Source organism: Strix aluco, chromosome 1, assembly GCF_031877795.1.
Source record: "Strix aluco isolate bStrAlu1 chromosome 1, bStrAlu1.hap1, whole genome shotgun sequence".
Taxonomy (NCBI): Eukaryota; Metazoa; Chordata; class Aves; order Strigiformes; family Strigidae; genus Strix; species Strix aluco.
Window position 1 is genome coordinate 66090222 of NC_133931.1, and position 286548 is coordinate 66376769.

General features: G+C 41.7%; 2 protein-coding genes across 7 annotated transcripts; both read left to right on the top strand.

Annotated features, from left to right (window-relative positions):
- Positions 1-2779: 2779 nt before the first annotated feature.
- CARMIL1 (capping protein regulator and myosin 1 linker 1) lies at positions 2780-199226 on the top strand. 6 transcript variants are annotated; one of them, XM_074823466.1, is made up of 39 exons: positions 2782-3215; positions 7099-7196; positions 82427-82477; positions 86944-87003; positions 89194-89315; positions 91293-91390; positions 91748-91818; positions 91952-92025; positions 97182-97257; positions 99834-99922; positions 104623-104717; positions 108945-109031; positions 112732-112835; positions 114779-114856; positions 114972-115048; positions 115964-116068; positions 120796-120865; positions 125222-125303; positions 126614-126713; positions 126801-126855; positions 132412-132584; positions 134888-134956; positions 139361-139454; positions 141720-141818; positions 144762-144890; positions 145155-145286; positions 150589-150764; positions 152792-152879; positions 155850-155999; positions 169468-169485; positions 173665-173731; positions 174052-174248; positions 178285-178391; positions 180678-181110; positions 186260-186338; positions 189146-189379; positions 192108-192242; positions 194852-194998; positions 198172-199226. In XM_074823466.1, the coding sequence occupies exons 1-39, from the start codon at positions 3176-3178 to the stop codon at positions 198306-198308; spliced, it is 4296 nt and encodes a 1431-aa protein (XP_074679567.1). In that variant the 5' UTR covers positions 2782-3175; the 3' UTR covers positions 198309-199226. The 6 variants fall into 6 exon arrangements, with proteins under 6 accessions (XP_074679611.1, XP_074679621.1, XP_074679567.1 ...); XM_074823510.1 differs by lacking the exon at positions 189146-189379 and having other exon boundaries at positions 2780-3215; XM_074823488.1 differs by lacking the exon at positions 194852-194998.
- A 10851-nt stretch (positions 199227-210077) lies between these two features.
- SCGN (secretagogin, EF-hand calcium binding protein) lies at positions 210078-238659 on the top strand. Its single transcript, XM_074847873.1, has 11 exons — positions 210078-210150; positions 210841-210911; positions 223072-223164; positions 223714-223803; positions 224696-224752; positions 225662-225739; positions 234474-234529; positions 236001-236046; positions 236164-236223; positions 237105-237173; positions 238531-238659. Exons 1-11 carry the CDS (start codon positions 210078-210080, stop codon positions 238657-238659), a joined length of 822 nt encoding a protein of 273 aa, XP_074703974.1.
- The last annotated feature ends 47889 nt before the right edge of the window (positions 238660-286548 follow it).

The window sequence follows — 286548 nt, forward strand, 5'->3', positions numbered from 1 at the left end:
GGGATTGGAAACACCTTTCTTTTCACAGGCCAGACTGATGTGATAGCACCAATATCTAGGCATTACTGTAGCTGGAGGAGCAGGAAGCAGCAGCCTGCCTGGGCAATCATGTTCTGCCTCTTGTCCAGGGAATAAGGAATGGGAAACGATGCATTTTGATGATTGAACCTGGCCTTGGGAGCACTAATCCACCTGAGCTTAGCCTGTACCTTCCCTACCTTGAACCAGATCCAGTCTCCCTGGTGCAAAAGCAGGAATTATGCAGTAGCCTTGGCAGTGCTACTTCATTAGCCTGTAGCGCTGGTAATTAAAAAAACAAAACAAACCAAAAAAGCCCTGCCTGCTACTATCATTCATTCTTTTTTTTTTTCCTTTACACATCCTGGGCTCTCCGTGTCGGCCAGCTCATGTGGTAGGAAGCCAGGAGGGAGGAGGTGGTAGCATATTCCAGCAGAGCACTGCAGGCAGGTAGGCAGGCCTTGAAGGAACACATCATTTTTGCAGCTGATGCATGCTGAGAGGCCTGCGGTTGTCTGGCAGCAGCCTAGGAAGCAAGGGCCATGCTTTAAACACTGTTTCAGACAGAAACAAGGCAGTGGTTTAGTGCAGCTTGAGAAACTGTTACGCATCATGTATCTGCGGTCATAGATCCAAAAATGTGCATTTTTTGCAGAGCAGGTGAATAGCAATGGAAGAGAAGATACCTTTCTGGAAGTTTTAGCTGAACACAGGGCATTATACTCAATGCAGAAGTAACTGCATATGAAATTACATGGTCTTTCTTATGCAGACTTAATGATCTGATTTTTCCCTCCTGGGTGTTAGAAAAAATGTAACTTCTCAATTCTTTTTTCGTTTCCTGTCAAAAGATACCCGTGTTCCTCGGTGGAAGTAAGCTTGTGTGTTATAGAGCAAGCAAGAAATGCAGTTTTCTGCTGAGCTGTGAGGAAAGATTGGCAGGAAGGAAAGGAAGAGGTCAGCAGGTATTTTGCATATATCAGAAAAGGATGCAGATACAGTGAGGAAAAGGGAGAAGACAACTGTAAATGGAAAATGAGTACAGTGCATTCTACATATATATACACACATAGATATCCAGATAAGATTTGATTGACATTGATATATATTAAAAGCACACAGGTTCTTTACTATATTCTTTTACTAATACATTCATTTTGTGTTTATTTTTTTAAAGAATGTCCGTATTCATTACATGTAAACATCAAACTGGAAGGAGAGCAAATTGTAGCCATTTCTGTAGTAATCCTGTCTATATTGGTAAAATGATCTCTGACATTATTTAGAGAGCTGCTTGGTGCCATGGGGAATCATAATAAAATTGTTTGACAAGTCCAACCAATTTCAGTCATGTTTCTTCTGAAGACCGGGGTGTGCAGGAGTCCCTGAGACACAGAGTGCAGCAGTATGGTATTGTACCAGCAAAATAACTCTTCTTGGATTCACGCTGTTGCTCTCACTGAATGCATTTCAGGTTTCTTAATTGTACATAAACGACTTTGATCTCCCAGATCCGCCACTCACTTGTAGAGTGCTTGAAATAAGAGGCTTATGCAGTAATCCACCCCTTTAGGATGGAGGGTGACCAATCACAGTCCTGCTGCAGTGAAAATGACCCTTTCGCTGAAACTCGGCATCGCTACCAGAAGCAAGATTTCCAGAGCTGCTGAGCCTCTTCCTTCGCTCTCATCCAATAAGCATCTTTCCATCCTTGTTTTTATAGGCACAACTAGGCAGCTCGTGTGCCGCGTTTCTATAATGTGGCTGTACGCACGACAAAAAATTTCTCGGCGCTTAAAGCGCAACAAGCAAAACGCCGCAATTTGTGGGTTCTTCTTCGGTCCTGGGAAAGGCGGCACGTTCGGTTCCCTTCCACCTGGCCCAAGCTCCGAGACGGGCCTTTCGCTGTGCCCCGGGTTTGCTGAGCAGTCCCTAGCGTGGGCCTCACCTCCCAACAGGTGCCCAGGCGGCTGCGTCCCTATGGAGATCAGGTGGGGGAGCGAGGGAGAGGCAGATGAGTTCTGGATCAAAGGTGATCCCCTGCCAGGGCTCGAAAGCGATCCAGCCTGGGCGATCCCTTTCCAGCGCGGCGAGGACTGACCTTTGTTGAGGACAACGACCCCCTTCAGACCATACACGGTTTTTAATGACACGCACCCCGAGGAGACTTCCCGCGGCGCAAAGCCTGAAGGTGCGGCTGCGAAAGGCAGAGTGTCTGTTGAGGAGGGCCGGTGCTGCTACCGGCGACCTCGGCGGCGGCGGCGGGGATCGGGTCAGGCCGGGCCGGTTGGGCCGCGCCACTCGCGGCCGCCGGCAGATGGCCCCCGCCGCCACCCTCCCGGGCCCGCCGCAGCGCCGGGGGCTGATCGGCCGAAGGAGGGGCCGGCCCCACCGCGCTGAATTTCCCAGCCCGCTGCCCCCCTCCTCTCCCTCTCCCTCTTCCTCTCCGCGGCGGGGCGGGCGCAATGGCTTCCTGAGGGCGATGCTCCCGGCCGCCGCCGCCGCCACCCCCTCCTCCTCCTCCTCCTCCTCCTCCCCCTCCTCCTCCTCCTCCTCCTCCTCCCCCTCAGCCGCCGGGTGCTCGGTGGGCGCGGGCGAGCGGCTCCCGGCGGCTCTCGCGAGGTGAGGAGGCCGGGCCGGGGTGAGGGCGCCAGCCCTCCCGGGGCGGGGGCAGCCGCCGCCGCCTCCGCCTCCTCCTCCTCCTCCTCCTCCCGCCCGCGCCTGAGCCGCCGGTGCCGGGCGGGGGGAGCCGGGCGGCGCGGAGCGGAGCGGAGGGGCCGGCCGTGTGAGGGGCGGCGCGGGGTGGGGGGGGAAGGAGGGAGCCGGCGCGGGGGCCGCCGCGCCTGACGGCTGCCTGCGGGCCGTTCCTCCTCTGGAAATGCCCCTCCTGGCCGCGCCGGCAGCCGGGGGCGTCATGTAGCGCGGAGGGAGCGGGCTCCGCGGGGCGGGAGAAGCCCCTTCCCTCCCTCCTCCCTCCCTCCCTCCTTCCTTCCCTCCGTCCGCGCTCGCCGCACTCCCGCACCGCAGCGAGGCGCCTGCACGGCCGGCCCCCTCCCCCGCCCCGCCGGCTGCATGCCCGCCGCGCCTGGCGGAGGGACGGCGCGCCGCTGAAGCAGCCCCGCCACCGGGCACCCCCCGGGCGCCGGGCAGCGCCGCCATGGCCGAGGAGAGCTCCGACGTCCCCAAAGAGTTGATCGGTAAGGGACGGGGTATGGCGGCGGGGGGGTCCTGGGGGAAGGTGTTGCGGGGGCTGGCAAGTTTGGAGGCCGCCGTGTGCGACCCCGGGCTGCGGCGTTGCCGGTGGGGGGGATGTGGAGGGACCGGGGGTGGGGAGGGTCTGCGCGTGTCGGTGGAGCCGGGGGCAGCTCCGCGGGGACTGGCTGGGGAAGCCGAGGGGGCGCCGCGGAGGGTTTGGGGGGACTCTGAGGAGGCGCTTGGCCCCGCTGCTGCGTGCGGGGAATGGTCGGGCGGGGGCTGCGGCGGGGAGCGGGGAGGCGGCGGCGGGCAGGGGCTGTGCCCGTGTGGCCCTCCCCGGGCAGCGAGGGGCTCTCCCCGGCCCCCCCTGCGCCCGCCCTCCGGAGGGGTCTGCCGGGGGTCACCGGGGCCCTGCGGGGGCTGGCAGAGCGCGGTGGAGCTGCCCCGGGCCGCCCGCGCCGGGACCCCCGCCCGGCCGCCGCGGCAGGTCCTCCCCGCGCCTTAGCCTGGCGGCGCCGGCACAGGCTCCGAGCTGTGGCTCCGGTCGTTGTTTCTTTCGTTTTCCCCCCGGATTTGCGTAGTTTAAGACTCATTTTCCCATGTTGGTGACGAGGGAGCGAGGGTATTTGTAATTAAAGTTTTATGGCCACAAACCCCCATGTTGCATGGTGCACGCTTAGGAAATCATAGGTGATGATGGTAAGGACCCTGAAAATGCTGTCATCGCTGTTGGGGAGCTTTCGATAAATGGATCGTTAACGTGCTGCGTTGGTAACCAGCGTCATTTGGGGGTAACAGGTCTGATGCTCTAGGCCTGGTCCTCAGCCACCTTGCTCAGGCCAAACTTCCTTTGCTTTTAGTTGCAGTTTTGCCTGTTGAAGAGAGATCTAAGGATCTCACCAACATCAGAATAATTTAAAGTGGTGCCTTAATGACAGATGGAAATAGAAATCTGTCAGGCAACAAGGTACATGTTATGTCCAATAGTCTATAAAACCTTACCTAGTTCGTTTACGCTGTTGCATTTCCTTTGATTTTGTCAGTCAGCACTATCGGTGGCAACTGGTTTTAGCATTTGTAAAATATTGGTAAAAATCTGGATGGATGGCTGCAGCTGTCACAGAATTTTTTTTCTGTATAGACAAAATAGCTCTATTTTGCAGTTCTTTTAGTGTGCAAACCATGTGGTTTGCTTTAGTCTATAGCTTAGTACTAAGAAGTGATGAGCTGGGAAGTGTGCTAGGAGTAGCTAGGGTCAAAACCGTGAACTGCTAACGCATGGTACTTTTTACTCACTGTGGATCTGCGCTGTACTCTAGTGTCGTAGGTGAGGTGTGGTGCATGTTACTGGGAAGAGCAAAGGGAGCATCTTCACACATTCCCTCCTCCCGTGGCCTTGGACAATTTCAAGAATTGCCCCTCAGTCCTGGTGTCCGGCACCCACCCAACTTGCCTTGTCAATGACTCTTCTGGGGCATGTGGATCTGTTCATGTAAATTGGTTTGATTACTAGCTGTATTTTGGTGTCTGTATGTTAAAATTTAACCTTTTAAATGGGCTTCTTGTAGTAACCCTATGTTTTGAGAACAGGATGAAACGATGTGCCTTAGCACTGAGTGATTGGAGTGTGGAGAGTAAACTGGGGGTAGGAGTGTTTGAGCTGCAGTTTTTGCTCTGTTACTCACTTCCCGTGTGACCTTTGTCGTGTCTCATAGGTCACAGTCTTCAAAAAACCCTCTCTTACTGTTGATTTACCTGGATCTGCTCCTCTGAGGTGTGGTGTCTGAAGTCTCCAGCACTAGATATGGATGAGCACTTTAAAATATGAGCCTTAAAGTTATGTTTCCATCTCTGAGTCTGAAAAACTACTTTGCAAGTCCACTTGCCACCCAGTGTGTAAGGAAGTGTCCCCAGCCCCATGGGGAATATCAATGAAATCTATATCTTAACTCTTTGAAGAAGTGTTTCTAGCCCTTTCTGGCAGATAGGGCCTTGGAGGGAGCTGACCTGCCGACGACGCTTTGTGGAGTCTTGGGTCACAGGTCCTTTCTCTCCCTACAGCTTGTTGAAGTAAGAGTGCTGGAGCTGAGGGCTTGCAGTCTCACTCCCACTACTGCTGCGTGAGAACTGTAGGACAGTGAAGGGAAGTGGGTCTCCCGATGCGGGCGTCTCAGGAGGAAGTCCCTTGCTAGATGCAGGCACTTGGAGCTGTTTGTGGGAGAGGAGAAATTAAAAGGCAGAGGCTGGGGGTGGAGGGAAAGGAACGGAGATGGCAGCAATATCTTTCCTTCTGTAAAGATAGGGCTTTATGAAAAAGCCTGTGTGGTCAGCTTGCTTCTGGGTTCCCAGGCAGGGACAGAAAGACCAGAATTAGGCATTACCCATGGGAGAGGAAGCCTGGGGAAAAGAGTTCACATGGAGCTGGACTTTCCCCCAGGCTTTGCTTACCTGGCTACTCGGGGAGCTCGCAGCCTGGATCGTGACCAAGTGGTTGCCCAGGGAGCCGGCTGCGCTGGCCGTCTGCCATGGAGCTGCCGCGGCTTGGGGTAGGCTTCTCGCCGGGCAAGCCACTAGTACCGAGAAGCTTTTGTTTCCTGATAGGAAAATTAAAATTCCTGGGGAAAACATGCCGATTCTGCAGAAAGAGCTCTTTCTGGTGGAGAGTGTCTCGGACCAGGCGCGTTTCTGACTTGCACACCCTCCTGCCCCGCAGGCAGAATGCTGTGGCCTGGGCTAAACGTCCAGGCTTAATAAATGGCGTGTTGTTTGTGCTAGTACATTCTGACTGCCGGATGAAAATTGTGCAGAAAAGTGCTATACAGAGCACTATAATTAAAAGCCTTGGGAAGAGCCCATTATCTTCAATTTTAGCCTTTAAACTTCAGTGTGCAGGAGGGCAAAGTGTGTGTGTCTGGGGAGGGTGGAGACTTGCCTTTTACAGATGCCAGTTGTAGTGCTGGAAATAGGTTAATGTGTTTAAAAGATTTCTTTCTCATTCCTTTTCTGTGGGGGCTGGGGACTGAAACTTACAGAAGGTGCCAAATTGGCTCTTCTAGGTGAACTCTTCTGTTTATCTCCCAATTGCATCAGTGTCAGTAGTTGTATAAGCTTTCTGATAGGGTTCCCTGTGGACACGTTCCCTTCGGGCTGGGGTACAAACGTTTAGGGGAAAGGCTGGTTCATCTGGTACTTGGCAGAGGTGGTGTATACATGTGTATGCATATACATATTAAAACATTACGGAAATTAATGTAACTTTGGTGTTGGCACGTTGTCGTTGGGACTTGGACTGAGACCAGTGTGTTGCCTTCCACAGCCTCTGCTGCATAGCTGTCAGGCGTTAGTATCTGGAAGTCTGCTTGGTTTGCTTTGCAGCTTAAACGTGCAGAGTGCAAAATGTGCGAACGCTTGTTTTTCCGTTATCTGACCCATTTAGCCTCCCCGATATTAGCAACAGTGGGCTAAAATTTTTGCAATGCAAGAAGCTAATTTGCTTTAGCAAGCTTTTCAGGTAGAAATGATAGCAAGTGAGGAGTTTGTTGTATTTTCCCAGAGTAGAGCTAAGCATTGCTGGGGCTTGCCTTGGGAATGCTTTTGATGTGTAAGTAGTGCTGGAAAGAAATACCAAATTATGTTTAGAATCCTGGCATATGAAATCGATAATCCTATCATAGTAGATATAAATTATTGTGTAGATGACATGCTTAGAAAAGTTGTACTTGTGTTAGGTTATGTTTAGTACTGGTGCATGTGCATGAGATTTCCATGAGTGCAAGCGATTGAACAACATAGTTCTGGGTCTCCCTGAAAACTTGACAGTGGTGTCTGTTTCCTTCTCATGTTTACATTGAAGGTGTTTAATTAAGGTCTTTTCTTTTATTTCAGAAAGTGTCAGGGATGTTATTGGGAGGAAAATCAAAATTTCAGTCAAGAAGAAAGTAAAGCTGGAAACCAAGGGAGATAAAGTGGATAACAAAATATTGGTAAGTATGATGGAATGACTTTGATTACATATATGAAGGAAAGCCAGTATCTCTTCAGAAGACATTAATTTTGCTCTGGAAGGGTTCTCTGAACTTTGTGTGTGCCATAAGACACACATATCACTTATTTTTCTAGTTTCTTGATAGCCTGCACAGGAAGTTGATATGCAGGCATGCACGTGTACACACATGTTATCACTGAGTTATTCTTCAGGGTTTAGAGTATTGTGTTATGGACTGATGCTAAAGCAAGCTATTATTAGAACCTGTTATAAAATAATTTGCTGCCTTTGCTGCTTAGGTTTCCCATTTACATCTGTAGGAATTTTGAGTGGACAAGAAATACAAAATGAAGCATGTAGAATTACTTACCTTTTGGGAATCTTCTGAAGCCGTTAGGTAGCGAAGAGTAACAGTAAAACTGTTGTGCTTTTTGAACTCCGATGACTATTTGTACTTTTTAGTACTCTCTGTTAAGTCATACCTCTGCATTTTAAAACAAATGCTTACTGTGTGGGATCCTCCATTGCCATTCCTAAAACTGTAGTAGAGGAGAGCTCAAATTAATCTCACTTTAAGTATGCTTTCCTGTTTTCTCAAGAATAGTTTTGCTGGCCTCTCTTGATAAGAAGAAAGCTGTGGTAATGAGCTGGTATGCTTACTGTCTTTAATACGTGGATATGCAAAAAGAGATGGAACTTTATTTCTTCATTTTTTTGGATACCTCTCTATCAGAACTAGAGTAACAAATACAAATAACGACAGTGCTGCTATACTATTTTGCAAGATGTTTGAAATTTGAATGCATAATGTCCATATAATGCTATTATATATTTGAAAGTTTCATTGCCAAGACCATTGTTACAGATTTAAGATAAGTTCCCTGTGCAGATATTCTATTTTGTCTCTAAACCCAGCAACTTATTAATCAGTTCTGAATTCTATTCATAAAGTACATGTTGATTATCCCAGGGCAAAAAGACTGTTGATAATGGTCTGTTTTTCAGTGAGAGCAGCTACTTAAGGAATTTGAAATATTTTCTGCGTAATATCTACCCATGTTATACGTAGCTCCTAGGTTTACAGTTCCTGTTTCCATACTGGAAAAAGGTTGAGTATGTCAATGTTGATTGATTGTCTCTATTTATTTGAAAGCCGTGTTTATAGGGAAGGCTGACAGTTTCACTGAAGCAGTAACACTCAATTGACTTTTTGACTTATACAGAATCATTACTGTTATCGATAGTGGAATATACCATGGAAATACTCAAATACTGTTGTGATCTGATGGGACCAGAAGTATGTCAAGCTTTGAATTGTCAGTGAGGTTTCTGAGGGATGTACTGCTCGGTGGTAGAATACCTAAATGTGATGACTCATGTTTTTTCTCTCCTAAGCTCTCGGGTGGGGGACTTTAACCTTTTATGACTGAAGAGGTACTGAAAGGGAGGGAACCTGCTTAAGGGGTTCACAAGTTAGGGAGCAGTTTTTGTGTGCATGCATGTTGTCTTCAGTGCACTGGATAAGTTTTACGGGGATGAATTGCTGAAGGGGGTATTGTCTGGTAGAACCATTTGTTCTTTGATGCAAAAATGCAGAGGATTTATATTAAAGAAAAAAAAAAGAATGCTTTCATGGTTAGAGAAATTGACTGTTGACTATCAGGGTTAGATTTTGTTTTCTCTTCCACAGAGGAAAACTGCCCTATGTGAAGCTGGACAAATCACTAATGGCATTTTTTTAACAATGTTTCTCTAATTATATGTGTGTATCTTTATTTTATGTGGGTTTTTTTGCAGAAGTGCTCAGTGTTGTCTGCTGTGTCAGAGGCCAGTGGAGACTGTGGTTCCTTTTGAGGATGCAGAGCTCTCTGAAATGCAGAGTGCTCTGAAAAACAGGATACCAGCCACAGCTTAAGTTGGATACCTCAAATTAGAGGGGAGACTTTTTGGCCTCACTGTCTCTACATGCTCTCATTTCTTACCTGTAAAGTAGAGGAGATATACCCTCCTCTCTTCAAAAGAATGATGCTGAAGATAAATAATTTTGTTTTAGAAATATGTAGGTGCTTAATGCACCACAGGAAAGCTGCCAGCAAAATTAGGAATTTTTGTACTCCAAGCTGGGACTTAACAGTATTCAGTAAATAATGCATATGGCTGCATTCTGACCAGGGCACGTAAAACTGAATGCTGAATCGCTATAAGTGAGTGTGTCAAACTGAATGCTGAATGAAATGTTGGCGGCAAAAGCAATGTAGTATTTAAAGACTGTATCCTTAAGTGCGTGCACCAGAGGATTCAAATGTGATTGCATGGACAATCTTCATGCCAGTGCTCCTCCACTACTGAGAGCTTAGTTTTGAAATGTTAATGTTCTTCTGAGCAGTCTCTTGAGTGCACGTGTAGCAGTGAATTGTTTTGAGATTTCATTTTAAATTTTATTAGTAGTTGGGTGTTTATAAGCAAAATAAGCATGCATTGGGTCCAGCACTTAATAAAGAGAAAATACCAGTTGTTCTCAGTCAAGCTAACCTCCAGAGCTGTGGTGGAATGCTCTCAAGGTTTTAGAGGAGGTTGATCACAGAGGTTGGCACTGAGCCCTGGCACCCAAATCTGTGCTTTAATTAAATGATCTCTCATCCTTCCTTCCTAGGAAAATCAGGCAAAATCAGTACCACTTTGAGAAAGGGAGATTATTTAAAAATGACTGCACTTGGCAGGTAACTATAAAAACACTTGACCTCTGGCCCTGTTGTTCACAGTGTATTCAGGGTGCAGAGTACTAGAATATGGATATTACCATCTATTTAAGTCACTCTAGGAAATTCCTCTCATAATTAAGATGGAGATTGGAAGCTGAGACTAAAGAAAAAACAGTGCAAAAACCCTGGTGTTGCTTGAACTAAGGTCCCAATGTTAAACTGATGAAATCGATGGATAAAGACCATGCTTGCCTTAAGGTGCTTTAGGATCTCAGCTTTGGGTGCCAGAGATTGGAAATTATGACTAGGAGTTTTGTTGTAAATCAGATTTTTTTGCAGTCTGCACAATGAGTTTGCTGCCTCCAGTAATCTCAATCTGTAGTTGCTTAGTTTTTCAATTAGTCATAATGATGCAAGCCAGTTAACATGGCGAGCTGCTCAACTGCCTCTGGTCTGCTGGTACCAGGTCTCAGGTGTGCAGGCAGCAAACTGATAGCCAATCCTGAAAAGGCAATAACCAGCTTGAATGGACAGAAGATCAGTCCTCCACCAATAAGAGCCAAACCTCAGCCTTGTCCAAGTCACCTTGGCAGCTTTGCTCTGCTAAAGTATCATTAGGGAGAGCGAGGAAACACCCAGGCGTAGAGGAATCCTTGAAAGGCTGCAGAGGAGGAACTGCCCCACGGGGTGAGGGGGAAAGGCATCACGGGGCTCCCTGGCAGGCCACCATCCCACCATGATGCACCCAGTGGGACTGGGGGTGGTAGCTGGGGACAGCTGTGCTTGGTGGTTGCTGGCAGCACTGTAGTGCTGAGACAGACCCAAGGTCAAGCTGGACAGTAGGGTTGGTGGGGGAGGCTCAGCTGGGAAAATGGCCAAGTGCAGATGTAGCTGCAGCATTGCTCAGGCTGGTGCTGGAGCTCTGGAGAAATATGGGGAGCTCCAGTCAAGGCTTCTCCCAGGTCTTTGGGTCACATACCTGTGCCATGTTGGGTACAGGCAGCCAGACTCTGACAGGGCACTTGGGCAGGCTGGCCCAGCGAGCTTCATGTGGCCTTCAGCCAGAGGCAGAGTGCTACTGCAGGAGCGGACCCCACTGTGTTTAACTTCAATATGGTTCTCGTAGCCATAATCTTACTGGGTTAAAATAGATAAAGGCATCACTCTTTTGTAATCAGTGGAGGATTGCTTTGGTTTTGTGGGATTGTTTTGTTTAAACCTGGATTCTTATGAGGATGAGATTTAAGGCATCACGCGCTGAGTGGCTGCCGTGTTCCTCCTCACACTGGCAACTTCTGACCTTCTCTCTAGTTTCAATTTAAGCTGATGTGTATGCAGAGGTCTTGGTTGTAATGATAATAGAACCAGTTTGAGGGGGCCGGGAAAGGCAGTCAGGAAAAGAAGAGAAACTTTTTTACCTACTCCCTCCCCTGAAGGCCCCTCCTTTTGGTAGCATAAGGGATGAGGCAGAATGCCCTGTCCATGAGAGAGATTTATATTGTTTGTTGTTGTGTGTGTGTGTGTTTTTTTTTTTTTTTTTTTAACCCAGAGGCCTCAGTGATTATTAGATTATCACCTGTAGACAAACCCCTGTAGGAAACCTGGCTTCTTAATTTTTGGTGTTTGTGGTGCTGCTTTTTTCCCCTCAAAATAGCCTAGGTATCTGTAAAGCATTTTGCTGAATATTTCCCATTGCAGTTTCTTCCTATCAGCTTGATTGTAATTAGTAGCAACCATTGAGAAGTTGAAATTGTAAGATCAAGGCAATACGTTAAATACATCTGACCAAGTCATTATGAAATACTGATGTTTTCAGGAATGGTTCATGACAGGCCAGAATTCAGGATTCCTCTTACTTTTTGTTTCTTTACTATTAATAAAAGAGAATACTCCTAGACTAGTTGCTTTTGAGATTAGATGAAGCTGACCTGGGTTTTTTTGCTTTGTTGTTGTTGGTTTTTTTTTTTTAATGTTTTCCTAACCTTAAGGCCACAGAATAGTGTGATGTGATGTAGTGACCAACAGCACTTTATTAGGAAGTCCCGTTGGGGAATCTCTGTTCCACTGCTGCCCCAGATCATTTACGTTCTCTTTGTTAAAATATCACAGTGCTACTTCTGGAACCAGGACAGTTACTTTGACAGGTGGCTCTCCTTAAAATGTACTGTATGCCCAACATGGATTCACTGGAATTAATTTGTATGTCCTTTTCACTTTCTTTGGGATATATGTTTCCATGGGCTTTTAAAACAAAATTTTTAGTTGACTCCTGTCAAATAGGTTTGTATTTGTTCTGTGCACATGGTCTGAGATTTCATGTTCTGCTTCTAAAGACTCACGAAGACTGAAATTCTATTTGAAAAAAAAAAAAATCTATCCGTATTTACTTTTAAAGAGCAATTATGGCCATCTTGCGCACTGTCCATGTGGCTTTTGAATTCTGCTTGAACAACCTGGCTGACTGTACTGAAGCAGCTGAGAAAAGCTTGCATGAGCTGCTGTATCTGTTCAGCTGTAAGGGTGGCAGTCTCTGAGTGGAGGCAGTAATATTTTGCACTGCCAAAACTATTTTGGGATTAAAGGCTCTGGCACTTGTTTTTCATTGCTCATCTTTTGTCTCGATCCATCCATAATATTCTGTTCAAATAGAGATGAATTTCTCTATCTAGGTGCAAATGTCTTGCCTTAAAAAATATGCACTAGTATTAAATCATGAAGAGCATGAAACTCACAGGGTTGTCCAAGGTTAGTTTTACATAAAATGTGTGCAATCTTGCACATTATATCATGACAGCTGGTGTGTGATAATGTTAAATATGGACATTCTTTTAAAATAATGGTGTTTCCTCTTCCGTGCCCAGAACATTGACTGTTATGACATATATCTTAAGTGTGTGTTTATGAAGATGAAAGGAAGTAGGTGTTGGTACATCCGTCGTGTCAGGAAATCTAAATGAAGTGAGGTAGAGTAATCAAAAAATACTTATATGTGAAAATGTGTTTTAATACATTTACAAGGCGCCTCTTAGAAAACAATTGAACTGTGGCCAATAAGATTGCTCCAGAAAACTGGAAAATAATAAGAGTACTGCTGGAAAGAGAATTTATTAATCCAGTTATGCAGTTGTATATAGTCCCAAAATAGGAACTGTTTAAAAGAAAATACTTGTTTATGTGCAAATTTTACTGAAATCTATGCTTATGTTATACGCTGATCTATAAGGTTACTTTTAACTGGTGGGAAGATCTATGAATTTAGCATTCTGATGCTGTGATAGTGCATGCAAATGTTGAAATACCCTTTGAGATGTTTCCACTTCCAGGAGGGGAAACTGGCCATCAATGGAATTAACCAGTCTGACAGGAATACTTCTCTCTTCTTTGGGTTGCTGGGGTTGGGAATTACTTTTCTTTCCTCAATTTCCACTTCCAGTTCCTACTTGCAGTTGTTCTTTTCCCCTTCCCCTTCCTTATTTCCCACACCCAAAGCATCAATTGCAGACAGAACCTTGTCTTCTGTTTAAATCGGTGTTGACACACTTTTTACAAATAAACTCTGAGGCGCCTTTCCCTCAGGTCTGTCTGCATTGAGGGTAAGCTCTAATCTACTCACTTAATTAAATTTGCCGTTGACCGAACAGAAACAATCCTCTTTCTCTGGCTACCCAGGCAAAATGTAGATTTTCTACAGTCCTGGCACTTTTGTGTCCTTTTGAGTGTAGCTCTGCCCAAGAGTTGTATGTTTTGTTTGACACTTGGTTGAAGCGCAGAAGATTTCTTGCATGTTGATATTCTTTTTATGCTTTGGGAGGATAATATAACCATTACATTGGAAGAGCAGCTTGCTTGCTCTCCCCTTCTTTAGTTTTGGGCAACTGGTACACGTAGGGAAAGGTAAGAAAAGGTAACTTGTCTTTCGGTGTCCTGAAAGTACATGCCTTTGTTCTGCCTGGTACTTTGCAAGTGCACACCGACCTGCGGGCATATATATCTTTATCTGGGCTCTGGAAGGAGGAAATGTAAAGATTATCTCACTCTTAGCGGCTTCAGGTTTTCTGTTCCCAGCTCTAACAGCTATCAGGAAAAAAGGAGTGGTGGGAGGCAGGAATCCACTATGGTTCTGAATTGTTCATGGGGTCTTTCCTTCTGTCAAGTTTTCATAACGCAATTAGAAACTTTTTTTTTTTAAAACTGTCACACTCTTTCTACTTCTTTTGCTGAATATGTAAAATGTACCAATGTGGTTTGCTAATGTACTTTTGTTTCTAGAGGGCCTGACTCCCTGCCACCACTATTTGTGAATGGAGCCTCCCTAAGCAAGGATTTTTCTATTTTTTTTTTTTCTTTCGTGGCTTGTTTTGTCTGCCTGAAGATACTTTTTCTAAGAAAAGACTTCTCACACAGGGAATGTGGTTCACTTCATTGTAAGTGGTGAGGAGGAGGACGCAATAAGCTTGAGAAAGGCACAAGGGCTGCTAATTGAAAAGTTAGTGCAGCGTACTGTGAAAAATGCTTCTTGTTGCTCAGAGCCCTTCAACCATTGTTGTGGTGGAAAAATTGGTGAATGCCATTGATTAGTCTGATTATTAAAATTCTTACTTTGGATCACCTACAATTCTGCTTCATTTTTTTCTCATGGTGGTGGTAATTTAGTTCTGTGTAAAGTAATTACAGGCCCAGGATGTAAAATGATTCTTTAAATGTAACTGCTGCTAACTGTGCTTTGTACTGCTACCGGAGTCCCCAAGCTGATTTCTGCCCTTGTTCCTGTCTAATCTCTCCTTGTTTCTGGAACACCCGCTCTGTCAACTCACGAGTGATATCTTTTTGTTAATGATAACTTCCCTAATTTGATCATTTAAGATGACAAACTATTATGATGAAAATTTAATTATAAGAGCCAGAGTCAACACTCCTGAAACAGACCTAACCAAATTAATTGGCCTGGTGGGTGAGGGAAGAGCTACCCTGGCTTGGAAAGTTGGGATAGCAGAATAAGGTCCAAATAGCTGCAGGATGCGATTTTAACGTTAGCAAACCAAAACAAGTTTCTGCTGGTTGGTGCAAAGTTTGGAGAAGTTGCATCACTGGCGGTGAGTGTGGGAGAGGTGGTTGCCTGGCCCCGTGGGTGCCAGGGCAGCGGCTTCTGGGAGAGCGATGGATAGGTGGGGTTTTAGCAAAGGGGAAGGCTTCCCCCCTCAGCCAAACAGTGTTTTCTCATTGTTATAGTACTGTTACTCCTCAGGGGGCTTTGCAAATGAATCCTGACAGCACTCTCCCCTCTGAACAAATACAAATTAAAAGGGTCCATGTGTCCGTGTGAGGCTAATGCAAAGGTGCGTGCAGGATAGAAACTGTGAGCAAGTGAGGAGCAGTTCTTACTTGGACAGGTTATGTTTCTGGTTCTTCTTTGCAAAGTGACCGTTATTGGAGAAAAAAACAAAACCAACAACTTGTGGGTTGGGCTTGTGGGTGCTGGACATTGTGCAGCTTATTTCCTTGTCTGACAAGTGGTGTTTGTATCCCTACGTACAGTAGAAGGCCTGTGTGACAGCAGGATGGCCTTCAGAAAGTGTGAATGCGAGGATGGGAAACAGAAGGGGAGAGGCTGGGTCTATTTTCCCCTTAGGATTTCTGTCCTGCATTGCTTTCTCAAGCGGTGCTTGTTTCTGTGCTTTTTAGATAGATTGACAACTAGATTTAATTTTTTTCCCCTGTTCGCCTGTGAGGTTGTCAGCAGTGTGGTTGGGATGTCTGGGAGCACTCTAATAGCCAGGGCTTAGGAGGCTGAGGTCACTCAGAGCAAGCCATTTCCATTTTGTGCTCCTGAGTGCTTGCAAGATGCTTGCCAGAGGCATGTCTTTATGGAATAAGCACTTCAGGTACATGTCTCTTTTTCTGAACACATCCTCTGATTGAACAGCAATCCTCCCCTTGTACCTAAAACTTTGACAGATCACTGCTTTTGTAGAGCTTCGTGAAATTTTGAGGATTTGAGCTAAGTTATAGATACCTCCTTGTGCTTGGGGCCGGGGAGGAAAGCAAGAAGGTGATAGAGCTCCTGCAGAGCAGTTTCTACTCGAATCTGATTAGGGGAAGTGAATGGCTGTTGACCCTGATATGAATTGGGAGATGGGGCACTGCTGTGTTTGTTCAGGGTCGACCTTTGAATGAAAGGGCTTCTCCCTCTCTGCCTTCAAGGCCATTAGCAAGACCGAAACTATTCATTGATAAAAGAGAAGCCTTTCAGAGGCTCATGTCTTAACAAACACTTGAGCCTGGTGCTTAAGAATGATACCCATCTTATAGCCGTGCATGTGAGCTTCTACTCCAATGCAGAGCTCAAGGAGCCTTAGGTAAGAAGCAGTGAAGGTAGGTGGATACAGATGTTTGGGTTTTCAGTGCAGCCGGCTTTAGCTGAAGATCTTCTCTTCTGGTGTTTACAATGTTGCCGGTAAATATTTGAAGAAATACTAGCTTTGTTAGGTACTGATGCATTGATGAGTAATAATTTCTGCTGTCTTGCTAAGTTTATTCATATCCCAAATCTAAAATATGTATTTTATATTATTATTATTTTAAAAAACATAACATGGAAAGTGTATTTTAAATATAACAAGCAGTTTTCTTGAGAGTATCACTGTTCACGTCTGCACCTTGCAAGTGTCAGAAAAGCGCTGTGTTTGGGCTTTGGGCTTTGTGTGCTTTCATCTCAAGAAGGTGCTGAAATGCCTGCATTTTTTGTAAGCATATTGAGGTATGCTGTGTACAGTTGTTGCACACACTATGGGTACCTTTATGCTCCCTTTCCTACCTTTTCATCTCCCTCTTTGCTGTCCTTCCATCTTCTCTGCTTCAGCAAGTCCCTGAAAACTTTCCTGTGTATAGATTACTGTCAGGACTTGGGTTTGCTTTTTAGTCTGCTCCTTCTCACACTATTGTCCCTGTTTTCCCAACAGCATATTCCCCCACTTATGTTTCCTTTCCTTACAGAGATAATACAAACCTCTCCAAAGACCTGCAAATATGGGGATGATAGAAAATAATGCTGCTATGCTAAAAAGTGTTGATGGCTGCCATAAACTTACTCTGTATACAATTTTACCTGATCCTGCTAGCTAGGTTCTCTGCTTCCTTGTTCTCTGATTTCATCAAAGTCTATGCTACATCTATGTTATTTGTGTCATGGAAGCAGTTTGGTTCATGCTGGGCATTACGGAGCTGTAAGTATAATCTGGCTTTAGGTTCCTTCCACCTTTCCCAAAGCAGCTTGCTTTGGTTAAAAACCAACAAAACCCAAAACCAACAACAAAACCCAAAACAATTGCTAGCATTTGAACAGAATGCTGTGCAAATTATGCTTGTCCTGAGGGGAAGCAAGGTAGTACAATGGATTCACTTCCATTGCTCTCTCCATCTCTCTAAGTAGATGAACTGTTGGGCTGAAAAAAGGGAAAATGTAAAAACAAAACAAGAACTGTAGTGTAACGTGTCAATTTAAATGCAATTAGCTGATGTGGATAGTGCCAGAGCAGTCTAAAAGATTGTAAAATAGCTTTAAAAGGGTTTTGTCTGTGAATACAATGGTGTGTTACCCAATTTTTATGGTTTTCTTTCTGCTTTGGGAAGACATCTAAGAGATTTGACTCTGCCCATGAATTTAACTGTATTTTAGGTAATCTGTATTATTTCCCTCACAAACTATTTCAAAGCCACTTTTCTACCATTTACTTGCTTAGCTATACCATGTTGGCAAACTGCAGGAGAAACTGAATGCTGACTCTCTTAGGCTTCTATGTAGGTATGTCAACTAAAGTTTGGAAAAGTTGGTTATCTGGGGAAGAGTGTGTGTTTAATCTTTAGCCAAATGCCAAGGAAAGTCTTCAGGAGTGGCCTAATACAGCAGGGACGTATGTTTTGTTTCAGTTGTAAATGGTTGCTGGTTTTTTGTCTGCACTGAATACTACTTAACATGGTAAGATGTGCAGGTCTCAACTCTTAAAAGTTGCATTTCAAATTAGAAAGATTTTAGGTTATTGCAGGATTAATGCTAACACTGAAAACACACTGCCTTTTTACCCTCTCGTTGTTAAACTATGATCTTTGTCAGCTGGCAAAGATTTCTTAAACTTAGTAAACACTTATTGTAAGCCTTGGAAATATTTTTTTCCCAGTTAAATATTTTGAAAACGTTTAGCGAAAAATACAAAACCTAAAGATGAGTTAGTTTCGTCTGATATTTCCAGTGTAATGCTATCCTTTTAAAGTATTTCCAGTAACACTATTAGATGGATCTGCTGGTTTTGTATGTGCGTGAAATTGTGTGAAATTAAAATCCTGCAGGTTTTTGTATGGTATTAATTTATCACAATGTAGCCTTAATGCAATTTTAGTAGGTCGTTGTTCAGTCTAGGTGGTTAAGTCCGCCCAAAATACATTATTCTTCTCTCTTATTTTTTCCATTTTTTTTCTGTTTTCTTTTTCTATTTTTATCTTCCATTGTTTATTTTATAATATTCTTTATGTTGTTTTTCCTTTTTGGAGCATCTGTTTACACTCACCATAAAGAAAATATTGCAGACAACTGTTTGAAATCAAGGCTGGCCTTAAGGATATATGCATAATTGAAGGAAACATTCTCAAGTCACCTTCTCAGCCTCGCCTTTCACCTCTGTAACTGCTCCAGTCTTCCACTGCTCTCTGGGACAGGATTCATATGGTGCTGTTGGTCCCTTCAGCCAGGATCAGCATTAAGCTTGGTGGAAGGGGTTAGTGAATTGTTTGACACGCAGAGCATTAGGGTCCTCCTTTCCTCTGCCTTCCCAGGTGCTGCCTGCTTGGGAACCAGAGCTGCCTGGTGCTAATGCTCTCTGCCTCTGAGTAAATGCAGTGGAGTGTCAGGGTAGCTTAGATCCTAATGAGAGGAGGAATACTATCGTGCTTTTACCTTGAGGTGTGTTGCAGAGAAAGCTTTGCTGTGGAGTAGCCCGTGTATTGCAAGGTCACAGCATGGCTGTTCCTTGTGTAACCTTGTTTGTGTGCCAGAGCCCTGGGGAGCTGGAAGAGACTGGGCCGCGCTGGAGGAGGAGGTGTCTCTGCTTGCATAATTCCTTCTGTAATGCTAGACCTCTCTTTTGCTGGATGCACGAATCTGCTTGGTGCACTGCTCGACCTCAGAATGGTGGGAGGAAGGGATTCACTAGCTGTACGTGCTTTCAGTGCACGGAAGAATGAGAGTAAGGGAGGTGTATCAGAGGGACTGCTTGCCCTCGCCAGCCATTTCACCGTACATGTTCTGTGAGGGGGCAGCCTCAGAAATGTTTTTCCAAGTCATCTTCACCTGCTAATTTTTAAGTTTGATTGATAATATGTCTAAAAAGCCTCAGCTTGTGCAAAAGGGGATATACAGCCTGACAGCAATGGCAAAAAGGAGTAACTTTCTCCACCTCCCTGTGTCACTGTTTCTGAAGTGGTAATAGCAGCTTTTCCTGGAACATAAAGAGGAAGAGCTGGCAGAGACATGAGACTCTCAGTCAGAAGCCTGGCAGGAATTAAGCAAGCTGCTTTAGTTGTTCTTGTGTTTTTGTGTTCTCTTGAAGTGTATTTTTTCCATGGAGCAGGCAAAGGGAATGGTTATAAATACTCTACCAAATTCACTGGGCTTTGGTAAAGTTCTTGGTAAAGTAATTTGAGATCCTGTTCATACATTTATTTATTTATGCCATTGCAGTTATCTTTAAAAGAAAAGTTGTTGTAATATCACAAATTGCATAGGTTTTGTTTCTGTAGTTTCTGTGTGTGTGTAGCAAATTGAGAGAGGATTGCAGAAGTGTTTTAAAATACATGAGAGACTTGCTATAGTGCATGGATGTTGCTTACCTCTCCCTCAAAACTGTTTCAAGCTGTGCATTAACCTTGAGGTCCAGTTCTCTGAATTAAGATTTAATATAATAAAATATGCTGAGAAAATCCTTAAAACAGGTAGGGTCCAGATGCGTCTTTGGGAAGCTGTCTGAGTTGTTTGGTACAGTGTGGTTCTTACCACCTAGTATCTTGAAGGACACTGAGTAAATTGGGTAATTGACTTTACGTTCATGGATATTGGATGACCTTTCCTCAGGGAGCAGAGTGGTTTTCATAATTGACCTTTGGATAATCTGATGGCATTGTCTAAGAGAACAAACAAAAAAAATGTGGTCAGGTGGAATTTGTCTTGTCACGTCATTTAAACTTGGGTGGTAGAAATCCATTAAACACCAATCTGTTACATTTTTTAGGCTTTCTGAATAACCCATCTGTACTGTTATGTTGAACTGTATCTACTTCTACTAACATGTACTGAGATGTCACCAAAACCTGATTTTGGTTTCCTAGCTGTAATCTCTCTCATGGTATATGTAGAGCGCATGCCCAGGTGGGTGCCTTTTTGACCCCACACTTGCAGGGTGAAGAGTGGATTGGATTGTCCTGTTCAGAGCTTCTTGCACAGCCTGAGGATTAGTGGATCTGTTGGTGCATGGTGGAGCCAGGGCAGTTGGACTAGGCATTAGGTTAACGCTTAGGGCATTGTGGATGCATTGACATGAGGAAATTGAGTATCTGGGTTACAGTAGCCTCCGGCAGTAGTGTTAAGCTGCTACTGTAAGAAAAATACTTTTTTTTTTTTTTTTTAAATTCCCCTGTAATGAAAAATATGTCCTGAGCTGATTTTAGCATTACACAGAGGTAAAAATTCATAGTGGTTTGCAGTTATCACTATACCAGTGTGTGGTAAGGTTGCTTTCAAGCATCTGTAATGGGGGTATTGATGTTTTTCCATTCCTGTAGGCTGAGTTCATGTGTAAAATGAATGTTAAGCTTTTAAGTGTGTTTAATAATCAACCCTTCCATGAACATATACCAATGCATATAATGTTGCACAAAATGATGCTTTAGATAGGTCTGCGACTTAAAGACCCAGTTTGTTATATATTGGCTAATATATTGCACACAGATTATATAAATTTCAAAGATGTTATACTCTTATTTTAAGGTCAGTAGAGTAACTGAAACAAGAGGCAATAAAATCAAATTGGAGCCCAGCATGCTGCTTCTTGCATCAAGATGATATTCAAGTTGCTAAATGTGTTTTTCCCCAGACAGAGAGTGCATCTGTGGATTCCGCAATGCCCATTTGTTTCAGCCTGAGCACACTCCTCTGTCGACACTTGCTGTGAAATACCATAGCCTGGTTCACCTTCTGTGCTGCTGAGTTCTTGTAGCTTTATCTGCTTCGTTTATTCATTATTAAACGCATGCTTTCTGCTTGACAAGTGCTATAAAATCCCTTTCACTGTGGCTGAACCCAAGAATCTCCACTGAGAGTCTAGAAGGGTTATTAATTTTTTTTTAATGCAAATACTATGCATTTCTACTTGCCACTGAAGTACTCTTCAGACCAGACTACTTAACAGGCTGGTAGATTCTCTCCATCCTGTTCTTTAAGCCAGGTAGTCATGTAAAAAGGAAGTGCTAGATTATTCCAGATTTCTACTGAAAACTGGAACAAGAATATCTCATGCGTTTGAAAATGTTTCTAGAGGTCTGATAATATATTAGGTCTACATAAAAATGAATGCTCATACTATGTAGTCTATGTGTTGTTTTAATTTTAAAGTAACTCAGTTTAGACATCCAGTGTTAAAGTTTTTTGACTTAAGTTTTATGATCATTTGAGAACAACAAACAAATCAAGGCTTTGGGTTTCCTTCCTAAGCTCTATCTTGTGTAAGCACTGGCTTGTCTTTCAGTTCTTCTTAAGCATGTTCTGACTCATTTTTATTACATTATATTTTATTTATCCTTTCTTAGATGGGCATTCCAGTATTTGGGAACTATAAATATACCTGATGCTAATCTAGGACATCAGCTTTTCCTCTAAAAGGAGAAGAACAGAGTTAAGCACTAGATCTTGGTTTGATAAGAAGGTATCTTTCCAAATACAGGGTTTTTGGTTCTGATTCTTCTTAGAAAATATAGCCATGGTAGATTTTAGCTCCATCTTCACCTGTGTGTATTTATTTGTTTGCTTTGAGAATAACCAATCTGGGACTGTAAGGTTCTTTTTCTTTAAGATTCACCTCCTGGGTCAAGAGAGATAGCCTCCGGACTTCTCAGCGGTGACCTGGGACAGCAGTTTTGCTGGCAAGATAGCTAACAGTGGAAGAGCTGACTCTTCCCTTAGAAAAGAACGAAGAAGCATGTGTGAGACTGTCTGAAGAATATTTCAAAGAAAGGCCAGGGAGAGTGAGATCAAGGCCAGAGGAATTACTCAAACTGAGTGAGCCTTCCTCTTGCTTTCTGTACTTGACAGGCTGCAACTGTGAACCTTGTCCTCCACACAGCAGAAGGCCTGGAAGGAAAGGCATAATTTTTTCTCAGATTAGGGATCAACTAGTGTTTCTCTAATTAAGCGAACAGAAGCTGAAGAGAAAGTGATGGAGCTCACGTGGCTGTGTGGAACTTGATCAGTCTACATGTTAAATGTTTTAATGGCCATTATTAGTAAAGAATTCCAAGGAATTGAGCCTTCCCATGCCTCAAACTCGTGGGTTTTATCTGGTCTCAACTGTGATCATCTTAGCTGTCCTGTAGGTTTACTCTTATATCTGTCCAAAGTAGCTGGTGATATTTCATAGGGTAGGCCATGACCATGGCAGGTAGTGTGCAGGTCTCCTCAAAATACTCTAAACTAAGCTGGGTACCAGAAGCCAGTTTCTTCTGAGTAGTAGGCTCTTGGTCACCCATCCAGTGTTGAAATGGTGGGATAATTCTATCTGGGTCATAGTATCTCCTCAGAGGAGAGATGCTGGATTCCAGGATAAGTGTGCAGCTGAGGACCCGGATCCCTGCTAAATGTATAGTCAGTACTGGTTTAGCACCACATGTACCACTCCCTCTTTCTACTAAAGAATGCTGTTTCAGTGCTATAGGTGCGGTTATCAGGTGCAAGCTCTTTCTTTTCAGTAACACTGGATCTGCTTAAATGCTTCGTTTCCAAGGCATGGGATCAAATTTTCCTTTTAGTGTTAGTGCTGCAAAGTGCATGGAAGTGGTGGGAGTGCTAATTGGAAACAAGTGTGTCATCTGCAATGAATAAATAATTGGATAAATTTGTATCCTTACCTCCTCCGTCTAGTTATGTTTACAAAAATGCCGTGGTGTTTGTTTTCTAGGTGGGTTTAACACCATTACTTGGAAATCTCAGACAGATGTGCAGAGCTCACTGTTCAGAGTCTTGAGTCTGGTTTATTGTGTATTTATTTTAATGTTTTTTCCACACCCAAACTTGCAGATACTGGAAGCATTTCTGGTCTGAATATTAATGTTTGTCTCCTATGAAGACTCATGGGGGTGAAGCCCCACTATCATTTCTGTGGGTGCTTTTTCAGTAAAGCTTTGTTTCTTGAACATTTGTGGAAGAAGTGAATGCTTGTGTGAGAATGTTAGCCTATGGCTGTTGGTGCTTGCTGAGAATGGTGTGTGGTTGTTGGCTTAGCCTTGCTCTCTAAAAACTGCTTTACTAAGGTTTCTACTGCTTTTCTTCTGTTCTTTCTGCCTTTTGTGGTTTTTGGGAATGATTGTGAACAAAGCTAGACTTGAAAATAACCCCCCTTTTTGGTTTTGATGTTTGTTTGTTTGTTTTGTTGTTGGTTTTGGTGCTTCTGATGTCTGACCACATAATGTATCAGAGTACATGAGGACAGCATTAATGCTGAATTACAGTGCATTTTAGCTGTTGTGTTTATGGGTGAAGAGATAGAAAGTTGAGACCTGTCATGCAAACATTTATAACAGCGGTTTCTAGTGACGGAAAGCCAGAAGGAAAATTTGTTCCCTCAGGTCATATTGACAGGGGTGTCTGCTGTCCCACTCATTTCTTTGGATTTAATGGTAATGAAAATGCCTGAGCAGTATATTGATAACTGAGTGAATGATAAGTATGATTAATTAATAGCATTAAATACTTAGGTGCAGATCTATAAAAACCTCTAGCCAGCAGCATCCAATAATCAAGTGGGGTTGTCAGTTTACCGTAGCCATCACATAAATCATTTGTATGCCCATTCATGCTGAGCATGTACCATGGGTCTTCTCCCACATCCCCAAACCAAGACAAATCAAATCAATGGGGTTTTTTGTCCCACCAGATTGAAAAGGTGGTTATCTGTGTGGACTGAGGGGGATGATTTAATGACAGGGGATAAGATCTTGAATCCTGGAGTCATAAATGATGCTGGGAGCTTTCAGCAGCTGTCTGTTTTCATAAGAAGGCAGACTCTTTTGGAAAGGCTCCACTTTGCAGCTGGGAAAACATATCAAGCAAAAATGCAGTTTGAGTTGGGCTTGACAAACTGACTCTTTTCTTAAAAATTATTTTCCTTTCAACATCATCTCTGTGCTCAGATCGTGTAAGTGACTGCAGTGTAGTTCTGGTGCTTCCCAGTTTGTGCTTCCTCAGTGAATTCCATGCGATAAGCTCCTGGACAAGTGTCTTTGCAGTGCAACTTGGTGTCCTTGAACTGTATGATGAGCTGTGATATCCTGGGAAGTTTGAGGCAGACGTAGCCACTGACTTGGAGAAATAAATAACAACCTATAGTTAAAAAAATTTCTCTCCCACACTAATATAGGCTTCTTCTGTGTTTTCAAAATGCTAATATTTTTTGAGATCTATATAATTTGCTTCCACATTATACAAACTAAGTATATTACAATATATTTGTTATTAAAGGGAAAAACAACCAGAAGGGAATTGTCTCAGAGTCTCTGACTCTAGGGAATATCACCTGTAACTGAGATGTGAAGCTCTTCCCTGAAGTGAAACTCCATGCAGGCAGATTTATTGTTATTAAGTAGAGGAAAAAACATATTGTGAGGCAACACAAGCATTGAACAGATTTTAATAAATACACAGTATGCAAGGACAAGAAAAAATATTTATAGTATTACAGGTCTGCTAATTTTTCAAATGACCTTGAAAATATGCAAGTGCAGCTGTTCTTGTTAAATTAATGTGGAAGGATGCTTCTTAGGAAAAATGTAAATCTGGTGGGGGCTGAGTCAGATCCTTGCAAGTAAAAATCTTGAAGATAGTGACTGGTGACGTTAGCATCTGGTTGGGAAGAGCTACGGATTTGAGGCACACTTTAGGAAGGTGTGTTAGGATTTGGGAACCATCCCTGAGTATTTATCTAGTTTTGACTGGTCAGGCTGGGAAAGGGATATCTTTGCCAAGAAACTAGCTTAAAAGCAATGCTGCAGCTTTTTAAGAAGAGCTATTGCTCTTTTGTAGTTAAGCAGTGGATATGAGCTACTTAAATTGCTGGAGAAACTGGAGACTTTCTAATTTCTTAAACCCAGTTTGGCTTTGTGATTGATTCATGAAATGCAAGAGGTCTAGGCTAGAAACTACCAACTTGATTTGTGCAATTCAGTAGAGAGAAAAGACAATATTTACATGGCCAGGATGGCCTTTGTCATGGGGTGAGAGTGGAGAAGGGCCATGTTGAATGGTCTTCTGGTGCTTAATTTCTTTGTGGTTCTCAGCTGTCTGTGTGTGCACTGAATAAACTGGCTGACCTTGAATCTTCATGATCTTGTATGAAAAGATTGTTTAGTTAGGACTTGTCAAATGCTGGACAGGATTAAAGTTTGACTCAGTCTGGAAACTCTTATACAGAGGAATATGTAGTATAATCTTTTCTCTAGCAGCTAACTAGCTTCCATTTAAAAGGCCATTAGTGTTTAAAAATATATTTGGAAAGTTGTTTGCTACTACCTTTGAGAAGTCATATGCTGTCAGAATTTTTCTGCTGAGCTATGTGATTAAACCGAATTCCCTGGGCTTTGTGACAGTTTTATCTTTTTGGTGAAGAAGCCAGTTCTTTTGGTTTGTTTTCCTCTATAGGGAAGTCCATTGATCCCTTGAAAACTTGATACAGCAGTTGTGTTTGTTTCTGTGAAGAACTGTTCCCTTTCTGCTTTTCATTTTCTGAATGCTCCATTCCTTCCGGCAAGGTATTGCACTCAGGTTTGTAATTCACAGGATGCTTTATTAAGGGAAGGATGCTTATGGAATTGGTGGTCATGTGGATAGTTGTATGACTGTGAAGGACCTATAATGTCAAAGCCACACTTGGCTTTTGTGGCTTTTCTCTTATCCGTGTTTTGTTTTTTTCTTTTTCTTTTTTTTTTTTTTTAAAAGTGCCAATTTCTTTGTAATGAGCGAGAGTGAGCAGCAGCAAGCTACTGGTGTTTTGAAAGGATAAACCCATAGCAATAACTTTGAACCCTCTCTCTACCCTGGAATTTCTTTTGTTATTTGTTATGCCAGCCACAGGTGAGACCCCAAGCTCTTTGTGGTGGGTTTTCATGTTTCATCGGAGGCTGGAGAAGAGAGGGGAAAAGGCTTTCCAGCTAGAGCGCAACTGCCCATTACTGTGGTCTGCTGTATTTTCCTGAGTGAGCTGCTGTGATGAGCAGTGTGACAGACAGGGAGTAAACTGAGCAGACTCAAGCTGCTGCAGGGCAGTTCTACCTGTTAGTGTAGACAGAAGGCAGATACCAAATCAAAGCGCAGTGGAATAGCACTTGCGAGCTGTAGCTAGCGGGCTTCCCGGTGCCGAGAAGGAAAAAGCAGATGGAAACGTTCAAATGCATTTCCTCCCTCCCCTTCCCTGTCTCTTGGATCTTTTATTTCAGTCAGTAATGGAAATCTGTGCTCCGAGTTTTGAATGAAGGGCTTACACTGCGCTAGTGTTAAGTACTTAATGAGCCTCATTTCTCAAAGATCTTGCAGTCTGCCTCAGTTAACCCAGCTGCTTTTTTTAGGAGTACTTGTTTTGGCAGAGGCTTTTCTATGTGTATGAAGGATGCACAAACAAACCGTTGTGCAATTTGCAATTAAAAATGAGGGTGTAGGGAATGGGAGGTTTTTCAACTAGGAGATCAGTGGCTGCAGAGCCAAGTAAAACAATTGCTCAGTGTCACTTCGTAGACCCCTGTATCTGCAAGCCCTGTGTGTCTGCATTGCCTGCTGAAGAGAATGGAAAGGTGAGTCCACGGTGGGGGAGGTCTGCAGTGCTTGTCAGGATCAGGTCCTGGCAAAGGGATGCGGAAGTAACCTAGGAGGGCCAGGAATGGAATTGTTGGGGGTTTTTTTGTTTGTGTTTGGGGTTTTTTTTTAATTCTTTTCCCCCCTCCAAGGGTAATTGCAGTACGGCAAAATTCTGCAGAGCATGCGCAATTATAGTGGTCAGGATTATCCTGGTTAAAATGAGTGAAACTGTTGAAGGTTATAGCAATACTATGCTTAGGTCAAGAAGGATGTTCTTTGTACGTGTTAAAGCCAAAGGCATCCCTAATCAGAAGAACAAGTAGATAGTCACCTTTGAGCAAGGAGGTCCTGGAGCAATTAGACCTTGAAGGGGGTACATTGCCAACTTGGCAAGCAAACTCAAGGTCCATGTATCCTTATCTGAACTACCCTCATTATAATACTAAAAAATCGTGCCTGCAGGTCAAGATGACCCTTGCCCATGTGAAGACCCTTCCCCTGAGCATGCATAGTAGTAGCAGTACTGTGTCAGCAGCATTATAATTGTATGTAAGTTACTAACCAATCATCATAGAGAGGATGGAAAATTACTAACTCTGCAAGTTTTGTGTATAAATGTAGTACTGAAAGTCCCATTGGTGTGCATGTTAGGAGGAGAAATCCCCCATGCACCCAGCGCTGCAACAAACCAAAGTTGGCTTTCTAAACTATCATTTGGTTTGGAGAGTTTTCTTGGTTGTGATTTTCAGTAACAAAACTAGCAACTCTGAAAGTGTGTACTTTCAAGGAGTGTTTGAAAAGATACAAATACATAAACCTAGAGCTCATCCACAGCTGTGGAGTTGTTTCAATTAATGGACATCAGTGGTTAGCCATAAGAGTAGCTGTGCTAAGGTTTATCCTTATGCTAGACTGATTTCTGCACTGATTAGGTTAGCTTTAAGCAGGAGTAGTTTGGTCTGATATAAATTTTATTTGGGATGGAAAGGGAGGAGGGCTTTTGCTTTGGTAATGGCATCACATCAGCCGTTCCAGTGGTGGCTTGGTGTTGGCTAAAATTCCAATTATCAAGGAGGTTTTAAAGATGGACCTGTGTTTTTCTTCTTCCTTTTGTATAGGGGTCTTGAACAGCTGTCTCCTGGGTTGCTGCTTTAAAGATCTTCTACATTTTAGATGTACCCAGACTATCAAAGGAGGTGTAACTACACAGGTTAAAAATGTCAGCTGTGGGTTACACAATCAATTACCTGAATTAATGGAGTTTAGATGTCTGGCATATTTGCTACAGTTGGTGTTTGCCTGTGTGCCTGCTCTTCCTCTGTGAGAAGTCCTGGGTAACCTACCTGCTCTTGTGCAGCAGTCAGCTTGCCATGTGTACTGTCATGCCGCTGAGACGCGCTGCTGAATAAGGAACGTGCTCTGCATCCAGGTTCTTGGGATGGTGTTTTAACCTTATGTGTCTGTCTTACTTAAGAGACCACAGCTCAGTTCTTGATAGTCTTCTGGGCAAGTTAGAACCTGCTGCACATTTAGCTGGCTAAAAGCAAAGGGTTTGTTATTTGAGCTAGTTAAGTCATTGGAGAAAAACTCTGAAACAGGTGGGGTGAATCATCCTCTGAGTAGAGAGGGACCAAAGGGGGCACCTAGACTTCAGCTTAGGCTAAATGCCTGTCTTTTAGATGGCTCAAGTTAAACAAAATGATTTTTCGCCTTGCTTCTTTGCGCTTTGCTTTCATGTTCGTGGAACGGAAGAGTGGCTTGGCGCTGCCTCACAGAATAACCATCCTTTTGCCTGAATGGTGTATCCTGCTGGCATGCAGTGTGTTTTTGCTGTGATGGGTTTCCACGAATGCACAGTACTTGGCCGTGCTGTTGATCTCTCCATTGGTCTTGCTGTGGCATGCCATAATTGTGGCTTCTGGTCTTCTGCTGAAGCCTGTAATGGTGTATGGGGATGTCTGCTGTGGGCTGTGGCGATGCATTTAGCAGATGTTTTGTGGAGTCTGCTAGACACCCTTTCTACCTCCTTGTGATCTTTAAAGTGTGTCCAGCACTGCTTTCCTCTCTCCATTACTTAGAAGCAAACAGGACTAGAACATGTTGGTCGCACAGAAGTTAAACATGTTCAGGAGTGTGATATAGTACTAGAGTACTATTATACAAGCAATGTCCCAGATAAAACTAATGATATGTCACATACTGGTTGTGAGGAACAGAAGCTGTTGGTAGTGTGTTCAGAGATGTTGTAGAGCAACCCTGAACAACTGTGGATTTGATCAAGAACAGCTTGGGTTGCAGCTGAGGAGGCTCTCCCACTGTCTCAATGGAGACTATCCTGCCCTGGTATATGTGGGAGATGCAGCGAGTGCTTTGGCAAGTCTCCTTCCTGTGGCCAGGGTGGGTGCCTCTTCTTTGGTCCAGGCATGGCTGGTGTCCCACCAGGTGCAGGAGGAGGGAGGTGTGCCTTTCCTTTTGAGACAAGCGCCTCTCATCAGGTGTCTCCTAATGGCTTTGCTTGAACCATGATACCAGTAGCTTTCCCTTTGTTTCTGAGAACACATTTTTCCCAAAGAGCCAAAGATCAGAATTACTTTAAATAAAACAAAATCATTTAGAAGAGCTGAAGCGAATGCTCTTAAATCAAAGATGAATAAAGTGTTGTCTAATCCATCACCAAAACCCAGTTGAACTAGATAGAAACAGTCTTGGGGCAGTCTCACAGGAGCAGTGAAGTCAGTTCAGGGAATAACATAAGCTTGTCTTCCTCTCCTCACGCAGTTTCTTGTTACAGTGCTGGTAACAGGCCTGTCAAAATTCAGCCTCTGAACTGGTGACTTGCATCACTCTGATTTAATATTGTCTTGGCAGCTTTTGAAAGTCCAGCTGTGAGTCTACCTTATTATATTAACCATGGGATCCTATTTTGTATTCACAGAATGTTTGCTTAAGCACAATATCCTGGGAAGGGTAATAATCCATTGTAAATATGATATAGCCACTGAATGCCTTATTTCATGGAGCTCTGACTCTTTCTCCCTTCCCCCAAGAACTCTTAATTATTTTTCTAGGCTCTTCATGCAGTTACTCTCTGTAAACATGTGGATTTATTTGTCTTCCTTCCCTCCTTTCCTCCTGCTGCTTGTTGCACTGTAATGTCCGGTCTTAAATGTTGAAAGCTTTTGGGGAGCAATGTCTGTATTCAGGCAGGACAGTGGACTCTCAGTTCTAAAAGGGTTTGTAAGTGCTGCTTGAGTGAAGATAATAATGAAATGTGAAGTGTTTGTGGTGATATGTTTAGCTTGGGATATAAAAAAGTTGTTTAATGACTAGCTATTAAAAAGTCCCAACCTACTCTTGCAGAAACTCAATGTCTGGAATCCAGAGCATTTTCTCTTGTATGCCACATTTCTGGCTTATGTTTAATCAACACCAAAAAATGGGCCTTGAGCTTTGCTGTTGTCCGAGGTGGCTGGTAGATGTGAATGTAACAACCAGAGTGTTGCAGTCCTCGCAGTCCTCTGGTGAACAGGACAATTGTTGTGGTTCGTTGGATGATCAGCAAGTCTGGGTGACCTGGGTGCCTCTGCTAAGCGAAGTGAGTCAGGCTGTTAGGAATACACACAGTGCCAGGATGCTTAGGGTGATAGGGAAGAAATGGAGAGAACATGGTGTCTAGGGTTCTGCATACAGTGTGTGAGAGGCATCTGAACAAAGATGCTTCTTTCTGTGGATGAATGTCTGCAAGGGTACCACAGACATAGGCCATTTATGTGGCTACTGATCATCTCTTCCGAGTGCTTTAAATAGGTGTCTGTTCCTATGGAAGTACTAATAATCAGCTTGCAGAAGTTTTCCTGTATATATGCCCTGGTCACAGAAAAAAATACCACTGTATTAATAGGTTGCTCAGACTCTTTTTTTGTTTGCTTTTTCTTTACACCCAAGTGGCAGACATCTTTCTTTCTCAGCAATTTTATTTATGTCTCAAATATGACATCTCAGCAAATGAGGTTCCAATACTTCATCTAACTTTCCAGAGTATTTGGGTTAAAATCAGCAGGTGTCAAAAACCCCCAAGTTCTACAAAACCCCCTGAAGCCCTCTAACCCGTGCAGAAAAAAAAAGCACACAGCAGTTTGCGTGAAGGATTCTTGGCTGCTTCTGCCTGGCCTCTGCCCTAACAGGACTGCAGTCCAATGGAGAGGCTGTTGCTTGTTTGCCTTCCTTTCTTTTGGAGAATGACTTCCCAAGGGTAGGTTTGTAATGGTCTGTATACTCCTTCTCTTGAAGCTGCTTGATTTGATCTTTAGGTGCCACTCTTACTGTGAGGAAAAAAAGCATTTTTCTTCTTTTTCAGTATTTCTTGTCTGTCTTGCATTGTTTTTAACAGATACAAGCTGAAAGTGGCGCTTGATGCAGCTTAGTAGAAATTGTAGCCAGTCCCAAACTGAAATAGTGACAGAATCTTTTCATTCTCCAAGTATGAAGTGTAAACACACCTGAGATAACTGCATAGGAGTGAGGTATGTCCTTTCAGTGTGACTGCCTTTGTGCGTATGTCAGGTGTGATGATTTTTAATCCAGTGTTTGAGCTCCTGTTACATGTTAACGTAGTCCTAAGAGAACAGGTGTCACATAAATGTTTGGGCATGGCGGGGTGAGAGACAGTGGCTTTTATTTTAACCTCTTTGATTCCATGAATGACAAGAAAGGTAAAAATGAAATCAGGAAACTTGCTTCTTCTGTCCCTGTCCTCCTGCGTGGCTCCTGTGTTGTGGCCCTGCTCTGCAGTGATGCTCTCTGAAGGGGCACGCTGGAGCTGCAGGGGAGTATGCTGCAGCCCAGGGCAGGGGCCCCCCGGTGGAAGAGCTACCAGGTGAGTCATGACACAGAAGCAGAACTGCAGTGAGCTTAACTAAGCCTGCCTTGTGTTGTCACATACCAGGACTGCAATTAATATGGGGGCAAGAGGCCAACCTGGCAGACATGTGGGAAACAGAAGTGTTGCTCGCTGCCAGCAAACTGGGATGACAATGGGGGGGTTACTAAAAATTTCGCCAGAAACATTGGATGTCCAGTGGCTCTGTTACAGCTAGGCCTAACATGACCTAAGCAAACTGGGATTTATTGACACAGGAGTGGAATTGAGAACAAGGATTGAGGCTGTTACACAATGTTAAGTTTTTTTAAAAAAAAAAAAAAAAAAAAAAAGCATGTAGCAGTCTTAGTAGGCCTCATGTCTGTTCTAGTGCGTGGCATTATACAGTCCCACTAAAATTAGTGGCCACCTCCTGTTGGTTTCTGTGATGGAAAATTTAATCCTTCAAAGTTGTATACAAAGGTGCTGGTTTTACACCTGAGTTAGAAACATAGTATGCATCTCCTATTTTGTTTTAAATCTGGAATATCTCAGAGGAAGAAAACTGTCAGTAAGAGAATGCCTCTGTCTCTTCAAAAATACATAGTTAGGAATGAATAACAGACAAATCATTTAATGCCCCATATTCCATTAATTTGTCAATATTCATCCCATGGGAAGACTTGAAAGTGTTTTCTTGTTTGTCACCTTACCTCTCTGAGTGCTGGTTAAATCCTACTTTTCTAATTTATTGACATGCTATTTTAAAGAGATAGATGTATTAGATTTACTGTATACTCTAGTGGAGCAAACAAAGAGGATCACTTTATTTTCTGTAGAAGTGTTTCCTGTAGAAAACAAAGGGCTCCTAACTAAGCAGTGATATTAACTAGGTGTGGCAACATGTGTAGATAGGATTTTGATAGCAATTCCACATTCTTCTTGCTGATTTAATTATTTTTGAATATAAGGGTAGAATTTTCAGACTTCTAAAGTAAAATCCAGCTTCTTTCATGAATGCATTTATAAGCCTCTGAATACCTTTGAAAGCCTGCTTGATAGCTGTTGACTACTGGAAAATTAGAGAAGAAATTCCATTAATTTATATTCTTTGTGAGGGTCAACAAAGTGAGACATTTTTTTGGGAAGCAGCATTTCCCGAATTATTTTTACTATGCAGTATTGTAGGGAAGTATCATGAAAGGATGTTTGTAGTGATGGTTTTGTAGCCAATACAGTGGAATCAAATTTTGCAAACCAACACTTTTTATTACCACTTAATTGTTTATTGTTTCTCTGACTTCTGAGATATTTTAGAAATCTTATACATATTTCTGAAAATATTCACATGATTGTGATGATCAAAAACCAGGAAAGAAAATGAATGTATTTGTGATAGAAGGCTAGAACAGGAGGGGTAAATGAAGCCACTCAACTTTGGTCTGGTGAGGCTCCCTCTGTTATCAGTGTATAGATGTAGGGGCTTCTCCAGACAGTGATTGTAGAATCCAGATTAAGCTCTTCTTCTGAACCTCTTTGTGGAGACTGCTTTATCTTTCTGTTGATTACGATTTAGCTCCAAATTCAGATATTTAGTTACCAGACTGCACCTAAGCAATATGAATATTCTCTGCTGCCATGAACCTGAAAAATGTGATTTGGAAGGGGTGAAGTTGTTTGGGAGGGAATATAAAAGGGAGCACTACTACTATATAAGTTCAGGATTTCAGTATACAGTAAGTGTGAGGAATAGGTGTAAAAAAATTTTCTTACGGTGTCAAGTGCAGGGGCTTTAAACTTTCCTTGGAATATTTTGCCTTGACAGTTCATTAGTTTTATTGCTGCCGTTTTGGCAGAAACCCAGACACAGCAGTATTATGTCTGCATGGATAATGAAGACTCCATTTATAACTCTTAGAATAAAAAGCTATTGGTGTAATTTAAATGGGCCGTATTGGTAAGTGGGGTTCACCATCTCTGAAACTGCTCGGTGGATCTATGTTAACCTGCCCATCAAGTCTTTCTAGAAGTGTGTCTTTTGCGTATCACTTCATGTTGTTTCCAGAAGGTTCTATTCTTCTACTGGTGCTATAGTATAGGTCCTCTATAGAAAATGTTGTGAGGAGCCATACGTGTTTGGTTTTGGCACTCATTCCACTCACAGTTGATGAAACGGTCACTCTTATTGCTGGATGACCACATCGGAGAGGAATGCCACCGCAGGGGTGGGGGAAGGATGTTCACTGACCAAGAGAGGCAGAAGTGTGGGAATTCCAGAATGAAAGAGAAATAGACTAGGCCAATGTCCCCTTTTCATGTTTATCATATTAAGAACTGAAATACTAGTCCCCAAACAGTGTAGAGTATATGAAATATCTTCCCAGCATATTAAATATTGTTTATTCCACCTACTTTCTTCTTCTTTCTCTTCCTTTTTAACAATTAAAAAAAAAAGTAAATTGCGATGACTGGCTCAGTGGATTTATAATGAAAAAAATTAATAGCTAGATAGGCCCTTGTTTAGTATTCATAGTATGGTGTTTTCTAGGAAATGAGATTAAGCTGTTAAAGCATCCAAAGAGGCACTATCTTTTTTTTCCCTGGGATTTGCACATACATTTAATTATGTATTTTTATCCTCACCGCTAAGTATGTCATGCATCTCTGGCCTCAAACTGTATCACATGAAAGATTAGTTATTATTTCATGGCTGATGAAATCAGCAGAGGCAGATTGTCTCTGACTGTAGAAAACTGGTGATGCTCCCTGCCCTGTGTAAGCCAAGGAGGCTGACCTAATGATGACCCATCAAGCAGTGTAATGATAAGGTGTTGGGTATCCCAAAATCTGAAGTCTGCAGCAACTGGGTGACTCATGAAAGGTACTGCGGGGTTCCTGTCCTTTCCCAGCCTTTGCCCAGGAAAGTGTCATGCCGAGTTGCTACAGTGGACAGGCGGATGAAATTTATCTTGTTTTGCAGCTGAGATGCTTGTTTTTCTTCAGGTGTGGTAGCTGTCATTTACATCTGATAAAGGCTGTCTGGAATTAAAGGGTTTGCAGTTTGTTGTGTGTGGTGCTTCTGGTTACTGTTTCTTTCCACATTTCATTAGTTATAGGTAGGTCTTGCAACAGTGCATGTTTCTGTAGTATAGAAAAAATAATGAAGATGAGGAAAAAACATAATAAAAGGGAACAACAACAAAATTGCTTCTAGAAGGTGGAGCAGGTTCTCTGTGATGGCTGGAAGACAGCAGTGAGTTACTGCTTTGTAGGCATGCTTGAAAATGGGGAGGATGATTGCAGGTATCCAGAAGGATGGGGTGTTTGCAGATGCTCAGTAATCCTCTCATTATGTCCCAGGAGGGCAGCAGTATGCTAGAAAGGGGACTGGGTGTGCCATGTATAGGAATAGGCAAAAAACTTTTGTAGGAGAGCACCTTATGCGGTCTATGCCCACAGCTGTTTTGTCTGCAAAGGGAGAAGAAACAGAGTACTTGTTTAATATATATATATATTTTTTATCATTGAGATGTATATTTATCTGGCTGGAGAAAGGTTGGATGATGCTCTCTGAAAGGAATATGATGCAGTTGCCACTGGTTCCTAAGGCTTTGTCTTTTCTGTTTCACAGGAATATCTGTTTAACCAGTCAGCTTCCTGGCAGACCTTCAGTTCTGTATTTCTTGCTTTTAATAGCATATTCCCTGGTTTACTGCAGTGAAATAATAAAGATTTTAAGCTTTGTTTATGACAGGTTTGCAAAAAAACGTGTCATGCTACAAGGGCAATTTCTTATCCTAATGATTATTTATAAGGCTAAGCTCTACTATCCAGGAATTGTGTGGGTTTTCACTTGATTTCAAGGCCAACACTGATGCTGAATACTGGAGGCTTGCACATGACTGCCATCCCACGAAATGGGAGTGTTTCATGTGACTTTTCTCTTAGAAGATCGTGCCTTGCATTTTGCAGGGTTACTGCCTTATATTTGCTGTATGTGTGTGGGGGGGTGTTTTTGCACTATATCAGTGCTATAAAACTTCTGGATAAAGATATTTGTTCAAAAGTTTGCATGGGCTGTGTTAATACCTGTAAGTTTGGGTCCCTGAGACCAGCTGGCATCAGGTACCTTATGGTTACATAAATGCAACATGTAAAAGTAAGAGGAAAAAAGATCCCCCGAATCATATCTACTCTCGTTTTGTTTCACCTCTCCCGCCAGCTGGGTGCAGAAACGCTGCCCAGGCCGAGGCAGTGGGTGAACGCCCAGGAAGTGACGTGTCCCGGTGATTAACACCGGGTGGCCAGAACAGGACGTTCAGATCACGAAGGAACATGAACTTTCGTACTTTTTTTTGTGTTTGTTTTTTCATCTGCTATTGTTTAAAACTGACCTGTTGCTTTCTTAGCTGGTGTCGTTTTTCTAGAGGAATGTGAATTCTGTGATTGTACCTTCTCGGCAAAGAAACGAATAATTACAACAATTTCATAATGATGAGGAATCAAAACATGTTTGTTAAGATGAGGAATTTTTCCCCAACGAGGGGGCCAAATGTGTCAGTAAGGTGGACTAATAATGTATTCACTGTCAGGTAACTCAGCTGAAAACAGGGAGAGGGGTAGAGATGAACACAGCAAACATGATTCATTTGAACAAAATGAGTGTGGGTACTTGCTCCTCATACACACAGAGTTTCTGCTGTCACACCCTGACTGTTCATGGCCATCCCAACTTCTCAGGTTGGTTGGTAGTTTTTGCTGGAGCAGCAGTGCTCACTTCCCATCCTTAACTCTGGGCTGCTGTGAAAAGTGCTGTGTTTTCAGAGGAGACTGCATGTCCATGAAAAAGCATAATTTTACATATTTGGGTCCCAAATGGGTGCACACATGACTGCCTGGAAGTAATAATACATTTTCATCAGTGGAACTATGTGTGCATGTGGTGTTTATGTGTATGTGCTATATGTAAAATAAAGCCTGTGCTTCAATATCTTCAAGGAGTTGGTCCATATGTAGTTAATCAGTCTGTAAAGCACTCGGTAAATGTACAAGGCATTGTGGTTTTGCAGAACGTCAATGTGACTAAAAGATGAGATGGAGTAATGAGGAGATCGTTCTTTGAAAATCAAGGTGCTTAGCGTCCTGTCAGAGTGCTTTGTAACTGATTGGGATGGAGAGCTTAGAAAACTGTTCGTAGGTCTGTGAGACTGTTTGAGAAGCTACAGTATTGGAGAGTTTTAAATCTGTACAGAAGATAAATTGCTTTTATGAACATGCTTCAAATGGTTGTGAGGTATTTGGGGAAAATAAACTGGTTTTTATTCCCCTGCCACCCTCCCCCCCCCCTCAAGTTATAGCTATATAACAGTGGTGTACACAGATGTTTTCACGTTGTTTTTTAGGTGCTGGTACACTGTACATTAGTGTCTGGAAAACATAACTAGGCAGTTACATCGTATTTTCTGACATGACTAGTACTGTACTGGTGACTGCAACATCCTATTAAAAGTTTAGCTAACCTAGGGTATTTCCTAGAGAGGAAAGGATTACACACATAAATATTTTCCTTAACAGTGCAAAACACAGAGGAATCTATAAAGAAAACAAATGCCATGAACACATAGCTAAAAATTGAAAGTGCATGCAAGTTCCTCTGAGGTTAAGGCAGCCAAGTGCTGTCCAGGTGTTACCGAAAATCGTAAGTTGGCAATGTACCCTCTTCAAGGTCTAATTGCTCTGGGATGTCCTTGCTTAAAGAAGGCTGTCTTCTTGTTCTTCTGATTAGGGATGCCTTTGGCTTCAACATAGACAAAGAACATCTTTCTTGACCTAAGCATACATTGCTACATTACCCTGAAAGTTTAGCCTTCAACACAGAGATAGGGCTCCCATGAGAACTTTACAAAGCAACTCCTGCTTGAAGCGCTTCAGCCTTCATAGGATGCTGCTGTGTCTCTCTGGAGGGTCTGGAAATCTGTCACCTTTCCTCTCCTTTTTGAGAACATAACCTCTTCTGGATTAAACAATGAGACACGCTCTTTGGAGGCCCATTTAGGAAAGGGTTTGAAGATTTGGTCCAGAAAACAGAAGGCTGTATACTATAGGAGCAGGGGCAGCATCAAGGGATCCAGGGCTTTGGTGGGTTACGTGACTGGTAGTATCGCTCACTGCAACTTTAATCTCCTGTTTTGATGCTGGACTAAAGCAATGGAACAAAAAGCTTACACTAATGACTTATTTTCAAGTCTCTTTTTTTTGGCATTGAGAGGGTGCTGTGCAAAATTAATGCAGCACTACAGTTTGGATGTTTTCGAGCAGGAGCATACATACACCAAAGTTAAATAAAGCTTGCTATTGAAACAAGACAGTTCTAATATTACAGCTTTGGGGAAGAATTTGTCCTGTGATGAGCTACGACAGAAATGGGTTTTGTTCCTTACATTAATCTTTGATTTGTGTAACAAAACAGAACATACTTCTTAAAATAATAAAGTTGCTTTTGCAGCAGTTATGCCTCAGACAAGACGAAAGGAGGTGAAGTGTTGCTACAGAAGGCAAGGATGTGAGAGGGAGCATCCCAAAAGTCAGGAAGAGTGGTTGTAGGGCGTAATAGCTGCACATGCTTAATTCAAGCTAAAACATCTGATAAAGGTTAAATTGTCCTCCCAGTTCTATTCTTACACTAACGAGCCTGGTGCCTTCCATTGCTTCCTCTTTATCCACTGAGTCTAAAGATTGGCTGGAAGAAACGAGCACAGCCTAGGAGACTAGCTTCAGGAGACTGGGCTAAGAAGGACGAAAGAGAAGAATTGAGACTCTGTGCTCCAGCTGACATGAAATTGGCTCTGGAGTTTCTACCGAGGTTATTGTGTGAGCTCATGTCTTGTATGCGTGGCGGTACCAATTCAGCAAACTCTGGTGGCTGCCTGTGAAAGTCCACTCAGCTGCAGAAGTGCATTGAGACTGATGGTAAGGAGCAGGGCACAGGCACTGGCTTTTGCTGTCGCTCAGACAGGATCAGAGGCGACTGGGCAGCAAGGACTGTGCCTCACAGGAAGCGTGTGCAGGCCTGCTGGACTTGCTGCTGCTTTATTCCTTCCCTGGGAGCTGGAGATTTCCTTTAATCCGGTTTAAATGCGTTCCCCTTTCTGTTCAGCTGAGCTCTTGTGCACGATCCGAACAAACACCCTCGTGCAGCTCAGTGGGGAAAGTCTGGCCTCTGGAGTGGCAATTAGATGTTTTACCGGCTTCAGCAAAGTCTTTGAATACCTCTCTGAACAAACCCAAGATAAGCATTCCTGTAATAAAGTGAGCTGAAATTCACTTAGGTACTTCCTCCGCTCACGTTTTCTGAAAGTGTAAAATAAACCTTGTAAAGATGTGCAGTGTAATAAACCCCAAACCCTTATCGCCCATTATCTATCTCTCCAGCAAATTCTCTGGTGTCTGTAATATTCAATGGTAGGTGCTGAAGGCTGGGAATAGCAGAGAAAGGAGCTTTTGGTGGTTTGCTGTGTGTCTTCCTCCTCATGAGGTTTACTAGTCACAGTTACTGCCATTCATCATCTACTTTTTCTTTGCTTTAAGTGTTCATTTACAAATCTGACATCCAGTTGGTAGTTTTGAGAACCACCCTCTTCTAGTTTGTACATAACAACACAGTGTCACTTAGCATTGCTTAAAAAGCCAAACTTAAATATTTAAGTGAAGTATTTCTAAGCTATATGGGAAAGACAGCTATGTAACTCATCATTAAAAAATTACTTTAAGTAATCTTGTGCTTGGAATTATGTGCTCTACTGACCATTTCATAGTTATTGCTACATTATTAGCCATTACTAGAAAGTATTTTAAATATCACATTAATTTTTTTTCATGATAGAAAGCTTTTCTCAAAGAGTTTCGATAAATTTATGCCTTACAGAGGACACTGAATGAGATTAGCAAACTTTGTAGAGCATTAGTGTAGCAAAAAAGATGTAAAGTTTTAATTGCAGTAAAGAATTAGTTTATATAAATCACAATTAAAGAATTTCTTAGAATTCAAATTAAGATCCACATTAATTTGATAAAATTCAAATAAAAGACATGTCAACAATAAAAAGAGAAGGCTATGATCAAATGATTTGTCAGATACAAAAGAAGACGTTATTCCAAGTTCTTCAACTACTCAGTGACTTTGAAAATTGTTCTATAAAATGTTGATTGATATATTGGGGGGCCAACAAGTAATGCTGCATTAAATACTGGGAGTTTTTTTGGTTTGTTTTGGGTTTGGGGTTTTGGGTTGTGGGTTTTTTTTCTGAAGTGAACTGAATATGTGCCATTTGCTGAGAAAATAAAGTGATTTTGTTGCTCAAGCTTTCTGACTCTATCCAAGGCATTTCTTGACAGGGAAGTTTTCTAGGAAGTGCCAGGCTTGTGCAGTGGTTGAGGCCCATCTGTGTTAGATAATTTCTATACCTTGTCTGCAAAACAGCATTCATTCCTGCTCTGTGACTGCCATGGAGTCCTTTCTTCCTTTTGTAGATGACTATACTGGTATTTTTTTCTCCTGCCCTTTAGTATTAAGGCATAAACCTTTCTATTAATTTCCATTGTATGGGAAGTTCCTCATAAACATTATGTGATCCTTTTGACTTCACTGGAAAGAGACTATTTTGCAAATGGGCAAGACACTTTTTTATTCTACAGCAAAGGAAGAGGCTCCTCTTAAACCCAGTGAGCTGGTCATAGTACCATCCATCCTTGGCAAAGTCTCCCGCATGATCAGCAGGGATAGGGAAGTGATCTTACTCCTGTACTCGGCACTGATGAGGCCGCACCTCAAATACTGTGTTCAGTTTTGGGCCTCTCTCTACAAAAAAGACATTGAGGTGCTGGAGTGAGTCCAGAGAAGGGCAATGAAGCTGGTGAAGGGTCTAGAGTACAAGTCCTATGAGGAGCAGCTGAGGGAACTGGAGTTGCTTAGTCTGGAGAAAAGGAGGCTGAGGGGAGACCTTATTGCTCTTTACAACTGCCTGAAAGGAGGGTGTTGGTCTCTTCTCCCAAGTATCAAGCAATAAACAAGAGGAAATGGCCTCAGTTTGTGCCAGAGGAGGTTTAGCTTGGATATTAGGAGAAATTTCTTCACTGAAAGGATTGTGAATCATTGGAACAGCCTGTCCAGGGAAGTGGTTGAGTCGCCATCCCTGGGGGTATTTAAAAGACGTGTAGGTGTGGCACTTATGGACATGGTTTAGTGGTGGACTTGGCAGTGTTAGCTTCATGGTTGGACTCGATCTTAAAGGTCTTTTCCAACCTAAATGATTCTATGATTATAATGCTTAGTAATTAAATTAATTACCATCAGTAATTAAAAAAAGAGCAAAGAATCAACTATGATTCTGGATGTTCTCCCTTCTTCGCTCTTCTTTTTAAATATAGCCTTTATGACATAGCTATGCTGAACATATTTAATCTGCAGTAGAGGTTTCTATGCCAAGTTGTCCGAGCCACACAGCTTTATAGATGTCAATCTGCAGCAGATCCCAGACTTGTGCTGCCCTCCAGCAGTCTCGCCTTCCTTCTAAAGCTGATGTGTCAGCAGTGGTATACTTGATTTTTTGAATTAATTAGGTGTTCTGCTACTGGTCTTGTGGGCTTAGCTGAATTCATGAATTAATAATTTTGTGATTTCTGTGGAGGAAGGAAAGTGATATGTTGGCCATCCAGCAGGTTTTTTAAATTTTTATTTCTTGCAAGTTTAAGTTACTGAATGGATGGTGATGAAAGCGCTGTTGTTAGGTAAGTATTGTACAATTATGATTATTTTCTGAATTAAATTGTTCTTTCCAGCTCTCTTCCGTTTCTATAGCAGTATTTATTTTAGAGAGAGGTTTTTAGTGGCTGTTTTAGTGGAGATTTGATTTACATGTTTTAATTCAGTTGGAAAAACTTCAATACCAAGACAAAGCCTTTGTGGGGTTTTTTTTTTTCTGTCCCTCTTCCTGTTACTGTTTGTTTAATACTCTTCACAGTAGCACCCAGTGTCTGCTTTTTGAAAGCTGCAAGAACAGGGTGAAACAAGTAGGGCTTAGGGCATTTTCATCCTGGCAGGCTTCTGGGTGGCAGGGAAGAGATGGAGGGGTGGCAGGGAAGGACTGGCTGTTGGGACAGCAAGTTTTTCCTTGTTGCAGCTTGTGGGTGTTGCACGGGGGAGGCTGGACATGGGCATGGGCCTTCTACTCTGGGACCCCGTTTTCATGTTTTCAGAAGGGAAAAACAGGTGCAGACATAGGATAACAAAGACTAAATCCTACTGCACACCTGAAGACCTATTTGGTATATGTATCTGTCTATACAGAGTGCAAAGCTAAGGAACATAGGGAGCAGCTGTGAAGTGCTATGATGTACAATTGTACCAATTTATTTTGGATAGTGTACATCTTTTGCATCTTCCTGTACATCCATCCCAGACTCTTAAAGTAAGTTTTTCTTGCCGCATTTTTTAGATCTTTCATGTTGACAACTGAGTGGCAAGAGTGCTGCAAGACACATACCAAATAGGCTTTCAGTTAAGTTCATCTCACTGTAAATTTCTTCCAGATTGCCCACTGTAATAATAAGAGCAAATACCTTGCATATGAATCCCTCAGAGTAAAATCAGCCCTCTTAAGTGTATCTAAATGGTAGCTGCATTTGCTGGGGGTGACTGTACCTCCAGTAAGGCTGAATGTCAGTTCCAGAAGAGTAAGTGATGAATGATCTTTATTTATTCAAGTTTGGATGGTGTATCTTTCTCCTGCCACTCAGCTGACCTGGGGTGAACTGCCTGACTTTGTACAGATGCATTTTGTGGAGAGACTGTAGTCTTCTAGATTGGACCTTTATTATAGAGGTGTTACAGGTGGCAGTAAAACCAGCCGGAAACCCTTGGGGATGCAGTGAAAAAGAGAATGATCAAGAAGGGGGTGAGTAGCAACAAGTGCATAATCTCCCTGGCTGAACAGGACTTGGATGGAAATCACTTTGCTTGTCTTTCCATTTTATGTATTTGTACACTTGAGTGGCAACCTGTTAGATCTTATGAAGTAACCACCCTGGCAGGTTAAAAATAATCAGGAAATATGTTACTAAATACATCAGAAGTTTATTGAAATGGTAGTTTATTTAAGTAGAAAGCATTCATGAAATCAGCAGTTCTTAAACTTGTTTTGCTGCTCTTCAAGTGCATTTTGAGGCAGGAGTCCTGGTTTTTCAGGCTCAGCATTCATAACATAAGTGTAAAACATTGCATTTCTGCCAAGGGTTGTGGCCTTTTCTTGGGAATGGTGGCACTGGATCAAAGTGTTTTTCCACTGTCTGACGGTACTTTTCCCATATGGCCTAGATTACCTTTTCCTTTCTGGTTTTTAAGCAAGCAGTAGCGTTGACAAATGGTTTAGGGAAGCTTGGAAACCAGGTGACCTGGATGAATAGAAGATTGGACTGGACCTTTAAAGTGCTTCTTTAAGGTGCCTGTTACTGCCAGTTAAATGACCTTTAGCTGACCTCCTCCATTTCTTTGAAGGTTGTTTTTGACTGTTTTCTGTACTGATATAAGAGGAAGTTCCCGAACAAGTTTACATGATTTACATTGTGCTACACAGCCCTCCTTGTTTCTTTTCCTTAAACCTCTGACTAAAAGTATGTGGCCTCATGGGGTGCAAATAACTTACTGACCTTGTAAATCAGTGGCAAGTTAAATATATGCTAATGTTTCTTAGATAGATACAGGTCTATACATAGGAAGCCTGGGTGTCTAATGAAGTACGTGACTTTTATGCCAGACAGTTGTTTATATAATACAGTATAAAAAATTTTTGTAAGTTATCTGGGCACTATTTCAGCAAAGTAGGTTAGCACATACTGAATTCCAGCTCTTCAGGTAGTACCTATACTTCAGCATAAGGGTATGTGTTCAAGGGACTTCTTGGTCAAGAGCTAAAGAATTTTGAGTTTTTGTTTGTTTTTTTTTTTTTAAATTGAAAAGAATCCGATTAGAGACTTAGTTGTGCTGTATGAATTGTTTTGTAAGTAATGTTTGTTTGGGGTCATTTCTTTTCCCTGTGCAGTTATTATCTGAACATTACCAGTCTTAAGTCTTAGTTAATAATTGATATTTTGTCATTGAGCAAACTTTTTCATGGGCAAGAAAGAAGGTTGGAAAGAAACCACTTGTTCTCTGAAGTAATAGAAGGTGTTTGGACTTGTCTGTTTAATTACTTCTGCATGGACAGGAAAGGTGTGTTGGGTGATCCTGCAGTGGGGCTCCTCCATGGATTGCATTGCTTGACACTAGGAAATATCACATACTGCCCAAAGTCTGCTGAAGCATGTTTCCCTCGACTCTGGGCTTTTGACAGTGATGAAAAACAGTATATAACCAGAGGTTTTCTTTCTGGCCCAGTATCAGAGGGTATTGGTGGTTTTCAGAGCTGTAAATTTGCACAAAGCTGCTTTATTTCAGCAAAACTGTTCCTGAGGCACAATGTAAACCCAGAGAAGAGTGGGCATCCTGGGGTTTCCCCACATAACTTCTAAAGAGATGAACTCCAGAGGACTTTGCCTGTTAGTGTTACAGTCTGGCAGGGGTCAGACAGCTCTGGATGACTTTTGGCAAGCCTGGAAAAGAAACTCTCAGGGAGGGAAAAACTGTCCCAGCCTGAGGTATACTGATGGATATTTTGCAGTCAAATGGTTTCTTTTGAACATTTATGTCTGGCCTAATTTCACAGGGGCGCTGAAGCTATTCACAAATTTATAGCATCTGGCTATAAATGGTGTTTGTCCTTATCTCATTTGCTGGATGTCTGCAACATTAGGCCTGATAAAGCTATGTTGAACCCTAAATGCCTGTGTGTCACGTAGGTGCTCCAATAACATGAAGTTTTCCTTGTTTGTTGAATGTAGCCATTGCCTTTGTGCTGTTTTTTTTCTTGATGTGTTAATATGTAATAGTGTAAACAAGCTGTATGAAGAAGGAAAGTTGTGCTCTGCTGTCAGATACCCTGATGGGAGCTACTGTATTATGGAGATGCGCAACAGGAATGACAGCTTGCAGGAGAAGTGCTGCAGGGCAGGAAAGGTAGCTCCTAAGGGTTTTAACCTGGCCACATGTGCTGTGCAGCACTGGATCTTGCATCCCTCTATAGAGCAACCATTCATGAGGTACTTGGCCGTGTTCACTTAAATCTTAGTGGGCCAAGGATGAAGGCTGTTAACAGCTGTTTTATTAACCTCTTCACATTCAAAACCAGTTGCCTTTAACTCTTAGTGAATTGGCTAAGATCTCTTGCACAGATGTCTCCTGAGTGTCTTTTCTGCCTTTTGAAGTGTTATGTGAATTCTGACAAGAAAAGTAGTAGGCCTTTCTGTTTGCAAATATGTAAAGTACCAGGTATGATTTCAGTATTGTCCTGATTCTGAACTGGGGAATTCTTTTCTGTACTGCTAGTTTTTCAGCAAACAGAAGACCTGCAGATTTATTAAATAATCCTTAACAAAGATTAATGTCTGCAATTGTATTTTGAGTATTTCAGATTGGATTCTCACCTCTGTACATGAAAGTACTCTTTCTACACAATAGGAGGGAATCTTGTCATATAACCTACTTGTTTGAAATTTCTCATTGAAACAATTAGTTTGATAAAATATGAAGTAAATGACTGTTACAAGAAGAATGCAAAACTGTATCTAAATGAGATCTGTATCAAAAACTTCCCAAGATAAAATTTTGCATGTTAACTTTGTCGTTGGGAAAAGTTTCTCTTAAAGACCTTAAGAAAAACCTCTTTTTTTTTAAAAAAAAAAAGAAATTTAAATGGTAAACGCTTGCAGGAAGCCACACTGTCACACCCAAAACATATTGCAAAGGGATCTAATAACAGGTGAGGAGCTTTTAAGTTCTGTCTTAGCAATGCTGAAGTTTATAGAGTATGGAGAAAAGCTGTAAGAGGATAAAATGAATAATATCTGCCCTCAGTAATAATTTTCATTTTGCTTCATCAAACAAGGCACTAATTAGGTATGTTCTAAAAAAGTCATGATTCTCTCATTCTCATGGTAGCTCTTAATTTCTTGTAACACCAACTAGGTACTTGAGTTGATTACAGCGAGAACAACTGTGGTAATGCTAATCGTATCTTACTACTTTTAAACCCAGTGGTACTCATGTGACAGAAATCCTGCAGTCTGCTTCCTGAAGATTTAAGTCATATAACAATTTGTAATATGTTTACCCAGTGAAGGATGACAACTTGAAATATAAAGTTCCAAAATAAATTTATCCCCCTCCAAGTCCCTTTCTGGTTAATCTGTACCTGTTTACCAATTCACTATTACAGAATTCAATAGGAAATTCTTTCAAACAGCTGTCTTGCAAAGTCTCAGTGAATGGAGAAGTGGGCTCGCTATAGGTTGTGTAAAATTACACGTCTGTAGTTTGTGGATTTAGAAGATTGTAGGTTCAAAACATTCTGGTAAGTGAGATGGAAAACAAATGCACAAAACAAGTGAAAAAGCAATTATTTTGTATTAAACAGGAGTAGAGAATACTCTTAACTTTATTCCTAGTTCTTATTGCAGAAAAATTTGGCTAATGTGTCCGGATGAAATTAGTGATGCATTGTCCTAAATAGAAGAAATTTTTCTCTACTCTCTTGTCTTCCCAGAAAGTAAGCAATGGTCTTGAAGTTGTAAAGTCATTGCTTTAGTGGGGAAAAGGGAAGATTCAGAGAGACATACAGTTTTAAAATACAATAAAAGATGGAGATTTTGAAAAGGGGAGAGAAGGGTGAGTTGGCAGTTTTGAACTTTATTGACTCCTTTGATTGGGGGTTACTTTGAAGTTAGCAATAATGTCTCCAGAATGAGCAGGCTGGTTTTAAAGGGATTAACCTACGTGACAAGTGCTAATATTAAAGATTGATTCTGTGCTGGATTTATGCATTTGTTGATGTATTAATTCTGACAACTCTTAAACAAAACCACTAACCAACTAAAAGGCTTTTCATCCTTGTTTAAACTCACAAAGACTTTGTGAAGTGGCTTTCTCATTGAGTGGCTACACGACATGGAAAGGGAGAAACAGTGTGCTAAGAAAGGAGGTATTTTCAATGTCAACAGAAGAGCCAAATTAAAAAAAAAACCCAATCCAAACTACACAGCATTATTAAAGTGTCCAAATATAGGCCTGGCTGCCCACAGCCAAGTTTAAAATTACTTAAGTTAAAAAATGTTTATGATGAGAGTGCTGATGTACAACAAACTCAGCAGCCCTCCTCTAGTGAGTGATAGATGGTAAAGCCAATGCTATAGGACTTTCTTTGAGATAGAGCTGAATTAGCCAAAAAATATTCCCTCCCTCTTCTGCAGGATAGGACTGCACAGATCCTGCCCTCTTACGTTTTTCAAACTGTGCTATTTTAATTTCAGCACGCATGCTGATATTCAGCTGGTTACAAGTGTCTAATTATTGTGATTATATGCATGCAGACTTCATCACTTTTTTTTCAAATGGAGCTGGCAGTACAAGAGAAGCTTGGCATTTTATCTACTGTATAATTTGCTTGTTTTTATGCTTAGTGTAACAGCTTACTGAATGAGTGTCGGAGTGAGACGTAGATAAACAACAAGGGGAGGGTGGTCATTGCACATATCCGAAAAGATCTATCCAACAGGTATTGGGAAGGCCAAAAAAGTGAGAGCAAATTCAGAAGTAACTTCTGCTCCTTTCTCACATACACCTGTTGACACCTGTGTCTTCAGTTTTTGCCCCTGAGAGGTAATTTCTCTGTGGGTGAATGACATCTGTTGTTTGAAGAGGCCCCTGCAGTGGCCGGGTGTGCGCTCAGCTGCCAGTGTTTGCTTGTGGGTACAGCAGTCCCTGACAGCAACTCCTCGGGATGTGCAGGGGTGCACATCCATTACCTGAGCTCACGTGCCTCATCATTTCTGGGGTGGAGGCAGCCAGGGATGGTGGCATTGCCCCATGAGCAGGACCTGGCCACTAGCCTGCCACCAGGGCCACTGCGGGCTGGTTTGCTAGAGGTGGTTATCACCAGCTCTCTGAAAATCTCAGGTGGCTTCAGTCAAAAAAAAAAAAAAAACCAACCCACCACGGTAAATAAAGTTCTACTCGCCCCACTGAGGTGGAGTGGGAGGCAGAAGCGCCACACCGGTAATCTGCTGTCAGGACATGGTGGTGGCTCTTTGCTCATCCTGTGGTTGCATTGGAGGAGGGGGCTGCCTGGCTGCCTGGCCTGGTCCAGCTGAGCAAAGGGCAGGAGCCTCAGCAGCCCTTGCAGCCTCGCTTCTTCCACGGCCTGCAGTTACACAGCAGCGTCCACACCTCTACAGCCTTGCCGCCTGTCACGGCATGTATGTTTGGCCTGAGTTTTGCGTTTACTTCCTTGGGTAGCTGCATGTGATTTATGGTTTACATAGAGTAATTTATTGGAGGCCACCACCATGTTAACAGCTTCCTTCTCCCACAGAGATCAGTTGACAGGTAAGCACTAGATGCCAAAGGCTCTGGTTTCAGTTCCTAGCCCCACAGACAGCTTGTCAGCATTGACAGACGGGGCTATGCTAGAAGCAATGTAGGTCATACCAGGTGTTAATCCCAGACAGTGCCTTGAATAGGTGTGAAGGTTCTCCACCACCATGCTTGCTGCTGCTGCCCTTGCTTCTCGCTTCAGGGAGCCTCCCTGCCACTTCCGCACTGATTGAACTCCTTGTCCACCTTCCCCCTGCAGTGAGTTCTGGGTTATCTCAAGACTTGGCCAAGTTGTTTCCAGCCTGAATCTTGACAGGGAAGAATTCTGTGTGGATCAGCTTGCTCCTTGAGAAGCTGGCTTAGTTGCCTGGCACGGGGTCTGCAGGAGGCAACTTCCATGACCTGCACTAAGTGCTTTTTTACGCTGCTGGAGTGGTTCAGTACTGCCTAGGTGTGTCTGTACTGGACCACACTCTAAAACAGCCTACCAAAGGCTGTTACAATCAAGTGACAGTAGAGGACTTTACAAAAACAGCGTATCTCATCTGCTCTTTTGGGCACATCCCTTGGCAGAGTAGATGGAGCTGAGCTAGGAGCCTTCCTTCTCTCACCAAAGAAGATTAAAGATTTCAAACCTTTGCAGCAGGACCTCCTGAATTCTGTTTTTCCACTTGACCTTTTTCTGGGTTTTGAGTTGAAAAGTTTGTGATGTTTGTGTTTGTTCTTAAAGCAGTGGCTTGTTTGTATTTGTGTTCTGATTTTGTAGCAGTGAACAACTGAACTTTGGTAGCATATCCAAATTTTTCTTTGCAAGCCTGAGGTCCATGCTCAGGGGGTTTTGGAGAATAACGTGAGCTTTGATATTACTCTGATATTGACGTCAGGATGTGGGATTTATAAAAAACGCTAGATATTATGAGACTTGTCAGTAAAATGATGAAAGGTAGGTTAACATCCCTTCATAATTCTGCCTGAAGTGAGCTCATGGAAATTCTCAGTTACCTCTAAAAGGTCACTAGGTTGCAGTAGGAACCATTGGCTTGTGATAATATTGCAGTTTATTCATACTTTGTTCTTTTTGAAATTCTAGCATTGCAACAGGAAATTAATGTTTTCTTATCTGAAATTGAAAAAAACCCCAATATTTTGGGAAGTATTCTAAAAATGAGAATTCTGAAATACTATTTTGGGGGGGCATTGAAATGTTGAATGTCAGTAATGGTGGAAAACTTTTTTTTTATTAATAGTGTAAGGTACTAAATAGAACTGAGGCATGTATCTACTCTAGTGAATAAAGAAATAGAGGGCAGAAAAATTGACATAGAAATTTCAGTGTCATTTTAATTTAAAATGCCTCTACATGTTTTCATGAAATACTGAGCTCATGACAAAGTGTTTTGGTGTGGGGGTTTGGGGTTTTTTTTTGGTATTCATTTCAAGTATTTTTAACAGTCAGGCTCTTTCTCCTGCCCCCTCCCCCTTTTTTGTTTTTTCATCTGCCATATGCTGCATGTCTTCTTGCAAGATCACTGGGAATAGATAATATCTAAATATACTTTTTCTCAGTTTTAGCACAATATGGCTCTGATCCTGACTGAGACTTGAATGTTCTTCAGGATAAAAATGCTAAGGAATATGACGCAATTTGTGAAATGGACCCTTTATGAATATGGGAGGTGCTTTGAGCCTTCAGCGGAATCAGCATTTCTCTAAAATGTCCTGATAGTTCAGCTGAATACAGTATCAGCCAAAACCCATGCGATATTAAGTAATATGGATATAAAACAAGTGTTTCTGCCTTTTAATCAGGTTTCAAATGTATGGTATATTCTCATGTTCTGCTATGAGTTGTACATCCCCTGAATCAGGATTTCAAGACAGACATATATGTTTGGACTGCATTTAAAAATCTAAAGTTGAAATAAGGAAAAGAAAACTTAAAGAAATATAACAAACACATCCAAACTGCCTTTTAAACTTTCTTCCATACCAATAAAAGCAGTTCCTCCCATTATGTATGGTCTCTAAGTATCTCTGCCGTGTTTTAACGCTGGCACGTTGAAGGAGCGGTGTCTGCACGAAGTATCTGGTTTAATGGAGACTGCCCCATGTGTTTGTGCTGTGCTGTGTTTTGATCTTGAGTAGGACCTGTGGCTACTGTGGAACCCTGAAAGCAGGTGAGCAGGAGCCATAAACTGAGCCAGCAGTCGGAATTGCTGGGTGGAATCAGAAGAGCACACGTACACTGCCTGGGTATTTCCTGGGTAGATAAGAGTAAGCAGGACATTTGACTGAGCTCTGTTCTGTCCTGGTCTGAAAAACCCAAGAGTTTTCAATATGATCTGTTCTTTTGCTATTTTTAATTATAATGGGGTCTAAAAATCCAAAAACAATTATCCACAGTATTCAGTGTACCAGGTAAGGATTCTTGGGCAAGCCTAGACCATGCTAGCTTGGATACTAGAAGCTGTATAGTACAGAAAGGAGGAGGTGATAGCAGCAAATCGTGGCTTCATAATACCATAGCTGGGCTGCTTCCTGAGCTAGTTTGGGTTTTTCTGTATGCTGTGGTTCATGACATCTTGACATAACTTCATCTTGCCCAAGGCACTATCCCTTTCAAAAGCTTTAAAATAGGCGAAGTAAGGAAAGATTATAAAATGATGATACTCTGAAGTGAGGGACTTGCTTGGATTTACTGGCAAGCTCCCGAACACACAGGTCTTGTGCATCTCCATCAGGCTCTGATCCATTAGACAATACAGCCCCTTTGTATCTGTTCCCTAATCATTCAGTAGATGAAGGACATGGGGGTAAATGAAGGAAAGCAGAAAATAAGCCTCTTGACAGAGTGGTGTGGATAGTAGTTTGCAGAATGGCAAGCAAGTTACTTTTGTTCTCTTGTTTTTTGGGGTGTGCTGCAAATCATAGACTGTGGAAAGGAGAGCTTTCTCTGTGAGATTCCAAATGCAGCCAAAATGGTTTAAGGTCTAGACTACAATTATTGCAACAGGATAGAGGGAAGTGCAGTATATACCTGGCTGTATGGATAATTTTATAGTATTTCTATGGATGTAGAAGCATATCTGGCAATTGTGTGCTGTTTGAGAATGTAAGTAGTCTTTCTTTAGCAGGACTAATAAGAAATAGAAATCTACTTACACTTACTAGAGGAGCATAATTTCCCCTCTTCGCCATCTTGCCTTTTACTTCCTCTGTTAGTGAATGTGAACTATGTTGAATTTGTAGGTATTAACTTCATTATGTTGCAGTTTCCTGGCAGCAGTTTTTTCTGCAGCAGACAAATCTGGAAGTGTACCAGGTTTTTGTTCTAAATATTAGTAATGAATAAATAAACAGAAATTATCCATTTCTTTTAAAGTACACATTATTTCAATGTGGAGTTCTGGGCTTAGTATTTATATAAAGTAACGAATAACTTCCAGTTTGGGAGTGTAATTGTTCATGTTGCTGTAACTTACTGGAAGAAATAAGATCAGATTTACTAAGTCATTTTAAGCATATTTTGATTCTTTTTTCTAAGGTGAGCAACTATTGTGGTTTTTTTTGTTGTTGTTGTTATCTTCTATTACTGCTCACATCTTATTTGGCAGCTAATGCTGTGTCCCTTACATACCATGCTGTTCTGGATCTGTTGCTTGTGGGTGGGTGTCTTTTGCTAGCCATTTTTTCATGTCTTGTATTAAATCTTCTTCTCATCGTTACATCTACTTTTCTTCATCTTCTCAATGAGATGCATTAGTGGGAACACTCATGCATAACTGAATTGGAATATAGAACTTCACTTTTTATCGGTACCAGATGCATTAGTGGGAACACTCTTGCATAACTGAATTGGAATATAGAACTTCACTTTTTATCGGTACCTGACGTGAATTCTGTAGATTCAGGATGTAGTCTGTGAGAACTGAATGCATGCTGGACCTACCTTCATCAGGCTGGGGCTAGCTGAACCTACAGACCTGCAGAGTCCCAGGTGTCTAGTAGGATTGCACAAGAATTTAACAACCTAAATTCCACTAGAGTGCTCTGACTAGTTCTAAGAAAGACAGCCAGATAGCCATAGGAAGGGCTAGTCAGAGTCAGTGGGGAGTAAGAACTCTGGGCATGTAAGTAGAATTTAGGTGTCTGGGTTTTGTCTTGTAAGAAAATCCAGACCTTACAGTGTCCTTATTAAAGCTCACTTTTACTGATTCTTATGAAACCTCACTTTTTTGCAATGAAGTCTGTGATTGTTGCATTTCAGCTGTGTAGCATATTAACTGGACTAGTGCTACATACCCTTTTTGCTTTGCCACTTTGAGGAGGTGTGCTGGATGTTGCTGCCCTGAACCCAGTCCCAGAACTTGTTCCTGCAGAGATTCTTGGTACATTCGATACTTGCTCAGAGTGAGGAGGCATAATACAGTTTAAAACAAACAAAGCAACTCTCCTTCCCCCCCCCAAAAAGTAGAAGTCTTCTGGTATTGCCACAGTGTAGGAGCATTTAACGGAAAATTTAGTGCAACTGTAATCTTCAAGTCTTCTGGAAAGCTTTACTACATGACCACCTATTTGAATATGCTCTTGTGGAAGAGGAAAGAGGCAACTATATCAAAATCTATTAAAATACTGATGAATAAAAGAAACCCTTCCAAGAGAGGACTGGTTCCAGGCATCCCACATCATATAATAGTGCTCATATATTAACCAAGCTCTATCTTTAGGGTTCTTGCCTCTGCTGCAGCAATCTGATGTCTTGCTTTCTTGGTGGTGAGGAACCTTCCAATTTCTGACAGAGATGTCACAAGTTTAGCCATGCTTGCTTCTTGTGCCAGTTAAAATAATTGTAAATTTAAGTAGTTCTTGTCTTTTTCAAGATTTACTGAATCAATAAGAGGGACACTTACAGTCCCCTCAGAATGCAATTACACCGAGCTCTTTCTGGTGTCCTGTCACACAAGTAGTTATCTCTCTCCTCGACCATGTACTGGTGAGGTCTTTAGGCTTAATGCTGAGGATTTTTGTCTCAGTGCCCTAGGTGAAATGTTGACTTGTGTAGTAGTCTGGTCTTTGTATAACCCTTGTTTTGTTCCTCGTAGCAAGTTTCCTACCCACCTTAAAGTTCTTAATTCCCACTTCCAGCATCCTAAGCAACGCTGGTGCATGCTGTAGGGTACTCCGCTGTGTTAGAGCTAACGAATTTCCTTCATCTAGAAAATGAACTACTACTTGTGGAGAAAGAATGTCACTCTGGTCTGATGTGATTTTTCTTTTTGGTGCTGGCAAACTGATGTTGTGTTTTATTCTGTTTTCCTTTAGCCTCTTTAATTATGCCTCCCTTTACAATGTGTTCCAAAGCCATATGTTTTTACTGAGGTGATTTTTATGAGCAGTAGGTGCCTGGATGACTTGTTTTTGTTTGCCACTTCCTCTGCCTTTTTTAAATCTAGTTACTGTGTGTGTTATGTTTTCAGATCATATACCACCCTATACTTAATAGTTTTATTAAAGTCCTTGCACCTAGCCCTGCGATTTCTTTTGCCAGTTAAGAAATCACAGATGGAGATTATTGAGGTTTTTCTAGTTTGGAGTGGATTAAGCTCTTTGAGTTTTGCTGCTGTTTTCATGCTTTATGCCTCGTAGGCATATTGAATTTCCCAGGCTGTAAAATAAGAAAGTTAATTCCATTTCAAGATTGTCACCTGGAGGTGTCGGATGCTCTGCACAAGTGGGATGCCTAAGTGAAATTTTAATTTCATTGTTTAAAAGTAAGGATAGTGGTGCCATGAAAAAGTCTAAAACTGTGTCTTGGTTTCTTTTTTCACCCCAGTGGAGTATTTCTCCCACTCCGCCTCTACACCACTCTGTGTGCTGGTTCATGCTGAGTGGGAGTGGCAGTAACTCCTCTTTCCAGTGCTCACTCCATTATTCAGTGATGTACCATCTGACAGACAACCCTTCCAGGCACCTCGTCCTTTTGCCCAGGAGGAGGTTTGTGCTTGTGCTGCTGTTGTTCTGAACTCTGTCAATAAAAAAAGAAGTAATTTCTCTGCTACCTCTCAGGATTTTTCAAGGACAAAAGGGGCAGAAACACACAGCTGGATAGTGAAATGTGATATTTCCCAACAGATGATAGACCCCAAAAGATATTCTCTGAATGTGTGTAGTAAATCTAGGAGTGGGTTAGATATGAACGATGGAAAGAGCCAGACTGACTCATATTGGTTAAGTTTAAGTGGTTTGTACGGTTTCTAGTTCACCATGTGTTAAAGTCCATTCAGATTCATAAACAGCTTTTCCCCAGCTAGTGAGGTGGGTGAACCTAGCTTATCTCTGGTTTCACTGGGGAATTACAGAACGAGCAAGAACAGATAAGAAGATGAAGCCACCACAGAAAAAGTGTGTTTGAGGAAGGGTTGTGACTTTGCGTGGTGGTTCTTTCACTGACAACTTTTCTTAAAATCAAAACGTTTAAAAAAAATTGAAGCGCAGCAGATGGCCACATAATCTGTTGTTGAGACTGTAAAGATGGAGGCTGAGGGGACTTCTGGAAGAACTTCACTCACCCTGACAGAGGAGCAATACAGTGTGTTTCTCCTTTCCTCCAGTCCCTCCTTGCCTTCCATCTGCCCTCCCCAAACCCTAGAGAGCAGATACAAACCCCACTAAATTCAGGCTGCTGTTTACAGAGGGAGGCTGGAGGGCTTGAGCATGTATGGTTTTTGAAACTCATGAAGCATTAACTTTCTAACAATGGTGTTTTCCTCTTCCTTTTTCCTCATGAATTCCTCTGGGGTCTAGGACTGAATCTTAAAAACTTTACAATTTTAGAATGTAAGACTTGAAAATGCAAAGTTTTAGAATCAGCAGAAGTGAGAAGGCAAGAGCTATCCTTCTGAACAGGAGAATTTATGCGGTGGGGATGATGCTACTGCTTAAACAACTGCCTGCCCCTAGACCCTTCTGTTTGGATTGCTGTTGGAGAGGCTTGTTTGACTCTAATGTTTTTTGTCATTGCCAAGCCAACTTCTTTTAGCCTTTCACAGAGCAGAAAAGGAGAGCCTTGCTCACATTTTGAGGAGTATTTGAAACCTATCATTGCCTCAAGCTTCCTGTGCTGTGCGGTAGAGTGTCTGATAATGAAAGATGAAAGCTTTCTATTTTTGCCTTGTCAATGTAGCTCATGTTTCATGGGCCAGATTGGTTGATTTTTGTGTGTTCCTTTTCAGTGCTGCCTTTATCTTGAGGAAGGGGGGAAGGAGGGAATAGCAACTTCACTGAGATGCTAAATTTAGAGTGGTTAGAAAAAGTGAGGATGTGTACCCAGGGTCTTTCCAGCTTTTCAGGCTCAGGGCACCTGAAGAGGCTGATACATGACCAAGGATGTCAAGTTGAAAGGACAGTGCCTGGGCGCCAGAAACGCCCTTGTCCTTCACCACAGTGAATATCACAAGTGGCAAATCTGTGCACCCTGTGACTTAAAGACAATCTTTCTCTCTTTGTCAATTGAAGTATATGCTGCAGAGATAGCTGTCAGTGGTGTGTTCTGATCCAGACAAGCTTAAAATACACTGTTAAAAAAGTTATGATTGATTCTGGGTGTGTTTTAATTTTCTGTGCCTAGTACACTAAAGAGCTTGATATAATAATTTTTATTTACAGAAAAGTATTCTGAGAGATGAGGGACAGCAGATTTGTGGGTTTTTTTGTAGCTATGCAAAGTACAGAAATTACATTAAATGGAAAGGGGAGAATGCAAAGAGATGACATAGAGGAGTGGCCATGATGTTCCATGCCTTGGGTGTCACATATTTACTGCCTTAAATTTATTGGGGAAACTTGCTTATCTGAACTGTAGTTATTTGAGTGCTTTTACTGTATGAATATAAAAGCAAAATATGATTTGTACTGTCTTTCTCTAAGACCTGTGGCCTAGCTGTGGAATGAATATTTTTTCATTATGGTTGTGCGTATTGGGTTGTTCTCCCACCTCACTTTGCTCTCAGATGTTGGTATTTTCACATTTAAGGATGATGGATACCTTCGTTAAAAACATGTCTGCACAAGTATTGCAGAGTAAAATACCATGTCTATTGATGGTGTGTTCCTGCTGTAGGAATTTTTCTGCAGAGACAGAAGCCTGCATACTTGTGTGTCCAGTGTGAAGTGCTCCAGAGCAGATGCCGTCCATGTTCCACAGGAGGCTGTAGTCCAGGGTGCAGTTCTGTCTGCAAACCCCAGCCAAGAAGTTCTATGGCTCACCCTTCTCTATATCCCTTTTCCCAACCTGCCAGTATAACTTCTCAGCAAGTGTGAGCTGTGGGAGAAAATAACTGCCTAGGTTGTTCTGGCAGAATCGGGTTAGGTGAATGCTACTGGATTTCAACTCTTTCTGAACACTGGCACACCTGGACAGCATTTCACACTGAGGACGGCAAAGATCCCCTGCAAAATAGCACTGTCTTCATTACAAAATAGTTAGGGTTGTTAACACTTACAGCAGGTGCTGCTTTTTGTGATGTTGTGCCCAAACTATAGCTTCAGAGTCAGCATGGCTAAGACGTTCTGTACCACGCTGCCCTGTTCATTATGAACTGGCCAACATTGTTAGCGTATTTACAGTAGGTCGTACTTTCAGTGATAGCATCCAAACTACCATTTTGTGGAGCCAGGTGTCAAGTTTTCTTTTTTTTTAAAATCACCTTGGCACTGCTGACAGAAGGCAGCAGTTTCCAGGTAAATCTGCTGGGTTGCAGGCATGTGTGAGGGGAGTTCAGCTTGCTTATGCTTTCATACATCATCAGCAGCTCCTTGCCAGGCCCTGTGTGTGTAGTACAGAAAGAAGCACTCAGCTGCTTGGGCAGCCTTTCCTGCTGAGAGAGGTGGTGTTCTGTGGAAAAGTCATGTCTCACATGAAAGCATCTGGGAAGGCTTTATTAAGCTTCCTAAGCGTACCTTATTTTCTAGAAAGCAGGAGCTGCGCTAGGGCACACACAGTCGTCAGAGGTTTCCTTGCTTTGAGTAAATGGGAAGATCCACAGTGACCTTTTTTTTTTTTTTTTTTTTTTCACTTCTATGACAAACTCTCAGACTAGGAAGATGAGAATAGAGTACAAATGATGAACAGTGAGGCTTTGTACAAGAGTAACTTCATGTTTGTTTTGCAATATGAGCTCAGTGCTTGTTTTTACCCGGTTATGAAAATATGAAGAATCTTATATTTTGCTATTTCATACTTACAAGACAGTGTAAAGGGCACTTACAGGGTATCCTTTTGATTCTCCTTGTTATAATTCAAAGTACTGTATTCAGAAGACATATAACAGTACATTTTAATCCAAATCAAAATGATGAAAAGAAGTGTATGTTAGAGAGCTGCACTTGGGATATACTTGAAGTGAGTTGCTGCTTTGTTCTCCAAGCGCTCTGAGACAGAACAGGCTGTTGCTGTTGTATGAGACCTTTGTACGGTGATTCCCTGCCTCTCCCCAGCAGTTTAGGAAGCTCATGTACCCTGGTATGATACAGACTGGCAGCTTGGTAAGCCAGCCAGGTTACGTTGAAGTCATTGACAGGAGCCACAGAGGGAGCATCAAGTGCGCATTGTGCCTTGTGGGGAGGACACGAATGAAGACGCCCTGTGCCCTGCTCTGGAGGGACGGTGTTTGCAAGTAACTGTGCCTACGAGTGTGCGCGCATGCACGCATGTTCATGAGTAACTGTCTCTGTGAAAGGAATTGCAGAAAGCTGACTGGATGTCTGGCTAAACGGTTACTGAATCTGGTTAAGCTATTGCAAGTAGATCATTCACAGAAATAATTGGTTGTTTTCACAGAGTCGGTTATGTCTGCCCTGCTTGTTTGGCATGAGGTAGGGAGTTGTTTTGCAGTGCGTTGCAGGCTGGTTTTGTTCAATTTTGTACCTGAAGCTGTTACTTTTCCACATGTGCAGATTCTTTCAACACTGCTGGAACTAAATGTTTTTCCTCTTAAATTAAATATATCCGCAATTAAAAAAAAAAAAATTCCTCGCTAAGCCAGGTTCCTGGTGACTACGGGATTGCTGGAGGATGGCCAGTGGGGCTTGCTGACTGAAGATAAGAATTGGAAGGCAGAAATGGGAAATGCTGATACTTGGCTACACACAGCTAGAACTGCTCTGCGAGCAGAGTCTGAGCACCATAAAACAGCTGGTGACACGTCTTTATCTGAAAGATGATTTTGGCTTACAGTCCACAGCCATGCTCCATGAGTTACAGAGCAAACTTAAATTCATGTTTGCATTTTGTTTGGTAGGTGGCTCTTTTTAAATGTCGCTCAGAATAATTTGTGGTCTTCCCTTTTCCCTGTCTTCCTTCCCTTTTACAGTATGTGGTGCAGTTATTTCTCTGCAGTCTTACTGTTTTCTGTCAGCTTTCTTCTCATTCTTCTGCTTGCTGCTTAGGGCCACAGGGAGGGGTGTTCAACTCTTCCACCTGTATGCTGTGTTGATAACTGAAGCTGCTTCTTCAGAGCAGAGCAAGGAAGGGAAATGCTGGTGTCCGGAATGGTATCTATAAACTCAGAAGTCAGCAAGGTCCCACGCTGCATCAGTGTGACATTTCCATTGTTGAAAGGGGTTTCCCAGAGGGGCGAAGAGCCCTGTCGGCTCTTCAGAGTCAAACCTCTCCAGAGGTTCAGAGGCAGAAAGAACTGTGTTAAATCACAGGCGAGTTCTTAGCAGTCAATACCTCTTTGTTAGTGGTTCCACCTTTATGACAAGTTAGATTTGTGGAGAGAGAAAATGGCTATAGGAATCAACTGGGAATTACTTTAAGTGGGAACACCCACAATCATTAATGAATTTCCAGTGTAACATGTCTTTATTAAAAAGCATGCTCTGTTTTTTTTCCCCTAAGAGGCAATAATAACGAGCAGCAGTACTTCTAATATTGGATAAAGAGTCTAAACAAAGGCAAAAACCTTGCCCTGAGGTACATTACTGCTTTGGGTTTTATTTTTTGGGGTTTTGCTTGGGTTTTTTTTGTGACACCCCCGATCCTGTTTGATATTGCAGATCTCTATTGCTGTTTAAAAGTTTTCTCATAGAACTGAGAGAAGTCTTGACAGTCCAGCAGAAATGAATGCATGAAAAAAATGAAATGTGTATTTAATGTAAAACCGTTGGAAGCACATCCAGATGGAGAGATGGTGCTGCCTGAAATACTGGTGCTGTCTTTGTAGGAAGATTTTATTGTTGCCCTACTGAGTGAGTTTTTCTAAAAGTTGTCAAGTTTTTGAGGTAAGTTTTGTATTCTGTAATGCACAGTGGCAAAAAGCAAAGAGCCGAAACATTCTGATTATAACATTTTATAGTTCTCAGAGGCACTTTATTTAATATCCTTGCTTAGCAAATGTAATTGTTGCTGATGAAAATTGGGAAGTTAATACTTACATAACCCAAGGCAACCAGCTGTGAAACAAGCCCATTCCTGAAGTTTTCAGTTTTAGCAGATGCTTCATTTCAGACAAAACTTCAAATACCCATGACTCATGGCCACCAACTAGAAGTGGGTTTTTTGTTCCTAAGGGTACAAAGCAGTTTCTTTTATGTCTTGGACAGTGAGTCGTGGCTGAAAAGCATCTCAGTAGTGCTTCTAAAGGTAAATTGGATACAGTGGTTCTGTGGACAACATCTGGACCATTAGTTATTTGTGGGGATGGACTCTAGTTTGCTGTTGTGGATTTACTCGTAAAAGACAAACCAGCGGTCCATAAGGTTTATTCTGTTGGTGTGTCAGACCTCCACTGGAGTCACTGATGACAACTTGATACTGGTTACAGACAGATATGGCTGATGGTTATGATTTCATTGAGATGAGGCATGGGATTGTGCAATGAGCTGATAAGGCCTGATTCAGCATGCTTTCCTGTTGCACACGTACCAGGATTTGCAAAATGTGCAGACCACTGTTGCTTCTACTTGATTCCTCAGCCAGATCAATAGCGCTCTGTCATATGGTCTTGTGGGGTGTCCAGCCTCTCCATCAGACTAGCTCAGCATCTGTGCTGTCAATTAGTATACATGTGGTTTCTGACTTCTCATTGCATTTCAGGTAAAATTAAAGTGCCTTGCCCTCACTGCAAGCTAACCTGGGAACAGCTCAGCCTCATGAAATTACAGATGTTTTGATAATAAGAAGACCTATTTCCTGGGCAGTAAGGAAGGGAGTGTCCGCACTTACTCTAGTGCAGTAGCTGTGGATGTGGGAGGGGGAGCGTTGTTCTCACCTGCTCTTCCAGGTGAAACACTTCTGCCTGTGCGCAGTTGGCAGCAGCAGTCGTTGATTTGAGCTGCCTTGCCTGCCTGCAGGTCTGAAGTTGTTTCTTCCCGTTGAAGGGAGTCTTATGCTCTGGGAGAGGTATTCTGGCTGCAGATGTGCGACTGCCTCTCAGTGCTACCCTCAAGACCAGAGGTGAGTAGGGCATTTCAGCTTCCCAAGCTGCCACGCATGGTGTTGCTTTGGTTTTGGTAGCATCTAGATGCAAATGTGTGGGGATTTGCACGGCTGATTCCAAATCAGAGGTGAAAGAGTGTAGCTGATAAGCTGGCACTGTTCTGTAACTCCTCCCTCTGGGAGCAGCTCGTCTTTGCACAGGGCAGCGGGCATCAAACAAGCAAAAGGATGGAAGTTACCTGGCCTCTGGAGTGCAAGTATTTCATGGTTCATGGGGCAGCTGGGCAAATGGCTAAGTTCCCTGGTGTCTCCTTCCTCAGAGGCATGTATTTGATTTTGTGGAGGGTGTGGACTGCAGCTGACTTCCCCAGTGACTCTGCTTGTCTGCTGACAATGTTGTAGATGGAAGATAAATTGCTCATCATTGCAGTCTGACAGCTGCCTAGAGAGCAGAGTAGGATTAATTCCTGAAGTTCTTCCTTAACTATTTCATTTACCTTGGTGGATGTTCACTACTGAATTTCTGACTCCTTTACAGGAATGAATAGTGATCCAGTTATCCATCTTGTTTGTTTCATGTACATTTAGCATCCTAGATAACACAGCTAGTATACTGTTATTAGGAAAAAAATCTAGATTGTTAAAATAAGCTGGTAATACACTCTATTTGGTAGAGCCTGTTTCTTTGGGCTATGGCTTCTCATTTATCAGCCATGAAAACTGCAGTTTTCCACCTTTGCTCTTCATCAGGTATACTACCATTCATATTACGTACCTACAGTTTGTTCAGGGGACTAGTGGGTATTTGTGTATTTCTGGTGTATTTACACAAGGCTGCCATCTGATGATTGCAGACTCTGTAACTGGGTCTTTTAATGCATGTGTTGATGGACAGCTGCTCTGTAATTATAAAAAAGAAAATGCCCTGTTGATTCGCCAGGGAGGTTTGCTTACCTTGTATTGTGTCATTCAGTCACCTATTTGAGGTGTTACCCTGTGAATATGCTGTAATAACAACAGACTGTTGGAAAAGCAGGTAGCAAAACAATAGCCTGAAATAAAATACTTTCTGAAGGTGTCTCAAGGGTGGTTAATAGACAATTCCCGAGCTTTTAGCTGTTAAAAGTCTGCTCTGAACTCTATCCAGGTTACAAAACATGTTTTGTCTGGCAGTAGTATGGATCAATGAGCCAGAGGGTTATGAACAGTTAGAAAAATCCTTTCTGACAGAGTTTCAGGCCCTTGTTTCAGAAAAGCTGTTGAGAGCGTATGCAGGAGTAGGGTTTCTCCTCGGTCTCCAGCTTAGGTAAAAGTTTGCAGTAGGGGTTTGCGGTATTTATTTGTTGTTTAAACCTCATATTTCTCTAGTTCTTTTTTTCCACTGATAGTGGTGGGACAAGGGTGTTTAGCCACTCAATTTACTATGGCCACAGCCTTCCAGGAGGGAGAAGACTCAGAGTACGGGGTCCTGTGAGAAATGCAGGCACCATAGACTAGGACCGGGTCTTAGCGGGAGCAGTCAAGGACCCAGTGATAAGCTTGGGAGCTCAGAGGGGTGCGCTGGCAGGGGCTGGAGTGCATCCCAAATGTGCAGACTCCAAACAGTGACACAGTGGCCACCTTTGCTATTTATATTAAAATTGTAAGTGGTGCTTTGTGAATGTATTAAAAAAGAGACCCTGAAGAATGTGGTGTTTTAAACCATCTAGTTTTAGGGTGTAATTTATTAGAGTATTTTTCTGAAGACGAGAGTCCGTTGGGTTTTTTTGCGTGCATTTGGTTTATTTGGGACCTTGAAAGGAAAATTCTTTTATAAAATGAAACTTTATTACTGTGTACAGATCTAGGACAGATGCTGTATGTTGTCATGTTGCTCTCATTGGAAAGCAAACATAAATATAGCTACAGCAGTGTTAAATGCTGTGATTAACCTAAGATACTCTATTACACACTGTTTAAGATTTTATGCAGTCAAGCGTGTTATCTTCCACTGAAAGAACATTTGCTACAGTTTTAATTTAGTAATCTGCAAGGGGTTGCTAAGTGTACGTGACACATGGATTGCTACCTGCAGTATTGTGAAGAATATTGTAAGAAAATCTTGATAATGTTTTCTGCTCCTTTAGTACCAAAGTCGTCCTATGGAAAAATGTCAGTGTACCTTTTTTGTGTATTTTCCCCCTCCACTGTATACCTGTATGCACATATCTCTATGAGGAAAAAAAAAAAGGTGAAAAATATCTTTATTTCATTTTCCTCTAATTGCTGATTACTTTAGAAGTAAGAGGACTATCAGGTCTTATATTTTTATGTTTTTCCCATTCTATTTCACCAGCTGAATAGCTAATCAATACTTCTTTTTGTATTAGATAGAGGTTTTTTTGTCTTTGAAGTAGACACAGTGTCTTCTTCCATGGTGCTGTGGAGGTTACCATGTAGGTGACCTCTGCTTTTTAATTTGCAAGCAAAACAAACTTTTTGTAAGCATAGTCAAGCATAAGGTGGGGGTTTTTTTTCTGCTGATTAAGGTTTAGTTTTTTAAAAAGCCAGCATGAACCTCTTAGAAAACTGCCTTAAGTGTGAATGTACTTGGCTGATGTGATAGCTAAATGGAAGCTGAAAGGGCTCTTTGGAAACCACTTATGTATCTGTGGATGGCAGGAGTGCCAGAATTACAGCCAACTTGACCAAAATGACATGCTTTGTATGTTAGGGCATATGAACAAAGCATGCTATAAGGTTAATTTGCTCAAACCGGGAGCTGATCTTACAGTCAACTCATTTCTTTGCTTCAGTCTTCTTGAGTTTGTTTTTTAATTCTGTGATTTAGCATCGATACATGTGGGAGGACATTTTCTTTGGATCCCTCACTAAATTATTTTGAACTGTGCAGAAGCCCTGACAGTGAGAGGAGTTGAATGTCTGTCTCCTCATCTATCCTGTTAATGGGCTTTTTGTGTATTTGTGCACCTATTTGAAGCAGTGATACTAGTCTTCCAATTACTGTTCAAGCTCTTTGACTGTGCCAGTGAGCAGTTACGCAACATGTCTGAGTTGCTTCCTTTTTCCCAAGAGTGGGCAAGGACCAACAGGACAAGTATTTGCTTCTACGTGCAAGTGAACTCTTGAACTGAAATTCAGAGCTCAGGCTACAGATACCTGAAAGGTCCGTGATAAATGAGGATGAGCAGCTAACTATTAAAGTATGGATGCTCATGCTTAGCACAGTGTCGGGAGAGCTGGATTTCAGTCTGGTGCTTCTGAAATGTTGAGTGCAAATTCATGTAGCATTTTCATCTGTCAGCCATTGTAGGAAGCAGTGACTTCTATTTATTTAAGGTTAATCAGCCCAAATGACACTGATTGTTCTAGTGTAACAGTTAAACAAATACATGAACCCTCATGTGTGGGCTTGTTACTGTGCTACTTGGTGCCCCAGTGATCTGCCCTACCAGCTTCCAGTGTCTGTTTCTCCTCCAGGGACCTCCACCATGCCTGTGCTGCTGCCCTTTGAATGTGGAGCAGCTTTGCCAGCTTTATCAGCAGAGGTATCTCCAAATGAGGTGTCTGTGTCTGGTAGGATGCTTGGGGGTGAACTGCTGGGTGGTAATCACCAGAGCAGAGGGCTGCCAGGGCTCTGTCTGTATACCTAAATCACAGAATGACTCAAAGTCATCCAGCTGTGGTGCATCACTGGCTTGTTTAGATGCTTTATTACATTGCCCTCCCTCTTCTGCTCTTTCTTACAATAATAATAATACCCATTTTATGTTCGGTCCTTTCTAAAGAAAAGTTACGCTAGGGTTCTTCTCTCTCTTTGAAGGTTTGTCCTGTTGACAAAAAGCAATAGGGTGGCAATTAAAATCATGGAACTTGTCAAGCTCTGAGGGAAGGCCCTCCTTCTGATGTGAGATGGCCAGCAAGCACTGACTGAGCCAGCTGTGCCAATTTTAGGAAGTTTCCATTTCTATTTGCTACCTGCCCCTTTGGCAGAGGTTACTGCTCCTCCAGCCGGGTCGGTGGCATGGACATGGCCATGCAGGCCTGCATCGCGTGCTGGGGAACTGAAGATTCGGGGTACGTGCATGTGTTAGCTCCCCGCCTGGGTGAGTGGCCAGAGCAGCTGTGTGGCATGGGAAGTGCCGTGCAGCATGATGGAATCGGGGGGAGCGTGGGTTTAGCCTCCTGGGGATAGCCCTGTGGTTACGCTGGATTAGCTGTAGTACGCAGCTGCATCCTAAGACTTCCTTTTGGCACGTGCACGGAGGCTTTGCACTTCTAATTGATTTCCCTCACTTTTTCCTGCTTCGTGTAAGTGTGACCTAGAACGCGGAGGGCTGAGGCTCATGCAGTGCTCCTTGCGCTGCAAGCAGTTTTATGTATTATTACAGGGTATAGATTGAGTTCCCTTTTTTTTAATTAGGAGATTTTTTGTCTTGTGTTGAGTGATTTAGGTTTTCTGCTGTTTATCAATGGTTTAGTGGGTGTAGTTGGATCTTGGAAGAGAGCAGTTCATACGCATAAACAAGGAAGGAAGAGGAGGTGGATCCTGCTTCTCTAGTGCTGGTGGATCATTTTCAAATATTTCTGCAATACTATGTGGTTAGGAAAAAAGGCACCATGTATTTGTGTGACAAAGCTTGCTGTCTTTTTCTTTAGTATCCAAAATTGTGTGTAGCTATTGCACCCCTGTCCCCCACTCCACTAGGGTAAGCAGAGATGACTATTCAACTCCAGACTTGCTTTTTTTTTTTTTTTTTTTTGTGTGTGTGTGTGTGTTTTATAGATTTGCTGACTGTATCTTGATAACAAAATTGACTTCTGAAGCTCTACCAGAAATATACCAGTTCTGTAGATGGGTGAGATAGCATTAACTGTAATTTTTATTTTTTAATTTTTTTAAAAGTCTTATCCTTTCCTTCATAGTTTTTAGAGAGCCTCATTTATTTGTAGTGCCAAAAGATTTCTCTCTTCTCTATGAATTAACAAGTTAAACACAAAAGAAAACAGTATGGTTTTGTTTCCTTTAAAATTGTTGGTTACCTTGTATTTATAGTCTCTCTGCTTTTATTTATTATAATGGAACAGAAAATAATAATTGAATTAATGCTTCATTACAAAAGCAATACTAAGTTAACCATATAAATCACGGGAGTATATGCATTGCAAGGGATGGTATTTTGAACTAATAAACTGGAATAGAACAGCACCATCTTGTTTAAAGAAAGTGTGGTTTTGCAGCTGTCTATACATTTGCTGCTGAAAAGGGGTATGTTTATAACATCAACAGAGTGTATTTAGAGAATCAAAACATGTTCGTTGGTAAAAGTGACCTGGAAAGAAGCATTTTCATACAGTTTTATGTTGCCACTGTTTTCCATTCATTGCACACACATATCCCTGGCTGAGATGTTCTTTTGTCTTGTTTGTTGATTTCAGAAGCTTCCTGGCTTTTCTGTAAGAATTATTTAGTGTCCCAGATCTGCCAATTATGAGCTTCTCAAGCTATGGGCACAGGAGCAGAGCATGAACCTCCAGGCAGAAACCTGGTGCAAATAGCACTGAAACAGCTGCAGACAAAAGGGCAGGCTGTGCATTTGATAACCTAAAAATTGTGCACTGGGATTGAAATGTAGGCATATGAAAGGTGACAAATTTAGCCCAGGGTAAACTTGCCTTTGGGAGAGAGCTCAGTCCCTAGTAAGTGTCAGGTGTTCACAGATTTTAAATCAGGACAGCTTGATTTGGCAGAGATTAACCCTTTTGTGAACCCCTTGCATCCTTGATTTCTGCAGCCCATACATGTACATTTGGGTTTCTCTGGTCATGTTAGCTGTTTCTGCTTAGGGGAAAAAAAGACTAAACAAAACCCACAAAACTGGGTGAAATGTTGAAGGTACGGTGCAGTTCTCCCAGATTTCCAAGTCTGTGGTGGTCCAGATGAAACCATGCCTCTGAAGAGGATCCTGGACATCTGGAGATCATGGCCACATCTACTTCAGGTATACATGAACTCAGTAGCTGGAGTGAAATATGGCTTGCATGAGTTGCATGTCAGGAAGTGTAGCATGTCTCAAGCATGTTGGCTTACCAAGCATGAGCAGAACAGCTGTCATTTGTAGGCAGTAGAGCAGCCCAGGCTTTCCAGAAGCATTCGATTTGCTGTGTGTAAGTTCAATCTTTCTTGTTTCTATGTAGAACATATCTTCCAGAGCCACAATTGAAGAGACTGGTCAGCCTCAGCCTAATTTTGCTTTTTCCAAGTTCTTTTTCAGTATCTGTGTGTTGCCAACAAGTAGCAACTTCAGACAGTATAAATAAAAATCACTGTCCTTGTCGGTGAAGGCTTGTGTGGGATGTTATAGTCTTTGGACTGGTAATGCAGCCTTTCAGAAGCAAAAGCATGGCAAAGACTGGAAATTGAGTGAAGAGGAAAAATTCACATATTAGTCCTCAAAACTGGATTACCTTGACATTTGACACTTCTGTAGTGTCTTTGCTTTGCATTAAAACCTCTTTCCAGTTTGATTGGAGGGAAATATCCATTTCATGTTCCCCCTCCCAGGAATGATAACCAGATTAAGAGAGCTGAGGCTTGGCCCTGTCTGGTTGTGTCTTGCATCACGTTTCTATTTGGCGCATCACTTTTTCAAGGTTGCTAAAGGCTGTTTGTTTGTGGTGGCCCCACCAGACTGTTGCAGCACTGGCCCTGTGCAGGGCTTCTGGAAGCTTATGGTCTACAGGCTTTGACCCCCTTGGAGCATTATCGAGTTACCAGTGCTTCCAGACATCTGTGATTCATTCAGCATGTGTTTGTACTGACACAATCATTACAACCAGGGTCAGATCATAAATTGTGAACCTTGAGGAGAAGGTTGTGTTTTCCTAGCTAATTTACTGGGATTCAGAAACTTCATAGAATTAATTGATTTGCGCCAGGAGCAGGTCAGTGATGTACTTTGAAAGCTCTTACAGGTTTTCATGTGGCTTCATGAAAAGTGAAACTGCTCCCCCCTACTACTGTTGCATGTTTTAAAGCAAAATTCTTAAGACTTTTTTATTAGCAACCACAACAGACACTCAGCTTCTGAAACTGCTCTGAGGAGAGTCAGACTGAGGAGCTGAAGTTACAGGCCCCATGCAGATACTGTTGGATGAAGCGCTGTGGTCTTTGTCTTGCAAAGAGCGGGCATAAGGCTATATTAATAGTAATTTAAAACACTGGTAATTGGCATCTTCTCTTGAGAGGGTTATACCTACTTGCTTCTGTCATCTGTATTTTTAAATTAGGACCTTAATCACATGTCTGTGTATGGTAATAGCTTCTAGGGTGGGAGTGGCCTCATTAAAAATGTACGTTATGATCATGATAATGTGATCATTTGAGGTGAAAAGCCAGTGTTGATTCTTTCTTTTAAATGCATTGGGTGGTGAGTGCCCTTGATTTTTTTTTTAGTTTGAGAAAAGTAATGTCTCCTGGAGCTTCTTTACTCAGCCTGGAGTAGATTTCAGTAGAGCATCCTGTTGTTTCAGTCTCCCTTGACCACTACTTCAGCAGAAATCTATACCTGAGGACAGAAGATCTCTTAATTTCTCATCTGATTTATGATCAAGGGGAAAGTAGTGGCCCTTTCAGAATTGGTGAGAGCTCTGCAATGCAACCGAATTTGAAAAGTCAAAAATTCCACCACAGACACGTTGATGTGGATGCTTTCTACTCCTGGTCTTCATTTCTTGGTGCACTTGCTGTGTGAGAAATGATGGAATTTAGGAAAGTGAAAGAGAAGACATCTGTATCCAGTCCGCAAGAAAATAAAAAATGGTAGCGTAGACAAATTGAGTGATCGCAGGACCCTGACATAGAATAAATGGAAGATAAAACAAGGCTGGAGGGCTTGTTTCAGTGTTGCAGTTGTGGTGGGAGGTTTTGGAGGCTTTGCTTTACTGACGTCATTAATGTTCTTATCTGAATAATGAAGTTAATAGTCCAATAATACAAGTGTTTGTGGGCAGAGTTCAAATCTTCATTGTATCTGATGTTCTGTTGGGTACAGTTTTCTGCAAACCTGCCGGAAATACCGTGATTATTCATTTATGGTGTGTTTGGGAACTTACCAGGGTAATTCAAAAACTTCCAGTGATTTTTTTTTTTTAAAGTTCTAATTTTATTTGTACAAAACTTTGGTGTTGATCTAAGTATCAAGGTCAACAAAAGGAAAAGAAAACATACTTAGAACTTTAAACAACCAAAGATCTTGAGAACAGATGATAAGTGGGTTTGAATAGTGATTACATATCCATTGATCAGCCATTTAGCCAGCACAATTGGATACTTTCCTTTTTGACTTGTGTGAAAATGGTTGGACTAGATGATCTTCAAGGTCTTTTCCAACCTAGATGATTCTGTGATTCTGTGAGAAGACCAGCAAAATTGACTGAATCCAGGTGAGTTTACGTAGTTGACGGTTGGTATATAACAGCAACAATAGTTAAGCAATGTTATTTTGAACTTAATTAGGCTAAGAATGGTAGTCACATTAGAAGCAAATTTAGCTAAACTGGTGTGTGTATGTTAATGCCATACTTCATAACTGGCATAATCTTAAAATTGCACTTGCAAGCCTTGCTCTTACAAATTAAACTTAGATGGACTGTCCTTTAACCACACTAAAACTTACGAGATCTTGCACTACCGAAACAAAGTATTAAAATCCCACCTGAAGTTAATAGGTGACAAGGAAAGGCAACAGTAGCAACTGGATGGAGTCTACCCCAGAAATGGAACATTTGTAGTAGTTTTTTGAAGGATGAACACTTGTACATTATTGTGAAATAGTTACCAACATTTGGTTTTGGTTTTGCAGTGAAAAAAAAACCATTTGCCAACATTAAGAATCAAAGAAACCACAGCTTAAAAAAAAGGAAATAAGAGCAATACTTCTTTGAGATGGTTCAAGACAATTTTAGCATGGGTTTTTCTCACTTAATTGGCTTTGAAGCTGTGATGATAACATGTTGGGGTTAAAGTTGTGTTTAAGGGTCTCTGTAGTAGGCTGAAGGCCTTTGGGGTTTTGTTTTTTTTAGGAACTGCCTATCTTAAGAACATAATAAGGCACAAACTGTGTGTGTAAACACCCTGTGTCAAGAGTCAAAAAGCATGAAAAATTTTGTCTGTGATGGGTTGAATTTCAGCTGAAGGCTTCCCAGCTTTATTAAAAGCAGAACATCACCAATGGTAGGAGAGCGAGTGGGTTTTCAGTCATGCTATTGAATAGGTAGAGATAATAGGCCTGGGGATCCTGTGCTTAAAGGCATCCCAGCTTCTTAAGGTTTTGTCTGTATTATTTTTTCTCTCTTTTTTTCATCAGTAGTGAAGCTGTGTTGATGGCAAGAGCATGGTGGTGCTTGGGAAAATGGAAACCTAAAAAGGGCATGCTGTAAACCGCATCTGTGCTGCAGTCAGGATACCTTCTGACTTACCTTATTCAAGGAAGCCTTAAATTTTTTTAAAACCAGGATAACTTACAGTATTGTGGAGCTCAGTTTAGCCTGAAAGACCTGCTCCTGGGATGGGGAAGTTGTTAGGCAGTTAGTTCACCTAGAGCACCATGTTCCAGTGCCTCAACTGATGTTGGTAGCTGGGTCATATTGGTGCTAAGCTGACCTAGGTTTGTTGTGATCACATGTTGGCCTGCAGAACCGACTGCCTTTGACTGTGCTGGGCCCATCTGGTGGTTCAGTGCTGGTGGTACATGGGTCTTAGGCCATGGGGAGAGCTGGTCTCACCACAGAGCAAACTGCCACTGAGCCAGGAGGGGTGCTCGCCCTCCTTTCTTATTTGTGGCCCTATACCAGCTTTTCCTCTGTTAGAAATTCCTTTAAAAACAAAACATCGATGTCTCAATTACAGGTTTTGAGTCTGTGTTCTGTCTAGCCAGGGTGATTTTTAGGTTGTGTGCAAGAGTGACTTCTTGAGATTGCAGCCTGGCTTGCAGGAAGCGGGTCTGTCAGGTCCTGAGCTTGGGGGATTGTGCCACCAGCTCCCAGGGGCTGCTCCAGCTGCTCAGCCCACCCAGTGCTGCTGCTCCTCACGCTGCTCCATGAGCCCCAGCACCTTGTGTACCCCAGCAAAAAAATCTGGAGAGCAGGTTGGCTTGTGCAGCAGCAGAGCTTAAGCAGTTCCAGAACAGACTGGAGAAAGGCTTGGCTAAGAGGAACCAAAGGCTTGGCTGGCTGGAGGATGGGGCAGAGAGTTGCCCTGCAAACCTACCATCTAAATAGAGAAAAGGCTATTCTCAGGTTTACTTTCCTTTTTGGCAGATTGTACCTCTATAGCAAAACTTAAGAGTCTGCAAATTGAAGAGCTTGTAAATCATGATCCTAGATAAAATGATAAAGCCCAGAAGGATCTAGTTAGCTTTATACTTTTGTAGTTTGCACTGACAAGCTGAATCAGTTGTTTTAATTTCACAGTAGTGAAGTAAACTTTTAAAAGCTCTCCTCTTCTCTGAGACTTGTGTTCTGAAATGAACAGTGATTAAGCAGAATCAAGCATGTGGCTCAGTGCTTACAAAACACCCACAAAATTGTTCTGAGAAACAGTTTGACTTAGAAGATCTTTGCATCAGAATCTCATGAAGCCTCTTTGGGGAAGCAAGCTGAATTTTTTCCAGTTTTTCAGAGGCGAAGGTAGTTTACAAACCACTGGAGTCTTCTGTATAGCTTGGAGCTGATTCTTTACTGAGTGTTGAGTAACAAGTGTAACAGTTGTTATACTTAGCTCCCAAGTTTGAAGAGCAGAATTATTTGTTGGTTTTGCATTCAGTGGATTGTAATTTCCATTTTTTAGCATAGTTTCTGTCATTTTTTGGAAGTTTAATTTCCATTTGGCTGTTAGAAATTGATGTTCTTCTCAGATAAATAGGGATATTTTGTTACCACAGGTCAATATACTCTATAAGAAACTGTACAAGTAAAGCATGAGCAATATTAGTGTGATACATTTAAATAAGAATCCTTACAAAACCAGAATTAAAATAGCTCTTAGATTGGACAGGAGCATACTCATTTTTAATAATGAACACCATTAGGTAATTGACATCATATGACTTCTAAAAATCAGCACAAAGAATAATAATCCTCCATCTATGGTTACTTAGTGGCTTTTGCCCAGAGCATGCAGCTTGCACTTCTTAGGCGGACAAGACAGCGTGCATGATGGGAGTGGGGTGAAACTGTATTTTTTTGCAGTATGTCAAGAGGCAAAATTGCTTTCCTGGAATGTGGCAATTCCCAAATTTCCGTCTAAGGGGAAGCCAGATGCAATCAGCTGTGTCACTGCCCGGGTCGGCCTCCACTCCAGGTTTCCAGCCTACAGCTCTCCCTGCGCTAGATACAGAGTGGGAGTGAGGAGAGGGACGGTGTGATGGGATTCGTCATCTGGTGCAGAATTTCATAAGAAAGAAATTCATCCAGCATCATGCACCTACATGATGGGGGAGGGGGGACATTGTTCGCACCTCGGTTATTTGGCTTCCCTGGCTGTAAGAGGAAAGTGCCTGACAGAGAAGTTTTTGTGTGTTTTCTTCAGGAGATGCTAGCTGCTAACTGGCTAACCTGGTGGGTAGATGGTCAGCACTGGTTAAGCCAACAGATGATGCCTCAGCCATCTTCAGATCCCACCACTTAAATAATGAGGTATGGGAGCTATGGGAAAGCTCCATACTGGAAGGGACCTCCCTTTCCCTGCCCATTGCATGCGGGTATGGCAGTGTGCAGTGAAAGGGAGGTCCTTTCCAGCCCTGCCTTCTTGTGCAGGGACAGGGCAGTAGTTTGTTCTCTTCTTCCCATTTCTGGAATGTGTTTTAAAGCTCAGAGAGAAAAGGTTTCTTTAGCAGAGGGGAAATGTGAAACATTAGAAATGAAATAGCTGTAGAAGAGATCATCTTATAAAATGTAAAACAGTATAACAAAAAATCTGAACTTGGAGACTGGAAATACAGTGGTGGCTTTTAAGGATTTTAAATGACCAAGTGGCTAGTTCCAGCACTTAAGCACCATTCCTCTCTTGAAAGATTGTTGGTCTTAAGATATCAAAATATAAAAAGATGAAGATTTGCAGCATGCTTCAGGTGGTTAAGGATGGAGTGGCTGTCACAGTTGTGTTAGTTCCAGTGGATACTTTGTGTTTTACAGATGATAGAGATGGAAAAAGGGTTCTGTGAGAAAGAAAAAGGAGGAAAAGGGAATTGGAGCGCACCTCTGCCATGAGGCTCCTGAAGTGGTGTTGAGGAACAGATCTTGAGTAATCCGCTCTGGACCTAATGGGGAAGAGGGTTTTTGTCTTGCACGTGTAACAGTGGTTTATTTGGGAAAGACCTGCCTTGGCTTGGAGGTTTTCATAACTCTCCACCCATTGATTTGGTTTTGTGTTTCAATTTGTGTATGCCATGGAGAGGACAAAAAAGACTTAATTCTACAAATTTATTAAGCTGACATCTTTTTCTGGCCCGCAGTGCTCAGGGCTGTCCAAGGTCAATGTTATTGAGACTGTGGTTTATGGCAGTGTGTATTGAGGAAAATTGTTTTACCATGCTTGCTTATTTTATTTTAATATTAAGTGGAGCTAAGTGCATTACACTTTACCGATTCAATCTTTGTTTAATTGTTGTGATAACTAAAAGCAAATATGAATCATTGTAGAAAAATAAAACGCTTGCATTACGGCTCAAATTGTGTTTCCTCTGTCCCTGAAGTTTTTGTTTTGTTTCCTGGTCTTTAAAATTCTGCATTATGGTTGTGTGTGACATACTTACAAAAGAGAGCAACACTGTCACCAAGGAACACTGTGAAATTTTAAATCTGGCATTTCTAAGTGATGAAATTAAAGAAGATAAGAATAAAAGCACTGCAATAGCAAAATCTATTTCCAGCGGCTTCTGCATAGAAACACTGTCATACGCAGCACACCAAAATGCTTCTAGTCTTATCTGCTGTCCGTAAACCCAGAAGGAGGCTCTGTGTAGGAAGAGGGAAGATGTACGGATGTTTCCTACTATTAACACCAGGGATAGGTAGCGAGAGGATTTTTCTAAAGACTGCCTGTATGCTCTTTTTATGATGGAGAGAAGTAATGTGAGAGCATGAAAAATTGTTGCACAGAAAATGCTGGAGCTCAGCCTTTTGAATTACAAGTCTACGGAATGTTTTCAACCTGTTATTTAACTGCGTACTGGGGGCTTGGACATCATAAAAGGCTGGTATGTGGGGAAGGTGTCCAGCTGTGGCACTTTGTAACTTGAATCAAGGCAGGGGATCTGTGGCTGCATACAGAGGAGAGCGAAAGTGGGAAAAATCTGAAATAAAGGTGTATTAGCACTAATGTGTTAGTGACCTATTTATGTGTAATGTAGATACAGAGAAAGAAAAACCCCTTTGGGATTATGTGCCTCATTGATGAGTTACAAATTAATGTGTGTGGTTGAGCCTGCTCCCCTTCTCTACCCTGGCTGGAGTCAGCCCAGGCTGGGTCCAGTGCCACACAGGGGACTTTGTATTGGTGAAATGCTGCTGCTCTCTGTTTCCTGTTTTTATGGCTCAGAGCAGGCTTAAATAACACAGTAGCTAGGTCTTCTGGTATTTAGTGCTTTACAGCACTAGGGTTTTTTTTGCAGTGGTGAGAGGAATGGCGAGAGAGTTTTGTAGTCTGCAGGAGGTTGCCTTGGCTTAGGTGGTCTGTGTCGGACATCTCTCACAACACCATGAAAGTCTGTTCCGTGACTGACTGGTTGGAAGAACAAGGGAGGCCTGTGTGCATATGCAGTAGATGGCTGCACCTCCACAAGCAACTCTGCAGTTAATGGAAATGATAGGTTACACGACAAAATTGTTGAGTGTGAGTATGGTCTCTGAATCAGGGGAGTCTCAGTCTGCACCACTGGTGACCACATCGCAAGCTACTTCAGGTCACAGCAACTGGCAGTTGGGTTGGCCCATGGTCCTGTTGCTGCCATCGGTGGTGTCCGGCCAAAGGTGAGCCTGCCTCTGCATCTACTGAAATTCTATTTGCACATTGCAGATAGGGTTATAGCAAGTGTTTCTATTTATTTGTGCTCCAGGTGTTAAGGAAGCGCAATTTGATTCCCGAGTCCTTCACAAACAGTTTGCAGGGCTAGGACACTGCCTGGAGGTGATACTGTAGTGTTGTTATAGCTGTTGGAAGAGCCAATGAACAAATTTGGTTTAGACAGCAGATTTTGTTTTAATTTGCTGATAAACCTCCAAGCTATTTCTTCTTATAGTCCAGAATTAGGAGCCATTTACTCCAAGCTTCTCTTTCAAGCTTTGCCACTTCATTTTACCCTTTTGTTTTAGGCAAATCTCTTGGCACGTCCATGCCTCGGTTTTTGTCAATTTTAAAATGAGGATACTTTTTTTCTTAACTGTCTTCCAGGGAGGACTTGCTCATTGTTGCCTCTGAAGCAGAAACTGCTCTGCATATTGGAATAGCTCTCCAATAGCAAAATAAGCATTTCTGTTAAAAGGGTCCTCTCTAACTTGGACTGAAAGGGAAATCTGAATGAAGCACTCTGTTGTGCCATCTTGTGGTGTCCCCTGTCTTGTTCGGCAGATTAATTTGAAAGGTTCTTCGCTTCTCTTTAAACACAGCAGATTTACTGCCAGCAGTTCTGATACCTGACCCCACTTTTTTGGTAAAACCCATTTCAACTAAAAACTGTCCCCCATACCATGCTTTGCCATCCAGAAAATGTGCAAATCAGTGGCCCATAACAGATCAGGCTTGAGTTTTTAATGCAGTACAATGACAGTAAGGATCAGTGAAAATCTGCACTGCACACAGCGTGCTGGTGGCAGGGCAGAGGACAGGCAGGCAGACTCTCTGTCTGTGGCTCCAGCAAGGGGACCTCATTGAGGAAGCTGTGGTTGACTTCAGGAATGTTCATAGAGAAACATGCAGCAGAGCAGTCCTTCATGGGGAAGGCCGAGGTCGTTACTTGCACTGCAGAGCTTGCCCCCATTTTGGGCAGGAGAGAGTCGTACTGGTGCATATAACAGCTTTACTTACTGCTGCGGGTCCGCTCTGGGGCGAGTTTTGTGTAGGTCTTTGGCTGGCTGCACAGGCGCTGGAGACTTAGGCAAGCCTGGGAATGTGTTCAACTTGGCTATGGTCAGCTCAGAGAGGGAGAAATTCTGGCTTTTGTGTCTGAATGCCAAGAACTGAATGGCAACAACTCTTTCCCAAAGGATCTTCCCCAGCTACAAAAGACTGCTTTAGTGTTGGTGGATAAATAAGTAGGCATTTGGAACAGAAGTGAATAAGGTTTGTCAGTGGTGTTATCACAGATGACACTTTAAAAGTAGCCAAGACCAAATGATCAGAGTCAAATTCAACCTCAGACAACTGAGAGGGCTGTGGGTGAAGATGGTGGTGAGCCCCTTAGGTCGGGGCTTAACTGGGCTGCTTTGCTGACATCAGCACTCTGCAGAGAAACCCACCGTATGCCAAGTGATACCACCATTTCAGAGGCAGCATACATGTTCACGTTGTGCCTGAGCTAATTAGCCCTCCAAAAAGACCTCCAGGATGTCAGCTAGCCTCTTTGTGCAGGGAGGCTCAGTGCTTTTAACAATGACTGCCTCACTTGAAACCAGCTTTAATATCTCTAACATGGTACTAAAAGGGGCCTTTTATCTAATCGAACTTGAGTTGCTTCAGGATGGAGCATTTACAACATCAGGAATGCAACCCAGGAAATGAACGGTCGATCCTATAGGGACTGAGAGACTGGATGCTCTAACATGTATTGATTCATCTGTATTTTAACAAAACAAAAACTGTGTTAGCGCTGCTGCTTTACCTCACGTTATTATGTGTACATTAGATACTGAATTGGTAGTAGTAATGGAAGGCTTATGATAGAAATCACAAAGCAACTAATAAGTGTGGAAACTTAAAAAATAGCTATGGTATTTGGGATAATAATGGTAAAAAATAATGATAAAAGTAACTAAGAGGTATATAAAGAAAAGCAACTGTCTTCTGGACATCAAGGAATTCTCAAAATGATGGATAGCTAAATAAGAAAACCTCTCACAAATGCTTCTTTCCTCAAGTAAATTATAGTGGAAGAGACCGAAGCAGTTTTGAGGCTGACAAAATGGCAAATGCTGGGGGGAAAAGAGACTAATGGTGGAAGGAAAGGATCAGACAGTGTATTTTAAGAAATAAAACTGCAACAGTTGATCAAAAAAGTACTAAGCTTTTTTTTTTTTTTAATATCTGTGTCAATCATTTTTCAGGAAGAGAAAAACATTTGGCTAATCCAACATTGTTTTGAGATTTCAGCAGAGGGAAGTTTCAAAACATCTGTGCTAGTGAGTGGAACAAGCATCATGCAACTTTCCAGGGCCCATGAAGTGCTGAGGTGGTTTCATTTTGGTTTATATTTAATCACGAAGCTGTGTATGATCACTGCGTTTTCCAGAACTCTTTATTCCTGGTGTGTTGGGTTTGTGTGTGTGGCGGGGTTTTAGATAGCGGGGGAAGGGGGCTATAGTGGTGGCTCTTGTGAGAAGCTTCTCAAAGCTCTCCCAGCTCCAAGTCGGACCCACCTCTGGTCAAGGCCAAGCCTATTAGTGATGGTGGCTGCGCCTCTGTGATAATGGGAACCTGGGAGGAGGAGTGGGAGTTGTAAGGAGGAGTTGCGAGGAGGCCACCTACACAAACCCATGTAGAAAGAAGGATGAGGAGGAGGTGTGTCAGAGCAGAGATGACCCCTGCCCTGTATCCCATGGTGAGACAGCAGGGCCGCCCCCCCTGCAGCCCATGAAGGTCCGTGGTAGAGCAGATGCCCACCTGCAGCCTCTGGGAGGACCCCATGCTGAAGGTAACTGTGCCTGAAGGAGGCCGGGACTCTGTGGGAAGAAGCAGCCCCCGCTGTTGTAGTTCAACGCTGGGGGGATTGCAGCACATGGGGGGAACCCATGCTGCAGCAGCCTGGGGAGAGCTGCAGCCTGTGGGAAGGACTCATGTTGGCGAAAGTTCATGGAGGACTGTATCCTGTGAAAGGGGAATCATGCTGGAGCAGGAGACGAATGCAAGGAGTGTCTTGTCCATCCCCGTCCCCACTGTCCCATCCATCGTTTCTACTCCCCGCCCCCCGAATTAAATTTATGTTCTTATTTCTTCTTAAAAAAAAATAAAAATTAAGGGCTGTGTGATGCTCAGTTGCCTTCTGAGTTCAAACTACAGCACCTGGGCATTTCAAAAAGGGTAGTAGTGATTTTTAAAAGATATCTTTCTTTTGCTTGTGAATTTGAAAGCACTTTAAATATAGATAATGTGGCTTGGGTTGCTGTGGTCTATATGGCAAAATAGATGCAATTGGTACAGAGCTGTGTTGCTTTAATGATCTTCCCAAGACTGACTGCTGGGCAGAGTGACAGGGTTAAGCCAGTGCAGCTCTGTTAATTTAACTTACAGTGCTAAAATGGGTAATAAGGTTAGGATTTGACAATGAATCACGAAATGCATCTGTATGTTTATGTTTTGCTAATATACTTGCTGAGGATCTGTGTTCAAATTAATTTTATTTACTGAAACAAGTTAGTTATTCTGGTAAACAAGATGACCTTGTAGGCCATGAGTCTCTGGAGAAATAATTTGCAGGGTATGTTTTTGGTGAATCTATCTAAATTGATTTCCAAATTTTAACTTATTTCATGTACATTGTGAGCAGTGTAGGGAGTGTTACAGAATTTGGAGTGGTAAAAATGTTAAGAAATTGTCAACTTGGGTATCTGTGTGTGAGTAGGAGTCATTTAACATTCAAATGATAATCCTATTTTGTGCTTGATAAAAGGCAGAGTAGGGAGACAGAATGAAGCTACTGTAAACTAAATATAATTCTCTTTTATTGTCCCTTCCATGGAACAGTGGCTAGGTCATGTACCCTGTATAAAATTCACCTGGATGTGCTTACTGCCCTCACATCAGTCACTTGCAAACCTTTTGGCTTATGGGTGTGTTGAAGTGTGAATCCACTCCCGAGTCTCTCTCTTTACCCTGCATGTGTTTATCTTTTGATGGGATCTTTTAACATTATTAACTATTGAATACTACTTGTGACCAAACAAAATTGTTATGGAAGAATGGGGCTGTGACTTGTTGAGCTGAACAAGGGATCATTTTCTTATCAGAAGATAAGGTAGGTTATACACTGTGCCCAGCTGACATTCCTGATGGGTTGTGAGCAAGGGACCTCTTTGTTCCGAGTTATGCCGGGAATAGGGGTCTGCTCCTCTGAGTTTCTGGTTTTCAAAGTGACTTTGACCATGACACTCCTTCTCTTGTACTCAGGGTTCCCTGGGTGCAAAATGTGTATAACAGTGTCAGAATCTTCTCCGTAGGATGCTTGAGAACTGCTAGAGAGTAACTGGTGGCTACTTTTGCTATTTAGTTTATTTGTAAGAAGAAATTTAAAACTCCAGGAAATCTAGAATCTGCCTAGTCATAAAACCTAGCGCTCCTGGATACTTCTGAAAGCCCTAGACAATTGTGCAATTAAGCACATACTCGTTATTCATGTCGGAGGAATGCAACAGGGACCTGGGACTTCCTTCCCAAGAACAGCTTCGTGCTTAAAAGGGGACTTGAACTGTCAGTGTGAAAACACCTCCGGTGCCTCTGCCTTTGGCGCCAGCATCGTATTTCGCAAGGGAAGGAATAAAGCGATATGTTGTTTTAAGTAGTCACAATATATGTTCTGTTGCCCTTGCAAGTACTGACAACCATGCAGAATCCTGTTGGCAGAGACGTGTGTGAGCTGGTCTCTTAATAGCCATTATTTGTTTCTGCACTGCAGCCTTATCGAGGAGAAGGACGTCACTGAAAACTGTTCGTGTTTCACAGCTTATCCAACAAGTCATAAGTTGATTTAGGGTAGAGGCTACTGTGTGGCTGAACATGAACAAAAATGGCGATGTTAAAATGCAGATGTCGCATAAAATTGGAAAAGATTGGAAAAAAAAAATCAGAAAGCAGTAAACTAAAGCTGATCCTGTCAAAGGTCATGATACATACTCATAGATTTTAGCAGCTAAAAATTATGATAAATGCCAAGCCTCCTCTTGGCCAATTCTGCCTTTGTCAAAAAAAAAAAAAATAAATCTAGTCCTGCTGTTGTCAAGATGGGACATTAATTTTGCAGTATTAGTTGACCTTGTCTTCAATTGACTTTATGTAAAAATTAAACGCTTACTTGTGGTCTCAACTGTGAAAACTGTAAAAACCTCAGTGTTACTGGATTAAAGGGCTCAGGCTTTTTTTGTACCATCTTACTGCTCAAGAGCAGTTTCTTTACCGGCTGAGTGGGGAGTATCATTTTACAGCAGTCCTTTCCTTTGTATGTAAATGCCTCCTCTTAAGGTAAGTGGGTACTTGAGCTTAGCTGGTTTTAACAAGATCACTTTGGGAGCATTGTTACATCTACCACGAGAATATACACTGACATGTCCTCTGTTGAAACATCCTTTTCCAACATAATTGTGTTACAGCCTTCTGGTTACCTGGTTTGTATTTAACTTTGTTATTTGGACTGCTCATGTGTACTGTAATCATGTTAAAGGGACCCTGTCAGTGCTCATGAAGTAGCTTGAACCCATATATGCAGGCAAATGTTTCATAACAGGACTGTGACATGATTGTCCTGTAACCAGGTGTCCCACTGTGGTGGCATATACACGAAAACTGATCTCTAATGTTGTAGGTTGCTACCTAGAAGGTAAATACTGAAAGCCGCTCTTCAAAAGCTGTCCTTTCCCTGACTGTCTCATTTCTGCACCTGAGATGTGGTGACCAGAAGCAGATCAGGAGAAGCTATTGCAGCTGCTCTACCTACTGCTCTGGAAGCATTTTGCTGGTGGTGCTCATGCAGGGAGGGTGCTTGATCACCTACCCCTCTTCAGAGCTGGGCAGCTTGTTTGTGGGTGTGATGATAGGTAAGAGGGGCACTCTTCTTACTGATAGCAAACCTTTTCTTCTGAGCACACAGGGGTGTGACTGAAGGTGCAATCCTCCCCAGAGGCTCCCAGGAGAGTGATGCTCACCTATGGTGGGCGGATGCCCTGAGGTGGGTGAGGGAGGAAAAGAATCAAGGTTTTATTACTGAGAGAGAGCTGCTGTCGGACTGGGTAAACTGTGGTTGTGCTGTAGTAAAACCCCTTGGGCTGACCCTTGCCCTTTCTTTGCGTGATGGATTGCAGAAGGTGTACTTGTGATAGACACCCCTGGAAGGAGAGCAGGAGAGACTATTTCTCCCCCCATGGGTGAGTGCAAGGGGATGAGGTGGGTCTGTCGGACAGAGCCTGGACGTGCCAGCTGAGCAACAGCGGCGGTGTGCCAGCCAGCTTAACGGGCCTTCAGTGAAGGGGTGAGCCTTACAGAAGGCAATGGTTACTATTCCACAGTGGTTTGGCTCTACATCCGTGATAACCAGAGCACTAGGTCTGATCACATCAACCCTGAAACAGTCTGCTAATATCCAACACTAGTACAGCATTTGTGCTCTTAGGTTTCAGCAAGATGTGGTTCAGCTGAAGGTGAAATCCGATCTCCAAAGCGTTTGAATGGTGTTTGGAGCTGGGTGCTGGGTCGCTGCCTCAGTCTGGTTCTCCCTATCCGAGCAAAGAACAGGTCTTGTGTCAACCTGCTTACCTGGGGATGAATACTTACCGAGCAGGACTGGGTTCAGGAGGTTCCAGCTGAGTGTAAAGCTTGGCACATACTGTGGGATTTTGATCCAGATGTTCAAATTAAGTTTATTTCAGTTTTTTGTCTGAAAAAAGATGGAGACAGCAGTAGCTAATTCCACAGGCAGGTAAATCAAAAAGCAATACTCTAGTTTTGCAAAATGAGTCATCCCTTTTGCAAAACGTAATATCTGAGTGGGATGTGCTATTGGAGATTGGAGTGGTACTTTTATATATCATTATATTTTGATTGGCAATACCTTCTGAAATATTTGTTCTGTTGTGTTTTGTCCCTAGAGTCACTGGTCTCACTAATCTAATTGTGTTTTTCCATTGTCCTTGCTGGAGAAGAAATGCAGGTGGTGTCAATGAGAAATCTTTGCATTGTTACTTTAGAAATGCACCGAGTGTGTCCAAAAGAAAGTGTTTGCTTATGGTCTATTATATTACTAATAACACCATGTTTATTTTGCATATTTTTGTTATATTTAGGTACATCATATATTCCTGGTAGGACTTCTTATCCTTGCTTCTTTTTAAAATGTCACTAAGATTGCTATTAGATGTTCTTAAGAGATTGATTGAATACATTTCTTCAGTTTGATGCTGTACTAACTAGCTTATAGCTGATCAGATTGCAGCAGTCTCTTTACTGTGCTCTACTGGATCTGAGCCCAGTTTTGCTTCCTTCAGCATATGACAGCAAAGGGAACTGTCCGTCACTCTACTAGGGGCTTTTTCCCTCTGGTTTCAGGATTTTCCTGGGAAAGAATCTTTAATAATATTCTAGATAAATTAAATATTTCTTACAAATTCTGGTCTTTTTTTTTTTTTTCTCAATAGGTGTTGGCATCATGTCGGGCATTTCTTTTAACATCTCGGATTCCCACCAAGGTAAAGCCACTGTGATTTTTTTAGATACAAATGTAAGTTGCATAAACATAGCATATAGAGGAAGGTTTTGTTGCATGGTGTTGAGTTAGAGTGGTGCTTCTATTTAGTGTCTGTCTTAAATGGATTTGTCAATTTATATATACTGTTTCAGAGGAATTTTAACTTCTAGAAATGCAGGTGAATGAAGAATTATGTTGGAAAACACCAGCTTGAGGAACTGTGAGATGAGCCTGATGACCTTTGTAGTGGGACAGTTTATGCCCAAACAAGCTGATGGTGTTATTCCCTCTAGCGTTTGTATTGTCAAATAGGAATGCATTTGATTTGGGGACAGAAATTATGTTGAGGTTTTTTAAATTCTGCTGTTTTCTGATTGTTTCTGTGGTTCATTTTGAAAAGCATCTTGCCAACCTGCCTTGCCAATGCCGGTGAATTATTTTTTCTATTCCTGTGACAATTTGTAATGATTGTTGTAGCAGAGAAAGATAATTTCCACATGAATGAAAATGACTGATGTGGAAGAACATCTCTTGTTCAGCTTGGAATCAGTGAATGGGAGTTTAGCATGTGTTCTGTTTTGTTGTGTTTTACACATACATATGTGTGTGAGTGTGTAAGTGTGTGTGTGTGTATGTGTGTGTGTATATATATGCTTTATAGAAAAACCAGGATGAATAAATGGAACAATTGATACCAGGTTTGCAGTTATAGTCACTGGTAAATATAACTGTCCCTTACCTATAATTTGAAGTTGCTGACTGACAGGTAGGATGAGTAGTTTGAATTTCTTCTGAAATTTATTTCCCTCAGTTGATCACCCTGTCCCTGCAGCACAGATATCTTTGGTTGTCTGTTGGCTTTTGGATCACTGCAGTTTGCAGCCTTTTTAAGACAAGGTTGGGCATCTGATTGCTTGGAAACATAGAGCCAGTTGATGAACAGCTCAGACATCAGTGCAGTGGCAGTATGATGGACAGGTGGTGATGGTGATCTTGTTATATAATAGCAAAGCCATTGTAATTAATCAAAAAGCTCTTGAAGGCTAGGGCTTGGTGTACTAAGGCATAGCTATACGTTTAGCGTTACAGACACTTCTCAAAATTCCTTTTATTAAATGGATTTACTTAATTGAAAAACTTGTTTCTGTTTTCATGGGAATCTATAATACATATGCTGTACTAGCAAAATTGTTACTTTAGTGATAACAAATGGAAGAAAGGTGATCAGAAGAAACTCTGCTCATGGTTATTTATGTCAGAATTAAACTTTGTATATCTGAACAATTATTAGGATGATTGAAAATCCATTTCTTTTCTCTCAGGATTAGTGAAATTTACTGAATTTTCTAAAGTCCTGTACTGTTTTCAAAAGCTGCTCAGAAGCTTTCTGAGCCCAAGAACTTCCATATAACTGGCATGCAGTAACTGCTAGCAAGACAGCTGAGAACATGCAGCAAAGACACTGTATTCCGCCAGGGACCTCTCACAAAATTGAGTATGATGAGGGACGGCCAGTTCTGAGTGACTGTTACTACTGCATCTGTTTTCAAGCTTCACTTTTTCTTAAACAATAGTGTTGAGATTTATCTACTAAACAAGGATCAAAGTTAAAAGGGATAAAGGTTGATTAACTATAATATCAACTCACACGATTATCCTTAGAGCAAGGATATTACAATGGCCACCTCCTAACTTTACACTCGGGTCCAATCATTTCATTTCCACTAATCTAGATGGATTGATAGGAAAGGAAATGAAGTACTTAAAGCCTACTAAATCTGGGTACAGTCTATTTAAAATGTAGCTACAACATTAGTAAATGTTGGATGTGTCATTAAGCCCCACAGATAAGTGTATGAAATACTTGTGGGAGTGTATTTCAGGTTTGTGAACATATTTCTAGTGCCAGCTTTCATTAAGTTTTGATTGAAAAAATTGAAAACTCTGAAATTAGCTGTCTTGGTAACTGAAAGGTCCGTGAAGGAGAGGCATGCATAGCCTTTTAAGAAGATTTTTTAAAAAATAATTTTAGGTAATAAATGAGATTGTTTTTTAAAATGTTGTAAAGATTATTTCATAGTTTGAGGTACGTGATGTTTAGAATGTGTTCTGTATTTTTGCTGCAATGCAAGGACTGCAAATCCATGTTTTTAAGTAGAAAAATGAACCAAAGATGAACTACAGAGATGTTGCCACATTTCCTGGTATTTGTTAATTCTAGTCAAGAGAATTTTTGCGTATTGAATTATTGAGTATGGATCTATGTAAACTTTTCTCAGGAGTAGAAAAGTATTTTTGATCATGTGTGCGTATATATATATATGCGTGTGTGTATACATATATTTGCACATACACAGTACATTAGCAAAAACAGAACCTTTTATCTGGTAGGTAAATAATTTATAAAATAGGAAGGATTTCAATCATAGAAAAAATTCCCTAAAATTTCATTGTTATTTTAACAATGTTATTTTAACAAATGTTAGATAGTCTCATGTTTGTTTAATTGACTAGCACTGGAGAAAAAGAGCCTTTCACTTCTGTATGTGTAGTCTAGTTTATTCCAGTAGCCAACAACAAGAGCTGCTATGGGATTTATTTTTTTTTTCTTTCTGGCCTGAAATGAACTGCACGGGGCCATATCCTGCCATCACAAAAGATTGCCAGTCTTAGCTTAGAAATAAGGCACTGAAGAGGTCTGAAGAGAAGTGAATGTCTTGCCCTTGGAAAAATGCAAGGTGTCGGCGTGGGCGCTGGGAAGATGGTTGGGCTGGTTCTGCCCCTCCTGCCGTAGTTCCCTGTGCACACTCGCTTCGTAAGCAGCCGCGATGGCACCTCTGTGCTCTGAAACTGCCCGTTTGCTGTGGGTGCTGCCCCTGCAGCAGAGCAAGTGAAATGAAGCACGTGAAGACTCAAAAATGTCAGAGTAAGGTTTGGTCCCTAAATTAGGACTTCGGTGGAAGGTGAACTTTACACAGAAATGGCTGAGGGGTGCTTACATCTTCTGGTGCTGTCAAATCATGAGGGCAACTGAAGGGAAAAGGATTCAGAAAACAGGTAACAAAGAACAAATAGACAGTAATAACATCTTCAATCTCTGCAGTTGTGAGTGGATAATGTAAAGAAGTGCTTAAAAAAGGTCTTCTATTTCATGAAACCACCCTAAATTTCAGTGCATTCTAAATCATAACTATTTTAATTGGAATTTTTCAGGCAGTTTCATCCTGCTGTAACACTGTTCATGGCTGCTTATAGATTTGCCAGTGAGACCTTGGCATTTAGGAGCTCTCCCTACTATCTTGCTGCTTTTTGGGAAACTTTTAGCTGGGTCTTATCATTGAAAACTGGTACCTCTGTTCCTGACTTCCCAATATGCTGTTGCAGCCTTTGCAGAGAGGGAATTGTGAGAGCTGCATCTGTGTTCTGAGCACCCCAGGAGTCGTTCAGGGTCATCTTTTAAAAAGATTGCCACAAATATAGAAGTAGAATAATATGGTGTTTGCCAGTTAGCCTGGGAGCACTCTGACTGTGAACCTAGGATAAGATAAAGTACAGGAAACTTTGTGCAATTCAAACAGACTGCTCAGTTACAATGATTTTAATGATAAATAAAAGGAAATGACTATACTAATGTCTTGCCCTGTAGCTGTGATTCAGGCCGAGAGGTTTGTTTCTTTCTGTGTATCTCAGCTGTCAAGATGTTTGTCTATGTAGCTGTGAATTCAGATCGTAGCACACACTTCCAGTAGCCCTAGATTTGTACTTGGAGAAGAGGATTTTCCTGCCTTCTTCTAAGCTTCCATTTGGATTCAGTATGTTCACCCTTCTTCCCTGTCTATCCTGACTGTTGTCCCGATAACCCATTTGGGCAAAGCTAGTGTATTATTTCCTCTCATACTTTTAGACTGCTAAAGCAGTCTTGAGCATTTCTCTTTCTCCCTCTCTCCCTCCCTGCACCCACCCACAACCCCCCCCACCCCCCCTGGTATTTTTATTTATATATGTATTTATAAAAATAGTGTGTGTGTGTGTGTGTGTGTCCCTTCAGCTTCTGTGCAATAAATTTTTTCACATCTATGATCAGTGTAACTAATGAAAGTAATATGTGATGCTGTAAGTATTAATGATTATTCAGTCACAAGAGTACACATCAGTACAGTATTGTATAAACAATGCTTTTTATAGTAATTTGTCATAAATTTTATTATAAGCTTATGTGCTTATGCTTGCAGTAAAAGGTCCAATGTGGTATTCCTATAACCTGTAACAAGCAAATATAAGTGTTCTTTTAGTGTAAAATGCAATCAGATAAGATATTAACAAATAATTAGTGTCAATTACAGAAATTGATGTAAAATAACAGTAACCTTGCTCAAGGTTCTTAACCTCATTGGAAAACATAAGTCCTCTTTGAAATAAGATGATGTTTCCACTAATGTGCCATTTTTTTTTTTTTTTAAACTACAGTTAGAACTAACTTTCAGCTACTTGGAAATCCAAGGGGTAACTTCCAATAAGCCAGGTCAGGTGAGTGTATACAAGATAGAAGATACTTGTTTACTCATTGCTGAATCTGTTCCAGTCAAGGAGGGTAATGCTCTGTTGTGCAGGTGTTCCCATCCAGTGAGCACACTGTACATTTGCATTCTTACATTTGTGATGCTTTTAAAGTCTTAACAATAATGATAAGAATGTAGAGTCAATTTTAGTTGTGCAAGTGTGATGACAATAAGAAATACATTTTTTTCCAAGTTCAGTATGGTACAAGTTTCCACTCGTCTTGCAAGTTAATATTTTTCTCAGAGATGATAAAACAATGGCGACTGGTATATAATCATCACCATGCAAGCTTGAGTGGCTTCTGTGGTGTATACCTGCCTGGTGAAGCCAAAAGCTACTGCTTATATTGCAAGCAGAAATGGTTTGCTTCCAACTATTCTTGGTGCCATTACTGTATACAACACAAAATGCATTTGACAGTTATGTGCCGAAAAAAATGAATGTCAAAGAGAAGGTGCTGAAAATAAAAATGTCTTTACTATGTTTTTCATTCATAAAATGAACATGTTGAGATTTGATGGTTCAATTGTATCAAAATCTTCATGTGTTTGATGTGCGTTTCGCTTTTAAAGAGCTTTTTAAAAATAGGGAGTGTCTGGCACTTTATTTGAACTCTGAAAAGCTCTCATTGTGTTTAACATGTCATCTTTTTAACCTGGCTTTTGAAGCTTTCCTTGAAGGAGGAAAAAAAGTCCACGTTTATTATTTTAATGGGGAGACATTTAGTAAATTCTGTGTATGTTTTTGTGACTTTAAGATACTAAAATGCCATGGTAGATAATGCTAATTATTCCTGGAGGCATAGACAATCACTGCTGTAGCAGGGTTTACAAGGCATTTTCATTAGCCTCGCTTAGCATAACATTTTCCTAAAATATTTTTTAAGGTTTTGCATGTTTGTGTCATTTGTGTTTTAAATGTGTAAGGCTTATAGCTGAAGGCAGGCAGAATCCTAGATTATTGCTTGTGGGGAAAACGTTGTTTGCAGGAATATTGCAACAATACCGTGTTATATCCATGACACCTGAAGGATGTAGTGTTGTGCTAGGCATCTCACAGAAAGCCATGGTAAGTGAACAAAATGGACAGCGTAATATAGGGAAATGTTGCGTTAATATTGGTGATGAAGAAAAACAGTAGTAACTTGCCCACTCATTTGTCTTCAGAGAGTGACAGCAACAGGATCAGAAAGGAGTTGAACTGGTGGGAAAAGATGCGCAGATTCTTGGTGTGCTTTTGGGATAATATATCCTCTTCGAGGGTTATCCTGGTGATGACCCTAGACATGAACTGCGAGCCAGTTTCAATAAAAAACAATCTTCTGTAGCATACTATGCAGTGTCCCCTCTCATACTGTCTGTCTACTTCTTATTTATCCCTAACGTTAGCTTCTCACTGTGTATGCACAGCTCCTCATCTAAAAGAGTTTACGAGTTGGGCTGTGCCAAGTATTCATATTAGAGAAGACAGAAGTATTACTTCCTTCCTGTGATGCAGCCGAAAGCAGCAGCAGACCTGATGTGTCAGTCATACAGTAATCTGATTTGATTCTGAACACTCAGTATATGAAAGAGATGGGTTGCAAAAGGCTTTATTTTTCCCCCTTGCTGAAGCACGTATCCCCTAGACAGCAGGACAGTTATGTTAGCTGAGTTACTGCTTCATCTGAACTGAGACAATATATTACCGTAACATTTTTTTTAAACGGCCTGGATCAAAGCATTAGAGCTCTTCCAGAGGATCACAGCCATTAAAGACTTCTACTTTTTGCTGGAGGAAGCAGGCCTTGCTCGTTCAATAGTTCCCTGTCAGGCTGCACTCGCTTCTCCTGGTGTTCTGGGACATGTTTCAAAAGAGGACAATGCTGTGAAAAGTTCTTGGTTTTCAGAGTGTCAGTTGAGGTCAAGATCCTTTGAAACTTTTATTCCCGTGGGAAGCAGGGCACTGTTAGGAAAAGCAGTTTGAGTACAGGGGTCTTGTATATTCAAGAACAACTTTCAGAAACTTTATGTGGAGCATTGTTGTGTCATATCTTAAAGAATAACAGATTCCTACCGGCATGCAAAACATTCAGCTGGCGTTCAAAATGCTTTCCTTTTTAAATGGACATGAATTATATGATACCAAGTTCCTGCCCTTATGCCCTCTTATTTACAGTTGATTATGGAAACTGAGAAATGCAGCATCTCCATGAAGATGGCATCCTCGGAGGATGTGAACGAGGTGCTGGCGCACATTGGGACCTGCCTCAGGAAGATATTCCCTGGACTCTCACCAGTGTAAGTGTCTTTTAGGGCACCTCTAGCAGCAACAGATGGTGTGGAAAGGGTGACAAGCCACCCCTTTTTGTCTGCAGGTCTGCCCACCCTGACCTCAGAAATGCTCTGAGGGTAAGAGAAACACCTTGAGGCAAGCACTAAGCCTTTATGCAGGTATATGACAGAACCAGGAGGCAATGCAGAACATGGGTAGGCTCTGCATGATCTGTAGGGTCAAAAGAGCCTTTTTTTTTTTTGAAGGGGTGGTGCAGGTCTTAAATTTTCATTTTACCTTATTGCCTCTCCAACCTCGTGTATAGCTTAGGTTCTAGCTTTTTGTTGTAATTCACCCCTTTTCCCATAAACAGCTGTGATATTCAGTGGGGATTTTTGTATTCTTTTTTTTTCCCTAGAAGTAAAACCTGAGTTGGGAGAGGAGGGAAAAGTTGTTTACTTGCAGTATTTGTGAAATGATGGATGTGATTGGGAGCCTTGTTTTTCAAAACTGAGCCCTGAGCCTGTATTTTCTGTGGTGTAACTGGCTCCTTGGGTCATAAATCTCCTCTAGCTTTTTTGCTCTGTTTCTGTATGTTCTTGCCTTTGTGTTTTTTTCTTGTATCTGTGCCTCTTAATTTTATCATCTTGCAGCAATTCTCAGTAGTTTTTCTTAATTTTATTTTATTTCTTCTCTTTGTCCTTGCCTCATCGTCACTCTCTACCAGATCATGCAGCTCTACTATTACTCTCTTCAGCTTCTGGTTTTCAGCAATATTAGAGAAAGTAGACTGTGCAAAAGAATTTTCCAGGACACATTGATCTTTCTAAGTGAGCTTTTGCAACAGACATTAGATGTGAACAGTCAGGCTAAATTTACATCTTTTATTTTGGGCGGATGTCTTTATTATTTACCTTTCCTGTAGGTGGAGTAGGAAATCAAGTTCATAAACTCTGGCTTGCAGGGTTTTTTTTACTTCCATTTTATGTCTGTTGCAGTATTATTAACTGCCTTAATGGAGATCAAGCTCTTCCTTTAGAAAGCAGACATACAAGTGACTATTTGTAAGCAGGTTTGGCATAAAACCTCAGTAATGATTTGAGAAGAGCAGGCAAAATTAATAGAGTGAAGGGGTCAGCAAGGCTGTGCATATTTGGGTGTCTGTGAAGGCCTTGAGGCCTATACGTGTTTTCTCTGGGCTTTCGTGAGAACATTGCTGGAGAATTTGGTATAGATGTATGCAGAGCTTGGTTCCTGGAAAAGAAATCAAATTTCTTGCTCTCCTCTCAGATGACATTACTTTCCAAAATGAAGACATTGGAGTTACGTGTATCATATAAGACCAGAGAAAGGAAAAAGGGGAAAGTGTTTTTTCCCATTAATATCTTCTATTAATTCTTTCTCTCTGTTTTATGGAACTCTGCAGTTTATGATGCAGTCACGTCATGCAGTAAAACAGATAGTTCCATTTCTTAAAAGGTAGGAAGGGGTTGTGTTTTTGTTTAGGGGAGGAAGAACACTACCAAATTACAAATATTGGAGCTGGGTATCTAGAGTGCAGCCTAGAGGCCACACGTAGCTAGCTACTCAGCATGCTCTGTGGTTCTTTGCACCATAGTGCTTTTACTGCATAAAAGCACTGTTTAAACAGCAGTGGTTTCAGGGTAACCAGTAATGTCTCTCCCCAATTTTGGGTGTCCTTGTGTTAGTCGAGGGCCACAAGTCTCCTTAGCTTGAGTAATCCTGTCATAGAAAAGGGTTCAGTTGCTCCAGTACTCACAGGGTTAATCATTAGAAGGAAAGAAGAGACAAATAAATGTTACTCCTGCTGGGCGGCATCAGCACCTGTGTGACTTTTAGGCAGAGAAGTGAGTTGTATCAAAGATGGTAATTCTTCCTTTACACTCATTAAAAATTGTACTTGAAATAAAAAAAAGATATATTAATTTAAAAATGCTTTCAAAGTAATGAATGATATTTTTTTTTTCCCCTTTTGCATCTAGGAGGATTCTGAAAAAAGTAACTATGGAGCCTTCAGAAAGACTGGCTAATCTCCAGGCCCTGTGGGACAGTCAGACAGTGGCAGAACTTGGACCTTGTGGTGAGAATGAGTTTAAAGGCTTAAATATAAAAAGTCTGGAATTGTAGCATCAGGAAGTTTAATTCTATTTCTGACAGAAGCTTGTAAAGGTGTAATTAGTTTTAAGGTGTAATTAGTATGGAGCAGACTTCTGATTGGTAGGTGAAGGCACTATTTTAAGCTTTCTTGCAACCTGCCAGGCAAAGATAGGATAGTCTTAGTTTCTTTCAGCAGCACAATGGACAGCCTTCTGAGGGAAAAAGAGAGTGAGTTTTGAAAGACTGGATCTTTAAGTATAAGTATTAAAGTATCCTTTTAGATGTTTGTTTGTTTGCTTGTTTTACTATTATGTTAAATACTCTCTTGGGTTGGTTTCAGGAGGCTTTTCACAGATGTATGCCTGTGTGTGTGATTGGCTTGGATTTCCCTATAGAGAAGAAGTACAGTGGGTAAGTATATGACTTGTTCTGGAACTCTTTTCAGCTAACTGTACAAATGATGGAAGAGCAGGTAAATCATAGTATTCGGAGAGAAACAACAATTCTGTAAAGATGTATTTGGTTATCTATCTATTTTTAACAGGATGTTGATACGATTTATCTGACGCAAGATACCAGAGAGTTGAATTTGCAAGACTTCAGCCACCTGGACCACAGGTAAACAATACACAGTAATCATGCTAATATTTTGCAAGCTTTCCTTATTCCCCCTCTCAGTAGGGTTCACCTGCCCTTGCTAAAGTGGGATCATCCCATAGCTGTTACTTGAATATGTAGACCTTTGAAATGACCAACTGTGCCATTTTTAGTTTTCAGCACAAAGCTGCTGTTTTTGCATGAAAGCCCTATGGAGAGCACATTTCATTAAGGAGCCTGAGAAGATAAATATATTTTGCTATTGGAAGCACTCCAAAAAGTTAGCAGATAGATACTTTTTCTCTGATGGCGGATAGAAGAGCTCAAATTCAGCAGAGAAAATATGCAACTACATCTGGTGGGCAAAGCAAAAAAGCAAATTATGCAGTCTTTACTTATGCAGAATATTTTTCTCATGGTGTACACAGTAAATGAAATTATTTTTGTCAGCAAGTCGGTAGAAGGTTGAAGTTGTTCAACTGAATCCCAGCCAGTAGTTTCTCCACTTACAATAGTTGCTATCAAAAATATGTACTTCCAGAAAGGAACTAATTGAGGGTAATTTTACTGTGAGATGCTGAAACTTAGCTAAGTGTTGTAGTTGGTTTACTGAATTTAGCTGGCTGAGAAAACCGGATTCTAAGAAAGTTGAATCTGAAGATATTTAAGTAGGAGGAAATGGGAGGAAGTCTTAACTAAAATCCATCATTATACAAGGAAAATGACGAATTTAAGAAACTGTAAATAAGATAGAGAAAGCAGAAAGCATTTGTTTCTTTGGGAAAGCCCAGTGAAATAATTAAGAATCTGTCAGAGGTGCAATGTTAAAATGTTATAACAGGAAGGCTGAACTTGGAGGTAGGTAAATAAGAGTATTTTGCCACAGGATTCTTTGCAGCTTTAGCTGTGTAGTTTGTAAACTCGCAAAAAGCCCCACTCAAATACTTTCTCAGCTTCTGTGATGGGTTTTCAGAGTCTGCACTGAATCCCATGGCAAAGTTACTAAACTGTACCTGTGTTGTCTAATTCAGAACTAACTTGAGCAAGACTACAGGGCTGCAACTAGCGCATGACAGATGTAGCCAAAGACTGACTGGTTGGTTAACGCTTGCTGAGAGAAAATAAGGAAAGGAATACTATTCAGTACAAGCAAATATGGGACAAGAACTTAAGAATGCTTTAAACATATTGCAAGGTGGAAGTGCGGAGAAGACCATGGGGCATTCTTGAGAAAGTGACTTACATGGCTTCAATAGAAATTAAATGTTTGAATAGTTTCTTGGGCGTGAAAAATATTACGTGTTACGAAAGAGTAGATAGAAGAAGTGTTTTAAGTATTTAGAATATCTCAGCTGGTTCAAATGAATTGGCTTTTGGAAAACTAAATAATGGGTTTGTTGCTTCACAGAGGCTTTTCATTGAAGTATACCTGACAAAATTGACATCAGTGAGGAAATATATTTGTGTTGTTAGTAAAAGTCTTTATTAAATGTCTCATGACTGTATAAGTCCAAAGATTCAAAACAATTTTGGAGCCATTTACATGATGTGGAATCCATCTTGTGATGAGAGTATCTACGTGTTGAGGACTGAACTGAGAAAAAGGTTTTGGACTAAAATTTCAAGAAAACAAGGTTTTGGCTTCCTAAAAAATTTAATGTTATTCATTAAAAATACAAATTAGGATCTGAGATCCCAGTCAACTCAAGAATGTATGTGAGTGTTTTGTGATATATTTAGCACAGTGAGAATGCTATAAATCAACAATATGCCATCATGTTTTGGGTTTTGAGAGACTGTTGTATATCCTGTACATCTAATTTTTGGGGTTGCTGAAACTATATACTTCATATTGTGGAGTAGCTCTGAAGCAAGGTAAGATGGATACATCAGTTCTTTAGATACAGGGGCTATGCATTGCAAAAATAAACAGTTTATGGTTTTCCTAGTAAAGCATTTCTGCTAGAGGTCAATATGAGGTGGCATAAATTATAGACAAATTTAAGTTCCCAGAGTGTCTGACACAGTGCATAGCATGGCTTGGCACGGGGGAACATGACTTCTGAGGCTTTATCTGAAGTTATGTTGTGCTGCGAACCATATAATTATTTAACAACAACAACAAAAAAATACTCAAAGTAAACAGGGCTTATTTAACTCAGCATGATTTTCATCTGTGTAGTGTATGTTTTAGCACGTTTGGACATTCAAAAAATTACCAGAAAAGCATGATTGGTTAGAGTTTTTTCCTTGCACTGTTTAGATTTCTTGCCATCTTAAATACCCTGGGGGACAGGGATGCTGAAAAAATTTGAAGGCATTAGTGAAGCTTGAATGTTGTTGAAGCTTGGAGAGATCTTCTGCATTGCAGAAGAACAGAATCTGTTTTCATTTTAAGATGGCACAGATATACATTTTGTAAATCTTACTTTATTCTGGATGGTCATTTAGTAAACAAACTAATAAATATAAGCAACTCAGTATAACTCAATGAGGGAAAGTTATGAGAAGGCCCTGCTTTTGGAAATGGTCATTAGCGTTCTTTCGTAGTGTATTGCGGAAGAATTCAGATAATTGTTAGTACCGTATCTAGAATTTAATAGAATAAAGTTAATAAAGCAGTATATAATTTTGAAAAGGAAAACTGAGTAACAAGGGCAGTGAAGTTAAGCAACCTCAAAGCAAAAGAAGGAGTACAGGTAAAATTCCTAAAGAACCCTCGTTGGTCAGAATCACCTTCAAAAATTTGAACAAAATGAAAAAACCACTAAACTATATAGCTTCTCCTTAAAGTCAGGTGGTAGAATCTGGTAAAGCGAAGTTTCAAGGCAGTAAGACTACTGCAGAATGGGCAGAGGTTCCAGTCTTCAGGCATGCAGGGAGGAGGAAGGGGGTGTGTGTGGGGGGGTTAGCGGTTGGTGTTCCTGACATGTGCCAGTATCTGTGCTTGTCTAAGGTTTGAACAAACAAACTATTTAGAGATGAGAATTTGCAAATCAGCTGGGTTGATTTGTTTTAAAATATTCCGTCCTGCTGCAGCAGTGTTTCTTTAACCTCTTGAAAGTGTGATGGTTTTCCCACTAACTTTGAGCACCCCCTGTCCTTCAGCTGTTCCTCTCCAAGGCCTGGGGAGGAGAAAGGAGAAAGGCATGGCCTCAGGCAAGTTCTGTCTGCAGCCACTCTCCTGCCCAGAAGCTACTGAGCTGTTGCCAACCCTCCAAGCTGGCTTACCAGCTCCCTGGTAGTGTAAACGCTTGCAGCCAGTGATCCCTGATCGTTGTCCCTCCATTCCCTTGGAGGAACTGGTGCTGCTGCTGATGGCTGAAATACATCTACTGGTGGTGCTTTCTGCCTCTTTTGGGGGTGGTGGTCCCCAGCGTGAGCAGCTCTGCTTCACCAGTCTGATGGTGGTGCCATCAGCCTGTCCAATGTTTGTACTGCAGCATTCACCACCAGCTGTGGCTGGCTGGTTACCACTGGGTAGATAAAACAAAATTACATCTGAAAAATTACTCTTATGTTCGTTCTACTTCCAAGACAAAGGCACTGGCAAGAGGAGCGTCAAAGCTGCTAATTCATTACCTTCTTACCGATTGCGCCAGGGGAAGGCAAAGGAGGAACAAACTTCTGTGTGGACATTCCCTATTCCATACCAAGGTTCCTGCCTGCCCAGCCTAAGGGAAAAATACCTCTGGGTTGGTTTCCCCCTGCTTAACATTTCACTAGTCAGTTACTGCTTTCTGTGGAGATAAAGTGTGTGCGTGCATGTGTGTGTGTAGGAACAAAACCAGTGTGGTGGATGGAAATAAATCTATACACTTCATGAAGCTGTTAAGTCTCTGCTGTGCCAGTGGAATTGAATTCACCCCAAGACTTGATGTGTGCTGTGAACAAGATGGAAAACAGGCTTAATCCTTGAAGGGCACCACACACAAGTTCCTCTGCAGGAGTGTGAAAACGGTCTATTTGCAGGAGCTTCGCAGTTGGTGGGCTACAGTCTTTTGCTGCAAAATGCGACACCTTCTTACCGTTACCTTAGTGATGGGCTTGTACTTCCAAATCTAGCAACTGCAGTTCCCAATATAGCCTGCTGAAGGCTTGTCCATGTGATGTTGCCTTGTCTCCTGGCTTTCCTACATCTTTAACAACCACCCTGAAGCATCTAAATGTTCATGGAGAAAAAGTGGAAGAGAGGAAGAAGGAAAAGAAGATGTGAGAAGGGTGCTTCTTGTTTAGTGCAGATCAGTGCCTACCTGCATATGTCCTGAATGAAAAGCTGGAGTGTGGGGGTGGGACTAGCTTATAAAAACAAATACTTTTAAATTTCTCCCTGCAGAAACTAAGGCTCTCATGGTGCTATTTTGCTGCTCGGATAAGTGAATATATGTTACAGCTCTTCTGTAATGACAAGGGGTTTCTAAGTAAAGTCCAAGTGTAGGTGTATATATGTATTTAATATGCTGAGTCAAAATGATCCAAGTACTGCGCTGCTAAATAATAAGCTAGTGCTTGATGGATGATTCTGCTGGGGGGTAGGGTACGGACATGACATTTATCACCGTCTGTTATTGGAGAAACTTAACAGAGGGAGAGCAGATCACATTAAGAGGCTTGGAATGAAGAAAACGGGAATAATTCAGAATTTCATTTGTGAAATCCCTTTTACAATAAGGAGGGTTTGTGCTGAAAGTCGCATTATCCTTTTACAGGTCTCCTTCCTCCTGAGGGAATTTAACTATAGAGATGAGACAAGGAGGTGTTCTCTAGAAGCATTCAGTCATGGAATTATATTAAATCATCAAACTGCCAAAAAGCTTTTTAGCGTCATGCTCAATTATAATTAGAGGTGATTAAGAAGCTTAAATATGTCACAGGCTGAAGAAAAAGTAATGCTAAAAGTAAGAATGGCAGCCCAGACAAATTCCTGGTTTAAAAATTCATGCTAGAATGGATGTCATTTGGCCAGTCAAAAATTTGTATTAAAATATGAGAAAGACACACAGCTGCTGGTGATGCTCATTTTTTAGAATGCAGAGCTTTCTGTAATAAGGATGGTAGGCAATGAGCATTGCAAAAACATGGGGAATTAGATATGGAAGAACACTTAAGAGATTGTTTCAAATTACCAAAGCCAACAGTTACATGAAATGTGTGTAAAAGTGTTTTTCTTTTTCTAGAGACTTAATACCTATAGTTGCTGCTCTGGAGTATAATCAGTGGTTTACAAAGCTGTCCTCCAAGGATCTGAAATTAGTAAGTAATAAGTTGAAACAGTATACCTGCTCCTACCAGGCTGTGCTGTGTTTTAGAGGATGCTATTACAGTTTTCAAGGTGAACTCTTACAGGCAAGTGCAACTGGGCAATCTATTGAAATTTTTTTTCTCCTTAATCATATCAGGAAAATGTGAACTGTTGGATAGTTAATTCATGCCACAGAAACACTGCTGAGAGTCAGGTCTTGTCAAAATTTCAAGTGAATGAAGTTTGAAGACTTTATTGGGCTATAGGAGTAGCCCATAAAACTACTTTGTTAGGTGTTGCTAGCTCCCTCAAACAATATTGGGTGACTGAATAGGAAAGTAAAGCATCCAGAAATCTCAGTTGCTTTTTGGAGGTGGAAAGTAAATATCATGATTCTGTTTTTTTCTCACATATAAAGCAGGTCTTTTCTCTTAATTTTCACTGCAACTTGATGGATTTTTTCCCCCAGTTGTCTGAAGCTAACCCTGTGTAGTAATACGTAGTGATGTGACATTGATATTCTTCCACATCAGTTTTCTTTCTGAAAGGGGGAAAATCTAAACAAGTTGGACTACTGAAGAAAGGGCCAAGAAATTCAATAGTCAGGTGACTTTTTAAAATATATCAAAGTACATTATTTCTTCTAAACGTGAAAGTTCATAGTCACAGGTGGAGTTAGTGGTTTGAGAAACTGCTTTTACACTTACATCCAGAAGCTTTTGTCCTTAAAAATGAACAGTGAGTCTCATCTTGCTTAAACTGATGCAGTTTCATTGATCTGAAAATGCTCTTACTGCATTCCTAAACTATCATTTTCCATGAAAATTCAGTAGAAGTTAGCTTATGTGATTTTTGGCAGAAGAGTAGGCAAAACCTCTTCTTTCTTGCTGGGACATCTTATTTGAAATTATGCACGGAATGAAGCTGGGGGTATGTTTAATCCTGTTGTAGTTTGCTGTTAAAATCACCATTGTGAAAAGGTACAATGCAATTAATCAGTTTCTGCTTCAATGAAATTATATAGTTTGCTTAGTTAGAAGACTGGCCAGTGTAGTTTGCTTAGAACAAGAACTGGCCATATTATCTGTCTGAGATATTTTTATGTGAAAGGTTTTTTTGAATTCTTAGCAACTTTTCTATAGAAAGCAAGTAAAGTTTGTCAACCTTGAAAATGCACCAATTCCTTAAAAACAGACAAACCAACCAAAAAACTTAATCTAAACATAACAGATTCCATTTTCAGTTAAAAACACCAGGAAAACATAAATTGTAAATCTGTGCCACGGGAACACTGCTGAGGGTCAGTATGAGGTCAGACATATCCGGAGGCCACTGAATGCTTTGTGCTTCATGAGTCTCACTCTGACATTGTGTTTGATAGATGGTATCCATAGTGTTTTTATAGTACGTGCATGAAACTTTCCACCTGCAATCACACTGCTGTAGAAGTATTGTGATAATATTCTGAATTATTGAAATATGGAAGGCAAGGATAGAATTGTGAGGGTGGCTGAGTTGACAATCTTTAGAAGAAATTGCCACCTTTACTGTGTAAAGGATTAATAAAATTTTATGTGTGTGGCAAATGAGGTTTTTTTCTTTTTATGAGATACAATTCCTTTAAAATTTTAGAAATCCTAGAAAATGTCAGACTATTATTAGAAACATGGATGTCCCAGGTATTAATGTCACATTGTTTTTAAAGGCAGATAACAGAATAGTTTCAGCACTTCGTGATCATAACTGAAATTTCACTTTGGACTTCACATGAATGTTGGTTAGTGCTTGCTGTGGGGAAAAAAAAAAAGGGGCAAATCCAGAACCAAAATAAAAGATTATAATAAAAGGTGATGAGGTACAGAGTTCACTGTATGGCTTTTGAATCATTAAGGTTTTATCTCGCTATTTGAATGAGCACAACAAACAAACTCTTTTGTTACCATGTTTTGTTCATGGTACTTGCAAATGTTCATGCAAGTTCTAGAATCCAACAACAGTAAGATCGTGAGATGGGATTTAATTCTGTGTAGGTTAGGAGGCTTCATACTGAAATACACTGACCCTTAAGCACTAGTCCTTAGCAGTCTTTGGAGGACCTGTAGCTAGAATGCTTTTGCCCTTGAGTTTTGTTTTTGTTTTTTTTTTTTTATCTGCCTTATAACATCTTTGTGTTTAGTTGTCATTCCTGGTCAGGCTTTATTCTCCTTTGCACTAGTTGCCACTTTCTTCTGAATGATTAGTATGCATATGAACAAAATTTCTTTAAAAATTAAGTGAGCATATTTTCTGAATCACAGGGTTTGGGTTTTTTACTATCATTATAAAAATTCTGCCCCCTATGATTAGGTGGCCTGCTTCACAGATTACTTGCTTTTAGTCTGCCTCTTGCTTCCCTGACTGTTTTCCAGAAGTTCTCTGTTGCCATCTGACTCTCTCTCAGGGGTGTTCCTGGTATTCTTACTTACTACTTATGTATGACAAATAGCTGATCATGGCCTGGATCCCTTTACGATGTACAGCTTATAACTCAGTAACTGTCTGTTCCATGTTTGTGTTCTTTAACACTGTTCTGTCTTTTCTGTGACAGTCCACTGATGTCTGTGAGCAGATACTGCGAGTGGTGAGTAGGTCCAATCGATTGGAAGAACTGGTATTAGAGAATGCCGGGCTTAGAACGTAAGTAATTCCTTTGAAATGTTTTAGTTACTGCTTACTCCCAGCAAAAAGGATGTGTGATGTGTATTAGCCAGAATAAGCATTAAAAAAACCTCATGCTCAATGTCTACCTTGTTCTGAGGAGCCTGTAGTCACGAACTTGTCATCAGGTTTTTCGGAGGTTCCTTATGTCCAAGAAATCCATTTAAACTGATGGTTTTTAACATTCTGTCTGGAGAGCTGGGCTAAGTGGAGCAAAATGGATCGGATAAGGGCATAAGCCCTAAATCAACTCACACTGTTCCTCTCCAAATATGGTTGCTGATAGAAGTATGAGTACCTTTTTGTCATTTTAAAAAGTGTTTGAGATTTTGTTAAAAGAAGCATATTATTCCATCTCACATGATAGATTATAGTTTTGTTCACAAGAGAACTGGTTTTATCTTATTGTGGATTACAATTAGCAACTTTTTTAAAGCAAGAAAGTAGATAATTAAGTTTAATGCCTTGCTATAGCCTTAAAAGAAAGGTACATAGAGGTAAGCCATACAATTTAATCCTTGCATAAGTTTTAAATACAGTAAGTTGTAGTTACTAGATATTTGCTTTTTTTCCCTTCACAGGAAATAGAAGCAAAGTTCAAGGTACAAACTAGATCAGTTGCAAGTATTTGTAGCTTGTTTTAATGTTAGAGTAGCGTCCAAGACCATGGAGACAAGATAAAGTCTAGTGCTAATGAGTTTTTATGTTAATGAAAAAAAAGCAGTGGAGAATTGGGAGAAGCACAACACTAAACTGAGTTAAAAATAAAGAAGAGAAACAAGCACAGGGAAAATAATTGGTGTACCTTATGTTGTCTCCTCTTCTGCTCTTTGGGTCTTTTTCCCCTTTTTAAAATGGGTTTTGCATTGAAATACCTTTAAAAGAAAATTGCTTAAATGACACAGGAAACTTGAGGTGGAGTTAGGAATTACACCCAAACTTTTCTGTTCACTAGTGTATTGCCGTTAATATCTGTCATTTCAGATATAAGCACCTGATTTTAATCTTGTTTTTCTTGTGGTATATGCCATGAAATCCAGTGATAATCATGAATATTAAAAGATATATTGACTACCTTTGCACATTGCCTACCTTAACTTATCACAGTTGAATTAACTGGGTTTGGTTCTGATGGGACTTGACAGATAACGAACCTGTGACTTCGATTTTCTTGTCTCCATCTACATGCCTTGGTGTGTATCTGCTCCGGTCAGCATTGTCTGTCTGTTTTCGTCAAGGACGCATTTGTCAGTTTTGCCAGTTATCATATCTGCTTGCTAGGAGGAAATCCTGTTGTTACTGGGTATCTTCACTTCACATACCTTATAGACCAGTCATTTTTAATGAGCTGTGACAGACTGCCAGACCAGGGTTAAGGAAGAGCTACCAAGAGCAGTGCTTTGAGAAATAACCTGAGCAGCTGCAAGAGCATATTTCCTTCTGCAGCAGAGTCAGTTTAGGACTATTCTGTTCTTTTCTACCTCCAGCCACTCATTTCTGTGATTTAGTTTGGGACATGGTGCCATAAACACTTGTCACCCTCCCAGCTGATGAGACAGCAAACTACTGTGCAGTAGTAGTTATAAGGACCCAGGACTAGGGAAGTGTGGACTTGATGTTGGGGAAAACAGCTTGTCAGCTGAAACTCCCTGTCTGATAAGTGTACCAGTTTAGATGCTCTTTAAAATTTTATCCCCATTGCCATTTCTTTAACAGATGTAAAGGGTGCAGTCTAGATTATTTTGGATGGCTTTAATGCATAAAGCAAGCACTAATGTTTTGGTAAGTGTTAGGATGCTAACTAGGGTGAGTGATACCCAGATTTCAGGGAAAGGAGAGTAGTTCAGGGCGATCTGAACAAATGAGCTTGAAAAGAGAGTTACATCCCTGAGGTGTCTTAGAGGAATGGAGCAATATGTGATAACCAGAATAATCATTTCCATGAAACTGCAAGATGGATTCTTCAGTCTGCAAAGGCCTGTTTGCAGGAGCTGGTGAAAATGATCTATTTGTTGTGCTTATGTGCTCTCTGAAAGCTGGCAGGCAGAATGTTCCTGTCATCTCCCACACCATCCTCTGCAGCCCTGTTCCAAAGGGAATGGCCAGCTATGACAGGGGGGTAACAACAGAGGTGCCTGATGCTGGTACCCGAAGGGCCTTTGACAGTGATGTTGCATCCTATCTTCCCCAGCTGGATGGGCTCTGAATGTCCTTAGACCTAATAGTGTTAGTTCCTCCTACACACGTTCTCTTTTTCTCCATTACAGGGATGTTGTCTAGACAGATCTTGAGGAATTGTTTTGTTTGTCTTGAAATTTCCAGACCTGTGGTGTTCTTACACTTGGTGAAATATCCTTACTCTGTCATATGTATAGTTGAATTGAGTCTTTTTTGGGATTTACCTCCAAGCCTAAATGTCCACAGTTCAGGCAAGCATGACTGTGTAATGCATACAGAGTAAGTTTGATGATTTGTAGAAAGTGTCAGACTTATATTGCATGCTCTGTTCATGAAGTGTGCAGCCATAAAAAGTAATAAGTTTTAGAACTTGAAGCAAAAAGTGGATAAAGGAGGGGAAGGGGTATTGCCTAGTGAGCAGAGCCCAGGTGCCTCCGTTTATGGTAGAGGCTGCACAGGGAGTGGGGAAATTGTATTATTTTTTTCCAAAATGAGCCTTGGAGCCCCATGCGCCCTACATAGTTAATCCAGTGGTTTCTGGTGGCGGTCGATTTACTGTGCCTTTGCTAAGTAGTTCACACACCCCCCAGTTGTCCAAAAAGTCCTGGTAATCCTGCCTGTATTGGTAGCAAAAGCTGGAGCAAAGTTCATAAGCAAGCCTGGAGGTGTAGGCAGAATACTTTAATGACAAGAATCTGTTAGGGATAAAGGAAGAGGAGGAAACTCTCCATGAAGAACTCCTCCTTTTTGTTTGTTTTTTATCTCAAAACCTCATTCTTCTTGGATGGACATAAGGAGCTTGATTCAGTTGCCTAAGCACAGGCATCTAGTGCTATTTGAAATGCTGGAGGGTATCCAGAGAGTGTTGGCAAATGTAACTGAGGGCCTACAGGAGATATGTAGTCTTCTGCAGCAGCAGCTGGTAACAAAGCAGGATACCCTGAGGCCTGTCATGTGGCAGAGATTCAAGTCCAGAATTTCTTTTTGTTGAGTATTTGTATTCACATGCTGCTTGTATTTTAGGAAAAGAATAAGCTTTTCCTAAAGGCAGCCCACTGTCATGCGTTTGCAGTGCTGGAACCTGTTCTAGCCCTGGGAGTCTGTTTAAGGACATGGGGTTTCAAAGGGAAACTAAACTTCCCTGGAACATCTCTGCACTCCTTGCAACAACAGATAACCAAAAGCTATTGAAGCTATTGCTGTCCAGTCTCCACTCTGTTCCAGATACTGGAAGAGGATGCTACCTCCACTGCAGTTCTCAGCACACAGACTGATCTACTAGTTTTACGGTAGGCAGGATCTGTCCCAAGGAAAGAGGGCAGTGTTAATTATCACTCTTCTAGCAATGTAGCTGGTAGCTCTCCACTACTGGCCTACAGGAGGTAAGATAATGTACTTCAAGGCAGAGAAAGAAGGAAACTCAAGGCATATTTTTGATTTCTACCTCAGTGTCTAACTTAGGTGAAGTAAGAACATTGAAATTATAGTCTCAGTTTAACAAAAGCACACAGTAGGGCTAGTCCCTTAATACATGAAAGCTTCCCAGTAGGTACGGGGACAGGTTTGAGGATTTGTTTTAGAGCTGATAATAGCCAACAGCCTTCAGACTTAGTGCAAGGAACATGTTTCCACCAGAGTCTGACAGTGTGGTTGTGTAGGAAAACCTAAGATAGCTTTGAATTTAGTGCTGTGGGCGGTGGTAGTCCAGCTGCAGCAAAACGCTGTCAGATGGGGCAGCGTTCCCTTGCCTCTTAAGTGGATATGGAACAGAGGTAGGTCGTGCTACTACAGCTACCTACCATAGTTGGTTGAAGTTAGTTCAAAGCTCTCTGTGCTACCTGGCCTGGCTGTTGTGAGCATTATAGAACCGATATACCATTGTTTCTCTTGGGGCACATTGCTAGGACTGTGGTCAGCCGGTTATGTACTTTGATGCTTCTCACTGTAAAATGAAGCAAGCAAAGAGCAGTTCATCAGTGTGCCACTGTTCTTTGAGAGCGCTCTTCCTGCTCTTTTACAAGGCCAGAAATACTCCTTGTTTGTTGACCTTCTGGATATGCTGCAAAGCCCATCTGTTTGAGTGACTGTTGGTAGAGAGCTGCTGCAATTGAGGGGGTTGGCTTGAGAGCGAAGGAGGCAGTTGATGTATATATCCCACTCATGCGTGGCATGGAGGAGATGGAAGATGTGCTTGAGTTTTCAGTTATTCTGTGTAACTCCTATTTTATATCTTCAGATCTTTATCAAAAGCAATTTGAGCTTTGATTGAGTGCCCTTCAGTCTCTCAGGTCACAGAATAAACACATAATAAAATAACCTGCTTTGAAAGATAGCAAATTAGCCAGATAAGCATTGTTTAGAACTGTGAAGAATCGGTTACTTCTCTGGGGTAGGATAGGCCACTTCTGGCTAGTAATCCCTTGATGCTTTTAAGCCTCTGAATGTACTGTTGATAGAGGAGATAACAGGATTCTTTCTCCCTCTCTTTTCTTTTCTTGCAGAGATTTTGCACAGAAACTAGCCAGTGCCCTAGCCCATAATCCCAACTCAGGACTCCATACGATCAACCTTGCTAGCAATCCACTTGAAGATAGAGGTACTGTAACATTTGTATTTTTCTCTTTCTACAAATGTAATAGGAGGATTACTGCTGCTCCATTCAGCTTTGCCTGAATAATAGGTTATTGTTCTGTATGTAATGCTTTTGTATCTGTTGTTCACAAATGACTGAGAATCGCTATTCTTTTTTGATTTATACATATCCATTAGCTTGTTGAGAAATACTTAAATGTCTTAAACCAACCACGGATCTCATTAGATTTCATTACATTTTCATAGAGGTTTCTTTTAAAGGAAGATAGAACACAGTGACTGTTTAGGACTAGAGACTAAATAAAGTGGTGTGCACGTTTAAAGGCAGTGTAATCAGTTGAAAGATAAAGCATGAGGAAACTTTGTTGCTTGGATTATATTTTTTCCTGATGCTTTTGTGTTTTTATTTCAGCCATAATTCCATATTTATTTTCAGTACTGAAACTATTTCTTTTTTCAGCTTTGTGCTAGTCCATTGTGTTGCCAGTACTTGGCGATGTTCAGCAATACTGGCATAACTAGCATCCTTATGGAGCAAAGCGCTGTTGGCTCCACAAGATAGAAAATCAAGCTGAACAGCTCAGCTTTTCTCAGACTAGGCACTGCTAGGCATGATTTCAGTACATATCAAGTCATTCCCCTCCCTTGTCTACTGTCTTTTCACCCAAGAGGCATTTATTTTTAAAATAAGGTTACATTCTTTCAGTCTGAAGTTGACCCTTCACCGCTGCCCCTGTGAGATTTCCATTTGCTTCACTTAATACATTCCAGGCACACAGCGTTCTGGGATCAGACTATTTTGTGCTTCTGTTGGGACAGAAGAAAAATAAGAATTTTATACAGTGAACCTTTTCTTGTTTTATTTGATTTGTTTTGGGGAAATTTTCCAGTCTTTTTGCTGTCATGATTCAATATGGAAAAACTGTTCATTTTGATTACAACCGGATTGACTCAGAATGTTGTTAACACAGAGTTTTGTAGGTGTCTCTCCTTTCTTGCTGATTCAGTGAGAAAAAAGAGATGGAAAGCGTTTTTATCCTTTCCTCTTTTGTACGCCTCTTCCTTTTGACTAGAAACAAGTATGAAAATATTTTTGTTTTTAACCTATTCAGAGTGTTTTTTTATTTAAAATTGTTCACATGAATTGCTTTAATTCTCTGATTACCTCTTGCATGCTGATTAGAGCTTGCCCTCCTTAAGAATCCGTATCATGTGAAAGCCAGTGTTTTGCTGAAGAACATTATTATTACAGTGTGCTGTAGACCTGACTGCGTTGTACAAAAATTTCTGTTGTAAGCTGGAAAAAAAGGCTGTTACGTCGTTGATTCTGTTTTTGAAGAAATGTATTTAGATTGTGATATATGAAAGTTTTTTTTTTAAAAGGAACTAATTTTTATCTTGAAAGCAAGACAAATGACCAAACATTGGTAGATATTCTACAGTGCAGGGGTGGTTGTTTTTTTCTTTTTTTTTTAAAGCATATCAGTGTGGGTACTTTCTTTGCAACAAACGTGTAGATTCAAACCATTTTGCAGTATCCACATACAAGATACAAATGAAATGCAGGAACTACAACTTGGAAAAATTATTAGGGCTTTTTCATTATCTCAGTCTCTCTTATCACATATGCAATTAAGGTTTGACCTTGTAATTACAGAATTAAAAAGAAATTAACTATAATTGCAATGTGCAAATATTGCAGCTTTTCAGTTTAAGAAAGATTTACGTGTTCTGTGATCTGATATTCACTGAGTGCAAGGTAGATTTGACTTTATTAAACTGAAGGGGCAGCAAACATTTCACAAGTAAAAAGCTGGCATAATGGATATTCATGTAAACATACAGATTTCAGAAAATCTCTCTTGAAAAATCACCTGCAGGAGCTGGAAGTTCAACCAGATTATTTTGCAGTTACAAGGGAAATAACACAGAGTTGTGTGAATTATGGGGAAGAACATACCGTTGTGCCTTGTTTGAACAAAGAAACACCCTAAGCTATAGTATATTATTGAGTACCAATAATTAAAGACATCATATGATTACATTAATGTAACTGTCTGTATTCCAGTAACATGGGAAGTGTGTTTAGTTTAAGGCATAGAACCTGGCTTCAGTTCAAATACAAAGCAGTGTTTATATGAAGTGATTTACACTGAGACTAGTCTCTTAATCTGTGATTGACTTCCCTTTACGGTACTGTCAATATTTGTGAGACTAACACCTGGAAAGTTTATTATCAATCATGGCTTTAAAATCTAGCCATGCTAAAGTAATGAGAGTTTTGCTTTTGGCTCTACTAGGATCAAAATTTAATCTCATATTTTGTTGAAACTAATGCAAAACAAACGTACTGAAGCCTTCAGATGCTCAAATTCAACTGTGTGCCTGGCTGTGGTTTAACTCTACTTCTGCCATTAGAGCTCTCATCTTTGTTATGAAGCTAGCAAAAATAGTGGTTTAAAGAGTGTTCAGGGGCCAGAAGCACTTTTCTGCACCTCTTTCCTGTATTTTATAACTGGGTGGGTCCTTAACCTCCAGTGCTGGTAGAATGTTAAAATTGTTAAGCTTGGCTAGAGTGATAAGTGGTGTAGAGATGGTTAACTAAAGACAAAGATGGAGAGGTAAAATTATTTGCTGCATGTCTTATTCAAAATGCTTCACAGCAAAAATTACATTTGTGATATCCTTAATGATTCTGATTGTACTCTTTTTTTCTCCTCTTTTCCCAGCATAACTCTACCTTGATTTTGAAAGTATATGTTGTGACTAAACCAGCTTAACAAATGTGGACAGTCAGCTACAGAATATAAATTCTGAGGCCAGCTTAAGATAGATTGAGCCTCCTACTTCAGAGGAGCTAAAAAAATTTTTTTTAAAATAGTAGAGCTACGAAAGGAAATCCTATTAACATGACTTGATTCATTCTTGCTTGAAGTTGATGAAGACATCCAGTTACCATTGTGCTATGCAATAAACAATGTCAAGGCATCATGGGTCTAATATTTTGGCACTATAAATAAAATACAGTATGCTGTTTTGAGCTGCATAGACATTGCACCTATCACCAGCATACAGAACATGCTTTTACAGAGAACATTAAAAAAACGCCTACAACAATATCTGCAAGGTAGCTGCTCTTTCATTATCAGTGAGGTAAAACATGATAAAAGTGGAGTAAACATATGTATGTGACATACTAGTGGTCTGTTTCATGCCTGCAGGAGAAGGGTATCAGCTTTTTCATTTATTGTGTTTTGAATCAGCTAAAAGGCTTTACCCCCTTTCTCTTTGCCCTTTTCTCTCTGAGTGAGTTCCTGTAGAGGACTGTATTTCACACCTCAGGTTAAGCCTGGAGTTTCTGTGTTGATTTATTCCTCTAATAAATATTTCATGGATTGGTTCCATTGTTATTTAGGTTGTGCCCTCTTAATCAAAATTCAATCTTTTGCTTAAATGGGGGGATTAAATTTATGGAGTGTGGAACTTGGATACACTGAGAAAGGGCTTTAATGGAAATTTCCTCCTCTGTGTTGGATTTGTGCTGAGGTAGTCCAGTCTGTGTCAGCGTCTCAATGGGTTTTTACTGTTTGGGATTGCAAGCGGTTGTTTCCAAGCCTGTGTCCTGGCTGGTAACCTACAGGTTACCCTAAGGGAAATAAGTGGCCATTATGACTCGGTGGAGGTTTCAGGCTCGTAGGGTTTACCTCAGAAAAAGAGGGCAGTGTTAGCTAATGTGAGTGTCTCTTTTGCCTTGACAGCCCTTCCTTTTAAAAGAAAGTAAAAATAGTTTGAAGTTTCACATGAAGTACCATTGTTGGATTTTATTTTGTGGTTGGGTTTTTTATGTTGGGTTTTTTTTGCCTGAACCATAAAGCTTCCAGATTTTCCAAGTGCTAACCATTTGACATGTGTAATATCTTCTCTTTGACTCCTTCTCAAAACTGTGTGTGTATTATATAGTTTTTAAGCTAATTAAGGTGGCTCACTGATTGTTAACAACAAAATTCCCTATCTGTTCAGTGGTTAGCAAAGATTGGGATCTTGACTACGACAGTAATTTCAAAGATTTATGATCATAAAAAGACAGAGTCATTTTGGGTCCACCCTCACAGTGAGTGCAGTTCCTCCTGTAGTTCCACCAGTGCAGTTTGCCCCTGGTGTGATTGCTGGGAAAACCTGAGATCACACAGTTAACCTGAAAATGTCCATTTTCTCTTTGCTTCCTCAACAGGTGTGTCATCTTTGAGCATCCAGTTCGCCAAACTTCCAAAGGGACTGAAACATTTAAACTTATCTAAAACCTCCTTGTCACCTAAAGGTAAGTTTTATAAGTATGCCTCTTTTTCTGTTCTAAAAGTTTCAGACATCTGTCCTAATAATACCTTTTGTTACCAGATTATAAAGTAATTAATTCTATAAATTATTTACATGTGTATTCTCAACAGCACAACTGGTTTTTTGCAGTCCTGAGTTGCTGAACAGTGGCCAGGGTTCAGTGTCCCCTTCAGCCCTTTGAAAAACTCTTACTCACTTCTGTAAGCTTTGGGCTTAAACCTGTATTGTAAAGAAAGATTGAATTTAGAATTAGCATAAATGATACGTTTCATATATGGTTCAAAAAGATGTCTGAAGCAAAAATGTGTAGAGAACTTCCCAAATGTTTTGCATGCAATTATTTTGTGAAACCAAGTGCTGTGGCAATGACTGTAAAGTGGTTTGCTCTTTGTATTATAATTTAAAAATTTCAGATCTGATATCATAATTGAAAAGTGTGTATATTTTAAATGTATGTATATTTTAAATACATATTTTAAAAGCAATAACACTACTGAAACATAAGTCAGACACTTTCAGGATTTTTTTGCGTTGCTGTTTTACAAATAATAGATGCAGTGACCTCTTAAACAGATTGTACAAATCCAGGGTCTCCTGTATAGAACATGAGTGTTAAAAATAGAAAAAATGTACTGACATTATTGCAGCTTTTTCTCAGATGTTGATGACCTGGAAAAGATGAGTGAGTTAAGGTCTGTGAAGGACATTAGTTGATGACAGATAGGAGCTGTACTCTTTTATCCTTTTAATTATTGCTCTGTGAAGTGCAGATTCTATGTTCTCCTAAGCTTTAAGGGTTGACCTGGGGGAATATGAGTGGGGAGAAGGGTTTTTTGTTGTTTTTTTACGAGTGTCTGTAGCTCTTGTTATGCTTAAGTAAATAGTAAACCCTAAACTGAATTTATACAACCATAGTTTTCATTAAAAAGGTTTCATTAAACTCTGGGGTTGTTTTTTCCACTGCTAACTCCATTTTTGGTAACAAGCAATTGATCAAAAATCTTGACTAACCTTACATGTACTTTTGAAATTAGATGTTCATGAATTTGACAGAAATTCATGCAGTTGTGGTATGTTCATTCATCTTGTGCTTTTCTTCATGTGATTTGAATGATTTCAGCAAGTGCTTGTGATTGTTGACTCAAGAGAACGCTCTAGCTATGCTTCCGTCTTCGTAAGGAATAAATGCCAGCTTGATGGAGTTCATCAAAAACTCTTGTCAGTAAAAATGAATTCTGAGATTATGAAAAGAATTCAGAAAGGTTTTAACACACTTTTTTGAAAGCAATCTTTAAACAAAAGCTGAAAATATTTTCCAGTATGTCTAATACTGACCTCATGTGAATCCTAGTCCAGACTGCATTGCAATAACTATGTATTCTCCAGAGAGTTTGACTATGAATATTGTCCCATGGCAGCTCCTCAGTGTTCCTTAAAAAAAGTACATGCGATGTCTTAAAATTGGAATTCTTATAACCTTCTGGACCCGAAGAAACCTGGCTTCACCTCTTCGGTTGTCTGCAAGGCTGTCTGGCTTAGCCAGTTTTCCTTTAGCTTAAGAAGACGGTACTGAAATGGTTTTAACTTGGGAGGCTATTTTTGAACTTTTAATATTTTCTGTGTGGATCTTGGATTCAGCAGACTCCAAGGTGCATGTTTTTTTTTTCCCCCAGCCTGTCTTTTTCTTCTTTTTTATTTTTGAGCTTTCAGTTTCAGAAAATCTGTACAATCCCTTACTGGTTTTGACCTTATTTAAAAAGCACTTTCTATTCGAGATAAGTTTCTAAGATTGAGAAGTGAAGTTCAGGTGGTAACATCTGAGCTGATCTTTCTTCAAATATTGTATCTCAAAGTTCCCGAGAGCTATTAACACTCTGAGCCTCCTGAGAGCAGTAAAAGAGCATAAAAGATTGTCTGCAAATGAGATGACTGTTAGAGTATAGCATGAGGTAGGTGAAGTTCAAACAGAAATTTATTGACTTGAAGATTCTGGTTAAATGGAAAATTCTAGTATACTCATTCAAAGATAGGGCTTTTTTTTCTGAGCCCGAGCCAAAGGCTAATTAAAAAATCCCTCATTCACATTGTTTGCCTTCACTGATGTGGCTGATTTTGAGCAATTGGCCCATTTTAAACATGAAACAAACAGTAACATTATGGATTGTTTGATAGCTCCTCTTGTCTCCCAAACTCAGACACTGGTCCTGAAATTCCCAGAATTGATTCTTGGTAATATATGCTGAACTGTTGACAATACATTACATTCATTTCTACTTGTTGTGTTTGCTTATAAATGCTGTTGAGAAGACTCACTAAAATGAATCTGGAGTTATAAGCTCTAGTGGTTAAATAGAGCTTTTAGATCTTCCAGAGTTTCAAAAAGTATTCATTTGCAGTTTACCTTTATAGATAGGGTGTGGATTCAACAATGCAATGTTAAGATAAAAGAAAAATTACACCGAAGGGAAAAGTTTTGAGACTTGGCAAAGATGTCACTGTTCTTTGATTCTTTTCCGTATCAAAAGCTTCCTGAAACCAAGAGCCATACAACTAACATGGGAGACTTTCTTAATGTTTGGAAGCTTGGAAAACTAAAGTACTGACTTGGGGTATTTTGGTCTCCAGTGGCTTGCTAGCTGCTTCCTCCACATCTTTGCTGGTAAATCCATCTAGTAATAGTTTTTAAGTGAAGAATGGATGTGTTCCATCCATTGAATGCCAGTCCATTTTCACTGATCAGTAGCTTTCAGAAATTGCCCAATATTGTGTAGTAGATCAAAACACCTGCCTGCTTCATAGTATTGGCCAGGCACTTACAAAAAAACCATACTGCATCTACTAAAGGACACCGTGATCTTTATGTCTGTAAGAAATACATGGATAGTGCCTGAAAGGCAGCAATAGCCATCTACAATAAATAAAGAACTTGGTGATAAGCTACAGAGCCCTCAGACGAAAGTTAGATTTGAAGGAGTTAGAATTAGCTATGTCCTAATTTGTATTTGGAGAAGCTGAAGAATTTTGGAGGAAGAAAGCTCTGACTGGTTTGTTCCCAATGTGAGCTTTTTAATTTTAATGCGAAAAATATGTATTTGTTCTGATCAGGAACTGAGCATCTTTATGCGTCTCTTGATGTTTTAATTAACTATTTTTCTGAAATTACAAGCAAATACGCTAAGAGAAATATTTTTAATTTCCAGGTCTTGTCAGTGGCTTTTGAAGTTCTGGCAATTATAATTGTTAATGTACTTGGTCTTTCACAGATACTTTCATCTACTTCCACAGATACTGTTATCTAAATACTGTTGTTTGCAGGAAGACACTGACTTAACATTATGGAGTAAACTCTGTTTTAAAAATCTGTTTCAAAATGGGATTGCACAGTTAAAGCCACCATAGGCTTGGCAAAAGAATTCATTCCCTGGATCTGGGACTTCTAACACACTGTGATTCCATCAGGGCAACTGGTGGAGTGTGGTCCAGGCAAAACCAGGCCTGCTGTGGCAGGGAAGGTCTCATATCTGCCTGGTGATCTGTGTTCCTCTGCCGCAGTACAGTGATGGTAACAGGAGGTCATTAAACATTTGTGTATGTCTGTGTTCACTGAAGTTGCACGCTTGCAGGGTCTGGACCAGTTTTGTCTAGAGTTGACTAATTTGAGTACTGACGTGTTTTTTTGGCAGGGGTGAATAGCCTTTCCCAGTCACTGAGTGCCAACTCACTGATTGCGAACACGCTCGTCTATCTTGACCTCTCAGGGAACGCTCTCCGTGGTGATGATCTCTCAGTAAGCACTTTCCTCTCATTTGGGAGTTAATGAATAGATGTTTTAATTAATTGTTAAGAGAAAGACAAAGCCATTTTGTTTAGATCCTTTTTTGCCTTTATTTCAGTACAGTTCTAGTAGTGAGAGAAAATAACATTTTGATCTCTACTCCTCAGTATATAGTCAGAGAATTAAGTTTCCCCACGCTACTAAATAAATACACATAATTTTAGTTCATGCTTTTAGTTCTTGACTTCTGCTGATAAATGAGAGAACTGCAAGTGTGACACTTGTTTCAGTGGACTTACCATGCTCCCTGAGTTCTGTCTGAAAGTAACCAAAACACAATTTAAAAAACTTATCCTCTTTTTAGTGATTACAATTTTTTCATTGGATGGTTGGAAACAAATTATTTCTTTTGACTTGGAAAGACTTAATTTCTGGTTTTCAATATTTTTGTTTGTATAAATAAATCTGTGCACCTCCCTGACACATGTTGTTGAAGCTCGTGATTCTTTGAAGAATGTAATTATTTTTTAAATTCCTTTGTTCAGTTTATCAGTTGACATAGAGGTGTGCAGTTCTATTTTCTCCATAACAAAATCCACTTAGTTCTTAATTTGTATGTATTTACTTTTTGACTGTTACATCCGTATTTCTCTCTCACATCAAAAGTTGGGTGCATGTAAGTGTCAGGTTTTGAATTCTTTAAGTGCTGAGCATCTGAAATACGCAACACTAGTGTCACCCAGTCTTATCACTTAAAGTGCAGTCAGACATGTCTCTGACTTTTTCACAAATCTTACTAGTTTGTTTCCTCAACACATTCAAAGAACTAGTCTTTTTAGACACAGGAGGTGAAAGTATCAGTGGGACAAGAGGATTTAAAAGGTAGCAAACAAATAGTTAAATGTAAATAAAGACAGTGAATTACTCTTTAAGAGAGAATAACATAGCAAATAATTGAAAAACAAAAAGTAAAATGAAATGTACGACTTTGGTAGGCAATGCTTAAAGAAATCTCTTGTCTATCTACAATATTTTAAGGGACATAAATACAAAAAGTGGGGCTTTTCTTGGTCTGTCAGAGAGAGATGGTTCAAAGAGAGTATTAATACCAAGATCTCTTAATCTGTGGAACAGGAGTAAGGAAATCCTGTTATTTAGCCATTAAAATAAACCCTAGGAAAGCACAGGGATTTTTAAAGCATTGACCTTTCTTGCACTGTAGATATAGGGACTAAATGACCTAATTTTTAGAAAGATGGATCTATTTTAGAAATGTTGAATGTGCTCTGTTTGGCTGGATTTCATGTGGAGCTGAGCATTCCATGTTTCTGTGAATTAGGTCATCCTTTTATCTTTCTGTGTTGTTCTCTGAGACTACAAAAAAGCCCAAAATAAAACAGTGTATAGTAAGAAGTTTTACATACACTAACATTTACATGACATATCCTATGCAGTACTGAAACCATCAATATTAAAATTGTGTTACCTGTTCTATATTCTCCCTTAAATCTTTTAACGCACTGTTGGTATTAAGAAATAACCATGGGCTTCAACACAAATTAGTTGCTTCCCTCATGCTTAAAGGGGCTGGCTTAAATTTACAAACTAATTAGCCTTTCTGAAATGTTACAGCAATCTGAGTGACATTCCATGGTATTTCTAACTAAATTAATTATCATTTGCTGTGAAAGTGATTTGCAAGATAACTCAAGACTTATGCATTAAGAGTAATGTTTGGTAAATGGAGTCTGAGCACCATTTTTTCCCCTGTTACTTTAAAATATGATAGCCTTCAAAAGTAAAACAGGTTGTATTGATTAGGTGAAGTTTCAGACACAAGTCTTGTACTACAATTTTATAATAAAAGCCTAAAATGTAATGAGAAGTAGCGTTCTAGTAATTGGTGTCATAATATCAAAATTAACATGGGTAATTTTTTTTTCCATTAATTGTAGAGCCTGTACAACTTTTTGGCCCAGCCAAATGCCCTTGTTCATCTGGATTTATCCAACACAGAGTGTGCGCTAGATATGGTAAAGATGTTTTTTGTGGCGATTCAGATACCAAGGAAATGTTCCTCACTTTCTATCCCTAGGTACTTTTCTGGGTTAATATAAAATAAAATCAATCTTCTTTGTTTTAAACTAGGTATGTGGAGCCCTCCTTCGTGGATGTCTTCAGCATCTAGCTGTCCTTAGCCTCTCTAGGACTCTTTTTTCTCACAGGTACAGTTTAAATGTCATTACTCTCAAATCCTGCAATCTTTTGTTTTATAATCTCTTGCTCTCATGTTGCACCTTTCTTAAGAAGAAATCTAAGACTTTATAAAAGACTTGGAAGTCACAGTGCTCTATGAAATAAATATTATTTATTACGGGCAAAATATTTTCTTTCCCTTTTCGATATTCGCTAGATGGCTGTAAATTAAGCTGCCTTGCCTAATACATTTTTTCTGATACTGATGCACCAGAAAGTCTTGTGTCTTCTGTCTCTAGGAGGCATAACATCAGGCTTTGAAGTCTGACTGACTTGACTCCTCTTCAAATTATTTTTTTAAAGTTTGTGGTTTTCATTATTTGATGATGGTTACAAATGCTTTTTCCTTTTTTTGCCCTTTTCTGGGAGGGAGTCCCTTTGAAAGTCTTAGAGACTGAACACTAACTTTGTAGAATACTTGCACTGTAGGAAATATTACCTTCTATTTTCTTCAAATCAGTGTCTTGGGTTCATATCAGAGATGATAGCTAATTGGGGGTAAGCTACTTCAGCACTGAGTAATTATTTCTAGTGGTGAAAAGGCGACTTCAGAGGTTTTTTTAATGTCCTGTGTGGTGATCTGCTCGTAAGATATAAATATGTTCACTATTAACCAGACCTAAATGATCATTCTTTGTAGTTCACTAAACAGAAGCTAGATAGTAACGTCTTCTGTGCAGCAGTGCAATGCTGAGGATTGTTTGTTGAATCAACATTTTGATGACATTATATTTCTAAGCTAATTGAGAGCCACTGATTACAGAGCTGCTGAAAGTAGATCAAATTAAACATGTAAAAGATCATTACAATTCTGATGGCTTGCATTCACTATTGGAATGAGGAATGTCTAGATGCTACTTCTTAATGAATTTGTTTACTTACAGAAAAGGAAAAGAAGTCCCTCCCTCCTTCAAACAGTTTTTCAGCAGCTCACTTGCTTTGATGCAGATTAATCTTTCGGGAACTAAACTCCCTCCTGAGCCTCTAAAGTAAGAATTTCATTTCATTTTGTCCTGTTGCCTAAAACCTAGTTTGCATTGTTACTATGTGAGTGCCTCATAAAAGAAATGAAGGGGAAAGGATTTTGCCTTTTTTTCCCTATTGTGTACATTATTGATGTTGCAAGAGTGAGTTTCATAATGATCACACATTCAAGAAATGTTGTTTCCATCTCACAGTTGAGACTATTAATTATATTTTGTTCTGTGGGAATGTCACAGCTGTTTAGCTTCCATCAACATTTTTTTGTGATATATTTCTTACTTTGTGGCTTCTGAACAAAACTGTTTACTTCACAGTAAAATGGGATTATGTATTTGGGTGAGTGTTATTCCTTTGAGGCTGTGGTGTTGCAACAGCCCTTACGAAACCGAACCTGTTGCAGTGCTTGGAAAGAGAGACCTATTGCACAGAGCTATGCCCTTCTTTTGCGGGGAGAGATGATGGCAGCAACTGCTAGGACTGCTAAGTGTAATGTGTCTCCTTGCTGTATGTCACATCATCCTGTGGCTAACAGGTTCTGGTGGTATGGATTGGGTACTGGAGAGAAACTTCTCACAGCCTAATGCCGGCTGAGGGAAGTTGTGAAGCACTGTGTCACCTTTCCTGTGACGTGTGCAGTTTCGAACTGTTGAACTTTACAGACATAAAATTTAAAGATGTGTTTTTAAAGTCAAGATATGTCTAGATAAATAGGTCTAATTTAGATAGGTCATTCTGTGATTCCAGTAGAATCCTTGTGTTTATTGGGCTACATTAAAGAAAGGGCTCTTTCCAGAGTGTCACCTTGCTAGCTAACATGCATTAAAACATGCATAACCCTATCTGTAGTAGACACCTAGACATGTTCACTAACTATTTTGGGGAACACACTTACAAAATCCTAATCTGGACACAGATATAGATACGTATGTTTATGTATGTATACTTGTGTGGTTGGGAGCCTGCCTCCTGAGGGAGAACAGGGGAGGGAAGTGGGCAGCAACTCAGCAAAGGAGTGGCTAATGAAATGGGAGTTGATGGCAAAATCAGAGATGTGGGATATAAAGAGTAGTTAGTGAGTACTGTATGGAAAGCTTTTGGTACAATCTGCAGGAAGCTAAGGGAGAGAAAAGTGACAAGTGCCACACAGGAAAAAGTAGTGTACATTGTTCTGGGATATTTTTTCTTAATGCAATTTGACATTGGACAGGACAGTACAATATGATGCTTAAGTAAGATGCACTGAATTGAAATCAATATCCAACTGCAGGAACCTGTCATTTTAGTTCTGATCTTTCACTCTGTTCTGTGTGATGCTCTTGGTTGATGTCTTGCTTGCTTAGACTTTGCTAGGATTAGAAAGGTCTGGTACTGATGTGTTTTCAAACAGAAGGTGGATACTGGGAAACACACTGGTTGATTCTGATTAATTTATGGCTATTGATTCTGTGGTGGAGGGCAGCAGGGAGCTATGTTTAATGAAGCAAGAAGGACGGAGGATGTATGTGACTAATATGCAAGACAATCTTATCAGTGCTACAGGAAAAAAAGAATGCTATGAGACATTGCATATATCTACACAGATTAGGAAAGGTGAGAAGCCCCAAATGCTAAGAGTCATATTTAGCTCCTCTTGGCATGTTGAGTACCTCTTGGGGTGTGAGGGGTCTTGGCAGGTGAGTGTTCTACAATTGTCCATGCTCACGGAAGATGTTAACTGTATTAATTTATCCCAAATAGTTGTGACCCCTTGATCTGCTAGCTGTGCAGCAAATGAGAATTTCCTCATCCTTTTCAGCCAAAAATGATCTCCATTAGCAAAAACATACTCTGTTGATAATGTTTAAGCTAATCTGGCTCAATTTGACTGAATTGGGTTAGAAGGAGTTACTTGCATGATTGGTGTTGGTGGAAGTAAAGAGGCAGTGGTGAGTAGCATAGGATGAGCTGAGAGCAGAAACCTCTTTTGCCCACGCAGACAGCTCAGAAGGGGGCATCTGTCCAAAGTCCAGCTGGACACAAATGGTCTCAGAGTGTCTATGCTACTCTCAGCTGGCTGGCATTTTGGCATGGGCTTCTTTTGTTTTGTTCTGATGGCAGTGTTCACCTCTGACTAGGAGGTGACAGAGCTCTTAATATTTTTTGGTAGTTTCCTCGATGTGTTCTTTCTCTGACCTGAGTTTTTTCTTCAGTTTGAGCTGAGTGTATTTCACAACAGTACAGAGAATCATGATCTGCAGTACACCTTGCTCCCCTCTCAAACCCTGTATAGCTTGACTAATACACTTCAGAAGCATCCTGTGGAAGTTAATCTGGTGTTGAAAGGACTGAGGATGTACTATATCCTGCAGCAGCTACTTAGCCTTTTGGTCTTAACTGCAAGAAATTACAAAACTTCTACAGAACAATCAGGATCATGGGATTTGTTAAAGACAAGAAGATGGAAACACCTTTTTTCAGACAGACTTATTTGTCATTGCCAAGATTGCAATAGCACAGGAGGGAAGATTTCTAGAAGGAAAAATAAAAATGACATAGTGTAAAATAACTACTTCTCTGACATCTTTCATCAGTGCATGTCAAAAAGCTTTTGACAGTGTGGGACTTGGAACTGCTCTGTGGCAAAGGAGAAGTTCCTGGTTTGTGTCCGTGAACACAAACCGAGTTGGATGTGTGATTCAAAATCAAGCCTGCCTACAGAAAAAATATAGATGAAGTGCAGATACCTGACACCCTGTCTCCCAAATTCCTATGATTAGTTGTTAATTGATTACTTTATTATCAACTTCCTTTAGATCAACAGTTGTGGTATGTTTAACCATGTATGCTAACTCAGTAAGTTTAAAGATATTGGTTAATCAGTGCAGTCAGCGAAGGAGATGAACTTGCTCTTACAGTGGCAGACCTGTTAATATAAGTCAAGCCTTTCAAGGAAGAGGTTTGCTGATGAAGCTGTACTGTGAAGATGCCACATAGTGGGTGGGGAAAGGGTGCTTTTAGTTTTTGTACATAGTTAATATAGTTAATGTTCCATCGGAGCTTACTCTTTTTTTTCCCCCTTCTTTTAACCAAGTGAAGCAGTTTATACTCTCTTTTCCTTGTTTAAGTGTATGTTGGTGTTTTTGTTCATTTAAAGACATTGCCAAAAATTGTATTTTGATCTCTCAGTGCTATAACAAGACAAGTTTTTGATATGCTTCTCATGCAAATGTTAATTACAAGGCCAATTCTTGCATTCTGCATCTAGCACAGTTGACAAGACCTTTCCATGTATTGCCATGTGTGTGATTTAAACATAGTGGCTAAGTATAATTATAATATGTCTGCCTTCAGTGCCTTTGAATGCTGGTGATTTTTCATGACAAAGAATTGAGAAACGATGAGATTTTCTTAGGATGAGTTTATAGGAAAGAGGTTAGGGGAAAAAAAAACCTTTTTTCATCCTGTGAAGAGAGTACATTTGAAGCAGCACTGTGCCTCTTTTTTAATCTGCATTTTTAAATGGTTGCGCTGTGTTTATGTTACCTCAAAATGTTTAGGAAGTTCTTTGCAAAATTATCAGCCAGACTAACTTTGAATAAAAGCATGTTTGGGAAGGAAATATAGACAAGGATCATCTAAAAATTTTTAAAAACTGTTGCAGAGTTTTCACATTTTTTTCAAAGTCTGTGTATTAATAGCTTAAGAAGTAAATAAGCACGAGATATTTGCCTTTGTTAACAGTGAAGGTCTGATTAACATTTATACCTGCAGGGCAGATATAAATAGTTTTAAATGAAAAACCTTCCCAGGGTGCACACATTTTAAATATGGCTTTTACACACTACTTGCATAGCAAGTGTGTAGGCAAATGGTTCAGCAAAATGGATTGGTTTTTATCTCCATGCATCAGTAGTTTGGATTCTGTTAGCTTGCTTTTGGCTGAAATGAAGTTTGGGAAGGAAGTCCTTCTGTTTCTCTGTTCAATTACTAATTCAAAGCAGCATCTATTCTAAAGATAATAGAAGGTATACGCAGGTTGTGTTTGCTCCTTCTCTAAGACACATACTGTTGTGCTTTCTGATTTGACAGTATTAATAGAAATGTGATATTAACACTAACTTTTATATGTGAAAACAAACTTCTGTAAGGCTTTAAAGGTGGATTTATGAAAATCATAATCAGTCATTGCTACACTTGTCTGCCTAAAGGCAAAGGATACCATTGTCTGGGAATATAATCTTGAAATCTGTAAATATTTATTGGTTTGCAGAAGTGGAGAATTGTGTGATATTTGAACACAATTCAGTGTTTGAGTGTTACAGGTACTGTGCCTGGCTAAAATGACTGGCTGCACTGCCCCTTGCATTTATTAAAACTCTATTTTTTTCCTGAATTCGTGGAAAATCAGAGAATTAGTGTGGTCATACAACAGAACACTCTTTGTAATCATTTGATGCTCTTTGAAAGCAAATGTTGAAGAAAATTTATCTCTGATGAATGTTATTATAAATGTTGATGTAGCGTTAGCTTTACGGTTTCTTTATTAGCCTTGCATCCCTGCAGTTTTTGAAGCTGCTGGAGTGTTCCAAGTGTGGCTGGTTTGAGCTACCATTGTCTAACTGCTCAGCTGGGGTGGTTTTGTTTTGAAACGGTTCTTTGCATTATAGGTGTATTAACCTGTGATCGCATAGAAGATGATGTAAAGCTGCCTTTTTTTTTTTTTTTAAATGGTTCTAAAATTGATCTTTTTCAGAGCGCTTTTATTAGGCCTGGCTTGCAATCACAATCTGAAGGAGGTGTCTTTAGATCTCAGTAGCTGTGAGGTAAGGCATATTTATCAGGATGTGTTCAAAAGATGCAATGATGTGGAATTAGAGTTTCCGTGAAATTCACTGGGCGAGGTATTCTTCCTCTGTAGTCAAAAGTTATGGGAAAGGTAGAGCTCAGAGAAGCAGTTATGGTAAAAATCAGCTGCTGTGTGTTAAAGCATCCTAAATAATGAGTACAGAGGTTCAAAGCACCTGCAGCACCTGATTGGCAAAACCCACCTTGAAGCGTAGCTGTTCTAGATACTGAGCCAGTGGGCTGTTTGCTGCTTGGCGGCTTCTGCTTGGCAGCTTCTGCTCTCTGGTGCTGTGATTAAGCAGGACCCTGCAGCAGGACTTTCCAAGGTGCCCAAATTTGAATGGGAAGCTGGATGCCCTGAAGGCATGTTTGTGGTTGGATTATCTTCCTTTAAAACCAAAGACATGCTTCCTCTTCTGCAGGTTTGCTTTTTAACCCTGGGAGAAATTCTGTTTTCCTTATCAATTCAGGCCAATAGGGAACTTTGGTCAAACAGTTGTTTGAATTATACCATTAACATAAGAGGCACTGTGCAAATGGCTTTAAATAGCTCAAGAACAAATAAAAACAATTATGACTCCTTGATTTGCTTTATCTTGTTCCCTCTTGCTTCTTTGTGCTTTGCTGTGCACTTTGTTTCTCAGGATTGTCCATACTTTTGCAGGATGATACCTGCATGGCTACAGTTTATGACAAAAGATCAGCCACGACCCTGGGGAGCCAGTGAGGCAAAGTTACATAGAGAACCGTGTGGACTCTTGCCAAAAACAACATGAACCAGCTTAGGCTCAGGCCTTCTCTACCTGAGTGGCCACCTTTTACTTTTCAAGCTGCAAAGAAAGCCCCGAGCTTGTTAGGCAGATGTTTCCAACTCCCATCACCTGACTATTAAGTGTTCTGGAAGTGCCTTTCAAATGCAATGGATTCCCTTTAAGTAGAAAAAGTGCAATTTGATGAACATGTTGAGATGCAGTAATCCTTGCCTTAGGTTTGTGGTCGATTGCTTTTGGCATGTGCACAGATTTCCTTATGAAATAAAAACCAAATCATAGTGAATGCATTTCGTAGTTTGTTTTGATATTTTATACTTTTTAAAAAATGGTATTACTTTGAAGAGCACTACATGTAAATTCCAAATAGAAAATCTTTCAAGTCAAGTACACATGCTTCTGACTTCTGAGTAGAAGGATCAGACAGATGATAATTTTTCTTTCAGAGGGAGGAAGGAAAAAGGAGGAGTAATTAAAGTAACAAAAATAAGTCCTCTAATCATAACCTTAAAAGAATAAATCAATAAAACACAAGCATAAGTAATGAGAGTATAAATTAGCATGTAAATCAACGAGGGCTGACAGGAGTGAAAAACATTATCCTTTCATTAAATAACCCCCAGGATGGGATATGGAGGAGCCCTTCGAGGGGCAATTGGCTTTACTGGACACCAAAGCACATGTGGTCATGGCTGTCTCTCATGATAGAAAAGAAGGAAGCCTGCCCAACTCGCGGTGTTGCATTCCCATAGCTGGTCCCTCCGAACTGACAGCACTTCCTTAGATCCTTCCCTTAACATTTTTTCACATCACTGAGCTTCTATCCATTCTCATGTGCTTTGGAAAGAAGTAGTTATGCTTCCACCAGCAGGGAGGTTAATGTGCTGGGAGCTGGGAGTAGTCGCCATAGGCCCAGCACTGCAGAGTCCTGCTTCAACGCTCCCCGACCCTCTGAGCTGGGCAGGGTAGTCTGCACCCAGAAACAGAGCTGTGGGAAGCTCCGAGACAGTGACCTGCACTACTCCCAGTTCCTGCAAGCACATGCTGTTTGAAGGCTAGAAGGCTGATGCGTCAGCTTTGCCGTCCTCTTTCCTACATCAGACAAGCTGCGCTCAACTATGGAAGAAAAAAGCTTTCTGTTCCTTCCCTCTCCCACCACTTTTCATTTGCTCCCATAATTTTCTGGTATATAAACTCAAAGCTTAATCATTTTTATATTGCTTGCTTGTTTGTTTTTTTATTATTTTTACTATGAAAATTACATTTTTGTTTCTACCTGCTCAGCACTGATGTATTTCACTCTTTTCCCTTCTGCTTCCCTTAGCTTGGTCACTGTGTAAGTACCCTCCATGCTTTACCTTAATTGTTAAATCAGTAAGCAGCTTTGTTTGCCCTTCCCATATTGGAACCTCATAGCTTTGAACATGCTTGGCATTTTTAATTGTTGAAGGGTTGTGCTTCATTTTCTGAATAAGAGATTGTGTTTGTAGTCTCAGAAGTATGTCATATAGGAGATGTTGCAAAGGGGGTTGTTTTTTCAGTATCACAGTCCACGTTGACGAATAGCCCTTCAATTAATCTCTGCTTTTAAATATATAGATATACATAATTTTAATACAGTTGCAATAAATTTTGATCCTAAAAGTCAAGTTATCATCACCCTCAGATTAAATAGATACCACTATTTGTGCACATGAAATGTTTGTGTATTTAAGATTTTGAATATAGAGTTATTGGTACAAGATTGAAAGCTGCTCCACTTCAACCTTCAAAGTATATATAGCATAAGCATTTGGATTCTATTGTGCGTATAATTTTAGTGTATAGAACTTTTACCATAACAACAACCAATCCAAGACCGCATATAATCTGCCAGTTCCATAGATTCTGCAATAATAGATGTGACACTGTGTAAAATGGTTATCTTGTGGTGGGCCACGCTGAGAGAGCAGCACAGAGCAAAACTCAATGATTTTGGCATTGTAGCAAATACTACAAATGCTTCTACAAAAACAAAGTTGAGTAAAAATTGCACCACTTCTGGCCCAAATAGAGACTTTAATCTGGCCACTTCTTGAGAGCATAGAGTGAAGGGATAGGTAGGCTTTGTTTTATGCAGAAGAGGAAAGGTACCTTACGTTCTGTATCTCTTAACACTTCCAGATGTGACTTATGATTTAGATGTTGTCTTTGACCACCACTGTTCTTTAAATGCTCAGGCCACGTTGTTGAGCTGGTTGTTAAACAATCACGTATCTCAAACTTTCTAAAAAGTGCCAAATCAAGTCTTTATTGAAAAATACTTCTGAAGGCATTTTTTGTTCCTTAATTATAGCGTTGATAAAAGAGACTATTCACAGAAATATCAGCAGGTTGATTCAGGATATTTAGCCAAGTAAGTTGACTAAGTAAAATATTATTAATTTTTTATGCACAGGAGGTAAAAAATCTATTTCACATTTAAGAGACTTACGGGTTTTTTTGAAGCAAGGAAAGTGAAAACAGAAAGTGCAAAAATAGAATTTTTGTAGAACTTTTCCCCTCTTTTGTATAAGTTTTTTTCGGGGGAAGTTCATAAATGCACTTTATATAGTTTGCATAGCTGCAAGAAATAAGAAAATGCTTTTGCTTCTTTGGAGGAAAAAAGAAGTTGCTTAATTCAGTAGCATCAGTAAATGTGTAAGTTTTAATAACTTTGATTCTTAATGTTGATGTTTTCCCCTAGTCCATTTAATTGTTTTTCATTAAATCATGACAATTATTTTATATTAATTTAATATGTCAGATTAATAATATCATAATTGATACTTTCCAGCTAGGCATTTTTGTTATTATTGCTGTTTTTCTCTTTTATGCTTATTTTTAAGTTAAGAATAAGGTAAATTACTGATTTTTCTTGTTTACGGTCTTTTGTGGCCATTTTACAATTGTGTTATTTATATTTTCCTTTCAGTGACACGTAAATATAATTTCATTGGGGGGTTTTGTGTTTTGGGTTTTTTTTGGTGGGTTTTTTTTTTGTTTGGTTGTTTTTTTTTTTTTTAAATTTGCTACTGATCTTTGATCTGGGCACCCTAGCATTGTGCTAAGAGCTGAAATAAGATGCTCACTATAAGCCTTGACTGCAGTGGAATTCAAGGGTGACAGTGTTGCACATTTATAGTCTGGGCCAAGTTTATTTTCTTTCTCACTGGATGTTGGAAATGTCCTGGCCCTTTTATGTAGAGGACCTGCATCAAGGTCCTGCAGTCACTGCCTGGCACAAGTGCTAAAGGATTCATTGTGTCTGCACCATTTAAGTCTTTCCCTGATTTAACTGCTGAGCAGTAATTTTAAGAGAAAGGAAAGAGAGTCCCTTTCCTCATTTATATGCAAATAGTGAGAGGGAAGGATGAGAATAGTAGGAATGTGTGCATAGGCTGTCATATTGATGTCTGTAACTTCTGCTGTTGTTGTTTTTGCCGCTGGTAGTGCCCGCTGTATTCACAAAGCTCCAACCACTGTTTTCTGTGTGATCTTGAAACCATAACTAGTTTGCAAAAATGGATCATGTTTTGTCTCTAGTTAAGATCGGGAGGTGCACAAGTCTTGGAAGGATGCATAGCAGAAATACACAATATCACCAGCCTAGATATTTCAGACAATGGTAAGTACACAGAACAGGAATGGAGGGTCATGCAAGTCCAGAATCTGAGAAATGCTTTTTCTTTCAGCTCACAGTGTAATCAAGGATGGTCATTCTTGCTTTATGATTATTGGCCATATTGGTTATGGAAATCTCTCAGACCAAGAACTCTTATTGCTATAAAGTATATAAGAAATGTTTATAGACTAACTGTATCCTCAGAAGTTTATGTTGATTGAGATAAATGTAAAACAGCAGAATAAATGAATGGCAGCAAACATCATATTAGGTCTAGATGAAAGTGGGTTTAAATATAAGAGGATGAGAAGCTAAATGAGAAATGAAAGTGTGGTGAAAGAAGAAAGGGAAAGACCAGATAAGAATGAAGCTGAGGTCATAATACTGAAGAAGCGAGAGAGGGAAATTTGGGGCAAATGGTCAACCAGCTTCAGGTCAGAGAAGGCTTTTTGAGTCTTTGGGAAAGTGTTGACTACTCCTGCTTTGGAGGCTCTGCATCCTAGCTGGGAAGACTAGCTGACTTCTCATCTTGCAAACTCAGATTGTAGATGTATGTTATGGAAGAATTCACCTGCTGGGTTTGCCCCTCTGACAACCAAACGCGGAAGTATTTCATAAAGATGTTCACAGTACAGTTGAGTGCCCAAGAAAAGTGGGATGGATTGGCAAGTGGAAAGCTTTGGGAGCTACAGAGACAGCCCAATTATGTAAACAGATTGATTGTTACAAATAAGAGTAGATACTTGACATCTGAATTATCCTGCAGATGGGGATCATAAGTCATTGTAATCTAACCAGTGCACTCTTCAAATACACCGCTAGTTTGGGAATACAATACTACAGCAAGTTATATTTCTTACTCAGGAGTAGAATAAATTGGCTTATTTTTCAGGTTATTTTATTCATAGCCTGTTATGTTATAGCCTTTTTATACTTGAAGGCTTTGAGTCCTTGTTGGTACACAGCTCTACTAAGACTAAATAGCAATTAGCATGGTCCCAGAATTCTCAAAGGAACTTCAAACTGCCTGACAATGCTAGGAACTACCCTTAGGTGGTTGGACTACAGATAAGGGACTACATTTTTCTTCTGTGTTTTTGAAAGGTGCCTTCAATGGCTGATTAGGATGGAGATTTAAAGGGCTCATTTTAGAAAACATTCTCATAGAAAAACAGAAACAAAATTTTCTAGAGCTCTTGGAAATTAGTACACTGATATAGTTACTTGAATGAATATAGCATTAATAATTGGATCCTGTCTGGGTCTTTTTTGAAAATGTGTTTTAATTCTTAATCTAATCTGATTCTTTACAGGCCTAGAATCTGACCTGTCAACCCTTGTAGTCTGGCTTAGTAAAAACCGATCGATAAGACACTTGGCGTTAGGCAAAAACTTTAACAACATGAAATCCAAGTAAGGCTTTTCATTCTTTTAAATAACAAGAGAATGGATGAGGAGAAGCTGCTGATTTCATCGTCTTCCTAACTTTTCTTCCCTCAGAAATCTCACTCCAGTACTTGATAATTTAGTTCAGATGATTCAAGACGAGGATTCAGTGAGTATCTTTCTGCCTACTATCATCATATGTATTTGTACCCTCACAGCCTATTTCTGATTTTCTTCACTGTGTTAATTTGCTGCATAAGATTTGATCATGCTTCTGGGCAGACACATCCAATATTTGGGGTTTTATTTTTCAAATAGTAATTTCGATTTTGTGTAGCATGTAGGTAGATGTTTCTTAGGATAGTCTTAGGATCTGTGCTTGTTGAAAAACATTAATTCTAAATAGTTGTATGTGCTTAACCTAGTTGCTTTAGGTCTAAATTATACAGCCCTGTGGGCACAAGTTTTCAAAACTTTTGTGTCCTGATAGGAAATTACAATGGTAGTATTCTCTGTGTAGTGATACTCCTTCAATAACAGAATTTTTATTTTTCTTTTTAATTAATAGAATGCACTATTTCCTGATAGCTCTTTTTGGGTATTAGCTTTTTTTTTTTTAATCCTTGACAAAATGCAAAGTCACTGCAGTGATTTCCCAGAATTCCTTTCTTCTTCAAAAGAGGCAACTAAACTGTTCACTATGCTGTTCTTTACTTCTCCTAGTACATTAATCACAGGAACAATTTCATAAAACCCTTTCAGAGTGCCTTGCTGGGTTCCTTGCCCCCTTTCTTCATTTCCACCTTCTCTCCTGATTCTGAAAGACTTTTGTGGTTGGATTTGTGTTCTTGCCTTACTTGACATCCTAGTTTTAGCTATAAGGGAATCTTAAGATGCTCTGTTACTCTCATGCTTGTCAATCTTTATTTATCCTTAGTCCTTTCTTTCTCCTTCATTCCCCATACAAGTAACAAGCAAGCTCTGCTTTCCTCATTCTCCAGAAATAGCTGACTGTAGACTTCAGTTGTCTAAACACCTGCTGTTCCTGTTGTCATTACTGTCTCACCTCCAAGTTCATGGTCTCCACACTTAGCTGCTTTCTTATTTTCTCCTCCCATCTGTGTCTGTACCCTGCAATTCAGTGGAGCAGTTTTTACCAGGGTTTCCAATGTCTCCTTCCATACAAGGTCATTAGACCCATATTCTATGTTCATCTTTTCTTACTGCTTAGTTGTATTTGAAGTGATTTGTTAAACTAGTCCTCTTTCCTCTCTGTGTCCTATTAACTGGGATTAGTGGTACTGTTTTTTTCTTGATTGCCTGCCTCTTCAACTTGTTCTTTAAAACATGAGATGTTAGTGGGACACAGTGTAGTGCTGCATACAGATATCAGAGCTGATTCTAATTGAGTTAGCACCTGTAATGAAAGCAGTAAGTCCTTGTTTGCACAAGTCAGATGAAACATGGTGCAAAGTGTATTGGTAGATCTCTGTATCACTTCTTGTACCAAACTAGCCTTTCCATTTTGCGGTATGTGACCACCTCCTTCTACTCTGTCTCTAAAGGGAATGGTGCAGGGCTTTCTTCCCCTTCTCTCCTTTTCCTGTTGGTACTGGTTGTATAATTTCATCAGATAGCACCTGCTTCTTCTCTTTGGGTATTTGTGTCTGTCCAGCCCTGTATCTCATGCTTAATCTTTCACAGCTGTCCTAAAGACTGTTATGTCAAACCAGATTAATCACAAGCAAATGTCATTTAGTGTATTTTTTTCTCAATTTCCTTCATCCATTTGCTCTGTTGCAGGTGACCATTTCTTCCCACTCAGGCCATATCCTAAAACACCTCTTCAACACACTCTATGTGTCCTTTCAGTATCCAAACCATCTTCTCAAACATGCTTGTGCTATTTTTTTTCTATTTGTATGACTATCCTATTCATATTATCTCTTCACAAGGTTAAAAATTCCAACTTTCACCTTACTGTCTGTATTAAGTGTTAGAACCTTCTATTTACCTTTTCTGTCTTCTGTTTTTGAAGCTTCCAGGACAGAGAAAATGGAGTTGCTAAATTTTGGATGTATCGTTCTCACAGCTCTCCCTCCCTTGCATCATCAGCTTCAACTTCATGTGCCCCTTTTCAGCCCATAGGCTATGTCAGCCATCACTCCACTTTCTGCCTTTGCCACAATCCAGTGGTCAGATGTGCTCCTGTAATTCTTACTCACCATGTCTTCCTGAGCTGACCTACAGAACATGCTCTGTAGTTTCATCCTGTTTTCAGTGTTACAACGAAATAATCCACCAAAAAGTTATTTTTGGGTACTTAAAATGTTTCTCCTTTATGTCCTGCATTAACCTTTGAGATACAACATGTGATCCTGTTGTTAATCTATCTCTTCCCTCCCCATGTTCTTTTCTCTTGTTAATCTTTTTCAGTGAAGGAATCTTGTTTGTTTCTGTTTCATTAGATGCTAAAATCAATCTGAAGCATCTCCTAGCAGCTAAAGAGTTGAGGACGTAGATTCTGTGTCCCCATGGGAAAAGCATGTGTTACAGATAGCAGGATGGTCCTCACTGTACCTTGAGATAGTACAATGCGTAGAAAATTATTTTAAGTTTCTAGTTATTTTGGTTTGGTTTTGAATCCTAAATGGGGTAGTCCTTGTTCTGCCATTACTAAGCATTTACTGCCACAGGACATTAAAAAGTAAGGATGGAATTGGAGAGACCAGGGTATGATGATGCCCAAAACATACTGCTTCATGAGCATTGCCTGCAGGCTGGTACAGTTTGGGGACAGTGCATTATCTGCATGGAAAGCTGAAGGAAGAGATTTTAATCTAAAATAGTCATCTGCCAAATGCTTCTTCATTTATTTATGCACACTTTAAATAGATCCGTTGCTGTGTTAATATGAGTTATGAGTAAAATTATTTAGACAGTCAATAGCTTGGGTTTATGACTGTAAAAATGCACCTAGATGCAAATGTAATTCCACACAATTTAAAAGCAGTAGTAGTAACCTAAACATCAAAATTCCCCAGGTGTTTAATACAGACAAGAATGTAATATTTAGATTTGGGTTTTGGTTTTGTTTTGTCTTTTTCTGTTTTCAGGTAGATGCTGTACTGTACAGGCTATAATAATGTATTCTTATTAGTATTGCAGGATGTGTCTGAAGCTGTATGCTTACTGTGCCATTTCTTTTCTTCTTGCAAAAATAGATGTTACACTGCAGGTACTGTGTACCATTACTCAGAGTGGTAGTCAGTCCTGCATAGGTGCAGAACTACTACAGCGCTGAATATCTTTAGTTCTTAGTTCAGTGTTTATTGCAGAATTGGCCTTTTGAGGGTTTTTTCAACGTTTTTGTTTGTAGGAGAACAAATCTGATTTGATTTGATTCTTAAATATTTTCCAGCAGGAGTATGACAAAATTAATGAACACAATCATACAATTTCTAATTCTGTTCTTTACTTGAAGAATTCCTCTTTCTTAATAAGATTGGGTTAAGACATCTTCACTCCCTTGGCAAAGTATCTGTTTTCTGCAGTGTGGACACTGAAGTGCTTGTCAGACTTCTGTTTTCTCAATATCCAGCTAAAACTATTAAGTTGTTAAAAGAAGCAAATGTTTGTAGGCTATGTAGAGTATTGCCCCTCTTTGGGGGGGATTTGGTTTTGGTGGGTTTTTTGTTGTTTGATTGTTTTTTTTTAACATAATGGTCAGATAATTTAAGGAGTATTTAGCAGCCTGTACCTTTAATTCCTACAGTAGTTTGTACTTTGCATTCAGGGCACCAAGTGAGTCCAGAGGTTTTTTCTTCTTGCTTATTGAGTAAACAATGAGGGTAGCTGTGCAAGAAAACTAGCAGTTCATCCACTTCAAAGACACTGCTAATATAGCAGCTGCTTTACTGTGCTACGTGCATATTTCATATGTGGTAGTAATGATGTATAGGTGTCAGTCCTCGCAGAACACAGCGCAGAAGCATTTTCAATCATCTTATACTGTTTTGTCTGAGTATTGGAATGCACAAGGTGAGAAATCCTTTCCTGGGAGGATATCTGAGGTTTAGAAAAATTGATACGTGGGAGGGAGCACTTTCAGCTAAGTTACTTGAATTACCCTTTATAAAGCGACACACAAGAAACAGAAGAAACGTCACTTTCACAAGCTTACTGGCGATTTCTGTCCAAGTGCTGCGTGGTGCTGCTTTTCTGTGATTCTGTCACAGGACATCTTCTCAAACTTGTGCCAAGAGCTCTAAGTGCCATTCTAATGCGATGCTAATATTCTTTAGGGTACATAATGTAATAGAATGGGGAAACATAGACAGATTAAGGGCATTAACATAGTAATTTAATAACTTCCATTTAAAATAAAACCAGCATGTGGCTTGTGTTACTGTTAGACTTTTTAATTATAACCTGCTGTGCCTCCAAATTTTTATGCATTTCCTCATTTATAAGTGCATTTCTTATTGTTGCAAGCTTTTTTTGTTATCACTGTAATCCAGTGGTGTCTGGAGGCCAGAGTCCCATTGTAAAGCAAGTACCATGCAAGCATCTTGGTCCCTGGAAGGTGTACACAGTTCAGTTGGTTTATTGATATTAATCTAAGCTTTAGGCATCTAATGTAGGTGCCATGGTTCATCCTTACAAGGTGTTGATTTTCCCATACTGGCGATTTGAAGATTTTAGGCTCCTAACAGTTGTCCTCCAATACATGCCTTAGTGGGTGTATAATGACAATACACTCCTCTATATGAACTCGCACTTGAGCAAGGGAAATGTTTTGTGGAGTTCTTGTGCTTCAGCAAAGAAAAATTACAATTTTACCAGCTGTAATACCTCTGCAAGGCATGATGATAGATAGACTGTAGTTCTTGAGCTCCTGCCATTGAGTGTTGGGACACTGAGAATGGAGGAAATACAAGCATTTTTAAAACAGGTTTTCTTAAGGCTTAGAGTGTGACTTGCTGGAGGCCAATAAAGTAGTTTCAGCTTAACATAGTATATAAAAAAGTTACACAAAGATATTGCAATCACAGGTGTCAGAACACCACTGTGAATAATATCCATTGACTTACTCATTTTAATAGATACTCTTCTTACTGTTGTTAATTTCAGACTTACTACAGTTTTCTGTCTCTTCCTTCCCAAATGCCTGTGCCCTTAGTTGAAGGAACAGATACAAAATCACTCCTAAAGTTGAAGTAATAATCATAAAACAGTTAAAATGAATTGGTTTTGTTTTAACAATATCTCAGATCCTAATTTGCCCTTGGATAAAGCTCTTAGTCTGAGGGAGAGGAGTGGAGTGCTAGATACTTTTATTTCTCACTAACAGGGAAGCATGCTGGTTAAGCAAAACCCACTGGACACTAGAGGTTTTCTTGCAAAGCTGGTTGTTGCTATCTTGCCTCTTCAGGTTCCCACTGTATTTGGTACTTAATAGGACACAGGAAATTGGAGGCACTGTCACTTAATGGGTTTTTTTTCCAGGGTGTTGCAACTTAATCTGTATATGTTTGACACCTGCGCTGTAAGTTGTTGACTCCCAGCTTATCATGTGTTGTAGGATCTGCAGCAAACACAGAAATAACTCTTTGATGCTTACTGCTGTTTCCAAGAGTCTGGGGAACTTGTAACTTCTTTTGGTTGATTGAGGAATGAGTGCATTATCAGTTACTGTTATCAGTGCCTTTTCTATGCTCCACAGCCTCTGCAGTCATTGTCCCTCGCAGATTCCAAGCTGAAGACTGAGGTCACCATCATTATTAATGCCTTAGGCAGCAATACTTCTCTTACAAAAGTGGATATTAGTGGAAATGCCATGGGAGATATGGGAGCAAAGATGTTGGCAAAAGCACTACAGATAAACACCAAACTCAGGTAGGGGAAATGTGTTTGCAGTAAAAGATAGAATGGCTTAATAATACTGAAGTTGTTGGCTTATTTTCAAGCTGTTTGTCTTCAGAACCCTTCTAGGTACAGCCACGTTATAGTGTCACCATTTGGAAAGATTCTCATCCTTTTTTTCTTAAACAAACAAGAGAAGCAAATTGTCTCTGCAAAAATATTTCCATAACTGAAACTGGAGAAAATTGCATTTTCTAAATTTAAACAGAAAGACCTCTTGTTGAAACAAGAGAGCTCTAAATTTCCTAGAATCACATAAAAAAAAAAAATTACCTTGTCATAGACCTCTTAATGTCATCTGATCCAATGTCCTTCGCAAAGCAGGGACAACTTTAAAGCCATAGAAGGTTGCTCAGGGCCTTGTCCAGGCAGGTTCTGAAGATCTCCAAGTACAGGGATTCCACAGTGTCTTCTGGAACCCTGTTCTGGTGCTCAGCCACTCTCTTCTGTTCTGCTCTTGCTTTTCCACTGGAAGCCTTCCCAGCAGAGAAAATTCTGATACTTGGGTAGGAAACTAAAGTAAATTATTCTTTGTTTTCTGGAGTATCAGTTTGCAGGAGAACTAAGAGCATGTGGAATTCAGAATGGGTAACAGCATGGACCATCCCTCCTTCCCCTCTCCCCTGCCTACAGTGCTGATGGACCTTGGCATCTCTTCTCTGCAACTTCATCCATCCGACAACTTCACTGCTTTTTAGCACATGTCTGGCACTGATGTCTTGAGAGTATCACTTTTTTCTATCCAGCATGTGATTAGCAAACAGCAAAACCTTCAATCAGTGTGAATCTGGGTGGAGACCTCTAAATATGTCACCGTCATCAGGAAAGCTAATCCTCACTCCTTCTCTTGTCAGACTGTGCAGATGAACCTTCCTCGGTATATTATCTGTGTGAAGAGACCATTTTGTGCTTAGTCTCCAAGCATTTGTTCCCTGGAGGATAAGAAATTCCCCAGAACAGTCCTGGCTATTTTGTTCAGAAGCAGAGATCCTGGTCTTTGTGTTGCTATGCCCAGACTGAATATTGAAAATGTCAGGAAAACACTGGAGAGGTGGCTTAGCTTTATTGAATGTATGAACCTGAAATGACCATGGTATCTGAAGAAATAAAGCCTTGATGGCTTTCAGGATGGCAGACTGAAATATTTCAAAGTACACTGAATGTCACTGTTGACATAATGTCACCACAGTCTGTGGTGTGATTACAAACTGAATAATGCAATGGTAACTGGCTCTGCTTAAAATGTTATAAAATCACATCCAGGTAGAAATACAAACACACTTTCCAATGACAAAAATATCCAAGATTTGACCCTAAGTGTAGCTGATCTTTGCAGACTGGGTATAGAATCTCTCTTCCTCTCTTCTTTACCTCCATCTTTCCATCTAAAAAGCAAAGGGATAATTCTGCAACAGCAGAAGGGTGTCAATACCTGTGAAACTCTGCCATCTATCTTTTTTTTTTTTTTTTGAACACCAGAAACCTCTGTTTGGTTTTGTGCCTTTTTTTAAGAACAGCTACAACTAACTAGTGCTCTTGCACGAGCAAGATTTATCTGCTTGACTGTCTCTTCTGACTACTAATGAGATCTTTGAACATGTGTTCGCAAATTGCCAGGCAGTCTGCTTGAGTGGTCTAAATTGGGGGAGGAGGGGGAAGGCTGGATCACTCTTATCACTATTGTGTATTCGAAAGAGTTACAATTTATGCACCTAACCTAATGGCTTATATTGACAGCTAGCTATGTTGCATGTGGAATCATAGGAACTGTGTGATGAGCTAGTAAAGGATTGAATATACAATAGCCTGCAAATTTTGACCACCAATCAGCATGAATTTTTTAAATACCTTTTTCTGTAACAGTAGCCATATAGCCTATGTAGAACAGAGATTGATCGCTTACTGCAATTTTCTTGTTTTTCAGTGTGGACTTGCAAAGCAGACATTTGAACTTTATTTTTGCTGTTATTCCTGGAAAAAGCTAGAATTTTATCTCCAAATCTTTCTATTAACCGTATTTTAGAAAAATTATGTTTTTACATTAATGATGGAAAATATAGTACAGAATCCCCTTTAAAGAAAGGGAAACTGAATTTTATAGTATCTTTGTCCCTAACTTCTGTCATTTCAAGGTTTTAGCATATAACTAAAGACAGGTTTTTACGATTTTGAACATACAGCACTGTGTTGTTTCAATATGCAAAGTTTTGATACAGATTTATTCAGTGGTTCTTGTTTAACTTTTTTTTTCTTTTCTCTCTCCCGCCACCTCTCAGAACTGTAATATGGGACAAGAATAACATCACTGCACAGGGCTTCCAGGACATAGCTGTGGCACTGGAAAAGTAAGTTCTCAAACAACTGAATGACTGATGAAGAGGCCAAAGACTTAGATCTTGAATGATCTGAGCAGCTGCAGTTCTCACCACAGTCAATATGATCTGGAGATGCTGAGTGCTCTCAATTTTAAGCATCAGAGTGCTTAATCTAAAGGAAAATTTATGACTTCACATCCTTCAAAAGGATGGGAAAAGGCTTTATGGCTCTTTCATCCATACCCTATCAGCTTTAAGGCCATTGAGTTCTGCTGTTAGCATTAATATTCTGAATTTGAGAATATTTTCCCTTTTCTTCATTCTCTTGTGTTGATAGCGTGCAGAAATTCTATTCTAGTCAGTGAATGAAGCTGTGTATAATAACAGAAAATTACTGAAGCATGCCTTTGTAGTATGACTTTTTTTTTTTTCTTTTCCCCGGCAAGTTGAAACTAATAGTGATGATCTCAGGAACTGCAGTTGTTCATCATAATTGCTGTGGTCTGGGTCATTTTGCTTCTCTGAGCTTACTCACAGTTGCAACCATTACCAGTGATAGATGCTAAATGACTTTAATCTCTCTCCATCTCCATCACATTTCTTTATATGTTATTATTACTTTTCTTAAGAGAGAAAAATTACAGATTTAAATTAAGCAGCAGTTGCAGTTGTTTCACATCATTAAATCCCTCAGACAGGAACAAAGGCTCTCTTCAGAAGGTGAAGGTAACGTACAATTGCTAGTTTCTAGACAAGATGGCTTGCAAAACTGTATAACTACTTAGGGGAGCATCTTAACCCTTGGAGGGGTCACGAGGCTAGAGCTTATAAAGTTACTTGTTTTATGAAACTGTTGTAGTTTATATACTTGGTTTCAAAATGAATGCAGTTGCACTGATGGGGGAAATTACATAAATGATGTATAATTAAGCAAATCATCTTGAAGTGATTCCATTGGTAGTAGTGAATAATAATTTGCAAAGGTTATTTGTCAGCTTGCAGGCATTTCTCTTCGAGAACAACAGAATGTACATTTATAAGAAAGTCTGGTAAAAAAATACGCTTATTTTCTGGTTAGTATCAACTTTACTTTTCTGTTCTGAAGTGCTTGGATAAGAAAATAGAAAACAAGGGGAGATCCTAAGGCAAAACTAAATCACCTACGCAGAAAAAAAAAAGAAATGCTACAGATAATTGTGTGACACTGCACTTTGTTGAAGTGACATCTCATTTATTTAGCTTGTAAGCTGGGGTCATTTTATGTCCCCTCTAACATTTTAAAATTGTTAAAACCATTGATAATATCACAAACTAAGCCACAAGCAACAAAGGTTTAAACTCACAGGAGAGGGACTGTTAATACTGGCTGAAAACAATTAGCCTTTAAACAATCCACAATCTCAAAGACATATTGAGTACATCCTCCACCATATGTTTCCTAAAAATACATGAAACCATCGACATTCTGTAGGAAAGAATTGTAGCTCAAAATGGAATGAAATATACTGAAGATGCTTGGGGGTATATGTGTTGTGTGTGTTGTTTTGATTTTGTTCTTAAGAAAAATAGTCATATACTAAACCACAAAATATAAGAAAGCTATGCTTTCGTACTATGAGGAGGAGGCTGAGGAGAATTGAGAGGGATTTAAAACAGGCTGAAGTAATCTGAAGATTGTTTTTTCCCCTCCTCCTGGCTTTTCTTCATCAGTTCATAGTTGTGTGAAAATGTTGTTCCTGCAAGGAAATTCTGGGACCATAACTGTTGGCAGAGTTGCCCCAAGGGTGTCCCAGCCAGCTGATGTGAGAGGCTGAGAGGATCTTCTGTAGAGTCCAGTACAGGTGTCAGCTCAGGGAGGGCATTTGAGAACAGTGGGCATCCTGTTCAGCCTGGCCATTAGACAGGGACTTGTATCTCTGTAATTTTAATACGAAAATAAGCATGTGCTTGTGTCCTTTGCAGCCTAGAGCCCACTCTGTCAGAGAACTGTACAGTATCGCCCCATATTCATTTCTAAAAGATATTTTTTTCTGCATGGACTGAAGAAGTAGCTCAAGTTCTAAAATCTGATGGGAAATGCTGGGATTTGTTAGAGGGCTATGCATTCTTCCCTTAGCAGTGACATGAAATCCACATGTCCAAGCTGGCAAAACAGATTATCTTATTCCTCTTTTTAAAAAAAATAGGCAGTAAAACCATCACTCTGCAGCAGAGTGTCACAAATGGAGCAGAAGTTACTACAAGGGAAATAACACGTGATAAAATGTAGGATTGTTGTCACACATGCTGTATGTAGAGGGAGAGACAGGAGGTTTTTGAGACATCTTTTCCAGTCTCTGAGCTTAAACTTCTCTGAAATTTAACATCCTTTAAATATAGGTATTTTGGTGAGAGTATTAATGTGTTATGAAATTACTGCATTGTTGAGTTGGTAATGTACTCCATTACAAGAGACAAGTGGAGTGTTAATAAAAAGAACAACAGAGGAATGTTTTAGACTTCAAAGGAAACAGAGAAAAATGAAGTGTGAAGATAAATATTGCTCTGATGATCAAAGTTGAAAAGCGAGCTTTAAATTCTTGGGTTTATTTCCCTTAAGAGCTGGTTAATTCTTAGACAAAAATAAAGTAGCATTCCAATACAATGTTGTTCTGGAAGGAAACCAAGTACAGAGCCTTCCTTAGGGTAGTGGTCTTCTAGAGTTCTGCCTCTGTGACTGTGTCCATGAAATCTTCTTGCTTTTCACTTCCCCCCACTTCCTCTGTGTGTGTGTGTGAGGGAGGGTGCACAAACCCTTTGACTAAATTGAATTTAGCATATAATTACTAGCATGAGAGCTGACTATTATAGATTTCAATGAATAGGATGTATAAATGTCAAACAGCTGCGGAGATTCTTGGAAGTCTAGCTTTGTTTCTTTTTAACTAAATAAATACCCCACCTGCCAGGTAGTAGTCAGGCAGTCAGCAAGTTCTCTAATTATTATCTCTGTCTTTGAGCTTGGTATCTTTGACATTTAAACGTTTTCCTCATGCTGGTAGACAGCCAGTCATTTGCTGTTTAGTATTACGTGAGGACACGTAACAGGGTCTGCACAGTTTGTGCAGTTCTTTGGAAGGACAACTAGAAAGGTTAATTTTCTGGCTGTGGTGCCGTAGGCAGTTGGACACTGCGGAAGGACAGGGACCTTGCTGACTCTGTGTGAATAACTGTCTGCCACTGACAGCTATGCATTGCCTTGTTTACATTGGGAAATAAACATAGAAGTCTTCCATTGTCATTTAAGGTAAAACGTTGGGTAGTATCAATGAGGAGTCAGTGTGTTTGGCAGTTCAAAAGACCGCTGTCCTTCAAGGAGTGGTGTTTCATGTGGCTAAGCAACTGGTGGGAGAGGAAGTGAAAGAACCTTGGAGTTTCACAGTAGTTAAGGTGTCTGCTGTTGGAGTTAGGACATTTAGTGAGGAACGGGTCCATTGAAGTCAACGGAGTTGACTCAGTTGAAATTGTTGACTTTAAAGTACTTAAAAATAGAGGGTTCCAACCATCGTTATGTATCCCTGGATAGAATAGGAACAGACGGTTAGTGGGACGTTTATAGACAGCCGAAGGAGGAGGAAGAGATGTTTGCAGGAAATTAAGGCTAATTGAAAATAGGAGGAATAATTTCCTTTCCAGGTTTTAAGAATGTCCTGCTCTTTTTGTTTCCATTTATTCAAATCTGAAGGTGTGTGGACATACATGTAACGTTTTAGGTTTAACTGTGTCATGCTAGCCAATTTCTGTTCTCTGAGTTTAAATACAATTTTGACTCAAGACCAAAACCCTATCTTTATTCTCATATCGCAGCAGATGGACAAAGCTACAGAAATAAGTAAAATGCAATTGTTTGCATAAAGCAATGTGCAGATGCTACGCTTATTTTGTCAGCTTTTATTAAAAATTCAGAAAGCATCTTCAAATTCTTGTAAACACAAGAAGTTATTAAATAGTAAATTTTCAAAACTCAGTCTCTTTGTTGCTATCTGTTTGTTACTGAATATTTCCGTTTAGACTTAGATCTGATAGAATTGCCAGCAGGCACTGACCCTTCCCTGTTCTGTTTTGATATAGGAAAAAGTAATCTAACCTTGTGCACAAAGGTACAGAGGACAGCTAGGCCCTTAATTGACAGCCACTGGACAGTGGCCACTTGGCTACTTTTTTTGCTTTTTAAAATCTCCACCTCTATCTAGTGGCAAAGAAGAATTAGCAGCAAAAAGGAGCACACATGCCTCCAGTTAGTCCACTTACAAATGTGAAAAATACATTCTTAGTACCTTCCACGAACAAGCTAGATGCATCTTATTTCTCCCTTCTAGTTTATTCTTCTTAAAGAGATACCATAATTAGGTTAACTTTTACTATTAAAAAATATTTTCTTTCATTTTTCTTTAGGAATTATACTCTGAGATTCATGCCTATTCCGATGAATGATGCTTCCCAGGCACTCAAAACAAACCCTGAAAAAACAGAAGAGGCACTGCAAAAGGTATTGCATATACCACCAACATACAGAAATAAACCCACTAAAAATAAAGGAATAATTTTAAGTGGCTGTGATTTCATGCTTTCCTGAGTAAGAATTCCAGGCTAGATCCATTGATTGTTTGATTTGCATGAACACATATGTGGTAATCAAGTGCTGCAAGAGCATGTAAGGCTTTTCATTCCAAAGAATGGTTGACGTGAAGGCTGATGGAATGCAATGGTGTAGTATGAAAAAGTCATAATTGAATAAGTGCAAGATAGACCTTGCATTGCTGTGTCCCTGACTATGAAAGGGAGGATTAAAAACTGGCATGTTTGTTACATATGTGCTTGCAGATATTTCCATGTGTGTAGAATTATCGGTACGCATTTTTTATTTTGGCATAAAAAGTGCAGTCGGCACTGTATAAGACCAAGGATGCTCTTTAATTTGGAGGAGGATAAAAACATTTACTGCCTGTGTTTTATATTGTGCATATAAAATTCACACACTGTGTTGCCCTAAATAAACAACTGCACCAACATGTTCTTTTGGATGGAGAGGTGTTGACAGTATCTGTAGCTGTTCCACTTGCCTGACATATAAAACTCCCAGCTGAGTTTTAATATAGTAAATCTTGCGAGCTCCAAGTGAGCCTCCTGCTCCATCAGAAGGCATACAGTTCACATCTCTTTAATGAGTAGTTTTCCTTCAGCCAGGGTGAGGTCATAAGAACCTTATAAATAGTTCTTACAGATAACTGTGATTAAAAAGCAAATGTCTGTGATCCTTATTAGTAAAGAAATTTTCAGTAAAGTGATTCTCACAGGGAAAAGTGCTGGTAGTTAGTGCCTTTTTCTTTGATGCATGAAAATGATCTAAATTCTGCTTTAAAAAAATCTGAGTCATGGGGGATCGACATATTTCTTACATCTCATTTAATGTAATTGTAGATAGGTTCATATCTAGAATGATCTGAAAAAATTATCATGAGGCTTCTGGACATGGGGATTTAAATTCTATGCGTTAATTAGGCATTATGTACAAAGAGCATTTTCTTTTATTCGTTTCAAAGTTGCTAAAACTGTTTGGCCCTGAGTTTAACGTGTGTGGTTCAGGCTTTCTTTGCACAACATGAGGAAGTTCTCTCCAAAAAAGGTTAACAGTCTCGGGAGCGGTGCTGTGAACGCAGCTAATTCCATGCACGTAGGAATGCCTGCCCACGTGGACTGAGCTGTCATGCCCAGTGCAGGGACACCTGAACTGACTGACTGACGTCTCGGGAGGGTCCATAAGCTTCAGCACACCACAGCTTGAGTACAATGAGAGTGTTTCTGGCCCTGATCCAGCACCAGATGGACATAGTAGCTAACCTCCTGAGCTCCAGTATCTTTGCAGAGCGCTTTACTTGCAGTGTGGGCAAACTGGGTAAACCCTGCATTACTCTGGGTCATGGTCAGTACGTTCCGGTTCTTGCTGCTGATGCAGGTTTAGGGGTGACCATTAGTCCTTATTAGTCTCTGTCTCACAACCTGCTGGTGACTCCATTCATCCTTTTCCCCTCTCTTCCTTTCAGATCAGATCCATCACCTTTGATGAACCTTAACCAATTTACTGGTAGGGGTTTTTGACTCTAAGTTTGATAGAGCCAGGTTAGAGGGTTACTCAATGTGCTATTAAGCTGGCTGATGGTAGGTGTTTACTGATGGTGACAGTTGTGGTGGGCTGTGACCAGCAGCTGTGGGTAGGAATCACTTGTCTTTGAAGACCACTCGCATACTGCTTAGCCTTAAGTAATTTTTGAACTGAGGCTCCTGTGTCAGTTAGGTACTTTTAGATATTTTATCTTCTCTCCAGACCATACTGCTATTTAGATCTTTGTCTTTGCAGTGGGCTGAATGCATCTAAAAGAAATGAATCAGCTATCTTGTGTCATCATGGTCTCTACAACAATACTTTATGGATAGAGTCCCTTCAAATATTTCTCAAACCTGGATCTACTCCTTTGTCAGCGTAACTTACTAAATTGTTCAAAATAGAAGACTAATTCAGAAAACACTGGCAAAAGCACAGTGTTTTAATGATGTTTCACTAGTCTGTGAGTGAATGAATAGTTGCCAATGTGTTTATTAAGCATTGAGATGCACAGAATAAGGTTTGCAGATAACAAGCAAATACTTAGGCAGTTTTTCCTGTCAGTCCTTACTTCTGATACGGCAGCAAAATTGAAAGCAAATTGCAATGTGGAGAGTCAAATCAGTTTCCTAATCTGTCCTTGCTTTTTAGATAGAAAACTACTTGCTTCGTAATCACGAGACCAGAAAGTACCTCCAGGAGCAGGCGTACCGGCTGCAGCAAGGCATTGTTACTAGTACCACTCAGCAGGTGAGAACGTGTTCCTTACTGGTACTTTGCAGGGTCTGAAATCTGCCTGGGGACAGAGTTCTCTCTCATTCTATCAGCATAGCTTGAAGTAAGATGTGTCTCTGGGTTATACTTTGTTTCCCAAGTAATAGTAATTAATCAGTGCTAATATTTTGGGAAGGGAAAAAAAAGCTTTTGTGAGAAGGAGGTCTTATCACAGAATCACAGAATTGTCTAGGTTGGAAAGGACTTTGAAGATCATCTAGTCCAACTGTTAACCTAGCACTGACAGATCCCAACTACACCATATCCCTGAGCGCCATGTCAGCCTGCCTCTTGAACACCTCCAGGGATGGGGACTCCACCACCTCCCTGGGCAGCCCATTCCAACGCCTAACAACCCGTTCTATAAAGAAATACTTTCTAATATCCAGTCTAAACCTTCCCTGGCGCAACTTGAAGCCATTACCTCTTGTCCTATCGCTTATTACTTGGTTGAAGAGGCTCATCCCCAGCTCCTTGCAACCTCCTTTCAGGTAGTTGTAGAGGGTGATGAGGTCTCCCCTCAGCCTCCTCTTCTCCAGACTAAACAACCCCAGTTCCCTCATATGACATGTGCTCCAGACCCTTCACCAGCTTCGTTGCCCTTCTCTGGACATGCTTGAGTAATTCAATGTCCTTTTTGTAGTGAGGGGCCCAAAACTGAACTGCATAGTAGTACTGTGTAGAGAAAGACCTGAGCTATTTCTGAGTGAAATGCTGTTGGAACCCGGAACAGTTTAGCTCATTCGTACTCAGGAGTCTGATTTTTCAGCAGGCTCTTATCAGTGTGATAAGCATCATCATAAGACTCTGCCAAATATGGTGTCTGAGTCAGTTCCAGTCTCTCTGCCTAGCACTGATCAACCATGTAAACAGGCCCTTAGGCACCACCAGAGCAAATAGCCTTAGAGAGGAAGTCATCATCTACCTTACACCTTCAGAACTGTGGGTATCATGGGAAGCTTTACTTAAAGGGAGGGAGCGAAGGAAGGTAGAAGTCTTCTGTGCTCTTTATAGTCTGGACAGCTGAAAAGGCTTCCTGTCCAACATAGCCCAAAATACTGCTTTAAGGTGGGAAGCTTTTGTGTTTTGTCAGCCGCTACGAGGTTTCCTAAATGCCACGTGTTCTGGGGTTTTTTTCCTTTCTCTTGAGGGCTACAAGCATTTTCTGTGGTAGCTTACCATTCTCTCTGTTCTAGTGCATTTCTTGCCAGTACCCCTCAGGGCTGTTTTCAGCTCCAGTACACCACTGAAGCAAGGTGGTATAAGCAGAAAAAACTTGTCATGGCCTTAGTTTTAAGTTTACTTCAATGTTTGTTTGCACCAGTTGTGTTCCCATGCAAATGGGAGACTCCAGCAAACAGGAGAGGAATATCTGTTTTGCTCTTCAGATAAGTCAATGAAATTTCTTTCCAATTTCTGCAATTTTTCTTCAGTGCATCTTAATTCAAAGTGGCCTTTTTCTACCTATGTTATTAAAATTTAATGGGACAGTGTTTTATTACTAGAACCTGAAATTACACTCTAACCTCTCGACAGAGAAGACGGTACATGGAGATGTACTGTCACTAAAAACTGCAAGAGCAGCGTCACTTTATTTTATTTTAGTAATTTCTCTGTTCCAATGCCACCTTTTTTTCCCCCCAAGTTAATAATCTCCATATGAATTAAGTTTAGGTCTTTTTATAGCTTGGTGGTTTTAGTTGTGCTTTTCTCCAAAAACCACACACACATCACGTTTCAATAAATGTAATTTATTGTTATTTTGAAAGTAAAATTACTCATGTCTATATTAAATTGTGTACAATAAGGATGGATTTTAAAAACAGTTTTAAAGGAGCTGGAAAAGATTCTCTAGTTAGTATGGTGGAATTGCATTATTATTCCTAGAGTGTATTTTTTTTTTTAGTCCAGATGTCCCAATGAGACTTACCACTGTCTAATAATTAATTAGCTTTTTGTACTTAAACAAAAAACCCCACCCAAAACCCTTTGAAGAGGGAGAGTCATGTGGAGCAGAAAAGGAGCATGCTGTGAAATTATTTCAGTTCTTATTGCTAATGATATAAGATTCTAGAACCCTAGACTTTTTATGATGATGACACGTGCACTCAGATGTTGCTTCAAAATGTCAGATAGCCAGTTGTAATGAATGCTATGTAGGCTGATAAAGACTTTTAACTATTGTATCTCCCTGCCCCATATATCTTAATCAAAACTGACTATATGTCAGGCATTCTTACCGATTTATCTTGTAAGGATACAGCTATACCACCTGCCCTGTATTTGCAGCATGTTGAATGAATTGTGTTGTGGATACAGATTAAGTTCAATTTATCCCACTGTGAAAGGTCTGATGGAAACGTCTGCTTTGATAGTTATAGTTCCCTTCAACGAGGGATATTTACATTTTGAAAGAATGTCCCAGAAGCCTGAGCAATTGCATTTTGCTTAGACAGGAGAAGTCTCTGTTGGTGTTTGTTGAATGCATAGTGACAGAGCTTTCTTTTACTGTCTGAACTTCTTAACAATTCAGGGACCTTCAGAGCTAAGTGTTAGATATATTGACAACATTTTTAGAATTAAACTTGCTTCAAAAAACAGAACAACACATGAACTGAATAACTTCTTGGTTATTTGCAGTTATCCTGGAAGTAACTGTGGAGGAAATATTCCAAAACTTTTTTTTTTTTAATGGTTAAAGTTTTATTTTTCCAGTGTTCAGGTGTGTCTGTATGAGATAAAATGCTTTTCTTCAGTAGCACTGATATACCTCCAAGCTCTGATCATGCATTTCCAGATTGTTATATTGTCACTACAAATCTCATCATGCTACGATTGATTTGCTACCTGGACTGAATTCAGTTTGGATTTGTCCAACATTCTGATGTGTTATCTTTTCTATTTCTTTTGTTTAAGTAGATGATTGACAGAATATGTGTTAAAGTGCAAGATCATCTCAACTCTTTAAGAAACTGTGGTGTGGATGCTGTACAGGAAGATGTCAAATCTGCAGAACGGCTTATGAGGGATGCTAAGAACTCCAAAACAGTAAGCCTTTCCCAGCTTGCTGGTAATACTGAGAGCAGTTCAGTGTGTGCTTGCAGATTTTCTCTCTTTGGAGAGTTGAAAATAACAGTGTGTCACAAAAGAGTATTTTCTTCAGATGATCAGCTGTAGGTAGTATTTAAAGTGACAAAATAATTCTAATTTCTAAAGACTTTGATTTAGCAGAGAGATTTCCTCCTCTTTCTCCGGATTTGAAGACAGGTAGTGATGAGCCTACTTTCCAAAGATACTCTTTCTGTCTTACAGCTCTTACCAAATCTGTATCACCTCGGTGGAGCTTCTTGGGCAGGAGCAAATGGTTCGCTCTCCAATCCAATCCAAGAGACACTTGAATCCATGGCTGGAGAAGTCACAAGGGTTGTGGATGAGCAACTTAAGGTCTGTGGATAAATTAGATAGATGTGTTGACATCTCTCACATGCAGAAATAACTAAATCTAAGATCTTCTGTTGCTATGTTGCTAAATGCAAATGTGCCACACTTTTTTTTTTTCCTCCCACACTTCTCAGTATATTTGTACGTAAGCTATCTTTTCGTTATTAGTCTCTTGTGCCTTATTATCTGGATACTTGCCTGGTTGGAATGAAAAAAATTTCTTTAGTGTTTGCAGTGGGCAGTAGGAGCATATACTGTTTATTATCCTCTTATTTTATCTTCTAGAAGGGGAAGACTTAGCGATTGCTCCGTAGGCCCTTCATAAAGGCATCTCTCAAGCACCCTAAAAAGTCTCATGGCCTGGAGAAAAGTACTTACTAGTAAAGGTATCCCACTGGAGTGAAAGCTGCTTTTATGTAGATTCCATTGCAGAAATTTTTTTCCCAGTGACCACTTTTGAACCTGGTGCAAAATTTCCACTGTTGGATTTGGATAACTTGTATTTATTGAGAGTGCCCCAAGAATTAGTACAGCCATCTTTATAGGAAATCTTTTCACAAGTTGCCTGTCAAACCTCAGTTCTTGAAATAGACATTATTGATCTGTAAACATTCTCACCTGTGTGTTCAGCGAGCTATTGCTCAGGACTTCTACCTTCAATTATGTTAGATCTTACTGTATAATAAGTAAGGAAGAGTCATCCATACAGCATGTGCAAAGCTCTCAGTCCAGGAAGAAGTCAAGGTGGGAAAACTTTAGCAAGTGTTGGGGTCTGTGTGGAAGCTGATGAATTTAAGAATACGGTTCTAAGATAATTCAGATCAACTTAAGTTTATGACTAAGCTACCTTGCCTGTGTTTTGCTATATTTAAACTTACCAAAGAATCTGAAAGTGAAGGTTGAACTTCCAGTTGAAACAACATGAAAATGCTTCAGTCAGTGGGAATATAATGAAGAACAATAATAATACCACATTACTAATTGCTTTTGCAAAATTAAAAAGTTAATGAGGAGGAAAATGGTGCTGAAGTTTTAGTATTTTTCTCCCTTTCCCCATTATATGAAATAAGGTGAAGATTCTTTATCACTTCTTTAACTTCTGCAGACACGAAAGTGATTTACCCACAAGATTCTTCCCGATAGAACTTCTAGGCTATTATTGGGACGGGAATTGTCAGATCAGCCCTTCTTGCAGGGCTCATGCACTTAAATAAGTCCTGTGCGTTTTGGAGAGTCTTAAAGAAAGGGGAAAAAAAGCGCCTCTTCAGCATTTGCAATGTTATTTATAGTTCCTGGAATAAGATTGAGTTAATGGGTCTTCCATTTATGCTTTTACACATTTACAGCAAAAGGCACTTTAACTCAGCCGTTCTAACTTTTACATCTACTTTTGATTTGTGTGGCGTTAAAGTTTAAGTGCCTTACAAGAAACTATAAAGTCATAATGCTCTTTGTATATTGTAACACTCATTTTTATTAATTTTGCATTTAAGGCTGAAAGGTTTTCCTTCAAGTTCTGTAGTGGTGTACTTTGCGTGGAGGAGAAAATGTTGAACATGGGTTAGGATTTTTTCTCCCAGTTTTTAGGTCAATTCAGAACATCACATGCAGTTTATTATTTGTGAAGATAGATAAGGGAGCTCACATAAGTACAGTTCTTTTTGTGATTGTTGGGAAAAAAAATCCTATGTGCTGTAAGTGGAATTTTGACTTTTAGCTTCCATAGCAACCAGAGCCTGGTTCTAGAAAGAACTGTTTGGAAATTGGGTAAAGTCAATGAACACTCTTCAGGGAAATAAGAGATATTTTTTTTTTTTTTTTTTACCTTCAAAGGAGGGAAGGGGGAGAGAAGGAAGAAGTTAGAATAAGGAAAAGCAACATCTTCAAGTGAGTTGAGTTGGCCAAAGGAGAAATTATAGCAAGGCCCTTGCATCTCTCTTCTCCTGCTGGTGTCACTGTGGACACACAGAACCCAGAGATGCTTTATTCGGTCGGCAAAGGCCCAAGGGAAAATCGTAGGCAAGACAAATGATGCTTAGGCAAGAGAAGATGTTTTGCAAGGACAAGAGTGCCTGAACTATTACTCCTAAATTGTATGCTAGAGGACAAAGTTTGTTGGCTCCATCACCTGTTCCACTTTTTCTTTAGATGTCATCATCCTCTAGTCCTTTTACTCGCTGTATCTTTCTCCTAAATGTTAAGAGTCATTAAATGTGGGCAGGACTTTGTTCTTTCTGCACTCCTGCTGACTGGGACTTGTGGCTTTGTGTCTGAAATGTTTTCCCCTCTACAGTCAATATTGGTAGCTGTGGGTTTCCACCACTGAAAGGTTTTGGGATAGAAGTAGTGGGTGGGGAAAGGTTTGTGTAGATACAGTAATAGTCATGTGAAATCAACAGTTGAAATCCATCACTGAAGAAATTATTTTCAGTTGTGCACTTAAAGAAGAGATCCAAACTCTATTTAACTTTTAAATTGCACATTCTCTTGAGTATTTTGAGTAAAAATTAATTTTAAAATTTTTAGGTAAGGTCTTTAGTCTTTGATCCTACTTTCCACTGATACCTTCGCACAGCGCTTCTTCACATGATCCATTCTGAAAGACTGTGCTTAAACTGCAATTGTAATTCCACATAGCAAGTCTTTATAACTTTTGTGATTGTGATCCATCGGTAACTCTTGGGAGGCTGAGTGTGAGTTTTCAAGGTAGGCTACACAGTTGCACCAGTGAATAAACGCCATGGGAAAAAATGGATGTGTCAGAAATTCTCATTAGTAGTTTACCTGGCTCAGTTGTCTCTACCATTGAAGTTCGTCATCTTCCATGTGGATATGGCCACAGTGGCTTGAAAGACTCTTCATTAGTATTATGGCCTCAGAATCTGCTTGGGGATTGAAGGAGAGAGTGCGGAAGGAGTTTTTCAAGTGCAGAGAGCTTGGGAACCCAGAAACAAGCTCCATATTAGCTATAATGTCAGTTGTCCCTTATGCCTGTAAATCAAATGTTGTAGAGATCAGACTTCCCTGTATGCTGTGGCAGTTTCATGCTGCTGTGTTGTCCTCGTGAATCTATGCTTAAAAGTCAGTCAATTAAGAGCTACAGACTGAAAGATGCTGCTTTGAATCATTAAAATTACTGTGCAGTAATGGTGGGTTTGTTTCTTACTCAGTGTCTATATATGAAAATTGTTAGTTACGGTGGGGAGATGCAAAGAGAATAAAGCTCTGATAAGATGGAGTTCAGCCTGAGGTCACTTACCTGTGGAGTGAGGTTGAGAAGAAAAAGGAAGTTGGTAGAGCTTTCAAGGAGTTCAGTTCATTATTTTTGTACAATGTAGAAGCATCTAGGTTAGAGCTAGATTTACGTAGTATACCGTTCCAATGAAACTACTATTTTGTTTCTTTTTTAATTTCTAAGTACTTTTTTCTGTTTGGTTATCAACCTTCAACCTTACCGGAGACGACTTGGCCTATTTCAGTTATCTGGGCTCTGTCCCTCTCTTCTTTCCACCTTCCTTTGGATTTTAAAAAACTGCTCAAAAACTGCATGCAACATAGCATATGTTGAAAAATCTGATGTCTTCTGATAGTTGCTGCTTGTCCCACTTGTTTAGAAGATTCATAGTTGAGGGAAGTGGGTCTTGCACATACACTGAAACATGAACTCCAAGGACAGTGTCTTTATTCTCCCTGCTGCTTTGGAAGCACCATATCCTGAGGAGACCCCACGGTCACTGGAGTGCAGTAGCATGACAACTTCAGCGTACAGGGGGACCAGCTGCTGGAGAGACCCATCTCCTTACTGATCTTCTCTAAGTGGCACCGCATGCTGGGAATGGACATAAAGAGTTTGTTTTCATATCCCTTGCTGAGGAGCCTTGACCTTTTGCAATCTCTGAAACAAGTTATTTGATGGGAAATTAATTCATGGTTGAACAGCCTTCTGAAGATACCTAAAATAGATTTCTTGAGTTGCTGGGACTGGAGGTGGGAGTAAGGTGGATATAGGAGAGAATCTGAACAAAGAAAAATTTTCAGTCTTGTCAGAAAATACTGCTTTGTGTTTATAAATATATCTGTCTTACTGTATACAGGTTACATATCAGGATGTAGATAAAACAGTATGAATTTAAAATCTAGTTTTCCAGATGACCAGCTGATTTTTTTATGCCTTCTGTGGTCCTACCTAACCTTTTTGGATATGAAAATTGAGAGCAATTAGAGGAAGGATGTTTTGGTGATACAGGACACTAGTAGTGTTTCTACATCTCATTCTGATCCCTATATGTGTACATTAGAGCTTTTCTGCAGTTTTGTTCATACATGGATGATTTTATGTGAGGGACTGTGAGCTCTTACCTGCTCCTGTAGTGAGTGCTCTTTAGTTTCTAGTCAGAGCTGGTATTTGGAAAAGAAACCAAAATTACCTTTTTTCAGAGGCACAGATAGGAGATAAATCTAATGCAATTGAAAGGGGCTTCATAACATAACTTCACAGCATTGAATTATGTATGAAAGATTATTCTAAGAGAAAGTCTAAGAGGGAAGAAGTTTATTTGATATCATCAGCAGGGGAGACCTGATTTTAAGAAAAAGAAAGTTGAGGGGGTTGGGGGGTTACATGGTCCTGTTTCTGGAGTGTGTATGGTTTTCTTGTGTCCTGGTTTGGAGTTTTGTTCAGTCATTAAAAAAGAATAAAAATTGCTGACTGCACTTAAAGTTCACTACAGACTTCCATGTATGTAAATGATTCATATATTAAAGGTTTGTATGCCCACTGCAAATCATACCTGTAGTTACTTCCTTAATATTTGGCTAGTATATTCCAGCCCTCTAGAGCATGCCAAGTTCTCATGAGTCTCCTTTCTTCATATACTGATGCCTCTTACAAAGTGTCAGGTTTGGAGCATTGGTGAAAATTGCTGATTCAGGGCATAGTTTAGAGCGAAGGCAGCTGCTGCAGAGCATCCACTGCTTCTGCTGCATGCAGAGACAGCAGTGGTGGGTGCACAAGGGAAGCTAATTTATTGTTCTGACAGTTAAACACAGAGATGTAAGTGTTTCATATTTGAAAAAGCAAACAAGTACAGTTATGGGTCATTTCCAAAACAAGTATGTTGTTCCTCCTTGTAAAATGCCTTTCATATTGCAGGTGGATTGCAAAATGGATTGGAATTGAGGAAGAAAAATTGTAAAAATTACAAGTCTAAAAGCATCATAGTGCTATGGACCAGAATAATGCTGTGATCTTCCAGCTAATGAAAATCTCAATACCTGATGTTAGCTTTTGCTTATTGTGCTGCAGACACTCCTTGAGTCTATGGTAGATGCAGCGGAAAACCTTTGCCCAAATGTGATGAAGAAAGCCCGCATCCGTGAAGACCTGATTGAGGCTAGCACTGAGAAGATTTCCATCCCACGCACTTTCGTGAAAAATGTCCTCTTGGAGCAATCTGGAATTGATATCCTCAATAAAATCAGGTACTTAAAAAAACCTAATCTAACAAAATTGGCTATATAATTTGGATTTGGGGTTGCGTGTATGTGTATTTCTGTAGCAGATTTTTGGAATGCTTTTGTGACTCACAAGAACCTGTGTTAAGGCACTTAAAGAGCAGGAAATTGTCCTACAAGCCTGGTGAACTTAGTTCAGGATATTTGGAATCTCCAGGGATGTTAGCTTGATCGTTAGTGCATGTGCTTCTGTTTTATTTAGTAAGAGTTTTGGTTTATGGTACACAAATAACATTTTCATGACTGATACATTTTTTTTAAAACCTATTTATGTTCTCAGGTAACATTGAATTACTGTAATAGAAGGAAATTGCACTTACTTGCTTCGAGTGTTAACAGTGCTTTGTCTGTGGCCGCATTCGGTCTTGTCCTGTAGCTGTAGCAATCACTTTAAAACTTTTTGTTTGTGTGGGAGTTGTGCACAGTAGATGAACATACTTAAAAAAGGGGAACTTGGATATTCAAACCACTAACCTGGAGCAGAAACGGTTGCCCTAAACAACCCCTTAGTTCGCTCTTTAAAAAAAAAGGGAAAAAGAAGGTTTTACTTGACCTGTACTGCATCTTTTTTTTCATATTGAGTATGTATCAGAGAATACATTTATGCAGTACAATGTGCTTGATCTGTACTTAAACCTTTGCAGTTGCCATCATTTGGCTAAGGGATGCTTTCTGCTTGATGGAAAAGCATGTAATTTTGCATTGCGATGCTACTGTCTTTGCAGAAGAAGAAAACAGTAAGACTTAGAAATTAGTTTTGCAGAGTACAGCAAAATTGGCAGGAAGAGTTGTTAAAGACTTTAACTATGCCCTCAGAGTGTTTTAAATGGTTCAGGGAGTGAGTTTTCTTCACTTCAGTCCTGTCAAAGAAAACTTGACCCTGAGACACGATGATAGTGCTCCTTCCACCTGTAGAAGCTGCATCTGTCAGTGGGGTGAGGGTGCCACGCTGTCACCCTTCCTGCCTTATAGTATTTGAAATTAATATGTAGGTAACTGAGGGAAATCCCTTCACTGTCATTCTCTTCCCACCATGGCTTGGCCACCATTCTACCTCCCTATGAATTGAATTGCCTTTCCAAGGAGTTTCTTACCTTTTTCCCCAGGCTTTCTGCAGCAGTAGTGCTAGTCCCAGATAGAAATAGCTTTGTTAATCCAGTGCAACTCAGTCCACACATAAAAACCTTAAACCAAAATTATGTTACTTGCTGGCAAGTGTTAGTTGAAGCAGTTGGCCTTGAAACTGTAGAGGCAGGAGAGATGGAGCTTCAGGCTGCAGCTCAGGCATACATGCCCTCCACAGCCTTTTGTACTGTGGCCAAAGATGGCACCCCAGGGGGGGCAATTCTCAAGGTACACACTTCCTTGGTAGGAAGTTACCAGTGAAACCTCAATTCGGTTTACAAGGTGTGTTGGTGTTCCACGTACATGGAACATGGTGTAATGGGAATGGCTGACATGAAGTTCTTGAGATAGAAAGTGGTTACCTAGAGCAAGAAGAGGAAGCAAAGTTGTGATGGCAAAGATGGGAGAACCAGCATTGTACAGTTGTCATTCATCTGGCAGACAAACACAAAAAGGAGTTGAGGAGGTAAATGGCTTGAGGTTGTTCAGTGTAGTAGTGTTAAACAGGCAGCACTGTCCTAATCCCTTTAATCTGAGATTTGCGTTTCTCTGACTTCAGTGGCGGAGTGTTCCTTACTGAGTTTCACATGTGGTTTTTATTCAGCTCTCCTACCCAGATGTTTTCATTTCAGCTCTTAAAAAAATGTTAGAAGCAGGTTAAATATGGTACAGAGGCTCTTGTGTTTATTGTGTGATTCATGAGTTTATTTCTGAAACCTGCAGTCATGTATCCTGACACCCTCTAATGTCTTACTTCAAATAAAGTGGCAGCACTGTGGATAATCGTCACACTGTTGAACATGTAATAAAGACAAAATTCTCCTGCGTGAATTAAAAATGTCTCTGTCTCATTTTTAATCCTCACACAGTGAAGTAAAGCTGACAGTGGCTTCTTTCCTGTCTGACCGAGTTGTAGATGAAATCCTGGATGCACTTTCCCATTGCCATCACAAACTGGTGAGTATTTGCATGATTGATATCTGAATATGCCGGGTATCTTAACAATGCCATTTACATTCATAACTTGTTCAGTTTCTCCTTGGCACAGCTCTATTTTGAAATTGGTTTTACTTTTATTGGCATCACTGACATCATTAGAAGGTGATGGGACTCTTGTGTCTTTGTTTTAAGGAAGATAGAACCTTGGAAAAGGGTGCATTACATATTTGTCCTGTTATCTTTTGCACTGTTATCAGATTAAAACTAAAAATGCCATCAGGATGCAACATGGAATCATTAATTATGAACAGTGCCAGTACTTGTCCTGGTGAGATGGTAGGGGTTGATTGCTCATGAAATGAGAGGTAAAATTTCATTTTTTAGAGGAGGGACTGCTGAGACCTTGTTCCCTGAATGAGTACATCTTGAGGCTATCTCAAAAATGTAGGCATCAAATTTGAAGAGAAAGGAGTAAAAACATAGGAAAGGAAACACTGTTATTTGAAGGTGCTGAGTTGTCAGGAGGCACAGTTGTTTATTATAAAGGTACTTGCTGCATCAGGAGTAGAAGAAATAAACAACTGTGTATCCGCAGAAAAACATTTTTATTTCTGATGCAATGGGCCTCTGTATGGAGAGTTCAGTACTATTTTTTAAAGAAGCCAGTGGGTGGTCATTCTTCTGATTGAAATTGCTCTTCATTTCTAATTGAAATTTCTCTGGCTTCAGCTTGCAGTCATTAATTTTTTTCAGATGCTTTTCCCCACAAGATAAGGGAACTATATGTATTTGTATTTATTTCCTCTCTATGAAAGTCCTCATACACAGAAAACAAATCACTCTTCCCCACCCTCCCCCTTTTTTCCTTTTTTTTTTTTTTTAAATAAATTAAATGACTGTTTTGGGGTTTTTTTTTTAAATAAATTAAATGACTGGGTTATTTGAGGGTGTGACTTCATGATACAGAGTGGCACTGTGTAAACCTCTGGTGTCAGGAGCATCAGCCTGCTATGTGAGTGGCCACGTTAATTAGCTCCAGCTGGCGTGAGCAGTGGGCTGTCTCTGTCCAGTGGTATTGCACAACTTGGACATACCCCGACTCTTTCACAGTAAGTCATTTTCTCCAGCCGTTGAGTCACTTCAGTAACAATCCTCTGCACTTTCTCCAGCTGTTTTAAAAACCTCTTTTAAAATTATGGTCCCCAAAACCAGACAGGCTATTCCAATGTTTTAACCAACACTGTATATAGGAGTGAAATTGTCTTTCTCCTCATATTCTTTACTCCTTGTATTTACATAGCCAAGGAGAATTCCTTCCTCTTGTCAGCGTTTCAGTGGTAGCTCATTTTCAGGACTGGGTTTACTAGATCTCCCTCCCAGTAATGACTTCTGGATGCTTGACACTTGCTGCTGTTCAGGGCTGTGTCTGTGACTAATTGCCAATGCTCTTAGTTCCTAAGGAATAATTGTGTGTACATTTGATTTGAGTTGATTTACTTTGTGATCCATTTTGATCTGCATTAGTAACATGTCCCTTTCACTGTTTAACTCTCGTATGTTTCTGTTAGCTGCAGATTATTTCAGAGAGTATAGCATTGATAAAAACACTGAAGAGAACGGATCTCAAAAACGCCAGTAGAGGAACTCCTGTCTAATTTGTCAATGTTAATCTTCAACTGACAACTGCAATCTGAGAGCTGGTAGCTAGTTCTTAATGCAGCAAAGATTAAATGCACTGATACAGTTCTGTGCCAGCTCCTTAAATTGGAATGTCACATACTACTAATTCAGCCACCTACAAATGTCTGTGTATGTTGCATTAACATCGTAGTGTTTGTGGCAAATTTGAAAAATAAACCCTGTTTGACAAGACTGAGTTTGCCTAATGTGATGATGATTAACATTAATTATTATTATAGCCATTTGAGTGTGATTAAAGATAAATCCATAACAGCTCTCCAGTTGTTTTTTCCAAGTAGACACTAGACTAAGTGAGCTATAATTGACTCAGGTCATCTGTTTACACTTTTTGATGATTAACAAAACTACAATCCACTGGTTGTCCAGAGTCATGCTGATGTTAAGCAGTGGACTACAGCTCTCCCTAGCTGCCTCTTTGAATGTGTCTGTGACTAATTGATTTGGGCCAACTGATCTTCAAATACTTGCTTTTAACAGACGTTACTGAATACTCTTTTTAGTTAACAATAGAACTAGAAAATGTTTTACCATTTTCCTGACAACAGGAACCCACTCCATTCCAAGTACAATCCAAGGTGGTTTATATAACATTCTCTGTTTTCTTAGTAACAGTTTTTGCTAAAATTGGATTTTATTATTGTTTTCCTCTCTGAGAGTTTTTCCTCTCTGATACTTTAAAAAAATATATCTTATCCCTTAGATTTATCAATGATGATTTTTTTTTTCTTTTTATGGTAACCCCTACCTATTTCTTCAGTGAAACAGAACTGAGGTAGTTAACAAAGCTGTCCTGTTTTTTGAGTAACAGGTGATAACATTTTGGTCATCTAATAATTATAAAAATTATGTTAGCTGAAATGGTCCATTGTGGTTTTTAATTTTAAAAAAATGGTCTAGGACAAACCTTCTCTTCTACCCCTTTATTTTCTTTTGTTATAAAGACAGGACAAATGCTGAGGAAGCCCCATAATACTATTGTAAGTCAAAAGTAGGATGGCAAGTCATAAGTAGGATGGCTTTTTATCTGACCTTTTTACTTTTCTTTTTTCCTGTTAGACTTTCTCCCTTCTTTCTTAGAATGAGTGATGGAAGGGGAAAAGAGGAAAAAAAACCCCCACAAAACAAACCCTGTGTGAAGACTAAGACACATAACTGAGCTTTGCTTTTGTAATTGGTCATCTAGGTTCTGTGATCACTTAAGTTCTGTAAGCTTTCTTGTTGGTGGGTTTGGTTTGCCTTTCTTTAATAGTTTGATTGATGTGTTCCTGCCTTTATCCTTGCCTCCAGGCTGACCATCTGACTAGACGTGGCAAACCACTTCCACAGCAGGAATCACTGGAAATTGAGTTAGCTGAAGAAAAACCAACTAAACGCTCTATCATCACAGTTGAGGAGTTAACAGAGATAGAACGCTTGGAGGATCTGGACACTTGTATGGTAAGACACATTCCTCAGCCCATTTGGTTAAGCATGCAAATAACTGGAAGAAAAATGTTTTTCAAAATGTCATTTGGCATTCATGGTATCAGAAAACTGAAGTTAGGAATTGGCTTCTAGAAAAAAAAAAAATGTTAGCTTGTCACCATTTCATCTGAGTTGCAGATTGCTGTTCAGCAAAGGAACAGCTTTTCCCTTTTCTTCGCTTCTCCTTTCCTGGTACTTGTTCAAAGGCCTTTCCCTTAGATGCATTGCTATAATCAAGGTAATACAATAAACGCCTCTTCCACTGGCCACAGTTTCACAAAGGTTCAGTTACAGTAATAAATTGGACCATGCTATCCTTTGACAACATGCTGCTTTTTGCCTTTGTCTTCATTCTACTTGACATGCTGAATGACATGTCCAAAAAATGCTTCTGCCTGGAAGTTATATTATTGACCATGCACAGAAGTTGATTTTTTTTAAATTAGCTTTTTGAAAGTATGGAAGAAATCTTAAAACCTTGAACCTGGGCTGCAAGTGATCCTAGAGGGCAAGCTTTTCAAAAGTAATTGAGTTAGGAGTGTGAGATTCAGTAAAAATGCTGAACATAAATCACTGAAGTGCCTTATAAAATCCCATGTGTGACCTTTATTATAAAGATGGCTCCGTGTCATACCCTGATTCTTTACGAGGTGTAAATCCATGGAATTACAAATAAATGGATTGCTAACTCTTTTCACCATCGAATTCCCCTCCATCCAGCTCAGTCTGAGGAACTCTACTGTGGGCAGGAACTTCAGGGAGCACTTCTCTATTACAACTTAGTCTAATAGGTGGTCACTGCTGCAAGGGATAGGCTTTCTCCTCTGCCCTCCTACCTGGCTCTTAGCCATCTGCTTGCACAGGAAGCTAAACTGGCAGAAAAATTGATTGCATTTTTTGGTAGAAGAAGTTTTGTTGATTCAGCTCCCTGAATAGACTTACCCCAGAGTCTGACAAGTACAGCTCAAGAGAAGGAGCAGCAGGGTTGCTTCTTTCTGCAGCAGCAATCTGTTGGTCTCACTTAGCTATAAAGCAGAAGCACACCTTCATTGGAAATATCAGTTTAAAATAGTTCTCTCTCCCTTCCAAATCTCCTTCACCAAGATTTGATTTGATGCAATATTTGTCTGAACATCACAAATCCCTGTGAGTCATGTGGTCTTGATGGCATCATCTGGCTCATCACTGGTACTATCAAGTTCCAGGAACTTTCTGTAGCCAACATTCAGTAATTGTTTTGAGCCCTAAATCCTATGGGAGAGAGACATCTCAGTGAAAATATGTGGCATCTGAATTCTGTACCTGTAAATTAGTTTTTGCATGCTAATTTCATATATAGAAAAATAAGCTAAGTGCTCATTTTGACACCCCACCCTCCCCCTTTAAATTTATTCTTGCAAGCCTGTTAAAATAATAGTAGTGGCAATTTAAAAAATAGCTCCTGTCTTTATCCCATATCGCCATAGTTATATGAAAGGATCATATCACTGTGCTATTATCTTTCACGTTGGTTATATTAAAATAATGGAAATGTGATGATGCTTACACTCTTCCAAAGATGCATTAGATGCTAACTGTACTTATCTTCGGAAGTGTTTATATCTCTCTTCTTTCTCTTCATTCACCCTCATCTTGCACAGAGATTCAAATACCTTTGTGACCCAGATTCTCATCAATATCTAATTTCTGAAGAGAATGAATCATCAAATAAACACGAGGCAGTAATCTTAGTCAGTGCTAAAGAATCCATTTATTAAAAACTGTAATCCATTTTTAAGAGCTGCTTTTTGCATCCGTGGGTGCAAGTGATATTGGTTGCTGTTGTAAAAATATATAGATAAATAGATAGCCCCAAGAGGCTGAGTAATACAGGGATTTTTACTGAGCTAGTGTTCTTACTGACTTTTTCGCAACTAAAAGCATCTTAAGAATGGATTTCTGGGTGGAGTTAGTAACCTCAAAGATAGCGCTTTCCAAGTGATGTATTTTAGCTATGGGAAAATCCAACAGATTTCAGATATTGTCTTGGAAAAATTAGCCTGATTTGTGGCACCTTTTAAGTGTCATACAGATATTTGCATGGAAATGAGGAACCTTCTGAAAGGGGCATCAGTGAATGCTTTGTGAGCTGCTGGTCAGTGCAGGAAACAGATATGTTGCTGAAAGATTTTACTAGAAAGAGAAGGATATGTTTTTATAAACTATAATTGTGAACCTAGATTCCTTTGATTATTTTTAATCTCAAATGAGAAATAGCTATTTAGATCCCACTTACAAAATGGCATTAGTCCAGAACATTGCCTTGTTTGGCCACTGGAAATCCCTAAGCCTTAAAAAGTGTGATGCTAAAACAGATCTTAGCCTTGTGAGTAGATGATGCACCTGGCTGCATATTCTGCAAACCTCAAACCTGAAACCTTGAATTGCAGCTTGGTGTTGTGCATGTTTGGGAGCCTAATCTCCTATTGCCAAAAGAATATGGAACGTGGGATGAGGCTGATCACGTTGCTGGGATGCCAGGAAAAGCTCGCCTATTCTAAGCCCTGTCTGTCAGTTTGCTCCAGCTAGTTGTCAAGATGTCTGGGGAAGAAGAGATTTTGGTCTTATAGGAGGGGCATCTGGACCACTGTTTGGGGGGAGCTGTTTTTTTTCTTTTCATTTGCAAAATTGGATTCATTTTGCAAACCCATTATCTTCAGCAAACCTGTTGTTAGTTCTTGTCTTCTTCAGCAAGCCTGTTGAGGATCAACATTTTGGATGAGGCAATGTATACAACAGCGTGTTGTTATTCACCAGCCTCCCTTGAAGCTGTATTTGAACAATGTGGGGAAAAACTGGATCCAGCTTCAGTTTTGACTCTATGGTTACAGGTAGATTATATAGTACTGAAGCTAGGTGTATGACTGTGGGCGAGGTAGATGTATTTCTAATAAAATGCTTATGAGCTTTTTGTTCTTATATGTGCATTGAAAGTGGAAGACAGGAAGGACTGGCAGCATAGGAATCTGAAACCTCCAGTGCGGGTGACGTAGCAAACAAACAGGCACTGGTGTGTTTCACAGCCTGCCCATCTGTTCTCAAGCAGGGTGCAGAGTGGCTGTGGCTGGGAGGATCCCTGCCAGAGTAGAGAGTTGCCATCCATCCGCTTCAAAGTTTGATATGTATTAACCCAGACAAGACAGATTGAAATACCACAAATGGACCCATGAAATGCACCACTGAAAAATATGCTTTTTAATGTTATTTCTAGTATTTTTTGTTGTAGGAATTAGGACTTACTAAATACCAAACTGTGCGGTTAAACCTGATTAGCTTCAATTTAGGATGTGATTCTCATCCAGTCTTTAACAGTAGCCTGAGAGCCCATAATATGAAAGATTTGTCAGTCATACCAAAATCTGCTAGTCTGAGTTCTGGAGAATGCTGGGAGTGATTGAGTGGTCCAGTGTAGTATGCGATAGCTGGAACATTATGGACCCAAGAGTTTCGGCTCTCCCTGAACTGCAGTACAGTAAATTGATGCTTCCCTAATCTACAGCTGTCTTAGTTGTCTGCGTTTAATTAGAGCTGCATTGACGGTAATAAGCCATTAGATAAAAGCTGCATGCAAGCAAGATGGAAAGAAAAATCCTTATGTAGAAAATTACTTACTGTTCTCAGATTAAAGGCAAAACCATGGCCTGCTTTTCAGAGCTTAGGCTCAATTATGAATTAACTTGTGAAATAGTATAGTTTCTCAAAATTTTTCTGTGTGTATATGATGAGTGACACATTTTGAACTAATGCATGCATTTTAAAACTAACTTTAAGTAAAGCACCTTTTTTGACTGAGATTGAGTATCATGTATCTTGGTGTGTGTAATTGTGTAGGTAGATACTAGGTGATTTAATTTCATGTAACGTGTCTAGTTGTACTTTATTCTTTCATAGCCATTAGCTCTTTGCAGAAGTAAGAGATATTCCCCAATATGCTCAATTCCCCACCAAAAAATAATGGAGCATCTTTGTTAGCTTGTGTTTAACAGTATTGTTCTAAAGGTTTTTTTTTTTTTTAAGCTCTTGGACTGTCAGTTTGGCTTCCAGAATACAAAAAGGAGATCACCAGAGTTGAGTCACTATTTAAAAAAAAGTTCTGAGAGAAATAGCTTTTTTACTAGAAATCTGTGTACTCATCATCTTTAAATATCCATTCCAGTTATATAATTTTATTACTATAGGTAGTAACAAGCATACAGCCAGGATAAGTATTGTTTTTAGAGTAAAACAGAGGTTATCTGCATTATGAAGAGGTATGGTAGGAAATGGTTTGAAACGTGTGAAGGAATTGTAGATTGTAATACGCATGTCTGCTTATAAATCTTCTTTAAGGCATTTCACTGAAATGCTTGGATGGTAAATTATGTGTTTGCAAAAATGCTTGTAGCTAACAGAAAAGGACTGCCTGTGGTGAATACTAAATCTCAGCTATTTCTCATCTATTTCTAATTTAACTATAGAGGAGGTTCTATGACTTTAAGGGAGGAAATTTAAAAAAAAAAAACCACAAACAAAAAACCAAAAAAGAACCAAAACAACCCATGATCAATATATTAATGTTTTAGCCTTTGTTGAACAATAGATTTTATCTGTACAGTAGAGAAGAAAATTGGCAGAAGTAGCAGAACACTTGTAGATTTTTGGTATATGTTTTTTCCTGTGAAGGTACTAACTACGCGTTGTCAAAGATTTAGCAGATTAGTCCAGTATCCAGGTGAAGACTTATGAACCCGTGGGTTCTGAAAGATGAGGAGTGTATGTACCTCAGCGTCTTTAGAGGAAAGGGAGAAATTGCACCCACCACACCAGAATTAAATTTATTTTTTAAAAAAAGAAAACTCATAAAGCACCACCTGAAAGCTTTTCTTTCCCCACCCCCTCATCCAAAACAAATTGGAATTAAAACAACAGAAACCCCTTCAGTTGCTTTCACTGGAGGAAAGAGAAAATTGTGGTACAGACTCATGTACATTCACTGATACTGTAGGAAGAAAAATAGATTCTCTGGTATGCTGTGATGTATTACCACATCTGATTCTTGTTGCTCTCTATTTACCCGCAGCAGAATTGTCTCAGGCATAGATAGTCAGCTTTTTGGATGAAAGACTGAACACCTACTGCAATGAAACCCCAGTTGCTGTTAGACTCTGTATGTTCTCCAGTGATATAAATAAAGCTCTAGCTCTGAGACTGGTTTAATCCAGCAAAAATTGTTGTTCTTGCTGAAAAGAGCATTTCAACTTTTCCCTGTACACAGCTTGCTCTTTCCTGCCCACACCCTCACACTTGTACTGGTGTTCATGCAGACTTGCTACAAACTTGGTGTGGGAATTGGTTCACCTGAAAATTAAGCTTTTTACAGAGCATTTCATTCCCAGGTTAGTTTACAGACTTGACTAGTCCTCTGGTTGAGTTCACAAAACAAATCCTGAGAGGCAGGAACAAGCAGGCAGGGATGAGGGCAAAGGCAGCAGCCTGGATAAATGCCGGATTAAATTGATTGTGACACTTGAGTTTCTCTCTTGTATGCATTAGCAGAAATGGGCCTTTGAAGTGTAGTAAATACAGCACTGTGGGAAGCTAGGAACTGGCATTACGGTATGCGAGAGTATTCTTGGCTTCTGAAAAGGCATGCAAGCAAATCTACTTCAGTGGGAGTCCAGTAATATTTCTGACTCACCTCGAACTAGGACAGTTTATGAAAACATCATGAGGAGGGGCACAGCACAGTGCCAGCGTGCTCCCTAAGCCCTTCCCTGCACATGCAGTGCTGTGGCTGAGAAAGTAAGAGACAAAGGGAGCTGGTGTGATAGTTTTGCAGAACCCGTGAATATCTTGTTTATTTGCAAGTTGTGTGCTTATAGTTAGCCTCACCATTAGTATTATGATTACATTAATTTTAATTGTGAATATTTGTTACCTATCTTTTCCTGGGTTCCTTTATATATAGTTTTGCAGCATCCTCACTGCCCTTAAAGGTCCTTACCTGTGTTTGTTCAATGCCTGTTTCATGTATAGACTACAGACTACAGTCTTTTTCAGGCTCATGAGGAGTTACATGTTCCCAGCTGAAACACTTTATAAGAAACCTGGCTTTCAGTGTCTTTTTCTTGGTCTCTGAGTGGAAGGAGGTGATGGATAATTGATACATAGTATGTTTTTCTTAAACCAACTGAGATTTCTTAGTCAGAGTTCAAAGCTGTTTCTCATAATGTAGGGTACATTATTGGCACAATATGAAGTAAATGAAGAATGTGATAAACTGCTTCTAGTAACAGCACTGCATGCTTGGTTAACAAAAAAAATAGTGTAAAATTGGAGACTGTTTTCTGCTTAGGTTAAAACAAGAATTGTGAAGTGCAGCTGCTGGGTTTTCTGTTTGCACAGTGGGATTTCTGCATCAGGAATTTGTCTTCCCATAATACTGATGCTTTTTTTCGCCTTAGCAGACCCAGATTTGTATTGGGGGTGGAGGAGAGGGTGTGTAGTTACATCCTTTGTTACAGTAGTTGTCTTACTAATACTGAGTTTCCATTGTTTTATTTCACCTGTCATGAAAAAGCCACACTGAAAGGAGAGTTCAGTAACAAAGCACTCACTGAAACACTGCTCTTGAGAGTTTAACTTGCCTGCAGTGGTTTTAAGAGGGAGTTTACTACTAAGAAGTTAGTCTGTGGCAGACAGAAAGGTCTTGAACATGTAGCTATGCAGTCTGTAGCTAGTGCCAGCCCTGGCTGCTCAGTCCCACCATTTGCAGCTCTGCTAGCAAGAATTTGAATGCCTAGGCTGCAGGCAGAGTCATCTCAGCAGGCACCAAAGAGCTGTTTTGGGCTGTAGCCTGCTGGTGGACACCCATCCACCACTTGGTGAGAGAGGTGACTATCCCTACCTGGGTTTGCTTGCCCAGCCAGGCAGCACTTGCCCATACAGCCAGCAACAGGGATCACCCAAGCGCTCACTTACCTGCTTCAGGTAAGGTTAACAGGTTATGAGGACAAAGCCCCTTTGCATGGGCTGGATCAGGGGGCACTTGTGTGATCCCTTTTGCCAGCAGAGCTGTGGAGTCAGTTGATGTTCAGCACAAATAGATACAGAATTCATCTCTCCACAGCCTCTGTTTATAAGCGCCTGCTCATTATTTCCCATGGCAGATTAGCAAGAGCTCCTTTGGAGGAGTTCTTGCCAAAATCTAGACTCTGTAACCGTTGGCAGAGGGACAACAGCAAACACCATGAGAATAACCTCTAATAGTGCGTTTTCTGTAGCACACATCTGTCTGCAGCCATAATGCTTCTTGATTCAATTAATATCTGGCAAGTTGACCCTCTCAAGTGCTTACGGAGTTTTCTGTAGAGGTTGCATGGTCCTTTCTTCTGCTTTTTGATTCTTCCAGCTTCTCAAATAAATAACTTGGCACGAGTTACTTATCTGTGTTGTATGGGGGAGCCTTGTTTACTGTGAAATGTGGAGAGCCTATGGAAAATAGCACATCCACGAGTCTGCCTCACTAAGAGTGCTTCATGGCTCTTGCTTCACCCAGAAGAACAGGAGGCTCTGCAAAATTGATATCCCATATTGCAGGGATAAAGAATAGTTGCTCACAAGAAGAGCAGAGAGAAAGTCTGTGTTAGGGCAGGTGGTTATAGAGTACCATTAGATTGTGCTGTATTTGGTTAAGGAAAAGGACGTTAGGATGAGCTGGGTTACTGGAATAGGATCTTTTAAATAAATAAATAAAATCAAGAGTACATAGTGCCAAAAAACTATTAGCTTCGGAGCCATCAAATCTTATCCCTGCTATCACTGACAACTGCATCGCACAATCCTACTCATAAATTTATCAGGCTTTCTCTCAAAACATCTGTCAGACTAGAGGAGAATTTAGAGGTTCTTTCTTCTGACATCATCCAGGTCAGCAAAATCCTCATTGCAAAGCGGTGGGTGTATCTCTGCAGTAAGGTCTTATTTCATGTGAGTAAAGATCAAATTCCTGTAAATTTCTGAGGTCAGTAGGGACAGGATTGGAATACTGATTTGAAACCAAAAGCACTTAAACTGGTGAAAAAAATCTTCAAGTAAGGAGATGTTAAAGAAAACTAAAAGGAATGAGCAGGATAGAAAGGCAAAGCAATTGAAAAGCCAGGGTAGTTCCATTCAAAGCTGATCAGAACCTCTTTTTATCTTGTGCATTTTAGCTGTGGGTCATTTCCAATGCCATGGTACTTAAATACTCCAGGGGAAGTTTCTGTCCATACTCTCTGAGAAATTGCAGAATCCAGTGCCTTGTTGCCAGCCAGCACTTAATTCCACACTTGCGAGTGAGCAGTCCTGCTTTGCAGGGTAGGCATCTTCCTCTTCTCTCATGGTGTTTCTGTCCTTCCTAGGCTTGTGTGCTGCCCCATGACTGTTGGACCAAGCAGCGTTATCTAAACCGTGTATCACGCTTAGGTGCTGGCACTCCATAGACCAGCTAGTTTCTCTGGTTTTGACATCCTCTCTTGGGTAGTTATGATTGATCCTTTCTATCAGTTTGTTTTAAAGAAGAAACTAATATACTCTGCTCAAGTACTTCTGTTTCCCATACAGGGTCTTAGAGTATTTGCTAGTTGCCTATCAAGATATCTCCTGTTTTTAATAGGGAAATATCTTGACATAGTAGTTCCTGACAGGACTTAAAATTCAGAAGGTTAGGTTTGGGGTTTTTTAATGTTTAAGTTCACGAAGTATATCTCAAAGTGTCTGAGGGGTATAAAGATTTACTGTGCATCCTGGAAAGATGTCTGAAACAAACTTGAATGAGAGAAGAGCAGCAGTTCAAGTATGTCTGGGTTGTCAAGGGTAAACCTTCCCATCATAATTCTGAGCAGGGAGGCTACTAGTCCACTTTCCCGTCCAGGGTAAACTGTATCTGATTCACTGTGATGAGTCTCCCTGCAGCATTTCTCTTTTGAAATGTCACTGCTTCTGTGCAAGCGATGCATCATCAGCCCCCAAAGGGTCTAACGATGGTGGGAAGATGACTGGTGGTTTTTGCCTGGGTGACTACTTATCCTTTTGGTAGCTGTTCACTTCAGGTTGTCGGAAAGAAGGAGAGATGCAGAAGTGTTGGTTCTCAGTTCTGGGAAGCTGAAGGGCAGGCAGTAGTCAGAACAGTTCACATTCATAAAATCATAGAATGATTTGGGTTGGAAGGGACCTTTTAAAGATCATCTAGTCCAACCCTCCTGCCATGGGCAGGGACATCTTTCACTAGATCAGGTTGCTCAAAGCTCCATTCAGCCTGACTTTGAACACTTCCATTTAGGGGAGTACCTTGCCTCAAACTTGCTTTAATGATGTTATTGCCCAGGGCACCTGAAACATGTAGCAGTTGTCTTTTAAAGAATTGCCCAAGAATATCTGAAATGGATGTCTACCCCTCCATATTTCTGATTTTAAGAGATTCTTATTCTTACTATATGGACGTTTAGGTCATGAACGAAGTAATTTTTGCATCCACGTTTGCCAGCTGTAGGTAATGAACAACCACAAGCAAGCAGGTTGTGGTGGCTTAAAGAGATAGTTTGTGCCATTTGACCTGCAGCAGCTCTCCGTTCTAGTTAAAAACTAAAATAAATTAGTTGGAACCATCCTCTTTGTTCATCTTAAAGCCCAGCTGCTGTAGAAGATGCTGCTAGCCTCTTCACGAGCAAGTAGAAAACAGAACTGATGATACGGAGAACTGCTTTTTCTCTTGCAGGTGGTAGTTGCAGGCAAGAATTCCTTGCAGGATACTCATTCAGAACATGAAATAAAAGGTTCAGTGTAATAGTTTTAGGAACTGTTCAGTTTAATTCATGCATGTGGTTTTCTTACTCTTCATAATAAAAGCTTTGGATATTTATATGCAGGAATATTTATTAGCAGGAATTTTACATGACTTGAAAGATGCAAGTGCATAACTATTAATTAAAAGAATATATTGAAATACTTGGTGAAATATCACAGAGTACATGAGCCACATCTCAGCAAGTAGAAAAGCAAAGGTTTCTTGGCTAGTAAAATGAAACAAGCTCAAGGGCAAATCTATTCAGCTTATCTTACTGCAGTGCTATACTGTTTCTTTCAGAAAATGTTGCTGTACAAAGTAATTCTAAAGGTCAGGCTGGTTTAGATGAGACTAACTGAATTAATTCTGAACCATGGCTCGTTCTCTAGAAATTCAACTCTTGAGGAAGGGAAGGAAATAAACAAATATACTCCTTAAAGTCATGTGTGGATTATTTGTATGCCATGTTTATTTACAATATCTATATTTTTATATAGTATTTCTATATAGAGGACAGAACTCTGATATATGAAGTCAGGACTAGATCCTCTGCTGGTGTAAAAATGCACAGCTGCTACATTCAGGACAGCTGTATCAACAAACAGCAGCCTATTGCAGCTTGGCCTTGGTTTCTAAACGATGTGTTAGTGGCTTTGCTCTCCTGTCTACTGTAAAATACTCTATTAGCTGTCATGGATTTTAGCATTGCATTTAACTTTCCAAGGACAATGGCACTCGAGGGGGAGATTCTAAGGACAGTGATTCAGGTTACCCTCACTGCTAGTGGGAAGTATATAGCTACATTTCTGCCAGCCAGGAAATCCCTGGAAATCATACCCTGGAAATCATGTTGTAAAATCTTCAGCAGTTGAGGTAAGCAATAGCAACTTTCTAGTTTCTGAGGCTTTCTTCTATACAGATGGTGAGACATTTGTGTGTCCAAAGATTCATATCCAAAAAAAGCAAAGTGGTCAATTTACTGCTTTGCTTTATAATGAATACCTGAGGATTTTCTTTTTTTTTAATGAGACAACAGATGTGTGACATCTCTGTCAAAGGTAGTTAGGAGACTAGAAGTGTGGGAAATGTCAATTGAATGAAATGGTGTCATGGCAGCTTTACAGGTCAGGATTCCTTACAGCAAAAGAAAACAGCAGAACTTGAGATAAAATGCCTTATTTTCTTATGCCTCTTTCTTAAAAAGACATACCCCACAAAATACATATAACTGAAACAATTTATCACTTAAAATTTATTTCTTAAACATAAAAATATATTATATAAAAATAAAATTTATTTCTTATATATTTATTTCTAATATAGAAATAAAATTTATTATTTATTTATCGCTTAAACAATTTATCACTTTAAAATGTTCTAGAAGAATCCTTGAAAATGTTTTTTTCTGACAACTCATTCCCAGTTGGCACATTGTTATGATTACCTGATCCAATTTCTAGTTTTGTTTGTGTTGAATTTGGTGGGGATTTTTGGTTGTGGGTTGGCATTTTGTCTTTACCAATGGCCCATGTACTCTGGGAGGCAGAACGCTTTATTTTGCAATTATGCTGAGAGCAAATGAAGGGAATGGTGGCCTCACAGTCTGTAATACTTCAGGGGTCTGAAGATGGGCTTTAGGTTCCCTGCAGAGCAGCCAGATTCCTTGGTGACTTCAGGCAAGTCCCTTTAGTCTTTGCTTTGCTTAATGGTGCTTCCTTGTCTAACCTGTTGCCTGCTGTATGTCTCCCTCTCCTCCATCCCTCTCCTTACTCCCCACCCACAAGCTGTTTAGCACCTTTCAACTTCTAAGCAGCTCAGTAGTCACACTCACTTAGGTGAGATCACTGAAGTGTGGAAGATAGGAGTTTCCATAAGCCCTTGCTGGGTCAGGACCATGGACCGTAACTCCCCCAGATCATGGGATTGCTTCCTCTTATATATGTATTGCTTTGCACTTTGGTCCTAATCACATTTCCAGCTGCTTTATAATATAAATAACTTTCCTGCCTATGCATTAAATACTCAGAACACACTGGAGTACTACCACGAATGCCAGGCTGTCTGAAAGAAAAAACATGTTGCAGATTTATTTTTGAAGTGTGCTGGAGATTTATTTTTAAGATGGTTTCAGTTTTTGAGATGCTTCTCAATGGATTCTGCAGTGTCTTCAGCAATCTCAGAGCAGCCCTAGTGAATGGTAGTATAGAAGATGGGCAAGGAAAGAGAGAACATGGATTCTGACAGGGAAACGGAGTAAGAGTGTATGTGTGTATGGATGGCATACAAAAATGAGAGTAATGAGTCAGTTTGCCTGAATCGCTGTTAGCTGAGAACTCCTGCATAAAGCCAAAGTTTCTGAAGGTAAAAGAAAATAAAATTTAAAAAAAGCCCCACAAAACAAACAAACAAACAAAACCCCTGAGGACAGTAGGAAAATAAAGGAGTGGAGCTGTGTGCAAGAACATTGTTTCTTGCTATTCAAAGATAGCCTGTCGTATCTTTAAATCTTTTAGCTACAGTTAAGCTTAGAAGTATAAACCGTGACAAGTAGATCATTATTGTTGAAACGTCAAAGCATTGAAAAACTGACCTTAATATCCCTTCAACAATTAAATTATGAACTTCATGTTATGTGCAGACTGTTTTCACTGCTGATAATTAAATGCCAGTGCAATATCCATTTAAAATGCAGCACTTTCTTGCCAAGAAGATTAATCCAGACCATGACTATTGACTTCTGCCACAAACGCTCTGCTAATACCTGCAGTGTTGTTATAGCAGCAGTTCCCATTCAACTTGAAGACAAAACTGCACTTCTAATAATTGTTTTTTCTTACTCTAATTAAGGAAGAGTGTGATTGGTCATGCGCCACACAAGAGATGGGATATGGCATTGTTTCATTTCATATGATGGCTGTGCTGCTTCTTTTTTCTTTTAATTTTTTGAAAGGGGAAGGGAAGGTTGTGCTTTATTAATGGAATAGCATTCTTCTAATGTGACAAAAGCGCTTGAAAGCCTATGCCTCTAAACCTCCTTATGGGAAAGAGAAATACTGTTGCTTTGCATTAGGTTTATTTAAACCTCAGGAGAGCAGACATATTCCTTTTCATTCTTCAAGGGAAGCTATGTTTTGTTTTCCTTGCTCTCCTACTTTCTACAACAACCTGCCGACTTTAATTCAGAAGCTTCCTTCAGACTAGGAGATAACAGAATTAGTTTTTTTCTCCCTAGTGGTGCCAGCAAAATGAAAAAACACAGTACATTGGGACAGTAGGTGGCAGGTTGGCACCATTGATGAGTGCCATATATTGGAAACAAACATCTGAAAACCTGAACTTGTCCCAACATAGATAAAGCAAGAGAGATCACATACTTCTCTGGTTATCCTCTCGAAACACAGAGTGTATAGCACCTCCAAATGGCAAGGGATTTTTACTTCATTCTTGCATGTTACCTTTCCTGCTAAGACTTCTAAGTGTTTTGGCTTTAGTTTTCTTTATTTTGGTGACTTCTGGTTTTGCCTCCTTTCCTGAGAACTGCTATTGCTTTGTCTTCCCCATTCATATTCTTTTTTCTTTCTTTTTTGCTGCATGGAGACTCTCTGCTGTACAAGTGTAAGTATTTTTTTAGCTCTGCTGTTTCTGGCCTATGTGTTTACGTTTTTGTGCTCCATTTGCCTCTGTACTGCCTTGTGAGTCTCCTGGGAGACTGTAGTGCCATCCATCTGCACCTACAAATGAAATAGGCATTGGTTCAGGGATGAGATTGGATTTTACAAAAAGGTTCAGCTAGCGTAGCATCTGAATTTAAAGCACCCCTTGGCTTTAAGACCAAACTAAAGCAAAGTGCTGATGTTGGAGGTATAAGCACAAATGTTACTGCTCAGAAAGAACATCTGTTGATTTGGTTATATTCAAGCATCATCCAGCTTAATGAAAGAATGGCTTAAAAATGGGCATAAACTAGGGCTTTCTTGCCACTAGGGTGAAAGAGATGTCAGGGGTTATCACAGTTTGGTCAGTTGTGATTTCTGTGTCTAGTTGAATCACCTTGAGCTTTTGACTGCTGTTCTCACCTTTCTGTGCTGTCGCCTTTAATGTATTCTTGAAGCTGAAAACTCCTGTTTTGCAGGAAGGAGGATTGAAGGGAGATTGGTTGGGGATCTGAATTTCAAGAGGGAGGGGGAAGTTCTTCATTAGTTTGTTTGAAATCTTTTGAAAGGGAAGTGACAGGAAGGTCACAGAGCATCCCTGTATCTAATAGGATTGAATATAAATTACTTTGGAGGAGGCGAAAACATGGAAATGAGCATATTCCTCAGCACTGAGAGTAATTTCAATTATCTGTATAATCAAGGAATGTAGAGTATAAAGACCCTGTTGCTAAAAGCACATTGTTTTCTAGTACTCAAAACTAAGTGATTTTAGTTGTTTTTATTCCCAAGATACTAGTGTTCTTCCACAGTTGGTAATATAATTTAAGAAAACTCAAGAGAGCTCAGATAGTTTTGTGAGGAAGGAAGTCAGAAGGGAGGAATCTGGAAAAGTGATCATGGGAAGAGATCCTGGGAGTTTAAAGTTAGCTTGGACACATGAGAGTGCCTAACTCTAAATAAGCCCTTATTTGGGAACGTGGTGGTGATTTGCTGGCAGAGGAGTACCTTCACGGAGCCATCTTCAGAGAGCTCACTGGCATAGGTGCATGCGGACTTCCAAGAGGTTTCCCAAGGCCCAGAGATGCAGTTAATCTTTTTATCTGTTCTTCCAGACAGCCTACAGTGTGCTCATGGAAAAGTAGGCAAAACAAGGAGGAATTTCAGGAGATGGGATGCTAGAATATAAAGTCCCTGGAAGATGTGGAAGGAGGGGAGGTTCACCCTAACAGCCATTCCCCTGTAAAGGCCACAAGTGCATTGTAAGGCAGGAGAGCCACGTTGTGCTTGTGTGGCCAGAGGTGGTGGGAAGGCAGGTGTGCGTCTGCCAAACCCAAACTGCTTCCATGAACTGTGGGAAATGGGGTTCAGGCTGGGGAGAGGCAGAGATCTTTCCCTAGGAATTCAGATATCTCCTCTGGTAGTGACATGTGCTCTGCTGCTGTAGCATACTGCACAGTGGCTAAGATACTAAGCTGAGATTAAGTCTAATATTTTGTAAAAAGAGCACACTGGCCTATTTAAATTAATGCTTTGACCCATTTTGCTCTGTGTGTGATCTAGAAAGTTCACTTGGCAAGAAGCCTTTCATCAGTGCACTTCCTAAACAGGCTAGAAAACAGAAGGTTTTCAAATAGAAGTGTATGTATAGCTGTTACTCATGCTGTTAGAGCAAATGAGAGGCATCTCTATCCCTCAGCCTTTTTCCCCAGCAACCAAGCTGGATCATGCCAAGCTGACAGTAAGTTATAGCAGTGATCCAGAGACTGGCTTATGGTTATCAGCACAAGCTCTGCAGGGTCATCTGGGGGCATTTTCTTGTCTGAGATGGAAGATGCAATTGTTCTATTTCTGGCTGTCGGGGATGTCTGGGAGCATTTAAATCCCTGCACGGGAACCTCAAAACTTGCCCCGTGCTGTTTTGCATTGGTGCCTTGGGCCACTGCAGCTCTCAGCTTGTCTTGTGTTCATCCAGGAGCACTCTGAACACTGACTGTGGCTGTGAAGTTACTGAGCGATCAGAGGTCTCCCATCAGCCTTGTTTTCTGTCCTCCTTTCTGATCTTTAGCGCACGAGTTGCTGTGATATCCTACTAGATGTCATTTCCGGTCACACCAGCAAAAAAACGTGGCAAGCAGACCAAAATGTATACACATGTACATTAACAAAAGAAGTGGGCGATGACTGGAAATAAAACCAGGGGACTACTGACAGTGACTCCTAATTGCTGTCCCCCAAATGCTGAGCCGCTTCAACAATTCCATGTGTGAGGTGTGGATGCCTTTGGTTGTTTCAGGCTTGGGTGATGAATTGGCAGCTGTTGAGGTGTGCAGCTCAGAGGCTTCCCAGCTGCCTACCCCTTGCACAATCCACTGCAATTTTGTATGAAAAAGTTCAGCACCTCTCAGGCCACTTGCCATCGAATCCATTGCTCTTAATGTATTGGTAACTCTGAAAGTAATGTGTGACCTTTTGATGCAGTAACATTTTGCCTGCTCATTAGTTTCAGGGTAAGTCTGCTCAGGTGGCAAGCTATTTCCTGGCTGGTCTTGAAACTATTGTATCATTTACTGATGCTTATCAAATGTGGAAGTGGAAACCTGCAACAGCTAAAGGTATCTTTTTTTCCCAGTGATGTGCATGGCAATAAAAACAGCTTTGTTGCCCAGACAGTACTATCACTTCCCACTCTATAGCCTGCAAGTCTTTTTCTGGTCTTGAGAAGATGATAGGTAATAACTTTCCTGTTATGAAAATCTGTCATAACCCTGAGCATGTGAATAGTGGCATAATAATCCTCCTGACTACTTTGATGGGAATATGAATACAGTACATGTAAGTCTGTGCACTGAACTTTCCATACATAAAAACTAACAAATATTTACCTTAAATAATGATTTGTCTGAAATGTCAATGCCAACTATGTCTTTTCTGGCTCATATAAAATTGATACTACTAAACTTGATAAAAATTCTGTTAATGAGTTGTGAGCCATAGCGGCTTCCTGACTGATACTCTAGATTTGAAGCCACTAGGCTTCAAGACTAGCAAGGACATGAAAGTATAAGAATGTCACCAAAGCCAGCATGTACAACTCTACCTCAAAAGGAGCCCATCTTTGCAGAAACAGAGTAATTTTAAATTAACTTTAGAAAACCTGCAGATCAACTTTTTGTTTAAAAGACTTACAATGCTGAACTTATGTTAAGGGGTTCGGAATTGGTGACATATGCATTTCCTGTAGCAAAACTGTCTTTCTTGCCATGCAAACTTTCAGAAGGGTTCAGGCAAGAAAATAAGGGCAAATTTCTTCCAAAAAAACCAAACTCAACTCTAAAGTCTCTGGGTACTTGTGCTTTTACGGCAACATACTCCTCTTCTCTGGGAATGTGAAGATGAGAAGAATAATAGGGCATAACTTTCAGTAACTACGATGAATGTATGCCAAGGTAACTTTCCACCTATTCTTAGTGTTTCTAACATCCAGGGAAGTCATGTGTTTGCTGAAGTTATTGCTAGCACTGACATGGTATTTTTGCTTTTTGAAGAAGGGCTGTGTGCTCCGAGACTTCATTTTCCTAGGGAAGCTTGGTGAGCTATGTTGTGGTATGCAGAGACATAGATACCTGAATTTTAGCCATTCCCAGTAGCATGTCACTACAAATGAACTGAGGAAGTGTGTTTTGTATCAAAAATAAAAGCCAGAACAAGGGGGAGACTATCCCTGGTATTGTCATTAACTGTGCCATACAGGATGCAGTAATTAAATTTTCTGTGCCTCGTGATCTCAAATGCAGAGGTGAGGTTTTAATAGTTCCCTTGTTTTACGGTTGGGGATCAATGAGTTAATGCTTGGACAATTCAGATAATCATCCTGTGTACAGCCTATGGTTTTAATGGGAAGAATAAACTACCTCCCTGGTTCTGTTCAAAATCAGTTGAACAAAACGTCAATTTAGAAAACGTTCTGAATGTTTGAGAAGGGGAGGAAAAAGCCCCATTCCCTCCTGGTGTTAAACCCAATCAGATCTCAAAATGATACACAGGCTTGAAGAACTAATTTGTGGTTAGAAAGGAAAAGGTGTTCTTTGTCATTTCTTCTGTCTGCTCAAGTAATTTTTGTTTTGTTTTATGCTGATAGATGACTCCTAAATCAAAAAGGAAAAGCATCCACAGTAGAATGCTCCGGCCAGTGTCCAGAGCTTTCGGTAAGTGAGAATTTTTTAAAACATTTTTGCTTCTTTGCTGACCTGAGATTCTTCTAGATAGTTCTTGATTGAAAAGCACAGGTGACTCTCCCTTCCTCTGGATTGCATTCGAGGCCCACACTGGTTGCTTTGTCTTGTGACTCTGCTGATGTGTTTGGTAGTAAATATTTGCTTACAGTGCTTTGCTCTCAAACATGTTGCAGCTGAGTTCTCTAACTCTAAATGGGTTTATAATTATTTACCACAAAAGAGAGGAATGGCATTGTCTTTTGTTTTAAATAGCATGTTAAGTCTAATTAGAAAGTTTTGATTTCTCTTAGAAATGGAATTTGATCTAGATAAAGCACTGGAAGAAGTACCTATCCATATAGAAGACCCACCATTTCCTTCCAGCAGGCCAGACAAACGAACTTCTGGATTCATTTCAGAGCTGCCATCAGAAGAAGGGAGAAAACTGGAACACTTTACAAAATTAAGGCCCAAAAGGAATAAAAAGCAGCAGCCCAGCCAAGCAGCAGTGAGTCTACATTAAAATATTGCTGGCGATGTCATCTTTTGATTGCTTTTTGCTGTGAGTCAGGTCTTGCAGTGTAATGAGGACAACTGTTAAAAGTTTTAAAAGCCATAAGCAACTACTTCATTTTTCTTCTGGTATTCATGTCTTTCAGCGTGCAGTCCCTATTACAAGCTTTTTGTCTTGTTTGACACAGCCTAAAACCAGGATATGTTTTATGCTTTTTAAATTTGCTTTTGTTTTTTCATGGAAGCAGTTTGTGGAGGTACTTGGAGCTTTCACAGGAAACGTGCAAAATATCATGAGACTTTTCAATTATATTGCAAGGGTTTGTTAAGTCTTAATCCTTTTTTCTGCCTGCATTAAGATGTGGCAACTTGGCATGAATTCTTATTTCTATCAGCTCTCAGAGGAGCTACTCTGTGACACCCAGCTTCCCACAGCTCCTTAACTAAAGATAGTGTTTGGGCCAGCAAATCTGCATAGTCACAGATCTGCTTTTCATGCTGGAGCCTGCCTTAGAAAAGCAAAACAGAAGAGCACTGTCTGTCTGCAAAAGACATTGGTGTGAACCCAAGTATATGTGTGTGGAGTTCCCACAGTTCCATTTCCTTGGCATACCACATCAATAAAGATTTATTTCTGTGATGGTATGTCTTCAGGGTATGTAAGGACAGATTTGGATGAGTTACAGAGCTATCTCATGGTAACAGAGCACAGCTGATACGGTAAGTAACCCTTATCAAGGGGCAGCCATTGCTTCTCTGAGTTATGCTGCCTAGTAATGAACGCTTGTGGCCTCTTCTGCTCCCTGAGAATTGTCGGTGGAGAGGACCCTTGAAAATTTCCCTAATGCTGGGAAAGATCATATCAGGCAGTAGAGTGCTTTTTGCACCTCTTGGAAATGAAGAAACCTTCAAGCAGAGGGGATATTCAAGCCAACTTTCTATTCCCTTGTACTTTACAGAGAAGGGTAGAGGTAGCAGAATGACAGACTGGTCTCCGCATTGTAGTGAAAACTTATCTGTGTTTACTTCTTCCAGTTCCAATTCTGCAGAATGCACATGTTTTCCCAGTTGCTAAACTTGCCTCTCTTCCAAACTCACTCGGCACATCCTGTGCCATCTACACAGGGGTGTGGAAGGAGTGGGGGGCACAGGAGGGCAAGTGCTTCATTACCAGGCATGGCACTAGGACATGCAATATCTTGCTCAACAGAAACAAAAAGCTTGCTTCTTGTAGAGGAGAAGTGTTATTTCCCATGATACTGCAGTGTTGTGGGAATGCTCATCCGTATTAAATTAATTAGGAAATTAGGGGTTTATTTAATTGCAGAAATAGAAAGGAACTTTTTTACTTAAACTCATTTGTCCCTGTCTTGTTTTTATGGACCGTTTAATTCCTTACTAGTTCTCACCTCATAACAAATTTTTGAAAGATGTTTGCTTTAATGCTTTCAAAAATGAAACAGCCAAATTTTGAAGGCCAGAGTCATGAGTGGACTGTGGCATTATTTGCAGAATTGATTTGCTGCTGGTTTTGCCACTTTGAGAATACAGAAAGCAGTGGTTAGAAAAAGCACTTGAAATACAAGAGGCAAAATTTTGACCTTTTCTACCATTTAAAACAGGTCTGTTGGGTTGCTTGCTGTTGCCATTATTTCCATTTAGTAATTTAAGGGGTCTCAGACGATCATAACAGTACTTCTCTGGTTTTGCTGGAAAACAGATTTGGCTTTTGTAAGCTAAAAAATGTAAGAAAAAGGAAGAATGCAGTAGAAAAGGGAAAAATGTAAACTTTTAACTTGGGGTGGGTGGATGGGCAGGCAAAAGAAGGATTTATGGTTTTGTCAGAGTTTTTACTGAAATGAGTGTTCAGAGAGAAAAAAAAGAGCGGGACAAAAAGAAAACCTCCACCCACCCCCAAGTAGCTTTGAAGCAATACAATGAAACAGCTGTGTATCATGTAGATTTTTGTGAGATCTTAACCTCATGAGTTCTTTGAAGCATCATGTGTGAAGATTTAGTACAGCAAAAAGGTTAATCTCTAATGTATGAAAGAGATTGTGATTCATCTTATTTATTTCTGCTTCCATGACAGATTTTTCCTTAATAAAGGAACAGCAAAAGTTCACTTTTAAGCTTAGGCTAAAAAAATAAAATAAAATTCACAAATGAAAACTTAACTTTTTTTTCTATTTAGTGTTAGGAGCGTAAACCACAGAATAAACCAGAGCTCAGTCTTTTACATTAATGTTGATCACTAAAAGACATTACAATAAACATCTGTAAGAAAACCGTGTGCCTTGAGGAGCTTATGGGGCCCTCAACACTTGTGTATGTCTTTAGTACAGTTTTAGGAACTTGCTGCTTTTTCAGATGCAACCTGTTTTCTTTTTTAAGGTAGATATTTTCATTTACTGTAGATCATTGGATTCCTGCATTATTTCCCCTTCAGGAGATGCACTTGCCTTCGATACTTACATGTTTGTTCCTACTATCTGGAGGGGTCCAGTATCAATATTAAATTGTTTCTCATTTCTGTTGATATGTGTCAGCCACTTTTGGTTGACATGATTCAGCTGAAATGTCAGTGTCAACTGTTTTTTGACTGAGAAGGTAAATATTTACATTGAGACAACCAGCACTAGTGTGATCAACACAGATGTTAGTATATGCATTGCTGCCCAGTGTCAGATGTTCCAGCTACACAAGTTCTTTACAGAAGACCCCAAAGGTGGCAGAGTTGGAAGTCTGCAAAGTCATTGTACTTCTTAGAGTAAAACTGTTTTTTTTTTTTTAAAAATAGGCAGTTTGACTGGCAACAAAGCAGTCATTACCAGGTGGGCTCTTTTCATATCAGTATTACATTGCTACAGCAGTATTGATAAAATATTAACTATTATCTTTGATAGCAAAGTAAATAATAGGCTTCTAACAAGGTTCAGCCATGGAAGAAAGCATTAGTTCATATGCAATCTGTTGTCCTGGCTTAATGAGGCTGGGTTTGATGTTAACAGCAGCTTTTAAGAGTATTTATTTTTCTTTTTAGAGGCACAGAAAAGAGTGTGTATTCCAGCTGAAAAGGGAAGCTGGGATTATTCTGAGTTATGGTAGCAACTAGGAGATTCCTTGATTTAAATTGTTTCAAATTACAAACCCTGCTATTTTGTGGCAGACTGATTCCTGGTCATTAGTACTACTAAGAATACAACTGGGTTGGGTCTTGTGGAGTCCTCTCTAGTCATCTAAAAGGTTTCCATACGGCATTTAAATTGAAAGAAGTCTCTCTACTGGTAATAGAGCTTTTCCACATCAAAGCCATGTTACAGGAGCAGACCACGTGAGAAATCCTCCCAGGAGATGGCGTGTTTCATCTTCAGGAGGCTGCAGAGTCACCAGCTAATTTTCACAGGGCCTTTGTGGTTGGCAGGTATTACTAGGTCAGCCTGGTTTAGATGCCTCCAGTCACCCACATTCAAAACATGGGCATTGAAACCAAAGAAAGAGAGCAGGTTTTCCATTTTCAGTGAAAATCTGTGCTCAGTTCCTAAAGTGAAACACCTGATTCTGTATTTAGAGTCTCTGCTTTTGAAAGTGCTGGATTGAATGACTTATAAAAGGCTCTGTTAGCCTGCTGGAGCTCTGTTTCTAAATCTCTAAATCCAAAATCCAAAATGTGTTAATAGGGAAACATCTAGCTGTTGAAAATACTTTCTTTTCAGGTCACCGCCCAATTTCATTAACTGCTTTTTTCCTTTTCTAACTGAACTAGTGTTCTGTTCTCACAAGCCCAGGGCGTTTGATTCCTGGCCTCATGCACTGCAGTATCCAATTTGTCACTGGTGTTTTGAGTTACTTTTTGCTTGATGTAATGAGTCAACTGGCCTGACTAAAGGGGGAATTCTAGTGGTGATTCCATTGTCTGCACTGAGGTTTGGTTGGCACATGCAATTTTTATAATGTCTTAACTCTTAATTAATATCATTGAAACAAATATGCTAAGGTTATTATATACTAGAGAGTTTTTCTTCTGTCAGGTGTCAGCTGGAGTGCCTCCAGAAGGGGATCAGAATGGCCTCATGGGGAGAGTGGATGAAGGAGTGGATGAATTTTTCACTAAGAAAGTGACAAAAATGGATTCAAAGTAAGTTCAAATTTAATTTTTTTAAAAATCAAATTAAAAAAAACCCAACCCATCCTGATAGCTGGACAAATAGCACTTCAAAGTTGTATTTAACTTCTGTTCCCAATACCCAGGGTTGCTGTTGTCAAAGTCAGAAAATACCTTAGTAGTCAAGACATTGTGAATTCAGTTACACTCCCTTAAAAATTACTACTTAGAAATAAATTGCTTTAATATAGCGGGGAGGGGGGGGGGGATTATTGACTAATGTGTATTTTTATAAATCAGTTGACTTCATTTTAGCCTTCAGTGGAGCTCATTAGAGCAGAAGCAGAGCTGTACACTGGTTGAGGATCTCCTCTCCAGTGCTAGTAGTACACATGGGTGTCTCTGTCTAGTAAGGACTGCGGCTGGGCACAGTGTTTTGATAGATGACAGTAGATTTGTGTCATTTTAGAAGTACGTTAATTATGTGTTTGACCAATTTGTAGTATTCCAGGTTTAGGCAATACATTAATCTGAAAAATACGTCTCCTTCAGCTTTGTGTAAGGCTTACACAGCTTATATTTCTTTGTAGCTGGCTGTATATTTACAGAATCACGCACCTAGATGTTCTTGTATTCTTGCATGTTTGTGCACATACACATAGCAAATACTTACATAAATAAATGAGAAAGCTAGGACAATTTCCAGACAACCTGGAATGACACCTTCTGTGCTGTATGTGACATCCATTAAGGAAGATGGTAGGTGTTAACTGGCAGATAGCTGTGGCAGGAAAATCAAATGTTTTAAAGTCACTGAGTTATAAATATCTATAGTGACATGTGAAGCCATGTGTGATATACTATGTGTAGTGGTAAAATTATGGTAGCTTTGAAAAACAGATTAGCCAGCTTAAGTTCATGGTGCTCACAGGCTTACTGCATCCTCCTGTACTTCCCTTGGGTGCCTACCAGCCACTTGTTTCAGGTGTCCCTGTGAACTTGCACTATCCCTGTGTGCCCGTCCCTGGCCGTGCCCATTCCTAAGGATCTTTGCTTCATTTGCTGCACCGGTGCCTCTCTCTCCAGTTGGGGTGCTCTTATGCAGATGTGTTATGTGCCCAGCTATCCCTTCAGGTGTGCTCATAAGATGCCTGTAGAAAATCTTACTGGCAAGTGGGTCGTTTTGGGGTTGGCTTTTTGTTTGTTTTTTTTTCTGAGGATGAACATCTGCACTGTAAAGGTGTTCCTTACTGAGAGAACGTGGCTATGTCAACTAGTTCTTATTTCAAGCAGGGCCCTTAAGGGACAAGATCCCCCAAAAGCCATGTGATTCATGTGCCTGGATCAGTTGTTCTCCTTTTACTAATGGGCAGATAAAAACTGGTGGGTCCTTTCCATGGGCTACAGTCCTTCAGGAATAGACTGCTCCAGTGTGGGTTCCCCACGGGGTCACAAGTCCTGCCAGCAAACCTGCTCCAGCGTGGGCTCCTCTCTCCACGGGTCCACAGGTCCTGCCAGGAGCCTGCTCCAGCATGGGCTTCCCACGGGGTCACAGCCTGCTTCAGACACATCCACCTGCTCTGTCGTGGGGTCCTCCACGTGCTGCAGGTGGATTCTGCTCCACCGTTAACCTCCATGGGCTGCAGGGGCACAGCCTGCCTCACCATGGTCTGCACCAGGGGCTACAGGGGAATCTCTGCTCTGGCACCTGGAGCACCTCCTCCCCCTCCTTCTTCACTGACCTTGGGGGCTGCAGAGTTGTTTCTCTCACATATTCTCACTCCTCTCTCTGGCAGTAGTTGTTGCACAGCAGTTTTCCCCCCTTCTTAAATATGTTATGCCAGAGGCACTACCACCGTCACTGATGGGCTCAGCCTTGGCCAGCGGCAGGTCTGTCTTGGAGCTGTCTGGCCTTGGCTCTGTTGGACATAGGGGAAGCTTCTAGCAGCTTCTCACAGAAGCCACCCCTGTAGCCCCCCTGCTACCAAAACCTTGCCATGCAAACCCAATACATACGTGCATAGACTGCTTGGGCAGAGCTGTCTGGTGTTGGAAACAGTCAGGTGCCCAGTGCAGATGAAATGGCTGCCTCTCTTCATTATACCATGCACAAGGCCAGCACAAGAATCCTCAAGACAGTATGATAAATGTTAATTGTCCAGTTTTTAATTTAGAGACACCAGCTAATGGCTGGGCCTAGGGCAACGTATGGATCATACGAAAGATTGGCTTTGCCCAGGAGAAGGTCATTTGGTACTATTTAAAAGAGAGGGAGGAGGGGAGTGGAGATGAGTTTAAAATGTCTATGTCTTTTATTAGGAGACCATCAACTAAAAGTTCAGATAGCAGTGAGCCCAGTGAAGCAGGTGATGAGAAGAAGAAAAAGGACTCAAGGAAGAGTGGCTTCCTTAATTTAATCAAATCAAGAGGCTCAAAATCTGAACGTCCCCAGACTGTGTCAGTAGCAGAGGAGCCCTCCTCACCCAAGGTTGCTGCAAAAAGTCCAGCTATGGACACAAGCAAGAAGGAGCTAAAGCCTACAGAGCAGAACGGTGGTACAGAGCGATCCGAGGAGTTAAAGACGCCAGACTCACTGGAAGAGGTGCAGACAGATGATGCAGCAAAAGCTGAGAGGGGTGACAGCAAAGGAAGCCCACAAGGAGGCCGGAGGTATGGCGTGCAGGTGATGGGCAGTGGACTTCTCGCAGAAATGAAAGCCAAGCAGGAGAAGAGAGCAGCTTCTGCTCAGAAGGTGAAGGCAATTTGATTTCTCTTGAGTTGTTGACAAAATAAGCGAGAGCTAGGTGTCCTCAGGGGAGGTGTCTTTGGGTCTACAAGGGTTGGTGGCTGGGGCTTGACACATCAGTCCTGCTTTCCACCAAGGATTATGGTGTTCCTGCAAGAGGATTGCTCTCTGCTGTGGTGGTTGAACACAGATACCCTGGCCAAGGGCTAGGATGCACATGTGGAGCAGGAGATATGCACCCTTAAGTCTGCATTTTCTCTCCTCTTGCAGAGGAGGTGACATCATCTCTTGCGCTTGATGTCAGGCCATCATAAGCGCAGAAGATGACCCATAATTGTTTGCATGTATTACAGTGTAATTTGGGGTGACTAGTAAGCACAGCTTGGACGTCTCCGCTCTATATGATATGTGGTTTGTTCGTGTGTAATAGAAGCATGTTTTACAAAAGGTAAAACTAGGACAGACTTCTTACTGTGTGCCCCCTGCCCACCAGTACCTCAGGTGTTTGGCAGAGTTAACTACAGTGGTAGCTATCTGTACTCTTCTCTTTTGGAAGGTGAGGTAGAAAGATGGAGAGATGTACTGGTTTTTAAATTATATATTCCATGCAGAGAAGTAAATCTGACTTCCAGACACTATTTACAGCTATTCAGCTTATACTTTTCTTGTTGCACTTTTATATTTTTATGTCCTTTTGTACCACACCTAATTATGCCTTTGATTTCTATATTTTAAATACTAACACTCAAAGAAAATAAGCATATGTTTAAAAAAAATTAATCTATTCCCAATTATCTGTCCAGATTCCCTTTGCTCTCTCTAATTTTCTCCTCTGTGAAGTGCTGATGCTGGGCAGGAACGCTGCTTCACTTCACACACGTGCAGAGTGGAATATCTGTGTGTTGCTCCAAAGCATTTTGTGCTGACCTAGTTTGCTTGATGCCCATTTCCCATTGAACTTCCCCATTATCATCCCCTACTTCCTCCCAGCAGCAGTTGGCATGTTCTAAAATTACCAAAGGATCAGCCTTTTTCCACTCTTCTCTTTCTCTTCAACATGCAGAGCACTCAGATACTATCTATTCCCCAACATTATCCCCTTTAACACATTGCAGAATTGTCCTTGCTGTGACTGAGCAAGCCACCCAAAGCTCATTTTTACCTTTCTTCATAGTCTTACAGTGCTTGCCATGATGTCTGAACCATTCCTGCAGACACTGAAGTCTTGTAATAAGCAGATTCAAATTAATGCAGTAGTCTATGGCTCATTAAAGAGATCCTCAGCATACAAACAATTTTTCTAAAGAAATGAGCAGTTCCCATCTTTCTCCTTGGTGCTGAGTAGTGCCCATGAATAGTCTCGTTGATTTCTAAAACACCAAGTTTTCAAGTAAAATGCCATATGATTTTGGATGTGTGATGCTCTGACTGTAACTTCTAGAATACCAAGCTACTTCAGATTATATAAATTTTTACAACTGCATTAATTATGTATGCTTGGTGCACTTCAAGTTCTTAACACTTGTCATCTAAAGTTAGTCAGATTTGAAATGATGTGACTAAGGTAGACTATTGGCATGTGTAATTTTTTTTAAGTGGGGAGAGTAAAAGTCCTCTTTGAGCTTTCGTAGTGTTGGTTGAAAACTTGAATTTCATCTATCAAAAAGAAAAGTTATTGCTTTTTCCCAGTATTTTTTTTTTCACCCTTTGCTTTTTTACTAATTGGAAAGGTTATTCCTCCTCTTTCAGGCTTAATTTTCAAGAAAATAATGTTATTGATCTTAGTTTTTTGTTAGTTTTTGTAAAAATTGATATTTATGGAATGCAAAAATGGGGGGGGTTTGGTTGTTGTTTTTAAAGAGTGACAAGAAAACTGAATTGAAATAGGAATCTGTACACAGCAGGGCACTGAGTTATCCATTCTTAATGTTACCCAGACCACACAAAATTGAACTACTGTATAATAGAATTTTTCACATACTTCATCCTAGCTCGCAGTATTGAATAATTTTGGTTTGTACTTTTATTCATGATATTCATGAAGGTGAAAATCATACAGTATCCTGATGGTTGAGCTATGGAAGACAGCATCCCGCTGCTGTTACATTGTTTAGGATGGGTAACATCAACTTCCCTGACATCTTCAAATTTATTAGAATTCCAGTATGATATGAAATTGTATTTTCCTTTAAGGTACAGATGGCTGCTTATATTCTGAGCTATTTTACACGAAAACAAAACCAGAAGGAATTTACTATTTCATTCATACCCTACCGCAGTCTGGTTACAGATAAAAGTGATGAGCAGGTGCAGAGTAGATGGAAAGATGGTAAATGCTTTTTTGTTTTCTTTTGCTTAGAATACAACGTGCGAGTTGGCATTAATGGTAGAGAGGAGTATTTGCAGATTAGTGTTGCCTTTAGGTGTACATAAAAAGATCTTTTAGCTCCATCTAGTGTTTACAGACTGAGTTTTTAAATGCCTCAAGCAAAAGCTATGAGCAGACCAAAATCATCTGTTTATTCACTCTGGATGGCACCCAACTGCAGTATTTCCCAACGTGGCATGAGTTCCTGTTAAAACTAGAGCCTGGTCATTATCTTTCTACATGATAAATTCACCTGCATTTATCTGACATGATTGACAGTTTCTCAGAGTAAATTTTTGCAGCAAGTGTTTAGTGTTGTCTTGGGACTGTAAGCAGTTTGTAATGCATGTAGAGTAGGTAGCCAAACACGCTAACATCCTAATTGCATTTTTAAGTACTATGAGATATATATACTAGAGGTGCCAGCACTGGCTTTTGTACTTGTCTCTGTACATGGCCATATTTCCCCAGTAGTCCCATAACTAGGGAGGGAGGAAGGAGTTATAGTGAAAATAATTTTCATATTGTCATACAGCTCTCAAGTGATATAGTGTAGCTAAGTGTTGGGCATATATCTTCAATATTTACATAGGAAAGTGAGTATTTTGATTAAAGTTCATGAGAATTCACATTCCATGAAGAAATTGTTGGTAAATCCGGTTCTCAAAAGTTTTTTTTTCCCAAGGTATGGAAGAAAAATCCAGTAAGTGGAGAGTGGTATTCCTTTTGAAACTATATAGCTAAGACAGTCTTACAAGGAAACATGTGACTTAAGGAGGTGGAGAGGTGAGAATTTAGCCCAAATATCAATGACAGTCAAGAAATGGGAATAAAACCTGAGTTTTCACCCAGTGGTAAAAAGCATAATGTTCCTGCTAGCTTTGGAGGGGACTTTGTTTTGTCCGTAAGCACCGTAGCTTACCATTCTGGCCCTGCAAGTCATGACATTTCTAGAGTGCTTCTGACCAGAAGACTTTGTTGTTTGGTTTACACGTGGTTTTTAATATACAGATGATTTTCTCCTTAGAACCTGTAGAAATAGAAACCTTAGAGTGGATAGTTATATCTGTATGAGGGTAGTTTTACAGTACAGCAAGTTTAATGACAATTCTAATAGCATCCTCCTTAAACAGTGTGCCATTTTAAGTGCACACCTGTACTTAGTGGAGAGGTCGGGAGGTAGCATTACCCTGCCAGGTCTTACAGGAATGGCAGGCACTCAGCATCCCCATCCTTTTCTGTGTTGTATTGAAGAGAGGATTTGGTTTAGGGGCTGTGAGATTACATGAGCAAAACAGAGGTATCGGTAAGTCTGTAAGACCAGCCGCACCGTTTTCTCTGTCACTCCCCAGAATCTGCTTCTCTTGAAATGCCTGTGTTGAATTACCACCACAAGGGAAAGACATGTGGCCAGCATGGATATTTAGAGATCATTCCTTTATGTTTATATTTAAAATACTATTTTCACTCTAAACCTGTAAATTTTTTCTATCATTAATATGTGCTCTTGCTACTTGTAACTATTCTCGTCCTTCCTACATTTCCTGTTGTTCAGTTTTTATCTACGTGCTTTATCTAGCAGTCTTTCAGATTGTAAGCTCCAAAGGGCAGTGATTATGTCTGACATACGCTGCATGGCACGTGGTGGAGGTTTCTGAATGCTATGGGGCAGCCAGATCCCAGCACGAGTCATGCAGAGTCAGTGTTGGAGCAGTAGTTGCAGTGTCCTGAACATGTCGATGTGACTTATACATGGGTATATAACCAAATGCAGTGGTCATCAGCACGAATCATTCACTTTAAATTATTTGCCATACTAACTGTCGTGAAATAGCAAATCAAGATCAAGATTGAAGCTGCCTTCAAAAGTCTTATCCCCCCTTTTTTAGTTTCAAAAAGTCTCACTTTTTTGCCTAGTGTCATCTTTGTAAGGCTGTCATAGTATATCCTGTGCTTATTTCTATGCGCTTTTTGTATCCTCCTGTTTATCCCTCTGCTTCAGCTTTGGTAGCAATAAAAGGAGGCTGGTTCTTTTACAAGCACATTGGGTGCATATCTAAGCTTCTCCTGGTGAATACACAGGTTTCAAGCTCACTTCGGCTAGAGCTATGACATGACAAAAGTCTTTGCACCTTTTGTTTTGAGGCTAGGATAATAGGAAAGCTATTTTTGAGAATAAAATTCTTAGCTGGAATATCAGCACATGAACAAGAAGCCCCCTTTCTTTAGAGGTGCTGAGCATCCAGCAGTGCTTGTGATGTGTAGCTTTAAACACCTTTCAGTAAGTAAGATCTGTTTGGTTTTAGAGGAATCCTGTAAATATGTGAGTGCTGCTACTTCTGTAGTTGCAGGTTTATCTAAAATATAAGAACTTATTCTTGTATATGAAGGAGTGTAAGATCCTTTCAGCAGTCATATTCAGAATCTTCAGAGAAAGACTTTATTTTAAACCTAACAAGGAATTTTTAAATATGGAGCTATCTTTGGAGAAAAGACTGTTTCCAGCTAGCACCTTCAGTTTCTACTTCTGTACATTAGGAGACTTGTTGCTTAGGAGGCAGCTTTGCTAGACATGTGGCAGCATTAATTACAAATCAGCATAGTTTACTTCCTACTTGGATCTCCAAGACCTGAAAGAGAAACAAGGAGAGAGAATCCACCATTTATTACTATCACTGCTTTCTCTGCCTTAAGGCTTCCAAATTAGAGCTTTTTTCCTGACAGAAGCACTGAGTTGTATTAATTACAGATATATTATTAATATGAGAGCTTTTCTCACTCTTTCAGAAACTTGGGAATGACACAACTTCCAGAGAGTCTTTTGACACAGCGGTGAGCTCAGAACGACTGGATGGAAGTGGTACAGGTACAGTCTGAGTTTCCTGATATGAACTCTTTCTAGAAAATGCAAAATGCCTAACCTCAAAAATCTTACTTCCTTCTCCAGATTGTGCGCCTACAACTGATTAAGTGAAATATGAGCCTATGCCATATGAAAGGATTAGAAACAAGCTCACTTCTTGTACTGTGTGGGACAGCACTTCTCATGAAGTCGGTTCTAGGGCTGGGTTGAAGGCTCAGCTTTTACTCTTGTGTTCTACATTGCACAGGAGGGAAGGTACTTGGTGTGTGTGCCTGGGGCACCTTCGAAAGGATGCTGACTTGTAATGGGATCAGCAAAGCTGAAGCTGAACCCAGGAGCCAGCAAAAATGTCTGTGCACAAAGAAGTGGAACTCCTAAATATATCTGATGACCTAAATATGACCAATTTGCAAGATTTACAGTAGTCTGTGCATGTACCAGCTTGAGTAGTCCAGGCTTTCAGCTGTTAGAATAGACATCTCGTGGGCAATGGCACCGGGCTCTTCCCAGGGTTTACCCAGCTTGACCGAAGCCAGGGCTGTCTGCAAAGCTGTGGAGACCCCTGAACACTGCACACATGCACAAAACAACTCTCCGTTGTACACGAAGTGGAGTTCAGCCTTGCAGGGTTTACAGCACTGATTCCCTCTGCACCTAGTCCTGCTGTGCCCTTGCCAAGCTGTAGTGCTAGGCCCTGACATGGCAGTGCCTACAGTGCAGCCATCTCAGGACAAGAGGAAATTCTAGTCTTTGTGCATACTTTTGGACTGGTCAGCGAAGTGTTCAAAAAGGATTCAGCTCTGGTGGTTTGTGCGTACCACATTCACAGGACTGAAAGGAGTGGGCTAAACTAGGAAGTCCAGGTCTTATTTCTCAACATCAGTGGTAGGTATCCTGCAAGCACAGCATATAGGGTTGCCAAAACATATGGGAGCAAGGCTGAAATAAAAATGTAAATGTGGCCATCTTGGCTGAGCACTTCAGAAATTAATTTTGACACTTCATACCTTTTTAAATCTAGTTTTAAAAGACAGCATATTAAGAGCATGCTGAACTCTATAAACCAGCACTTTTAAAGCCTGCTTGTCTTTTGAGGAGAACCTTGTATACTGTATGTGTCTCCTGATATCATCAAACTGAAGTCAGAGGAGCAAGAATAGTCTGTGCTTGGGGCATTAGAGTAGCTGGGTGTCTCTGACTCCAATTTTTCTCTGGTCCTTGTCTCTGTATATAACACATTTCACCCCCACCTCACTGCACTGTGCATGCCCCTTCCTTTTGGCCTCCAGATGTCAATTCTTTCTTTACCACTCTTGCTTGAGAGCTCCCCAAGGCCACTCTTCACTGTTGTGACTATAGTTTGTCTTTGTTGTGGCTTAATTTATTTTAACTTACTGGGTTCTAATAGTATTAGAAGGCCTGAGGTTAGGACGTCAAGAGAGTTAATGGAAAATTGCTTGATGTTGCTACAAGAAAACTATAGATAGTGATGCAGAAGGAGAATAAGGGATGTTTTTTTTATTCCTTGCTTCATGTCTGGATGTTGCTTGCTTTTTTTGTATGCACACATGTGCACAGGTGGAGAAGGTGTCCTGCTGTTTGACTTGCAGCATGAAAGTCTATTGCATGCGTAGTGACTCTCCCTGTCACGCACTCAGACAAATGTATATGTGCCACACAGCTCTATGATAGTTTGACAGAGTTTTAACTCCCGCTGGGCTGAAAAACAGCTACATAAGCTGGAGAAATGTATTGGAGATTGGTTTGCAACAAACTATATCGACACTCCCCTCCCTCCCACTGCCATTAAAATGTCTGTGCTCAGCACTTTTGTAACAAGTTGAATTTCTGAATGTATATAGCAGGTAGGTAGGTCAAGTCAACATATGTGAGCACATACTTGGCTTTGCCAAGTACCAAGGCTACCAGTCTGAATTTCAGTTAGTCTGTAATTCTTTTCCAAGAATAAAGATGTGACAATTGTTGAAAGTCCCAAGCTAACATACAGGTTGCAAGATGATCATTACGTCTGCTACATACAAGCTTTCAACCTTCTGAAAGCTGCAGAGTAGGAAAGTAGAGCAGACATTTTTCTTGTCTGCAACCTCAAGTCCAACAGTCTTTCTACCAACTTGCACAGCTAGAGAGGACTGATTTATTGCTTGGAAGTCAGTGTAGCTTTATCTGTAAATACCTTGGTCTTTGTTTGGGATAAATTATGTTGATAAACTTGCCAATGTGTGGAAGCCATAATACATATACAGTGTTATTAGATAAAATATATAAAGAATACTTTGATCTCAGCTAAGTTTCAAAATCTCCTCTAGAGCTTGCAAAAAGCAACAAATAAAAAGATGTAGCCTGCTGATCACACATTTGGGATTTATTTTCTGGGCCAGGATTTCTCTGTTGATCTTGGATACCCAACCTTTTGTCTGTAGAGGCACAAAACAGCCAAAGGCTGCTTTTCCACTGATCCATCGCTGCTTTCTCAGCAGGTGGGCTGTACCATCTGGTCCCAGAAATATGAAGGAAGAATAAGGTCCAGCCAGCTATCACCCCAAATATATTAAAAAGGGGGGAGATGCTGTCACCTCTGAGGCAATTGAATTATGCAGCTTAGCATGTGTAAGATTAGCAGTTTTAGATTATATTCTTGCAGTGATTTTGAATGAAGTATTAGGGGTCCTCTCACACGGCAGTGCAGCACTGATATGTGAGCTAATGATGGTATTTTCCACACGTGCATATCTGTGCACAGAGCCTTCTGTGTTGCAGGAGACTTTATTTTATGTGTCTATTTATTTTAGTGCCTAAACTCCAGCAGACCCTTCCAGAGAGTCGGTTTGCTTCGAATAAAGGTGACTCCATCTCAGCATCATCAGAAAAAAATTCAAAAGCTGAACCAAAGGCAGAAACTGGTGCAAAGGCAAGAAGTTCTTCCAATACACCGACCAGCCCAAAACCCCCACTGCAGTCAACAAAGCCCAGCCTGGCAGGACGACCCACGGTGCCACAGAAACCACGCTCTGCCTCTCGTACTGGTGAGGAGCTCCTCTGGGCATTTGTTATCCCCAGTTGGGTACTTCTGAGTGGTGTTTGGGCGGGCTATGGAGGAGGCACCCATGGCCACATCCTTCAGTCAGTTAAATGTAGAGGAAGAGGTACTTCAGTCAAGATGCTCTTGACTTACATCCTCCTTTTCCACCTCCCTCTGCCCTAATTCAAATAAACTTATTAAAATGGTTTAATCTGTGATCCGCAATAGTAAAACCTGAGGAGAAGCAATAGCAGCAGCAGCAGCAGAGCTGTTTTGAGTTAGCCTGCTTCCATGGAAAAGGTGAGCACAGAAAGCTACTTCAGCATCAAAGCCCTGTTGTAGTAGCACTGACAAAAATAACTGTATTTTCTCTAAACACCTGGCTCTAAATACTAAAGTCCTTGGGGTTTTCTGGCAGGCTGCTCTTAGCCGCTCAAGCAAATGCCTGTATTCTTAATAACTTGCACAAACCGTCTGTGTCTCACTGGTTTTTCCTTGTTTTGCCTTTGTTTCTTTGCTTATTGCTACTGACTGGAAATAATTCTAACTGTGCTTTTATAACCCTGCAAGACTGCCAGGTGAATGACTATTAATTTCTGCTCTGTCCTAACCTCCTGCCCAGATATTATCTCAGAGTTTCCGATAGTGAGAGGTATTTCAGCAGATCTCCCATACATTTTCTGTCCTCTATTTAATAGGCCAATGTCACAACCCCCTCTTCCCGAAGTACAGCCACTGCAGTTGAGAGGAATTAAAGGGCTAGTTACTGACTCCCCCCCGTAGCTATGGCAAATACAACTTATTAATTGCTAATGACTGAAAAACGTGAGCATAGCCATTTGTAAGAGCTCGCAGACTTCTGGGCTTTCACCATACTCACTGTTGACCTTAGAACTATGTCATTTCTAGCGAGGACAAGGGGGCAGAGGGATATCACAGCCTCTTCCCTGCCCTTAATGAGTAACCTGAGCATTACTCAGTCTCTGCACTCCAGTGGGTAGAATGTTGTTCAAATACAGAATCACCTTCAGGTTTTAGATGGCTTCAGATTTATTTTGTCGACCATTTTAGAAATTGTCATAAAAGTGAGAGAGGTGTCAGGTGGGATGCTCACAAAGATTAGTACAATAGGAAAGCATATTCGGTGGTGCTTAATCTGTAAAATATGGCAGTGTGTTATCTCAAAATCTTAGGTATCAGAAAGACCTGAGCTATCTTTTTCTGCTAGCTCCTGTTTCCTGCAGAGAGAGCATACTGCGGATTTAACACCGAGATTGATTAATATTTACTTGTAATAGGCCAGATCCTCAGGTGGCAGTAAAAGCAGCACCATCTCTGTTGCTATCTAACTTCTATCCTAGTACTTGTAGCAACCTGCTGGCTAAGCACGCCCAGACAACGTGATGAGGTAGTCAAGCAGTAATTCTATTTGTACATTCTTGCTCCCACTGTTGTTTCCAGCAGTGTGGCCAAACTAATAATAGCAAATTTTTACTAAGTAATCTGAGGGCGAAGGAGCACAGCTCGGATGTCCATAAATTATCAAAGACCGAAAGTGGTTCCTCAATAAAGCACAGAACAGCTTTAATTCAGAAATTTATAGCTGTGTTTGCCAAGCATTGTGCTCATCCATATGTTGATACCAAGCTTCCCAAAACAACTGGCCTCACAGGCACATCAAAAGCATGGAGAAGGTCCGAGAATTGTTCAGATCCAAGTTGCATTTGAAAGGTCATCACTTTCCTATGCTGAAAGAAAAAAGATTGACTCCTTTGTGGTGACTCCTTAACTGAGATAAATTCATATTAATTTCCAGTATACAACTGAATTTACTCATTGTACAAATATTCAATACAGGTGATACTCTGAGTTCCTTTTTCCTTCTATCAATACTAATGTATCTTCCTAGTTCCTCTGTTGCATACATATGCCACTGTTTACTCCCTGAGTAGCAAACATACAAGCAGTTTAAGTAATCCGTTGTAGCTGTACTTCTCTACTGTCCAAACGAAGGCTGCCTAGTGTAAGACTGAAAAGGTCTTCCTGTGCAGACTGTAAAAATGGTAGTCAGCTTGCCATACATAACACATAGTCAGCCTTTTAGAGAAAAAAGATATCCAGATGGTTTAAACTATGGATTTGAATTTAAGTTCCAGATTTCCTCACAGTCTAGAAGATGAAGTATTTTTATTATTTAGGAAATCTTTGCAGATGCTATGTACTGGCAATATATTCTTGGAAGTACGGAGTTCTGTAGGCTATTTATGAAATTTGTTTCCCTGGTTCACTTTTATGCCTTACAACTGTGAAACAGGACATCTAAATTGATCAGTTCATTGTGTTTCAGTATAATAAAAATATAAATAGAACAAATAATTCCAAAAATCCATCCAAAATAATTTTCAGCTGTTCTTACAAATTGCGTACTTATGTCTTGCAGGAAATTGGGTTGGTCCCATCAGATTTCAGTTTGTACTACAATAACAGTACATGTTAAAAAAGCTGAAATTGAGATCTTTGCTTTGGCTATTAAAATATTTTCACCTGGACTGAGGGCCATCATGCATTCTCTTGACATAATGTAAATTCTGGAATCCTTCTTTTTCTGACACAGATTCTATCTGTTTGTTGTTTGTGTATTGTGTTGAGGTTTGGCCCATCATAACAGCATCATTTCTGTGAGCTACAGTAGAAATATAACTTCTCACCCTTTTATTCATGGTACTCCACAGAGGATGCTCCGGAGTCTCCCTCTGGCCCCAGTTCCCCAAAAGTTGCCTTGCTTCCACCTGTGCTGAAGAAGGTTCCTTCTGATAAAGAAAAGGATGGTCAGAGCAGCCCCTCAATCAGATCATTTTCTCAAGAAGGTAGGAGTGTTGCTATAGCTGTTGTTCCAGCGTGCTTGTCCTCTCGTAGAATTTAATGTGTCGTCGTCCCCGGATTTGTTTTCACTTGGAAGGGAAGAGGGTTATTCATTTGGAGGAAGAAAGAGCAAGGAAAGTGTATCTTGTCACCTGTTCCTCGTATTCTCCACCCATGGGTTGGTGCTCTATATTTTTTTCTTCCTTTGATCAAACCAAGTGAAAGATGAATCCCTTGGTATTAATAACGTAGCTGAACAATTAAGGGACTCTTGCATTGTGTATATTATGGTTTAATTTGGTCTGAATTGAGATGCTAATTGGTATTGGTCACACACAGTAATGTGAAATGCAGCTCTGTGGTTCAGCACATTTCCAGGGGGGCAGCCATGACTTTGTTCCTTGTAGCCAGCCTGTTGCTCTGTTTGTACTCCTCCTTTCTGTGGGCTCGATGCATGTGCCTGGGTTCACCACCTCCTCAGGCAATGAGTCTCTGTGTGCCAGGGCAGGGCTTGGTGCCTTTTACGCACAGCAGTAAGCTGCTGCCTTGTCTTTGCTGCTTTTCATGTGTGCACTGGATTTCTACTTCTGCTGATGCATTTCTTTGCTCACAGTTGGCTCTTAGAAGAACTAAGGCTTCCTCTGATAGCATAGGATACATGGAGAAGTAGTCACAGAAATGTTGCTCAATGTGGTGTTAGCTGGCACAAATGACAGCATTTGAAATTGGGGAGTGAGACCTATTCCTTCCTGGGACTCTCCTCAAGAAAGACATCCAAGGTGATTCGATCACTTAAGCTGTGAGACAAAGACACTTAAGCTGTGTGCCCTTTCACACTCTGCCAGCAGCTTGTGTAGTGTGGGGCAGACAGTCAAGGCAGATACGTAACATCGGATTGTGAAGACTGAGCAGTTGTGCTGCCCACAGACCCCACTGTTACCCCCTCTAGGGGCAAAGCCATCCCCAAGCAGGATGGCTCAGAGGTGTATTTTGAGAAGCTTCTCCCTTTCTCTCCTAAAACTACCATTTCCTTTATGAAACAACTTACCTCACAGTCTGGGTGTTGCTCTGCTTGGAGAATTGTTGCTGTGGTGGCTACTATTTGGTGACCGTGTGTCAGCCCATGTTGGTATTTGTCTACAGGTTTTGATTCTCATGTCAGCCACCTGTGTGATGTCGTTGGGCTGCTCTTGTGCCGTAAAGGTAGCCCAGTGGAACCACCACAATCTGACTGAATTGTGTAGAGCTAGCAGGACATGACACACCCAAGGACCTCTCCTGCATCTGGAAAGGGCCTAGAGTTCAGACAGTCTGTGTTGCCAAAAGCTGCTGTAGTCTGTGGCTCAGGGTCCGGAAGAGTCAGCAGGGTGTCTGAAGTGCCTCCCGGGGGCTGTGGCATTATGAGGGCCCGAGGCAGAATACAGCCTCTTTGTTCTCCTGCCTTTAGTCCCATCAGAGCCTTTGTTGAGGCAGGTGAACTGGGCTACGGCTTAGGGATCAGAGTCACTACACTGGTGCCATCCGTGTTGCAAATGGTTGCAGTCAAAGGCTCTGGCCACAACAGACTCTCAGCTGCTGTCTGATAACCGCATATGCTAGAGTCCTTGTTTCCTCACCAGCTTTTCACCAGACTGCGAGAAAGAACTTGTTACTACATAACAAGAGAAACACAAAGACATGGGACTTGTTGCAGGTACATTTTAATGTAAGGTTAACCTCAACATTTCTGTGCTACATGCCTGTCATGAGAGGGGACATATCGGAGAAGCAGGGAATATGGGATCATAACTCCAATACTTCTGTGTTACAGCAATCTCTTACACAGCAGAGATTTCTCAAGGTTTTGCAGTTTGTCATGTGAGAAGAGGGGCAATCGCTCTATTTTTAAAAATGTGTTTGTTTGCAATTCCTTACGCAAAAGGGGTCAGACACTGTGCTTTCCTCACTCCTTGCTCCCTTAGACAGACCTCCACAGACAACTTGGCCAAACACAGGGTTTTCTAGTTGCCACTACATTGCACTGTACATATTTTATCAGTAATAGTTCAGAATGGCTAAAATTGGATTTCCAGGTCCTTAGGGAGCTGCTATGCTTTGCATAAAATTGTTCAGGAAAAAGTAAGTTCTGTTTCTTTTATTTTTTATTCTTTTTCAGGTTTTTCTTTGTCACTTCATTTCTTTATTTCTACTTCCTCACTCAGCCATTCCTCTGTCCTTGCTTTCTGCCACCTTTCAGGCTAGCGTGCTCAATTTATTTCTGCAACTGGTAAATCACTACAAATCTGCCTAAGTTGGTAAACAACTCTATCTCCTGCAAAAGAAAGCTGAAAATTAGATGATACTTGATTATGAAATTACTTTATGTTAATGAGTTTAACTGTACTTTGTGGGATAATCTCAAAATATTCTTTACACAGCATACCTGTAAGATCAGGCTGCAGTTAACAACATATGCAAATATCTGGACTAAATTTAAGCAAGCATCTGGCATATTGATTGCTACTCTTTGAACAATTGATTAAATGGGATGAAAAAGTGAAATTATTTATATTACTTTCTAGACGTGGGCCTACAGTACAGTTTAGGGGTATAAATGAATCCTTTTCCCTGCTAGGGCAAACAGGAGATTGTCAGAAAAGAGATACGGCTCATGACTGTGCCAAGCCATCTGGCAGCGTGAAAACCACTTCGGGGCAGTATTCTACCAGTGCAGAAGAGGAAGCTAATGTGCTTGGGCAGAGGAAGGCACAGCCAACTTCTGGTTAGAAGTTTTCATTTTTCATCAAGACAATGCTTGATAACTGGCACTAACAATTGTTAAGAAACAGTAATATCAAAGAAGCCACAAAAGGAAGTGGGTTTGTCATTGGATAATGAGAAAGGTAAAAGTCTCATGGGATGCTGATCCTCTTTTTGTCCCCATGGGAACTACATGGCCTGAAAAAATTTCCAGATAAGAAATGTGTGTGCATTTTTCCTTCTTGGCAACACCAATGACCAGTGCCATATAGCACCTGCAGCCCCTCTGCAGAAGAGGGCTCGTGACAAACCACGATTGCTCATTGCAGTGGTGCTGGCATGCTGCCGTGTAAGTACGCTGCAGGTAGACTGTCTGCTGCTTTGTGTGCTTACATACCTTTCCTTTTTAAGATGTGTGCACTGTAGTATTTCAAAATACATTCCAACCTGAATATTGTTAGTGCCCGTTTCAGTACATCACCAAAAAACCATTTGAGAACTGGTGAAATCAGAATATTTTGACACAGTACTTTGATTTTTAACTTCATAAACAAACAGAAAAAACACCAAAAGAACCCAAACCCAGCACTGTGCTGCATGCTTAAGCTGTGCTTCACAAAGAGCGACTTTGACTTACAGTGAACTCATTCAGTAGGCTATAAAAATGCTTGGTTGATCTATGTGTTTTTAAAATATAAAAGCTCCTGTTCTCAAATGGTACGTGTTTATCTGCTTCTCCTTACCTCTTAACTGGTTTGTTTAAACAATAATTTAAAATTACTTTTTTTCTGAAGTTTTCTCATTAAAAAATGAGGTATTTGAACATCTTACGCAATTACATTTACCCGCAGTTTTTCTATTTATAAGACATCGTGTATCCCTTTTGTAACATCCTCAGCCCAAAATGTATAAACTGATTTCCTTTTCGTATTGTAGAATCAAACTTAGCTCATCCAAACTTGGAATCTCTCCTCCCTATCATAACCAAATTACTATATTTTAGTTCGTTCTAAGGTATTTCTGATAAAGTAAGTTTCAAAAGGTGAGATGCTGCTGCAGATCTACGCAGGTCACTTGTGTATGGTTTCATCAGGACAAGGGTTAGATCTTGAGGTAGAAATCTGCTTTGCAGTACGTGGACTTAAATGCCTGATATTTTTCAGGCATTTTGGGGGCAAACTACCTGTCTTGATTTATCAGACCATAAACTAAAATGGCTGCTGCAGGATGTGTTCTGGGTTTTGTTTGAAGAGTGAATGGAGGCCAGACAAAGGCCATGTAATTACTAGGAGGTACAAGTATCAAGAATGACTCAAAAATTTCCAGGCATCTATTTCTTTGAGAAGCAGTGGTGTTTGGGAAGGTGGAAATGCCCAGATTTTTTTGGACAGAATTTAGGTATCGTAATCCTCCCCAATTCCATTAAACAGCTTTAATAACCTTTCTCAAAATCCTTTCCTCCTCTTTCCCAACTTGCAAAGCTGGGATAAGAACACAGTGAAGATGTAGCTGCTGGCTTTCATTTCCTCCTGTATTTTGGCTAGCACAAGTAAGGAATTGGGTATGTTGGACTCAGGAGAACTATTTGGGTAGCAAATGTGCCAGGTGTGCGGAGGTGGGTCTCCGCAAGATGCGCGTTGGATGTGCCCATTCCGCTTTTGTCACGGCAGTGATCCAAGGCCAGGCAATGTCTGTGCCAAACGAAAACCAGCCAGAGCTTTCTGTCCCCTGTTTCACAGCCTGTTGGCACACACCAGTGCTGTCTGGGGAGTCGTGCTGCGCCCCCAGGGATACAGGGAGCATCCCTGTTGAGGCAGCTCAGCGTCTCCCTCGGGATTCCTCTCTGCATTTTCCGCATTCCTGACAGATCCTAACACAGCCTGGCACAATTTGAAACGGCACGGAGATGCCTCAGCGGCAGCCTGCTGCTTGCCTGTCCCTGCTGTGGCTGGAGCTGCACGCTGGTGACAGGGCAGGCTGTCCCTTGCAGCAGTGAGGCTGGAGGGGAGGGGCACACAGGGAAGGAGAGGTGGTGCTTTGGTTTTTATTACCATGGTTGCTGGTGCCTTCTTAAGAGATGCATACTCAAATGCAAACAGGCGCAAGGATCAGTGCAAACCAAAGCCTGGGTGTCCTTATCTGAAATGGTGGAGCAAAGAAGGTCTCGTAACTGTAATGTTTAATTTTGTGGGGGTGAAGTGAGATGACTTGCAGTGAAGTCCCATTTAAGGGCCACTGTGTGTTTAAAGGTTCATTTTAACTGGAACTATGAGATTTCTAAAGCTATCCATCCTTGTGTAACGTCATCCCCATTGATCTGTATAATAACTCTCTTGTTACCATAGCAATTGTAGACCACTGGTTAGATCAGAAATCTTAACAAGATTTAACAACCACCTTCTCAATTTATTTCAAAACTTGGAGGTTTAGGGAAATCCCTGGCCTTACCAAGATTTTAGAGTTCTGGGCAAACAAAATGGGTACTGTTTGCATTTAGATCATGGAAAGTGGATATGTCCTTCTGCCTTCTCCACTGCGGAACACAGCAAGGCACGGAGCCTGTGGTCTCAGCTGGAAGAGGTGCAGGTTGGGCTCGGAGCCACGAGTGTCCCCCCCATCAGGGAACAGGGCAAGCGTTGGGCAGTGCTGGTGGGGCAGGGAGCAGCAATTCAGGTCACTTGGATACCAAGGTGACTGTCTGTCCTGATTCAGGCTGCTGAGTCAAAAGGGAGAGTATAAATGTGGCCTGCCAGGGAGACAGGCCTGCCTGGGATGTGCACCGCTGGGTGCCCAGCGAGGATACCCACCTGAGCAGTCAGGAGTGCGTTGTCTGAGAGCCAACCCAGCTGGAAAAAAAGAATGCTGTTCTGGTTTTGAAGTGGTGTGATGAGAAGAAAGTCTCCAGGATGTTTCTAACTGTAATGTTTATGCATGTCACAGTGAAGTACTGAGTTTCATATTTCAAATTCACCTGCTTGCCAACCAACAGTGGAATAAAGTTGGCTCAAACTCTCTCTCTTCTTTCTCACCTTTTGAATTAATGAAGAATTAATGAACCTATGCTACTCCCACTAGTGTAAATTAATTCAGTGGGAGCAGGAGCGGGTCCTGTGTGCATGAATGACTTCTTTTTAAATGATTTTTCTTCCTCTCTCTTCTACAATAATTAGTAAAGTCTATTTCTATTTTATACAGCTGCAAAAAGAAGCCCTGGGCAGCAGTCTCATGAGTTCCAGGAACTGAAGCAGAGGTCATTAAGTAAAGACGGCCATCAGGGAAGCAAGTCCAGTGACTCTGGCGAGGAAGCAGATAAAGATTTTATTTTTGTTTAGCAATCAGTACAAGTGCTTCGTAGCGCAAGAGCTTTTTATAACAATCAGGGTACAGCAATCAACAGCCCTTCTAGCCAGCTGCTCTTTCACCACAGGTACATTTCCATACAGAAAACCTGATCTTCCAATCATGATTTACAGTGCACTCACTTGGCATTGATTCGGTCCTTAATTTCTGTTCTATACAACACAGACATTCCTTTCTACGCCTTTGCTAAAGCCAGCGATTCTTTCATGTATTCTACTTGAACTTCTCTGAAGCAGCTACAAAGAGTGCCCTGCATTAGGGCATTTAGAAAGCAAAGCAAATTAACTGGACACTGTCTTACACTAATACACTGTACAGCAGGTAATGTGTTGTACTGCTGAATGTAAATGTGTCAAATCTGCACGTGACTTACCTATAAATATATTCTTGCGGTATGCAATTGCACATTGTAATTATATTAAAAGAGCACACTAATAAAATAATTTGTATAGATTATATATATTAAATGCTTGGGTATGGTTTTTACATTCTCCCATAGGGAGCTTCTTTCTTCCTGTTCTCGTACTGTACATAAAGCTCCAACGCTTACATTTGTGTACTGTCAAAAAGCACAACAGAGAAGGATTTGGATGATGTATAATCATGGTATGCTTCCACATTCATATATTAATGTATATAGTTGATTGGAATGAGGGCAATTGAAATTTTATTAATATTGGTGTTTTCTAGAGGCATTCCTCAGTTCTGTCTGCATATTAGCTTCCTTTCAATGTGTAATTCTATGAGAAAAATAGTACAACATCTGTAAAAACATTTCAGCTTTTGAGGGAGGGGGTGCAAATTTCACAGCTACCCACTTACATTACAGGTTGAAGGGATTTTATTCATATGTATATTTGTAACAATAAAAAATGATTTTACAACTGAAATACTAGTCTTTGTTTTTACAGCACTATTTGTGGTCTGACAATCTCTGCTCTTTGAATGATGGCATTGTGTCAGGTAGACAAAGTGTGCAGTTAAGACAAAACCCTTATAATCTTTTTCTGCTTCTAGTAAAATGTCTGTTCCTGCTGGAAGGGACACATACACATTATCTTCATAAAACTGCTGAAAGAAGATCTCTTTGCTAATCTCCTCCCAAGATCTTCAGTAAAGCAGCCTTCACATGAGCCAGAAACACCTGCTATCTGAATTCTCTATTTTGGTTCCATGGGACAGAACAGAATTGTTTTGGTAACTGTCTCCCAAGGGCAATTTCCCTGGCCCTACTCCGGCTTCTCACCTGGATAGAAATGCTCAGATACCTGTCTGTCAAGTGACCTTCTGTCTGATCCCTGTGCAAATACCAGCTATTGCCACTTCTATTGCTGTGTAAAGGGACTGCTGAGTCAAAACACTAGCCTTTTTTACCAAAACGTCTTGGAAGCACTTTGTAGAGTTTACATCTCAAAAGTAGGCTTCAAGGCTGTGGGAAGGAGGTCCTGAAGGCTGGGGGTTCATACCTGGGGTCTGCACGGTCTTGAAATTCTGCACTCATCTAAAATCATGAAGAAAGTTCTTCATTTTCACACACATATATTCTTGATTTATTTGGCATCAGTGAGAACAAAAGACAAATGGCAAAGGAAAACTTGAGATGCTTATATTAGGAAAAATAATCCAGTCATAAACAAACTGCAATTTTTATTCCCATAGTACATGGACAAGACAGCTATCTGAGAAGTATAAGTATACAGGAAGGATTGCTGGATTCGTTGGTTTTGTGAATTGAAGAAAAATAACAGCAAGGTTTATGGTATTAATTAAAAAAATAAGTAACTTCCAACTGCTGAGGATTTCTCTTACTTGTGCTTGATGCCCTTCTTGCCAGTTATACTGTCCTGGTCTCACCATGAGAAAACACAGCAATAGTGTGTGCCCATCACCCTGGTATCAGTAAACCAAAGATGTCTGAAATGCAGTAGAGAAAGTATGTGTTTGTGCTGATAAGCACAAGGAGGAAAGCTGTAGTGCTGTAATAGTTGTCTGATGGAGTATAAAGATTTCATCAGACAGCAGTGGTTTTCCATATTAGTCATGGAAAGCCTTTCCAGTCCTTATTCCAGCTATCAGTGTGTTGTGGGCAGGCTGAGTGGTGGAGGAATGACTTCAGGGGTGTGCTAGTCTGAGCTCTTTGAGACCTGGGGTTTGGTTTTGTGTATGTGTGTGGTTTTGGGTGTGGGGAGGAGCGATAATTTTAATTTTTTTACTATCTTTCTGCCTGGCAAGCCCAGCACTGTCAGCCCCATTGCAAAGAATTCGCATTACTTCACAGCACCCCTGTTGTACCTCTTCTACATTTGAGAAATAGTGACTTTTATTTCCAGTATCTTGAGCCCATAGAGGCCTCGGGTGTCAGTGTTTCAGGGAAGTAACAAGCAGTGTACCCTGGTGCCAAGCCAAGCTGGCTGTGAGGTTTGGGAGGGTCACAGCTCCGGGGGGCAGGGGAGGTGCTGCCTTTCCATGAGCTGCGGGCCTTCTGAAGCAGACATGCAGCTGGGGCAACCCTCCTCCTTTCTCTTGTTGCCTCCCTGCTGCCTAATGCATCCCTACGGATGCTCTGCCATCAGTCCCCCATGCTCTGCTTGTCCTGGGCCGTGCGCTGCCCTGGGAGGGCGAGGGGCAGAGCCCAGGAGCCACGTTCAGCTGCTTTGGTGGGATGCCAGGAACGGAGATCCCTGGAGCTCCTGAGAGGCTGAACAAAGAGATGAGCTAGAGGTACCACAGAAGAAAAATGCTGTTACTTGTTCTCCCGGGGCATCCCTAGCACCTTTGACTGGCTCTGCGTTCCTCGTCATCCCACACCGGGCACTGCCTGAGCAGCTCCAGCCATGCTGGTGACAACAGGAGCAAAGGTTGGTGCGGGAGGAGAGGTGGCTTGCTCCTGGGCATGCCACTGGCCGCCTTCTCACAGCTGAGGGCGTCTCCCCAAGGCTGTGCTGTGCGGTCTGGCTGCTCAGAAAGGGCTCATGGGGTCCAGCTGGGGTTATGTCCGACACAATGGTTTGGTCCCTGGACCGTGGCTGGTCTCAGGCAAGACAGCAGCTGCATATTGCATTCACTGTTTGGAGGTGAAGAAGCACATGCACTGTAAGGCTAAATCAGAGTGAAGGACCCAGCAGCCCTGGTCACCTGGTTAGAAACGCTGCCCTGGAAGGGGTCCTAGCACCAGCATCTCTGGGCAGAGCTGCACCTACCTGATCCAGCCTTGGCAAAAAGGGGTGAGAAGCTCTCCTGGAGGGAGCTGTCCTGCCCTTTTTTGCTTCTAAATCTGATTTTCAGATTTTGTTGAAGAATTTCACCCATGATGTAGGTAGCAGGAGCACCTCCCTATCTGAAGTGCGCTGGAGAAGGGCTGTGGCTGCCTGCCAGGTGCCAGCGTGAGCTCAGACAGCTCTACACCATGTCTGCAGGACCTACTTCCCACTCCCTACTAAAGGAGGTTGAAATCTGGCTGATAGATTTTGAGCATTTTCAAGTATTCCCTAATGTGCAGTAATAGTAGTAAAAGCTGCTTCCTAAGATGGGAACAGCAATCGTCTTAAATCCTCCCCCTCCACCAGAGCCACCCAGCTGGGCTGAGACAATTTGGGAATTAATGTGGCCCATTAGTCACAAATCTGTGTGACCCACTGCACTTAACTGAGAGCTGCCATTGGCGTGAGGTCTTGATGCTGCTGCTTATGAATTGATAAATGTGGAAATGGTTTCTCTCTCCTGTTGCATAGAAAAACACTACTGAGAATCGTTTTCTAGGAAAATACCAGAAAGCTCTGCTCCTGTTTGAAATGCTGCATTCTTGTGGTTGAAAGCTGTGCTGCTTTCCCCTCACCCAGGGATGTTAATGCTAGGTGGGCTGTGCCCAGATCCCACCTCTGGAAGTTATCATCTGCTTGTGCTGACGCTGAGAGGGGAGGTTTCACTGTCCTTTGCTTCTCCTGGAGCTGTGGCCCAGAGGATCTCTAACAAATACAGCACAGGTGAGTACCAGAGATTATCATATAATGCCAGAGTCTTACTGATCAGGCCTGGAAAGCAGAGCGGTCCGTAAATGGTGAGGATGAGAATTGCTATATAACACATGGTGATGACCTTCTCTTTCCTTCAGATGTTGGAGATGACAAAACCCAGTTGTCTCACTCATTCCCTCTTAGTGCTGTCAGCCCTCGCTCCCTCCCTGTGAGCCCTTTCTGCAGCTCTGGGCTTGCTGCCCTGCCAGTGCCCAGCCAAAACCCTCCTAAATCCTTTGGATGCCCCAATGGCATTGCTAGCGAGTCTCTCAAAGGTTACAGGCTGTTCAGTGGATAAATGAAATGCATTCAGTCTGTCACATAAACATTAACTTGTGTCCTGCCAAAGAGAGAAAAGTGCTGCCTTGGGTTGGCCTCCACTCCCCATCCTGGATATAAAAGCTCATAGGAAGATCTGCCAGGCACCTTACCGGCCTTCCTCCTCGTCCCTGTGCCCATCGTCTTGCAGTCCAGTCCCTTGTGCTTCTTCCCAACATGAGCATCTTGCCAGTGCCACAGCAAGTGACTCTCCACCTGAGCCTCCACCAGTGCCTGATATTTCCAATGCCATCATGACTACAGGGAGATCACGACCCCTCAGCAGCTGGGGTGACTTGCCTGGGGAGCAGAGAGGGGTACGTTCATTTTTGGTTGAGAGCAACCATCTTTACCAAAGAGCCAGGGCTCCCTGGCCCTCAGGCCACGTCTGCGCCTCACTTCAGCAGGGACTGCTGACTGGCAGCTTAAAACACTGCTCTGATCATTGCACACAGAAATCTTCTTTTCCCTTCATGCGACTGGGATTTCCCCACCTCTGAGGGGCAGTTTTCCAGCCTTGAGGATTTGCTGGCAGCATTAAGGCTTCAGTGGATTTGGCCATGAGACTCCCGCCATCTTGTGCTCCCCTCCTGTGCCCCATCCTGATCCCCTGAGACACAGAAATGGGTGGAAAACTGTCCAGAGCACCTCAGCCAAAGGCACTGGGGCTGCAGACTTGTCCTCACAGGGCTGCTGCTCATCCTGACATGTGGCCGGGCTGTAACAAGGGCTGAAGGGCCATGGGGTGTCGAATGCAATACTTCATCTGGGAGGCAGTGGTTCGTTTCAGTCATTTACTTTGACTATTTATTTATTTGGGGTTGTTTTGAGAATTGCTGAAAGGTTGTCCTTCTGAGGCTCTGAGAGGGGGAGCTAAGTGGTGCCAGCTTCAGCAGGGGCTCCTGCACTGAAACCCAGTGGTACCTGACAAAGGACATGTGATGCACCACCAGGAGCTCCCCGGTGGGGTTTGTGTGTTCGGGGACCTGGGAACAGGCATCTGAATGGGGTGAAGAAACACAAAAGTGAAGTCTCACGGTGAGCAGCAGGGCAGTAAAACAAGTCAAGCAGTGTAAAAGCTGATGGCAACTCCCTAGAAAGCAGCCAGGGGGGGCTCCATCCAAGCACCCCTTAGTGATGCGAGACATCCCAGAGGCTCCAGGGTCACGCACAAGGAGGGGAGGGGAAATCCCAGCTGGTGGAAAGAGGCCGGTGCAGAGCAAGGGTAGTGCTCCTGCCTCTTGTGTGAGGTTTCTCCATCTCTGTCAGCTTAAATGAAAGCTCTTAAAAACAAGCGACTCTGTTTTCCTCTGTGTTTGGGAAGAGCTGTTGGTTCTCCATCAGCACGCAGCCAGGGACAAGCTGGTCCTTGGGACGAGCCGCTTGCCTGGGCAGGAACCAGGATCGCTGTCCTTGCCCTGCCCTGGGCAGCTTGTGGCCAGTCTCTTTGTCTCGCCATACCTGGGTTGCCAGGTCACCCCCTCCCCAGGACATCCCACCTGTGGCTGCTCCTGCTGCATCACAGAGACCCTGCAGGGGCAGGAGCTGCTGCTGCCCTAGGGGTGCAAATTACCCCACTGCCATGTACCACAGAGAGACTTCTGTAAGAGCAGTTGATGCTCATCAGCACCAAGAAGCTGAATGGTGAGCCCCTGTATTTTCAAAAAGAGAGAAAACAAAGCATGAGCCTCTGCACATCGGATGATGGGGAAATGCATTTTTTAGAAGTGTCTTTGCAAGGGCTGTGCTATTGCCAGACAATTTCTTATGCTATATCCCACAGCAAACTGAAGAAAGAGGCAGCTCCTGCTGATATGAGTCTCTTCCTGACATGAAGGCCACTCTGCCTTTGACACCCCTATATCAGCTGTCCTGGGCCTTTATTAGATGTGAGTTTCAAGCACCCGCGTTTGAGAAGCCTGTGTGGGAAAGCAGAGATGCTGCCATGGTCCCTCCCAGCCCCGTGGCAGGTCCTCACTCTGATGCCACTGTGCTGATGCTGCTTTAGCAATTTGAGATGAGCTCTGCCAGCTGACCCTAGTCCTGACCCTTCAGAGCCTGTTTTTTCTGCTTTTCCAGTAAGTTGAATTGAGGAGAAGAAAAGCTGCGTGGGAGAACAAGCATTTTAATTAGATTGATACCGGCCAGAGAAGGCAGGAGAGGGGTTGCTAGCTTGGCAAATCCAATTTGATTTCACTGAATGGAGGAGTAAAGTTAACTCTGTAATCTCTGCTCAGCATCACTCTGGGGTGGCTCCTTCCCTTCCCACTTGCTGTGGGTAGAGGAGAACCCCATGGAGGCTGTACAGCCCCCACTTTATTCAGACAACATTAAATTCTAGCAGAAGACTGAAATAATGAAAATCATTAACTGTAACTGAGACTGCAGCCCCTGGCTGGGTAGCATCGAGCAGCATGTGGCTGGGGGAGATGTTGGCTTTTCCTTTGGGAAGTCTCTTCTTAGATCCCATCTGATGGCCTGAATCCTGACCACTCCTTTCCAGCAGCATCCTGGTGGGAAAAGGTTGGCTGCTCCCCCATAACACACAAGGGCTTCCCATTGCTGGTCCAAAATGGAGAAGAGGACAGAGAACTGATGCCTCTCAGTTTAGGGGAGCTGCACAGGGAAGGCTGGACAAACCTGGCCTTGGTGGGAATCTGTGGATGGGAACATCTGTGGGATGGCTGTGCTCATGTCACATCACAGCCATCAGTACCGGGACCTGAACTGTCTGCGTGCCTCCACGTACCCCTGCACCCCCAAACCCTGCACCAGCTGAGCCAGAAAGGATGGAGCCAGCATCCAGCCCGGCCCAGGGATGTGGGATTCGCTGGGCGGAGAGAGGGAGGGAGTTGGGGGGAGAGAGGAGGGCATCTGCATTGGTGGGGGTTGGGGTCTGCCACTAATAAGCAGTTTGTACCCATCTGAGGGTGGGATTAGAAAAAAAGAAGAATCTATTTCTTTCTGCATCAGACAGCTTTAGCTCTGACTTGATTTCCAGGCAAATGGTAGGGGGATTCACTGACTCTGTTATTTCCGCTTTGCTTCCCTTCAGCTTGTCTCTCATCCACTTCTCCAGCATTTTCCTTTGCTGGGATGCTCACAGACCCCTTGCCGGGCGGCCGCACATCATCCCCCCCCTCCGCAGCCCCCGCTGCGTGCAGCAGCAGCTCATCTGGCACATCGCCCCCCACCGTGCTGATGCAAATCAGCTGCTGGGGAAAACGGGCCGCACTGAGGACCCGGGCTTGGGCTTCCTGCAGGACCCATGTGGGACCCAAACTACCCACAAAACACAGGCTCGGTGCAGGAGGAAACGCTGATGGGTGCCAGCGGTGGCTTCCTCAGTGTCTCCTGTCAGTGCAAAGCTGAGGGTAGCTGAAGCCATTTGGTCAGGAAAATTATTTCCATTTATAAATCTGTGTCTGTGTCTATTGGAATCATCTTCTGAAGAGGTGAGGGACAAAGTTGCATCATAAATCCAGATGCTGATTTTGTTTTTTGTTCCCTATTCTGGTCATGGAAACCCAAATCAATATGTTGAGACTGGCTCAAAGAATGAGGCATTTGTTGGCTGCCCTTTTCTCTGTTTCCAAATCAGCAATCTGCACTTCTATGCATGTTTTCCCATTTACAGTTGCTTGACTAAACCTTTTTACAAAGCTAGCCCAGCCTGGGGTGTGTTCCTTACTCTGCTCCTTACTTTGTAAAAATTGCCATTTTTTAATTTATTATCACTATCAGCTAAATAATACGGCACTGCTGGTGTCCCCCAGCTGGAGAGCTCCCTGACCCACTGCGGGGCCGTGTAATGGCCATGCAAATGCTTCCAGCATCAAGGCACCTACTGAAGCACATTCATTTAAGAGCCAAATGCCACCGAAGTCAAGGTGTATCTGGGGTATTTTCTCCTCTTTGTGGATGAGACTGTGTTTGTGGGACTCCTTAAGGCAGGATTTTGGGAAGGGTGAGGGGTGCTGTGGAAGAGAAGTGCCTGTTGGGGAGCCAGGGAAAGTGCAGGAGCCAGGTCAGAGGCTCCCCGAGTGGGAGAATGGGGGCTGGTACCCACCAACATGAGACTGCCTGAGCTGAAAGGAGGGAAGAGTTACTGGAAATAAGTTGCTTATTTCCATTTCCTAGTGAGTCTTCCTTATCTATATCCCAAGGTTTTTGGTTGCAGATCACAGAGAAAACAAGTTTTCTAGAAAATTAGCTATTTTTATACTTTTCCAAAGCTATTTTACACACCCAGATTCACATTAAAAAAAAAAGGAAGAGGCCCATTTTTTATTCATTGATGTCTAATTGCCATAATCTGAAAATAAACCAATAAAAGAAACATCTGAACTAATGATCTGACATCACAAAGCCTTAATGGAAAAAATCATCCTGTCAAGTATTATTACATTAAAACCGTTTCTGAACTTAAGAAAAAAATAATGGGACGGTGGTGTTGTTTTCAAAACATGTATCTTTAAAAATCTATAAAGCTCCAAAGCAAAAGAATTCAATTGCCTATTTTTTTTTTCAGCTTTTCAAAACACAGATTTGAGGTCTTCTACCTCAAGCATTACTGCACAGCACAAAGCCAGAGCCAAAGAAGTCCTTAATCAAAAGCATTTCCTACTTTTTAAAATACTGCCTACTTTTAATTCTTATTTATTCCTTTAAGGAAATAAACCAAGGCAGAGCAGTTGCTGAGTTTGGTACGTGAGCTGCACACACAGCAGCTATCTTCAGTTTGTTGCTTTAATACTAATAGCAATAGATCCACAGTTCAATATGCTTCTCAAATCTACAGCACCCTGAAGAAAGCCCCGTCGAACCAGTAAAAGCTGCTTTGAGTTGTTGGGGGTTTTTTTATTCATGCTTTAGTGAGTCACCTAAAGCAACTGTAGAAGCCGAACCCCATTTTAGCCACACAGCGGGACTGCTGGATCCTCACCGCAGGCTGGAGTTTCTCTCAGCTTCCCTGGTTCCAGTCACTTTGAGATAAATTTCTGCAATTCCACCCGTAAGACCCCTAAATCCATCTTGTGCTATACATGGTGGGGCAGAGCGGTTAAGCTGTGTGTCTATGGGGTGGCCCCTATAGCTATAAGGTATGTTGGTGGAGGGTTTGGGGGGCAGCAAAGGCTGGTGCAAACAGAAGAGGTGGATATAGAATCATAGAATCACAGAATTATTCAGGTTGGAAAAGACCCTTGGGATCATCGAGTCCAACCGTCAGCCCTACTCTACAAAGTTCTCCCCTACACCATATCCCCCAGCATCTCATCTAAACGACCCTTAAACACATCCAGGGATGGTGACTCCACCACCTCCCTGGGCAGCCTATTCCACTGTCTGACCACTCTTTCTGTGAAAAATTTTTTCCTAATGTCCACTCTGAACCTCCCCTGTTGCAGTTTAAAGCCGTTCCCCCTTGTTCTGTCACTAATCACCTATGAGAAGAGACCAGCACCAACCTCTCTACAATGTCCCTTCAGGTAGCTGTAGAGAGTGATGAGGTCTCCCCTCAGCCTTCTCCTCCTCAAACTAAACAGTCCCAGCTCCCTCAATCTCTCCTCATAGGATCTGTTCTCCAAGCCCTTCACCAGCTTCGTTGCCCTCCTCTGCACTCGCTCCAGCACCTCGATATCCCTCTCGTATTGAGGTGCCCAAAATGGGACACAATACTCAAGGTGTGGCCTCACCAGTGCAGAGTACAGGGGGACTATCACCTCCATCATCTCTGCTTCTTTTTTTTTCCCTTTGCAAGCACAGTCTGCTGCTGTGTGAAAGCAAAACCTCTCTCTGCCAGGGCAGGCAGCCAGCACTGAGGGCACGTGGAAGGACAGGAGTGCTCAGATGGATGGACACATATCATCCACACCCCCATGCACAAGTAACGATGAGCTTTTGTGAGAGCCCATGAAGCTTTAAGGTCCTTTCATCATCCTTTCATCATGCCAGCAAAGGACTTGGGCAGGTGTCCCCTAAAAATTTAGACTTCCCCATGTGTTGTTACCTACGGAGCATACGCTCCTCTCCCATGCTGGGGTACCCCACCTGATCACCCTCATGAAACCCAGGGGGTTGCTTTTAGCCTCACCATTGCATTAACATCTTGATGATCATTTTTCTGGAGTCCGAAGGTGACCCCGGGCTGTGGCCAGGGAACCCCTGTCCCCAGCTGTTCACACGCTGCTGCTTAAAGGCATCAGCTCCGCAGAGTCTCCTTTTCCTTTGCACACTGGAAAACCTGGATGTCATGGTTGCGATCTCTCCCAGAGAATGCAATTTGCAGACCTGGTATTTCCTGAGTAAAATGCAACTTTTAGTTCTTCAGTTGTTGTGGGGTTTTTTTCTCAGATCTCATAGCAACCTGCTTGGGGCAAACATTAAATACTTTTTAAAAGCCTTTTCTGCTCTGCTTCTAGGAGCCTCTCTAAAGCAATCAGTATTTGCATAAAATCAAAATATGTACATCGAATCACAAGCAACCTGGAAAAAACTATCTGTAAGGGGTCTCAAAGGAGATAATAAAGTTGCTAGAAATGATTCTGGGAGCACAAAACCACAGAGCCCAGTCCCACTGCAGATGAATGTACAGGTGACATTCAGATCACATGTAGTCCCAAGCAGGACCATCATGAATATAAATATCAGCCTTTTTCTACCAGCATCGATACCTCTAACACCAAAGTTTCTTCTCTCAATTATTATTGGAGGAGGAAAAGGGTGTGGATTTCCACCATTTTTCATTCTGCGGCTCTTCATTCCTGCGAGGGAAACCCACCCTCCTGACCGCTGGGAGGGATGAGGACGTGAGAGATCACTGCTGGCTGTTGCTTTGCTTTCATGAACCAGGGAGGAGGGTTTACAAGTTTTAGCAAACTTTTTTTTTTTTTCCCCCAAACACTACTTCTTCTCCGAAGGCTCACGTTTCCCTCTGGCACTTCTTCTTTCATTCGGGGAGTTTTGAAACTTTAAAGGTTGCCTGCAAGCGGTGCACAGCCCTTTCGAAGAGGTGGCTGCAGGCTCGGGTCTTCCTCCAGCCTACGTGGGAAGGCTCGGGCCCTGCCTGACAAAACCCGTGCCCACGCAGGCCCTGGTTTAGGCGCGGGCCTTGCTCCGCGGCCACCCGAGGCACCCGCAGCGGGTGGGACCCGGGCAGCGGGGCGGCTCCGAGGCGGGCCGAGCTGCGGCAGCGCGGCAGGGCGGGCGGGGGTCGGTGGGACGGTCCCCGCGGGGACGGGCCGCACGCGTGGGGGGGCCGTTCCCCCCGCGCCCCCCCGCGGGGCCGCCCCCGGGGCGGGGCCGCCGCCCTCAAAGCCGGGGCCGCCGGCGGACCGCGGGCAGAGCCTGCGCGGGGGCTGCGCGGGGGCTGCGCGGGGGCTGCGCGGAGCGGGCGCCGGCGGCAGCACCATGGAGAGCGGCGCCGCGGGGCGCCTCGACGCCGCCGCCTTCCTCGGCGCCTGGCGGCACTTCGACGCCGACGGCAAGTGGGGACGGGGACGCGGACACGCGCGGGGGGGGGGGGGGGGCACGCGGCGGTGTCTGCTGGGCGGGTGGTGCCACTTAGAGGGTGCTCACGTGGGTGGGTGCGGTGTGTGGGGGTGCTGGGGTGGATGGGTGCCCGTCTGCGTGGGTGCCACGTAGGGATTGCCCACGCGGGTGGGTGCCACCGTCCAGGTGGGTGCCCGTCTGGGTGCCCAGGTAGGTGCAGTTGGGGTGCCCGGGCTGTTTCACCTGCAGACGGGTGCCTGCACGAGTGGGTGCCTGCCAGCATGTCCAAGCTTCACCCCATGGGGTCCTGTAGGTGTTTCAGTGCCCCCCTCTTCCTCCTCCACATGCCCTAATATCAGGTCTGAAAACCCCCCTTTTCACTCCAAAGTTTTTGCCTTTTCATCACCTCCCCATCCCTTCTCATGTTCCCTCTTGTGGGGTTTTTTTTCCTGAAAAGTTTTCTGTAAGGAGAACTTCTAAGGAAGCTCCACAACGCTGTGCCCAGCATCCTCATAGACGTGAACTGGTCAAATTGAATAGGAAACCCCCCGAGTGGGCAGGCAGGGCCCCCAGCCGAGACCCCCACTGTGCAGCCTTTGGGTTCCCCGCTCGCAGCCCAGGACATGGTTCCCAGAGCTCAGACAGTGCCACCTGACCATTAATGTATTTGACTTTTCTTTAGACAACGGTTACATAGAAGGGAAGGAACTTGACAATTTTTTTCATCATCTCCTGGAGAAACTGGGGCCAGAAGTAAGTACTGCGCCGCGTTAGTTGTGCATCAAGTCCAAGCAAAAAGGTCGTTATGCTGAGGGATGATTTGTCTGTGTTGTTCTCTGACTGCTAGCTTCCTTCACAATGCCCCAGGTAAAGAGCCTTTCTCTTGGCTACAGGGTGGCATTTAAGCAGGCGTGACAACAAGTGCAATCACCTGAGAAGTCTGATCAGTTGTTTTCAGTCCAACAGCCGCTGTCGTGGTGAGACCACAGTTGGCACCAGCTGAAGAGGCTGGTTGGAAGCGCAGAGGGAAACTCATTTACTGCCACTGTACAGAAACAAATGAAAAAGCACCGGCACACAGTCTGGCAGGGTGAGGGGGAGGACAACATTGATGATTTATTCAAGCGAGTGCTGATTAGTTTTGTTAATATGATAGGTTTCTCTCCAAGGTCAATTTTTAACAAATATACTGTCATTAATTTTAAATGGTGCTTAGGAAGAAGACCTATGTCTTCATTGCCAAAAATGGCTAGAAGCCAAACAGGAGTCAATTCTGTTGCTTGTAAGGTCAAGACCTGGCTCTCAAGTGATTCTGGGTTTCTCCCCTGGTTTCCTTTCCTATTTTTGGCAGCATTTCCCTTCTCTCACTCTCTGCATCTCAGTCCTACCAGAAGTTGCATGACAATTTACAGGGTCTGGTTTCCTCAGCTCTACGTCATACATTGCCTTTGACCATCACCATCGGTGAAGAAGAAATTCTGCCACTGAGGTCAGCTGCTCAGAAGTACGTAAAGAATATATTCTGATAATGAGCTTAATATTTTTGCTATGCAGCATGTGCCCAACTAGGCAGAGAAAAGGAGTAAGCATCTTCCAAATGGAAGGAGAGGGTATGCCAACAACCAGAGATGAAACAATTCCTTTGAGCAAAAAGTAATTAATGAAAAGGGAAAAGGTAGCTGATAAAAGGCATACGTTCATGAATATCAAGTGTAAAATCAGAATTATACTTACAAGCCAATTAGGATTCTTGGATCTCTGGGGCTGCAATAAAAAACCAGAAGCTGTGGATATTTTTTCAAGCATGTTTTTGTTTAATTTGCAAGTAAATTTGGATGCAAATATTGGCAGCTTCTGCAGAAATGTCTTTCTAGAGCATGGATTGTTAGAGGAACAGATAGGCACGTACAAAGACTTTAAAGGAAATCAAAAAAGATTCAACAATAAGCACTAAGAATCATTAGGGACACAGAAAAACTGATCTGAAGAGAAATTGAAAAGCTCATGTTCATTTACCCAGGAACAAAAGATGAAATTGGGAGCTGCTAGTCTTGGGCTATTGAAACACCAGCGCAAAGCACGCTCAAGTGAACCCAGTGACAGCAAACGTGAGATGCTGAAGGAGAGGCTTAAAATGAGGCCACAGAGCTCAATGCTGCAGCGGGTCACTGAAGCAAGGGACCTCCAAGTGGGGCTCTCTAGAGCGAGCTGTAGCTGGTGATAAAACCGAGGTTTAGCCGGGGATCTCATGCTGCAGGCAGCGTCCTAATGATGAGAGGGCAAAAGGAAACTTCCAGCCCCACTCTGGCCCATAGCTGCCCTTGCACATCCCTCACATGAGATTTTTGGAGAGAGCATCACATCAGCTGGGTTGTGAACCTGGTGTCTTACAGCACTTTTTGTGGTCTTGCTGATATCAGAGTGAACTCTGTTCTACTGTGTTAGGTATCAGCACACAGAACATGCAGAATGAGCGTGTTCTAGCAATGAACTATTCTGCTTCGAGAAATCAAGAGCAGTTTCACTGATTGCCAGAAGTAACTTTTTGGATGACTCCAAGCTTAAACCAGCACCCTCATCTAGCTTGCATCTCCTTTGCTTCTGCTGTCTAGTTTTGCCATTAAAAGAAAAAGCTTAACATAAATTGAATGAAGAAAGAAACAACTCCTTCTCTCCCCATTAAATAGAAGAAATAGGCTAATTCTGGAAGACAGTGCTCACTAACTGCCAGGGTGCTCAAACAGGCTGTCAAGTGGTTTTGGTTTTCTTCCCTGGTTTTCTTGCCTATTTTTGGCAGCATTTCCACTCAAGTAGTATTACCCTGAGTGATAAGACGACATGTTGCCCTGTTCCCCTTTGCCAGCAGTCCAGTTTCAGTTCTCACGGTTGTATAGGGACAAAATGGTTTCCTGTCCAGCGGGCGGCAGGCAGCGCAGCCTGCCTTGGTGGCAGAAAACCCAAGGGGAGCTTTGTCCTGGGAGGCTGAGAGAGGTCCCCTGCCCTGCTCCCCTAGGGATGGGGATCACCTGTAGCACCGGAGCAAACAAAGGTCTCTACAATGACTTTGTCTAACAGCTTTGAGCCATTTTTCTCTTTTTCATGTGATTTATGTTGTACAGGCTCGTAGTTATAGTGGGAGGGGTAAAGGACCTCCTTTCCACTGGTTTTCACGATCCTACAGAGAGAAAGTGTCTGTTGTGATACAAGCAATGAGCTGGGACTGAGCATCTCTCTGCTTTAGTGCTTGTTTTGACCTTTACTTCTTCCTTGGGCCCTTAATGTCTCTGTTTACTTGCTCAGTAAAAAGGGAGACAGTAATACACTAGCATAACTTCCAGATGTGTCGCAAGGATTAATTAGTGACTGTGTCTGAAGTGCTATATAAGTGATAAATAATGTTATCAGTGCTGGAAGTTGTCTCTGCTTGAATAGTGAATGGCTTCATAATTATATTTTTTCAGCCTGCACTCTCTAAGCTGTTATTTTTCTTAATGACCACTGTAGTCCTTCAGCTCTGTTTTTCTTCCCAGCTACTCTGCAGCAGCCCCAGCTGACACTAAATGCCAGGGGATGGGAGCAGCTGGGAAAACAATGCAAAAGGGAGCCTGTCGGGAAGCTGAGAGGCACAGCTCTTCCTGACAGCTCTGGGCAAGGAAGGAAACTTGAAATACCATCCAGCGAGGGAGGCTAATTCATTATCTTTTATTGAGCCATGAAGAATTTAGGGGGGGTGAAGGGAAAATGTTGCAACCAACCCAAATCCCAGATTCTGTATTCTGTCTCTCTTCGTCCACCAATGGGCAATTGCTGGAGGCATTTGGACAATGCCCTTAAAATTATGCTTTAACTTTTGGTCAGCCCTGAAGTTGTCAGTCAGTTGGACTAGATGATCGTTGTAGGTCCCTTCTGACTGAAATATTCTTATTCTATTCTATTCTATTCTATTCTATTCTATTCTATTCTATTCTATTCTATTCTATTCTATTCTATTCTATTCTATTCTATTCTATTCTATTCTATTCTATTCCTAAGAAAATGCCTTTGATTTCCAGGTGTGTACTTCATATCCATAAGGCTTCAGGATTTATGACACTAAAGTTTATATAAATTCTCCATCAGCTGGAGGAGCTTCTGTGGTTTGGTTTGTTTGGGGGATGTGAGACAGAATCGAGGATAATTCAGCCACACACCAGCACAGGTTTGGGAACTGCTGGCATTATCCATCTGCTGCCGTTATTACTCCTGTGACTTCTCTCTAACCATTTGAGCCTCCAGCTTCCAACCTGCTGCTGCATGGCTGCTGTGAGCTGCCTGTGCTCTCTCCTGCTCACTCATAAACCTCTTTCTTCTACGCCATGGACACCTTTCCATGCATTTTCTATAAGTTTTTATACTGAGGTGGAAACTTAGTGAAAAGGACAGTTTCTTTCAACACTGAAGAAGCAATCTTACTGCAACAGGAACTACAGTCCCTGCCTTTCTCTCTTACATTGCTGTACATCTTTCTTTCTGTATAGACATCATTTAGGATTTTCCTTGCTTGCTCTTTGCTATAGTTTTAATGAAGCTCTCTGTATATTCTCATAATAATTAGACAAGAAGAGTTTTATAGATGAATGGCTATAAATTTTGGGTTTGGATTACTGAAAGTTTCCATAAAACCAGTGATGTCTGGGCAAATACAGAGGGAAATGCACATTGCCATTATGCTTGCAGGGCTTTCACAGAAAAGTATTTCACTTTGCTTAAATTATACAAAAATTAGACAGAAGACTTTCAGGTAAAAGTCAGTCACCCTTCCCTAATAGTAAGTGTGTAAGAGAACATGTGTGAAAACTTCTGGTGTAAATTTGATCGGGCAAGACAGGTATTAGCCTTGTTATAATCCCCCTGCCCTCAAACCACCTGGATAGTTATGACTGGAAGGGACTGAAGTTAATCTTCAGGAGATCACCCTGAATAGCCATAAAGGATTTGTCTTTGCTTTCTACTTTCAAAGAAGATGAGCAGCCTCCAGCTACTCTTGCACTCCATCCTTGCCTTGCACGATGTATTGTCTATCTAAATTATGTGCTTAACTTAGTATGGTCAGGAATGCAGCAGGTAGTCATTCAAACAAAGTTTAATGGCCAAAATATCAGCCAGCCTCAAAGTCATCCAAAGCAGACTTCTCCTATGTTTTACCACCCCAAGAGACCCAAGACCACAGACCAGATCTCCAGTGACTGTCAAGTCAACAGCAAGAAGACCCCTAGCAGAAGGCATTTATCTTACATCTTCCTCCAGACTAATTCAGAAATCTAAACCCTGAGTGGATCCTGATTATTTAGATATAAGGAAGAACTTCTTCACTGTGAGGCTGGTGAGACACTGGAACAGGTTGCCCAGAGAGGTTGAGGCTGCCCCCTCCCTGGAAGTGTTCAAGGCCAGGTTGGACGGGGCTTTGAGCAACTTGATCTAGTGGAAGGTGTCCCTGCTGATGGCAGGGGGGTTGGAACTAGATGATCTTTAAGGTCCCTTCCAACCCAAACTATTCTATGATTCTTATTATTGCCAAATACAGTTATTTCTTTAGGTGTGGCTTTTGTCAACCTTGATTAGCCTGACTAGTTTCTATTTCTATTCCTGCACATTAAGGCAGGGCACTGCAAGCGCCTGGAAGTAAATGCAAACTCAACATGCCTATGGGAAAAAACAGACAACAGAAAAAACGATGTGTTTTCATTGCCTGAAGGCATGTCAAAAAACTTTCAGTCTAGTGGAAAGGGCAGAACAAAGGACCTGTCCAAAGCCTAACCACAAAACTTTGATGGCACAGGGAAGGCTGTAATAGCCTTTGTTGGATGATGGTGTCTTCTATGTGAAAAAATATTTTTCACATATGTGCTGATGACAGCTAAAAAAAGAACCAAAACACAACATGGGATGACAGGATAAGAACTCATCTATTGTAGCATGCAGGATTACAGTAAATCCTAACCAAAATACAGGGCCAAATTTTCAAGTGATAGCACTGCAGTTAAGTAAGCAAGACTGACCTAAATGAGAAGTTGGCCCAGGAGCTGCAGGGTGAAATCCCATGCTAATACAGGCAATTCAGTGTACAACTGCATGGATGAAATGAAGTCATTCACATCATTCATTTTTTTAATGCTATGGGATCTACAGAAGAAATGTTTGGCCAAAAAAAATGTTCTTCTTCTAAGGTCAAAGTGTACGTTACTGAGGTCTCATCTGGTCTTTGCTGGCCTCCTGTCTGTAGTCTGTGGCTTTTGGCATGGTAACAGTTGTTGAGTTTGTTTTCCAACTAGCCTTCTTGGCAGACATAATTTATTTTCATAGGTCTTGTAGGAACTTGATATCTCTGGGACTCTTTGCCCTTCTATCAAATTTGGCTGAATTGTTATTATGAGAAACGTGCTCAAGCCAGCATTTTCAGATAAACCTCTTTTTTTCTTTTTTTCAAGAAACAGGCTACAATAGTCACTTACATTCAGTTTCTTCTTGCTTTTTATACTCTTATCAATATAGTAGCTTGCTTCCAAAAATCATGTCAAGAAGGGAAAAAAAAAAGTCAATTTATGACAAGAGTGTCTTGATCAGCAGGAATTAAAAGAGACATCCCCTTTCATCAAGTAGGAAATGCTCCACAGCACTCCACACATTCACTTTTTACCCCACAAAAACAAATGACTCACAGTTGTGTTTTCATCAAGGCAAGCTGTTGCCACGCACATGGCACATAGATCCCTTAAGGAACAAAAATTTAATTAGACAGCATGAGGCAGAGTGTGACAATATAAAAGGAAGGAGTTAACAAGGAAGACAGATTACAGCCAGGTTTCCAAAGAATCATAACCAACCACGACAAAGAAATTAAATGCTGTGGAGATTAAAAAAAAAATAAATGTGAGCATGTCCTTTCCATTTTTACAAACAATACTAAAAAACAGATTACCTTTGTGATGCTAAATACTTCTAAAAAGTTTTCACAAAAGGAAAGATGAAGACTGGACATGGAAAGGAGAAAGCAGAAAATTCATTTGTTATGCAAACTTGAAGCACAGAAGCTTTTCTCTGCAAAACTCTGTGGAAGAGCATCCATAGTAAGCAATTTTTTATTTAACCCTGAGAAATGTATGAACAAAGCCACAGCAATATTTTAAACTGTGTGCTTTTATGAGGACAAAAATGACATGGCCTTCTCCTCATGGTACATAGTAAGGATTTCTTCCTTCACTGGACAGTGAGAACATGCAGCAGCTCTTGGAAACCACTCAACATCCAATCTGTGAGGGACCAAGGCAGCTGAAGCTTTATGACTCATATGAAGCAATCTGAAAAGGGGTTAAAGCATCTCTCCATTCCAGGCTAGCTCTCATCATCACTATGGTCCAATGAAGATTATATTTCATGCAAATTAGCAGAGGGTTGCGGATTATTTCCTTAAATAAGCATCAGGAAGACATTGCTGGGGGTTTACTTCTGCTGCAGGACCCTTTCTTGCCAAACACTTGCTCCCCCAGCAACTGCACTCTTCCTCAGCCCAATCCTGAACGAAATTGGAGGCAGGTCCTAGCTCAGGTATGTTTTCCAGACTCTGACAGGGAATCCTCTTCATTACGGTGTTGTCTGATGCTAAACATGAGCATCTCTATAGCTGTTTCTGCCTTAAGTAGGCAGAAATTGGGGGGAAATTGTGCTTCTCTGTCAATTAGGGCTATTACCTCTTGATTAAATTCTCCTTCAGAAACTCAGGGAGATGCATGAAGCAGGAAAAACGAGGAATGACAAGAAAAGCCTCCCCGTACAGACAGCTACCAGAGAAAAGGATGCAACATTTAAACGTTCACAAAAGGGAAATTTTATCTACCTGCTAACAAGTCTGCAAAATTTTAGGCCAAGCAGCAAACACTTGAGAAAGCTTTGCAAACCTTTGAAACTGGGGAGAGATCTGCTGCTTGAGACAGGCAATGTAGTCAAGACAGCATGAAGAAAGCTGTGCTCAGCTACAGCTGTTTACTTGCTGCAAAGCCATTTCCCCATGTCCCAGCTCATAGAGACAAGAGGCACGAATTTGTATTGTCCTATTTGTACAGTTGCTTTCCAGAGCAGAAAGGTGTATTTTTTTTTATTACTCCCCCTGTAATTCATAGCACTTGAATAAATGGAGCGTGAGCCTGAGGCATTTGAAAGCAGAGCATGTTTGGCTTTTAGGCTTTCCTGCTTGTCACAATCTGTAGCTGAGCAGAGTTAATGATTAAAGGGAAGGAAGGAAAAACAAACTTCCCAGGGAAGCCAGTGGCCATAGCACTTGGCACAGCACCTGTGTTTCCATGTAAATGATGTAAGTCCCTGCATGCACCTGCCTGGAGGTCTCCCCTTCTTGCTCTCCTGCTCCCGCACCTTCTCCAGTCAGAAGACTTGCCCCAACCTGTGAGGCAAGGAAATATCTGTAGGACCCCAAAGGCAGAGAATAAAAAATCAAGCCTCTTGACCAGTGAGCTGACAAGCTTTTACCTTTGGCCTCCCCTCAGCAATCTCATCGCAGGGTAGCTGAGGCAGTGAGGGGCTCCCTGTACCCTCCCAGCCTGGCCGGTGCGCTGGTGCAGCCCCTCACTGCCCCGGCATCTCAGCTTGGCACCGACCCCAGTGCCAGGTGAGAGGTGCCCTCTCACACCACTGGCCAGTTGCTGGATCCCTGCCCAGGCCGTGTCTGCAGAAACTGCCTCAACTCTAATTTCTTACCTGTGAATAGTTATTTTGTCCCTTTTAGGGATACCTGAATCTTGGCTGTACAAACCACCAATACTACTGAAAAAAAAATCTGCTTAATATATTTACATGACTGTAATTGGTTGCTATATCTACAAGGCTTTTAAAAATGTTAATAGTCCCCATATTGCCTCTCTTTATTTCCCTAATGACTGCCTTTTCTTGCTATTTGTCTTTGTCCACCTCCTTTCTTCTGAGCAGCTCTTGGAGTCCCAGCTGGGGTGCCCCCTCCTGAACCCATCTTAGGGCTCCCAGGACATTGAACCAGTACAAATAATACCAGGGACAACATATTTGGCTAGTAAAATCCTGCCTTGGCTCCATAAATCCTGGAATATTGCATAGACAGTACTTTTGCCTGAATACTTTTCTCCCTGTTTCTGCAGCATGCTCTTGTCTAGGTGTGTAGCTCCTGATGAACCACTCACAAGCTTCCCAATGTCTCTACCTCACTGTAACAATGCCGCAGCCCTGATTTGGAGGCGAAACAATACACAGCCAAAATCTAAAAAAGCCAGAGAATTGAACTTGCTCCCTAAGCCATCAGGGAGGGATCAGCAGCTCCACCCATCTGTCCCACTGTCCTGGCTCCGCGCTGCAGCCTGCCTAGGCTGCCCCACTGCAGGCTGCAGACATCCAAAATCAGATTACAGAGTCAGCAAATACAGCAGGAATCTGCAGTTCATATCCTTGCTTGGACAAGGGGAACAAATCATACTGATTACATGTGAGGCTTTTTCCAACCTTTTAATTTTTTTGGAACAGAAAGGCAATCAGAGCAAGCTACTGGTCTGTAACACCAGCAGGTTGATTGTGGACATCAGGTCTCCCAACCTTGGTTGCTGCTTGGAAGTGGCATGGCTTATTTGATTTTTTTTTTTTTTTAATCTTCTGGGATTAGGGGTTTTTTGGTAAATGTAAAGGTCACCTTTGAAACCTAATGGTCATAAACCAAGGTGTATCATTCTCAGTGTAAAAATTTGTAGTACACAAATAATTTTTCCTTGAGCACACATCTTGGGTAAGCCAGTTTGTGCAGTACCTTTTACTTCACTTTTATGCTTTGGGAGTAAATGTTGGGTTTTGGTAAACCCATTACCACTTGTGTTTCATAAGTAGAATATTCATGAACAGATTGTCCAGTTTGAAAAAACACTGTAGTGTAACCCCTTGGACTAAAAGCTGTTGGAGCTATGTAAAGATTGCAAGTATTTCAGGTATTTGCTTGATGTATCCCATAGTTTAAATCAGTTAAAAATAATTTAAGAAAAGAGTCAGTCCTATTTTTATGCAGATAACAATGTTCCTGCCACACAAAGCTCAATGAAGTGGTGGTTAATAGCTGACACGAAGTTGAGCAATAAGCTTTCTTAACAAATGACTAGTCTGAACTCCACAGTACACTTTTCAAATATCAGCTATGATTATTGTTTCAGAAATAATTTATCCTACTGGGCACGGAGGAGGATAATTTCAGAGTACTTTACAAGCCTATTGAAGTCGGCAACTGATAGGCTTGTCTAACTCCTGGGAGGTGTCTCAAAGTGTCACAGTGCCGTCAGAAGGCAGTTTAAATAGCATGAGGGCAAGTTAAAATGCCAAGGGGAAAGAAAACTGTATGTGTGTGTGTGTTCAGTGGTGTGCTGTGTCCCTAGTGCCGGCACCTGGGGGGCCAGCAGTGAGGACCACCTGGGGCAGTGGTGTGGGTGCCCAGCCACGCAGCCCACAGGGCTTGCTGGCCACCACGGCAGGGATGGAGTATCCTGCAGCCATGCCCTGGGACCTGCTCAGGGCCAACAGCAGGCCCCGGGAGGGGGACCGCCACCTCAGGCACATCCCTGTGGGATCACGGCTGGGTGTTTCATGCCCTAACCAGGAGCTGCCAGCCCTCAGTGTTGTACCCCAAGGATGCGCCCCAGGGGATGCACCCCACCTGCCCTACAAAGATCCATGTGGATGCTCCATTCCCATTCCCAGATTCACAAACTTTCCATCCTCTGGCACATCCTAGTCCTGTGTTACCCTAGACAGTGGAGAGATTAAAGAGTTTCACTTGTTCTAAGCAGAGTTCCCTCTTGGTTATTTTGACTTGATGTTTATAAATCAAAGCAAATTAACTTCCTCCCCTGATTTCAGTGTAGGATCCTCTGCATTGACAGTGCTATTAAAGATTTCTCTATAAGCTCATAACAACTCTGTGCAGGTAAGTGCTCATGAGCTGATTTGCTCTGAAGTAAGGTGAAAACAAATCAAATTATACCGTAAATGACCACTCATACTCTCTGCCTATCCATCCACCTATAGATATCTTTTTTCTGTTATTACTAGCAGCAAATTAAGGCTTTTGGGAAATACCAGCCACATCTAAACACATGAGGAAAGATGGTGCAAAGGTAGACCTTAGCTTAACAAACCTAGGTGGAAGATATCTCATTTTCTTTTTGCTTACCTCATCTGTGACTTTACATCTCCATCACTGACTGTGGCAGGGGCTGCTGAGCGAAGGCTCTGTGGCGTTACCACTTGAGAGCAGCTGGAAATTGCTATCATCATCTGGCTACTACTGAATGGGTGGGTATGGCCAAGGACATTTTGCGGTGTGAGGCATCTTCAGTTTCCAGTGTGGTTTCAAATACCCATCCCAAGTGAGAACATGAGCTGCAGTTACTGTGTGTGCTCAGAGGTGACAAACCTTACATAGATCTCCTTCTACCCCATGCGACTTTTTGCAGAACAACACTATTGCTGCTCTGGTTCATGCTTTGCAGAATCACAGCCTAAAGGAGCACATAAGGCAGTGAATTATCCGAGGCCTGGACATGATACATCCAGGGCATCACACAGAGCATGCACGCCCACTGTTCACTCTGTCTGGACAGGACAACAGTGTCCTTCCCTAGGAGTGGGGTTTATATTTGCTCAGCCTCTGAACAGCCAGGCAGGCTGCACTGAGTTATGCACTGAGAAAGTCACTCATGGTTTTGTGTCATGTTATTAAGAAAGAGATTGTGCAACCTGATGAGCCTGAAATAGTAGCTGAAAGAACGAGAAACTGGGTTGGAAGACCCAGGAAGACACAGCTGTAGTCCTAAGACCACCTGGACATAGAGATGATAAAACATTTGAAGAGCTTTTCTTCAGGGGTTGGGAAGAACTTAATTTATTATCTTGTAATAAATGCTACAAAGGTATGCCAAGAACCAGTCTGGGTTATCCTCCTCCCTCTCTCCCTCCCTCCCTCCCCTCCCAGAGAGGGCCACCTCCCATGGGACGGGGGGAGGAGCCAGGACCTGCTCCGTGCAGGTGCGGAGGGTAACATTGGATTTCATTAATTACTTGGGCAAGATTGACGAGGTGAGCTTCCCAGCCCAGACACAAAGCTTATCTGACAAGAAGCTTTTCCCCAGGGTGGGTAAATTGTACTTTGTGTAGCCCAGTCAGACCAGACACCCTAACAGTTACTGCTAAGAGAAAGATATCATGCCTGATGAACCTAAGCATTGTATTTCACCTGTCACAGTGATGCCTGTCAAAACATATAACCTGACAAGTCCTGAAAACTCACTATGTCTAAATTGATCATGGGGTTGAGCAGATGCAAAGGGAATGTGAACCACTTGAAATTCCATGCTATTAACCCAGAAACACTGACAGGGCTTGGTGCCAGGTCTTGAACCAGTTGACAGGCAATAATAAGTGACAATCTAGCTCCACTGACACCTTTCAAGGCTGATGATCTAATGAACTACAGAGATGTAGTTCAAGGATAAGGACACCTTCCTGAAAAGCACAAGTTGAAAATGAGCAGCATGAAAAATGCCATAACACACACTCACACAAAACCAAACACCAGTGGTATAGTGGGAACAGTTGGCTAAAGAAGCAGATGTCACTGAAATATTTTGGGGTCTCCAAATACTGGTCTTCCAACTGAAAACTTAGTTGCTACGAAGTTATTCATAGGGCTTATTTTCAAAAATTCCATGGTGGTGTCTTTGTGGGCTTTTAGAAGCATTATCCCCAACTGTAAGGATGCAATGATCCTGGTGGTTATCTGTGAGTGAGGAGAGATTTCCTTCAGCAAACTCTTCTAGTGCCCTTAGCAATTTTCATGTGCATGTTGTTTTCCCCATGGCAGAACACCATCACGGAAGAAAAAGTTCGAAGGATGAAGGAGCAATTCGTGTCTACCTACGATGTCACCACAGATGGACGCTTGCAAATCCAAGAGGTGTCTATCCCGAACCCCAGCCCAGGATTTCTTTTATAGAAGGATGGAGAATTAGGACAGACTTTTTAGTAGTGCCTGTAGTGATAGGACAAGGAGTAACAGTTTTAAACTAAAGGAGGGTAGATTCAGACTAGATATAAGGAAGAAATTTTTTATGATGAGAGTGGTGAAACACTGGAACAGGATGCCCAGAGAGGTGGTAGATGAGGTCAGGTTGGATGGAGCTTTGAGCAACCTGATCTGGTTGAAGATGTCCCTGTTCATTGCAGGGAGGGTGGACTAGATGAACTTTAAAGGTCCCTTCCAACCCAAACCATTGTTTGATTCTATGATTAGGGCCTATAGCAGACTTGGGAGATGTGGAAGATAGAGCCTGGGTGGGGACAAGATGAGTCATGGAGATTAGCCAAATATCTTGGGTTTTTTCCAAGGCAACAACATGCCCAGCTTATATTTCCCATACTGGGTCAGCAGCCACCCAAGTTTTTTCTTTTCTTTACTTTCATGGTTTGAGTTTGTTTTGAGGGATTTTATGGTTTTTTTTTCCAGCTTGCAAATATGATCTTGCCAGATGATGAGAACTTTCTGCTGCTCTTCCGACGGGAAACTCCCTTGGACAACAGCGTGGAATTCATGCGGGTCTGTATCTCCACTTCCACCTTCCCTAGAACATAACATGGGAAATACATGGGTATTGTGGAAGCAAAACATGTTCTGACCTATTCAAGTGGAACAGGTTGTACATTATTTACACCAGCAAAGCAGAGACATGGTAGCTAGCACTGGACCAAGGGCACCCGGAGAGTTCATTAAAGTTCGCAAACCCTCTCGGCCACCTATCAGTCATGTCACAAGAGACAAAACCTTACGTAGTACCTAACCACTGATAAATTCAGCCCTGTTGGGAGCTACAGCCAAAGCTGCAGCTCCTCACCTGCAGCACAGCATAGACCAAGAGGGAAGATCAGGCACCATTTTAGCCTGAAGCATTAGCCTGGCTGGGTGTGGAGTGGAAATCTCCATAAATTGGACCAACTGAGGAGCATAAGCCCATAAGGTTTCCTTAACCTTGCCCAGTCTCCTTCCAGTCTTTGCCCCTAAGTATTCCAGCACAGAATTTCAGTTTTTCCAAGTCTGCTTGCAGTTACTTTTATTTCACATCCAAACTGGAGGCTTCTGCAGATCAGTGGCCAGTTGTGTATGGTCTTGACTTTTACTCAGGGCAATAAACAAAACTGAATGTACAAATTAGGTAAGAAATGCAAAGTGGTTTCTTAGTCCTTTCTTCCTTTCATAGACAGTGTGTCTGCATTAAATATGTAACAGCATCATGTCACATGTACAGCATCCAAGTGAGAGTAAAAGCTATTGTGTCGCAAGTTTATTTTATTTCATCTACAATTAATTAAATATTGGATAATGCAACAGCTGGCTCATTATAGAAGCCCTGATTTGAATATTTACAATCTATCACCAGAGCAGATGATTAACTGCAATATTTATGTGGTTGTATCAATCTATCCCCATTCAGATCTGGCGCAGTTATGATGCTGATAGCAGTGGATTTATTTCAGCTGGCGAGCTCAAAGTAAGTTATTCTAACAAGTCTCTTTGGGCCTGATCTACAGCTCACTGATGTCAACAGGAGCCTTTCCATCACCTTTACCAATTTTCTGCCTTTTTGTGCAGTTGGCGAATGGCATTTCTAGGTTGTTCATGGAGAGTTTAAGGACTGTGGACCCTCCAGCCTTTTGGCACAGCTGCAGGGACCCTGCCAGGAGGGAGGATGCTCTGCTGTTGCCCTTGCCTCCTTGCCTCGTCCCATGACCTCACTTGTCTCGGTGACCTCCAAGCACTCAAGGAGCCCCTGAGCACTGCCTCACCTTGGCTTTGCGCATGTGCCTCTCCCAGCTAAACAGAGCCAAAGCCATTGTATTTTATTAATGGGATTTCCTTACAACCTCCTCCTGAGCCTGCAGATTTTCTGAACACTGATTTATTTTTAAAGTTCAGGCCATCAAGGCAGAAACCTGTTCAGAAACCATAACTCAAAGGCTTTGAGCCAGCCAGGCACAGAAGTCCATCCCTGGGCTGCAGACCCTGCGCTGATGTCTCAGTGTGTGGCTCCAGCCTGTGCCCCAATAAAGACATAAGAGGACACTTAAGTGTTTTGCCGAATGGCAAATACTTTGATTTGAAATCAGTTAGCAAATATTACAAGACTTATTTTATCTTCTGCTTATCTTGTGACTTAATTATCACTCATTCCAGTATGCCTGCTCTGTGGAAATTTGGTTATTTTATAATTTATTTGAAAAAATATGTTTCAACTAAAAAAATGTGAAGTTTATGTGAAATTGAAGACACTAGTACTAATCAGGAATGTGCAATTAGATTCATGTAACGCTGCTGAATTTGGATTGAATTTCTTACTGTCATTTCTTGAATTTACTCTAAAGAATGAAGTTCTTATTTTATTCTTCCTTCCTTACTACAGGATTTCCTGCGAGATCTCTTTTTGCAGCATAACAAGATGGTTGCTGAAGTAAAGCTGGAAGAATATACTGATACCATGGTAAGAAAAACCAGTGTTGTTTAGGTTATAGTACTGCCTAAAAATCTCCTTCAGAGTCAATGTCTATAGGGCCATAAGTGCCCTCTTAAAAGGTGTATCTTCTCAAAAATGTCCCTGTAGAAAGCTAGCACATGCTGCTGCTGTTTCTTTGCACTGCACTGGACATCAACTGTGAACAGCATTTCAAATATTTTTGCTTTAAGTTGAACTGTTTCCTATGAGAAAACAGCTCGACTTTACACCAAAGCAAACTGAGCTCTAAACCCCGTTAAAAGGAGGTGAGGTGCATCCTTCTTCAGGGTATATTCAGCCTCAGCCAGACCTCCAGCTCCTTCCCTCCCTCCCTCCTAGCGAATCTTTTTGCTCCCAACATGCAGGTATCCGGCTCTTCTGCTCTGCAAAGCCCAGCAAGCCTTGCTGGCTCCCCGCTGCTTCCCTGAAAGACTGGGAGGTTGAAAGCTTCAACTCTTCCCCTGCTTTATCACAATATAGCTTTTATACTGCAATCAGCAACATAATATTTGGTGTAAGTTTAGCATCAGTCACCTGGATTTCAGAGTAACTTATTATATCCAAAAATAAGAAAAGAAAAAAAAAGCTAATTTCTGATGTCATTCTCAAGGATAGCATTTGCCTTCCTCTAGCAGACATATACCATTGCAATTTTTTAAATGATTTTCAGACGGAACTGCCTTGAGTATTGACTCAAAATCTGTGCTTATACCTAAAACCCAGCTTGGTATGCAAGCAAGCAAAGAGCTCTCCACATATTTTGCAATACCATGTTATGTATGCATGATGCATCTGTGCCTAGAAATGTGACCCTTTTGAGCAAAATGAAAAACTGTACCATTACAGAAGAGTGTAGACTTTTTTTCATATTTATAGGACAGTGAAAGGAGAGTAATGTGAGCTACAGAAATTATTTTCCAACTGGCAGAGCTTGAAAATAATAAAACCCCAGAAGCTACAGCTAGAACAAAAATCTTTCTGGTAACATTTACAGGTAGCAAATAGCTTTTATGCTGCTCCATTAAGGTTTCCATCCCCAGTGGCTAATCTCTGATCAGGTGCTGCAGAATAGGCAGTCTGAAGCTTGTAGACATTGGGCGGTTCATTTCCTCCAACTCCTTTCCCTTTCCCATAATTTCCCAAGAAAGATCCGCATTTTCCACTGCCCCAATGCAGCTACATATCAATGCAGCCTGGGGCTGGCACCCTCAGGAGGTCTGGTTTCTATTCCCATAGGTTTTTATAGATTGGCTTTGTATCTTTGGAGAGGCAGGTTAGTCTCTATGTTACAGGATAAGATTTGATCTGGGAGAAGGGATGCTTTGTATATCTGGGAAAATCTATGACCTGAAATGCAGATCTGGCTCATGAGGACAAAAGTTTGCAAAGCTGTAATGCCAAAAAATCAGAAATGTTAATGGTTATTAGAAAATGAGGATATGGCAGATGAGGCTTTTTTCCCTGCAATTCTTTGCTATAAACTGAAGATCAAGGATATTTACAAACACATCTGATCCCAAGAGCTAAGGCAGGGTGTGAAATTACAACACGTGTAATCTTACCCTGTGATATCTTGTAGTAAAATAGAGGATCTGAATTCTGTACGTCACGGCAAAGTATCCACATGGACAGCATCTCTATAGTAGCAGATACACTTCACAAAATGATTGCGTGGGAACTTATCTGAAGTGGGAGGCCAAAATTACAGGAGAGAAGAAAGATTTAGTCTTACTTTGCAGTGCTGGATTAAAAAGGGAGAAGTGAGTCAAGGAGCCAAGAGCAAAGGCCAAGAGTCAAGGCCCAGGGCAGTGAGAGCTCTTTGTTCTCTCTCTCTGCTTTCCACATAGAGTGGGGAGCTGTGGAAGTGGAGTCCCGGTGGGACTCTGTCACCATGACCACTGTTTGGGAAAGCAGGGGGACAGTGGCCCTTACATTTCATTTCTGAGGCTTTCACAGACTTTCTGTTGTATCTTTAGCAACCAACAGCCCAATTCCTTTACTGCAGAATGGAAATATTTATATTTCTCTCCCCTATTACTTTGCTCTCACCTTTTTATCTGTTTAGAACACAAGGTCTTCGGAACAAGGACCTGTTTCTGCTGCACACAGCTACAGGATCTCTCAGGCTGGCCCATCTATCCAGTTCAGGGCTTTCAAATGCCACTGTAATAACATTCAGTTCAAATAAGCTGTGTCCCAAGGAGCTGTAAACCCATCTGTCTCCACAGGAATTTACAGATCTCTGCCACCTTTTCTATACATCCACAGCCGGCTGCACACATCTTAAGCAGCTACTGACATACTGAGTGGACCCCAGAGCAATCTGGAGATAGGAATCAAGAGATAGGAAGGGGAAAAGACAGAAACTATAATTTTAATGAAACCAGCCCAGATGTGAGTAAAAAAAGAAAATAGGTAATTTATGATTCTGTGCTGGGTATTTGCAGCTTTATCTTGTGAGAAGTGTGAGTAGATATCATATCAACCAGGGCATGCTAAATACTTGCCACTTATGCTGCTGTGAATGATCCACCACATTTTAAAAAAAGCTGGGAAGAGGGAGAAAATATTTCTTTTGGAAGAGATTGGTTGTCCTCAGAAAGGAACATCACTTTATCAGGTTGCTTAGAAGCCATTTCTTAAGAGGCTATTCTGTTCCCTCGTGACCTTGACATTCTCTCTTCAGAGAACACCGATATAGATCAGGGATTTGATGAACAAGTGACGAACCCCTGGAAAGAAAACAGATAGTGAATGTGTTGGCATTGCAAAAGCCCCGTGAGTCTGCTAAATCAAATCTTAAAAAGCACTAAAGTCACTGGGGAAAGTCACAAAAGAACATTTAAATTCTCGAGACTCTTCATGGAGGAATTAAAGTAGCAACCCTGTGCTGAGGAAGCCCCTTTGCAGGCACAGTTCTTGTTATTTTTCATAACTACTTATATATATGTGTGTATCAATATTCATTAAGTGGGTATTAATATTTATTTACATGCTCACTTGCATGAGAAGATATATAGCCATGTGCAGTTCTGAATCCTTGAAAACAGTTGGTAGGTCTGTCACCTTCCCATGGGCATAGTCTGAGAGCTGCTGACAGGGTGCAGGCTCTTGGAGGCTGAAGCCAAGCCTTGTATTGCTCTGCTATTGTAGTGCTAGCTTAACTGTGTTAATGAAATCTCTTATGACCACCAAAGAAATGGTGTAATAATGGAAAGACAAATATTTATTGTATTGACAAAAGCCTAAATAGAGTTTGTTTGTTAACACACTGAACAAACTTCCCAAAGCTTTAGAAATATGATAGGTGTGGAGTGTAGCCTAAAAGACTGGTTGCCTAAAGGAGCAGTCTTTGTACATCCCTTCTCCTGGTAGTGGTCCCTGCTGGCTTCCCTCCCAGGCAGTTCCGTAAGGATGCTGTGACCCCCAGGAGGCTGCATCTCCAGTGATGCACTGGCACTGCAGCCACCACATCTCCTAACCCCAGCCACCACTATGGGAGCGCCCCCCACCCCACTCCCAGAGAGCTTCCTCCTGGAATATTAACCCTTTGGGTGGGTGTGAATCCTCTTGTTGCTTTGCTCTGTGTGATAAAGAATGGACCCACACTGCTGATGAACACAACAGAGGGAAATCTGCCTCCTGTGTCCCTTCTAGTCTTAATCCCGGCAGTGCTGTCACCTCCAGTTTTGCGCCACACTTGCTGTGGCATAAACTAGGAGAAGCAGAAAATCCCGTTTAAGTTCAAACTTCATTTCTGAAGATCAAAACCAACAGAACTCAGGAGCCTGCAGGCTTTCGAAAACCCCAGCAGATAATGCCTTGGTCTTTCAGGAACCAAAACACTCTTAGAAATCCCTCACTAAACAACTTGTTTAGATTACACAGGCAATGTGGTCAGGCAGAGCACTGAGCTTTTGTCCTGGGGGTAACTTGCTGGCCACAGGGCCCTCCTGTCACTCTGCAAAAGCCTTTGTGCCCCCATCCTTCCCTAAGGAAAGAAGCCATAGGCAGTCCTGCAGCTCAGGCACATGCTTGTCTTTACACACCCTCAATAACTTTTGTATTCACTGGCCTATTTATTTTAGTTACAGTTGTCAGGTGTAGATGCCTCCGATGTATATATTTGTGAGAGTCAGAGGTCAGACAAAGAGCTGACTCTTTCCGTGTCCCACCTGAGGGATAAAACACTTTATTACACACAGAGAACCAGAACCAGAGAAGGTTTAAAAGCAGGATTTAGTGAGTCTGCTAATCACAGAACAATTTTTTTTGGTTGTTTACTTCTTTCCTATCTCGGTCACAGAAGATAATTCAGATTTATAATCTTATATTGCTCTTCAAAGCATGTGTGTGTTTATCATATCGTGACGTTTCAGTGGCCTTCTTTACAACACCAGACAGGGAAAGCAGAGAGATTTCCTTTGCTGAATTCAAAACCAATGGCAGTTTCGATTTTGCACTTAAAAAACCAAGATGTAACAACTCTTATTTTGCAAACCCAGCTCTTAATTATGCTCTGTCTACCTCAGAGTGCATGGACTACATTCAAACAAACAGAAATAAGACTTCCCTGGTGCACTGCCATTAAAATGTCAGTGAATTAATTTGTGCAAACACTTTAAAACATGGGGTAGCTTGACAGTAAAATAAAAGCATCATTTTATAAAGCATACTGCTATATGTAACAAAGCTTTTAGTAAAATGGAGTGCTATTTAAACACACCAGACCTTATCCTTAACCACATTGAGATGTTTCATATCAGCCTGGCAGCATAAATATACCTTTGAAGAGTGTAAACTGAAAATCCATCAAGTTTAACATATCAAGATGGTGTGTAAAGGCAAACATTTAAATTAGAAACAATCTCATATTGATTTCTAATATCTGCTTCTCCCATGGTGTACACTTTGTCACATGGGGCAGGTACGCTCTGTCATTCTTTGTGTACTTATGTACGCAATTAGCAGATCACATCAAACACTCGCATGCTTGAAATTTGAAAGTTTAATTAAAACCCAAGATTGCTATGTAGTGGGTATGCATGAGCTCTGGTTGTCCAGATAACAGGATTAGGTCTATCTTATTAGCTGTGGTACCTCAACTAATTCAGTGACCACTAGTCCATCTTCCCTACATGTTCTTCATCTTTCATGTGGAAGTCACTGGACAAGAATTAGCTCAGCCTAGCTCTTCCAGCAAGACTTTTATTTTCTCTCTGTTCACTGGTATGGACAATCAAAATATTGCATACGTTTGAAAATTTTATTCAGGATTCTTGTTGCAGAAAAACAATTTGAAAACACAAAGATTCTCTCTTGAGAATCTCAGCTTGGCTTTTGCTATTGCAAAAGCCAAGCTGAGTGAAGGAGATCAGAGAGGGGAACTAGTTAGCTCTAAGTAGACATGGTCAGCCCCTGAAAATTTAATGTTATGCTCAAAAATTGGGTGCAAATGAAACGAATTGACTGGGAATGGTGTTTTTCATTAAGTGTTCCACAAAGGAAAGTATTATCTCTGCAGTTAAATGAATTTTAATGGAGTCTGTGCTACTGTTGGAATATTGTAAAGGCTTCAGAAGTGGATAGAGTTGGAAACCACTGGCTCAGAAAATTGATAATGAAGGAGAAAGACTTTCACATCTAAACCATCACCTCTAGCCTGTTTCTTTATGGGTGCACAAAGCTCTTCAGCCTCCCTTGTCTATTTGTGACTTCTGAAACCATGAAAACGTGCTGCACCCACAAAGTAGAGCAGATGCAGGTCAGACAGGAGACCCAAAGTCCCAAGACAAGAATAAGTACACTAGGAATTTTGTTTATTTATTCTGTGGAATAGGAGATGAGACTTGAGATGTTTCACTGAAAAAGAAACACATGGCTTGTGTCTGACAGGCTTATGTGAAATGAAGAGTGGGCCTAAGTCTGCCCCTTGCATTGGGAACCATGAGGCCTGTCCTGGTCGCAGAAGCTGACACCACAGTCAGCATTTATAGGTGAGCTTGTGCAAAGGTCAGAACCTCGTGGTCACAGAGCTGAACTTCTCCCAAAAGCTGTGTGTTAGCTTTCCTGAGGCATCACAGAGGGAAAAATGTATCTGGGGCTCTGTTTGAATCTGAATTCTGGGCTGAAACGCTGGCTTTTAGCCTCAAGAGAGTACCTCTGAGAAACACAGATAGTGGGAGAAAATAAAAAACACTTTCAGGAACTCAGAACTGTATAGAAGAATCTGGCTGAAGTTCAAAGAGTGCTAAAGGCAGTAAGTTTTAGTATGTTTTGGTAAGGATATTGTACCTTTGTGTGAAGAAAAGACTAGTGCCTTCAGCCAGAGCTGCCCTGCCACAGGCAGTGGAGTCCCTGAGAGCTTCTCTCCATGCTTCCCACCGAACGTTGTCCTCTGCCACCACACCAGGTGTGACGCTTTATGGTGACTTCCTACAGACTGTGTGGGTAACTAATGCTCCTCAGTGGCCTAAACAGAGGGATTTAGAGCAACACTTTCAAAAGCACTTAAGTGACTGTAAAGCCTAGGGACTATGGTATTCCCACCACCCAAATGCTGGTACTTTCTCTAGATGGCTAAGTAGGGGTTGTCCTCCATAAGCTTCCTTTAAGGAGCATTTTTCAGAGTAATAGTGTAAGCTGGATGTTGCAAAGCCACCTGGGGTGGAGAGTCTGTAAAAGTGAACTAGTAGGGGTACCTCCCTCTCTCCTCACACAACAAACAATACCAGGTTAGGCTCTGATGTCCCATTTGGAGAGAGGCTTTTAAAATCTTATCTGGGATGACTTATTTCTAGAAGGAACATTAACCATTCTCTATTGCCTGGAGAATAACTCCTTTATCAGCCAAGGACTGAAAGCTCAGGTTTGTCTCTCTGATCGCAGCAGGAGGCTGTTGTTGCAAGGACATTTCTCCCCTCGGTGGCACCGGTGAAGGCAGCTCCTCCTCCCAACCCTTCCTCCAGCCTTGCCCCATTGTGGCCCCAGCAGAGACCAGGGAAAAGTTCCATACTGCAGTGGGATAACTGATGGGGCAAAAGGCAGGATGGAAGTTAGATAAGCTGGAAAGGGACAACCTGGACTGATGCAGCCTGAGAGAAGTCCTCAGGATTGCTTGGCAGCTTTATTCATCTCTCCAGCTCTAGAGTGAAGGAAGATTCAGAAGTCTTTCTTCTGTCATTTAAGGGCTCTGTACAGAGCACATGCTTGGCAGAGGCCAATGAGACAGTTAAAGTGACTTTTCTGTGTGCCACTGAATACCTGCATGGTTCTCAGGATGTCATTTTTCCAAAGATATCAATATGGGCGTTCAGTCATTCGTAGGAGTTTTATACTGTCTTTCAGCGGGCCGAAAAGTGAGCCCATACTGAGTGCTCTTCAAAAATCCCATCCAAACCTCAGTAGTGTAAAACATGCAGAATAATTAATGGAATAAAATCTTGTTGCAGAATCTTAACCTAAACCCAGTACAATAAAAAGTTACCATAGACTCACCGTCCTCAGCATAGCTGCCTGCCCTTGAGCAAGGGGCAGGGAGGGGGCAGCACTGACAAAATAGGCAAGGTCTCCCTGAGAAAAGGCAGCTCTCCAGATACTACCTTTCCTCATGCAAGTGTCAGGCTCTGCCCCAGTTTTGCTGCTGGGAAATGCTCAGGACCTGCTACTGGCTCCCATGTGTTCAGGCTGTGTCTTAGCGGATGGTTCTCTCCCTCTAAGCCTCCTGAGATGGGGACTGGTATGGGCCTTCTCCAGCAAGGGTGCAATTACACCACAGATTTGTAGTGACCTGATTACTTATAACCACTAAATAAGCAAATGAGATTTATCAAGGTAATATTAATGCCTCTTCCATTACTGAGTATCTGACAAAGAATGGCACCCATCTTAGAAAAATATTAATCTTTCCCTCCTACAGTGTGGAATACACTTTTTCTGGAACATTGAACCATGAGTTTTTCAGGTTTGTAACCCATTAAATATCTCCCTCCCTTTCCCTGTAACAGACTCTTTTTGTGCCTTGCAGAGAAACACAGTACCAAATACAATAAATAAATAATTAATTTATGGTGTTGATTCATTGAAAAGAACATATTAAGGCAAATGTAATAGTAAGGAAAAGATAAGTCTTGTATTCACACAGATTAACCTCTTGACATTGGCAGCCTGAACCTTCTTCCAAGTCTTAGCACTTTGTGACGGCAGGCTTTGAGCCAAGGAAAGCCCACTGACTTTAGAGGTGTAAAACTCTGACCTGAGTGTCTATCAGAAGGTGACATTTGCACCTCAGCTGCTCGGTAGCCACAGCAACAGTCAAAGATAAGGATGGAGTTGGACTGGAAGTGTTCAGAAGTTCTCTTCTTTTTTTGGCATCTTTTTTCAGCATCTTTTTTCAGGGGCCACGGCAAGACCAGTATTTAGTTTCTTAAGGTGTTTGCTGGATAAAGACAGGTGTCTTTATCCCTGTGTAAGGTGGAAAGGGAATGGTGCTGGTATGTGATTGCTTGGGTTATTGCTGTCAGAAAGCAGGGGGGTTTGCTATGCTCTTGTGACACCCTTGCACTTGGTGCTAGCAGAGGACGCCATGCTGCCTTGGGCTTAGGCAAGCACCCTGAGCAAACAGAGGTGAGGGCACAGGGCAGAGCAAGATGTCTGCTGGCTTTTTTGAATGTGTGTTCTCCTCATGACCTATGTATTTTATCTCTGTCTTCTTGATTTTTAGATGAAAATCTTTGACAAAAACAAAGATGGACGGCTGGACCTGAATGACCTGGCAAGGTAGGCTTTAAGAATACTGATGAGGTTTTTCAGATCCCAATGGCAGATCCAAGCAAGGTGATGATCTCCCTCTGGGGACATGCATTTGAATCCTACCTCCTTTCAAATTAAATCAGGTACTCTGATGTAGGTATCCCAGGTCTCTAACGCATGGTCCCCATCACAATAATCCAAGAACCTAGAGCCAGTGACAGTGAGCAATGTCAGAACCTATTTTTGCATCACCAACACACTCTGGCATGATCCATGCTACCTCTGCGATGCTCCTCAGGTGATGATGAAACAGCCAGTGGCACCATTTCTCCAAAAGAAGGATGGCAATCCCCTTCAGCAGGGTCACAGATGTGCATTTATTTCACATCATTGTGCGCAGCAGGGATTGCAAAGAATTTTTGCTGCTTGTTTGAGGAATAAAAGAGCCACTGCAAAGGAGTTTGCCAATGACAGCAAGAAAGGATTTGGAGAGCCAAGGTGAAGACACTTATGAATGAAGCTGGGGACTCAGTCGTGGGCCTCTGTCTCTTTTCTGTCCTTGATACCTCAGAGGCTTTTGTATGATTTTCATCTCATACAGATAGAGAGTATGTCTCCTCTGTAAATGTAAGTGCAGTGACCGGACAGGACTTTCAGTGCAGGTACAGTCTTAAAACACCAGTTTGGGGGATGAGAGGAGAGAGGTGCTGGTTTGCTACTGTTATTTTCTGCTTGGGATCACAACGAATTCCAACACAAGTAACTGCAGTGCATCTGGCAGTTCCCATTGAACATTGAATATATGAAGAAAAACAGGCAGAATGGAGAAAGGGGTTGCTCTTCCATTTTCCCCTTAAATATGGTTCCCTACTGCCCCCTTGCCCCGGAGCAGCTGAGGCTCCCCTCCGATCTGAGCAGATTTCTCTCACCCCAAACCCCTCTGTGTGCGGACACAGCTCAGCATGCCCAGTGTTGTGGGCTCTAAAAACCTCGGGGTTTGCAGAGCCGCTGGAGAGAGAAAAGCTTCTATCAGTGCGGAGGGGAAAGGAGAGAAATCTGGCCAGTCTTGGTGCACAGACCAGTATTACTTTGTCCTTTACTTTTACAACTGCCAATTCTCCCTCCAACAGAGAGTGATAAATTACTCTTTCCTTGAATGCAGCACAGCAATCCATTTACAAGGAATGATTGCCTGGTAGCTCTTGCTTCGGAGGCTGACAACCTCCATTGCACTGGACCACTAGAAATACCCTGGGAGAAGCAATGGTGCTAAGAAACATCTCTGCAGTGAACCAAAGGACACCCTCCATTCCCCATAAGACAGGGAAGGTGGGGCATGTGTTCCTGTAACAGTCTTCCATAAATAACCCCGCAGGCAATTTTCTTTTTTAAAGGCCTGTAATCTAAAATCTCTTTGCTTTATGAATCAGAAGAGTTTAGAATAGTTCATGTGCAGATGATAAAGCAGAAAGACTGTAATTTAAATCTCTCCATTCAGGATTCTGGCGCTCCAGGAAAATTTCCTTCTTCAGTTTAAAATGGATGTAAGTAGTGCTATTTTTTGATGCGTTGACCCCGCCTCTCTCTGCTAAGATAGCCTGGGCCCAAACTTGAATCTTTTGCTTTTTTCTTTTTCATTTGCTTGTCCTCTCCACATGCAGGCTTGCAGCACGGAAGAAAGGAGGAGAGATTTTGAGAAGATATTTGCACACTACGACGTTGTGAGTCCTAGAGGCCATTCCCTTGTGGTCTGTGACACAGATTTAGCATACGCTGCTCAGACTTCTTCTTCCTGGTGGGTGCTGTGGGGGGTCACTCAGGAACTGCAGCTGTGCCCAAGCCCATGGGCCAGGGAGGCCAGGTGCCAGGCTGGAGGGTAAGGTGGGGACAGAGGGGTGCGATGGTCAGAGACCTCGTGACAAAAGATCTGTTTTGAGTTTCTCCATTGCCATGACCAGTGCAGCTGCATTATCAGTATCTCCCTGCAGGAGACGCAAGGGATGTAGAGGACATGGTAGTTTTAGATCTTGCAGTCTCTGGCAGTTTGGGACCTGCATCACCACCACCTTGAAAAATAAAGCCCCTTCCAGTATTGAACCAAGGGTTATTTAGGGAGTCTGGTCCAGGGCAGACATGACCACCTAACTGCCTGTTAGAAATCAGCAATTCAGTCCACTTCTGACAGTCACACAACTCCTCAGGATGGTGGCCAGCAAGCCTCACAAAATGGTGGGAGACATTGCTCCTGTTTGAGGGGAAGAGATGGTTTGTAAAAAAGGGAGGGATCTTAGACATTAGATATTAGGAAGAAATTCTTCACTGTGAGGGTGGTGAGACACTGGATCAGGTTGCCCAGAGAGGTTGAGGCTGCCTCCTCCCTGGAAGTGTTCAAGACCAGGTTGTATGGGGCTTTGAGCAACCTGGTCTAGTGGAAGGTGTCCCTGCCCATGGAACTAGATGGACTTTAAGGTCCCTTCCAACCCAAAACCATTCTATGACTCTATGATCTTTATGCTATAAAGCTTGATGACCAGGTGGACTTGCTGACCATTGCAGTGTTTTTGACTCACTGGAGCATTTTGATGTTTATTTCATCTTTCAGAGTAAAACAGGAGCACTTGAAGGCCCAGAAGTAGATGGGTTTGTCAAAGACATGATGGAACTGGTCAAGGTAGCTTCATGGCTCTTTCTATTTGTTAATACCCTATATTTCTGAGACGAAGGTGCTTGGTTTGGAAAAGTTATGTAAATAGAGAGGCTACTAAGAACATGGAGTCAAATTTCACTTTGATCAGCAGCAGAAATGAATGTCACAGTCTCAGCATATACACTGCTGCATTTCACCATATCACAGAAATTCTGCCTGACATTAATATAGCTTCACTTAGCAACTCTATATAAGAAAGGTCCATTCTAGCTCATACTCTGAATTAGGCAGATGTTACCACATCAACTGTGTTAATGTGGACCAGTCATCAGAATTTCTTTCTTCTGTTTTCACTGTGGATGTGGTCCTCACCAGAATGACCTCATAGTTCATCAGTTCAGCACAGCAATACACTTGAAAATTACTTGAGGTCTATCTCCAATCAAGAATACCGTACTCAGTGTGTCACTTCAGTTTCTTGTGAACAGCAGACTCCATCTGCATTGGATTACCTTGAGTATCCAGATGTAGTCCAAGATAGAGCTTTTGATCCAAATATATGTGGTATTTGGCTCCCTCTGAGCCTGAACTGTGGCATTTCCACATGATGTGACCCAACACAGGGACACCTGTGCTCCCATGTCCATTTAGCAGAGAGCAGAGCCTGCAGCTGCGTGCTGAGGGCTGCATGTGTATGTTCTGGCCATGCGGCATGCAGGGAAGGTGTGGGGGCAGGCAGGAGGTTGGATTTGTGCTCTGTGCATGTGTGTACAAAGGAAGGAGGTTTGTACTTTCCCTAAGGGCCTTCATCAACGTCATCCTTGGGCACCACAAGCTGTGCATGTGAATTTGATCTCCTGAGAAAGTGGGAAGCAGAGGAAGTGGTACAGAATTAGGAGCATACAGAGATAGCCTGTAAAATGTGTCTTTAGCATTCATTTGATCCACTAAAGGTGTTTTAAAGTTGCTGACTAGCCTGTAAAATAGCCTGCTGACAGAAATTCCACATCTCTCCTCATGTAGCAGGTTTGAGAGAGGAAACTAGATGAAAGCACAGGTCCAGTAATGCAGTGATCTGTATTGCACACCTTTCTGCAGACTTTTATTTGATATGGATCAGATACTGATGGCCTTGACTAAGCACAAAAATCAAATTACATTTCTACAGTTACTCACAGCCCCATACTTCTGTTTTTGCAGGTCACCCTTTCCCCGTTCTCTGTTTGCTTCCTCATCGCATGTGAGCTGATGTGGGGTCACGCTGTTTAGTCACCCCTCCTTGGGTGGATTTCCCAGCCAATGCATGACCTGTTGCTTTGAAGGGCTGGGGAAATTCAGAGTCGTTTTCTCTCTCAACATTATTTTTCTCTTTTGCCTGTAGCCCAGCATTAGCGGGGTAGACCTGGACAAGTTCCGCCAGATCCTGCTCAACCACTGCGACGTGAACAAGGACGGGAAAATTCAGAAATCCGAACTGGCTTTGTGTCTCGGGCTTAAAATGAACCCGTAGCCAGGAGAGTGCTTGTGGTCGTGTTTCCCTTGTGAGATTTGCCTGCTGCTCCTCGTAGAAGTGTGTCCTCCATGCTGCTGTGATGGTGGCGGGGAGCTGGGACACCGCACCACCGGCCTGGAGAGCAGCTGCATGAAGACATGGCAGAGTGGGATTCACATGGAAGTCTTCCCTGCTCCGATAGTCCCTTTGTGGTGTCCGCTCACTGCCGCCGCTTGTGGGTCCCCTTAGCAATGTCTCTGCCCACGAGCACACCAGCTGCTCAGCAAAGGGGTTGATGTTGTTCTCCTCCCCCCATGAAATGGTGCCCTGCCCATCCCCTAGGATAGGGACAAGCATCTCCTTAAAAATGCCAGTGCTCTCAGAGTGCAGCTACTAGGTGTTTCTGATGGTTGCTTTATGTGAAGTCATTACTTTGGTGAGCGTCGTGCTTTGTTTGTGCATTTAAAATGTTGGATGGATGACAGTGTATTTATGCAGAAATAAAAAATGGCAATTACAGAAGATCAGTAAGATTGGAGTTTATGTGTTATGTACAGAGAACCATCTGCCACAGACTGGCAGACCATGCATTGTAGCCATTTTATGTAAAACACATTAAAGAGCAAGAGGTTTTGTGATGCCTATCAGTCTTGCTTCCAACCCAAACTGAAATAATATACAAGGCTTCCATGAACTGAAAAACTGGAAGGACAGAAGCCTAATAAACAAAGCTCTTAAGCACATGCTTGTTTTTTTAAATCTGTAAGAGTTAGTAAATACTCTTAACCTTTATTGAACTTAAAGCTTCCCATCACTCCCAGGCCATGACTGCGATCTTGGAGCCTAATGGCAGTAGCATTTGTGCCACATATTTCCCTATTCCAAAGGTTTTGACTGGATATTCAGAAAGTGCCACACCTACTATTATGCCCAAATAATCCTTTCTTCATTTCCAGAGAGAAAACTGCAGAGGAAGGGTTGTTGGCAAAACTCCTGCACATTTCAGCATTTATGTCTCCTACAGATGAGAGACTCAGATTTGACACTATGAAGTGTCTTTCTGGTTATGTTCTTTCAACAAGGTGGTACAATGAGACATTCCCTTTATACTTGGTTCTATAAAAATTAATCAGAAATTACCTTCATTCAACACGAATAGAGATGGAGATGTCAGTCAGTAAAGTGCTTAAGAACATACACAACTTCAGGGATGTGCTCATTTTGTATTTACATCAATTATAAGATCACAGACAGAACAAGTGCTAAGTGTATCACCAATCATCTTTCCATCATACCTCCAAAAGGATGAGACTTATCAGCCAAAATAATTATGCTTTTAGGTACAGTCTTCTGTTTGTCTCTCTTCTTTCAGTCCTTATATCATTGTCATTGTTACTACTACTTTCTTAAACTACAGTTTCTATTACTTTGGACATGTGAGCAATTTCTGTACCATACACTTGTAGATGTATAATCTTTATGCTATTTGTATTTTTCAGTTATAACAGGTCCATTCTGTTCTACACCTGTTTGACCCTATTCGTATCAGTAGAACTTTTTCTCATTTATTAAAGTATAAAGAATATCCTGCCTTGCCTCACCAAAAATACATCAACTTTTAACTTAAAATGAAAATAATCTTTTAAAGACTGTATGCAACCACAGCTCTCATTTCAAGAATTATACAGCTCTTCATCTTTATTGAAATCTTATGCTTTTCACATCCTTTACAGCCAATAGTTTTTATTCAACAGACACTAAGCAGTAATTAATTTGATATGTCAGTATCACAATGTATTTTGCTTCTTTTGTACAAATCTGGGATTTTTCTTTTAATACTGAGTTTGCTGAAGCCTTCCTCTCTGCAAGTTCACACAAATAGTTTTATTAGTTTTAAAAAAGTGAGTGTGTAGCCTTCAGTAAGTGAGTTTACAAGAGCATTTTACAAAACATTGGCAAAGAGTAATTGGAGATCATAGATTAAAAGTGTATATACAGAACTCAGAAGAGGTATTTTTATGGTTTTTAAAACCTTATTTAGTTTTGCATTCCCATGAGGATTTTTTTTGTGTCCCAAGCAGAGACTAGAGAGCAGGAAAACAGGCATGCATGCTGCCTTGCTTGCAGGGACCCTGAGGGAGAGACATATCCCAGTGGGACTCCAGCCCAAATGAACTGCAGTTCCCCTGTAAGCAAGACAAAATGTCAGGAGATGCAGGGGCATTTGAGCCAACGTTATAAAGGTCAGCAAGGGAATTATTAATGACCCATGGTCTTATAACCCTCTAGCCTCTAAAAGTCAATGTTATCGCAGGAGGCAGGCATTTTGAGACTTCCTGGGGAGAAGATGTGTTCCTTGCTTGCAGGGATTTATTTATTTTTTAATTATTATTTTCACTTCAATAATGAATGATCTGTAAGGCCCTTTGGATGCAGGCTGTGGTGAATTCATCCCTCTAAGATGCTAGATAGAGAGAGATACGCAATACATTTTGATAAAATGTAGCTATTTGCCATTTTGCGAATTTGAAGGATACTTTTACATGCAGTGTGGATTATCATAGGTACCAAAATATGAGATATTATTTCACATTTGAATGGTTACATGAAAATACATGTTTTACATTAATTATATGAAAACATCATGCCTATAAAACCAAAAGCATTTACACACCATGATGCCTTCTGTGCTGTAAATATATTGAAGATATGCAAGGAAGGCTTGGGGCTGTTCAGTCAGTGCATCCTCTGCCAACAAAATTCTGTGGGTATCACAATATTTAGGAGACTGCATCTTGGTAACTAGAATCTGAATGCAGAAAGTGAATGAAATTGTTTGCCAAGCTACTTTCCCTTGCTATTTTCATGTTTTTCTCTAGAAAACTGGGATTAAGGGATTCACAGTTTCCTACTTCTTCACAGTATGCAAATTTACTGAAATCAATTTTAACTGGTTTATATCATCATATTTAACAGGTATATTTCCAAAAGACATTTAGTCACCACTGGTGTAGTGGTCAATATGGACAGTGCTCCCAAATGTGTCATTTTAAGGTTGTTTTTTTTAATCCTTTCCTTGTTTAATTGGCAAACTGCTGGATCTGGAAACCAGTGTGTGAATTTCCTCAAAGCAAAGCTGTTCCTTTGCCTCCCTTTTCACTGTGAGTTATTGGAGATCATGCCCTGCACTCCTGTCATGCTCCCTGCTCATCTCGGCCCTTCTCATTTTTGGCACTTGACATCATTTTTCTCCGGATGACTTGTCATGACAACTTCGTTCGGCATATGCTGTCTCTGACAGCTTCAGTTGACTATGTAGAATTGATACCCATGAAAAATGAACATTTGTAGGGCATTTTAACTGAAATCCATCCCTCATTTAACTTCATTGGTTTCACTGGAAATGATATTACAGAGACACAATCTTTTCTTCCATCATTTTGAACCTCAACAAGCTGCTTGCTTATCCTGAGCCATCACCATGGAGATCTGCCACTGGAGACCCCCAATTTCCTGAGCAAGTCTCACAATGCCAAAGTGCTCACATGCCATCTTGTCCCTTGGTCTGTGCAATTTTTTCCCCAGAATAATGAACCTAAATGCACACAGTCTTGCCTCATTCCCCAGTCTGAACACACTCCAGGAATCTCACATCACTGGCACCCAAACTAGAACCAGATGAGATGCTTAGAAATTGTAACATTTAAGTTTCATCAGTGTTTTATTTTCAGATTTTCAGTAAAATAATGTTCTCCCTTTGTTTTCACAATATTACTTTAACTAACATGGGTGAAGCTGCCTGCACATCTTACAAAAACATCTTTTTATTCCTACTGAAAGCTAAGAATTGAGCATCAGCCCAAAAGAAGGGCTCAGAGCATAGGAAACCAGCACAACATTTTGATTAATCTCCTTTTCTGTTTGCGTGGCAAGAGAATAGTGTCAATATTAATGAAAACAATTGTGACTAATGCAGCCAACAAGACTATCAGAGAATCATCTGTCACATTATAATAGGAACCCGTCATGAGAAACACCTTAATTACAGCTATTATCTCTTAAAATGGCTGGGTAACTCTTACATTAATCTGATTTGAAATAGAAAGTTGCCGTTATATAGTGAGATGTTAAATGGGGCTTTGCCATGTAATTACATGGGGTAAAGTAACTATGAAAGTCATTTTTGTATGAGGGCTACACTGACTGCTAAGAAAAGCTCTCATTTTCTGGCACCTGGATTTTCAGTAATTCCATGGAGAATTGTGTCTCACTTGAAGGAGCATTTGCACATGGGAAAAGGGGGAGAAAAGAGTGCCAGTTATGACCATTATGAGAGAAAATAAGGGAACCATCTGCCTAATGCCAAGAAACATCTACAGGGAGCTCCCACTGGGTCCCAGAGGTAAAACCATTTCCCTGCCCTCTCTTGCTTAACTGGGAACCACCGATTTTCACAAGCTCATCCCACAGCAACATGTCCTGCTGCCCACCTGCCATACGCTCAGCCTTTATGCCAGCTTCAGGCATTGCCCGTCCTCTTGGATTTGTTCCTTCACATTTGCTGTTGCCCATAAAAAACACTCTGCTGCTGTGCTGGAAACTTCATGGGTGATGGGAAAACTGGAGAGGGTATCTCTGCCCAGGAAAAATGGTTGGCGCGATGGCACGCACAGTCCGGACAAGCGCTCAGGCTGTATCTCTGGCATCATCTGGCATCTCTTCAGATGAGCTGTTTCAAGAAAAAAATAATTTGATTGTATTTGATGGAGACACCACAGTCCACGAGAGCTATTATTAGGCTATGTGGCTGGGGAACGGGCATCTGCCCCAGGCTCAGGGAGACCTGTTTTCTCTGCTCTCCCCAGCATCGCGGCTGTGAAGCTCGAATGATTTCAACCTGCAGTCATACCAGGGGAAGGTTTCTGCTGTGGATGATGAGAGCACTTAACTGCATGTTGAAAATCAGCCATCTTGGTTTGGAAGGGATATATTAACAATAATGGCCATCACAGTCCCAAATAAAGGAGAGCTAAAGGTGCTGGTACCCACATGCAGTGTGAGGGACTGCATAGGCTGCACTTTATGGTGAACCTGGTTGCCCCTTTGAGGTCCTTCTGCACCAGACCCTGGTAACAAAGCCCAGGGAAGGATCTCCAGGTGTTATGGGGGAATACGGGGAATTTAATCCCTAGATTAATTTTAAATCCAGATGCAGCCGGCATCCCTGTACAGTAATGTTTCTACCAACTCTCCATGGTTCTGCTTTGTAAAGTAATCAACACCAGAGCATAGAGAGAGAAAAGGGTCACCGCTGATGGGGTCTGAAGAAATCACCCTTCCCATGTTTCTCTGTGAGGTGGGAGTTGGGCTGTAATGCTGCTGTGCAGACAGAAGCTGCAGGAGGCAGCCAGGAGGCTGAGTCCCCTGTCTCCAAGCTGCTGCCAGCTGGCAGAGCCCCCTTGGCTCGAATGGAGCTGGGCCAGCTCAGGACGGCAGGAGATGTGGCCGTGTCTCCATTACCAGACATATTTTAAAGCTTTATAAAGCTGGGGGTTTCTAAATTAAGTAGTGCCAGTGCTAGAAATTGGCAGCATCAAGGCTTGCTCAAGCCGACACCACAGTGGAATACCTCTAGCTCTGAGGGAGGATGTTACTAGGACTGTGTCTGCTTTATATGAATAAAGGGTTGTAACGCAGTCACCAAGGGGTTTCTTGCAGCTGGTAGAGCTAAGGAGAACATGTTCTCATTTTTTGATTCCCTGCAAATTCTCATGTAAGATATCACTCCCAATGCCTCATAGAGAGGAAGATGGAGAAGAGAGATGCACTCAGAAATCTCGTTTGGGTGGCTGTTTGAACAGATTGCTGTCATCTGTCACTTTGGCTAACATGTCTATAAATTTGGTGGGGTGGCCAAACACAGTTTTTATTTACTGTTGTTAATCCTTAGGAAACAGGTTCATTTCTCCAGTGCATAAAAACTAGGAGCCAGCAGACTGCCAGGATTTTCCTTGCCAGCAGGGGTGAGGATGTGCCTGGAGAAATCTTGTTTTTAGATGAGGATCCAGTCAGGAGCTGTGCAGCAGAGCCTGTAGGAACGTAGTGCCTGTGGTTTAGGTGAACCCTGCTTCAGCTGGCAGCCAGAGTGAGGGCAGCTGGTTGCTACGGCTTAGGGGAAGAGCAGTGACTTCTTCAGACATGCTAACTGGATCATTGGGAAACCCATGAACACACACGAAGTTCAGGCCAATCCATTTTTTCAGTTCTTCCTGCAAGCAGAGAGTATGCACGCGACAGCTCAGACAACATGCGGTGCTTGCCAAGGCACCACAATAACTTGATTGTTTGCCTAAGGCCTAATTAATGAGATCGTCAAAGGCAACTGTTTCCTCCTTCCTGATGAGTAAATGTGTACAGGAGCATGGGCATGAGTCTGGGACATTTCCTGGTCATTAAGCTGAGAGTAATCTGCTTGGGTTTGGGCTACATAGAAGATCACAACTAAAGCAATAGATACTTCCATTTTTATCATAAGGCATACAATGCCAATAAGCATGGCATATTACAAGGACTATACATGATTGATACAATGACAGGATGGTGTTTAGAGACTCATTCTAGAATTTCTTCAGCAATATTTTTTCAGCAAGGATTTCTTTTTACATCTAAAGAACGGAAGATCCTATGGGCTTACCATTAATGACATTCAGATAGTTTGTTTAATTTTTAAGGGGTAGAAATTGCCTAATTTTAAAAGTGTCTTGTAGGTGTTATTTTTAGGTTCCAAAAATTTATAATGCATGTTCTGCCTCCTCCCTGCTTGCTGACTATGAAATTTAACATATGCTTTCACTGGCCACCATTTCCACTCTTCAGCTGGTGGGATCCAGAAGTGTTACTGCCAACACCTGACATGCAGTGGTGATGAATCAGGCCACACAAAATCAAGTGGCTGACTTTAACTTATGAAATCTCTGTTTTGCCCTTCTCTCCTTGCCTCCCTTCATCTTTGTCTGGCTTTTCCTCTTTAAAGAAACCTGTGGGATTCATGCCTTTCGGGTCTGAAGCCTCTTGGCCACCACATCTGCAAGCTTTGCTCTTCCTTGATTCACTGCTCTGGGAGAGACAGAAATCCAGACTGGTAAGTGGAAAGAAGAAAGGAAAGGTAATAGCATGCCAGTCCAAGGCAGTCGTATGTGCCATGTCATCACCAAACACGCATTCTTGCCTAAATTCACACTTTTAGGCACCTCTGTCGACTCTGACGGCAGCACAGCTCTCCTTCCCTTACACTTGGGAGAGGTGTCTTCTTAGAGCTGCTGGGATGCAGGTTAAAATTTCACCAGGCTCCCAATAGAGCTCAAGCTCAATGAATCAGGAAGGTGTGTGGCTTTTCAGTCCACACAGAGAAGGGTGTGCAGGATAACATCAAGCATGGCCCTGAGGAATGCCTGAGGCTTTCCCCTCAACAACTTCTTTCCGCTGTCTCTGAAGTTGCTGGTGCTGGGGGTGTCCTCTGCTGGCCACAATCCTAGTTTTTAAAATTCCTCATGAACCTGCTGGGTTTTTGGAGGCAGGGGCAGACACTGCTGGGGCTTGAGCAGGGCAAACCGCATTGCTGAGGCTGTTCCTGACCACACGAAACCCTCAAAAGCTGTGTGCAAGGGGCTACAGCAGAGGAGCTGAGGAAATTCCTTGCACCTCTGGCATTTCAAAGCAACCCAGGGAAATTGTCCCAAGAGTGGTGAGGACATTGCCTTTCAGCTGGAAGGCATTTGGAAGGGAAACTGCAAAGTGCCTCTTCCCCAAGCATGGAGCCCTCCAGGGCAGCCTGGAGAGATGTTGTGGCCACAGCAGGAGCAGGTAGCTGAGGAATGACAAGTTCCTGACATCTGCCACACGGCTGTTCCCTAATACATTTTCTGTCAAGTGCCTTACAGAGTAGCACCAGCAGTGCACAACTGATGGCTGAGCACTGCACTCCTCCCAAGGGAGGGGGCAGCTCACACTACTGGGATGATTTTTATGCTCTCTTGAACTTCAGGATTTTTGCTGCAATTCATTTTTTCAACAAAAAATGCAACAAAAATTCTTTCACAGTGAATTAGTGTTTGTTGGTGTTGATTTTTGCCACTTCGTCATAGAATCACAGAATCATTTATGTTGGAAAAGACCTTTAAGATCATCAAGTCCAACTGTAGCTTTTCATCAAAAACCCCCCGACATTAAAATTCAGCTCTAATGCCCTAATAAACACACAGAAATGTGTATCACTTCAGTACAGAACACCTATTGAATAGCAATCTTCCTAAAGTGATAAATTTGGGAAGGAAGCAGCAACCAAGACAAAGTCCCATAACCTTGTAAAGAAGCTTTAGTGACCACAGGCATCAGGGAGGCAGCACTGTGATATCTAGTCACTCTCCCCGGGTCATCCCACTGTGTTGGTGGGACATCCTTTGGTCAGGGGCACCTGGCAGGGCTGACCCCTTTGTGTCCAAGCAGCCACAAGCCCCAGGTGTTTGCAGGTTCAGAGCTCCTCTGTTCTTGGAACTTTTTGTCACTTTACTCATCCTGTGCCTGTGTCTGACAATGCCTCCAGTTGCCAGATGCATAGCTATTGCTCTTCCTGCCCCAGCTATACAATGCCTTTCTTTAGCTTTGCAAAGACTTTCCTCCATTTTTCTGATCTCTTGCCACTCTGCTTAAGGAGTCTTAAAGCACTCTGTGGCAACTACTGTCTCTGGGGTATTTGGGGTTCAGCCGTGGGTTATGCATGCTAACCACTGCTCTTGCCAACCACAGCTGGCTGACAGCAGCATCGCAGAAAACACAGGTTGGTTCAGGAAACAGCTTGGGAAGAGGACATCGTGCCGTTTCTAGAGATGCTGGGTCTGTACCGGCTGTTTCACAAGGCAGGATATGCTGTAGGTATCTGCTCCATATGAAATGTCGCGGACGATTCCTGCCAGGCACAGTAGCCATCAAGGCGGGACTGTTCCCAAATGTCACAGAAATATCTCAGGTTCATCTGTGGCCAACAGTGTGAGCAAGCTGGCTGATTTATCAACACGTACATTCACCCTTTCTGGCAGCACAGTCAGACATTTCCCAGGTCAAATTCTGTCCTCATGTCAACCCACGCAAGCCCATTAATGTTAACTGAGAAGAAATTCAACCTCAACTCTGTAAGGGGCGCCACAGATGCAATAGCCTGGGATATAAACTCCCCTGCTGAGCTGTTTAAAGCCAGCCAGTGGCACAGGTGCTACACCTGGCTTTGAGGGCCCCAAAGCCTGTGCAACGTGAGACAGATGGGCATCCTCACAGGGTGGAGAAGCACTGAGGAGGGACGAGCTCCCTTCCTGTTAACCAGATGGGCACTGCTCTTCCTCAGCAGCGATGAATAGTTTGACAAAAACACAGGAAAGCAGAAGTCCCCAAAACCACGTTGTGTGTGGGTAGACCTGGATGTGAAAAGAGTGATGGATTAGTTGGTGACAAAGATGTTTCATACCCTACTGGAAGAATAACAAGAAGAAATGACTTGTGTTAACATCCTCTCTGTGTGTTATCTTCTGCCGGTTAATAACATATGAGTATGTTAAAATACAGTACATGGTTGTCTTCTTCAGGAGGTTGTCTATTTTTCCTTTTTGTTAAAAGGCCAGCTCAGTAAGGAGCAGTTTCCTACCACACTGTTAATTTTTTTTTTAAGTATTAGTAAGGAATGAGCCACACAGTAGCCATCCAAAATTCAGCAAGTTCCTCCATCTCTGTATTTGAACCATCACCACAGCTAGCTTGGTGTCCACAGAAATATAATAGAAAATAGCTTATTTTAACATACATAGATAGGCCTCTCAGTCTCCCAGACATAAAAGGCTTCTCACAAATAATTGGTGGTGAATAATTGATGCAATTAAAATATCCGCTTTTCCCATCAATGGGAGTAGATCATTCATTCTGATTGCTTCAGCACTTTCTGGGAGATCTTTGATCAGCTTTGTAAAACACACTCTACATTTCCATTTTCTGCTTCAGATAAGTTTTATCACTGGGCAAAGGGCTTAAGGAATTAATTTAACCCATGAGTCTGTCAGGCTTAGATTTCAGTCTAGGAAGAAATGGAAATTTTTTTAAATGTCAAATGCTTCCCTTTAAGGGCCATGTAAACCTGCCACAGGTACCCCCACTTCGAAAAATGAGTGTGCTATAAAATGCAGTGTTTGGATGAAGAGATAACAAAGCCTATCATGGGTGCAACTGCACCATATATTTTTTCTTGTCTAGTTTAATGGTTCTGTTTGGGACTTTTAGGTACAGCCACTAAATAAGCAGGCATGTGTACATGCGTTTTTATGAAGTCTTATTACAGTAAAGGGAGTTCTTTGAAAGAGAGGGAAATTAGTGATTCATTAGCTTAAATTGCTGCAGATTTCATTTAAGAGTTATGTTAAGCGTACTTAGAGCATCCTGATCTCAATTCTATTTACATTCCTGTACGCTGCAATACTACATCCATATAAAATCATTACAATGCATAATATCAGCTTTGAAAAATCTAATCCAACTTCAGAAAATCATCTTCATCTGGTTTATTCGAGTCCCCAGTGCAATTTTCCAGTGTGGACTATTTCACAGTCTTAAAATTCACTTACCACAAGCAAGTGTGAAAAGCAGACTTCAGCCAGTCATAAGCATACAAGAAAAGAAAGAACTGAGACCAGTGGCCAAAGCTCTTTCAAATTTCAGGCAGTACTCATGGAAGTATTTTCACATCTTCATTTCCACAGAAAAGTGCACAGGGACCAATATTAAGCAGATTACAGCTCTGGGTACGTACACTCTGTCTTGTGTATGTTGGAATTGTTTCCTTCTTGTCAGCACAGAATCTATAGGTCTTGTAGCTGTGCATTAAGCAATGCAACCAGTGTCCGTTCTGCATAACTCATCCTCTCCCTGCTCCTTTCCCAAGGGAGCAATTAGATGTGTAGCATTACAGCGTGGTGGGATTTTGTAATTGATATAAAGGACTGCCAGGAAAATCAGCCAAAGTTCACAGGTTAAATCAGTCCTGTGGATCTCTGCAACAGATGTGAGCCAATTAAAATCAACATCAAATTAAATTAACTTTAAATGAACTACATTATATTTGAGAATTGACTCAAATTAAATGACTCCCCATTTCCTTCCCTTTATGTTTTCTATTGGTAATTGCCACTTAAAGGTCACGCTATTTTTTGAAGCCTCTTCATGAGGTTTGTTATTTTGCTGGTGCTTTTTAAATCCTGTAGTCCAGATGCATAGCGGTCTCTGCTTGCACAGTTGAGCCTCCTTGCCTGCAGACATAACTCCTCGTGCAAACAAGCATTTGAAACTACAAATTAGAAAATTAGATGTGATTGCTTCATGGCATTCAAGGAAATGGCCATTTCATGCACAAATTAGAGGTTTTGCAGAGGTGAATGCACGGAGCAACATGGAGGGAGATGTGTTGAAAATACCACCTGCAGAACATATGCCCACAGTGCCCAGGCTGGTGGGGACAGATTTTGGGACATTTGCTCCTGACTGTTCCTGACTGGAACATACTGCTGTGCCTGCAGTGGGCTGCACAGCCATCCCTTTATGATCTGCAATTGCAGTTAAATGCGGTATATTTAAATCACCATGTGCCATAGTCAGGCTTCTACGCTGACCTGTGGGGCTCATAGAGCTTGTCATAGATTTGCAAGGACTTTTTCTGGGTTTCTCTTTGAATACTGAAAAGCAGCATTATCATGCTGCATTGGGTCAGCTAGAGCTACATCCACTGGAGTGTAGCTTTTTCCAAGGAGAATACGGCCAATAACCCTTATTAAGTATCAGCTTAAGCTTGTCTTAGGCCTTTATTTCACAAGTTATGCACTTGTTGACTAATAGCAACCTAGAAAGAATTCTATCCAACACAACAGAGCCAGAGGTGAGATTTGTATGATTTTGACTACAGTACAAGCTGCCACTTGCACCTCCACACCATGGCATGGGGTTGAATGTACCCCAGCTGGACCCGGCGGTAGCGCCAAGGGTGGCATCTCGCATGGCCTAGCCTGTGCCAAGCCAGACTCTTCCCTCATGTCAGGCTAACACGCCAGTCTCCCACTGGTGTGAGAATTCCCCCCCCGCCCCCAATCCTCGGTTTAATTGCCCAGGATGCAACCTGTCCCTTCGCATCCCTCTCCTTTTTATTCTGTGCTTCTTGCCTTTAAGAACAGGCAATTTGTTTCCTTTGTTTCCTCTTTGCAAATGATGCTGAAGGGTAATAAAGCTGCATTTATGGCAGCTATGCTGAGCAGCCATAATGAGGGGCTGCTTTTTTCATAACTGGAGATGAAGGAGCAGTGAAAGCCAGGAGACTAGTTCAGGTAATTACAGTGGGTGAGGAACTGGCTCTTAATCATGAGGTTGTCATTGTTCTCATTCTAGCTTGTATGGACACTGGAGCCAGTGTTAAACCAACAGAAGAGCTTGTGAAGAATTAGCAAGGTTTATTATTTTCACCTGCTTTCCCCACTCTCCACAAAGCTCTTCTCCAGGGCTCTCCAAAATGACCCTTGCCCAGCAGGGAAGGGAGGTGCAGGGGCGGCTTGTGGGGTTTGCAGGTGGTGAGGAAGCAACAGGCACAGCGGCAGTGTTAGTGCTGCATCCCCAGCTTGGAGGCTGCTCAGCTGCTTTTTGGCACAACAGAAGTAAAAAACCTTTTTATCTTGCTGGCCAGAGATCGCAGCTCAGTGGCATGAACTTTAAGCTCTTTTCTGGTCTGGGGCTAGAGTGTTTGGTTAATGCTACAAATGTCATGTTAATACCTCCCAGTTGCTCACAACTGATTGAACTTGGAGTAAATATTTTACAGAAGACACTAGAGCTTCACTCTAAGTGAGCTCCTAATTTGTAGTCTAGGAGAGTATGTGGACAAGTCAGGGTAGAGGTTCTTAAAGGCTGATGGTTAGCAGTAACGAGATATGCTTTACTCCCAACCTGATGTCAAAACAAACCATGTGTTCCAGAATTTTTCCTGGTTTCTTATCTATCTTATTTAGTCTGTTTTGCTAAAACAGATTAATACGTCTGCTTACATCTGTATGAGGACAGAGCCACAATCTGCAGGTTTGCCAGACTTTCCTGGCTCAGGAACACTTTCCAGTGGGTGCAGTCTGGGCTGAGAGCACCTGCCTCTGACGTTCGAAGCCTCATCTACCAAGGAGGCATTAGCGTTGGTAACACCTGGGGTGTGCGACAAGGCTTCATGGGCAGGAATCCAAAAATCTATTATAACTTGAATTAGACAGTCCCAAATTTCTGGGACCAATTTACATCAGTCACACATTGCTACATATAGTGGCTGTGTATATGCAAATATATTAACACACGTGCACAGATTAAATGCAAGAATTTCTGTATAGTATCTAAGCATATGCATAGTTGTTTTATTTTGAGGTTGCATGCACTCTTCAATCAAACAAAAACCAACAGGGCCATCCGACTGGGAGAACCATGACGGAAGGACGCACAGGATGCCAGAGATATAGTAAAATTACCCTCTAAGCAATTCAAGTCTTCTGGAGGTTTGTTTTACACTGTAATTTAGCATTTGTGGTGTAAGCAATTCAGTCAGACCGACATTTAATTTTGATGGTTTGGAACTGTGTAGTCACTGAGGAGCTGGGAATAGCTGGCTGCCACCGAGTCTGGTCCAGCCTTCTCCAGCAGCCAATTTCTCCTGTTGGCAGGGAATGAAGGCTCTGACATCCCTTCTCCCAGCTGCAGGACTAGGCAGCATGCATGCGCCAGCCACGTGGCCAGGGAACTCACAGCAGCGCTGCCGGGTAGAGTCCCTGAGTAAACAGTGTGCCTGGCATTAACAGCACCTTTTGGACCAACTGATTGTTAAAGCTATCCTACATAATTATTAGTGCACAGGTGGTAATTATTAGTAGCAAGTAATTATTAAATTAGGCTTGAAAACCTTGTTGTGCCAGCTTTTGAATCAATACACCTAAGGAAAGTCATCCCTGCCCCGAGTTCTTACAGCCTTGTTGAATGACTGCTCCCGGGGTGTGGCCAGGAAAACACAAAATACGTTTTGAGCTTTATAGTTCAAGGGAAATTCTGTAATAAGCACTTGCAAATCCCATGTGCCCCTCAGCTGCTGGGTACCATGACTCACAAAGGTGAGCTGCTGAAGGGGAAGTTTTTAAAAAGCCTTGCAAACAAATTTTGGGAGACCATCTCACCTTATAACAGACTTATGACAACCCAGGGGTTCCAAAAGCAACCTGACATGAACAATTTCATCTCAGCTCTAGGCTCCTGCTTGATCCTTGCAACCAGCAGATTGCTGAGCCGGCCTCCATTACAATCCCTAGAGAGGGATAAGCACGTCCAACTTTTTGAAAGAAAGCTTATAAAGCATTAAATGACTGCAGGATATAGCAAGACTAGGTGACGACATATAGACGAAAAGCATTCTTTCACTGCATTTGGCCTGATTGGAATTGTTTCTGTTCAGTCACAGGGTGGAATAAGGATAGGGTTTGGATTACATGTCATCATGGTTCCAGGGTATTACTTGTTCAAAGTGATCTTCATATAATCATTGCAGTGTACAGTGTAAAACAAGAAAAGGATTTCAATCCATTTCTGTCTGGGTATGTTTTCTCATCACAGAAATCATCATTAACATTTTTAAATGAAAACATATCCCACAACCACTGGGATAGACAGCAACTTTTTCTCGGGCTATCATTAAAGACTATTGACGGGCTAAGAGGGGCTAAACCATCTTGCACGATGGCTTAGCATGGCACATGTAAGGGCTCAGAAAGTCAGCCTGAGGCGGGGTAACACAAGTTAGGATTCATTTTGGGGGGCTGGAGTGATCCACACTATATTTAGGCTCCTGCACTGCTGACCCTTTGCAGAGTAGGTGTCCCTTTCCTTTTTGGGTCAGGATCTCCTTCTCTTCTGAGTCCTGCATTTCAAATGAAAGATCATAAAAAGGCAAATCCTCTTGAGGTGTGTGTTTGTTGGCCAGCTGTGAAAATCTGACTCAGCAGAGGAAAACCAGACACATGGGGTTCCAGTATGAATCCTGGAAAGACGGTGCTGTGAGATTATTTTGCAGGCCTGCCCAGTCAGAAAATCCATTACTCTCCGCTCTGAAGAAACACTCATGTCCAGCTTGTTCCCTTAAAGCTTTGCCCTGGTTTATGAAATCTACTATGTTATTTTGCCTGGGATCATTTGTCCATTAAACATCAACATCATTATTGTTGAAGTAGTGGCATGTAAAAGGTGTTGCCCCAGGGATGCCAAATTAGATCAGGGTCACTGGCTGTGCCAGGCACTGTATGTACACAGAGATGGCTGCCTGGCTGGGAGGATTTCAGACTCTTTTTCTCTTAACCTCTTTCTATCAGACCTTCAGACACTTGTTGAAGACTGATTATGACTGTGGTAGGTACTGTCAGCATCTGGCTGACCACAGGAGTGAAAATTGCCCACAGCTGTGAGGAGGTAGAAACTCCCTTGCAGCCATGTATGGCTCATCCCACATTGCTTTAAACATTCAACAGCCTGACCAGAGCTACAGCCAGGAAGGTCAAGGAAACGTGTTTCAAGAGCACAACTAAAGCACCCCAGAGAGCCCTGTCTGGTGGGGTGAGGACACAGTCCCAGAGTGAAGTGTTTAAGCTGTAAGAGCACTGTGCGGCAGCTTCAGCCACAGCACCTGAAGTTCAATCTGTTACGAGGCAACTGCTCTTCATAAGATATAAAGGGAAAATTCACTTGGCCCATGGAAGTATCCTCTATTCCACTAACCACAGAGCACTCTTCTCCGAGCAAACACCATTTTTTCACTCTTTTCTTATGCTGCTCTCCTTCACGCTAGCTAACACATTAATGCACCGAGGTCCTTTATTACAGTATTATGGAAGACTTACTCCTGAATTGGCAAGAGGACATAGGCAGGCATAATTTCTACAGCATCCACAGGCTGGTCTATTATCTGTTACTGGTGACAGGGCTGGTGAAAACAAGTTGACCTGCTTCCTTCATCTCGCACTGTGATGATCTTTCTCTGATATAAAGGCATACCCACTGCAGCATACAAAATCCAAAATATGAAATCTCTTCCACTTCATCTAAGCCTTCCCTGTGCTAAGAGGTCTCCAAAGGCCACAGATTCACCACTGACTTTGAATACCCTTTGACTGCTATTAATCCTTACAGGGTAACAGGAGGGGGAACTCCTCGCTGATCACACACAGCTGTGAAGTTCAATCTCTGCAGAGGGGTGCCTGGAGAAGCAGCCACAACACTCCACCTTCTGCACAGACCATTTAGGGGAAGGAGAGAGCTGGGAAGACAAAATTTTTCTGCTTCAAAATAGCCCCCAAAGGATGCCCTGGGTCAAGGTACTCCGTGGCAGCTGAGTAAGTGGCCCTGAGGGGCCAAAGTTCAGTTGACAAAATTTGATACATCTCTTCAAAAAGCTGCACTAAGCAGAAAGTTCAGAGGAAGAACATGTGTCAGATGTTAACAGCAATTACTATTTTTCCTGTTAACAGTGCTCACAAGTCCGAAGCTAGACTTTTAGACAGTGTGAGCTAGTCTTTTATAATATCTATTTCATAATATTGGTACCCTATCTTAAATCCCAGGTTGTGATAACGCTGTAAAATAATTTATTGCTCATTTCCATTATGTTGCTTTTAATTAATTTTGGGATTCATGAATGTACCTTTTCTATATTCTTAGAGGAGCTGAGGTGCTCTTTCTGCTGTGTGATGTTAGCTGAGATGCCAGGACCATCTCAGGTTTCAGTTACTCACATTTCTGAGTTAACCTACACTGTAAAACTGCCCTGCCATTGGTAACATATTTAGATGTGCAAAAGTAGGGGTGAAGGCATATGGGGAAATTCAGACTCCTTCAGAGTCTTTGGCCATTGTCATTCACATGAATATCCAGGCCTCCTGCAAGAAGTGCCTCACCTGACGTCCCAGCTCTGGCAACTAAAGCCAAGGCAGTGATAAGCTGTTCAGACCACCTGCTCTCAAACTGCCAGACCAAGGCTACCTATGGTGTTCATAGCAAAAAGTTGGTATCCCAGTAAGATGAAAACATGTAATAGAAGGTCTCCATACTTATCCGTAGCTTCACTCGTAGAGTGCATAATTGCACATGGTCTTCTGTAGAGCAGGGCACCAATTCCCTGGGCCCCGTGTGTTTGCTTAGCTATGAATTCACAGAAAAGGCTGATGAAGCCAGTACTGCTTTTCTAACTATAAACTCCAGCTATTCAGGGCAAACATCTCTTAGCTGCAGTATCATGGACTTAATGTGCTAGCCCAGTTAGCTGAGTCCTCTCAAGGTAGAGCAATAAGAATGGCATTTAAAGGACACGATTTGCCTTCAGAGCGATTTAGATGCTTCTCTGTTGGGTAGCTGTCAAGAACAGCGTACACGTGGTGAAACTCACTAAGCAAATCAGGAAAGCTCATTGCAGCAACTGAGGCAGATGTGTGTGAGGCCTTTGCTTTCCCAGGGTCATTTGCCCTGGCACCTGAGAAAAAGCAAATGCATCCTTGCTGATAAGTGTAAGCTTGCTGTGTAACCTAGTTACTCAGGCTCAGTGTGGCTTCTAGACAACTCCTGTCTCTGGTCCATATGAGCTCTCTCTGGTAGCATTAACACACCTCTTGTATGTAAATGACTGCAATACACTCTTGGAAATAATTATTTGCTTATTCTTAATGAGGCATACCAATAAATAAGCAGATGCTAATGTTGTTGTTAACATAATGTGGATGTGAATGTTTAACTAACTCACTTAAGTGTAATTAACTGGTGACAGCAGGGTGAAGAAACTTCCAGTATCCCTTTTAAAGACAAAGATTTTAAACCAGACATGAGCAGTAAAGGCAATAACAATCTAGGCTTGCTCCACTGACTACTCACACACATGGCCAGGACAGCTGCTTGGAAAGTCAGCCTGGTCTCGAGGTGCTCCCGGAAAGCAGGGCAGCCTGGAGCATGCTGTGACAAATGCATAGGAGATGCATAATTAGGCTTTCAGTGACACACGGATGATACAGTTTTGCTTAGTATATAAGACTGAGGTTGACTGAACTCAGTCTTTGACAACCTAGTATCTTAGCTCTTAATCATGCCTTGGGTGCTGTAGACTAACTGCTGATGACAGTATAGTTGTGCTATTTGATTCTCGTGTTGTCTACACTGGAAACAAGGCATTTCAAACCACAAAGCACACCTGATATAAATAAGAATGTATAGCTGCTACCAGGAAACAGCTGAACAATATGCAATGCAACAGGAGCTTATGGAAAGCAGAATAAACCCCGACTATAATAAAGGGCTAGCAGGAGCCGTGCACAGGGTTGTCTGCACCTGAGGGACAGGAAAAAGATCCACAAAAGGAAAGAACGGTTATAGATAAGAGCTTTTTCTACAAAAGCAAGGCTTCTACTGGCCTACAAGGGATGAAGTTCAAAATGGATTAACTGGACAACATGGACCTTTCAAGGAGTTTGAAGATTAGCCATCAGAACTGGTATAGATGCAGCTGCTGATCGTTAAAGACTGATGACCTCAAAGTAGCAGCTATATCACACTAAAAATTTGGGCAGTGATAGCAGCCATCTTTGCTTGAAGGTTTGATTGGATGGCAAAGCTTGCAGGAATGCCCCTTCTGGTCATTCTTTTCTACTCTTGATTTACTGTTGTTAGGAGAGCAACAATTCTCCTAGGCTAAAGCAAAAGTGACCCTGTTCTGCTATCTTGTGAAAAAACTTTTCTGTCTTTACAGCTCTCTCAAGGTTTGGTGAAGGCACTGAACATCTGGAAGTCATGTTGTCTATCTGTCTTGGGTTTTATTGCAGAGTTACTCTTTACTGTCTGGTATCATCTCCTTAATGTTATGCGTGTTCATTGCAGGGCTGAGAAAAAGAATTCTGTTGCAGAACTTTTCCCTTTCCTTGGCTATATATCTCCTTTGCTAACTCATCTCTCTTGCAGAAAACTATCCAGGACCATCTAATTGAATAAATAGTAGGTGAAAGAAAGGAGATTTATATCACATTATCTGCTTCTATCATCTTTCATACTTCCTCTACGCTGTTTAATAAGGTATTTCATGGAAGCATTAGGCCACAGTTCTAGAGCGGGAAAGTTCCTCGAAAAATTAAATTTGCACATAGTTCTGGTAGCTTGTATAGACTGTGTTGGCACAAAGGTCTGTGCCAGTCTTCAAACTCAAACAGTGGAAGTACCCCTATGCGAAGTGCATCTATTTGATTTTTTAAAAAAATTTATATATATAAGTTTCCCTGTGGTTCTTTTTTTGGGTTGTTTATATTGGAAAAGCATTTTGATCAACCAGTGCTGGTGGGAATTCTTTCTATCCTTATATACTGTACCCCTTGAAGAGACTGGGAGAGAAGCAGGCAGTGGAAGAGGAGAATCTGGAAGGCAAAATAAACTTATATTACAATAAAAGGACTAACAGGACCCATGCACAGGGGCCTCTGCATCTGAGAGACAGGAAAGGAATCCAAAAGGGAAAGAATTAATTCCACTTCTCGGACAGAGAATGTCTTCATTTTGTCAAAATTCTCTTGTTTGTGCAGACATCTTCACAGTAATTAACCTGTCAAAAGGTTTGCTGTGCAGGATGAGTAGAAATGTAGTCAATCCTGAGTCTAGAAAATCACTGTGATCTTTATCGCTTTCCCAGTTAAATCTGTGCTCATAATGGCATATGTCTCACTGCACAAAAACTTTATCTTGTATTGAACCATTGCTCAATTCTGCCTGCCTTCTCTGAAAGCCTAACAAATAAATCCTCCTAGGTGGAACAACCCATTGCTTGCTTAAGGTCTAAGTCCTTCAAATGTGTAAGCTTGTATTTAACTATGCTCTGGTTTCCCATCCCATTGATGACAGGAGAGCTGTTCAGACAAGGAGAATGAAGTATTTATGTGCACTGTAGCAATACAAAGTTTTGCCCTTGTTTTTGCTATCAGTCCTGGCTCTCCAGAGTGCCTGTGAAGGCAGGAGACTGTCCAAGTGTAGATGAGCCATGAAATAAGCTCTGAACAATTAAGCAAAAGTCCAACTGTGCATCCAATGGCCTCTGCTTTCAAATGCTGCTTTTAAGAGTGTAGCCAGAGCTGTTTAAAAAAGTAAAAGTTTTCTTTGCAAGAGGGAAGATTTGTGTCAGAAAGATTAAATCACTCATCAAAGAGGCAGCAGCAAGCTCGGTTACAGGAGGTTTTCATTCCTTCTTTCCTCCTGGTGCACAGCTGCTGCAGAGAGACAAATGCTTTAATGCCAGCTGCTAATGGGAGAAGGTCAAAGCCTTTGGCTCTGGAGGGAAGGCTCTCAGGCACACTGCCTGCAGCATAATAGGGAGGCAAAGGCCGCTGAAGTGGTTGTTTCAGGCATGATTTATTTCATATAACAAACTTAGTTGGAAAACACATGACACAGTCACAGGCTGTGTTAATACGAGTGGGGGGAAATAGAAAGATGTGGAAGCTGTTGACCATCAGGGTATCCCTGTGCAAGTCTGAAAGAAGATCATGATGCAACTGACTTCGCTTTGATCAAAAAAAAGCTGACTTATTTCTTTTTTCCTCAGGCATATCAACAGACTGCCAGAGGGTCTAGGGATAAACCTGGAATCAGCCTTTATTACTCTAGAGAGGCTGGTGTCCCTTAACCTTTGAGGACCATTTTTTTTTGGGTCTTATGTCAACAGTTCTGCTAAATCCGGTAACACAGTGGGCTTCTCTCACTTGGAGATTTTACTTATTCGTTCAGTATAAGTCTCCCTGTAGCAGAAGTATTCCTCCTTGGGACAAGTGGGGTGAGTCACTACCCTCCTCTCCACCACAAGTGACCACAAATGCCCAGGCCAAGCGAGGGCATGCAGTGCTTTGTGCCAGGATGGGGAGCAGGTGTAAAGGGTTGGGTGAGGAGCTGAGAGCCGCCTGCCTTTGCTTGGGAGCCAGAACCTGAAACCTGTGTCCTTCTGGTGAGGGTCAGGGGAAGGTGCAGAGAGGTATCTGGTGACAAGGAGACATGAAACACTAAAAGCTGGGGAGGGAAAATTGACATCTGGCTTTGCTCCCCTTACTCAGTGGGAGGATGTAATGCCAGCTTCATCAGACTGACAAAAAGAGGGTGTTGGGCTGTTTTCTGGGTGGTAATTGGGCTAGGGCTGCCCAAAACAAAGGCACCTCATCCTTGGCATGGGCACACAGTGCCATAGACCAAGCTCCTCCCAGGCTGCATCTGACGCGAGAGGATATCGGACCCGCACAACTCTATGAGAGTTATAACAAGCAAAGCCGTTTATTTTTCCAATAGTACATTCTTATGCTCTCACCAAAGCTCTTGCTTCATAATTAACAAATCAGCAATTAGACAGTTATCAACTTTTTCTCCTATCAGCATAAGAACATTCTAACCCACGCTATGCAGACCAATCAACTTCTTGTTCACGCAGCAGTAACTTTTCACAGTTCAGTACTTTTCCACAGTTTTAGTGTTGCAGCTGTCCGTTGTTTTTCCCTGCCACCTTAGCACCGCTCAGCAGTTTCTTATCTTTCTCCAAGGCCTGTTTTTCGTCAAAGCCTGGCTGTTTCTCAGAGGCTGTGCGAAGCTGACAGGCCGCAGTCTCCTACATGCATCTTTTGTCCACACAGACAGAGCACCTTCTAGGCATCAGGACTCTCTTTCCCTGGAGGATCTGGTTTTTGTAGAGCACCAGAAGCATCATTAGCCAACCATGGGAGCAACTCCTGCCTAGCTTGGTCACCTGTTAACCTCCTCAGAAATGACTATACTCAGGACTGGGTGGACACCAAAAGTATAATTGTGAATATAGTGTGATGGACATGTCCTGAATGTACCTTTACGTGTGAGGTGTAAGGCTTCTTTACAAAGTGACACAGACCACATCAACAAATTTAGACCCCAATGTAACCTATCTTAATAAATCTGTAGCCATTAAAAGAGAAGCTGGCGCATGGTCTTAGCTTTTCTTAAAATAAGTTATAGTAGCTTTGTCATGAAGACATTTGCAAAAAAATTCTTTTGCTTAAAATATTCTACAGAAATGTAAGTTCTAGGCCACAAGCAGTTTAGAAAGCTCTTTTCTCCCTCCCAGAGAAAAGACTGAATTGGCAGATGGAGCAACAAGTTACTTTCTGAGCCTCTGGGACAATATTGCCTGACAGAACCAGGCTCTACATTTTTAACTTCATCATTTGCAATAGCTGGTCATTCGTGTCATTATAAGAGAAGCAGTGTGCTACAAAACCAGACCTGGAATATCTTGTACTTAACCTGCATTAGTGGCAGTGACCCTGAAGTGGATGAAATCATAGAGCACTGGACCTGTGAGTACAAGGAAGAAGTCCTTGGCACAGCACCTCTACTCTGTTCGTCCCCTCTCCACAGATCTGTTGTGCTGTATCTTCTAGAGGTGCGGCTGCACCATGCCAACATGCAAGTGCAGTACCAGGAAACAGCCTCATGCCAACTTTGGCGTGATGCTAAAGGGGAAGAGTTCAATGAAGATGAAGAGCATGGGCTTGGAGACGTTGCATGTCACCTGTGCTCCCCTTCCCCTCATCAGTGCACACATGCTCGTGGAGCTCCCCACTGCCAGGAAGGGACCTGCTGCTGAGCTCCAAGGTGGGCAAGTGCATGGTCCATCCTCAGAAACAATTACTCCAGCAGTTCAGCTCAGTTTAATCTCTTTAATCCTTTCCCCAGCTGCCTGTTGGAAACATAGAGAACAAAGCACCTTTTATTTTTTCTAGAGGCTGATGAGGAATGGTGTCTTAATTACAAACATCTACCCCAGAGGGAAACAGATTACCTCTCCAGCCCCACTTTGGCATGGAAGAACTAGCTGTGCTCCAATCACATTGATCTCTGTATAGGAACTACATTCAGCTGTATTGCCTTCTGGTTTCTGCTTGCCTTTTAAGCTGAAGAATACATAGATACAGATGTTCATTTTTTAAAAAAGAAAAAACCCACAACACAACAAAACTGACTGTGTAAATGTTATTGAAAATCTATATATATTTATTTTTCCTGTGGCCATATCTTTTCTCTCATTTCCTTCAATAATCCATTCAATTATTTACATACTGCATATAAGTCTATCAATCAGTATGGTACCTGCTGATATGGATATGGGTTATGTTTTAAACTGCTCATTCACAGTGGGTGCAACTTTCTTGAAAAACAGTCCCATTAAATTGCTTTTGGACAGTGGAGGGTAAGACAGTACTCTCTGGTACTCAATTCAGGCTCAGGTATGCTGTGAGTAGGGGCACTGTCCCTCAAAAATCATATTTAGGAAGTTGAAGGCCTTCCAGGGCTTTTTTTATACATGTTGTTGGGCAATTCAGTTCTTTACGCTGGCTGTGTGACTCAAGACACAGTGAAGCACTGTGGTACGTGAGCCTGGGATCTGCTCCAAAGGGCAGGGAGTGGAGGAGGACTTGCAGGCATCAGAGCCAGGTCTCAGCCGTGACCTGTCTGTAACAGTTTAAAGGGCAGTGCAGGTGTCTTTTTTTCAGAGTGCGAAAAAAAATAATGCAGACTGACCTAATAAGAAAATCCTAATTTTGAAATAAAGTTAAAAGAGCCCAAATGTACTGAATCAGTTAAAACAGAAATAAGGCTCTAAGTTTACCTTTCTGTTTATTATAAGACCACATGCAAAGATGAGTGACATGCAGTGGCCCCATGCTGTCAGTTCAATAAAACAAGGCTTTGTGTGTCTTATCACATTTAATTAAGGCCTGAAAATTTGTGGCCAACACCACTTGTCATGGCTGTGTTCATTTGTAATTACCGTGTCAATCCTTTCTGCTTAACTGGTTGACAGTCTGAAAATCTATAGCAAGCCACCATCCAAAACACAGATTTTTGGATGCTGTTGGCTGTTAAGTCTTTTATGTGCCTGCTGAAAGAAGAGGTGCCCTCCTCGGCATCCTTCATAAATATTCCTGACTCTTCTTGCCTCTGCTATTGTGTCTTGCTCATGCAGGATTTGATTATTCATTTCTGAAGGCAATTTTAAAACATCTGGAAGCAATTACATTGCTTTCAGGGTTTTATACCTGACTTTTTTTTACACTTCAATCACTTTCATTCAGGCACTGGGGACTCCAAAGAATCCCTTGCATCACGTGTGAAACAAAACATCAGACTTCCCTTGCTGCCATAGGGCAGGTTTTATTTCAGCTTAAACCTTAACTGACATTCTCAGGCCTAATCCTGCCTCCCCCAGGGGCTCTTGTATTGGCCAGGGCAGGCTGTGGAAGCCTGGTGGGCCTCTGTGCACTCGTCCAACAAGACCCGTGGGTCCTGAACCAAAAAGGATTGTATTAATTCACTGTTTTCTTCAGACCTCCTGTCAAGTAGATGGCTCTGGGGCTTCTGTGGGGACCTCTCCCACAGGTCTGCCAGGGACATCTCTATTACAGCCCCCAGTGTGACATCTCCCATTGAATCAACAAGGGGTCTTTTCAGCCACATCTGTGTGGATTCATCCATAGCTTCTCCCCTGGTTTCTAGGAGCTGGTGCTAATAATGGCCAAGGAAAAAAAATGCCACCAGTTTCTCCCACACTCGGAGAATCAGTTACTCTGAGCCGGTTGTCTGGGGCTCCTGGGTACCACCACAGTTTAGCCAGTGCAAGGTTCTCTGCTTCTTCTCCTGGCTGTAGCTACCATCAGGAGTTTCAGATGAAAGTGGAGGACATACCACTGCTCCCCATGAGAGGAAGTTTCTGAAGGCGCTGAGTGCTTTGAGTTGTATCCTAACACAGGAGTGCTTGTATCCCTTCTGACACAACTCATCCTTGGCTGCTTGATTCTTCAAACGTCCTCTTGTGTGGGCTCAGCCTGACCAACAAATCCTGCTTGCAAAAACTTTGGTCCTAGGTGACTCCTTGTGCATCAGGTCTGGCATGGAAAGGTAACAGCATGTTGCACTGGAGCCCCAAATGCTGTAGGGAGCTTTTTTGACACCTGTATGTGTCCTCAGTAACTATTCTCATTGTTCTCTTATGTTTTGATTTTTATTTTAACTGTTACATAACACATCCAATAGAAATGATTAAATCATGCAGGAAATTTACATAAAATTGCTGTATTGCTGGCACATGTAATTTCTTCCTGTTGAACAGACTAGGCTAAAGAAAGGGAAGAGTATTTTAATCTAAAAGATTGCAAACACTTCTAACATTCAACCATATAAATGGCAGAAAAAGAATAATGTATAATACACAACTCATTCTCTGAAAAAGTCGCTTCTGTTTAAAAAAATATCTGAGGTTGCATAGTTTGGGCTTCTTAGCTTTTCTATTCATCTAATTCAATGGGGCTTTTTTCCTCTTATTAAAAGTTTTCGAAAGTTTTAAAATATACTCATTTTGACTCATGGAAAAAAGGCATCTCAAAGCATTGTATCTTTACATATATGTGTACATGTACACACACGCATATACCAAATAAGTGCATATGTTATAACACACACATAGATGTATACATTTCAATATACTTATAGATGCAAAACCACAAGGAAAATCCTCTCGTCTCCTTGTCAGCTCTTTGTGTCTTTGACAGATGTTTCTAATAAAGCAGAACCATGCAAAGGGTTAAACACCAGTTCTGGTGGAGTCAGCATAGCTTCTGCCATTAATTTCTTGTAAGGCCAGAACTGTACAGCAATCTCTGTCCAGACCAAATTAAGAGAAATGTTAACATTACAGGCTTTCCACGTGGATTTGGATTCAGTGCTGATACCAAATAATCTGTGGGCACCCCCTCCCCCCATCCCTTTCTGAATACTGTTAACAGCTTTGAAGGATCACATCTAACATTATTAGAAAAAAAGAAAATATTTGAACTAATAATGAAATCTGCCATTGCTTATGCCTTTGTCTTGTATTTTCTGCTATTGCAATATATAAAAAAATAGATACATTACCTTATTTGCATATTGTGTCAGTTGAACACTTCTCTAGAACACATTAAATATGACTTTCTAGCTTTATCTCTAGGAGACAGAGCAAATATCCCCAGATTGAGGGTAACATAGGGCACTTCACAAAGTGTCTGAATCCAGAAGTAATTTGGGAAAGCGCTGCTGTGTACCCAAGAGTGTAATTCTATCTCTGCCTGCTTTTCTGTCCCCTCCTTTGATGGGAAAAGTTTGGGGGTTTTATTAGAAATGTTTCTGTTACCCATCCTAGTTTCTGAAACAGTTCTGTGTTAAAGCTAAAGGGAGACAGGAGACGTTTCCCTCCTCATTGTTTTCAGAGCCGCCTCAGCATCGGTTTTGCCTGTGGAATGCAGGGGTACATCTGCTCCACATCAAAGTTCATTCCACATTTCTCTGCCCTCTGTCATCCTGTATTTGCAGTACATTCCCCTCTCATTCCTTAATTTTCCTTTCCTTTTTCCTATTCTTGGCAGGCTTCAAGGACACTGGAAAATTCACCATTGCATGTGTTACAAAAACAAAGAATAAGTCTTTGTTATCTGAGGATCATCAGAACAATTTCTGATGAATTCACAGCACCCTTGCATGTGGTCTGCTTCGCTAATGCTGTTATTGATATAATTTTCAACATAAACTCTCTCCATCCACTGTTTATTTTATTAGGTTTTGGTGAGATTTGCTGTAGATCTCCAGATGGATTGCAGTTTAGATTACAAAGGTACCTTTAACTCTGCAACAGCAAACTTTGCTCTGTAAAACACAAGTTTTTCTTTTGTTTACAGTGCAGAAGGTGCCAAAATCCACAAAAAAGTGTGACAAACCTCGATAATGGTTGACTCATCAGCATAACACACATTTACTAAAATGATTTGCTGCTGAGCTCTTCACTAGCATATTATGTTCCTCATAGAAGAAGCATGTGGGCAGATCTTTGAAGTATTTTCCTCACAAGGATGGACCCAAAGGGTTATTTGACTCTGGCCTAACTAACCTATGAACCAGCAAGTGGTCAGAGTACATTTGAAATGCCAGATAAATTTGTTGCCTGGTCTGCTGCTGGGTTGTAGTCCTTTAACTATCTGCAGTGCACAGGGAATACAGAGCTCCAAGGGTTCCCTTTGGAACAAGTTCTCTGATTTCCCCTAGGACAATGTCTGAAGCGCATCTTCTAAAGCACTAAAGGATTCATTCTAAAGAACAACACTGGGACTGCACAAGGTTTCAGTCCCACTCACGACCCATACTCTCAGGCTGCTCCTCATGCCACATGTTAGAGCATACAACGCGTTAACTTCTGCATCCTGCTATTAAAACCCCTGCTCTGGCTGTAATGCATCCATTTCAGATGCACTGAAATGAAAAATAAAGGTATTTTTGGGGTGCCACATCGGGCACGATAGAGCCAGGCCATGTACTTTGCAGGGCAGGTGTCACCAGTCTGCACTGGAGGTGACTACCATAACTGGCATGGGTGAGCCCTTCTCTGTGCCACTTGACCTGGGTGCTGGGGATCATGGCCTGCCATAGATACTGTTGTGGCTGCAGAAATGTATCTGAAGACGTTGAAAACTGCCCCACCAGTGATACTAGTCAACATTATTCCTTCCTATTGCACAGTGAAATATGTAACAGCCCTGAGTATCAATTTTGCTGTTAGGAGTGAATTCGGCTTCTGTGGTGGGCATATAGATAATCAGAAAAGCTCTGAACATCCTCCATAACAGGTTACCCCTGCTGAAGGCTGTGGTGTGCTGCGCTGGTTTGTTCTCTGTGTTTCCATGTGAGCCTTTCAGTACCAGAATGCAGCACTGATGGTCACAGCAGGCCAATAATTAGGTCTGCCTGTAAAATGCTCTGAGAACACAAGATAATTTTCTTCTCTTCACAGAAATGAGCTTACTTATCCATAACTAATTCCCAAATGACTTCACTATTTGTACCCAGCTCCCTTACCCTTTATATAGATTCTGCATACATAATTTGCATGAATTTGAGATGGGAGAGGAAGATGCAATTTTAGTTTTGTGCGTGCTCTTGGATTAGACTTTGGTATAGGAAGCTCAAGACCAAAGGCCTGGAAGGGTCAGCTGGGTCCTACTTCATCTTGCCCATCTATTATCCTCTTCAGGCTTTTTAACAGCTAGGTCTCAGAGAAAAGACTTGAGCCCTGGTCCTTTTTCTTTCCCTTCTGTTGCCTTTCTTGTCTGGGAAGGGCACTCACTGGTGTAACACTTCATCAGCCTTCAACAGTTTAGCCAGTGTGACAAGAACTGTTGCCGTGCTGACATCACTGTAAAGGTAGTGTGGAAGAGAGTCTGTGGTTCTTCCAGGATTCATCGGTGGTGGGCTTTTTTGTAATTCCCATCTGCATTACAATTTGCATCTCATTTTCCAGTCTGTTTTTGTTTTCAATAAAACATAAATGCTTGTGACATCACATCGCTTTTCTTGTTTATCATTAGACAAGGGGTAATTGGTGAGAATCCGTTGTGGGCATTCACCGAGTCTCCTATGAGCTCCTCAATTCTCTGCCTTTGAATTTCAGGAAAAAACCTCCCATTCCCTTGTGTCTGTGAAGAAATGTTTCAGGTTTAATATTGTCTTTTAGGTTGTTCTGCTCTCCATCTCACTGCTGGTTTCACAGAACACAAGTAGTTGGAATATGCCATCTATGGGCCTGAGGAAGGCTTGCAGGCTTTAATAACTGGTTATATAGGGCTATTCTGCTATTTAAAGAGAGAGGCAAGGATATATTCCATTAAAGAAGTAATGGCAATGTTTGGACGCAACTCCCAGTCCTCATCTTAAGCCACTCCCATTCTAAATATAAACCTGTCTGGCCACACATGTGTTCCCTGTTAAGAAGCAGATATTGATTGTGGCCGATTCGATAGCACTTTACGGTGGAGATAGAAAGGAGGAACAGAGGAACCAAAACTCTCCTGATGTCTGGGGTTTTTTTTGTAAAAGTACCAATGTGTTATTCATATGGCTTAACAGCTGACTTCACACAGCTCCTACCAAAGTCCTGGCTGCTGAGCCAGCCTAAGCTTGCCTAAGACCACAAGCTGGACTTTGTTACTCCTCTCAAAGTCATGTTTGGGGATAAATAAGGCTCATTTGGCTGGCAGCACCTTTTTAAGCGAAACAACATTTTGTCCACTAAAAGGCTGCAAGGTAAAGACCTCAGATACAGCTAACAAGGGTCTGCACAAAGAAAGCTTTTCCTGAAAGTGCACAGCACAACAAATAGTGAGAAATCTCTGTAACTGCATGTAACCAAACCTCAGCAGCAGTGACAGGTATTTAGGAGGGAACAGACTAATATTCTTATTCATGAGGCTGGGTTCACTGCCTGTCCCACTGGAGCTGCCCAAGGATCAGCAGAGCCAGAATCCGGCCTTGATCCATGGCGGGCACTTCAGTGACAGACCGGAGGAGAAGAGAGGAATTCAGGCACATGAAGTAGTCAGTGTTCCACGTGATTTGTGGTAATTACCCATGTGTATGCTTTTAGCCCAAGGTAATTTGAGTAACCCTCAATGAGACACAGTTAGCTGATCAGCTCAAATCACTTGAAATTTATCTCGAGCTTAGACCATGCACATGGACACTCATTTTGTACAAGCATGATCTGTGGTCAGCTCTTAACACCTCTGGGCCTGCACTTCCTCACACCACGCAGTGGCCCAAATTCTGCTCTCAGTTACATGTGCCTATAAAAACAGACACATCATGGACTGAGATCAGGAAAAAGTGCTTCATGTCCCAGTCAGTTTATGTCATGACCAGCAGGAACTGAAACAGTGAGATGGCAAGAATACGAGCCAGTGTTTTCAAATTTTAAGTCCTCAGTGCAGGCCCTGAGATCTATATTTAACACCTCTTGACAAATGAAGGGACATTGCCTGTCCAGCACCTCTCAAGAGAAAGCAACTTACTTAGGTTTTTAAATATTCTAGGCATTCAAGTCAAAGAGGACAGCTGTTAATGTCTCCTCAGAGGTTGCCTATCAACAGTATGTCAAGCAAAATCTTTCCTGGAATGAGCCTGTTGCTTTGCATTAGAGTTTGCCTTAAGCCTGTGCGGTTTGTTCATCAATGCCAGAAAGGTTGTTCCCAGAACAAAACCAATCATAAAAGTCCTCAGATCCTCATGGGGAACAATAATGCTCAGAATCTATTTCTTAAAAAATATTACAAAGGCGTGCAGTAGAAAATGCAATTTAGTCAAGACATAGCCATTATCAGACACTTTACAGTGGACACAAGACACCAAGAATAAGCAAAGGAAGGGGCATCAGGCCAGAGACACTCAACCTGCTCACAGCACAGGTGTAAGCAACCTCTGAATTAAATCCACTGCCACCTTCTTGACTAAGGCTCACTTTCACTCATGTGCTTGTGTGGCTCACTGGATGCTCCCTCAGGGCAGAGGTGATGCGAAGCCCAGATGTCCTCCTCAGCCAGCCTCCAGGTGGTTCTCCATTATCCCTCCCAGTGATGCTAGGCCTTGAGAAATACTGACCAAGTCAGTTATACTCACTAAAGTGAAGGACAGGGAGGAAAGGAGATGGTTTTAAAGGTGTGAGAGAGGTTTCTATAAATAGCGAGCTACTCTACAGGGGGCAGCTGCTCTGCACTCTCATTTAATTGCTTCTGAATAAATGTGTTCCTTAGCAAAGTGCGATATCGATCCTCCTGAAGTCACCCTTGGTACCTGCTCCCTTGCTTGCTACAGACATCACTGCCATTAGGCTCCTCTCATACACCTACAGCTTATCGATCATCTTTGACCTGTTACTCTCTCCCTTCACATCCTCAGATGCTGGCAGTGTCTAAATCATGATGACTTTCTGCACAGCTTCTTACTCAGCTCATACGCATATCCAAATATTCAGCATTCTCTAATATCCTAGACAGCTGAAAGATCTCCTCCAGGCTCATATTACTTTCTTTGCATCCCTACCATGGCTCCCACTTCTCAACAGCATCAAATACATGCATTTTCAAAGCCCTTTCATGAGTGAATTAAGGATCTAGTCTCCCTTTCCAGATACACGTATGACTCTTGAAGATCTTCAGTGATGGGCAGAGTCACTGAGAGGACTGTGGGTGTCCACTGCATGTAAATTAAAAACCTAAAAGAATAAAATGATAGTTACTAGCTGTACTAAAATGAGTGCCAGCGCTCCTCCTCATCACATAGCTCCACAAGAATCTGCAAGGATAACCATGAGGAGACCCCTCTGAGCAGCACAGGCTACATCTTCCCTCCCTCTTGTCTGTTCCCAATGAGTGTAACTCATAAAAGAAGGAAAATGAGTGCAAGGAGGATGTCGGAATCTATCACAGGAATTGCTAGTGCCTGTTTGGTGGATCCCAGACCTGTGCCTCAAGAGCCATGCATTTGGCTTGAAACAACATGGACACACCACCACCGGCACAGCTGTGAGGGATGAATGTTACACTGTCATGCTATTATGAGATTTGTGCTCCAATGAAGCACCAGCCTGTGCTCCTGCAGAAGCCCAAAGTTAAGTGAGGAAAAGGGTTCCCCACGTGTCAGCTCCAGCTTCCCTTTTGTCATTCACAATTTGTTAGATGGGCAGGTAGTTTACCGTGGAGCTCTGCTTTTCAAATCTGTATAGTTGCTGGAAGTGATGGTTACATTATTATGCCAGGTGCAGAGGGGTAAATAGCAGTACTTGGTTTTTCATCCACAAGTAAACATTTTTCTGACACATGTGTTTGAAGTAGCAATCCCAGCATTTATGTTTCTTTATGCTTAATTCCAGTATTTTTCTTGTGGATTGGTTTAGGAACACTGAGGAGAGAAAGTTTGTAATTTAGTAATTACTGTAACCTTTCCAGGGACAGAAATGAGGTATGATCGTACATGTGTGATTTCAGGTGGAAAGCAGGAAGGCAAAAAAACAGCATAGCATAGCATAGCATAGCATAGCATAGCATAGCATAGCATAGCATAGCATAGCATAGAATAGAATAGAATAGAATAGAATAGAATAGAATAGAATAGAATAGAATAGAATAGAATAGAATAGAATAGAATAGAATAGAATAGAAGCGAAGCGAAGCGAAGCGAAGCGAAGCGAAGCTCAGGTTTGAGGCCCACATTTATCCACTATAAATGCATTCTTCCAGATGCATGCCCTAAGTCTGATATGCGTAAAACATAAATCTAAACCATATGCTGTGAACTTCTGGGCCTGACAGTCTAAAATATCCAAGAGACCACAGGATAGAAATCTCATTACAGCCTGATGGCTGTTGTGCAAATGCTTTAAGTTCATATTTTATTCTTACCCTAACAATTGCGGACGTTGGATGGAGAGCAGAATGCTAATGTTTCATTCACTTGGCAGGAGATGGCTGTATACCCCAGACCATTCAGCACTTACAGGTTTTGCTGCTTGATTTGTGACTGGCTCTCTTTTCCCACTGCATTGGCACAAACACCAGCAAAACCCAGTGTTCCCAGTCAGCTGAGTGGATGAAGCCGCAAATCATTAAAAGAGCAGCTCTTGGAAGCATGAAACAATTAACGCCTTCATGAGGGTGATAAAAGGAATGATGGCAATGGGGACCTTCTCAAGATCACAGCAGGGCCAGGGCAACGCTGGCAGTGGAGCCCACAGCTCTCCCCTCGGGGGCTTGGCTCCCAGCACCTCTGCCCTGGCTCAGCGCTGCACCCACGGGGCAGGCATTGCTCTTGGGTGACACGGCCCATACCAGTTCAGAAACAAGCACTCTGGGGTTTAATTCTGGTTTCTTTGACAGGTTCAGAGTCGTACAGTAGTACCAACACACAAATACTGTAAATAAAAGGGAGACATGAAATTGTGGGCATTTTAGGGTGCTACCACAAATGATTATTTATTTTCCTTTATTTTGTGGTCTCACTGGCTTGCTGCCTGTCTCATTTTACAGCTAAGAAATGTGGACCTCTATCACATGGTGCTTGTCACCTAACTCTAGACAAGCTCTGACATCTCTTGTTATTTCTAGATGAATAAAACAGAAGAAACAGCTGGTGCATATAGAGGAATTACACATGTCTCGTGATTTCAAATTAACTACATCTTCATCTGGTCTTTATGGAGGAGAAGTTTTGCTGCTTTGGGAATCCTTGGACATCTTCCATTTCAGCCTCGATGGTTTCAGGTGATACCCAGTGCCTCCCTGCACCTCTGTGCTGGGCTCTCTGTCCGCTCAGTAAGTTTTGCCAGAAACTTGGAAATTGTAATTTATGGTTACTCATGAGAACAACCAGCACCTGCAACAAAAGCACCTTCTCCTGAGTAAGAAATTTTCCACTTTGCAAGGTGATCAGTCCTGTCCATCCTTCCCTCCTGCACCATGGTACCTGGTTTGGAGTTGCCCTGGAAAGCCTTGTTTAAAAGCTTGCACTGTGCTTGGTGATGGACCATTCCGAGCCCCCCAGCACACCAGTACAAACTCAGCCGCAAGGAAAGGATGAAGGCTTGTACTTCAGGTGTGCAATAATGCTCTACTCAGTGGACACTGTAAGTCCCAACAAAGACGTGTGCTAAAAGATAGTTAGGTGCTTCCATAAGTTACAGAGCGAAACACCAGTCTTCACCATCATGTAACATCATGTAACAAAGTGCAGCAAGTGCTTCATGGACAAAACTTGGGGATCAGTGAGAATGTGTATAGAAAGTACTGGAGTAAGCAAAATAGGGTAATGTCAGTCTTGGAGAACAAATCCTAAGGAAGAGGGGGTAGAAAAACACTGGGCTGTTTCTCAAATTGTTATTTACCAGATAGGCCATGTATCTATTTGAATTTAACAGCAACGTTGGTCAAAAAATCTCCTTAAATCCACTGGAGTCAACAGAAAAGAGGTTCTATCATTGAAATGTCTGCCAGATCAGATTTCATGACTGAATAGGAAGGTTGACTTGGGATTTAAAAGGATAGTTCATACCAGAACAGGGTAGCCCAAATGCCATGTTAAAATACAAAATTATTTTTTTCCTCCCTGTTCCCACTCTTGCAAAAACTTGGTAGGTAGAGTAAATGCTGTATGGCTCTTCCCTCCCTTGGATGCCTCTGCTGCTGGCCGGAGACAGCACAGTGCTCCTTGGGGCTGGCAAAGGCAGGAGGAATTCCTTTCATAACATCTGCCTATGTGAGGGTCCTGGAATTTGCATCTTCCCTGAGCCTGCTTTAGCTCACATCCCTGCCTTCTTGGCATTCCCCTCTTGTCCAGCAGATAAGAGCACATTTCCAGAACCAGTTTTGCAATTACCCATCTTCTCAGTTTTCTTTCCTGACCTTTAAAGGGGATGCACCGAATAAATGCCTTTGTACAAGAGCCAGACTTTCTACAGGGTGGCTATTTCAAAGGAGCAAATATGATCTTTTCATAAATACCATGTCAAGCCCATGTAACTCGCAACTTATTTATAACAGTCCTAATGCACACCGTGGAAGCCGGGGCTAGTGTTGCACAAGAACATTCATCTAAAGCATTTCAGAACTGCAAAACATGGTAGACAGTGAAGCAAGGTAAATTTTTGAGCAAGCTGCTTAGCAGTTGTTGAGATTAGCTTTTACTTGATTTCATGAAGCATTTAAAACTATTCAGAGTTTAGAAGAAGATTATAAAAATATTGCAGCCTGTGAATTATTAAACATCTGGTCTTGGCATTCAAAACCCAAACTAGTTATCTAGGTATGAGGACAGAAACTCTTCTGTGACTTTGAGTGTATCAGTTTGTCCCCAATGACCAAATATTTCAAGCCTCCTTCAAAGCCTTTTGGGGTTCACACATCACCACACAGCTCACCTGAACTGAACAGAAAGCAGCTTTAATGAAAAGCTTACACAGCTTTCCCATACTTTGCTGGCTGTCATGATATCCTTAGGAGGAAAAAATGGCCCTTTTCCTTTCTTGGCTGTGTATCGGCTCCATGCTTGTGCCACCAAACCTCGGCAGTGGGAGGCCAAAAGAAGCTCCTTGTTTTACTGAGCAGCTCAGCATGGACCTGGCATGCCTTTACCTAGGTGGTGGTCAAAAATAGAATTTGTTGGGAAGCACGGCAGGGTCACAAGCATCATCACTTCGGTTAACTCCTTCATTTCCCAACTATGGCAGTGTATGGGAGGATTTTGCCCAGTGTGGAAGAGCCATGAATTCAGAGCATCACACCCCATGTGTAGCATAAACAGCTAAATCTTCCTCCACTCATCTATCTCCCTCTCATGTGCACATGTGTGGTAGATTGTGAAACCTGAGGAGGTGGTGGATCCCTGTGCTTCAATGTGATTGTGTTCAATGCTTTTGCTCACAGTTTTTGCAATGAAAACAGTCTCTAACAGATTAAGGCCAAATATTTTATACTTAGTAGAAGCAAAAAAACAGCTCAGCTTTTTTTTAGTCCCATTGAGTGTCTCTTGGCATTTTTACAGGGCTGAATGCCTCTTAAAAATGTGGCCCTAAGACCTTTGGTGGAAGCAATAGAGATTCCTACTATTTGTCCTTAAGTTGCAAAAACGATCAAGGTCCTGTCATCCCATGCAAAATCAATAGTGTTTGCTACATCCTGAGACAAAGACTGGCATACCAATACTAAATGCATGAGGAAAAATTAATGAGCAGAATGCATAGCACTTGCTTTGCTCTGTACTTTATGGATAAACATGCATAGGCAGATCTTAGTCTAAAAACCTCTGATGTAACACACACCACTGCTGAGGCTGAAAACACTTCTGTACTCTTCATCTTATACAGCCTGATTTTGTTTATCAAGATACAGTAGGTGCCTGCACTAGATGCGTTGCTTTAATCTTTAAATCTGACTTTCATAACTAATGGCCAGACTCCCTCCATTATTTTGGTTTGATTTAAACATAAATTCTTTTTGGTGGTGGAAATGTTTTAAAAGCATCAAACCCTCGAAGAAGTTTCGGGGGCTAGAGAGCCAGCTTGCTTGAGACCAAGTATACTAAAATTGTGAATAACCACTTTTTTCCTGCAATTTTCAGAAGGGCAGAATAAACCAGAACCACAAAAGGGATGTTACAGAGCCAGCAGAGCCAAGTAATTTAGAGTTTAACCTTCATTGAGCTGTTCCTTCTTTTCTCTGGCAAGACAAAGTATTTTGTGGTTCTATATCGACCCTCCCACGAATAATCCAGAAAGTTGTACTATCTGCTGAGCCCAGGGGTAACTTCATTAGCACTCACCACATCTTATTTGAATTACACATACAGTTGGGTGTTTAAATTACAGGAAGACTTTGTGTTTAAGAGTTTCCGCATCATGCTGAGGCTTGGGAAAAAAAAGTCAAGTTTGACACATAATAGGGATTGATGTGCTACTTCAAATGCTGGTGTTACTGGAAAGGAAGGAACTTCCACAGGAAGAGCAAGGGAAATTATACAGGAATCAATAAAGGATGCTAAAAATAGTGTTTGACTTATCTTCCATGCGAGACAAAATACCCCTCTCAAGGGATGCACAAGCTATGTCTTGGCTGGTATATTCATATTCAGACTGCTCTTACTGGTGTACAGGCTGTCAGGATTTCCTCATAATTCAATGGAGAGAGGCAAGCATCTCTAGAGGACAGTTCATCCCACCTACATAAGGAATTGCCAGCAAAAAAAAAGAGTGCTGTAGAGCCTGCCCTTTTCCTACTTGCCATCAGCTTCACATGCTTAAAGTCAAGGCTGTGCTTAATTACTTTCCCGGAGAGAGCTTGGAGAGCTGAGTGCCTGGTAGGACTGAACTGCCAGCTTGGAGGAAAACAAAGAAATTAGCAAATATTCTGGATGAACCTGATGAACAAAACTGGGAAACAACGAGAGCTTGCCTGCAAGGATGACTAAGTTGCAGGCTCGGAAGCGTAATAGGTCCCAGGAGAGAGAATATGATTAGTCAGGTAATTTACAGGTAATATGCTTTCATCATTTTCTACTTAGCATTAATTTTCTAAAACATCAGGTGGGCACTTGCTCAGAGGGGAGGGGGGATGCAGTGGCAGGGGACAGGGCTAGCGTGGTGTGGCCCTGGGGGCTGCCACACTGTGCGAGGCAGGGAGCAGCTGTGGTCCCTGAGCCCCACCACCCCTAGCCTCGTGTTGGCTGTGCTTTTGCTTAGAAAGAAGGTCTCTGAGCTGCCCCCCTCTTTCCATCCATGAGGCTCCTCTGTCCACAACAGCACAGGGCCGTCACACTTATGACATTTGTGATTAGGGAAAGGGGGACCACCACAGCTGCAGCCATTTGCCCACACATTGTAATAGACTCAATCCTTTGGGATTCGAAGCAGGAGCTTCAGCTCAGAAGTTCATGGGGATTTTGGCTGAGCAAGGTGGAAGTAAAACTGAGCAATGCGAGTTTGGAGATGCTGCTGTTAACAAAGGCACTGACAGTAGAGCATGTGGCAGGGAAAATGACAGGTGTATGGCTAATTTTGGGAAAAAGGAAGGTTATCACTAAGCTTTCTTTACATTTAGGATGTTCTTAACGTTTCTATGATGTAGTTGCTGTTATATCTGACTAGTCAACTGATCAGATCTATTAATTAGATCTGGTTTAAGTCCATATTTACATGAGCACTCTTAAAGAACAACACATTATGATTGCAAAATACATTAGCACCCAAAGTCCTTCTGCAAAATGTGAGAAAAGAGAGTCTGAGCACAATTAAGGAGGAGATTTTTGTTTCTTAGACATTAGTAAAGCCTATTACATAAACTCCTCAGGGCTTTCTACACTCCTTAATGGGGATTGTGTGACTACATTGAGAGCAGTATAAGGCCCTAAATTTGAAGATTATAGCCTGTAACAAGTCACAGAAAGTTTTTAACATCGCCCCTGTTAATCAGCACCAGGCAAACATGTGCAAGAAATAATACCCTCCCTGCATGCCCCCCACGTTCAACCTCCCCATCTTGCAAAGAAAAAACTGCAAGAGCCAACAGATCTGTTCTGGCTTGTTTTATTTCACTTTGTGTTTATTAAAATGCTGTGTTTGCAGTTTATATTTCTTGGCACACTTATTTCAACGACATTTAAACAAGAACAGTATAAGCAACAGGCAGACTGAGAGAGTAGCTCATTTCATTCCACATTTTGGAAGGATCCTATGTAGTCTTATAATAATCAATTGCATTATCTATGCTATTTATTTGCTTTTGATTTACTTACTTCAGAGGGTGAACACAATCTCAGCTGTTTCCCTTTGTTTTCTACTCATTTCCGCTTTCAGTTTCCCAAGTACCAGCACAACAAATAGGGTAACAACCAAGTTAATCTACCAGAAGCAAATGTTTACAACCCAAAAGAATTGTCTCTGTGGATGTTTTAACTCAATAGCAAAAAAATCTTTATTAAAAACAGGGCTTGTAATGTGTGATTTCACTTCCTTCTCCTCCACAAAGCCAGCACTTGGTATCTAAACTCCCCGGCACGGAGCAAGTACCACTTCGGTAGCTGGACATTCCCCAGCTGATAACCGCTTGCTTATTCATGTGAGTTTTTGACAGGGCAGCAGCAAAGATTGCCTGCAGCCCTTCATGGGTTGGTATCATCCAGAGCATTGCTGCAGGCATTTCTTTTGGTTTGGTAAAGCCCTTTTTACAATCATTGATGGTTCCCAAGTAGGTTGTTCAGGAGTACTCAAACCAAGCTCTGTTACCTTCTCCTTTGTACAAGTAGCTATGTCTGTATAGTAAATTCATTGCGCCCAGCGCCACTCCCTGGCACTAAGTGCCCCATGACCATATATTTAACCTCTCCTACCTACCAAAGAGTGTGCCTATACTCAAGCTGCCTTCTGGGGAACAGTCCCTGGGCACTTTTTGGAAGGTGGTCTTTGGCAGGAGCTATGCTAACAATTTAACAGTACTTTGCAATTCTTCAACAATTTGAATAAAGATGTTTAACAAGGGAACAAGCAAGTTCTGTCTCCTGGGAACAGTCCCTGGCATTGTCAATGGTGGTGTTCCTAGGCTAGTAAACCAACGTCTGCATGTGACTCCTTTTCCTGCTGCTTGCTGAAACTCAGCTTGCAAGGCCCACCTCGAGTCCCAGCCTCATGCTTTTTGCCCCCAGAGCTGCTGCTGTAGCCTGGCAGCACAAATTTGGTGTAACCCACAAACCGCATAAACTTCACCTCCTTGCTCAGTCTTTCCATCAATCAGCCCATCATGGGACTCTACTTTGAACGTCCTTAATAAACGAGCCCTTTTTATGAAGTACCGACTGTATGCAATTCCCAGGCAATCCATAAAACTTTTTCCTGAACTCAGAAACCAAAGTTCAATTGACTTCAATGGTACACAGCTAGCATCACAGTTCTGTGGATGCTTGGCTTCCCTGGATACACGGGTGCCTTCGTATGGTCAGGATTCAGGTTCCAGTTGGAAAACATTGGTTTTAAGATAAGCAAATTCATCTTCTGTGGGCTGTGTGAGGCAGATTTAGCTCTGCCTATCTGCTGAAACCAAGCTGAGATGAGAAGGCAAAATGCTTCCTTTCCCATAGCCCAGCAAAGATAACATTTTTCATATCAGGATCTTTTAGGAAAAATATACCATGCCTGTGTATTTTATTTGGATGAGAAACTAGTTTTGTTGACTACTTCATCTCTATAATTTCTTGCCTCCCTCGTCAGCTTCTTTTTTTGCCATAAGCTCTGAGAAATGAGGAGTTCTTTCCTCTTTGTCACTGGAAATAAACATCTATTCCACATGAGCTTGTGCTTCAGGAAGCAAAGCTGAATCTACACACTCAATATTGAATGTTGTGTCTCTTGGATGTAAGGGTACTTCCTCTGCCCTGTCAAGGGTGGAACCAATGGTGAAATCCCTGACAAGGTCAGTGAAAATTTTAATCCTGTTATATATAAAATCTAACATAATTCCAGGGCAAGCTTCACTGTCTACCAAGAGCTCCCTCATCCTCCCTGGGAGCCCTGAATGTCTTTCCTGTTCTCCACTGGGAAATACAGGCTAGGCATCTTCTAAAATTTAGGGAAGCTGGAGTGACAGTTAATCACTCCATGGTGGACATAATGTAGTTTAGTGTGAAAGTGCTAAAATAAGGCAATGTGTTAACCCCAGGAGAGCTTTGCCTTCCTCTTAAAAACAGACTTGGGACTGCTTTATACCAGATTGCCCAAATAGGTAGGGAAATGGGAAAAACAGTCAGAAATTATTAGGACTTGGTGAAATGAACACAAGGCATTTAGACAGTAAGTGGTCCATGGCCTGAAGGAAAGAAAATCTTGTATCAGGCAATGCCAAGATGATGTGTAAATGCAGATGGAGAAGCGATGGTGAAGTTTGGGGTAGTATGTTCTTAAAGGCCAGAGGAAAATCTTACCATGGCATGGGGCCTGGTATTGAAGGTTCAGTCTGAAATGTGAGGAGGTGAATAGAGTCCAGCCTGATGTCCTACCACTAACGCTGAGGAAGACATGGAAGAGCTAACAACAGGTTCCAGTCAGTCATGAACAAAATGCCAACACAGACATGCTACTAACAACAGAAAAGCTCAGTCCTAAACTGGCAGTCAGATGCCGTTAATCCGAAAGTTGAGAACACACATTGTCAGTGAAAAGGGGGAAAAAAAATTCCCTATGGATTCCCTATGGCTTTCTTTTCTAGGAGGAACCATACTCTTATCACAAAGCCACTGGGTTTTCCCCAGCTGGGGAAACAATGAGGTAAATCAAAACTGTCCGGGCTGCCATGCAGAGAAGAACGATGGTTGGGAATACCAAGGTAAAAGCAAGGAGCTGCGCCATCCTGTGTCAGACCATGCCTGGTCATGGCGGTCGCTTCAGTGCCATCAGCAACATCACAACAGAGCGATGGTGGACAGCAGAGGAGGCAGAACATGGGGGATCTGAAAGGTGCAGTTGTCTAAAGCTACCCATGTCCATCCAGGTTTGAGGTCCTTTATTCAAAGGTGGGATGATACTGCCTGAAACCTGAACGCATCAGACAGCAGTGTACTAAGCAGCTTCAGACAAATTCCTACAGGAAGAAATAAACAAATGAGAAGGACTCCTGGCCTGGATTTGATGTTCTTGCATTCATACAGGTTCATTAGCAGCCAAAATTGTCCTGCAGGCAGCACAGGCTCTTCTTCCTCACATTGCTTTTCCAGGTTCTCTGACAGGAGATAATGACTTGACAATTGTCTTAGGCTCATTAGCAGCATAATTTCACATGTTTTAATTTTCCTGCTGCTATGTCTGAGGCCCAAATCCTGGCTTTCCAGTCACTGTGAACTAACTCTTCCTGTTGAAAGAAAGCCCTTGGCAGTGTATTAAAGGGAAAAAGATACCTTTAGAGATTTTTTTTGTCTTTCTTTTTTTTTTCTTCCAGGAACATTCTTCACTCATCCACCTTGAAGCTGATTGAAGCTGGGAGACCTGCGCCTGTAATCTGGTGGCTGGCTTAAAAACTAGCAGGTTGTAAGGTACCGATTATCTTCTCAGGGCTATTCAAAACATGTGACAAGATCAGTGACACGGGGCTCACAATTCTTGTTTTGTATTTATGCCTGTCACCTACTCCTTCACTTAATCTATTTCCAAAACACCTACAACTGGTAGCAGATTTTCCAAAAAATAATTCAAAATAGCAAAACTAGACATTTCCCATGAGAATCCTCAGGAAGAAAAAAGTAAGTTTTATCAGTATTAATTCTTAGTTGGCACTTCTTCCCAGGAGTTATTGTTCCCCTAAGAAGTGGTTTTAAGGCAACTTTACAACGTAACTTAAAATATGCTGCATATTACTCCAATCTCATACCTTTTATGAAAAGAGAAGACTATCATCCAGCCAAAGCATAGTTTGTACTTGTCTTGCTTATGGGTATTTTATAGACTGTGACCTTTCTTAAGGAAGCACAATCCAACAAACCTAGCTGGAAAGGACTAGCATTCCAAGCAGTTTTTTGTAGTTAAAAACAAACAGTAAAAATTGATCCCTGATGTAGCTCTGCTGGTGTCGTGTTAATGAACTTCCAGCCCAGAGAACCTCACCTCAGCCACGTTGCTTTCCCTGTTGCCTCAAGTGATAGATAGTGCATTTCCACAGCTGTTGCACTATAAGTGGAAGAACAACCACATGTGTAAGGCCATGCAGCCTGTAGTCTCTGAAAAAGGTTAGGAATTAATACAAAAGGAACAAAAAAATAGTCAAGGACAAGGTCGAGGACCAGCATACAGTGCTGCTCCTCCTGGTATGCTCTTCTGACTTTTACCAGCTGGCAGCACAGATGATTCTAGAGTCAAAGGACGTATCTGCAGTTCTGTGTTCATTAGCTCTGATAGCCTTTCTTCCATGAGTCTAAGTGCTTTTGAACTAACTTAATCTTTTAGCCTTCACAGCATCCTATGACATCCCACTGTTAATGATATGCTATGGGAGAAAAATATTTTCTCTTCTTTGCTTTAAACCTGCTATTTGATAACTCCATCTGAAGCTTCCAAATTCTTGTGTTATGATAAAGTGTTAATAATTACTCTCTATTCACCTTCTTCATTCACTTAATGATTTTATAACCTCTCCAGTTTCTCCTCTCAGTTCTCTTTTTTTTTTTCCAGATTGTGGAGCTTTAGTTTATCTTCTGTAGCAGAGAAGTTGTATCACACCACCAGACAGCTTTGTTGGCCCTTTCTGCACCTTTTCAAATTCTGCTATTCCATCTTTGAGAGATGGGACTAGAACCACACAACAGATATTCAAGAGAGGTTCTCACTGTGCTACTGCTGTAGCTTTGCCCTTCCCCTCCTAATAAACCCAAGAGTCAATTTGTCTTTTTGACTACTACTGAATCAGTGTCCCAGGAGACCACTGTTTTAGAAACCAAGTACTAAGTCTCTGCACAGTGATTACCCAAACAGCCTCACGTAGTCCTTACTGCTTCACATACTTCATACTGCTTTGTGTTAAAAAAAAAAAAAAAGTTGCCAGAGCTGCTTTTCAGGTGCAAGATTGCCAGCAGGAATTCATAATAGACACTACCTGCCATGTGCAGCCAACGCACCCGAAATGGGGTGCCGAGTGTCCAGACCATCTGCAGCAGGCAAGATGGGCAGCCCGCCTCAGGTTCAGGTTGTCTGGCATTTCCTGACATGAGATCCTGCCTTCACTTTCTTACGGCACTGCCAATCGTCAGTGAGCTGAAATCTTCCCTGGGTGCCTACCTCAGGCTAGTTTAGTCTTGTTGGGAGCCGATTTCAGTTTGGGATTTTTGTGGTTTGGAGGGGGTTGTTTGTCTCAGACAAAACAGCTCCACCATTGCCAAGGAAGAGGCTAGGGAATGCACCTCTTACCCATATTTAAAAGAAATAAATTGTGTGATCTTTCATTTGGAAATTACTAACGTTAGCAGGATTTGAGAAAAAGATTGTATTCACACAGATGATATTTGCACAGTGTTTTGTTAAATGTTTTGGTGACTTCCAGCATCACCACTGACAAGCACCTAATTTTTTCCAAACCCTTAGTATGTGAGGAGTCCACATTTGTATGACCTTCAGAGGTTTGAATGGTTAAATTTGCAGAAAACCCTCCCCAGGTTAGGCACACTTAGCTCCTGCAGGAGGCCATGCTGGGCCCAGACACCGAAACAGGATAGGAGGCCCATCACACCTGTGAACAGCAGGAACCCCAGGTTTGGTGGGAAACAGCTCCAAGTTGCACCAGAGCATCAGTCTGAGGAGGAGGAATGAAGTGAAGCAAAGGAAGCCGAGGAACTTAAGGGAAGCAGCAGGAAAAGAGCAGAAGAACCAAGATTCACCTTGATGCAAAAGACTGACCTGCTCTGGAGAGGACAGAGAGTAATGAGGGGCATATTGTTATTTATAGGATCCTGTTTCATTTCTGTCCTTCGGTATGTCCTGAGTTCATCAGTGCCTGACTCCAGTCCAGCGAGCTTCCAGCCCTTACCTAGAGGCCCGACTTTGGCTCCCTCCTGTCCATGTGTCCAATGTCAACAAGCTGGATCCCTGCTCTGCAGGCAGGCATTTTCCCAACAAGTTACAAGTTTGAAATATGGAGCAGGCCAAAACCAAATACCATCACTCCTCCTAACAGACAAAAAAACCAACCAGGGCCCATCAGCGTTTTGCTGACTCCTCCCGATCACCCACTCTCCAGAGACTGCTTTCTCCTGGCACCCAGCATCACAAATAACAGCAGATCCCAGCCAGTTGTGTGGCGCCAGTGCAAAGGGAACAAAAGCCAAGGCAGTTGTGGGAAAAAGGCCATTGTTCCAAAAAATTCAAATGATGTCACTCTACTTCTTAACGGCATCAATAAAACATCCTTTCCAATGGCAAGTGCCTCTCTCTGCAGTTGCCTGCAGTGAGGGTAGAAGGCATGGAACAGATTAGTCCGCTTTTTAGAGGCTAGATGTTTGTCATAAAACACTACGTTTCAGCATAGACTCCCTTCCCCCCCAGACACGGAGCTGAGTGGCACTGTGGTGTAGGGCCGGGTCCCTCGAAGGGACCTCACCCGATGTGAGGGTGTGTGGACAGCAGCAATGACTTGAGCGTGCCTGTTCTCAGAGGGAGGAGAGCTGCTCATGCTTCTCGTTACTGTACTCCCACTTACTAGTCATCACCATTTGTGTTGAGACATCTGCTAGAAATCTTAATCATGGGTTGTGGCCCCTACAGAGTAGACCTGAACAGATGTAACAGTTACGTTTCTAATTATCTTAACACCTTTCCGGCAGGGTACCATAAACACAAGTTAATTAAACCTCATGCTAACCCTGTGATGCAGAGATACAGCTATTTTTTTTTCATTCTGATTTACAGATGAAGCTGAGGGACCAGCTTATACTTGCTATTTGGTCCTGAAGCCCAAGCCCTCCCCTGGCCTCTCCACCATAGCCACTAGGTGCCCTCTCACCTGCCAGATCAACGCATTTTGACCCATTGCTGATAAAATTAACAGACCACGTCCTCTACCCCTGCAAAATCCTAAGAAAGTTTTCTTACAAAGATGAAAATCATGAGGAGTTTCAACATTCATTACTTCTCCTTACCTCGGTGTCCTGGAAGCATCTCCAGCCTGGGGTGTCCCCTTTCAGAAACCCAAGGTCCAGCCACGGCCTCACCAAGGATACACTCCTGAAGGCACTCATACCCGTATGAGTGATTAGTCAGGAAAGGGATGACTCTTAATTGTCCATGAGTTGTATCTCTCTGTCATTGCCAAGCACATGGCCTTTGTGACGCTTGCAGCTACAGATGAACCCAAGGAGTGAAAGTCAGGCCCGTCTCCCTTGCACGCTACAGGCCACCCACGCTGAACTGCCTGCGTGATGGTAGATCCTAGCCAGCATTAAAATCTCGGCAATGGATGACAGCTGTAATACCTATGTCTTGTGAGAAACATCCTGGGAGATCAGGATGCTGATGCCCTCCAGTGATGCATCCCAGAACTATGTGTATAGGAGGACTACAGAAAAGAGCTGGCACAGCTGCAAAGCTGTGCCAGTGCACCAGATGTGTTCAGGTGGATTTTGTGTGGGAAAGGGTGGAATAATGCTCACTAGAAATCCTGCTCTTCCTCCGAACCTTCACAGGAAAGAACAACTGAAGTTGTTGTCCCCCTGTCTTGGAGGACATCTCCCTTCCAGCCCTCTTGCCAGTACCCACGAGCTGGGTCCTTTCAGAGCCACACAGATATTTCCCAGCTCCTCTAGTCACTGGGAAGGGGCTGGAAACAGAGAGGCTGGGGCAAATCAGGCTTGGTGGGCATCAATCCCTGCCGGCAGGCAAAGCATGGGCACAGGGAAAGCATGGGCACAAAGCTGACTTCCCAGCCAAACTATGATCTCTTTCCATGGGCAAGCATCCCCTGAAATTGCATTTTATTTTTCAGATCAGTTTCTGAAAGAAAAAGCACAAGCAGAGCTGTCAGGGAAATCTTGGCAGATGGAGAGATCGTTAAAGGGACTTTAAAGTGACTCAAAACAGACACTTAGAAATTGAGACAGTCAGAATTAAGCAACTGTAAAACCCTCACCTAGAGTTTCCAGAAGACCTTTATTGTACTTGCTAAGAAAAACACTGCTTGGTGATGATAAAAATCCCAGGTACCAGCCCTCAGTTAGAGTAATCTCACAAATTAAATTCTCTCTCTTTTATTTCATAATCTTTTTATTGCAGAATCACTCTGGTAAACTGGCCTAAACCTAGAATGCATTCAAGCATCCTTTGTTCAAAACTCTTCAAGCTGTCAGGGTTAAAAATAAGGAAGTCTATTTCAGCCCAATTTTAATCCATCAGTTTTGAGGTTAATGTTTTTATTATTTATTCATTTATTGTGGATTTAGAGGAATTGGCAAAACTGATCTCAGAGAAGGCTTAATTTAGGAGTAGTTGCTGTAGCACTATACTACTCTGCAGTGGCCTTACCAGTCAAAACAGTATTTAAGAAAACACACCGTGACAAACATGCAAGCTATTATGAAGCCATTTTTACTAGTGTCTTGTATTTTGAAGAAAACCTTATCATTGAAAACTGAGGCTCCTTTGTTGAACTGCTTATGCTGGTGAGCTACAGGCAGAACTGTACTTAGTGGGAATGCTGTCAAACAGATGGGATCCCTGTTTTGCACATGATTCTGGAATGCAATAAAATTGTTTGGTTCTGGGAAACAGTTTTTCCTCCCATGACGCTATCAAAATGGCCAAAAGGCCTGATTCTGAAATCCATACTCCCACAAGTAATCCTTGTTCATGCTTCAGGAAGACACAAGTTATGAAGGAAAAAAAAATGTACAGGAACATCACCCTTGCAGAGAAATATTCTCATTTCCTGATTTTAAGAGGGTGCAAAAGGGGACTTGCTTTGGGAGGAAACAGATATAAAGAACCTACTTACATTGCTAGCAGCAGAAACACGGGAAGGAAAATATGTAAATGCACCATAACCAAAAACCTGTGATGACTTCAGCAAACTGGCCAGGGGAAGGGGTGTCAGGAATCTTCTGAGAGATTTCTCTTTTCAGCACCTTGAGCCAGCAATCCTGAACACTTCCTATCCCTTCACACCTCATGGAGGACATTGGTTAGGGATTGAGGTTAGACCAGAGATTACAAAACCGGGCCCTTCAGCAGCAGACGTCTGGGAAGTCACTTGGCTGAACCATTTAGGGCCAGATTCTTGGCTTGTATAAATTATCGTGGCCCCAAAAAAATTCACACTGAGGCTCTGTTGCTTTACACCTACTGAACATCTGGCCCTCAGCCTGTGGGAAGAGGATATCATGTGCCTCACGCTTCACGCATTTCTAAACAGCTGCTTTGAAGGACTCCTTCAAGCCTCACACGAGACTGTTTGCCCTTGCTGAAAGCTCTGGAAAGGATTGCTGGTGCACAAACGATATAAAACTTCAGTGTTTGCAGGGCACAAAGGCATGCTGAAAGACATCTCTAATACAGTAAGCCACTTCTTGGCAAATCTCTCTGCAAATCAGGTGGGTGAGAAAGAGATTATGTCCAGTCCCAGACAATTAAGAGCTTCACAGGGCCCTTCCATACAGGAGTTTGCTTCAGTAGTTCTGATAGGATCAGGTGATTTCTGTCTGGTACAACTATGTGCAATGGTTTGGCAAACATCAGATGGATTTTGCTATGTGAATATATGTGACCTTTCCCTTTAACCATTTTTTAAATTATTATTATTATTAAGCAGGAACTACATCTTTGACTCTATCATTATTTTAACACTGCCACTGGTCTAGCAGATCTGCCAAAAAAATCTT

Bases quoted from the DNA above. Each gene is read 5' to 3' on its own strand.
- CARMIL1 (XM_074823466.1), top strand. From the start codon at position 3,176: ATGGCCGAGGAGAGCTCCGACGTCCCCAAAGAGTTGATCG. The intron at 112,836-114,778 runs GTAAGCACTTTC...CATTAATTGTAG, and splicing joins TCCGTGGTGATGATCTCTCA to AGCCTGTACAACTTTTTGGC. The intron at 152,880-155,849 runs GTGAGTATTTGC...CCTTGCCTCCAG, and splicing joins CCCATTGCCATCACAAACTG to GCTGACCATCTGACTAGACG.
- SCGN (XM_074847873.1), top strand. From the start codon at position 210,078: ATGGAGAGCGGCGCCGCGGGGCGCCTCGACGCCGCCGCCTTCCTCGGC. The intron at 210,151-210,840 runs GCAAGTGGGGAC...ACTTTTCTTTAG, and splicing joins GCGGCACTTCGACGCCGACG to ACAACGGTTACATAGAAGGG. The intron at 210,912-223,071 runs GTAAGTACTGCG...TCCCCATGGCAG, and splicing joins TGGAGAAACTGGGGCCAGAA to AACACCATCACGGAAGAAAA.